Source organism: Onychostruthus taczanowskii, unplaced genomic scaffold, assembly GCF_017590055.1.
Source record: "Onychostruthus taczanowskii isolate IOZ18803 unplaced genomic scaffold, ASM1759005v1 scaffold15, whole genome shotgun sequence".
In the NCBI taxonomy this organism is placed as follows: domain Eukaryota; kingdom Metazoa; phylum Chordata; class Aves; order Passeriformes; family Passeridae; genus Onychostruthus; species Onychostruthus taczanowskii.
Window position 1 is genome coordinate 12,539,576 of NW_024498685.1, and position 288,358 is coordinate 12,827,933.

General features: G+C 38.6%; 2 protein-coding genes across 2 annotated transcripts; one reads left to right on the top strand and one right to left on the bottom strand.

Moving 5' to 3' along the window:
- Positions 1–4,288: 4,288 nt before the first annotated feature.
- PIK3C2G (phosphatidylinositol-4-phosphate 3-kinase catalytic subunit type 2 gamma) lies at positions 4,289–190,483 on the top strand. Its single transcript, XM_041398704.1, is given in 33 exon segments — positions 4,289–4,933; positions 9,759–9,841; positions 13,642–13,799; positions 15,735–15,846; positions 22,647–22,749; positions 28,131–28,205; positions 32,064–32,129; positions 36,986–37,108; positions 43,544–43,571; positions 51,310–51,505; positions 54,158–54,280; positions 56,605–56,736; positions 64,213–64,327; positions 65,659–65,789; positions 71,830–72,018; positions 83,679–83,772; positions 84,863–84,957; positions 109,657–109,837; positions 111,392–111,499; positions 114,147–114,239; positions 116,369–116,498; positions 118,779–118,915; positions 121,408–121,577; positions 135,736–135,892; positions 140,142–140,251; positions 147,635–147,827; positions 148,395–148,516; positions 148,738–148,785; positions 153,143–153,251; positions 161,809–161,884; positions 169,107–169,201; positions 184,727–184,852; positions 190,100–190,483. Coding segments are annotated over 33 exon segments (4,476 nt in total). The 3' UTR covers positions 190,253–190,483.
- A 3,726-nt stretch (positions 190,484–194,209) lies between these two features.
- Positions 194,210–238,989, bottom strand: PLCZ1 (phospholipase C zeta 1). Its single transcript, XM_041398767.1, has 13 exons — positions 238,903–238,989; positions 238,219–238,342; positions 234,436–234,670; positions 227,493–227,694; positions 225,810–225,954; positions 223,835–223,990; positions 216,375–216,596; positions 214,188–214,344; positions 211,961–212,077; positions 202,339–202,511; positions 199,314–199,446; positions 197,649–197,798; positions 194,210–194,292 (listed from the first exon to the last, which is right to left on the bottom strand). The coding sequence occupies exons 1-13, from the start codon at positions 238,914–238,916 to the stop codon at positions 194,210–194,212; spliced, it is 1,911 nt and encodes a 636-aa protein (XP_041254701.1). The 5' UTR covers positions 238,917–238,989.
- Positions 238,990–288,358: the final 49,369 nt, after the last annotated feature.

Consider the following 288,358-nt stretch of genomic DNA (forward strand, 5'->3'; position numbering starts at 1 on the left):
AAAATTCTAAAAATGTTCAGAGCCTCCCCAGAAAAGCCTTCATAGGCTTCTCCTGGAAATCACCATGGGGAGAGAGGTCCCAGCTCAGTTTTTATTGTGCGTACAGCTTTCTGTGTGTGCTTGGAACATGAGCTCTTCCCATGAGTATTTCCTGTTTTCCCAATCCTCCTCCTTCAGCTGTGTCCAATCCCTGTGAGGTGAAGCAACACCACACTGGCAGAAACTCTGAAATGGCAGCTGCTAAAAGTGGTGTGTTCCTCTCTCTCAGGATCACTCCACAGTAACCACTGGAAATCAGGATGGTACAGCACAAACGCCACCAAATAGCTTGTGGAGCAAGCTGACATTGTAAGAGAATATATGGAGAATATATGACAAAAAAAGTATCACCTTTCACCAACTGAAATAAGTTTTGTCCACATCTAATTGCTTTTAAATCACACTGACATCACTGAGGCTTTTACGCTTTAAAGGCCAGGGCTTTTTTCTTATAGTGCTAATTTTATCAAATTATAACTTCAGTTTATCAGATATAAGATATCAGATATCAATTATTAACTTTATGTGCTTTATCCTAATCTGTTCAGTCTTATTGCATAGCTTTTTATAACTGAAATACTGGTTTGTTGACCCTTGCTCCCTCCCTCTTTCTGAGGATATTTTCTTGCCTGTTACCAACATGGGATTTTGCTTGAATTCTGAATAGCCACTTCAATGGAGCAATTTCGAACTTTTTAAGGAATGGTATGAAGTGTGAAGGCGAGTGGTCCCTGAGGGAACTCCCTCTGTGTTGTGTCTGGAGCAGCCTCTGCTGCTCCCTTTTATGGAGGGCGCTGGGCTCTTTGAGGTTTTGGAAGATGGACGTGGCCAGCGCTGTGTTTACTGCAGCTCTTCAGGCCCTTTGCAGAGAGCCAAGTCCTCACTGGTCCCTGGGAAAAATCCCAGAATAAGGGAGGTTCTTCCACTATTGTGCTATCCCAGCTCTGCACACTGAGGAGCCAAAGCCAGAGGGTCACTCTGCCATCAGAGGTTTGTACTGTCCCCCTCCCCCGTGACTGGAGCTGGGGGCTCCTTTTGGAGCATGTAGATGGAGTAGAGAAAAATGTTTACTCCTATTCTTGTGCAGAAATCTTCCTAAGAGGCAGTTCTTCCCTTTTAATGAAGTTATTTTAAGCATGTTGGAAACTTGCACTGAAAGTGTGAGATAATCTACCACCACATATATATTAAAAAAAAAAAGAAAAAGTATGGTTGAGTTTCCAAATTGAGAAGGAGAATAGATAAGGTGTTACCTTTTTATTGCTACTGCAGTTTGAATTTTCCCTGAGGGATGCCTTGGGAAGAGAATCATCACCGGTATGGTTGGGTTTCCAAATTGAGAAGAATAGATAAGGTGTTACCTTTTTATTGCTACTGCAGTTTGAATTTTCCCTGAGGGATGCCTTGGGAAGAGAATCATCACCACCATAAACCGGTTAAGCAGGAAGGAAATCTCCTGACGGAAAAGTTACGCCTCCTTGATACTGAAAGCACATAGGTCACCTGAAAATGTCTGTGAGCAGGAAGGCACAGGAGGCTCTGTATCCTTCTAAAAAATTGTATTTCAGGTAAGGAGTTGCAACAGATCTTCTTACTGCTTAGCAAGTGCCCCAGTCCGCTCCTCCTGGGATCGGTAAAAGCGAAAATTGAGCCCGCAGAGTGCCAGGGTTTTTTACGAGGATTCATGGGCATGGCCAAGTGTGGAAAGTGGTTTTGTGTTCCTGCATGGTACTTGCAATGCTGTGAGACTCTCAAGTCTCTTGGTTTGTGGTGGATATTTTACAGTTGAGATTGTCCCTTAAAACCCCTGATGCCAGAACCACACCATTATGTGAAAGTACAGCTGTCATTAATAGGAAAAGGAGGGCTTCATAGCTGTGGGGGAAAAAAGCCAAACCCTCCAAAATTAAATTTGGATTGAGAAACCACAAGACAAAGAAACCCTAAAACTATAAACTTAGGTGCTTTATATTAAAAAAAATAATATAAATTTTGACTCCTTAATGATTTTTGCAAATTGTTTTATCAGTGCACTTGACAAGACTCAGAAGGTGAAATAGTGGCCGGCAAAGAGCCAGACCCTTCCCTGACCTTTGTGTGCTGCTTTAAAAAGGGTGAGGAGTTGGCCCAAATGCAGAGCCTGGTGGTTCTGACCAAACTAGCAGGACTTACACCACAGAGATCTGCACCATGGCGTGCTGAGCTTCCTCTCTCAGGGTCCGTTTTAAATACAAGCCCTTATGAAAGACACAAGATGCTTCTGTGCAGAGGTTACAGCCTGTTCAAGGTGTGATGTTGGGCATTTATGTGCCATCATAAACAGAATTTGTTTGAAATGCAAGGAAAATATTGTAGGAACAGTTGAAAGGGTGTAAAAGGTACTGAATTTTCTATGCCTTGTAGTCTTCCAGACAGCCAAGCTTTTTAAGGAAGATGGGACTGGAGGCAGATTTTCGTGATTTTATCTTCCATTTCTTCCTGAAATGTTCGAATTTTAAAGATGGGGTTAAAAAAAGAGTGAAAGACCTCATACTTCTTGATTTAATGGCTATATAATTTTCGCTCCTGATTTCTTTCTATTATATGCCTGCTGTAGAAATGAAAAACAAAGAAAGTTGCAAATTAGGACAATTTTGTACAAGAAACTTTTGTTGTTATGCCTTTATGCCTTTTTTTAATGGTGTCATTTTTATCTAAAAACATAGTCAACTTAGCATTCATTCTGAGAGAAAGCTGCAAAACTGTAATTTTATTTTAGATCATCATTCAAAGTAGCATGCATCATTTTGGTTATCTGGCCTAGTGTAATTTCATAAATATGGGGTTTTTTCCCAACACAGTTAAAGCGAACCAAAACATGCAACACATTAATTACTAGGTGGAGTGTTTGAAAGAGTAGTTCAGCCTCTGGGTTGCAGGTTTTATTTCAGCCTGTTTAAGTTTTCATTTCATTTCTCATTTCACACTGTGGGTGACAGAAGCTTATGTCACCTAGAGTTTGACTTAAAATGAAACAAAAATAAATAAAATTGGGATGAATACCTTCTGTTGTAACACAGATTTTCATTGCAAGGTGCTGTTTCTAAACTAATACAGTATCTTGGAGACTTAATGGAAAATCTATTTGTGGAGCTAAGCTTTAACAATTTCTGAGCACACTTTTTAGCTCAAAAGCTATTTTTTTTCTTCTGCTGGGGAATACATTTTTGTATTGAATTAAGTCAGATGTCTCTGTATCTTTTAGGTGATAAATACATAACTGTGTGCAGTGTGTGCTATTGCTGTTCTGTGTCATTTGTGGGTTTTAGGCTACATCTGTATCAGTAAATGAAACAGGCCAAGGCCTTTAGGGCAAATGGCCCAGAATAGACTTTGGCTGTAGAACTAAACTCCCTTCCTAAAAAATATATCCTCATGCCTGCTGACAGCAGTTTCCAGTGCATGCTGCCCATCTGAGCTATAGGAGAACTTGGCACATGCCAAAATCAGATCAGGAAGTTTGCTAGTAAAAACATTAATGATGGAGATGCAGAAGCTCATGCCTTTGCCTGTTAATTTGATTAAAAAGGCCACCCTCAGGCTTTGAGGAAAAATTTCTTCTGTAAAACAAGAAAAAAGAAAGGTTGGAAATATTTTTTTTTTTCCCTTTATATAGCCTAGCTTTTGGGGAATATTAATTGGAGGTCCATATCTTCTGTATTCTTTGACTTAACTTTCTTCACCTGATTACACTAAGATAAGAAGTGGTAGAATATGAAGAAACTGGAGGCACAAAAATGTGGAAAATATGAATGAAACTGACAACCGTTAATACAAGCTCTTCCTTCCTGCATTGTGTGCTATGCAAGTGTAGAAACCATGGGAAAAAAGAGATTTTCTTTAATATTAGTCAGAATTAGTATTTTGATCAGCTGTTTCAGGCATCCTGTTGCTATTAATTATGAGTCAAGGATAATAATAATAGTAATTTGTTATTATTACAATAATAATAATAATATGTCTGGAAATAACAATCAGACAAAAGAATAATCAAGCTCCACATCAAGAAAATATGTCCACTCTCTGGAGAAAGCTCTAAAACAACAAAAAACCCAGAGCAATGTAGTGCTTTCATTATGTTGGCTATTTTGGGGTTTAACCTCCGTTCTGTGCTTTGTTTCAGTGGCGTGCAGCTCCACTTGTGAGCATTGCTCTCTGAACCTGGAACTATAATGAGACTTTGCTGAGGAGCTGAAGGGACCCATCAGCCATGGCACACTTTGGGAGGGTGCCCTTCTCACCCAGTGAATTCTGTGCAGGACAGCCTGGGCACCAAGCACCTCACCCAGTGTGCCATTCTGGCTCTGATGTTGACATCCCTCTGGGATTTGATCGAATAGTTGATGAAGTCAGCAACGAATTTTTTTTTTATGGTTCATCCCATCCACATCATCACGAAGTGTTTCTCCCGTCAAACCTTTTCAGTCAGAATGTGCCTGACCAGCATCTTTACGATCATCCTCTGGTTGCTCATGGAGAGCTTTACCCTGGAAGTCCAATCCCTCACTGGCAGCGAGGCACAGTGGCACCAATGGTTGGCTTCAGACCTTCCTTACTGCCTGACTGCAGAAACTTCTCTGTGGTGGATCCCCACCCCTACAGCCACGAGAGAGAGCTCCATGGAAGGAATAGTGTAAATTCAGTTTCAAATGTGGAAAGGGGCAGCACAAACCTGGAGTTTCACATAGGTTTTTACAATCTGGATGTTCCAAGTCCTGTTTTCTTAGACAGTTATCCATTTGGACAACAAAAAGTGAGAGAAGAAAGTGGAAATGGAGAAGCTTCTGTAACCAACATTTACAGGAGATGCAGCACAGGACCTACCTACCCTCAGGGCTCTGGACATAACAGAGAGGTATTTAAATGTTCTTATATTAAAAGTGCTTAAGGTTTTTTGTTCTTGTTTGTGTTCTTATGCTTTGTGTATTCACTCACACTGCAACGTGGATTAGAAGCACTTAATTGAAAGACCTTATGAAAAATAAAACATTTATGCCTCAGGGGAAGCAAAAGAATTTTATACCAGAAGAGAATCTAGATTATGGTCTAGAATGCCTCCAGTAGGCTCATTTTATGGCTCACTGAACCATAAAACTACCAGAGAAGGATAAGTGCAGAAATGTAGAGTAAGTGTTTGAAAGATAACGTGACAAATCTTTATGGGCTGATATGAAACCTGAGGTTCAAAATAATACATTATGCTGAACTTGGTTTGTTTGTTTTTGTTGAGACAGATTACTCTCTGTGTGTAGTCTGGCTGACATATCCTGATCCTGAGGGATGAAATATATACCCCATCCTACCTTCACCATGTCCTGAGTGCACTTCAGTGTGCATATGTAATTATTTCCTAAAAATAGACACATCTACTCCAGCTGTGGAAGCTGGAGCCTATGACACACACTCTGTCTTTTACCTGTCTGTCTGAAGCAAACCCTTTATCTTTTTTCCTCCTTTATCAGGCGTTCATAGCTCTATTTGTGATTTAGCCATTTTTAATAACAGTGTCTTATGGGACTCCCATGACTCTCTGTGATGTTATATCTGTCCTCATTTTCTTTCTTTCAAAATCCTGATGTGGTGAAGGGAAAAGAAAATGATAAATCCTTCCTTTCCTCCAGTGCTTGTTAGCAGTCTGAATCATTATAGGAATCCTGAAATAGCCTACAGGATACCTCTGCACCATGAATATTAAAAGACATTTTAGGTTTACCTTCTGCCTTTAAGTCCCAGTGATCACAGTATCATACAGCAGAGGGGAAGAGACACTTGATTGACTTGTTTCTATGTCTCTGAATAAGGAGAACTATAAAAGTAAACATATGCAGGCCCAGACAGATGGGAAGGCAGCAGGGGGAAATGTATCTGAGGACAAGAACTCTTAAGTCTAATCCTGTGCACTGCATTTTAGAATTTCAGTGATGAATACAAAAGAGGAGGGGAAGAATAAGTGGAGAGACAAAAGGCTGTTGTTGCTTTTTTACTCATGATGGGAAATCTAAAGCATGCTGACATGGTGATGAAAAGAACAAGCCTTCTCAGGAGAAAAGCAGAAAATAGTGGGATACAAATGAGCAGGAGGAGATGAAATGATGGGATGGGAAGAAGAGGTGCTAGAGGAAGCACACATTTAAGAACAGGCACAAACGCTTCTGAGAGGGAGGAGGACAGAATTATAGGGGAGGGAAGAGAAGAGCTGAGTGAGTCAAGGGCAACTACAATCGAATGTGTGGGAGGATTTGATTAAGTCAGGAAAGTATTTGAGCTGTTTAGCTTGAAGAGGAAGAAATGAGAGAGAGGAGTGAATTGATTTGTAGCATAAAATTCACTGTGGTCACAAAAATTCCTTCAGGGAGAAAAAGCCATGTCAGAACAGAAAGAGAGCCAAGGCAAGGGGCTGGCAGCTGAACCTTGAGATGATAAGGGAAAATAAGAGTGAAAGGAACTCTTAGAGAAAGGGAGGAGCAAAAAAAGCCTGTAAAGCAGTTACTGCTGCTGGGCTGGGAGTCTTGGAAAAGACAAGTGCTGCTGGGTGACAGACCTGATGCTGAGTAAGACAATCAGAAGGGTTGGAAAAGTAGGACACCACAGCAAAAGAATGAGAACAGGTTGGATTTGTGAGATCCAGGGCAAGTAAACAATGAATCCAAATAGTAGGAGGGGAGAACCAACACTTCAGAGTGAAATACAAAGGGTGCTGAGAAATGGAGATTAGAATTGAGATGGGTCATAGGTAGGCAAAATGAAATATTCACCCTGCTGAAATTATACTGGTATTCTGATCCATAGCTCTTGGATGCAGTTGTATAGCCCTAGGCTTTATTTAATGTGTGCTAATCAAAATGTGTCCAGTGTAATAAAGGAAACATTAACTTTCTCTGTCCTTTTCATTACAGGTCAGATGTTCAAAAATAATAAAGGAAACTATCTTTATAACATCCCAGTGAAAAAAAGATGTTATTTTTTTTCCATATTAGAAAGAAAATTGAAATAAAACCCAAAAGGTATCTAATATACTTAGCTACTCTGTGATATTTAGGATCTAATTTTAGATTCTAGTGTTTTCAGAGTAACTAACAAGACTCATATCTTCACCCAGGTCCCATCATCAGACCAAACATCATGATTTTGTTTTGGGTGTTCCAGGAATGAGAAATACACTATTATTGTTCATATTTGGAAGGATGGTTTAGGTGACTTGATTAGCATGATGTGAGAAGCCTGTGAATGAAAAAAATTCCAGTCATCAAGGGATGCATTCAGTTGCTTCATCCCTGTTGTCATTATTTCTGATGTGGAGTTCCATCTCATTCACTGCTCTCTTTAACATATTTGCAGTGCATGGAGACTCAAGTCCTGTTGAAAAATAGTGTGCAATAATGTAATTAACATTTTACCTTTATGTGCAAGAAGAAGAAAGTGAAGTTTCTGGACATGTGGAAAGAAGATATGACCAAACTAAATCTCTCATCCCTGGAGCTGGAACTATTTATCTCCTTTATACACCTCTGCCACCAGAATGACTTTGAGTGACTTAGCAATGGTATTTTCCAGATGTGTAGACTATTACTGCCTCACAGGAGTCTTGTTTGCCATCAGGAATTACTCAGAGATGATGCCAGCAAAGGTGCAAAAAGCAGAGGGCTCCTGTGCCACTCCTGTGTCCTGCAGGGAAGCATCCAGATTACAGTTTTGGGCTTCTCTTTTCCATCCTTTAGCAATTATCTAATCATGCTCTTCTTCAAGCTATGAGGATTTGAGGATTCATGCCCATGTCCTTGTGGCAAATCATGCATTCCAAGTCTCGTCCCTCTTCTTACCCAATTCCTCTCTGTTTGTCCTTTCTTAGCTCACAGTTGTGGTTTGGCTCTTTTAATACCTTCAGTCCTATTAAATGTCATGTGCCAGCCTCACCTTTTCTTGCCTGTGGGCTAATTTTCTTAGCTTTTCACTTGGTGGCTTTTTCTCTTTTCCCATGTATTTTTTCCAGGGCACTCTACCTGGTCTGCGAGGACTGAGCTGCAGGAGTAAATCATGCATTCCAAGTCTTGTCCCTCTTCTTGCCCAAATCCTCTGTTTGTCTTTTCTTAGCTCACAGTTGTGGTTTGGCTCTTTTAATACCTTCAGTCCTATTTAATGTCATGTGCCAGCCTCACCTTTTCTTGCCTGTGGGCTAATTTTCTTAGCTTTTCACTTGGTGGCTTTTTCTCTTTTCCCATGTATTTTTTCCAGGGCACTCTACCTGGTCTGCGAGGACTGAGCTGCAGGAGAAAATGGAGTCTTTGTTTTGTGGGGTTTTTTAATGAATCTTTAATTTTTGGAGGCTGTTACCACATCACTCATAATTTCTAAATAATGAATGTCCTCCAGAAGTTCTTATTACTGTCTCATGAGGTGAACTGAAAAGTAGATGCCTAACTAAAAGGGAAACAATGAACCAGTGGAGGTGCTACCTTTTCACTGGGTTTTGAAGGACCTTTCTCAGCAGTACGTAGAACCAGGGAATGGACTACTAATTCAGATTGCTAAATTTAATTTTACTCTCTTATTTACACCCCCAGGGTTTTCTTTTCCTACCAGACAATTTCAATTTTCCCCCTTATTGATGATGCCCCCTTAGTATCTCTAAATTTCATGTGCACTCTCCTGGTGTTTTGTGTGGTATTGTAGGTAATGAAAACACTACATCCCATCAGTGTGGGGTCTCCCTGTATCCTCATCAGGTTTCTTACTTTTGAGCTTTCAGTTCTGCTGTTGTGGTTTCCCCACCAGCCAGCTCCCATCTTTTATAATCATCCCATCTTTTAAACTGTAACTCAGATTTCCCACCCTGCATCTTTTAATGCATATTGCATTTTCTTGTCCAGCCAAATAGAATCTTAAGTACCGTTTATTAGTTATTAAAAAAAATTTCCACACTTTAATATAAATCACTATTTAAATTATAAAATAAACCTTTTGTCTCTGTTTCCTGTTCTCTTTCTGAAGGGATTTAAAAGCTCTTATACAGTTAAGCCTTGTAATGTCTCTACCTACAAGAGCAGAAAGGCTTGCAGATGTAATAGCATTAAGTTCTTTTCTGGAGATGATATTCTGGCTGAGGAGTACTTCAGGCAAACAGACAAAGGGATGCTTGGCCAAAAGCAGTGGCTCAGATCTCTGCTCTCCAAGTTCACAGAAAGTATGTGGGGATTTTTCACTTTCAGTGGAGTCCACTGGTTCCCTCTTATCTGTCTTAGGGACTTACCTGAGAGGTTTATGGAGTTTGAAAGGATGCTGAGCTTCCTGCCAGGGGAGAAAGAGAGAAAATAAGGATTAAAATATGCTGGAGCATAACTTTCAGTTTGTCCTTCTCCCTTTTGTAAATGAAATATCTGCATTTGGAGTTATCTGTGCCTTGATACCAGGTGAATCCTGAAAGCTTGGTCTGAAATTCCTCATGTTCTGGATGGGGGGAAAAAACATTTGTTACCCGGGGCAGCTGATGCTTTGTGACTTTTGAAAGCATTTAGAATGCAGTCAAAATGGGGTCATTTGTGTTTATTTGGAACTCCATCAAGTCAGGGGAGGAGTGATAGGCTCTCATGGAACAAAATTCAAGATTATACTTATGGTCTTTCTGCTTCTCATACCTAAATAACTCACCTCTGTTTCTTCTGGGGTCTTGTTGGTGTTTTTAGGCTGCAGCTTGGTCTATCCAGCTGATTGAAGCAGATCAAGGAAGTAATGAAAACACAGTTGGTTTCTGCAATGCAGTGGAGAAGTAAGTAATGAAAAAGCTTTTTTTTGGCCAACTATCACATTTCACTGACTTACATTGATGGGATTGGTTATCCCTGTGTACTGGGGTGACTGGGATGAAGGTAATTATCCCCTCACAGGGCTGGGGTATGGATAGTACACCAGTGCCTTGGCTACTGCTGAGCAATGTTCATTATTATGGCATTTGTCTGAAGCCCTTCTTCCTGAAGAGAGGCTGCAAGTTGCCTGCTGATTGGAAGTTGAGAATATTTTGTCTTCCCTTAATTATATGTATGTCCTTTGCCTTTGCTTTTGTGAAACTGCCTTTATCTTGATCCAGTAGGGTTTTTCCCCATCTTTTCTCTCCCATGGGCTGAAGAGGAAGGAAGTGGTAGAGAAGCTGGGTGGGCACCTGGCATCCACCTAAGGTCAGCCAGCCACACCCTGCAGTCCTGAACAATGCTGCAATTCCAGTGCCTGCTTCAATAAGGAAACAGTTCTAATTTTGGTTTAAATATTAAAAACCACAAAGGAACATTATTTCAAAAATATTTAATCTGTCTGCTTTATTTGCGATAAGTACATTTAACTCTTCACTGTTGATGGCTTATAGTGTGTGAAACTTCCAATCCTTTTTCTGTCATTGTTTTGGACAATATTAGTGCCTGTGCAACTCTGAGTAGGAAAATAAGAGCTGGAGGAACTGATTGAGAATAGAACTGCTACATACTGTCATGATGAAAAGTGAGACTTAGCAAGTGACAAAACCTACTTTAATTATATTTTACCATTACACTTAATAGCCTGACTTAATGGCATAGAACATTTTTTACTTTCTTAATCTTCTGCAGAAAAATGAATTGTGTTAAAATCCAAGCACACAAAAATTTACAAGTATTTAGACCATCTGTGCAGACTGATTTTTCTTTTGTAGATATTCACTGATCACAGTGTCAAGTTGTTAGCACAAATGCATGCTTTTCCCTCCTGGAAAGTAGTTGAAAAATGGAATCCTGATTTTGTTATTAGACTTTAATGAATTGATTTTATTCAAGGTCAGGCAAGGCTGCTTCTCTTAAAAGAAGAAAACCCAAAACAACCCAACCAAAAAAACAGTTTGATGTTGCACTGAAATTAAGACAAGTATATTATATATTCAAATGAGGTGGTCAGCTTCAAAACATACTCAGTCACATGTCTCAATTTCCTTTTCCACAGTTCATCATCCCAAACCCCAACCCAATTCTGCCATGAGGTGCATGAAGGCACATGACTGCTTTCCTCTCAGCTATTCAGATTTTTTTAATGTCTAAACATTCTAATTATATGAAAAGCTTTATATTGATTTTTGAGTAGATGAGTTTATTTGCTGGGCTAAAAAGATAAATATGAATAAGTGGTTCTTGTTTTGAAGGAGTTTGTTTTGTGTGTGTCATGAGCAAACACTCTTAAAAAGAAAATAAGAACAGCTTTTGTTTTTCTTCTATTAAATAAGTAGAGAAACATTTTAAGGACAAAATGTCACTACAACCAAAAGACCGAAAAATATCATAAATTTTCAAATTACTTACATATTCAGTCTTGCCAAATGAGCATCCTCCCAGTGCCCAGTGAATCTCAGTGCTGACAGGGACAGGATGCATAATTCAGACTCTGTGTCATGCATTCTTGTAGCTCAGCTAGAAACCCACTCTGTTTTTTTCTAGGTGATACTTGCACAGGTAGCAGTCTGTAATTGAAACTTTTGGTTGTAAGGACTGTAAATCAGTCTTCAAAATCCTTTCTCAGGTGACTTGTAGGATTATGAGCAGAGCTGTAGTGAGCAGTCATCCCTGGCTGGCTTCAGAACACATCCTAAAGCCACTTTCAGACCAGAAGGTGCCAAGCTGGCCATCTCAGAGTCCAGTGCTGCAAAATGCAGAGTTCCTCCACCTCTCAATGTCTTCAAGGATGTGCTTTGCACTGCAGAGAAACAGATCACATTATGAAATGCTGTGAAATAGCAAATCCCTATAAATGTCAGTACTTTCTGCATACGCTGAGTTCTGGCAAAACAGAAAGAAAGTTTCACAAGAGTTCGTTTGTGTAATGTTTGTGTAACACTTCAGTTCTGCTTTGGAAGATCCAAACTTTCAAATTTTTGCAGTGTTTTGCCCACCTGCTCAGGCCAGAAGCCCTTTAATCACATGAGAATACTAGATGGCCATAAATGAGCAACACTTTTGGAAACTGAATGGGTTTTTATCTGAAGAGCAAATTTGTGTCCCCACATTTTGTTAAAATATTGGCAGTGTGTGGGTAGGGAAGTAGGTGAGGTTTGCTTAGTTTTGGAATGACTTGCCAGCAAGTTGAGGAGGTGATTCATGCCCTGTGTGTATACATAGGCTGGTAATCTGAGGCTGGATAGAGGGTAGTGTAGTTTCCAGTTTTATTCAGTCCTGGGTTTTCTTGCAGAAACATGTTGCAGGGGAAAAGCTGTACCTTGTGCACAAAGAAAATAGACTGACACCAACTACATAGGTCACCCAAACAGCTTCTGTAGTGTAATGCTTTCTAACCATGAGGATAAATCTGCCTTGTGCTGGAGGTTCTCTTGTCAAGCCTCATTTCCTCCCACCCCACTGAAACACCAAGCCCTGGCTTTTATGATAAGAAATTGGCTGCTTTGCTGGATTATTAAATTTGGAAGCCTAGACTTCTTTCCCCTTTTCTTCATACCCCCTCCCCCCTTTTTTCCCCCTTTTTTCCTTTTTTTTTTTCTTTTATTTTTTCTTCCCATGCTGTAGAAATACAGAGCACAAAAGAGTAGTTGACATGGTTGTTTAAGAGACTTGGGCAGCAGCTCAGAGGCAGGAGGTAACACAGTAATGGAGACTTGTGAGAGACCTGGGGTCCAAAATACACTTACCAGAGCCATCACAAAGCACTCCCAACTTAGCTACAAAATGAACCAACAAACAGAAGAGAATGCAGGATGCTTAGTACAGGATATTTGGGTTTAGCTGCTAATTATTCAGGCTAATTAGTGAAATGTAAACCTTCAGCTGGTACAGTGTGTACCCTTACCTGCAGCTGCAGAGTGTACTTGCTTAAAAAGCAAGTTTAATCCCAGATGATAGGCGTAAAACCTGTGACCCGTGTTCATTAGGAAATGGGACCTCAGGAGGAATTAGTTTCTGCACGTCTATGGTAATTGGAATGACAAGTGGCAATATATTTTATAGTTAATGGTATATCAGAGGGACTCGGTGACTGCAACTGTTACTGCACTCTACAGACTTTTACATAAATACCCAGGGTTTTAATGATGAGGATTTCAGATTGGATTGGAGAGAGTTGTGGAAATAGACACTCCTTAAGATTTTGCATAGGAAGCATGTTCCTGTACTCACTTTGACCAGATGTCCTAGTTGCAGCTGTCTGTGCATGTGCTCTTGGCTAGTTCTGCGTTAAAACTCTGTTATTTAAGTACATATTTGAGAACTATCATTTCTACTGAGCTCAGTGCACACTGAAGTCTCTGTTTAAACTCCTTGAGGTTTCACTGAGGTCAAGCTCAGCAGCGGTTCTGTCAACCTCATGAAGATTTTGCTGCTGGTTTCCCTGAAATAACAGATGTAGTTATGTGTGCTGATATGTAGTTATCTCACTAATGCATGCAAACACGGTTTGTGTTTTTACCATTTCTCTCCACAGACTTTTATTTCTAACAGCTCTCTATGTACCACCAAATGTATCTTGTAGAATTTTTTGTTTGGCCCTTAGAAGAGACCAAAAATGCACACATCTTTAAATGTAGTTTCTTCACATGTCTTTCTCCAGGATCAGAAATGCCTATCCTGCTTTTGATTTGAAGACAAATAGTGGGAAAATCTGGAGTATCACAACAAGGTTCCCAGAGCATATCCTTGGTGGAACAAAATTCAGAATCAGCATTTGGACTGATTTTTCACCACATCCTCTACTTCTTACACAACATGGTAAGTGATCGAGGTTGTGTACAGGGGAAGCACATCAGGCATGAAATGAAAGGAGAGATTCCAAGGAGGTGGGAAGAATAAAGGAGAATAATTAAGATTTGGAAGAGTTTGCTCCTGGTGTTTGTGGAGTTTCCAGGCTTGGAGATTTTTAAGGTTTTACAAGACCCTGAACAAAGTGGTCTGAATTCAGTGTTGACCCAGTTTTCAGGGAAGAGGTTATTCCCAACCTAAATGAGTCTGTCACTAATGACAATGAGAAGCTGCCACTGCTCCTGTGCATCCTGTGTCTGTGATTAATGGGAGAATCTTTAATTCCAGCTCTAGTAATTTTTATTTCTGTAACATACACAAAAGTAATAGAAATTAAAGCTTATTTCCCCCTCTCTTCCTGTACTACTTTATTAAGTCATAGTCCCTTTTTCTGTCTTTTTTTTTAATAATAATTTCTTTAGTTTTCAAGGAATTAGTTGCCTGTAACATGCTGAGTGTTAATTATCCTGAGCTTGTTTAGACTAGGCAAGCAGTAAGGTTGAAGTAGGAGGAAGAATTACTCTTTTTTGCCCCACCTAATATAAAGAATTGTTCAGTTAGGCAAGAACTTTTGGTAGAGCAAGGAAAGGAGGATAGATCTATAGAGTGGAAATGAGTGATACTAGCAAGTGTTGGAATTTTTTTTCCCCAATGAGTGACCTGTAAAAAGTGCATGTAACAATTTTAATTCAAGATTTTGTGTTGCTCTTCATCTTCAGGACTGTATAAATTCAGCCAGCAAGCACTGCAGTTTAAACATCAAACCAGATGAGGTGCTTACAATGGCAAGTTCTCAGAAGGCTAAATGATTTAAACTGGTAAAAAATATGTAATTGAAGTGTCTTTTTAAGGAAAAAAACCCCAACATTTTACGAAAAAAAATTAACATTTTTAGAAGGAGCTTTTGAATCCATTCATACATTTGTTTTTTTCCCTGGGGAAAACCAAACCAAAGCAAAAATCAAGCTATGGTGACCTTCTGTTTTATTTCAGCTTTGTTTATGTCATAACCCCCTCCCCTGGAAATGCTACCTGTTCTCTGTTGTTTTCCCATCCCCTTCAGTGGAAGACCAAATTTATCAGACATGTTTGTAGATTATGCAATTATTGTTTTCCATTTGTGATCAATTCTTCTGAAATGGACAGAGGGGAAGCATACTGGAAGTCTGGAAAACAGCTTGAAAAAACTGAAGTGGAACAAGTATTCTCAAAATTCTGAAGTGTTTCTGAACAGCAGGTTGTACAAACTGACATAGCACTTCCTAATTTAGAGGGATTATGTATATTTTTATACTGTTATGTGGCTACACATGTATTAAATAATATTTTGCAGATATAAAATACGCTGGAATATTAATTCATTTCTTTGTCATGGCTAAAAGGGTATGCATAGCGGAAACAATACCAAGTCAATATTTTGCAGATATAAAATACATTGGAATATTAATTCATTCATTGTCATGGCTAAAAGGGTATGCATAGCAGAAACAATACCAAGTAACATTCTGGAGCCTTTTTGTGTTATGAGTGGCTACAGAGTCAACTTTTGCATCATTGGAAATATACCAAAATGTTCATCAGGAAAATGAAAAAGAAAAAAGAATGCCATTTGTCTCTTCCTTTCCTCCTGGGACTATTGCTCATCTCTTCTTTCCAACTACCCAGCAAATTGCTCATTTCCTCTAAATGGACATGGATTCCATGTCAGGTAGAAGATTTGAAGCAAAATTTTAAAAACAAATAATAAAATCAAGTGTGTCTTGATCTAATTCCTCTTGATGGAGCTAGTCTGCAGCAGTTGCTAGGAATTACAGAAAAAAAAACCCTCATTTTCTCTGTTCAAGTACGTAGCCTGCAATTCTCCAGCAAGCTACTATAAATTTTCCTTGCTATCTTTATTTACAGCTGGCTGTATCACTCACGACTTAATTGTGGAGATCCTGCGTTGCACAAATCAATACCCAGCCCGGGAGGAATGCCTTCTGAGTGTTCATGGGGCTGATGAATTCTTACAAAAGTAAGTGCCTCATTAAGCCACCAGCCGTGTCAACAGAGCCACAGGGAGAGGTGGGGTGTCAGGTTCCAAACACTCCACTTGTGGAGGAATCAGAAAGACAAACTTCCACGGACACAGATTTATTCTTCAGCCTAAAAAAAAAAAAAAAAGCTTAAATTAATGTAAAAATACAATATGCAGATTGTATTTGGTATTGTATTTATAAAAATATACAGATATTAAGCAGAAAAATCATAAACTTCTCTTTCTATAGTTGTGAGAATATGCCTTAAGTGAGAAACAGTGTTGATAAGATGGTGAAGGGTTTATAATGTAGGTGTCTGCTTGTATAGAGTAGCTAAGAGTTTAGAAGTTATAACAGAAGCATATGTATGTATGTGAGACAGAAGCTATTGGACAAAAGTATCCACAGTGCAGCAGAAGTAAAGGTGATAGGTTAGATAAGCAAAATAAATTCTGTGGCAACTGTATATTGCTTTAGAAAGTTCTGTATTGGCTTATAATGGAGAAACTTCTGACTACTTTAAGCTATGTCCGACTGCTTACTCCTCTAAAATCTCAGCCTCTGAGAGTGATGTTTATCTGAGCAATGAATCGTTCTTAGCCTGGAAATAGTCCCACCCCTTCATTTCGAGTGGTGACAGTGATGCATGTGTAGTTTCTGAAACTCCTGAAACACGTGGTGCTTGTGTTCTGCAGTGCAAGGATTCAAATCCTCTTTTATGGAAGCTTTGTGCAGCTTTTAATTGTTTGACTCTGTTGACTCTTTGTCCTTCTGGTCTTTCTCATCTGTGATACAAGGATGCTGCTACCTCCACTATCTCACAGGGGTCTTACAAGCAAGTCCTCTAAGGGGGACATCACCCAAGAGTGATATTATGTATTATATTTATTTATGCAGTACTATGCAGCTGCAGAGCAGGTGGTTTTTCTTCATATGCACTTGCACAGTAGTAACAGAACAAATGAAGTCAGCACTGTGGTGCCGAATGCAGGTTAAAACCACATTAAACATACAAGCAAGTCTTTCTGAATGCACATAGTTTACAAGTAGGGAAATAAATGCACAATAAATAAATTCACATTAATCCAGGTAAGCTCTTGTGGTGATTGAAAGCACTGCTGGACTCAGCTAGTTGTTTTTTGCCCTGTGGCAGCCTAAATTCAGGTGTCAGCCAAAGTGAGCAGGTTCTGTGTTGAAGCAGCTACAGTGGAGGCACTTGTCAGCTGGGCATTGTGGACAGTGGCTCTCAGCAGAAGGGTTGGCAGTGTTCTGTGGTACTGGCACTGCAGGAATCACAGCTCATCTGTTGAAGGTGTAAAGAGTGTTAGACAAAACAGTATATGTCTGTAATTGAAAGGGAAGACTTCAGAAGCAGTCATATTTACAGTCGAGTGTAAAAATTACCTGAAGTAGCCTAGAGCAGGTCAGTTTGATTAATGAAAGCAATGCAGTTGTGAGAGCAAGTGTCACACAGTGTGAGTTAGCTTTGCTCTGTATCCATCTGGAGCACTTCTACCTTTACACAGGCTCACAGGCCAAATGCTCATATGTTCATAGTGAATTACATCTGGCAACTAAAGATGCCAAGATTGCCTCTTCAACATTTCTGGTCCGGCTCTTCCAATCTCGGTAAAGCAGGAGCTGGAACACCAAAGTGCTGTGTAAATCATTAGAACACCAAGCAGAGAGCCAGGTCATACACAGATCTGTTAGTTACAGAAGACCGGGGATTTAATTAATTTTTTTTCCAGGATGCTCTTCTGATCTCAAAGAAATTGCTAAAAAATGGAAATAATGAACCATTGTATTGAAGGCGAGCTCAGTGCAGTATGTGCTGAAGAGTTTTGTTTTCATTACTGGGGAGAATGCATCAATAGCAGACTCTAAATTCCTACACTTGTAGAATCTCTGCACGTCTCATTAGCAGTGCAACAACGTCAATAATGTTCTCAGCTTTCTTTGCTCCTCCACTGTCATTCAGAAGCTCTGAGCTGCACTAAAATTTCAGCGGCTTGTAATTCTATATTGTGCTGTTAAATTCAGCTCCCTTTTTTCTGCCTCTTCAACGGATCTGAAATTTGAAACCCCAGACCCTAAGGATCCCTTGGGTAGTTTAACAGGGCCTGAGGAGTTGCCTCAGGGTGAAATTTTTCTTATGTGTGGGCTATCTTCAAGTGCAAATTGGTTTCCTCCCAATATTGCTAAGAGTGATTTGATGCACTTGGTGCGCAGTTCTTCCCCAGAAAAATATTTGGAGTCAGTTCACGGATGAATTCCAGCAGAAGTTCCCCAAGTTCAAACTTGGCAAAGGGAATAAATATTCTGCTGCTCCTGCTGTACTGTAATCCAGAAAAAAAACACCTAAAGTGAAGCCAAGAAGGTGATTTGATGAATTGTTCTCCGAGCAGAGTGCTTTAGTGAAGCAGACAGCTTTGTCAGGGTTTGTCAAAAGCTTTCATTTACTGTTATATTGGATTGTATTAATGAGCACTTCACCCCACCTCCTGCAGAAGCACCTGAAAGACTTGATGATTTTTAGAATCCATTTAGCTTTGAATGAGAGGGGGAATTAAAAACACTTCTGTGCTAATGACCATTACACCCCGCACCAGCAGATTTCACCGTCCATCACTCCCTTCCTACGCACAGATCCTTGGGCTCACATCCTGCCTGACTCATGAGTAGAGCATCAGATTTCAAACACCCAAAATTTAAAGATATCAGAAGATGGCATATAGACTGCAGGCCAGTCTGTAATTAATAGAGCCATCTGTAGAATTCTGATTTGGAATCTCTTTTGTTTTGTGGTCTTTTTACTGTGGGAAACCTGGCCTCACTGCAACCTGCAGGTTTTCTTTTTTATCTTATCAAACAAACCTAGATCAGCCTTCAAATCTTGCTCTCACACTTTCCTATCTTTCCTTTATGATTTTCCTTATGATTTTATGATGCCTTTCATGAAAAATATTATATAAAAGTAAATTAAATTGTGCTTAAACACCTTGTGTCAACTCCTGGCTCCTAATGCCAGCAGTTAGCCAAAACCAACCCTTCTCATCTGTCAGCAATGAATCAATCCTCTATTTTTGGAAAAACAGGCCATAATCTCAGGTCATCCTGAAATGCCTAATTAAACAAAACATATGAGTGTATATAAGAACGTGGACGTTTAAAACAAAGTCTTTATTATTTTATTGATGTGTGTACTAGCAATAGGTTGCAGTAATGTAGATCACAAAAGGAATGTAGTACCAAAATTCCTGTAAGCTTTATTTCTAAATATCCTTTTATTCTAAGCTGTCAAGAGTATTTAAAGTTCCATCCACACCCTCACATGGTATAATTTGCACAGCTACCTTATTGCTTTGCAGTTCAGCCACCACAGTGAGCAGGGGAATGGAATTGAAAAATCTAAATGCTTATCTTTTCTTCTAACATGCTTGCCTGTGACCTTATTGATGACATTTTTTGTCTTACTAATTCTGTTCTCTGGGAATTGAAACCTAAATAAAAATTGGTTTTCACTCAAAGTGAGGTTTAAGCTATTAATTATAGACTGATGTAGACATAATCATGCAGATTGAAATCATGAGAAGCAAGCACCTTTGGATGAATATGCTCTTTGTGAAAAGTAAACTTAATTTTCTCTTGTCACTGCAGATTAAATTTCTCATTCAGAGATGCTACTAGCTGAGTTACTTTAAAAAAATAGTCTGATTGAGCTGTATGAAGATTTGTAGCTTATAGCACATCAGAGAACCTTGTTGTGGGGAAGCAAGCAGTGAGGGAGTCTCAAATGATGGGGATTTTCCCTTTCTTATATGTAGATATTTTGTGAGCCCACAGACAAGTCACTTGGACTGGTCATTGCCACGTCTCCTGAAGATAGATTGCATTTCTCTTCATGGCATTTTCATCAGAGCTATGTTCTCCATGTAATTTCAGCAAAAAAATAAGGGGAGAAAGGCTGAGTTAACCAGGTTGTAACACTTCCATTTTTGTTGCCTTTACAGAGCTCAGAGTGCTATAAACCAGTTACTAATAATCATGTTATCCTCCAAAGGGGATATATCATTTTTATCTCAGTAGTACTGGTATGGTAGCAAATCTGCCTGGGGTACAGCTAAAAGCTACTTTGTCAATCTGTGGCAAAGCTACACTTCTATTTCTTGTAGCACACTTTTCATCTAGACCAGGTTTCCACATTATTTTGTTGAGGCATTAATCCATTTTGTCTAGTCCCTTGTGTAACTACAGCTGTCAAAACTTTTCTCTTTGTATTTGTGCAAATTAAATCTATTCATTAGGTCAATTGCATGGCCACTTCTGCTTACAGTGTTTCAGGCAGCATTGCTGTGTCAATAAAGACTTTGCTGATGGATATTATCTGCTTGACACAGCAGAAGCTAACACAAACCACTAATGTAAAAACAGTTATAACAACAAAATTAAGTTTCTCTTGCTGTAGCTTGTTTTGCCTGGAAGCATGGTGACATGGAAAAAATTGTACTTGGAAGAGACAGTTTTTATAGATCTGTGGTTCAAGATTGTTACTTCCTAGGAGGGTACAGGTCCTCTGTATTTGTCTAGCTGTAGCAGTTCCAGTCACTGGCCTTGCAACAGGAATCTGTATCCTGGAGGAATCACGAAAAGGTGGCTCAGGACTCATGGATGTCTCTAATATTCTCATTATTTTGCCTGTCCACAGGCTGGAGGTGAGGCAGAATGAAAAGAGGAGGAGTCATAGTGAGGCATTAAGTAAAAAATGCATTGGGGTAGTTCTAAAATGTTAAGGAAACTTCCCATCCTGACCAGTTATGGGGTTCTCTGGCAGTCACACTCCTTTCATTGTGAAAATCTGCATCTGTACATGGACTGCTGCCCTTTCCCACCACCCAGAGCACCATCTGCAGCTTGCACTGCTCTAAATGTGTTCCTCAGCAAGAGGGGATAAAGAGTTTATCATTTCAGTGATGAGGCAAACACGATAGGATGAAATGAGGAGAGGAAAAACATTCAGGAAAGCTGTGGATAGGCAGAACACAGAGATGAGAGGAGGAGGAACAGAAGAGAACTCATGCATTGGTACAGTCCCAGGAGCTGGGAATTGGCCACTTGAGCTTTGGAAAGGGATTTGAGAAGGGTTTAGCTATAACAGGGATATGCTTTGCACCAGTATGTGTATTTCACTGTGTTCTGGTGATTCACTTCTGTGCTCGTGTTCACTTCTCCTACTCTTACATTTGTACTTTCTGCTCTTGAAATCTGGAAATTTTGCAGCTCCATAGAGGTGTTATCAAAGGTGATCCTTGCTTCAGGTATTTGCATCAGGTGGAAATGAGTTTGTTCCTTGTGATGTTTAATATGTTTGTTTAAAAAAAGAATCCTATATATACATTTAAAGCTTTTTTAACCTCAGTGATGAGTCTGTATTTTACTTAGCTACAGTGTAGTGTGAGAGCAGAACGTTTACAAGATTTTTCAGTTCCCTGTGTATGTGCTGAATGGCATTTCAATTTATCCATTGATTTATGCTGAAGACTTCTGCTGCCATGTGAGAGGAGTCTCATCTAAGTCACATTTGCCATGATTTATTCATAGGGGTGAGCATTTTGGTTTTGTTTTTTTTTTTAAACTAAATCCAGCTCTTTTTATTCAGACATTCTATCAAAAACCCTTTTAGGTAGAAATACGGTTTACATTTAAACCAAGTTTTTCAAGCCAAAAAAAATAAAAAATCATCTTTCCTTCGTGGCCCAGGGAGTTCTGAAACAACTTGCCATGCTGTAAAACTGTATAAATATGGGATATCCATTTTTGTGCTTCTGTGGTTGAAGGCTCAATAAAGCCTTCTGAATCTAATTGAACTAACACCAAAGTTGTAACTGATGATGCATACTAACTTGTTTTGGTGATGAATTTACCTTTGTAAAAATCATTGTTGTTTTTCCATTAATCCCAAAGGATTTTTTTCAAATGTAAAAAGATCTTTGCCTCAACCCTGAAATATTTCTTGAATTATTTCACCTATTTAAAACAAGATGTGAAGGGCAAAAGAAATAAATTCCTTTTGTTCCAAGTGATTTTAAGAGTGACAAACCAAGGCTGTGTTCTAATATAGAAAAGGTTGGCAAGAGTGGTAAACAGAAAGAGGCAAAGATTAAGGAATTCCCCTGTCATGGGCTGCTGGATCATCTTTGACCAGCAGCTTAGTTTGTAGGGTCCCTGCCAGCTGAGTGAGTCTGATCTTAGCTGGTGCATGATTTGAGAAAGGAAAAAAAAATGAACCTTGCTTTTGCCACCTCTGTGTGAGATGCACAGGGTGAAAACTTAGACTTCTTTGAGAACCAAGGGTCACCTGCCTTGATGGATGTGGTTTCCAGACCTATAGCTGATATTTGATTTTTGAGTTGGGTGTCAGACACTGCAAGTCATTCTGCAGTGGTGCATTCATAACCAGGATACTGCACTGCTTGGCTTTGAAGAATATGCATAAATAATCTCAAAGTTTGGGAGCACATGCAGCTTGTCAAGGATATTTTCTGTGTCCTTGTTTTATCATTCAGAACTTAATGGTCAGTGATACAACTAAGCAATTATTATTTGTTTTACTAGAAAACATGCCAGAACCATAAATTTCCATGAAAGCAGGTGCCAAGAACTTGGTTTGTATTATTCAGTCTTCTTTGCACTTAGAATTTAAACTACTAGTGCTTTTAGGAGAGGTAGCAAGGATAAAAGCAGGAAGTGGCAAGCAGAAATAACCATTTATTTGTTGTTTTCCCCCAAACTGCAGCAACTGTACTTTGGGAAGACATGAAAGTCTCCGCAAGGCAAGCACCTGCATTCAGCTTCGCCTGCACCACGCTGGTCACTTGGAGCACAGCTTGGCTAGAACAGTAAGTAACTTTCTTTTCTTCCCCTTTCCTTCAGCATCCCCGAAGGAAAGAAATTCCACCACTCCTTTTACTTAGCAACCTGCTGTAATAATCAAAGAGGGATCATTTGCTTTCCTGAGAACGCATATATTATTGCTGAACTGCAGTTGGAGTGTCCTGGGGAACATTTGTGCTTTGCTCCTTTACTTACATCCAATGAAGAACTGTAGAGAACACACAACTGAAAAAGACCAAGGGTTACTTTTTCAGGAAAAAAAGAAATCAGTTTTGTCAGAATTTAATCCTGTTTTATTTCAGGTGGTGAGAGAATTCTTACTTTTGATTTACTTCCAGCCCAAAGTTTGCAGTCCAGCAGCAGCTCTGCTCTGGGCAGTGTTCACTGGCAGTGAGTTGTCTCTGTTCACAGATATTGCCAATTACCTGCTTTGCATGGCTCTGGTAATAGCCTGAGTCTCTCAGTGTGTGTCAGATGGCAGATGTCTAGCAAAAAAGGGTAGGGGCTTTCTTTTCATGTCATGTTTTGTCAGAAGGAAAACGTAAGTGAAACATCAAGCTCAGTAGAGTGTCTTACCTGGACAATTAAAAAAGAAATATGATGAGGTCAAATATATATATATATATGTGTGTGTAATATTTAGAGATAGATAAATAGAGATGTTTAGCATTTTAATTGGTTTATAGATAAAAAAGTTGTTTACCTTCTCTAGGTCAGTGTCTACTGCTATAGATCTTCAAAACTGGAACCCAATTATGTGTTGAGCAGTCTCTTAGGAAAATTCAAATCTTGTTTCTGTGCTAAGGAAGCCCAACTCTACACCAAGAGCACCTGGAGGCTGCCTTCATGACTTGTGCTTACCTTACATAACACTGCTGAATTCAGGCTGCATAGTTAAAAATATCTGGTTGTACATGCAAGTTACTATTATGTTTAATAATTTAAGTGGGTATTTACAAGTAATAAGTGACTCTTTTTCTTAACCAGACACTTTTTGAACTTTGGCCAATAACTAAATGTTCACAATTCCTTTGTAAAACAAACAAAAAGGTGAATACTTGCTTTCTTTCCTTTTGTGGGAAGCTGTCACTCTGCTGTGAAGTACTCAGAGCAGGAAATTTTCTTCAGCTGAGCAATTACAAGCAAGAAATTGGCCAGGGTCTTTACAAAAAATCACAGTTCTTTCAGTTAGTTGGTGATCTTTAATTAGATTTTGGGTTTTTTAAGACATGAAATTTATCAGCTTTAGCACTTTCTGAAATTCTAGGGAATGCTCTGCCTGTCCCATTTTCTTCAGAGTTTCAGGATTTCAGATATCCCCACATTCTGATCATCTCAGGAAAGCATTAATCTTCATAGCGAACAGGCAGCAAAGAATACTTACAGGTTTCTAACAAGAGCCTCACTTGCTTCCAGAAAAGGATTTTTCAACTAAAGCAGACAGGAAGTGATATTTCCTGAGAGTTCAAACCCCTCTTTTTTTCTATACATATCAGTGTTAGTATTTTGCCAGACATAATGATTTGAGAGTTCATCTTGTGAACATAATCACAGATGAGGGAAGTCAGAGGCTTGTCATGATGACAAGGCGGAGACTCTTCCATTATTTAAATATTTGTGGCTTTCTATAGGGATTGTGTAATTCAGGCCATTAGAGAACATTCAGCATCTCAAAGAATTTGTGGACCCTTCAGTTAGGGTTTAAGTGGGAAGGGTGACATTTTAAGAACTGAAAGTGAATTACTGATCACCCCTTTACAGGGACAGGCACAGCTCTGAAAGCTTCAGGCCATGAAGTTATTTCATGTTACTAATAATAGCAAAGAGCATGAGGAGCCCTTGAGGTGGAATAAGTCACAGACACAGTTTTCCCCCAGCCCCAGGGCATGCTCATGACAGGGCACTGGTACAAAAAGGAGAGGTTCTGCTTGCAGCCAGCAAGTCCATCAGGACCAGAAAGAAAAACCTAACAGAAGAGGCAGAGTGCCTTGAAAGCTGCAGTGTTTCACTCTAGACCTTGTCCTATACATTTCTTTAGGTGTACTGAAACCTGCTTGAGCCACGCTGAATTCACGGATCTGATGTAGTCTACACTGACCTTACAGTTAGTTTTGTTGCTGCTGTTAGGTAAAACACATGTCTGTAAAATGCATTGGAAAGTCACACTCAGTTAGGTTGTGGAAAAAAATTTCCTTCCCTCAGAATTCCTATAGAAAGATGCAAAAATTATGCTTTTAAAAACCAAAATAAGCAGAAACTTTGGGACTTCTAAGATTCTTCAGCTGTCTCAAACACTTATGCACATACCCAGCTACTGTTTATTTTTTGTGAAATTATGTGCTCTTGAGGAGAACTTCACCTCTGATCTAAATGATCCTTCTAAATTTTGAAATATGGAATATGTTTCACTATAGAAGTCTCCATTAAGTTTGTAGTTCAACTAGTGTCAAAGAGGCAACATCTTGACAGATCTTGTATATAAGAATCACCCACATGTAATCAGATAATAAACAATTCACATAAACCCCCCTGTTGCTGTAGTCCATCCAATTCTCTTTGGATCCTGTCAATCACGCAGATGTGATTCTTTACAGGCTGGGTGGTCAAACATAGGAAATGGGTTCCCAGAAAGGCTGCTGGTGCCTCGTGTCTGTCAGTCCCTCAGGAAGAGGCATTGGGACAATGTCCTCAATGTCCTTTGTAATGAGCTTTTCATTCACGGGCAGCCCTGATGAGGTGAGGTAGTTGGACTACATGAAAATTATAGGTCCCCACCAGCTAAACTATGTCCTCTCTCTCCTTTCATTGACATCCTGTTACATTTCCTTGTGCCCTTCTTGTAAATCCAAATGACATTGACTAACTTCCAGTCAGCTGGGACCTCCTTAGACTTTGGAAGAGGATTGAGAGGATCCAGCCATGAGATCCTTTAGTGCTCTGCAGTGAATCCCACTGAGGCCTTGTGGACCCAGAAACATTCTTTGGTCACGAAATGCACAAATTGAGAGGATCCAGCCATGAGATCAGCTAGGTCCTTTAGTGCTCTGCAGTGAATTTCTGAGGCCTTGTGGACCCAGAAACATTCTTTGGTCACGAAATGCACACTCTGGAATGAACCGTACAGTTTATTGGATGAAGCACAAGAGGGGATGCTGAGAAGCCGAAGTCATTCAGTGCCATTTTGTGGTTCCAGAGGAGCAGCAGCAGGGCCAGCTGGACTCTCACCTTCTCTCAGTGGGGTCACCTCGTGTGAGGCTGCGGGAGCCTGCTGGGAATGGGTTCTGGAGGGCCCTGGAGCTGCTTCCTGCCTCTGGGTGCTCTCAGTGTCCACAGGCCTGCTTCTGGCAGCCCAGCGCTGCTGCTGCTCTTGCATTGCCCACAGCATGGCCTCCATCACGGCCTGCAAGTCCCTCTCGGCGTCCCCCCTCCTGTGCGGGCGGGCGGCCGGGCCCACGGCGCACTCGCTGTAGTCGCCGTCCCCTCGCACGGAGTGCAGCAGCTGCTCCATGGGCTGCCGGCACACGGGGCAGCTGGCCCTGGCCCTGGCCCACTGCTGGATGCAGCCGAGGCAGAACTTGTGCATGCAGTAGGTGACGAAGGCCGGCCTCCTCATGGGGCCCAGGCAGATGGGGCACTGCACGTCCTCTGCGGCCTGCGGCACTGCTGCCTGCGCTCGGCCAGAGCTGCTCTGCCCCGTGTCTTCCTTGGCAGTGGATGCCATGTCCTGCCAGGGGATGTGTGCAGAGTGCTGGAGCTCGGCTGGCACGAGGGGCTTGCTCAGGGTGTTGAGCTGCTCTTGCCAGTGCTGGAGCACCGGGTGTCACACCAGCAAAGGGCCCACCCTGGGGATGAATGGTGGAAATGCCCAGGTCTTTCAAGAGGGAAACCTCCCGGCACTGAGTGTCACACGAGCAAAGGGACAAGGGCTGAATGGTGGAAATGTCCAGGTCTTTCAAGAGGGGAGCAAAGGGGCTACCCTGGGGATAAATGGTGGAAATGCCCAAGTCCTTCAAGAGGGAAAGCCTCCCAGCACTGAGTGTCACACGAGCAAAGGGACAAAGGCTGAATGGTGGCAATGCCCACATCCTTCAAGAGGAAAAGCCTCCCAGCTGCACTGGGTGTCGCACAAGCAAAGGGACAGGGCCTACCCTGTGGGTAAATGGTGGAAATGTCCAGGTCTTTCAAGAGGGAAAGCCTCCCAGCACTGAGTGTCACACAAGCACAGGGACAGGGGTGCCCTGAGGGTGTGAATGGTGGAAATTCCCAGAGGAAAAGCCTCCCAGCTGCCCAGGGGGAGATTTGCCCTCCCAGTCCCCCTCTGCTGCTGAGAGTGCACCTCCTGGGTGTTCACACTGCCTGGATGTGCTAGGGCTGGGAGCAATCCTGGGCTGACCCAGCTGGCACAGAATGTTGGGTCATCTGTGACATTGTAGCCCATTGTTAGATTAATCCATTGTCAGATTGGATCCATAATTGGTGATTTGTAATCCAGCTGTTGCACTAGATGATTGCTCTAGATCCCTGGCAAATGACTGTGTTCCTTTCTCTTCTCCCCTTCTTTCTTTTCCTTTACTCTGGGATGAATCCCACCAAGGCTCTGTATGACTTAAGAACATTCAACTGCTGCAGCTGAACCCTTACAATTCCAGTGTCTGCAAAGGGCAGATCACTGTTGCTGTAGCTGTGCTCCTCCAGCTGAGAGGGCTGGGAAGCCCCAGGTTTATCAATAGCATTAAAAACGAGGCAAAACAAGCCCTAAAGTCCTCTGCTTTTTCTGTGCAACCGTTTGCCAGTGGGACCATCTTCATCAATGAACATGTTTTCTTTGGACACCCACTTGTTACTGACATACTTAATAAAATACCTTATTTTCTGGCACAGCAAAAGCTGGTGGAAAAAATACCCAGATCCCTCAAGTGGCCAAGCCTCTCAGCTGCCCAGGGTGATGCTTCCCCTTACAGCTCACCTCTAAGTGTGCACCATCTCTCCCTCTGGCCCACCTCAGTGTGAAACCAAAGCAGAATTGATGTATGCCCTAGGCCACGTTGCCTGTCTTCTTCATGTTTGCCATGTAGGCAGGGCACTGAAATATCCCACTGCCTCCACTCTCCCTGCCTGCATGCAAGCACATCCTGTTCCCCCACTGAATCTAATTTAAAGTTCTATTTCTAAATCCAGCTAGCTTGGTTTCCTGAACACTCTTGGCCCAACTGGTACCTGTATAGTGTCACCCAGCGTAACATAAAATATTCACCAAATAAAATTTCAGATCAAAACATCCTGAACATGATTGAGAACTTTCTGACTTTGGAAAATACCATGTTAATGTCTCCAATATTCTTCTTTATCAGAGTAATGCATCTCACCATACACCTCTCTTCCACAGTGTGTGGATGACCAAAGAAGGTTCTGTGTGAATGAGCTGTTAGAAGACACTTGTGCCTGGAGACTGATTCGGTAAGCTGCTCTTCAGCAGTATTTATGTTTGTAATTGTTCATATTTCTAGGAAGCTTCCTTGCACCAAAGGACAATTCTGGGAACTACTGGGGACAGGAATGATACCAATGAGAAAGACAATTGGTTCAATATTTCAATAGTTCAGACTTTTTCTTTTCTAGACCTTAGTTGTTGCTTAGCAAAAATCAATGTTTTTTGGATCCATGTAATTTTTCCCCATTGTCTTCTTTTCGTGTTACTGAAGTTTTCATTGAAGGTTTCATTTTTTTCCCAAAGATTCCCATGATTGAAGGTGTCAAAATCTTCACGTGTATGTTGCCGTTAGAGAAGTTTTGACATTAAATATTGTAAAAGCACTAGGTTTGCTGTTCATTAGAACTATATTTTCAGAGTTCAGTGATCTTTAAACTTTTGTTAAATTTTTTTTGTTTTATTTTTTAATGGAGACTAACTATGATGATCCTTTAACTTAGCAGTCAAAATGAAGGTGATTGTAAAGCCAGTCTGTGATGGACAAACACAAAATGAGATAGATTCCTCATTCATTTTTAATTATACTCCATTTAGATAAATTCTAATTTTAGGTAAAGAAGCTGTTGACATTTTTTATGTTTTTCATCACTGTGTTATAAAGTACTTTGCCAACAATAGTAGATTTAAATGACACACCTGTCATTTGGGAGATGGAGGGAAACAGAGGGGTAGTGACTCATTTGAGAGGGGTACCTGGTGCTTACTGAGGACCCATCTGGCTTCCTAGGAGCATGGCCCAAATTTCCATTCTGGTCCTTGCTCTAAAGATCTCAGTAGAAAACATGTATTTTACAGATGGCAAGTATATGAAATTTAGTAGCACAGAGGATGTCTGCAGGAGAGAACCATTTGCTGTGGGTCCCTTTTTTCCAGACTAAGCAATCCCATCTCCCTCTCCACATTAGAACTGTTCTCCAGACCCATCCCCAGCTCTGCTGCCTTTTCTGGACACACTCCAGCACCTCAATGTCCTTCTTGTCATGAGGGGCCCAACTCAGCACAATCACATGGAAACAGCTCCCAACAATTCACCACAACCCTCTGGGGCCAGTCATGCATTTGGGTTTTGTTTAGTGAGGCAGAAGGGTGATAAACAGCATTTTAGAAGGGGAACCTAGCATTTCCAGGAGACTGAAAAATGAAAGTTGCAAGTCCATGCTATGTACTTGTCATCCTCCTGCCATATAGACCAGCTGGGAGCTAAGACTGCCTCTCCCCAACTCAGGACAATCACATGGGAGCAGCTCCCAACAATTCCATTCACCACAACCCTCTGGGGCCAGTCATGCATTTGGGTTTTGTTTAGTGAGGCAGAAGGGTGATAAACAGCATTTTAGAAGGGGAACCTAGCATTTCCAGGAGACTGAAAAATGAAAGTTGCAAGTCCATGCTATGTACTTGTCATCCTCCTGCCATATAGACCAGCTGGGAGCTAAGACTGCCTCTCCTGTTTGTGCTTTTCTGATTTCCTTTTCAAAACTCTTGCACCATATTGACTTGCTAAAAGCTAAAAAAAAAATGTCCTTTACGTCAAAGAAGTACTAAATGTTCACGAGCTGGTTAGGCTTGCCATATTTATACACAGCTATAATGATGCACAAGTATGAAGTATGTCTGTGTGATAAGATATGGGTATTATTAGTTATCTGGCACACAAGGACACGCGATAGCATTAGTAGGGGTATTTCAATCATCATTACAACTTGCTGGGTTTGTTTCCTATTAATGATGCAAAATTATGGCTACTTTATGCCAAAAATTCTCCAGGGGAAAATAAACTGATGGAAAATATGCTAATTTTCTGAACTAGCATTGTAATTTAGGAAATTATTCTGCATTTTAACCTGCATTTTGACCAACCACGCTAATAAACATGCTCACCTCCATGGAAAAATACAACAAGGCAAGCTCATATGTTCAGATATATTTTTGAGCTGGGTAAGGCTCTGAAAAAGATGTTACGCCTGAAGACTCGGTCAAAGCAGAGTGACAACTTGTATTAGCTATGATTTAACAGGATTACAGGAGGAATTTCCAGGCAGCTGCTCCACATACAAACTGCCTGGCTAGATAAAGCCAGTGCAGATTGGAAATAAAAAGCTGTAAAGGCAAAAGTACCTGTAGGAGGAAGTGAGTATTTGGCATCTCCAGGGAAATGCACTGTGGTATCAGCACAGGGAAGGCCACTTAACTTTTCTCCATTCCATGTGGTTATTTCAGTGCAATGAGTCTTCTTTTCCTGCCGTGAAAATCTAATCATGTACCATAAAACCTGTACTTTGGGTTGCACTTGCAATTCTAAATTCTGATTGCTCAGTTGGCCCAACTAAAATACATGAGGACACACACATTTGCTCTATGAATAGTTGATTTGCTTCGAAGCTCTGAAAAAAAAGTCAAAATACTTTTGGGACTTCTAGCTACCAGACTACAATGGGGAAGGAAGAGTGGGGGGATATTTCTTCTAAGCCTTCTGAAGAGGAAGAACCTTAATAAAAGATTGGTCTGGGAAGTAAGAGTAGAATTTAAAAGGCAGGAATAAAGTGATAGAGTAAAACAAACAACAAAGAAAGAATTTAAATTGCAATTTCCACTTTTTCATATAAGCATGAGCAAACCACAACTACCTCTGATGGCCACCAAGGTAACGATGTGTCCTTTTTACTAATCAGTGGGCTAGGCAAGGTGTGAAACTGGGAATTAAGGTTTCCCTACCCTTTCCTGATGATTTGACCCTACAGAGGAGGCCTGCCAGGATGATGCCTTAGCAATGGTCTCACAGGCACCTGTTTTTGTTTTCTTCCAGCTGACAAATGAAGAACATTTCACAGTTCTTGAAACACAGAAAGTTACACAAATACTTCTTAAAAGCAAAAATCTGAATGTGGTTATCTGTTGGGGATGGCACTTGTAGCCTGTGGTTTTAAAAGTGTGAGATTTACAGCTGAAGCATCAGTCGAGAAGTTTAGGGCAGAAAGGTGCATGCTTCTCTTTATAATCCTAATTAATTTAGTGAAGCTTTGCTAAGACTCAGCAATCTGCCTGTACAAATTTTGTGGCAGTTTTTATGGCATGACAAAGGCATAGAACCAGAGTGGTGAGTGGCTCTCTACAGAAGTAAAACAAATTTTACTGCTTAGGAAATGCTATGGAAAAGCAGGTGCTGAAACAGTTTGAGCATGTCAGCTTGAGAACTGCCTGCAAATTAAGTTTCATGGGTTATGTAGCAACGCTGTCCTGTTTTATAACATACTTTTGTACTTGGGACTTAGCCTGTGCTTTGGAAGTGTTGAGATTTTCCAGATCTTGGGCAGATGTTTTATCTGATTCTGTGCAGCTTAAGTCTGTGAAGTGATTGAGACAGAAGGCATTGGATCATAAAATCATTTACGTTGGAAAAGAGCCTTAAGATAAGTCTAGCTGTAAGAATGTAGCATGTACTTGAGTCCATCCTTCTTTAACTTGCTTAACCATAAAGAGTAAAATAAATGGGGAGTGAACTGCAATAGACATTGGAACAGCAAATCACTTATTGGAGTTCTTTAACTTGGGAAACTTGCATCTTCATGTGTAAATAGACTTTTTGTATCTATTCTTTGTGGCAAATGCCTACCAAAAATCCAGGGACATCCAGGCTCAACTGCATAATGTCTGCATAAGCACTTGGCTTTATTTTATACTAATATAAAATAATTGTCAAATTGTTTCAAATGTCTAGAATTTAAAAGAAAAAAAAAAAACCAACAAAAAACAAAACCAAACCTGTTCTCTTCATCTAGTTCTTATTAACTTGATGTTGTTTCCTTTTTTTTCCTGATTTCTTTGCAGAACCTTGTCTCTGTTATTATCAACTACAGAGGTCAAGTGGAATATCTACTGCAAAATGAGGTATTTGTTTTCAGTTTGTTACACCAGAAAAGCATTAACTTCTACATGAAATGTATCTAATTATTAATCTTAGATGCAATTAAGGAAGACTTTTAATTAAGATGGCTTAATCTGACTTTGAAAGGATATAAATTCCCCTAATAAAACTTGGTCTGAGGTTAGGAAGAAAGTGCTACAAATTTAAAATATCAAAGGTGACTGTTTCTACTTGTCAAGGAACTTGTAAATAAAATCAGAGTTGTTTGAGTTGGCAGTATAATACTTGGAATTAGTAGAGGTATAATGCATTATATGGATTTGCAAAATTTGTCCCTGGTTTTGCAAGCCCCCAAACCTAACGTTTACATATTTAGTATATACATGCAAGCAAGTTTGAAGGATTTAGTTTAGCCAACAAAACTCCCAAGAGCTTTATTTTAAAGACTTGTGGGCTGCCAGTTGAATGCTACATGCTTGAAGGAAAACTCTTTTAGGAAATCTTCTCTGCTGTCCAATGTTTTAAGGACAAATTGAGCCATACCTTGGAAGAAACCACATGTTTATTTGATCTGCCTTCCAAGCTGGCATGATAACTGATTTGATCTGACTTTCAAGTTGGCATGTTAACTGATTTTCTAGGGTTTGAAACTGGAAAGAACAAAAGATTTATAAAAATCAAAGAATACTGATGTAGCATGGAAATATTCCAGTGCATCCCTTCCAGAGTTAGAACTCATTATGCTAAGTTATGCATTTCTTTGAAATATATGTTACAACATAAAATGAGTATTTTTCTTCAGAACTCTGTCACCTATATTTAGGTTCAGGATTTAATCCCTGTGGATGTTCTTGATGCATTATTATTTCTATTTTGAATAGCCAGAAAACATACATTTGCATACAAATTTTATACATATACACACATATATAGAAATCCACCTCAACATACAGACACATACACAAATACATATATATCAATAATATATAACATTTATAAATACATAATATAGATATATACAAATATTTTACATTTTGTGTAAATCTTTGATGCTTTTTCAAAATGCAAACAACAAATTTAGAGGCTGCTGAACTGTGCCTGGCTAAAAAGTAAAGCTCTGAGTCTGATACTGTGCAGGTATTTGCTGAATTTTCCTTTGTAAGCATCATCTCAAAGGGAAGTGTTTACTGTATAAAATGTGATGCAGTCATAACCATTTGGAAAAGTTAGGTCCCCAAGCTCAAATGCACATGTATTTTTCTTTACTGAAGTACACCCACCAGGGTAGTTATTTACATTCACTTCAAATTTTAGGGCCTAAAGGAAGAGGATTCTAAATTCAAAAAAAGCCATTACCTCAACATTAATGAGACTTTGCAATCCACCCTCTGCAACTGACACCGTGCAGATATTCCTCAGACCTATATTGAAGCATTCCTAAATTTGTTTTTGCTAAAGATTTTTACATTGAGTAAGCAATTTCTTGAAACCATTAACTTTTTATAAAGGGAAGGAAGTACATTTTTCAAATATTCATACCGTCCAACAAATATGTGTGTGTCTAGAGGTAAATTTTTCTGTAGTTTGGGGTTTTTTTTAGTAAGGTCTTTTCCACTTAGGGACACTCAATAAGCTCATATGAATTGCTTAAAAGAGCAGGATTGCCAGCTAATGACGTAGGTCATATCATGGATATTTTCATTCACAGGCATCAGTGTCCCAAGATGTTTCAAACCTATAATCATGAAGTATGATTTGCTTTAATTAGTGGCTCAAAAAATGGTGGAGCTCTAATGTAACGAGTAACATTCATAAATATGCAGTAAACAAAACAGAAAATGAGACCCCTTTATTGGAGCTTTGAATCCTTGTTTACTTATTTTCTCTAACTTCTGATTAGATTGCTTAGAGAAGGTCTAAAATTGGGGTCATTGTCACTCCCCCTTATCCCAAGTCTACACAGGAATAATTCTGTCACTTGTCTAAGCTGTTCCCACTTTTCCAAGCTATTCCCACTTTTCCAAGCTATTCCCATTCCCGGCTGGCATTGTTGCTACTCCTCTCTGGTTCACCACAATGCACTTTCAGCACTCTCTGGAATTTAAGACACTGGGAGCTGCTCACAGATAGTAAATTAAGTGCACACATAATTGCTGAAGTTCTGTCCTCAGCTGGAAGTTCCTCAAGCATTCAGTTTTAACCAGACACACCTTGAGATTCTCAGTTGAAAAAAAAAATTAATATTTTGTACATTTTTATTCTTATTTACAAATTTATTCTTCTTATAGATATGGGGATACCAGTATTTTTGACTCATAAGAAAAGCCCACTATCATTATTTATCTAATTAGTAATAATGGAAAATAAATGGAAAATTAATTTTGACATTGATAATAACTCTATAAAACAAAAATTTTAAAAACATAATTAAGATGTCTGGTGCAAAGATGGGATTGGTGCTGTTCGGGCTGAAATGTAAGTTTTGAAATGTAATTTTTAGACAATATGTGCTGTCAAATAAGCAGCCAATTTTGATTGCCCTGACAACCACTATTTATGCACTTCATTTTGAAATCCATTCAAAATGTACTGTTACTGTAGAGAGGACTTTGTAAATTTTTTATACACAGTGTAGAAGTTGTAGAATGAAATAATTTTTTTAAAAATCATATAAATTATTGAAACACCAAAATATTCTTCTAAGGTTCTGCTCTATTTAAATATGTAGAAGGGGGGAAAAATTACACGTTGTTGACTGTAGTTCCTTTGGAATTTCAGAAGATGTAAAATTTTTGTAAGAAGTAAATCTCCATCTTCTTTTCTTTTGGACAAAAACCAATGTCATGTGTCTACACATGAAAAAAGAACCCTTTACATGAAAAAAAGAGAACTCTTTACATGATAATATCCCAGCAGAGAAGTAGTGTGGAAGAAGTCATCATGTGTAGTATTCAGTATCACATCATTTTGTGTGCTTACACTTCTTCATCTGCTATATGATCCTTAGAAGTAGCTACCATAAAAATAAAGTGTATGGTAAAGTAGCTGCTATAAATATTAATACTTTGATAGCTTATCTATAAACAGAATAGCATACTAAACAGAAATTGATACATTCTTCAAGGCACTAATTCTCTTTATGGAACAGCATTTATATATATGTACAAAAATACATAAACTGTGGGTGGGTTTGGGTTTTTGTTTTTATTTTTCTCCATCCAGAGAGCTGTTTCTCTGTTTAAGGGTTACTTTTGTGTATGTCTATTGCTTGTTTCTGCTCAGAAATTACCCTGCAGAGCTGTATTTATAGGCACAAAATTCCTTCTTCCAATAATACATCTCTGCTTGTGAAGAAGAAAAATTCAAAATTAATACTTATTGAAATCAAATGCAAAATCGGAATGATATTTAATATTAATTAAAAACTCTATAGAGTAAATTATATATATATACATACACATATACTCATTTATTTCTTCAAGAAATCAGAGTAAACCAGCATTGCTAATGTTTTGGAGTTGTCAGGGTTACACATAGCAAAGCCATACCATTGAGCAGTCAATCAAGTTCAGTCCCAAGGAGGGCCTAAAATTCTCAGGAGATCACAGTCAGCCTTTTCCTCTCTAGAACCTGTAGTGTGAAAAGGTTTGTGTTCTTAATTAGTAAAAAAACCCCTAACAACTTTATGTTTAAAAGAATCTGACCATCAGATATTTGTGGAGATTTCATGTAAATCATTCCAGCTTTAGTTCTGCTCAAAGGTAATGTGGAATTAGTAAGCTCAATATATTTTTATATTTATTTGTCAAATGACCTTAAATCATTCTGGCTTTAGTTCTGCTCAAAGCAGGTAATGTGGAATTAGTAAGCTCAATATATTTTTATATTTATTTGTCAAATGACAGGTGTTAACCTTCTCAGTACAGTCTGTGCATAGACCTTAAGCCTGAAAACAGAAAGTTCATCTTGGTACAGTTTTTATTTTTCACGCATGAGATGCATGAGTTAGAGAAATGGTTTCATGGGTACATCCACATGCTATAGCACACTAAAAGGAACATTTATCACTACAGAAACATGGAGAATATTTTTAGGAGAGCTTCTGCTTGTTCAGAGAATGTATTTTAAGGTTTAATGAAGTGATAGAATCATGTAGAAAGCCCATGAATTTTTTTTTATTTATTTATTTTCCTGAACATAGAGTACTTGATATTGTGTTTTCCTTCCTTTGGGGATCCAATTTTTTTTTTTTTTTAATTCCCTGAAGTGTTTAATCTAGAACCCTTTTTTTTTTCCCCCCCACATGGCAATATTAAAATACCTAAATTTACAATCAATAAGATTCCATGGTTTTAACTAAATACATAATTTTACAGAAAGCTGATTGCAAAAGTACTCAGTCCACAGGTGTCAGATTATGGAGCCTCCCACACAATATCTATTTTTAGGAGGAACGTGGCTGTTTTCCAACTCTGGCAGAAATGGGTAGGAGACAATAGTGAGGATAAATTCACAGAATGCTTGTGAATCACTTGGCTTCATGTCCCCTCAGAAGTTTCTTTACAGTGCTTCCACACTGCTGGAGTTCAGCCAAACCAAGGTTTTCTCTTAGAATCACTCCTTGATACCAAATTTGTTGTGGTTTTGACTAGCATAAATTTTGTGGGAGATAATTGGACTTCAACAGAAATGTCACTATCCTTAGGAAAATATTGGCCTGTGGTAATTTCAGTGTAGCCAGGCTAAATCCATGGTGTTTGAATTCTGCTTGAGAGGGTAGGATTTTCTACCCCTCACTGCCATCAAGGTTACTGTCAGGTATTTCTGGTCAATGCTGGGTGTCCACTGCTTCCTTTTTTTCCCCCTGTTTCTCTCCTATCAACAGAATAATGTTGATAACGTGATTGAAGCAGCTAAAGCCATCTGCAGTGTCCTGTGTTTCGTGGAAACCAGAGACATCACTGATGCAGTCTGGAAACTCCATGCTTTGGGGAAAGCACAGGTAAAAGTTGCATGTTCATGTCCTTTTTTTCTCTTTAAGACTGGAACTTGAATGGGTATCACTCCTTTTTTGGTTGATCAAGTCAATTTTTCTGTCTTGCTACATTTTACTGTCTTGTTTTCCCTTTGACAAGTGCTGGGTAGAGGCACTGTAAAAAAAAAAAAAAAGAATGTTGACCATGTGTGATGTGGTAGAGGACCAACAGAAGATTTGCCATGTCTTTAACTGGAGCTGATAGTCTCTTCCAGCTCTTTCTTGTTCCTACTCAATGTACAAATCTCTTCTTTGCCACATCACCTATTTACCAAATCATGTGATTTCAGAGTATTAGATTTTCAGATGTTTAGTACAGGTTGTCAGTAAGTTTAAAAAATCTTCCCAAAATGTCATTTAAATAGTGATGGTGGAGTCACCATCCCTGGATGTGTTTAAAAAAAGATTGAATATGGCACTTGGTGCCGTGGTTTAGTTGAGGTGTTAGGGCATGTGTTGGACCCAATGATCCTTAAGGTCTCTTCCAACCCAGTCATTCTCTGATTTTTTTTTTTCAGATTGAAATGTCCCTGCTATTTATGCAAAAGGTTACTAGCACGACACAGTCCTGATTTTAGCTGAAATACTCTTATGGGTTTTCCAGGGGTTTCTATATAACTGTGAACTGGGACTTCGGAGGGCAGTATCCCTTAGTTTGGTCATCAGCTGCTTTGGTATGACCTTAGAAAAGTCACTATGACCTGATTTATACAAGTTCTGAGCACCCAAAAGCTCTTTTGAAGTCAGCATTTTGCAGATACAGGTGCTCAGCAAATCTGAAAACCGAGCCATTATTCACTTGGATTTACTCTGGTGTAACTGTAGAGTTGTGATAATTTTTTGCCCATCGTAAGGAAATCCCCACTTCACACTTGAAGAGTCACTGAGGAATTCTGTCCAGTCCTTGCATGGTCTTGTGTCATTGTTTCTCCCAGTAAATACCATTTAGAAAAACATGCCAGTCTCTACGTGATGCTTGCCTTCAGACCATTACCGACCTGCAAGACTTTTATCCTTTCTCTTTACTGCTGGGTTTGATTTTGTTTTTTCCCCATGGCTTGTGCTGTGTGTAAGAACACCCAAGACTGAAGAACCAAGGCAGCTCTCGGGTTTTTGGTTTGTTGCTCAGACCTGACCAGCTGATTCACTGAAGTGGCTTGTCTTGCTTCCCTTCTAGTTCATGCTTCACTGCAAATCTTGCTTCTATATCATCCTAAATCTTTTAATTTCTGCTTTGGCATCAATTGTTAGAAATCGCTACTGGGGGTAAATTCCTGCATAAATGAGTCTGTGTTGGCACACATTTTATCTGGCATGATGTGGAATCAAATGGAAAAAAGAATATCCTTTTAAGAAAAGCTCTTCTTGGATATTAGAGGGTAAATACTGTAGTAAAAGAGATAAAGGAACTAACAAGGGATTCAATGATTTGCTTTTGGTTAAATTCCAGATTGTTTTAAGAGGTGTCAGGATGAACAGTGTCTTGTCCTTGAGACAAGAATTTTCTCAATCCAGAAAGTTTCTTAAGAGATAAACAAAGAGCTGGGTGGAGTTAAAATATAGAGAGGAAAGCAGCAGAACTTTGTTTTAGAAAGGAATTAGAGCAGAAGAAATGTATTGGGACTAATTTGTTAAAAACTTTTTTTAGGTAAGAAAAATTTAGTGTATTTTATCTTTTAGTGCTCAGGTCAGCCCTGTGAACCTAATGTGTAAACTACCTCTTACAACTGCTTTATATATCCCTTGGTCCATTTGCAGCTCCATCCTCGCTATTTTTGAGAAGAGAAATAGTTGCAGTGGTCAGAGACAAATCAGATCCTATTAGTGGGGCTCATCCTAAGTCAGAAAACCCCACATACCATGCAGAATTACATAATGGGATAAAACCCTAAGAGTACAGGCCATCTTTTTCAAGTCTTAGTTTTATTCACATTTTCTTCTGCTGGTCTTCTGAGTCATTGTCATGCAAATATTGATTTTATTTTTGAAATGAATTGGCTATTAATAAGCAAATAATTAAATTATGACCTGATCTATCTTGTTGTAGAAAGAAACAAAAAAGCTCTGCTCCAAATGTTCCCTGTTTGCTCCTGCTCATTCTCCAGCATGTCAAAATGTCCAACTCCACCATACAGACTGTCTTCAATATTTACAACTTCTCCCAAAGCAATTTCCATGATCTTCCTCACATGGAGGGAGCAATACACTTCCCTTTTCCTGTTCTACCTGTTTAGATTATCCTTTCAGAGCAAGGCACACCTCTCCTTATCTCTGTGTGCAGTCTCCAGCACAGCAGAGTGCTGGTCCTGGCTGTGATCTCCAGAGGCTGCAGCTGATAAGGGCTGATGATAATTAATGACACTGTGTGCTCATCTGTAATGAGAAACATGATCCTGTTCTGAATAGCCTCTTCTGAATGCTGAAAAGATTGTCCTGATTGAAAAGTCTTAAATATTTTTCTGTTCTAATGTTCAATAGAAGCTGCTTCACATATTATGGGGATTTTTGAAGGAGTTTTGAATGAGCTAGAGACAAGACCTCCGAGTTTTTAGATGATGTGATTTATTTTCTCATCTGCTATACAGGCAGGGAGGGTGAGTTTGGCTCACATCTTTACTGCATGGTTCAGAAAGTCACAAGACCCTTAGTTGCAAGACTTTTTAAGGATTTATTGACTAATAAAATACTGCCAAACAAGGATATTTATGTTTTTGACTTAATCCTTAAATATTTTGTTTTATGGACTCATGTTACAGTGTAAGCTGTAAGCTTTCTTAGCCAATCATTTTATGACACACAAACTGCAGTACTGCATGCTAATCTCCTTGTTTACCTTTGTAACTACTTTTATTTTTTCTGTATCTTAAACTCCAAAACTTTAAACCTTCTGCCGCTTAACGTGTTTTTGCTTTAAACTACAAATCCACATTCTCTTTTCTAGCACCTAAGTTTGGATGCCTCTTCTAAGGTCTCAAATCCTCTGTTTAATTCTGAGATTTGGCTTACAGGCCCAAAGTTCTAAGCATTCTTTGCATTAGGGATTCTAACAACATATCTCTTGAAAACTACTGCCTAGATTGACTTTCATGCTTTAAAGTTTTTCAGTTATTGAGGTTTTGTTCTCTTAATGCTGCCTTTCAGGCTTGGTTAGCTGAGCTGGTTCTCTGTCCCTTGAAGCCTTCCTGTAAAAGCTGTCTGTGCCCTTGACTGCCACCTCTGTCCCTCTGACTCCCTCTGTGCTGAAGCAGACCTGACTAACAACTGACTTCAAAAGCTGTTGCTGCTGCTGGCTTTTCGCTCCTTTGAGAAATAGCTGCTAGGACAGTCCATAGACCTCAGCAATCCAGAAAAGGTTGGGCTTTGATTCCATAAAGAGCTTCATCTTTCTCAGCAGCTGAACTATAAATGTCATAAAAGCAGTAAAATCTATTCCTGCATGTTTTGTAACCTGAACACTGTCCCATTTCGTGAGAATAGTCATTACACATTATATGCAACTGTGGTATTTGCTGGGAAATGTCCCAACGAAGGAAGGAATGATGCATCTGACTCCATGTGCTCAGAAGGCTAATTTATTACTTTATAATACTATCATATATTAAAAAATACTATACTAAAGAATACAGAAAAGATACTTAGTGAAAGCTAAAAAGATAATGAATCTCGTGACTCTTGCGAGTCCCGACACAACTTGGCATTGATTGGCCAAAGAGTGAAAACAACTCACAGCAGAATCCAGTGAAACAATCTCCAAACACATTCCACATGAGCACAACACAGGAGAAGCAAAGGAGATAAGAATTGTTTTCCTTTTTCTCTGAGGCTTCTCATCCTCCCAGGAGAAAAACCTTGGGCAAAGGAATTTTTTCAGTGAATGCCACATGCAACTACCTCACGTGTAGAGTATAAATGTAATAAATCAGATTGCATCTCTATTTGTCAATATTTATGCAAAGACAAATTGACCAACTTTCCTGTCTGTTGCAACATATGTAGTCAAAATTAGTACTCAGCAGCCAGTTATTCAATGGAGTAGCAACCCCCCCAAACCTCTCTGATTTTAACTCATATTGAATGGCAGGATCATTTTTTATGTGAATTTTGGGTACTGAAGAAATTATTAAATGTTAAAATATTTCTGTATTTTACCGTATTACTTAAATTGTTTCTATTATGTTCATCAGTGTAGTACCAAAATATTTTGTTAGGAGGAAGAGAGGCTTTTTTTCAGACAAGCAGGTAAACTGCCCCACAAATTGAGATTTTTGAGGCTACCTGTTACATTTCAAGCACTGCAGCATTACACATCTGCTAAGGAAGAGGTGCCAGGAAAACATTCTGACTGCTTTTCCACATGGTTTCCTGATGCTTTAGTGTAATAGATGGTGTGGTTTTATGTGGAATATTTTTTAACACGTCCATTTGGCACAAGTGCACATAAAGCCTCCGGGAAACCACTGCTTACTTGTTCCAATATAAATTACATAGGTTGCCAGTGTATGTTTGTTCATACCTATCTGTACATATGTGCTTGCCTACTTGGAAAGAAAAATTGAATGTGCTTCTATTTAATTCTGGTTAAAAAAAAAGAAAAAGAAAAAAACCCAAAAAACCAAAACCCCAAAACAAAATAATGTGCTTCTATTTAATTCTGGTAAAAAAAAAAAAAAACCAAAACAAAACAAAGAAACTTAGTTTCAATCTTCTGTTTTTAATTAAATTGTACTTATTACCTCCTCACTGCCAGCACTGTGCTTTCTTGTACCGTGGTTGAGAGATTATGAAAGCAACTGGCACCAGTGTTGGTTTCTTCTTAACTGATTGCATCTCTTTGTAAATGTGATTATTTCAGTCTCTAACCAACCTAACCCTGGGATTTTCAAATCCACTCAGGGGAGGCTCTGGGCCTGATGCATACTTAATGTTTTTCATTTCTCTCTCTTTTTTTCCCCCTCATTCCTTTCTTACAGCAGCTCACAAAAAGTCATAGGAGATCAAATCCTGCCAGAACAGGCACTAATCCACTATATATTAAGCGTGCTATACTGTGTTGAAATTATAAGTACCGTGCCAAAAGGTTGTTTACTTTCCAAAATTTGAGGGAATTGAACAAAAGTCTCCGTTCCCATTTGTCTCACTGCATTATGAAGATTGTGCAAACATAATTCTCAGCCTGGATGCTGCTTTTCTTCCCTCAAGTAAGCATTTAACTTATTCTGTTCATCTTCACCAGACAAATGCTGGCAGCTCCAAGCTGGGTGCCAGAGGGAGAATGTACATCCAGCATTATATTTCTTCTGCCACCTCTGCATGCATTGTAATTTTTAAGAAGCATCATGCTGAATACATATGTACTAACACGGAGCATTCTCAGCCCACTGCAAAGGGATTAATGACTTTGAAGGGCAGAAAATCTTACAGGGATGTGGGTTCAAGCAGTGCAAGCCAGAGGCAGTACTGAAATGCAGAATTATCTTTGCAGTCTCTCCGGTCAAGGTTTGCTACTTATTTTTGTGTTGCTTTGTAGATACAAGTCTGATCAGGCTCATATAACCATAGAGCATGCTGAGTTGAAAGGGATCCACATGGATCATCAAAGTCCAACCTCTGTCCCTGCAGAGGATGCCCCAAGAATCACACCATGTGCCCTAAAGCATCATCCAAGTGCTTCCAGAACTCTGTGAGGTTTGGCACCATTTCCCTGGAGAGCCTGTTCAGTGCTGAACCAGCCTCTGGGTGAAAAACTTTTCCTGATATCCACTTAACCTCCCCTGACACAGCTTTGTGTCCTTCCCCTGGGTCCTGTCACTGATGACCAGGAGAAAACATCAGTGCCTGTCACTTGCCCTCATGAGGAAGCTGGAGAGCACTTTGGAGTCTCCCCTCACTCTATATTTCCCTTTGGCCACCTCTGGTCAGCTGCCTGCTCAAAGGCCTTCAAAGAGCACAGCTGTTTTCAGTGATCTGGCACAGGAGCAGGTGAAATGGAGGCCACTTGAGTGGAGAATTGCTGCTCCTCACCTTTGAGAGGATGCCAAGACCCTGCCCTTAGGGCTTCACGTCTGATTGTGTAAGGCTTGCAAAGGGGTGGAGAGGGAAATTCTTCTCTCTGTTGTACCACCGTGGAGGCTGAGAACGTGTGAGCACATTTGATGAGTGCTTCTTTGTACCCTGACATGCCCAAATACTGTCAGAAATCAGGTCTAAGTGGCTTGGCTGAGGGTGTAGAGGAAGCAGGTCCTGGTGCTCTGAATCCCAGTCATGTCTTGTGTCATCATAACATTAATATAAATCTAAATCCTTCCCTCTTTCCACTGTATTTTCTGCTCCTACAACCATTCGAATTTCTACCCCATCTTTTCTGAAGTGACTGATGACTTTTTTTCCTCTCTGGTTTTGTCTTTTTAGAATTCTCTTCAAAGTGTGGAAACACCAGGCAAAGGTAGAGTGTTGTTTGTTTGGATTTTTTTAAAGTATATTAATTCAAGGTGTATCATCATAAAACACGTTTTGCTATTTGTTTGTTTTACTAATCTGTTCGAGTGGGCATATTGCAGATGTTTACATGTTAAGGTGTATTATAAGGTAATTATGATTAGATGAATTTGAAGTGATCTAAAAGTGTAAATAAAACAGCATTTCCACAAAATAATGTGGAAACTCAAATATGGAGAATGAATAGCAGAGTGAAAAAACTGAGTACAGGTGGTGGTGGTCATGGTAGTTTTCTTTAATCACAACTTTCCATGTGGAAAAAAGGGAAAATAATGAACTTCATGGAAGCCTGAAAAATTATTTTTCTGTATGGCTTTTCCACCTGACTCCAATAACTTTAATTCCCCCCCTTTGAGAGCTTTAGTTCTTTGTGATCTTTTGCTGTACACACAGTGTCTTGTTTAATGATAGACTGTCATAAGAGTATATTAATTAACAGCAATGGACAAAATTATAAACCCTGCCTTTTTAAAGTCTCACTGGCTCAGAGGTGCCCAGCACCTCTCAGACCAAGGGGTGAGCAGGAGTTTGCTCTGTCAGGGGTTGGATTCCAGGAGGGATCAGCCTCATCAGGTGCTGCTCTACCCCTCTGTGGCTGCCCAAATGCAGCTGGGATGCTGCATGGGTACCATCCAAGGGCTCTCCCTCCAGCTGAGCACTGGGATGGGCTGTGGAAGGAATTTGTCTCTCCCCAATTTATTTGAGGAAAAAAATGGCCTCTGAGATGCTCTTTTCCTCTCTTTGCTTTTCTCGACTGCAGTGTACTCTGAGAGGCAAAAAAGGTGAATTATCTGCAGTGATTTCAGCAGTCTTTCAAACATACAGTTGCTTCAAACACAGGTTTCCAAATGCCAGGCTTGTTTCTGCATTATTCAACTTCATGAACAGCAGAGAAGGGAAGCAGCAATTCAGTTTGTGAGATGCCAGGAGAAGCTAAGCAGCTGGAGGGCCAGGAGGGGTGGGGAGAGAACATGCAGGTGCAGAAGGGAGAAGGTAAATTCAGTTTGTGGGACTCTTCTTTCTTGGATATATTCCTTTTTCCCATGTGTTAACACCCTTAATGGCAGCTAATTGCTCATGTTAAAAACAATCAATAGTTACTAATAAACATCTACCTGAGAAACATCTTCCTCCACACACTGTTCAGAAAATGTAATTGGAATGGATTTAAAACACGTCTCTGATTACAGGTATTTCCAAATTTGAACTTCATTGAACCGCAGCTCTCTCAAGGAAAATCTCATTTATTGAGTAACAGTGAAGGAATCAGTGTTCACTTTCTACTTCTCTGTACCTTTATTTATGCCAGCAAATCTTCAACTGTGAAGATTTCTCTGTTTGCTTTTGGCACACCCTAATTTCATAACAATTGCAGAATCCTTTAGGTAGTGTAAGATTAGAAACTGCAATTTACTGATAACAAGTCAGAACCTGCCAGGCCATTAGTCATTCTGTGGAGAAGCCTGCATTCAAATTTGTCCAAGGTAACCAAATCCCCATTTCATGTATGTTTTGACATGCTACATGCTTTACATCTGCACCTAATACATAAACTAAATAGACTAAAAGTCAGCAAAATATTCACAGCTAGGTTAATGAGCTAGCATGTCAAAGCTGGTGTTAAGAAGATGTCTGAGAAAAACCAAGTGTGAGTGCAATGGCCAAATCTGATCTCTAGGAATCAAGGGCTGAACTCCCAAATATGGGGAAAAACCATATTGCATCTTCTCTTGTGGGCATCACAAGTTTTCCTTAGTCCCTCTCTTCTCAGTGCTCTCCTTCATGATGATGCCACTGATCTAGGAGCACTAACCTTGAGAGGAATCCTGGTGCTATTTTCACCTGCTGAAGCTAGAAGTAAAAGCCAAATAAGTGGTGAGCTGTAAGCTCCTGCCAAATTCGCCTTTGTGTTTCCTTTTCCACCTCATTTGCTTCCCACCCTTTTTTTTTGCTTCATTGTGCTTGGCTGTCTAGGATTGCAGGTGTGCAAAAATCTGCAAGCCTGTGACCCAAAATTAAAGGAAAATCATAGATTTGCTCAGTGCTGTTACATCTTTCTACAGATCTATGGGAAGCTAAAACCCATGTGCTTTCCTTCCTCAAGCACCACATTTGCAGGTGAAGTCAGAATTGACATCTGAGGAAGAGACAGACTGGATTTCCCATTTTTACTATTCCTTTCTGTTGTATTTATGTTTAACTTGAATAAAACAAGATGAATTTTGAAGAGCAAGAGCACCAATCATTTACTCCAACTAATAATACGTTTCCTTTCCCCCTTCTTCCCCAGGAGATGATTATTACCCTGAGTATCATAAAAGAGTTTTGTTTATCTCCATTACAGCTTCTCTCTACCACAAAAGAGAAGAAGATAAAGGATACTAGTAAAATTAAAGCCTTACTTAAAAAAAAAGTTTAGAAACTGCCTTAACCTTGCTCTTTAATAACAGATTGTTGGAAGTTTATTATTAGTCATTCACTGTGGACTAAGCAAGTCAAAGACTATATATAAAATATCTAGCCTTGATTTAGTGTTCCAATAACTGCCTCTATTAACTGTGTTATCTCTGTAGAACAATTTATGCCACTGCTGTGAATAAAGCAATACTTATCCACATTATGCCTAGGTCTGGATCATGTTCTTTTTCCTCTCTGTGAAGACTTTAGAACATTATATTCAAGTTTTAGTGCTCAAAATATTTTCTTTCTTGTTAAATGGGAGGAGCTATAGGCATTTCTAGACATTAGTATCTTTCTGCAGCACCAAGTGTTCTCAGAAAATGAAGATTGCTCATATTAATGGAGATTTAGCATTGGAGTTTTCTGGAATCCAGTGTGAAAAGGCTGCAGGCTGGTGCAGACCTGAGTCTGTGTGTGGCTCTCAAAAGCTGATGAATGAATGTTCGTTCCATGTCCACAGCCTTGCTGCTCCGGGCAGGGATTTCAGGTCAGACATAATAAGCAGCTTTCAGAATTTGATCAGTAGTTCTCTGGGACCCACCCAGAAGGTCTGGTGTGCACCAGGAACTGAGGATATTGAATCAGCAGTCTTTTCCAGCTGAATTGCTGGAGGTGTTATCTTTTAGAGTGAATGCAGGAATGTGATGCTTACTATACATGTAATGTAGTCATCATTACATTTAGACTGTAAAGCTTCTTTAACTGTGCTTGGGATTTGATACTTATTTCTAGACCTGATAATAGAAGCACTCACAACAGAAAGGCTTTTTTTTTATTAAAAAAAAAAAAAAAGGGGGGGAAGAAAGGGGGAAGTGAAGTGGGGTTTTTTTGTCAGGGTTTCCTTTGGAGTTGAAAAATTCTTTTTCTTTCTTCCTTAGCACAAAGCCATTACATTTTTGTTTCGGGGAAAAAACTCTTTTTGTTTCACAATATGGAAAAATCTTAAGGGATTTTGATTGATTTTGTTTCATTTTTCTATGTCTCCTGCATTGTTTCCAAACCAGAGCACAGCTCTCCACCTCTAAGCTGTTGTTGTGCTGCATCCTGATATATTGTCCCTACAGCCAGAAGTTTTTTAATCAAGAACAATTTTTAAACAACTAGAACCCCCCAATTCTGTGCAAAAAGTAGACAGAAGTTATCAAGGCATTATAAATCATATAGGAGCAGTGACATTTTTGATACCAGGACAGCAGAAGATTTTTAAGTTGCTTTCAAGGAATAATCCATAGGATTCTTCAGCTAGTAGGAGAAAACAGTCCAGTAAATATTGGTGCTTGGAAACTGCATCTGGTCAGTATGTGCATTACAGCCTTTTCATGTTTTGCCTCTTTCTTATTACAATACTGGCTGAATGAATGCTGCTTAGCATTTTACTTAAAGGTCAGGTGGGTTTCTTTTTTCTGTAGTTTTTAGTTTTGGGATTTGTGTGTGTGTGTGTCTTCTGAACTGTACTCAGGACCTTGCTCTTTCTTTTTCGTCTCTGAAAATAAGTTGGAAAGGAAAAAAATCAAGCTCTCCTTCTCAAAAGTATTTTTAATCTGTCAAAAGGGTCGTAAGCCTTCATTCCAAATTCTGTTCAACCAGATTTTTGTCATGTTTTACCTGGAGAAAACGTGTACAGGTCAGAGTGTTTAACGTGTATTGAACTGACATCATCTGCTGGTGCAATAACAGCAAAGTGCCTGCTCTGTTGGAAGATCTGGAAATAAAATAATATGGGAATTGTAATACTGGACTGAGAGGAAAAAGTAAGTGGGTTTCAGTAAGAAATAAGCTACTATATTCCTTACTAAATCTTGGAGGCACTTGCAGGTGTATTCGCTAACAGTTTCAGGATTGAGGATTGTTCTGTTTCTCACTAGGTAGAATTTATTCCTTCAGACTTCCTGCACAAGGAAAAGGAATCTGTCAGAAATAAGCATATCTGGCAGCTGTGGTTAAAGTTCACTTCCTTGGTTCTCTCATTTCTGCATGTCAGATTTCTCCTCACCTTCAGTGAGAAGGCGATGGCAAATAATTTCACACCAGAAATACATCACGAGGTTTGAGTTGTGAGATTATTAATCTTGGTTCACTTTGCAATGTGGTTCTTTCATTGTCTCTTACATACTGGGTATGCCTGGAACACCTTTCTAGAAAATAGGTTTTGATGTAGCTGAAACTCTCAATCTGCTGTAGGAAGTCCATGGCCTGTGCTTTGTAAATCAGTGAAACACCAGTCCTCTCTCAGCTGAGATTTATTAAAAGGCATAAAAAGCAGTAAAAGTTCTCTGGCTTCATGAATGGGAGATATAATTTCAGCCTACCATATCCTATTCAGCAGCTCATTAAAATACAGTGAGAAAATGCTGACCAAGTTTTGTGAGTAATGGATGTTTACAGACTACCCAAGATGTTTCCTTCTAATTCAGTTAATTGCTACTGCTCCTAATGACTGAAGAATGGGGGTTGGAAAAGTGTTGATGCTGGCACAGGATCCATAGACTGTTTTATAACTGATCACTAGCAAGAATAAGAAAATTAATGTTGGAAAAAATCCTGGACCTGCAGACCAGATCATACTTGGACAATTGCTTAAACCTGAAGAACTCTGTTGCTGAAAATGTCTTCATTCTGTATGTTCTAATAATTAAATAAATAATGTTGAAGGCCATTTGTCTCCCTTGGCTGGCAGTGAAACAATTGCCCCCCAGTTGTTCCATTGCTGCCTTCACCCCTCACATGCTGTTAGAATAAGCTGAGAGGTTTTGTTTGGTTTTGTCTGCTTGTCTGTTTTTTCTTTTACATATCTGGCATCAGTTTTGTGGCTCAGGTAAACCATGAAAAGAATTTTTCTGCAAACATGGTCAATGGACAGGGCAGCTTGGATGTAGTGATAGGCATCTTGCATCTTAATCACATCCTTGTCTGGCACATGTACATTTTCTGTTATGGAAAATACTCCATTGTGTATTTTCTCCTGACTTCATTATTTGGGAATCCTTTGCTCACGGACAAATAGTTTTCCCTTTTATCTCTGGCTTAGCTGAAGTAGAATACATTACTTCTTGTTCTGGAAACAAAATCTGAACTGCTGCTTTGCCACCTAGAATAAAGATTCATTAAAACTGTGCATTTTCAGAGATTCTGAGCTACCTTTTCCCCTTTTTTTGGGAAAACACTGAGAAGGTTCTATTCAGAAATCATTGACTTCAACAGGCCAATTTTCATAAATAAGGAGTTTGCTATTACATTAAATTTACCTGTCAACCAGTTGGAGCAGGTTGGAAACAAGGAATCTCCTGAGGAACTGTTGGTCCTTAATGAAAAAATAGTGTGGTACTTTTCAGATAAAGTACTAGTTCAAATAACAATCAGCTGATGTCCTCTTCTAGACCTCCTAAGAAGGTTCCATGTGTATCACTATGGGTAAGTTCTTGGAATGTAAAAGAATTCAGCACAAATGAAACATTTAGTTTGCAGTTACTAAGTGATTGCACATCTGGGAATGAGAATTAAATGGTGTTCTAGGGGAAAAAATCACTAGAGACAAAGATTTTTTCAAAACTATTGTGATGAAGGATGATAAATGGTGTCAGTGCTAAAGAGGATAAATAAAAAGGCAATTAAAACTAAATGGTAGAAAGAGAGAGTAGAAAGACTGAGTTTTTTAGCCTGTTGATCTCTAAAATCATTCAGTTTTCATATGTGGAAGATGATCACATTACAAGGAATAGTACTCTAGCCAGTCCTTCACACATGCAATAATTTGCTGTCATTTTTTTCAGAAGCCAACCTCATTATATACCAAAATATTTCAATTTTATGTACATTTTTTATTGTTACATAATTACAATTTGTCTATTTTGAAATGAAGAGAAATAATTTCTTAGCACTGTTTTCAGTGCGTTTTGTGACTCAATAGTTCTGGGTAGTTGCTGGTTTAAAGGCAAAAAGTATCAAAGAAGGAAAATAAAATTCCTGACTGAGGATAAGGGTATTTTGGAAATATTTCTGTCAGGAAACTGGGATAGCTAAGTCCATCGAATGGTGTTATCTGTATGTGATGTTGGGCAGGACTGCTGCACCTATCCCAAGGATAAAAAGCTAATAGGAGTCTCAGGCTTCATGTTCCTGAGTTGTTTCTTCTTTTCCTTTTCTTTTTTCTTTCAATAGACACTGAGCTGATAGATGGCTGCTAACTTCAGTGGCCAGACAAGTTCAGGGAATATTTCAAGAACTGTTAACAGGTGGTGAGAGTGTGTTCTTGATCATGTAGAAAAATGTGACTTAGAAGGGTAGAAAAAAAAGAGATTTTTGGGTTTTTCTCTTGGAAGACAAATCAGCCTGATCTTGGAACAATTCAATATACTCTGACACTTTCTCTCTCAACCTAACCCATGCTTGAGAAATGAGTGCTCTTAATAGCTCTCTTCACTTGATGGAGGCTGCCAGGACTGCGGATTTGAATTTACACTGGTAATCAGGCAACCCCAAGCTGCTCCAAAAACAGAGAGGGAAGATGGATAAAAGCCAGGAATTACAGGAAAAAAAAATTTAAAATAAAATAAAAAAGCTAAAATACTGCAGAGCTGAAGCCAGAGGGAATGACATAAATAGAGGTGTGGTATAAATTAGAGTACAGCTTACATTTCATATCTGTTTGTATCAATATATATTTCAGTGTCCATTTTTGTGTAATATTATCACCAACCCATGACCACCTGAATGCTGAGTTTTTCTGATTGTGGCTGCTGTTTTATGTGTTCTATTAATTGTTTGCCTACAGTTGCAACAGCTTTATAGTCTTAAAATTTAACCAGTGCCTTTTCTCCCTTCTACTGCTGCCTTGCCAGTTTCCTTGAAGTAAGTAGCTACTTAGCTGCTGAAATGACAAAATACCTACTTCATAAAAATCCTTCCATCACAAAAATTGAAAGACTGAAATGGCATATCTGAGGTACCCAGTAGCTTGCTGTAATTGAAAATGCTTACTTTGAAAATGCCTTAATTTGAAAGCTCTGTAATGTAAGTAAGTCTGTTAAGGATACACCAGAAATGAGCTAAGGATAGTTTCAGAAGCACAGATGGCTAATTGGCTTCAGTTGCAGGTTATGTCATTTCAATTAAATTTTATTAGGAAGAATTTCAAAGCCATAACTGATGGTTTAGGATAAATATAGCTCTTCATAAATGACCTATTGCTAACCTTTATTTATTCTTCTGTCTCCTCTCAGTGTTAATAGAGGCTGCTGTGACTGAGCTCTCCACGGCCATCTCTCGTCTCATCCATGTCTACAGCAGCAGCTTTGATGCAAATTTCCAGCTTGCCAGCATACCTAGGAGCCCTTTATGTGCAGACATCAGCCTAAATTCCCAGCTGAGCTTCACAGTTTGTGCTGCCCATAACATCCCAGAAGCCTGGGTGACCAGGTAGGAGGAGGGCTCATGAGAAGATGTGTTGTCTCTTTGACAAAAGTCGTTTTTCACAGAGACCAGCTCCCCTCTGCTGCTTTGGTGGTGGTCCTAAATTAATGTTAGAGATTGTGTGATGCACACCAAGGCTGTTTGGACTGGAATTGGTGCGGTCTCAGCAGGACAAGTAACTGGAAGGGTTGGAGGCCAGCTTGCCAAGTGAAAGAGAGGGGTGGTTTTGCTTGAACCCAAAGTCAGCGAGGCTTTCTCAGCAATTTTTGCTGTTGGTTTGTTCCAACCATGTCAGGCTAAGCACCTGAACTGGTGAGGTCCTTCATAGATGTGACTGAAGTTTAGAGATCCAAGTGTACCTGCTATCAGCATAACACAAGAAAACAAAATAATAGAAATAGAATTTTGATAGAAAAAAGAGACAATTATATAAAAAGGTAATAGAAATATTGTCTTCTGCATTGCTCAAAATTTGGTAAAACTACTTGTCTCATCAAGTAGCTGCTGTTCCTAGTCTGAGCAAAACTGGTGTTCTTCTCTTACTATTTTGGTGTGATCAAAGGGGGACAGGCGAACACAGTGTGGTAACATTTTCATGAGTCAAAAAGTTGTTCTCAAAGTTTTTGTTAATTTTCCCATTGATCCCCCTTTACCTTCAATCCCAAATGACTGAGATAATTTTTTAGACTGTGAGCAAGAGACAGTACTATAGAGCGTTGTCTGTAATTAGCCATTTAACAAAAATCTGAGGGAGTTTGCATTAGTTAAGGTAATAAATACAGAACTATAATCATTATCCTGATTTCAGATGGTTATACCATTCCCACTGCATTTTATGTTTTACCAGAAAAATGTGATATTACACATAGCCTAAAGGCCACTGATGACTTGAATGCTATGTTATAGCACATAAAAATGAAAATATTTCTTCCTCCTAATCTCTCTTTCCAATATTCATAGGTGCTCTAACACTTGGTTTCCTCAGATTCTTTTATTGACATTGTTCACATGCATGCTCCTCATTCTTATTTTTCTGCACTGCATGAATTCATGCTGGCAGTGTCATGGATCTCATGTTCCCTTTCCAAAAGTCACATTATGATCTTGCAGCTGTTTTAACATGTATTTTAACATGTCTATGTTCCTGCATATTATAATGTATAAAATGTATTCTATAAGAAAGTATGCACATTATGATATATATTATATTATCTATCAATACTTTTGTTTAAATAGCAAAACTTAATCATTTGGTTGTGTGAAAACCTTTTATTTCCTGAACTATGCTCCAACTCTTTGTAAAGTTTAGATTCTAGAGGAAGTATTTCCTAGTCTACAAAGTAATTTTTCCTTCTCTGAACTGACACCTCATAGGTACTGCAGACTACAGATCATTTTCTTTCAATTAAAAAAAAACCCCAAATCTGCTATAATAATTACAAAATATAATGTTCTGGAAGAGATAAACCATTATTCTTATAAATATGGCAAATTCAGGCACCTTCAATCTGTGACTGCCTCAGATTTCCTGTTCACATTTGACTGTTTCCCATGTTCATCATTCTTGTCCAGAATGAGGTCTAAAACTGAGCCTGGCAGGAAGATCTGGAAGTTACAACACTAATTAGGAACATTAGTTATTTATAATCTATTTTATTAATATTTTAGAAGATTTCAGTAAGAAGAATGTGAAACAAGAGATATTCCCAGACCTAAATTTCACTCTGAAGCTGCTCAGTTCACTTTGTGAAGGCCAGCACAGAGGGCTTTAATGCTTCTACTGTAAAAATATATTTATTCTCTTGAGTACTAATATGTTTTTTTACAGATTGGGAAAAGAAGGTATAAAAAGAATCTCAGAATACCCTGGGTTGAAAAGAACCTTAAAGATCATCCCATTCCACCCCTGCCATGGGCAGGGACCCCTCCTACTGTCCCAGATTGCTCAGACCTCCATCCAACCTGGCCTTGGGCACTTCCAGGGATCCAGGAGCAGCCACAGCTTCTCTGGGCACCCTGTGCCAGGGCCTGCCCACCCTCACAGGGAAGAATTTCATCCTAATATCCAATCTAAACCTAACCTACTTCAGTTTAAAGCTTTCCTTTGTCCTACCACTAAATTCCCTTGTGAAATATCCCTCCCCAGCCCTCTGTGGGTGCTCTAATGTGTCCCTGGAGTGTCTTCTTCTCCAGGCTGAACAAGCCCTGTTCTCTCAGTCTTCCCAGGAGAGGTGCCCCAGCCCTCTGAGCATCTTTGTGCTCCCCTCTGGACCTGCTCTGACAGTTCCATGTCTTTCATCTGCTGGGGGCTCCAGAGTTGGATGCAGCTCTCCAGTTGGGAGATTTCTTGTTGACTCTAGGATCAGCAAGTACCAACACCTCACTTATGTCCAAATTTTCACTGCAATAATGAAAAAAAAAAAAAATAATGCCAAAAACTTGGAACAGAACCCAGATGTCTTTAAGACTTCTCTTTAATTCTGAACTTTAGGGAAAAAAAACCAAAAACTTCAAAACTCTTCCGCACACATGTTAATATGATATGAATTATTATAATTCCTTTTCTTATGTAAAGATTTTCATAAGTTCCTGAGTGGCTAACTCCAAATGTACTGGACATAGTATATTACAATTAATTTTTTTTTCTCTCTTTTGTAGCTACAAAGTTTTCTCTTTTTCCTGTTTATTAACTTATGCTGGGAAGATAATATGTCAAGTGAAGATTTGCAAAAATACTACAGTTAAGAGATCCTTCTTTTTCCTGGCTGACTGGAATGAGAAGTAAGTTTTGGTCTGTGTTTGATATATGTATATCTGACAGATATTACACATCCAATAGTCATTAAAAAAGCCAAAAAAAAACCAAAACCAACATATTTTTTTATGGGTGTTCTTCTGAGCCAATTAAACTGCACAGAATTCACAGAAACTTGGAGAGATTGAAATGAGAAAGAAATGGGACAGCCAGAGGCAGGGAAATAGGACTGAGGAAAGTCTGGTCTGACAATAAGCTAAACTGAGCTGCTCTGTGAACAGCTTTTGTTCACTGGAGGGGTCCAGGAGTGCTGGAACTGAAAGCAGATGCAACCAAAGCTGTATTTCTGTTCCTTTGAGGAATTCCACCTTTTGGATCTACCTTTAATATATCTGCAATCCCGCCTGAGAATCTACTTTAACTTTTCTTCATGGTCCTTTTTTTACCCAACAGCTGTTTGGGTTATTAGGTTGGGGTCTTGTTTGTTTGTTTGCTTGTTTAATTTTTGGAGGGGTATTCTATTTGGTTGTTTGTTGTTTTGTTTTGGTTTTTTTGGTTTTTTTTTTGTAAGAAGAATCTGCAGTTTTATGATGAATAGGGGTGTATGTGTCCTAGGGAAACTTTGGCAAGCATTTGCTTTCTGCAGTGATGATACTGAGAGTTTTTCTTCACTGCTCCAGCTTCAGAGTGTTAACAAAGGTCTGTATCACAAAATGCATGTCTTGGTGTCTTTATTACTGTCTCATCAAAGCATTAATGGTTCTTCAAAGTTAACTCTGTCAAACATTTTTATGTAACAAATGTTGTTGGCCTCTCAGTGAAAAGGACAGAACAAGTTATTTTTAGCAGGTAAGCCAGTTCAGTTTCCCAATAACTGTTTCTAACTAATTATGAGTAAGGAAGAGTTCATGAGACAGGGAAAGCAAACTTGAAAGCTATAAATAAGGACACGTGAGAGGTTGACAATTGCTTCTCAATTCTGTTCATGGTAATCAGAAGGAGTGGGAAATGGCTGTCTTGTTTTGTTATTCAAAGAGGGAGGTGTGCAAATTTGCATCATTTCCAAGTGTTGGAAGACTGATGATCTTAAATTTTGACATTAATGCTGATTTGGAGTATTTCAGATTTTCAGCTGAAACCTATCTAATTTCTTTCAGTAGCTCCTCAGCACAGTCCAGGAAACTTTCCCAAATCCAATAGAAATTTGATAGATTTGGAACTGGGAGCAAAATCTTATGCTGATTTTTTTCCTTTCACTATTACCATGTCCTACTTCTAACATCCATAATTGTTATGTTTTACAGTCTAATATATATTTTTTAATGCAGCTTCTACTCTTGCCTACTGTTAAAGTGTGACTATATCTTTTTAAAATTACTAAGTTGCATTCTTCTGTCACTCTGTTACTCAGATTTATCTTTTAGTCTGTTTTCTTAATCTCCAGTTTATGCAGATCTTTTGTTTTCCTAATGACTATATTATCAATGTGGAATAATCCTTTTAGCTCCTAGTTCCTTATATTGATTTTGTTTATTCAGAAAAAAACTTAATTAATTTTACTCTCTACTTAAGAAATTTGAGCTCCCACTGAATACACATGGAAAAGGTTAGAAAATTATCTATTCAGGAAAAAGAAAATGCAGACTTGTATGGGTAATTACACAGATGATCTTTCCATACAGCATAAAACTATCTGGCTTATTGGAATAATTCCAAGTTATTATTTTAGATAAATTTTTATAAGTGAACTGAATAACCAAGCAAGCTAATGGTCAATGCAAAGTCAAGATGAATATTGATGAAAAATTAATTTTCTCACTAAAAAAATACAAATCTGTCATTGCTGTTAAGACAACATCTGCTTTTAAGCTGTGGTTAAGAAACATCACACCATCGAAGCACACTTGAACAAGAGAATGATTATCATTCAGCAGCTCTTGGTTTTTTAAGTGATGTTGTCCTCTGAAGTCACAAGACAGCCAATAACTGCTGCTTGGCAATTCTCCCTTAACAGGTTCCTTATTGTGAAATAGCATTTCACTGATAAGGTAATTCCAAAGGAAAGTTTAATTAAGCTCTTCCTGCCTTTGCCAGCTCTAGTAGTTACCACTGGAGTGAGTGAGTTTTTATCTGCCTCTTCTCAAACACTGTTACTCAGGTTAATTGTTGCCAATACTCATCAATGTATTGAAGGGATTTGTCAGTTGCATTTTCCTTCAGAGTGCAACTTCTGTAATTTATAGCTCAATATATGTGCTAGAACAGGTAGAAAAATGTAGAAGGAACCCACTTGTAACAATGCTCAAATATTTTAGCTTTCATTTTTTTCTCTTTCCTGGTTTTCTTTTAGGGTCAACTTCCCACTACGGATAAAGACTCTTCCAAGGGAAACCATGCTGACAATAAAACTGCTGGGAGTAAACAGTGCCTCTAAAAATACAGAAGTGCTTGCTTGGACATGCTGCCCATTGTATGCAAAAGAGTAAGTTCAGTTTTAAGAGAAGACCATTCTTGAATAGTGTTGTATTCAGCCTGGGAGAAATATAAAAAGACAAAATTACTCATTTCAGGACCTCCTGTAATAAGACTGAGAGCATGTGCCAGTAAGAGACAAATCCACAGGTGTCTTTTTCCTTTCTTTTCTATTTTCTCTTTCTTTTTATTTATTCTCTTTGTTTTCTCTTTATTTTATCTCTCTTTCTCTCTGTCTCTCCCTTTCTCTCTCTCCCTTTCTCGTTTTAGGTGACTCTTTAACACTTTTTCTTTCTTCTTCACAATGTTTTTTAGGGGTTTTTTGGGATTTTTTTTCTGTTCTCACACACTTCCATTCTGCTGAAATTGGGACAGTTAGTGGTGACCACAATGAGCACTTTCCAGTCTCCACACCACTTTAGAACCTTTCTTCTCTGTTCTAACCACTTCTTTCTGCACAGTACACAATGTAACAGTGGTTTAAAGGTGCTTGTGGTTTGAATGTGTCTAGAGTGATGTACAAATATCCAAGGTAAATTTTCTGCAGTGCTCTAAATATGTTTCAGTAGCACTAGAGACATCTGAATTTAGACTGAGTCTTTGCACTGATAGGAACTTTTTATTTAGGCTCCATAGCCCTGAAATACCCTCAGAGAGATATGTTCAAGCCCCCCCCAAATTTCTATATTAGCATCAACATCTAAGCTGTAGCCCTTTCCTTATCTTGAGACATCTTGATCTACTTCTCTACATGGTGGCAATCACCATTCAAAATAAAATAAAACAAAAAATCTGACTCCATGTATTAATTTGCTATATTGATAGACCTTGAGCTTTTAATCTAAGAGGTGTAGGAAATGATTTGGACTGGGCTAGATGCTTTTTCCATCTTTCCAGAGAAAATTGAAGGTTACTCTGCTCTTTTGTGACTTAGTGTTTAGAGCACTTAGCTTGAGGAAGGAAGGAAGAATGAATCAAATCTTTGCTGCAAGGATTGCTGGGGCAATTTATTAAATTGCTTTTATTTCATAGCTAGTCTTAAGAAGAGCACTTCACTCTTCCATTGTGTATGCATTTTTAAAGAAAGTATGAAATGTGTTTGAGGCATAATAACTTAATGAGAGAACACTTACCCCATTTACCTCCAGAGGTTCCTATAGGAGAATTCTGTTCTTCAGGACCTGTGTTGTTCTGGAGGTTTTCTTTTCCAGCATTCAAGTCCAGTAGGAATGACTTTTGGAAGGCCTGAAAGTCCTCAGCTCCCTGTGAGGTCTATATTTTCATGTATGCCATCAGAGCAAGCACATTGGGTTTTTTTTCATAGATTCCCACACCACCCTGACGGTTTGAAAAATTTGACTGCAAACTGCTCTGTTCTTTCCTGGAACACACAATCAGCACAGTGAAGGGGATGGAGGGCCACTTTCCATTCATTTGCTGAGTAATTGGAGAGATCACTGTTGAAATGACCCTTCAAAGCAAAAATCAAGGCTGAGTTGTTGCAGGAATGATTTAGGAATAGCACATTCAACACCCCCTAATCTGATAGCAGTGTCATTTACAATTACAGTAATTACTACACCACAAATAAGCCTAAATGCCTTTTTCTCCTTTGGCCAACCACAGCTCCATAGGATTATTCATTCTCTGTGATTTCAATTGATTGACAAACTGGTTTGAAAATAAGAATTGCCCTGAAACTCCCCTTGCTGCTGGAATGCAACTAAACTTTCCAGAGTTATTTCAGTAGAGTACTTCTGAACTTGGAAGTATGCACCAAGAAAAGATTTGTACCTCCAGTGTCATGCTAATATGTCAAGAGCACTTTGTATTACTGCAAAGATTATGGTATTAGGGTTTTTAAATAACAAACTCTGTGAATGTGTGTAAAGAGATTAAAGAAATCTGACCAGGAAATCTTTGACGAAACATTTCTAGCTCAGAAAATAACACTTTCTCAAAATAAAACTTTCCTCAGAGGTGAATTTGAGTTCTAAAAAAGTCTTAACATTCTTATGTCTAGAATTTAATTTACTGGGGAAAGGACAGAAATAAGCTCTTTGAAGAAGCCAGTTGCCCTGAGGTATTTGCCTGGGTCATCAAACATCCCAGTTCAAATCCTTGTCCCCGTTGGTCTTTTCTCAGGGTCAGTGAAGATAAGGACACTCTTTCCTCTTTTCCTGCTTGCATGCTTGACAAAAAGAAAAAAAAAAAAAAAGATTTTTTCATTAAACATTGGAAAAATAAAATAAATGTCAAACATGTTTTTGTAAATACTGTTCCTCATTTCTGTCCTATCACATCATTGTCTGATTAAAACCACAGAAATTCTATTCAAAGTTTTTTAGCTTATGTTAAAGAAGGGGAAAAAAGACCAGTTTTGGATTATTCCCAGGTATTACTTAGAATCTTGATCTGTTAGGGCAAAAGAACACTAATTAAGAAGTCTCTGAATTTGCTCCTCTTTGTAAATTTTATATCTAATTTCTCTTCCCAAATAATTATTTTCATTGTATGATGGCATCCCTTCTTTGTACTTTACTGATTTACATTTAATTTGAACCAAAGATTAAAAAACATGAACTTAACAAGTATACAAATTCTTTTCATCTGTTTCAAGAGGTATGAAGTTTCTCATGCTTTTGAACACGACCTTGTTGAAGTCTCTTGCCAGATCAAAGGCCTGTAGTTATTTGCTGAGAGTTCACCACTCCCATTCTCCTCTAAAAAATACTAATCAGATTGGATGAGAAGTATGTGTATATATATATATACATATATATGTTTATAAAGAAACAAATCTAGCTCTTTATTTAAAGCATATTACTTAATTTTTTTTGTATTGCAATCTCTTCTTCTTTCCTGGCCTATTTTGAAACCACACAATACCTAAAAATCTCCTCAAGAATTTGGCCAGCTTTAGGGTTTTTGTTGTTGCTAAAGACTTGTCAGTGAACAGATGTTTAGCAAATTTGCTTAATTTACATTATTTCCTGAATTCTAGTGTTATCTTGCACTCTTCTGACAGTTTTCTTGCAGTGTGCAGATTTATTACATGATTAGCTGCTGGATACACACTGTAGTCTTAGCCAAACATGTGTTGGGATTCCTGCTTATCAAACTGACTTGCTGAAAATATTCTCCAAGCGTTGCCTAAATGGAGTTGTTTACTCTAAAATCATTCTTTGTAAGCTAATTTTGTGACTTTATATTTTTGGAAAAAAAATTATGAAGTAATCAGGAACATAAATGCAACAATTTTTTTGAAGTCTGGAATAATTTTGTACTCAATGTAATTATCACTTATATATTTATTCTACAAATTTAGGGAAGTTATTTAAACTAGAAACTGTGGGGATGGAGGTTGTGGTACTTATAAATGTCTGTAGTGTTTAGCATTGCTTTGCAGTTGAAATTTGTCTCTCTCTTGAATTTTCTAGAAATCTGTAATATTTGTAATTATAATAAAGGAGTTATTTCACTGTATCATTCCAATGCAGAATTAAGACTGCTTGAGTCATAAGATACAGGAAAGGGTTTTTTAGATATTTTAGCAGCTTTGCATTTCCTTTAAATTTAACCTCCACTCTGAACTTCTGAGACTTATAATGTCATGTCTGGGGGTACTTACATTATTTTTACACAGTCCTTTTTCCTGAGTTTTCCATTTAATTCAGCCTAAGCAGTAACCCTCCTCTAATGTTATGTACATTTTTGAATGAACACGGTGATAATGAGAGTAGCTGCCTGGTAGGTGAGCCATCATATCTGCTTTTCTCAGCCTTGTCAGAGAGCTGACTTCAGACAGCAGCCCTAAATCAGTGCCAGTAGAGCCTTTGCTGGTTCATCTGTATCAAGAAGTCTAATTAAATGCTAGAGGTTTGGAATCCTGTGTGCCAGCCTTCCACTCCTTCACATCAGAAGCTGTGTTACTCTCTTGGGCTGAACAGTTTAGTGATTCAGAGCTGAGTAACAAACCAAAAATCAATAATTTTGGAGCAATTGGGGAATGGCAATGTCCCCCACAATGCTCTGGCTTCACTGATTCTACCACAATTCATTTTTGTGTTTCTGAATCAGAACAAGCAGCAAAACTTTCCTCTTGTGGGGAAAGTCTGCCATGGGACTTCAGGGAATAATGTTGACTTCATCAACTTAGGATAACTTGAGCTGCGTTTAAATAGCAATGTAATTTTGTGTAGCAAGATGGGAAGGTTATTTTAGCTCCAGTAATAAACAAGAGAAGGGAATCTGTGTAATTCCGAAATTAATAAATGGCAGTAGGCACAGAGCAGGATGTTCACTTTCTGATCTGCTTGGTAGTGAATTTTTTACATGAAAGCCATTTTCTGTGTCTGTGATCATTACAGAGACTTTAAAAGGTCATTACCCTCACCTCAGAGATGGGAAATGTGGAATGGTAGGCAGAATGGGCAGTGACCTTTCTGAGCACATCAACAGAACCAAGTAGCAGAGGGAAGAATCTGTCTGTTCACTAAAGGATATGGTTATCGTGCTCGTGATGATAATTCCTTCCTTTTCTGAATGGATCCTGCACTCTCACCTGCTTCTTTTTCTAAAAAATAATGATGCATCTTTTCCCTGTTTCATTCATCCACTTGGCCCCTGTTATTGTTCCATTTCTGTGTCCAAAAGCTGATTTTTCTGAGGAATATTGACTCTGCTTGTAGTGCCCCAAAGTTGGCTGGGGGTGCTGGTTTGGGCTGGGGTAGAATTAATTTTCTTCCCCATGGCTGGTATGGAGCTGTGTTTTGGATTTATGCTGAGCACAGGGTTGAAAATGCAGGGATGGTTTTACTGAGCAGGGCTTTCACAGAGCCAACTTTTCTTCTTCTCTTGTTGCCACACTGGCAAGGAAGTTGAGACTGGGTGGGAGGAGACATGGCCAGGACAGGGGACCCAAACTGACCAGAGGGGTATTCCAGACCATGGGGCATCATTCTCAGGGTATAAAGTTGGGGGGATGAAGGAGAAAGAGCAGAGACATTTGGAGTGGTGGCATTTGTCTTCCCAAGTCACTGTTACCTGTGATGGGGCCCTGCTCTTCTGGAGGTGGATGAACACCTATCTGCCCATGGCAAAAACTGAATTAATTCCTTGTTTTGCTTGGCTTTGCTTTATTTGCATGACTTTTGCTTTCCTATTAAATTATCTTTATGTCTGAGAAGCCCATCTGCCTTCAAGAATTCTTCTTTGTCTCCTGGACAGTCTTTAGCCACATCTGTTCTAGGTGTAAATGAGTTGAAATAATGAGCTTAGGAAAGGTCTCAAACACATCTACACCACCTCTGAGGTCTATGCTACTTCTTACTTTTGTCTACACAGGTTTCCCAGGAAAAAAAAAAAATAACTGAATGTATTCTTTTTTTAAAAGCTCCCATAGTTTTAGAGCACAATATGAAAGTGATTAGCAGTAATGAGAGCTCAAAAGGGTAATTTAGTCTTTATGTTCATTTATTCTCAGCTACTCCTCTCCCTTCTAACAAAAGTGCCAATTAGTTCAAATTATGATGTAAATCTTTGTCAACAAAGGATTAGTTGAAGAGATGCAACTCATTTATTAAAGGTCAGCTGAGTACACATCACAGGAAAATCTCTTTGAATAACCATTGATCACTTCCTCATTCACATCAATTACCTAAATGAGAGAGACTTCATATCACACAGTTACTTTCTTCCAAGTATCTTGTTCATATCACAGCTTTTCTTCTGCCTCCATTTCCTTGCAAATCCACCTACAGCTGCAAAAAAACCTTCAGAAAATAACTGTCTTTAATCCTCCTGAGCTCTGTTCTCAGAAGAAAATAAAACAAAATGTCTGTGCTAACTACACAAACAGTTCAAGAAGTGGAAAAGGAAAATTAGTCCTGAATTAGATTTATACTCATTTATGTTGACTGTAACAGTCACTTTGTGGGAGTTTCTTAAATCTTCTTCAGATGGTTTAAAGAAATTTATTTCAATTTGCAATTCAAAAGATACTTTCTTTACAGCAATGTTGCAAACTCATGCTGGGATCAAATAGGGCATCTGGTGTTTCTTGTACCTCTGACATCTTCCTCCCAAGTGAAAAGTGGACATTCAGGCCTCATTACCTGGCTGGCTCTTTCTGCTGCAGTATCTAGTGATTCTCTCAGTTGTTTTGACTGAGCAGTGTTTAAAAAGACCTTAATTAAAATTGTTTTAAAATAATAGTAAAAGAAGAGGTGCTGAACATAATTAATTTTCCAGCCTTACTACTCATTAAGATATAGACAAATCAAGGGGTAAGCCCACAGTATGAGAGCTTCCTTTATTCAGATACTGCAATCTGAATTTGAGTTGGTTTATGTTTAGAATTTACCTTCAAACTTTCATATTTTATTCAAGTTCTCTAGACTGGATTATGCTGACCTGCCAAATCAGGCTGTGTTTCTTATCTGCTGGCCACATGCATGCCTGTTTTACTGATAAGACTTTCTTGTAGGTGTAGTGCTAAGACTGTTACTTCAGACCATAACCTTTCATCTGTCCAAAAACTCCGTGTGGTACAAACTATCCCACTCAAGCTCCTTTCAGCTCTTTGCAGACTCTCGTATCATACTTCCCCCTCCCTGCCAGCTACACATAAAATCAGCAAGGATCCCTTATGGGTGCAGTAGATAGCCATGAGTTTCTTCTTTTTGTGGAATAAATGTGCTGCCCTCCACCTTTTACAGTGTATCAATGCTTCACAGACTCTACCATATTTGCCCTTAAAACTAAATCTTGGGACGGAATATTGTATTATCCTTATTTTTACACCTGGCTTAAAGGGCAGTCCCTGTCACACAAGAAGCCAGTGGTAAAGTGCAGAGTTGACTCAGAATGTCTTGGCAGAGGGATTTTTTTCATGAACCCTGCAAATGCAGGGTGCTGCTGTTGCAGTGAGGCCATCAGGATGCAACCTCGACTGTGGCATTCACATCCTCTGAAAAATTCCTTCATCCAGGATGTTTCTCCTGTGAAGCTGAGAAGCCTCAGAGAAAAAGGAAGACAATTCTTATCTCATTTGCTTCTCCTGTGTTGTGCTCATGTGGAATGTGTTTGGAGATTGTTTACCCACAGGTGATTATTTCATTGGTTTCATGTGAGTTGTTTTGACTCATTGGCCAATCAGTCCCAAGCTGTGTTGAGATTCTGGAAAGAGTCAAGAGTTTTTCATTATTATCTTTTTAGCATTCAGTAAGTATCCTTTCTGTATTCTTTAGTATAGTATTCTTTAATAAAGTATAGTATAATAAAGTAATAAATTAGCCCTCTGATAAGATGGAGTCAGATGCATTCTTCAGGGAATCCCTGCAAATACAATACTCTACTGGCTGAGGCCAGATTTGTTCTAGTCACATAAAGGGTTTGCTCTCTTTTTGCTTGTCCTTTGAGCTCTGCAGTCCTTCAGTGGGGTTTCAGTGATTACCAGTGCAGTGTTCCTCCCTGTTTCCTGCAGGAGGCTGCTCCGTGGCACCGTGCTGCTCAGCCTGGTACCGTGCAGCACCCTCCCCACGGCAGTGATCACCCCGGGCATCTGCAGCACTGAGACACCAGCCTCAGCCACCCTGCAGGTGAGGAAGCCAGAAAGCAAAGCAAAGGCTTGGTTTCTAACCAAGTGCAAGGAAAAGGGGTGTTCCCACATCTCATCCAGCCACCCAAATTGAAAATCCAGTTTCCATTACAGCCACTCAAAGAATTACATCAGGTCTGCAGGGTAGTTTTGTCACCTTTCCAGGCTGAGTTAGCAACTGGGTATTTCAAGGATAAAGCAAATTTGTTTTCTGTATTTAAAAATCCTAATGTCTGTTAGCAAATGAAATGTAAAAGCAGATAACACAGATAAATGAGCCTGGCCTAAAAATAGCCTTGTTTTAACAGATAAGTAAATGGGGATTTTCCAGGCTGAGGAGGTCAGTCAAAGACCATGCCTTAAAATAGCTCCTCCTATTAATAATTCAGGGAAGTTGAGACAGTAAATGACTATTAATTTATATCTCCTGAAATAAATGAAACAGGGATTTCTCATTCTGCCCCCCTCATTTTCAGTTATTCCCATTTTCAGTTATTCCTATCACAAGTTGTGAACATGCTGGAAATGTTGAAAATATGTATTTTTATAGAAAATATAGGCTTGGGTCTTTAACATGTCTTGGAAGAGACCTTAAAGATCATCCAGTTTTGCAAGGTGACTAAGTGTTTTATAGGGAATAAATTTGTTAACTTTTAGAAGAGAGATGCATATCAAATACTTAAGTTAAAAATTAGATAGAAATAAGACATTTTGGTGTGCATTAACAGAAAAAAGCTGGATGCAAACTGAGCTGAATTATGAAGAAAAATCTGAATTTTCAGATAAGTCTACTCACATTATCAATTACCTGAAGATTTGTAGTTTTGGTTGAACGTTTGCATTCTCTGTATCTTCAAAAAACATTATCCTTAATTTCTGACAGGCATGTGTAAGAATGGAAAATTGGTAGATGCTGTACAATATATTTGCAAATTGAACATCAAGAGGAGAAATCTGGAATCTGATTTCCATCTCTTGCAGTGACAAACTACACATCAGAAATAACCTTGATTAAAAAAAAAAAAATTTAAAAAAAAAAGTTTGAATTTATGCAGTTTTAATAAAATTGCAATATGATGACTGCAATTTTCTCAGGAAATTTAGGTTCCACTGATTTCTGTGGATAGCATTTATCACCAAAATTTTAAGTAACATATTACATACAGTGAGCATCCTCATATAATTATCCCCCCCTCTTTTTGTCATGATTTGTATATACTCCTTGTACAAATCCAAGACAACATTTATGGACATTTGTGTTGGAGATTACACATTGCTAAAACCCCTCTTTTTTTTTCTCTCTCTCTTTTATTTCATGTTCTGTAAATAAAGATTGACTTCCCAGAAGCTGATTTGGAGTTCATTAAACCTGAACCTGAAGAAAGAAGAGGTGATCTCGTAGAGCCAACCCAAGAGTGCCTGAAGCACATTGCAAGACTTTCACAGAAACACTCTCTCCTGCTGTAAGTTGTCCCCACCTCACCCTGCTGGTTCTTGCTGTGCTGTACCTACCCTATTGACCACAATTGAATTTATCCAATTTGTTAAAAACAAAATTTTCCTCTGAAGGAGCCCATCTGGGCTGATTTGAGAAGTAACACCTCTAAATGAAAGAACAGATCACAGCAAGGCCTAATAAGGCCCTGGAGGTGGCAGTGTATTTTATCAGTTTAGAAAAGGGTTGTTTTTTTCCTTTCTATTACTAGATTTTTTCATGTCTTTAATGCAAGAAACTAATTTTTCATTCAAAACATAAGATTTTCATGTGATGCAGTACATCTGTATCAGTATTAGCAAGAGCACCTGTAGGTTCTATGGAATTCACCTCCTTTAGTTATTAAACACTCAAACTTCAGATGGAGCTGAGAAATGGCTTTGGAAAAATCTGTTTCAAGTTATAAGCAAAGAAACAAGTATGGAAAGTTCAGCTTCCACAGAAGGTGGATAAAGACACAGTGGTACAAAACACACTCTGAACTGAGGTGGATTAGTATGCTCTGCTACATGAATGTTGCACTACCAATTAGGATTATGTACTGCATAAAGTCATTTTGGGTGTAATCAGAGTGGAATTTGGAGCACAGGTGCTTACAGAGAACCATTATACTAATGGCAGTTAATTGTGTGAATTAATCCTCCATCAAAGGTCAAAAAGTGCACTAGTTTTGCAATAACTAAATAACTTAATTCAGCACTCTCAGTGGGATATGATGTATCTGTTAAGAAGGTTTTTCTGTGCTGATTTCTGTGTTGGTGCTTTGAGGGTTTTTAAAATTAATTTGTTTTAAAAAGGAGTTGTGTTTCATGTTTAATTCAACTTTTACAAAGACAAAATATAAAATTATTTTTATTTACCACGGGATCTGTGATTGGAGGTTTTGTTATTCTGTTTTAAAATGGGAATGGGATGTCAGTTTTTTGTTATGAGGAGCCACGGTGACAGTGAAATTTCCACCTGCAAAATATGCTTCAGAATGATTTAGGGAAGTTCAAACCCACTGCCCGTAACTTCTGTTACGACTTCTGTTACCATTACCGCATTTCAGTGGTTTCAGGAAGAAGGAATAAGATCATTAAAAAATTAGCAAAGTACAAAGTAATTTGTCAAAGAAGAGAGCTCATGCCCTTTCTCTGCTGCTTAAAACCTTGATGTCCATTTTATTGAGAATGCTGCATGGTTCTTGTTTTCAAGACTCAGGAAGGACACAGCAGATGTGGAAAGTGTGCAGAGAAGGGCAACAAATATCATGAAAGGGCTTAAGCTTCTCTTTGACCAAGAGAAGCTACAAAGTTTGGGACTGTAGTTTGGAGAGAAGACTAGAGGATGTCTGTGTATGTACAATTAATTTTTGTAAAATAATGATGGTGATGGACAAGGTAAATGCCTCGTCAAGTCCTGCAATATTTCAACTTAGGGACATTCAATGAAATGAGTAGGAAATCAATGCTCAACAAATGGAAAAAAATGCTTCTTTAGACAGTGAGTGGTGAGCTTTTTAAAGTCTGCTGTCACAAAGCTCTGAAGGCAGATGACAACATCACCATGTTCGTGAAGGCTGAATACAAATTCATGGATAAGAGGTTCATGAATAGGTTGCACAAAAGGTGAAACCTCATCAGCAAAGGGTTGATCCTATAACATCCCTAATGCAACAATTTTGGGTTCTGTGGGAATATGAAGGGAAGAGTCTTCTGAAAGTCACTAGTTTGGAGTTTAGGCTGTGCTAATTCCAGGTCCTTGGAGGAAAGGCAGTGGTGGTCCCGTGTTTCCCCATAGTTTGTTGTTTTCTGTTCTCCTGTCTTACAGGCAAATCTGGTCTAGTAAATGAATCATCAAGGGAAGGGTAACATATCTGGGGTTTGAATTAGGCAATTCCATTTTTGGTACTTTGTTAATCCAGCCTGTAAATTTTGTTGTATTGGTATCAGAGGAATTCTTTTAACCTTTCTCATTCATGAAATACTTTCTCTTAAAAAAATGTAGCATATTTGTATCCCAACATATTATTGCCAGGTTATCTGAAGATTTCTTTTTTCCATATGTCAAGAAAAAGAGAGGAATCTAGTCAGCTTTTTAGTGGCAGTATCACTCTGTGATGATGCTTCAGGCTTACAAGCCTCAAATATGACTTTGAAATAAGTAGGTGTCTGTGTCACAGCATACAAGAAACCTTTCTCAGTCTGTCAGGATCCTTCTGTTCATCCTACTGCAAACAGAGAGAATATGTGAATGGACAGAAAATTCTGAAACCAATGATAGAAAAGGAAGAAACAGTGGTTAAAACAGACAGCTGCATGCTTGCTCAATCCAGCAGTGTTGTAAGTCCAACACTGCCACAAAACTGACAGCACAGACAGCCTAAATTCTGTTCTTCCTCTCTGCAGGATCAGGACCCAAGTCTCTTGCTGGAATAGATAAAAATACTATATATTTTTAAATGTATTATCCAAAAATTGATTGCCCCAGTAGCTGTGCGTAGTCTATCCAGTAGCTGTATGCAGATCTCCCTGCTCTCCCTAGCTGCTGACACCCTCAGCATAAAAAAAACCCATACAAAACATATAAAACCCCTCAAGGTCCATAGCTACACTGAGCTGGTTGCTGGTGCTTGTGTCTCTTCCTGGTACATGGATGTGTGTCTGCTCCAGACGTTTGTCTTCCCAGCAGCTCAGGCTCTTGTCTTTCTGGTAGGTGGCTCAGACCAATGGTCCCTGTGGCCAACTTTCCCATTTCATCCAGTCTCTTGGATGTTGATTCATGAAGGTGCTGTTGAGTGGGACTGTAGGAAATGAAGGTACCCACGTGGCTCTTGTGCTCCTCACAGCCCCACACTCTGATCTTTGGCATCATCACCAAGCCAGACCAGAGAGAGCCAAGAGGAGAGGGGATTAGTTACTGCCAGCTGCTTTGGCTGACCTGCAAACATGTCAGATGAGAGCTTCTGATTCCTTTTAGGATTGCTGCGTTTGAAACACAAGCCCCAGAAAACTCTGCATCTGAGAGAAGGGCTGCTCTTTGAACCTGATGCAGCCTGCTTGCACAGTGTGTCCCAGTGAAGGGATGGGAGACTGGTTTGAAGCCAGAATCATCTCAGTCTAGTTTCTTGCATCTTTATTTCATTCATTCATCATTTTCCTTCTACCTAACTTTTCCCTCTTTTCCAGCTTCCCTTTTCGTTTTTGCCACTTGCCTGGAAAGGATCTAGTTTGCTTACCAGTGGTCACAAAAATGCTGTAATGAGGTGTGATTAGATCTACTTCCAACTGTGTGAATAGTGGAAGAGGTCTTTTCTAGTCTGTCCACAGAAGAGAAACTTTAAAGTGAAAATCAGTGCTGGGGGACAAAAATGTTCATTTTCTATCTTTGCTGCTCTCTCCTCTTTTTGTCTTTTGTCTTGTTCTCCTTTAGTACTGAAAGTGAACAACTAAAGCAGATCAGAAGCATTTGAACTCATTTTTTGCTCTTTCCTCCTCCCACCAAAAAAGTAACAACACCAGCCTTCAGAGAAGCTGCTAGCTTCATTTAGCTAAAGGGATTAATCAAATCCTGAACAGAAAATTGCTGAATTATTTAGATTATAGGTATTTTGGGTTTATTTGTGTTAAGCAGAAGGCTATACATTTTAATATATATCTCACATGGAGGGAAATTTAGATACAGCTAAATAGATAGGTGCACTTATTTAGAGAGACCTAAATAGATGCACCACCTAAAATCCATAAACTTAACTTTTATCAAAAAAGAGGTTTAAATATCATATTAACCCTACTGACACAAAGAAATGCCCTTAGTTGCTTAACAACCTTCAGATCCTATATGTAAGCAAAATAAGCAAAATATTTTACCATCTTAAATGTCTTATTAAATGTTTATATGAACAAACTTAAAATCAAAACTTAAGACACTCCTACCCCATCCACCCTTTCATTTCATCTCTGATCTTTAAAGCATGCAAAAAGAAAACGGAATTGCCTCTGAGTAAAGTCAGAGGGAGAAATCTGTTATTTAGAAAACATGATACAAGGATTGATTTCTTATCACCCTTTGCAACTCAGTAGAAGATTTAGCTGCTTTAATCTGAACAACTGATTGTCTAGTTTGCAGGATGCTGTTGGAAAGCTGAAATCTCTGATTAAAGTTATCATTTGAAAGAGGTCCTTTAGCTGAACTGTCCTGCAGAATTTCATCCAAATGCACAAGATAACCAGGCAGGCAATGAAGTTTTAGGCCTGCTTTTATCTCTTTTTCTGTGTGTGACTTTTTCACATGATCACAAAGGCATCTATCTATTGTCACAGAAGACATGCTATGAATTCTGGAGTTGTTTCTTGAAGTCATTACCAAAATGACACTTTTCCTGAGCTGGGTACTGAAAGTCAGGATTGGTATCACAGTTAAGTTCATCTTCTGCATACATTTATGAGCTTCTTCTCCTAAAGGGAAGAAATTAACATTCACTCAGGAAAAAACATGCCCATCTTTGTGCTGCTGCTCTCTGTTCCTAAACACTTGGCAATTCAAAATTGCAAAGGAAAAAAAGTTCTCAAGTGCCTACAGAGCCAAAGGAACTCATTTTTATGAGCTGTGAATGACATAATCTTGACAGAGTGGAGGCAGGATTCTTTCTTTTTTTTTTTTTTTTTTTTTTTTTTTTTAAAGATTTTGGCCAGGATTCTTTTTTTTTTTTTTTTTTTTTGGCTAAGAATGTCCCAAAACATTGCAAATAGAAGGAAGACAACCTTGGAAAGAATGTAAACACTTGGATTTTGAGCCCTGTTTACACATCTGCATAATTAAATGCTTGTCTGGAAGCAAACTGTTTACTTACTCTCTTCTACTAGATCACTCACACCTCATTCTGAAATATTTAGGTTTTATAAAGTCACAATTGTTTTATGCTATTAACTAGATATATCACCAACCTGGTCAAATATGACCAAGAAAACCAGTGTTCTTCTTGATTTGAGTAATTATTTGTATGAACTGGGGATCAGTTTGATTTTCTCGTTTTCTCTCAAACTCTCAAAGGCCGTTTGCTTTTGAAGGCTCTGATATCAAATTAAGGCTGTTGTCTGAGCTTGTCTCTCCAGGGAAATTTATTTTCCTGTTTTCTGATGTGTCAGAACCTGAGATTTAATATGCATGAGGCAAAGACATCTGAATTGTTGACAAATCAGATGATATAAGGCAGAAATTATTGTGCAGTGGTGAAATATGGTGTGATGACTGACCATTTTATCAACATGACATTTAGATATGTAATATCTCTGTGAGGAGTCTGGTATGTTACATCTTTTTTTCTTCTTCTTCTTTTTTTGTTAGTGCAATAAAGCTACAATTTTCAAAAAAAAAACCCACAGAAGTTGTAGGGAGCTTTTCTTTGCTTTTCTAAACTCGTATCAGCACTAGGGGTAATCACACTCTACATGTGTGTACCTGTGCTCATGTTTTTGTGTATGGGCATAGATGTGCCTAAACATTATTTTAAGATAAAATATGCTAAAAATAGACACACCTGCATTAAAGAGTCAAAGCAAGGGCAGGAATGAAGGCTATGACTTGCAGTGTTTTGTGTCTAGTTACAGAAGTTAGAGATGATTTGTAGCAGATATATGTAACAATAATTTACCCAGTGACAACTGCACCTTCTTGGTCAAAAAAAAAACCCCAACCAGTAAAAACAAACAAACAACACCAACAACAGAGACAGCAGAGAAGAAAATTGAGAGTGCTTGGAATGTGAAATAATCATATATATGTGTGTGTGTGTCTTTTGACACTTCATTTTTATATGACCTAAGGCTGACAGATCCAGAATATAAGTATCACTTTTCTTATAAAAACTGGTCTGTAGAAAATGATATCCTACCCAAAGGAAAACATGTACTTAGCTGAAAAGCAGTGTACTGTGTGACTTGGCCCCTCTGTACAATAAAGTCTGTTGCTACACAAAGCTTCAGGTGGTTTTAATTTCAAACTGAAATTTTCATCTTCTTTTCCAGACTCTCAGAGCAACAGAGAAGAATCTTGTGGTTTTATCGCTACTCCTGCAATAACCAGAACTGCTCCCTTCCTCTGGTGCTGGGCAGTGCACCCAGCTGGGACAGAGCCACTGTGTCAGAAATGTATGCCCTGCTGGGGGCTTGGAGCTTTTCTGACCCTCTGCAGGCACTTGGGCTGCTGACTTTCAGGTAAGGGAGAATCACCCAGGTAGGAAATTAAGGATGAACAGAAGGATCATGTGCTGGGTCATTCCGTGCTGCTGTTTGCTCAGCACCCTGTCCAGGTTTGTGCACTGGCTGTGCTTTCCTTTCTCTCTGGGCCAAAGTGAAAATGGAGTTGCAGCTCTTGCCATGACCTTGAGCGTGCCAGCCATGTCTGCTTGCCTGAGAAGATTATCATTGTCACCTCTTTTAATGAGGGGATGGGACAATCTTTGAGCTAAGAACAATTCCTTCTCAGATAAACATCACTCTCAAAGGCTGTGAGATTTTAGAGGAGCAAGCAGTTGGTTATAGCTCAAAGTAGTCACTAGTTCTTTGTTACAAGGTAATACAGAACTTTCTAAACCAATAGACAATTGCCTCAGAATTCATTTTGCTTTTCTAACCGATCACCTTTACTTAATTTTGCTGCTCTGTGGATACTTTTGTCCAATAGGCTACTATGAATTACACATGCACACAAATGCTTCAATTATAACTTCTAAACTCTTAACTTAATCTATACAAGCACACCCCTACATTATAAACCCTTCACCATCTTATCAATACAGTTTTTCACTTACTTAAGTCATATTCTTTCTTACAAATGTAGAAACATAAGCTGATGATTTTTCTGCTTAATGTCTGTGTACTTTATTTTTACATCAATCCAAGCTTCTTCCAAGGCTGCAGATCAAATCCTTCAGTGTCTGTGGAAGTTTCTGTTTTTCCAATTCCCACAGGAAAGTAATGATAAACAGAAGGATCCCATGCTGGTTCATTCAGTGTTTCAGTTTGCCCAGCACCCTGTCCAGGTTTGTGCACTGGCTGTGCTTTCCTTTCTCTCTGGGCCAAAGTGAAAATGGAGTTGCAGCTCTTGCCATGACCTTGAGTGTGACAGCCATGTCTGCTTGCCTGAGAAGGTTTTCCATTTCTCTATTTTTCTATTTCCCTGTTTCTCTCTATTTATTTTCTATGAAAAGAGTATTTCATTCTCTAGAACAGATTGAGGCAGTTTCTGGTAAGAGGTGATCAGTCAAATATTTAGCACTTACACAGCACTCCATAACTTCAAACTACTCAACAGGCACGAGGTGAATAATGGGAGATAAGGAGGACTGAAATATATCTCTAGATTATACAATAATCTATGTAAATATACACAGTCCCACGTGTAACCTATCTTTCTGAAGCAGATTGGATGGAACTTTGAAGTCAGTTGAATAAATTCTGTTGTGGTGCCTTGTGTTCCACGCCCACTTCTGGGGCTGATTGTTTGTCAGGACACTTGCTTGATGCTGGAGATAGCCCTACCCATGATGGAACAGAGATGTCAGGGGACAGGATCTGTGTCAGCAGCTACATTCCCTCTAAAAACTTGGGAGGTATTGTGCATTAAGTGACCTGTAAAAACATTACACATGCAGATGAAATGCTTGAGCAAATTTGTTTTATCAAGCTGTTGCTTGTCTTGGGTAAGCACGAGCTGCATCAGTTTTGCAATCTTAGTTTCATGCTCTACCTTTGGCAAAAAAATAAACCTCCTCCAAAGTTTTACTTGGGAAATATACTGTGACTCAAAACACTTACTGCCAGATTATTAAAAATAGACCTTTAATAATCTAAAACTGATTATTTTCTCTGGATGCAATTTCCAAATACTTGTATCTGTTTCTATCTGAACTATTAGAAGTTTCTCATGTTTGCATACATGTCTTTTTTACGTCTAGTGGGAATAGTGGAAGCCAAGATCCTGACAAATCAGATTCTGGAGCATAATATTGTTATTTATCATTATTAAATTATTAGGATCCAATTCTAATTTAGACAAGATTCATGGAGAAAGGAGTATATGGGCAGTGTGTTGTCTTCCACACTTCAGAGCAGAAAGAGAATTTGGTAGGGTTTGTCAGAGCATGCCAGGCTTTTAGATCAGACCTTTTGCCCCATGTTGTTTCTGTGTCTGGGTGGCATTTCTACAAGTGAAGATCTTGATTGCTCTTTGAAGATGCAGCTCTGCACGAGGGTGTGGTGCAGAATATCAGCCCTTTCAGGTGCTTCAGAGAGTATTTGATATTACTCGGTCTGTACCCCAGCTTCTCAGTGAGCATCAGCTGCAGTGTACCCATTGCTCATTCTGGCTACATGAAGATTGCTGGCAGGGAAAAGAAAGGAAAATGTCATCACTTTGTCCCTCTTGTGCCACCGTGGGGAGTGGCTGGCACCTGCAGTTGTGCCAAAGAACAAGTATTTCTCTCCTGATCAGGATCTGAGATGGTTTGTCCCTTTTCACAGAAGATAATATCAATCCAATTTTTTTCCTTCATAGTGATACTACAGAAAGAAGTTTGGCATCACAGAACAAATCCTCTTAGGAAAAAAATAATATTTGTCCCTTCTCACAAAAGATAATATCAATCCAGATTTTTCCTTTGTGGTAATACTGCAAAAAGAAGTTTGGCATCACAGAACAAATCCTCTTAGGAAAAAAATAATCTGTCCTTCTTATATCCACAATATCTTGTTGGTGCATGAACAGCTGGGAAGCTAACCTTCAGAAACACAGAGATTACATTTCCTTAAAGATGCCTCGTTTCAAAACTGTCTGGGTCACTGATTTAACTCTGAGACACTTGGATATATGCAAATTGAGAGAGTGGGTTGAAGGACAGAAGTGCTTTCCATATAAATGGATTTCTGAGGTTTCTTCTCTTAGTTCTCTATTCCTCAGTTTTCTATCAGTTTGGAAAAAAATACAGTAACACTGGCTAGGGTCCAACCTTCCTTCCCCCTTACCCTCACTGACTTTGGATCACAGGCTCTTTAACTGAGCTGGTTTTGAACATTCATTCAACTCTATCTTGTTTTATGTTTGGCATTGACAACTCATCAACTCAGTTCCTCACTTCTATCATCCACGAAACAGCTCTCTGATTTCTTGTGATTGCTAAGACACGGCTGAAAGATCCAAGTTCATATGAAACATGAGCAGAATATAAAATAAATTCTCTCCATATATTCATGTCTATTTTAAGGACTTGTGTTACCATCACTATCAAACCATGGGTAAGGAAAATGAATTAGAGCTGATCTTTGTCTACAAGTATTGCTGACAGGAGCAACTGCACTAAATCATCCAAAAGTCAGTGTAGTGCATCCTCTCTCCAGTGGTGACCAACAGCAGGGAACACAGTGAAAATGGGCCAAGCACAGTGACATTGCTACTTCCCCAGCTTTCAGAATTCTGCAGCTCAGAGACTTCCTCAGACAGATTTTGTTGTTGTTGTTGCAAGAACCCTCTTGCATTTTTCTTCCATGATTTTTTCCAAAGTAAAATTGATTCTGCATAAATATTCAGCTTACAATCCTAAAGCAAGAAGATCTGCAGCTTATCTCTATGCTGTATTGTATCTGTGCACCACAATTTATCAGTACTATAAAAGAGACCAAGAGTTTCCAATCACACCATATTCTGGATGCTTGTCTTGGTGGAACTTCAGTTTGCAGTGTCTTTAGGAGAATCTGTGCTGTAGGCATGTGCTCACTCTTTAGAAAGGGTTCTCAAAATCACTGTCACTTCTGCAAGCCTTGGCTTGGGAACTCAAAATTATCTGTCTCAGAGCAAAAAAAGCAGCACTGTCCTGCTGATTAAACTCAAAAACCCATTGGTGAGGACGAGAAATGAAAACCATTGGAGATGGTTCCTGGCATAGAAGGCAGCATCACAGAGCTTAGGGAGGGGTCGGGTATCACAGCAGATCAAGCCCCATTATCAGGAATCTGAACTGGAAAACTTTTTGCAACTTTCTGAAATGTCTAAGTTGTTTTGTTCACCTCACAGTTAAACATACCCTTAAATAGATGTTGCTTGTTCTTTGAGTGTGTCTCTCTTGCTTATGCTCTTCCACTTTGCAGGCAACCCTCGAGGCAGGCAAATGATAACATGCTCATTTATGCAGTGGAAAGGAAGAACTTTCATAAATGAAAAACACAATCACGGTACATTTCACAGATAAATTCTGTTGCAACCTTGAATCCAGTACTCAGAGCTAGCGCATTGTTTTTTAGAGCACTAGAAGCCAATGCTTAGAAAAAGGAATTCAAAAAACCATTAATGTTCCTTTAATCAATAAAGATGCGATGGAGAGAATGGGAGGGGGAAGTGGAGAAAAAAGATTTTACACTCTTACCTCTAATTTCAGGGAAGGATGGTTATAAGCTGTTGCCTGAAATATAAAATTATCCCTAAGGCAGAAGTTATAGAGAGGGTCCCTCCTACTCAGAGCAGCTTCTTGGTGCCCTGTGCATTTTGCTGTTGATTTTACTTATTGAGTTTGGTAAAAAGCCAAACTTTAGTAAGTTAGAGCTTTCTACAGCTGTATCCAGGGAAATAACACCAGTGTACTCCTTTACTCAGAGAATTTCCTTGATGACAGAAAGAAACCAAAGGCAGGGCTAGCAATGCCATCATTTATGATGTGCTGCTAGCAGGCCAATGTTTTGTGTATGTTTAGAACAAACATAGTTGGGAATTTTTAGTCAGGTTATCTTACTATTCGAATTATTGCAAAATCCAAGCACATTCATAAATCAAACCAGCAAATGTCTTTTTCAGCTTTTTTTTTTTTTTCTTCTGGCCCGTTCCAAGTACACTTGCAGCCCTGTGAGGTGTCATGGCTGGGACAATTATTGTAAAATCCAAGCACATTCATTCCAGCAAAAGTATTTTTCAGCTTTTTTTTTTCTTTTCTTCTGGGCCGTTCCAAGTACACTTGCAGCCCTGTGAGGTGTCATGGCTGGGAATGAGGAAACTGAGCTAGAATCAGGAAAGAGCCATGGAATGCAAGTCTTTTTTCCAGCATAGTGCACGGCTGCAACAATTTTGCAGAGAGAACTTTTGAAGTAGCTTGTGGAGGTGAAGATGCAACCTCCCTGTTAGGCTTAAAAACTTTCCTGGAAACTTCTTGTTGAATTCTAATTCTGTCAGGGCAACTGCACAGGAAAGGACATTCCTTTAAAACCATGTGTCAGATCAGTGCCAGACACAGTTTTGGTTATAGTGTCCCTCAGCCTGGGACTGTCACAGCATTATTCTTGATTTATGTAGCAGAGTGCTATTGCATTTCAGAGGTTCAAATATCTAACCAATAATTTAAATAAAATGTGATACCTTGAAAAAAAATTTTGTTCTTATACCTTTGAAAGCCAAACATTTAGAATTTTTGAATCAGGTTGTCATTGTTTCAATAAAAGGAGAATTTAAAATGTTCCCTTGGAGCTCACAATGGAGTACTTATAAATAAAGCAGAGTATTTATAAACCAGATAGCAGTAGAGCATACCTTGCCTGTTTGCATCTTGTTACTTGACTGTAGTTATGCATCAATAGGGAGAGCAACACAGGCTTAGGCAAAGAAATAAGATAAGAACAAAGCAACACTCCACAATTAATTCGATACTTTGATGTACAGAACATGTTACTGATAAAGCTTTAAAACTGCTTATGCTTAATATACATGAAATTTAGTGATAACTTAGATGGTGATGCATGCATTGCTAGGAACAGAGAAGTCCTCTTTTTAAGCAGTGGCACGTGAGGAATTCTTTATTTTTTTAAACTGCTTTTAACCATTTTTAGCTTTCTTGGCAATAAATATGAGGGTACTGCAGCAGAATGCTGTAATAGGACAAATAGACAACTGTGTACAATGTTTTCTGTGCATAAATGTGCACTCTAGTCAGGAAACTTAATCTAAATAATCATGTTTTCCATGGTTTAATCTTCAGTTCTAATGTAACAGAGAAGTTTGTCTCTGGTGTGGGAAGAACCTTCTAGATCATTCAGGTTTCAAATGGAAACTTCTTTTTCTTCATTTCTTCCTACTCTTGTCCTAGGATGTGGTTCACCATATGGTCTCCATGACATCTTAAACTTATTCTTAGTTGTTTCAGTCAGAAATTCTTGCAGAAAATCTCTGTATGTATCACTGAAAGTGTATTTTCTGTGAGTAAATTCAACAGATCTATCTGCCAATCAATCAGCCAAAGCAAAAGTGAGTGAATATGACCATGACCTTTGCAATGAGTGGGGTTGGGAATGGTTCATGTGACTTCTCACAATGAAGAGTGAATTTTCTCTTAAAAAAAGAGAAAAATTATGAAAATGCAGTGTCCTTCTTATTGATGGTATTTGTTATCTTTCTGTACTTTAGTCCTTAACCTTCATGCGCTCACACAGTATTTTCTTTAGAAATCCTCAAAAGAATGAAAAAAATCACAAACAGAAAGTCCTGCTTACCTTATCTATAAGCTAAAACTATACACCTTAATCATTATTCTAGTAGTTTCTTCCCTCTTCCTGTCTAATTGTTTTTAAAATACTTAAACTGCCTCACAGAACTTCCCTTTCTATTATTTCAAACATTTCTTCCACACTTTTTCTCCTGGCTCAGTTGCATCCATCAGTGGCACGATATCTTTTACTACTCAAAGGGGTTTTTGTTTTCAGTTGGTATCCTCATTCAATAGGTTTGTTAGCTCAGCTTCCCTTGTTTCTGCCAGACTTAATGACATGTATTTCATGGACTGAAGTTTTTCTTTTTTGAGAATGCAACAGAACTTAAAATGTGAAGGGAAATGCAGAGATAAGTGGCAAGATATAAGCCTCTACCTTAAAAGAAGGCCTGTGAAAGGCTGCATTGTTATCTTCAGAGATCATCATGTGCCAGAAAATATAGAGAACTGAGCAGTTTCACTTACCTGACAAATGTATTCCAACACAGGGCTGTTTGAGGCAGCACAATAAAATTAGAATAGTAAAACTGTTAAAAATGAAATGCACATCTATTTCTCATTTACAGTCAGCTCACCACTGGCAGATGCTAAAATCTCAGGAGAATTTCACAGATCCACAGGACACCTCAGCAGTACTCAGTTTTCTGTTTGAATCTGATTTAGCTGAAAGGTACAGCTAGACAAATAGCCCCTGACTGGCTATCTGTATGAAAAGAATCAAAGACTGAAAGTTTTCCTTATTTCTAAACCAAATTGTAATCGATGCTCACCCAGCTCAAAATTCAACTGTCACAAAAACATCTTAGTCTCAAGGGAGATCTAATAATCTACTTAGAAATTAAAAAAACGGGTGGCTGTCAATCACTGGCATCAGGCAGAGATTAAAACTGCAAAAAGAGTGTTGAGTTTTAGCAGGTGAGTGTTTAATGAGAGGAAAACACTTTCATAACTTCTAGAGAATCCAAATTGTGAGACAGGCTGTGAAGGGGACATTTGAAGTCCTGCACAGTGTGACCTGTAGCTGAGGACTAAACTCAGCTACAATTTATATATTGTTTATTTTTTGGTAGAGGCTGTGATGTTTCTAATGTGTGTAAACATGGAACAAATTTGTAAGCCACGATCTTTGTTGTGGAGTACTCATTGCTTTAAGAGAGAACAGTTAAATTGGCCAGAAGAAGAGAGCTGCAAGATATTTTAATGCAGCCAGGCAAATAAATGGGGGATGCTTGGGTTCTCCTCACAGAGACTAGAACCACAACACTGTGGTGGTATTCAATGAAGTGTTTTTTGACCAATATTTGTTTGTTGAGGGGAAAAAAGCAAAACAGACAACTGTGAGTGGAAACCTAAACCTGGATGACAGCTACCATTTTGAAACTATGCAACAAGGCAATCTTACAAGCATTGTTAAAATATTTCATTTTAAGCTGGTTTTTTTAGTTAAATTCTCAGATATTTTGGTGACAACCATAAAGCAGCTGGGAAGAGGAGTCCTTGAAGGTCTTGCCGCTCTGAAGTCACAGTCAGAGGCCACATGTCAGGAATTCTGTCACTTCAAATCCTTCCAAAAATTGATCTGATGTAGACTGGGCTACAGATGAGCTCCTCTTTCTGAGGAATGTCCCCTTAAAGACTGGAATATTGACTTTGTTGTAATAGGGTTGTCTCACTTCTCTGCTTTCAGAGTTTTCAGCATGTGTAAATAAATAATTGCATATTCATTGCAGCAAGCCCTGGAAATCAGATCTCCTCTAACAGCCAAACTATAAAGTTCTTTTTCTTAGGTCTGAAGTGATTTCTGTTGCATTGAGTTAGAGTCAAAAAAATCAATTAATTTTGTCCTCTAATCGAGACTAATTTATGGATTACTAAAATCAGATTTGATGCAAGTCAAATATTTGCAAGATTATTGACTAGGAAAAAAAACCAAACACTTCCAACCCTAATGAAGTACCAGACTACAAGATGTCACAGTTTCCAGGCATGTGAAAGGGTTTTTTTTACTCAGATTTGCTTCTAAACCATCCCCTTTTATTGGCTTCTAGCAAATAAACTGCTGTATGCAAGTGTGAATAGCATAGCACCATGTAATGCTAGTGGAGTTCATTAGAGTTTGCTGTAACCCCAGTGTTTCTGAGACTCTTAAATTTTTGTTCAAATACAAATGTAAGGGGGAAAACAAATAGAATTAAATATTGTGCCTGTGTACATTATTTAAATACAAATTCAATATTGTACTTGTACCTGGGGACCTGAAAAACACTGAAATTCAAACAAAGCAATGGATATTGCATCTAGAGATTAACAAATTGTCAGATAATTAAAAAAATAGGCTAATTGTCCATTCTGTTCAAAAGACTGAACTAAGCCTCAGGCTGACCTGAAGATTTACAAGCTGAAGGAAAAACAGTTTAGTCACCAAAACCAACAAATTACCAAAATCTCATTCAAGAAGAATGACAAAGCCATGTTTCCTGAAGCAAAGCACCCTGCAGGTATTCCACCACAGTGCCTGTCATGCCCTAATCAAATCTCTTGGCATTTCTTCTGGTGACTTAGACATAGCCCTGATTTTGACATACACCAAATCAACTCTAAATAAATTTAATGTTAGCTGCTGAATTTTCTGGAAAGTTTGGGATTAAAATAATTTTCTCATTCTTTGTCTAGCTTATAAAAAAAGTATAGGAGTTTCTGTCCTCATAGCATTGCATTCAGATCTTGGCTGCTGGTAAGGACAAGCTGTAACTAAGTAATAACATTTTTTTGCCTGGCTTTGTGCCTGTGTAGAGTATATTTCACTGTTCAGTAGCCTGTTGAACTGGGCAAGAAGGGGAAGGGAAAGACTCATTTCCATATTATCTGCACATGCTTGGCACACAACCCTTTGGAGCAATTGCATAATTAGAAAATAGGATGATATGGAAGGGATTATTTTGTTTAATCTATAGGCCTCCTTCAAATATGTTTTGTTCTAAATAGCTATGTGAATATTAAAGTAACAACTTCTCATTCCTAACAGGTTGCCTAGAATGAATAAGTAAAAAAAATAAGCCTTGCAAAGATCTAATTTGGCCTAGGAGGATAATTTATTTATGATGCATTCATCCTCTCCCCATCGAGGCCCTCTTGACATTATACAAAGAATTAAAAACCATATTAGAAACATCATTAAATACGTGCCATAACAGACAAACAAAATAGTAAAACCAGACCTGAGTCATATTGCTAAAGGATGTTGCAAAGTGTTGGAGGTTGAAATGGTTGTGTAAATGGTTGAAAACCATTTTCAAGTCCAACTTTTCACTTGTTTGTTTTTTTGGGTTTTTTTGTTTGGTTTTTTTTTGTGGGTTTTTTTTTGGCTTGTTTTGGTTTGTTTTTTTTTTTAATCAAAATGTCCCCATTTTTATTAGATGGCCTGTAGTTAATTCTCAAAGTGTACATACTGTTCTGCTTCAGCTAGTTTTATTGAACTTAGAAGCTCAAGATTCAAGCAGCAGGTGCCCTTTCAGTGCTGAGCACCAAGCTTTAAAATTTCTCCTCTTTTTATCTTGATAGCAACAAGCAGTCATTGCTGCAAATGTGGTACTGCCTCCTCGGTTTCACTTCAGATTTTATTTCTATATTATTGGTAAAAGGTGCTGGGTGGGAAGGTGGGAAGAAAGCAGTCTGGTTTTGTGCTGAGCTCTTGAAGCAGTGACACTGTTGGCCTGTGACATCTCCTGCTGTGCATGAAGGGTCTGATTTCAAAGCACTTTCCTCAGGCTGAATTGACAGGATAACCTTTGTCCTTTAGTCATAATTTTTTTTTCTTTTTTTCTGTGCCTAGACTGCCAAATCAGAGATCTCTCCCAAGAGCCTACTGGCCATATCAGTTCATAGGGTAGGGATTCTCTGCTTTTTGTGGGGCAGGTGCTCACCCTCAGGGAAGTGGAACAAAGCCCACCAGCTCTTCTGAGCAATGTCCAGTTGACTGTGGTGCTGTTTGAAGACATTTCTGCCCCTTGGGCAGAGCTGACCCTTCTTGCACTCCTGGTAACTAAAAGGTCTCCAGGAACATTTCCAGTTTGCTTCAGGAGAAGACAGAAAATATTCTTGGGGTGGCAATGGCCAACATGCAGGTACTGGTGCACAGGTAAGGGTGACACCATGTATCAGACACACGTGGAAGAGCACAGCTGTTCCTTTCCTTGTTAAAGCACAACCACAGCAAATCAGCCAAATTTGAACCAATCTAGGCAACTCCTGTGGATGTGAAATTCCCTGTGTCCAAAATCATAGAATCATTGAGGTTGGAAAAGACCCCTGAGATCACTGATCATCAAATTTTAATGATCAATGTCACAATTGCAAAATGTGTAAAGGTAGAAATTATTTTTATGTTTCCAAAAGAAGTCCTCAAAAGACTATCTTTTGGCTTTCAAATATTAAGAGACACTGTATACTTTCTATCCTTTTCTCTTAGAAGAGAGAAAATGTTCTGTTAAGAGTCAGTTTCGATCAATCAGGTTACATCAAAATTTTATTCTCTTTCAAAGGAAAATGTTTTTACCATCTATATTATCCAGCCTTCTTTTTCTGCATTATCCCTGCTGCCACATTATGTTTTCCTCTTTTGTCATTTTTATGATGAGAGCTCCATCACAAAATCTACACCAGGCTACAGCCACCCTGGTTTCAGCCAGAATTAGTTGAGAATGTGGCTTATGCTGAATTCTCAAACATTTTCTCATCAGAAATGTCTGCTTCACTAGCTTGGAGCCTTTCTCAGGAAGGTGTTAATTTTTTTACCAAATTTCACATAATAAAATCCTAAAAATACCCAGCCTGTGTTTTCAATTTCAAAATTGCTTTTGTTTAAAAAGTATTTTTGATTGTGTTATGACAGAAAACAGAAGAGCTGATTTGGGAATAAATTATCTGAAATTAATCCTTTTTGTATGGGAAATTTAAAGCTTTTGTATTGTTGCTCAGAACAAATGAAGTCTTCAAGTGACTGTTGAAAATTCACATGGCTCAGAAATTTCCTATTTCAGGTAAGAAAGAGCAGCAAGAGATCTGTAATTTGCTTTATATTTTGGGAAATTACAATACGTGCTATTTCAAATTCAAAAAGGTATTTGAAGATCAGCTTTTTGGGGTTTTTTTCCCCCTGTGTGACGCTGTAAGAGTCAATCCAATTAAGTCATCTGTGGTGTGTTTCTTGTTACAATAGAACAAAGTAACTGATTTTTTTTTTCCCTGCTCCATTTTGGGATAAAATGAGTTTTTCTAACATTTTATATCAGTGAGAGCTCAGGAGAGTTGCAGTGGTCTGGTAGCTCTTAATGATACCTATTTGTTTTTCTCTAGTTTTCCAGATCAAGATATTCGCAGGGCAGCAGTCCAACAAATAGAAAATGTTTCAAATGATGAATTGTTAGAATACCTCCCACAGCTGGTTCAGGTAAGGAGGAAATTGATAGCCAAGGAAGCCTTCAGTCCAGATCAATAACTGCATTAAATATTTTTGATGCTTTCAGGTTGGTTAAGACATGGTAAGAGGAGCAAATAAGTCTTGTCAGCTGGTGCAATGAGTGGTTAAAAACAGGGCTGAGGGAGAGACTGCTTCCAGCTTAGCAGCATGGAATTGTCTTGGCATTCTGGTTGGGCTTTCACAGATAACACATGAAGGTATTTTCAAGTAACAAAGAAAAGTAAAAAGTGCATCTGAACAAGAGAAATTCTGCTCAGGTGACAGGGCTTCATTGCAGTCAAGGAAGGAAATGCTGTTGCTGAAAAATTTTTAATATCTTAGTTTTTAATCACTGGATTTTTAATACCACATATACTGAGAAAACCACTGTCAACACAGAGTGAAGTGGACATTTGGTGTGCAATTGTCTCTTTAGAGATGTACATTGCATTTCACTGGAAATTAATGTTTTGCAAATTATGGCATCGCTGCTTCCAAAGCACTTGGTGATGGAATAGATCCTGGGCTGGGGCTGAGCAGGAACTTTTGGGAGTTTTATCCCCTCACTTGGTAACACTGTGCATATGGGTGACCCACTATCCACACTGCAGAATTCTTTCTCTGTTTGTGATATCTGCTTATCTAGATAGATATCTCTCTATGCATTTATGAATATATTCATGTAATCCACTACTGTGAGGCAGCAGAACCTTCACAGCTTTACTGCATTCACAAACTGCTGTGACCTTTCACCTTCCTCAGCTTCTGTTCTAAAAGAAGTTTATTTTCCGAACCAGATAATCAGATAAAAAATTAAATATAGCAGTGATATTTGTAAGTGGGGGGAGACAAGCTGCATATTTATATGAATATTAACACAGAATCAGGGTGGTGTCTGTCTGTCTTACAGGTGGTGGTAATTCCTTGGGAACTGAAGTTTCTCTGCTCATTGCATTGTCACAGCAAACTCTCCATTTTCTGATTGCTTTGTTCAGACTAAGAGCTGGGTCCTTTCTGTTATAAAGGAAAAACACCAAAGCCAGCACAGAAATTGATTTTTATTATAATTTTTTCTATCAAGGTGCTCAAGTTTGAGTGGAGTCTTGAAAGCCCTCTGGTGAAACTCCTGCTGAATCGTTCTCTTCAGAGCATCCAAGTAGCCCATCAGCTTTACTGGTAAGAACATTTGCCATTACAGTCATTTTCTGTCATAGTGAAATTTATCCATTTTTCCATTGGTGATAAACCCTCTTTTGGCTTAAAATCAACAGAAAAGCGAAGTTTTGCTCCTCTCCTTTCAGCACTGGCTGTGGGTAACTTGTATAAACAACCCAGTTATCTGTGCCTTCAACCTGGGCCTGGGCAGGAGGAAGAGGAAGAAGTTCTGCCTCTTGGTTTTTCAGCATATTTTTTCATTTGAACCAAAAGTAGCCTTCCCCAAAGTTTACAATTGGTTCACTTTCAAAGGAGGCTGGCTGCTCTTGTGATTCCCCTGATCTCTCCTGAAGTTGTCAGAGTTGTCATGTGTGTCAAAATGTGTGTCTTACCCGTTTTTATATCAGTCTGACTTGTGATGGTAGAGTTTCCAACAGTTCCTTTTCATGACTGTGGAAATGTACCAGGCCTGGCAGAAATTGCCATTCACCACCTACCTCCAACATAAGGAGTTCTCTTATTGTATTATTGAATTATTCTGTTTGCTGTGCTCTTACCCCAAGGCTCTCTGAGAATGTGGCTTTTTGATGTCTCAGCATCTGCCCAATCAAACTTTTGTGTGTTTCCTTTTTTTTTTTTTCTTTTTTTTCCCCCCATATTTAGTAATGATGGATTTACTGAGCTTTCATTTACAGTTCAACTGGTTCAGATCCCTTAAACCAAAGCTTTCCTCCCTGCAAAGGAAAGAAAAAAATTTGAAATGTAGTCATTTGGTTGATGAAGTGTGGGGTTGGGAAGAGCATAAATAATACTTTCATACCTGCATGGTCTCTGGAAGTGTTAGTGGGGATAAAATAGAATTATTAATGTGTTTGTTTTACTGAAATGGGTAGGATAATGTGCTTAATGAGCATATCTTTCAAATAAAGAGGAACCACATTTAGCCAGCCATTTTTCGACAGTGCCTGAAATACGCCTGAGACAATTTCTACTAACATTAAACTTAGTCATACTGCACATAAAATATCCAGTCTGGAGTTTTAAACATGCCCTCAGAGCTGATAGTTTTCCTGTAAAATTAGAAATTATATCTAGGGTTAAGTGGACAGGGGAACATCATTAGTTTGCCTATGTTTTCTTGAACTCCTCTCTTTTTCTCAGAAGAAAAATGATTGCCTGTAGTCATTTTCTTCTTCCTCTTTACTTCCCAGTGTAAATCCCTATCTTTCCCCAAATTTTGCCCAAACTGTCTAATATTATAACCTTGGGTAATACAGAGCAGTTATTCCATCCTGAATATATATGTTTTATCTGGCACAGTACAATGTAAAGTGGCAGAATAGATTTATTTTATTCACAGCTTTATGTACAGGATAACTACATCCACGTGAGGTAGGTTATGTCTCAAGGCTGCCTGTATTCTGTGCCTTTCAGCTGACAGTGGCTCTGTTCATGCTGGGTACCTCTTTTATTTAGGTGTTTAAGCTCATATGTTTCAAGCTAAACTGAGAACTTAAATGTGGCGAACATCTCTTAAAATTTGGTGTTTGTACTCATCATCTACCCTTAGGGTGTTTTTAGTTGCTCTGCTCCACTCTGTTCTTCAGTTGTAAACTGTTTTCTACCTAACATTCCAATGTATGTAATTACTCAAATTCCTGCTCCTTTATTTTAAAAGACAGTTTCCCAACCCATAAATTCTACTCACAAAGCTTACCAGTAATTTTGTGGCTTTTATTAACAAAGTCTTAAATAATTAACAAAGTATTTCCTTCACAAATTGAATTTCAGTCATTAAAAAAGTAAGGGAAAGCAGAAGTTCTCTTGCACTTATTTCTAAAGAGACTTTTAAAAGAAGTTTAAGGATTTAATAATGTGGGGAGCACATGTGTGCATGTACACTCAGATAATTTCTTTTAAGAAATGTGATTAGGTTACATTTTATTCTCAAGTGTCGTGTTCTGTTTCATTACCAAATTAGCTATCAAGAAGTAAGGACTGGTGAAAAAAACCTTTAGAAACAAGTTTTTTGTTTATTTTTAATTGTAATGAATGACATTAAAATAAAAATATGCTTAAATAATACAACAATATGCACAGTTACCTGCCCAAAATAAAACTTGGAAAAGTAGGCTAATACAATATAGAAAACTGCTGAAGTTTTTTCAGAGCCACAGGGGAAAATTCAACTGATTTGAACTTCCATGTTTTACAATACTATTGTAAATTAAGAAATTTCTAGAAAAGGTGGTGACTGTGGACACTATAACTTATTTTACTGACAAATACTATTTTTAAAAAGATGTCAATTATTTCAAATTGACTCAGTTTCCCTGCAGGTCAGAGGTAAGCAGCTACCCAACAATGGTGTGCCACTCATCACTTTTTTAATATTAATTTTGGATAGCAAATTGTTAATTTCTTTTCATCAAGCAGTGATAAGTTTGTCTGAAATTTTTATTTAAAAATTATGGGGCAGTAACTGGCAAAGGAAGACAGAACAGGGAGAATTTTCATTCTTGGGGCATATCTTCAGCTGTTGGCAGCCAGGATAGTTTCAGTCTGTTCTTTGCTTGTATCTTTTGCAGATTTGTTCCATTAATTCTGCTGTTGAGAATGAGAAGGATCTCACACCCTGTTTGAATCTTTGGGTTTTCTCTTATCATTTGTGTCTTTTTCCTTCTCCAAATTCTTGAGGAATCCGGGCCATCTGCATCCATCAGTGTTTTACCTCCTCATTGGTGCTTCTGAATGCCCTCTCAATAAACACTAAAATTTGCCCATGCATACTGTGCCAGCACAGGACTCGTGTACAACTTAAATCCCATTTTAGTCTTATTTCAGGACTTCCCAAAGTCCATGAGACATGGAGTATTATCCCACTACCCTCCAGACTTTCTCTCTGATGCTAGTCCCACCAGAGCTCCTGGCAGGCAAGAAGGCTGGAGGAAGTTTCCCCATTCCCTGGCGCCAAGGTGTCAATTTTTTAAAGTGGTTCTAGCAAAGCACAAAAAGTTGCTTGAGGGGAAAGCAAACTGCTGAGCCCTTTTGGGCCCTTCTGCTCACTGAAAGGCAGTGCTTTTCTCCTTGCTACTTGGTGTTTCGTGCACAGGTGGGTTTTTGTCAGCTTCTGTGCTGGAGCTTTAATCCACCTGGCTTCCTGCCAGTTGGTTTCCCTCTTGCTGGAGTGTTTTTGGCTTTTAGCTGCTGTCACAGGTGGCAGCTGCAGCGTGGAGTCAGAACAGCTGGCTGGGGCAGCAGGTGGCCAGGAGAATGTTTCACAGATGGTTGCCTTCCTCTGGAAGATTGAGTAGCAGGGAGAATGTCCTCCAGGATCTGTGGCAGCTGCTCGAAGGTGGTGCTGGGGAGCAGCACCGTCGTCATGGAAGAGTGGGAGTGTTTGTAAATTCCAATAATCTTGTTTGCTTAGCTCAAGGAAAGGAAAATTCAGGTGAAAACCTTGCTGAAGACAAAATATCCTTTTGTAGCTTTCCTTCTAAGTCACAAACTTTGGAGAATTTTCCCAGGTTTTGGCGTTTCTGAACTGCAGGTTGACTGAGCAGAGAAAAGGGAGTAGTCTTCTGTCTTTTCCAAGTCCATGTCTTGTAGAAAAGTAAGAATGTGAGATTAAAAAGGAACTTGGTGGAATTCAGAACACTGGAAACAATGTGAATCAGACTATTGATTTTATGGCTAGAACATAATTTTTTTTTTCTATGTACACAGAAAAAGAACTATAAGAAGTAAAAAGAACAGCAATGTATAAAAGTTTAAAAAGATCCCAGTTACATTTTGTGCTCTTGGGAAATTTGTACCTCAATATCTTCTTCTCCAAAATCATTACCACTGTTTCATTCAGAACTCCAGCATTGGAACACTTGCCTGATATTTTCTGAAAGGAAATATATTTTTAACTGTCAGAACTGGTCTATGTTAACCATAATTTACTTAAAGTGTTCAGAAGAAGGAATAAATCAAGCAGATACTCATTTGTCCAACACTCTTAATTATCTGAACATTAAACAGATGACCATCCTCCAGATCTTTTTCTTCCTGCATTATCATATCCTTCTCTGACAGAAGTTATCACGTCTGCTAATTATGAAATGAACTTCCCAAATAGCTGTGCAGATCAGGCTGAAAACCCCAGCCCATTAAAATGACATGAATGTAAACACAAAAGATGCCTGTTCTTATTTTTGCATTAATTTGGTCCTTTTCACTGAGCAGAATTTAAAAAACATTTAATCATATGTGCACCTTTGAACCTGTGTAGGAACAGCCAGTCCAAGGATATTTTTGATTCAGCTAAGTGGCGATTGTGAGTTTCATTGGGATTCAGAGAACTCAATGTGATCATTATGTTTTGGACTGCAGAGAACCTCAGCCACAGATCCCACCTTGGGATTCTAGTTCTGAAATCATAATTCTTGTTTAAGTAACACCAATCTTGGAGACCTTTTTTTTTTTTTTTTTTTTAGTTACTTAAAGGTTTAGTAAATAACTGCAGAGAACCTCAGCCACAGATCCCACCTTGGGATTCTAGTTCTGAAATCATAATTCCTGTTTAAGTAACACCAATCTTGGAGACTTTTTTTTTTTTTTTAGTTACTTAAAGGTTTAGTAAATAACACCATTAGAGCATTATTTGTGTGAGATAATGATTCAGCCAACTTCTGTGCTGAGTGCTTCATTATTAGCTGTGTGGGCCTTGGGTTATTGCCCTGTACAACAGACAGATAATTATTTTGTTTCCTAATTTACAGACTTTCCATTTTCTCAGACTCCAGTTTTAGAAAAACATGATGTCAAATAGACTAAAGAGATTGTTGTGAAGAATTAACTGTTGGGTTTGACCTTTAGGAGTTACAGACTTAGTGAGAAAATGGTATATTTAAACAAAAAAGAAATCTTATATTTAATTAAACACATTTTAGATCTTAAGAAAAAAAAAAGTATTAGTATTTAGTAAAAGTATTTAGTATTTTAGGGTCACTTTTTGCTGTCTCTAAAGACAGAAGAGTGAACTGGCTTTGACCTCAGCTGGAATTGATAAAAGGAGGAGCTAGCTGCAGGACTAGAAGACTGAGGGGCAAGACCCCATTTTAGACTTTCAAAATTCTAACAAAAGAAGAAAATGAAAATAAATTCCAAAGAATTTAAAAAGTCAAATTGAAAACACGACTGGGAAAGGTTAACAAAGAATCTAAGTATAGCATTTCAACATTTAAAATATAAAGAGGGAGTTAGAGTTTCCACACTGTTGAAAATTACAGATTTTTAAAAAGAAATCTGTTTAAAAATTAATGAAGCACAAAGTTATGCCTTTTTGTAATTTAGTGAATATGAGAAATTCTGGTGAGTCACTGACAAAGGACATAAATAACATGGCTGTGCGTGTGTCTGGTTTTAATTATTTTAATGATCCTTAGTAGAGTGAATGTGTTCCTGGATGTCCAGAAATCAAGGAATGCTGGGTGTTTTTTCCAAATCCTGTGCAAGCACAAAAGGGAAGAGGTGAGGTACCCTGGTGATCATACATCAACGTGAGCATGGAGTGAAGCATCATTAATTTTATTGGTGCAGGCAAATATTCAGTGGCCCTAAATAAGTTACTGAACACAGAGATAACTCTGTGTGTGTCCCACCTTTGGAACAAAGGAAATTCCATGCCAAAAGTCATATTCAGGGATGATTAACATTTTCAAGTGAAGCATAGAAAGTCTGTAAATGCCAGTTATTAGGGCATGTTACTGAAATGAAAAAACACACCACTGTGTACGTGCACAAGTGAACCTACTTAGAACTGCAAGGATAAACTGGAAAAGGGGACAGAGTTTTGAAAAGCTTGAATTCTTTTAGCTGCTTCATGATTTATAAGGTAGCACTAAGGAAAAAGTTTTTCAGTACACTGGTTTTCCACATATGGCTTGTCTGATTTATTTTGCATTTGGCTCCTTTTGCAGTTAAAAATTCTGCAGCTGACAAATCTGGTTTTTCAGCTAGGCCAGAAAACTCCCCACAAGCTTCAAGTTCTGTCTGTCCTAACCCCTCCAGCAATGGAGCTGAACATGAAAGATGGGTTTGCCTCTTGGATCTGCCCTGCAGGAAGGATTCCACAGAGCCTTGTGGTGCTCTCCTGTCTCATCATGGGCTGCAGTGACTCCCCTGGGTGAGCAGAGAGGGACTCAGAGCAGGTTCTGTGCAGGTGTCACACGCCGTTTTCGTCTGTGCCTTTCTTCCTTATTTCCCCATTAAAAAATGTTTTATTGTTGCTTCTTTCAACAACAAAACAGAGAGGCAAAATCTTTGCCGACAGATTGCCTCATGTCATCTTTGCTTGTCCCAGAGGGACATTTGGGGATGTAAACCAGAGCAATAATAAGTCAGGAAAAATTTTGACAAAACATTCATCTAGCTCTGTCGCTGCACATGGGTAATTTTCAGTCATGAATTTGAAGGATGTGGAATTATTTTGATTTTTTGGTATACGTTGTGGAAAGCTACTAGAAAGAGATGCCTGAATCTAATCCTAGAAGTAGTTTCTTTACATGGAAATTTTCTTTAAGCCGATACTGAGTGGCCAACCTCAATGATCTGAGGTGTCCCAGTCATAAATAACAGTAGTTGCAATTTAAGGATGAGGCAAATTTCCCAAAGCAGATTGTAATGATTTTGGAGAGACAAAGCCTCAAAGCTGGAAAGTGAACAGCATGGAGGGAATCTCCTGTGACTCTCAGCTGAGCAGCTGGTGCTGTGTTTCACTGGTGAAATGCTGCCTCTGCAGCCCAGGTGCTCCTGATCCTCAGTGCTCAGGTGAAATACTGGGAGAAGATGCCTCACCACAACTTTTTTCAGATGTAGCATCTAAAAAAAGTTTAATTTAGTTGCATTGCATGATTTCACTTTCAGGCTTTACGTTCTGGGAGTATTTGGAAAAAAACAATTACATTTCTTTCCTCTGTTTGAAACTTTTGTTTTGCTAGAAATGGCAATTACTGTACTCAAAATGAGTCTGCAGATGTTTCAAAATTGCATCACATTATGTAAAGCATTTTATAAGTCTTGCTCTGTTATAGGTCTTTTATTCTTTCCAGCTTAGCAAGTTTTGTGTTTTAACTATAGCTGTTTGAACCAATTTTTGACAAAATTTGTCTTGAGCTACTTCATAGCGTTGTTTTCAATCAATTTTTCTTGGAACACAAAGCTTTTGCCTCATGACTTGAATAAATGCAGTTCAGGCCCTGATTTCCTTGGACTGATATGTTTGCAGTACTCATTTAAAGTTAGGCTGTTGGCCACAGCCTGGTCTGACAGGCTGGAGTTTTGTAAATCATTCCTATTTCTGAACACTGGCAGTGAGAACTTCAAGGAAAAATATGAACAAACAGAGAGGCTTCAAGTGGTTACAGGACATGCAATGTAATGAGTTATTGGTAGGCTTAATGTTGCTGTCAGTTGTGTGTTTTCTGTGGTTAATATTTCTAGGTTTAGTCATCATTCTCCACCAGCATGAAAACTGGGCCTTGGACCTTTGCCTAAATAACTGAAACATTAGAAGAAATAGAATCATGAATTAGACATTGTTGAATATGTTGCATCAGGGCATGATTTAGCAGAAAATTGCTTGGTAATTTTTCTTCAGTTTTGGGTAATTTTTCTTAGAAAAGTATTCCCTAATATAAACCCAAATATAATTATTAACACATTTTAAAATGAATAAATAAATAAACTAGAATAAAAGGTTACATTTCTGGGCAGTAGAGGGTAAGGATTGATAAAAGGTTATGTCAGGATAACAGAATTAAAATAATTCAGTATTTTTAGATGTTTGCAGATGATAATTATTTCAGGATTAAACTCATAAAGCCTTTGCTGTTTGAAAATATTTCCCTGCATGTTAATTGCTTTCAGAATGCTCACCCATACTCAATGGTATATTAGTCTGTAATCAGAACGATGTCATTTGGATGGTGACCAAATCCAAAACCATTTGAGAGAGGACAGAAAGAGCTGTCAGATGGGTTGTTTTTGGGTATTTTGCTTAAACAACATTGCTGTGATGTTGCAATAACCTTTTAAACAAGACAATTATTCAAGGGACCATTGTCTCACATTCTCTCCTTCAGTGCTTTCTTGGCAAAGAGCCCACCTGGCTGGAACTGATGATGTTGGACCCTTGAATTAAACAACAGAAAGTGACCAGTAAATCTAAAAAGGATTCAGATTCCTTCCAAATCTAAAAGCTGTTTCAGTTTGTTCCCAATGGGTCACACAAGCCATAGGCGTCTCTGTTAAAAGACAGCTGAGTTATCCTGTAGCTTTTTCTGTCAAAAAATTGTCCTGTAGCTGATTTATCCTGTAGCTTTTTCTGTGGTGTCTGTCAAATACACTGTTTAGTAAAGTTCAGCAGATTATTTTTTGTTTCTGAAAGAAAATCAGGCTACAAGAACTGAATTTCCTCTCCAAAAGGCCTTTATTCCTGTGTAAAGGCATACAGAGATAAGTTATCACAATATTGCATCAATGGTGGGTGGCTGACAGTAATGTAAAGCAGCAAGGAATTTTTCACTGAAATTTTTAAAAAACGTTCATCAAAATCAAAGCTTTTCAGAGAAATATGGAGCTTAGGTGGAAACATTCAGATGGCATGTCAAAAAGTCCTAATTCTTCTTCTGCTTGTCACTGGAGATGGCCAAGCAAAGACTTGTGGCTGGGGTAACCCAGTGAGTGCCACACTGAGCTGGTTTTTGAACAATTTACCTTCCCCTCTCCATTGCTACAAACCATCCCATCCATTCTAAGGCAAGTCACCAGCATGCTTCCAACCCAACTTAGAGGAGGGGCAATGCACATTTTAAAACAATCCCCAATGCAAAGTTTGTTATTTCAGGCACATCTCCCTCTCTCGGTGTTCATTTCAGTTGTCTTATTTCTTAGCTTGAAAACACACCAATCTTTTAGGCATAGCAATTTTGGAAATATCATTGGTATCTCACCTCTGCAGTGTGTTGCCTGGCTGCTGTTCACTGCTGGCTGTTTCTTGAGGGAAAACCTTATGTTAAGGAAAAGAATTAAAAAAAAAAAAACTCTTATGAAGTGGAGCATGTGCGTTTTAAGTGGCATAAACTGCTGGCAGCATATATATGAGAAATTATTTGTTTGTAAATTTGATCAAAGTCTCAGTGCTGGAGTAGCTATTGTTTTTCATTTGTCTATCTTTCAAAGAGCTAGTACAAATTACCTCCACTGAAAATTTTAAATGGTGAATACAAATTTGTTCATATTCATTCCTTTTTTTTCTCCTCAGGGTTTTTTCTAGTTCAGGACTGTTTTGGGTTTTTTTTATTATGGAAGTGATGTTTTAGGAGAGGCTGTTGGTAGTTTTTTTCATGTTTGATAAAAAGAACTAATTGGTGATTGTTTTGGGAGTTGATAGTTTGTTGAACTACTAGAAAGTTGTATAAATATATATATAGTGAAAAATACATGTTAAAGACCAAAAAATCCTTTTTTTATTTGGTAGAGAGGTAACAGGGGCTGGACCTTGGTGGGCAGTAGAAAAATAACATTCTGGCTGAGTGCTTGCTGGATCAAAAGTGGTTGCAAGCTGTGCAAGCACAGCACAGTGGAGCAGCTCTAGAGTGGTGAGAGTTCTGTTGGTGTGGAAATGATGCCATTATCTTTTGTCAGTATTACAGGTAGTATAGGTATTATAATAATATTGCAATAAAAGTTAGTGTTTACTTGAATAGAGAAACACTGGCACATAGACAGGTGGATGATCCTTTGAAACCAGCACCCTCTCACTCACACAAAATGAGATTTCCTTCTTTATCTAGTAAGTGGTTTGTAGAGTTCAAATCTTTGGACATAAAGGGTGACTCTTAAATACTTCAGTGTAAACAGCAAAGCCACCTTCAACATATCTCTCAATAAAATCCTGTTTTATGCTTCTTACACTTGATTTTTCTAGCTTGTGTAGCAAGGTTTATATCCAAGGAGATTAAAAAATGTATTTTTTCCCCTTACATAAGTGCTCAGTTTCATGTTCAGCCTCCCCCAGCGATTGTTCACAGTCTGTCATCCAGTGAAATTAAAATAACTGTTCCCCCAAGGCCTCCTTCCACTTCATTCCCAAGATTCATCTAGATTCCCTTGGAAGTGGGTAGAGGATGTAATGTGAAAAGTAGCATGATTCCGGCAGTGGGAAGGGTTGGAGCTGGGAATTCCCTCCACCTGCTCTGAAAACACCTCTGTCTATTCTGCTTCAAGATCCCAAATCTTCTCCCAGAAACAAAAGCCTGAGCAGTGTTCACTGGCTTGGGAAAGGAGGGAATTGCCACAACGTTCCCAGTGTTTGCAGCAAAGCGTGGCACCGACTGAAGCAACACAAAATATGCTATATAAATAAAATTAAAATAAGCAGGCAAAGGAGAAATGAGTAATCACAGAGGGAATAAAGGACAGCAAGCAAAATATTTTTATAGGAGGAAGGATGCAGAAAAGCAAGAGGAGAGTAGACATAAGTAGTACTGTAAATAGCATAGATCTGCTGTGTTCTAATGATACTTTTTACCAGCAGTTAAGTTTAGATTCAGGTGACTTCCCAAGAGAACTGGGAGATCTAGAACAAGTTCCATAAAAAAAAGCATTATTCCCAAGTATAACCTGTGCTAGTCTACCCTTCCTGTGTAGTGTAATTTTGATTCCTACATGGCTACATGTTCCCTTAAAGACTTTTTTGCCTGGAAATGTATCTTCTCTGTGCTTCTGTCTCAGTCTGAGTTACTGATTCTGGAAAACAGACATCAAGTCTCCTTTTGGAAGAGGCCCTGGAGACTCGTGCTTGATCGCTTCCCACAAATCCTGAGGCTGACTGCACTTTGTCTAACATAACTTCTCTGGGAACCTGAAGGGCTGGGAGGCAAAGAGTGGTAAATATTCAGCTGCTCCTTCAGAGGATGGAGCCCTCACATTTTGTGCGCTGCAAACTCGTAAGAGGATTTTGTCCAGACAGTGCCATAGGCAAACCCCAATCTCCTACTTTATACACAAGTGTAATTCTGCCAGACATGGTCTAGGCAGTGTAAAGAATAATGTGAATTCTTTGTTCCTACCCTAAAATTAATCTATATCACAGGGGTTTTGAAATATTTGCTGTTCCTGTGACAGCTGGGCTCTGGCTTGAAGTGCTTGCCAGAAACTGCCCTCCAGTTTCCATGGTTGATGGGACAGAGCAGAGTGACACTTGGAACAGAAAAGTGACAGAACTTAGAAAAGCAGCTTCTGGCACACTTATACATGTTCCTGGCCAAATGACAGGCCTGCCTGTCCTGGGGTCATGTCTTTTGAAGCTCCTCTTGTTCTGGGAACCCATCATCATCATCATCACTCAGTCAAGTTGCACCGCTGTTCCCTCTGCCAGCCCAGGAGCTCTCCCACCCTGCTGCCGAGGGCAGACTCTCTGAACAACCCATCCCATATCAGAGCTAGCTCTGGTTAGGGCAGGGGCCAGACCAGGGGACCTGCAGAGGTCCCTGCTGACATCAGTGACCCGTTTCTGGGCATTGCAAAGGAATCCTGTGACTGCCTTTGCTTCTTTGCTGATTGCTTCAAACTGGAGCCAGCAGGACACTCCTTAGATAAGGGCTCGCAGGAAGGGTGTTCTTACCTGTGGGAAATGGATTTGCAGAGAATTTTTCAAATCCTGACAGGAGGGTTACATAGTATGTATCTGTATGTAAACTTTGAGATAAGAAATGCTGACTAGGAAATGCCATGGAGTAGGACAGACATTGTTGAGAGAGAAATGGAGCTAGAAACAAGTTTCAAAGAATTGGTTTTGTAAATAAGAGTGGATACTTTGGAGAAATAGAACTGTGACAGGTGCATTGTAGTGGGACCATGAGGGGTAATTTTAGATGATTGTCTTTAAGGCATTTACAGCACAGTATGGCAAAAATTGATAAACCAATAAACTCTTTTAATGCATTGTAATTAAGAAATAGTTTCTGATTGTGATGGCATGAATTATAACATCTATACTGTCTCACCCTCCACATGAGACTAAAATAGAAGTTTTTAAAACACCTCTCAGCTGCCCCATCTCTGGGTCAGAAAAAGGCTTAATCCAACATTTATTGTTGGGAGGATTGAGAATGTCATGAGTGTTTTCCAAATAACCAGTTCTGTAGTAGGTGCTGTCTCCTGGGTGGAGGCTTTCACCAATACCTTTCTGCAGGGTTCCACACAGGTCGTGTTCAGCTGAGAAGGTGTCATGGTTAAACCCACAGCACAGGGGCTTTTACATTACAATAAGAACTAGCACAGAAGTAGGGAGGTGCTCTCTCTTCTGTAGCATCTGAAGAAAACAAGCCTGAAGGCAAGCTGAACAAATCCAAAATTATTTAAAAGGAAAAAAAAAAACCAAAAAGCTAGAGGGACTGAGTTCAACACTGCTTAAATGGAGAGTTTTTTCTTTTGTTCTTTCATTTGTTTAATTTAAGAGTTCTATCATTTGTTTCAGTCAGTCCTTTTATAAATATATAATGAAAAATGTGAAGAAAATTTTTTAAAAGTAATACCTTTAAGAGAAATTTCCTGATTATTCCATTCTGTCCACATTGCTAGTCATATGCTTGCATATAAAGTTTCTGCAGGAAGGCAGAAAACATAACATTCAATGATGATGTTGTTTGAAAGATAGCTTTATAAAAAGCCATAAGTTACAAGTGACAGCAAATGCTCTTTAGAATAAGAAACCAGTAGTTTTCAATTAGTGTTAAATGAGAAATTATGTTATGTCAGCTGATATTAAATCGGTATAAATGTCTGGATTAGTACAAAATTATCTGATGTCTGGAAGAAAAAATTTAATTTACTGAATTGATATTAATCAGACTCATTAGCTGTAGTGTGGCAGCTGCCATCTTGGCTAATGAAGAAAGGGATTTCCACAGTCAAATTCATTGGCTTGGATTAACTGAAAGAACAGTCCCTCATCATGAGTGTTGTAACACATGATTCATTTTTAACTGAAGGAAGACCTTGTTTGTACTTCAGCAAGGGAAGTGGGGCTCTGTCTGGGAAAAAAGGCTCTGCCATTTGCAATAATTATCCTGTGAGCACTGGGCATGCAGAAGGTCACACAGTAAACAAGATTTCGACATTTGTGTAGCATTTCCTTTATTGACTGTGGTATTAGAAGTCAGTATTTATTCTTCTAAACCTGCTCCACAATGTCATTCATTGGGTGTGATGATTTCTATCAGGAGAAGCACTTTAATTAAATTAAACTTGCCACTTTTGGGTGGCTCACACAGCACTCAGATCCCATTTGTGGATAGGGCAGTTTGTCAAAGTGGCCACAGTGACAAATATTCCTGACCTGTCAGTGCCTTGTTGCGTGTGTCACTCACAGGGACATTGCTTGGTCATGGAAATGGAGCCTCATTCAAAGGATGCCCCATTTTAAATCTTTTTTGCACCAATTCAAAGCTGACACGTGCTGTCTTCAGCTGTTGCCCAGCTTTGTTATTAGGAGTTTTCAGACCAGCAATTTAAAGGTGATTTAAACAATAATTTGCCTGGCTCACCCATGGTGGCCACCCCATGTGTATTGCTGGTAGGAAAAACATGGCATTTACCCACATTAATTTTTGGCACGCACAGATTTTTTTGGTCTGTCAGCAGAGAACACATTTTGATGAAGTGTGGCTAATTGAGGGGTATTCACAGAGCATGGATATGGCAGGAGAGGAAAGATGGGAGCTCTGCATCTCAGTCCAGCTGCATCCTCACAAGGACAGCACTCAGGGTGAGAAAGATGCCAACAGCAGAGCCAGGGAGCTTCAAAGTCCCAGGAGCATCCTGTGTCAGATGGCAGATCTGTATTTATTGTGCCAATGCTGTGACTGCCCCTGGAGAGCTTGCTCCACTCTTTACCTGACTCAGGACATATGGAAATATGACATCTGCTTGCTGCAATAATAGTACCACAAATGTGATTGTGAATCTTGGAACCACACCTGGACTTTTTTATCACAAAAACTGAATCTTAATTCTGTTTTCTTATGAGCAAAAATTCTGCCTGGGGCTGTTATTTTTTCCCATATGATTGAAAGATGCTGGTGAGATGGGTTCCCACATGGGAAGGAGGTGGCAATGTTATTAAAAATACCTATTTGCCATGGCATTTACCTCTGGCATAAGAGCAGATTAGAAATAAACACAGCATTCTGTGGAGAGCCTATGAGAAATAAATCTCTCCTCTTTAGACAAAGTAAAGAGAAGCACAGAGAAATAAAATAATTTTGCCAGGGTTACCTATCAAGTAAAATTCAGGATGGATTTTCATTCTTCTATCTGCCTTAAATTCTTCTGGCATGAAAATCTATGGATTTTAACCCCAAGGTTAAAATTCAGTTTGATCTGAAGATGCTGATGTAAGATTTCCTTGGTAAAAGCTTAAGAAGCAACATCTTCTTGCTTAGGGGTTCATTAAAAAGGATTTTACTTTATTCTAAAGTTTATTCAGATCTGGTCCCACAGCTGAACATGTCTCAGCAGAGCTGAGATGGACTTTTAAACCTGGATGAAACTCAGTGTCGACTCCCAGCAATGAAAGAGCAGCAAGGTGTCTGAAGTGAGATTAATTTCAGCAAGCCTCTGCAAACCAAGCCAACCCGATTTCATGTAAGTCTCTGCCTCATTTTCCTACTGTGCCTGCCCTCCAGCTCTCCTGTTTTCCATGGTAACTAGGCCAGCTGTCGACTAGGAAAATACCCTGGGGCCATCTAAAAAAGAAAGCTTTTCTCTTACTAATATCTTACAGCAAGCTTTCCTTGGTACATGAGCTTAACTTCAAATTCCCACTTCTCTATTTACAAAGCCAATATTTGGGGGCAATAAAGCAGTGAAATGGAAGGAAAATCAGAACCAGACCAGTATTTAAAAAGGAGAAATCTAAAGTTATTTCCATCTCTTCTCTCCTGCCTTTGCAAGAGGTACTATTGATATGCATAACATGGGGCAAAAAATTGATAGAGGCTAAGAAAAAAGGAAGAAAAATAAAACCAGAGAGGAAGAAATAAAACAGGCCTAGAAAAGGCATGAAGATAAAATATTCTTCTTTGCCGTGTAAATGCTTGTTCTTTTTTCCTGTCATCATCTTTCATGGTCACCTCTCTTTCAATTAAATTGAAACATGGTAGCTATCATCTTATTTGAAAAAGATTGCAGAGTAACCTTATGCATAAGGAGAGCTGTAATGTGAAGAGAATTCTCCTTTAAAGGACTCAGAATCACGAAAAGCCAAAAAAGTGTGATTTGGACTCTAAAGATTCCCCCACTGAAAACTCTGATTTTCTCTCTGCTGCTCCCTGAAAACAAATGAGTTATTTTTGAAGCCTAAGGGACTGCATGTCCTCATGATGCCACTTTGAGAGTTGTCTCCAGTCATTCTGTTGACAAAGTCACCCAGGTAGAGGCACAGAGCTAGCAGAGCACTGTGATCCCATGATCTGATCCCTGCATCCTTTGTTGTGCAGCACTGAGCTGCCACACAGCAAATTGTCTCCAAAAGGAGGCTCAAAATCTTGCAGAAAGCACGCTCTGTCAGATATGAGAGGTCTTGTAATTACACTGAGCTACCAGGATTGCTGAAACACTTAGAGCAGCACCTGCTGAGCTCATGTTTCCTCCCTGTTCCTGTTAGGCACTGATTTGAATAAAGTTCCCTTTGATAGATATTGGGAAAATAAGATAAGCTGGTCTGCTAGCTTACAGCAGTGATGAAAGCAAAGATCCAGAAGACAGACCTGTCAGGAAATAATGTGGAATCAGTTCTTGTTGTACCTGTGCTACCTGTGCTTAAAACACTGTTCCTCTTCCAGAGAGGTAGAAGGGATGCTGCCTTAAAAGAAACATTAACTCCCCATGTGTTTGAAACATATCAAATCTCAGACATCCTTCCTCTGCTGTTGACATCTGAGCACCTTTCCTCTAAAAATCTGAGACTCTACTTGAAAGAGAACAGCTTTGAATGTAGACATTGTTCAACAAAGCAAATTCTTGTAACTGAATTCAGAGCAAATAGGAAAATTAACAGCTCTGCAGAACAAGTCCTTTTAAATGTCATAATATTTGAAAAACAATGACAGTGTCTTATCCTATTTCCCCACCCCCCATAAACCAAACTCTTCCTTTCCCATGCCCAGAGTCATAAAAAAAAAAAAAAAGTAATCAGAATACCATAGGATTATAAAGTAAAGATCTGGCTCAAAATTTATGAATAAAATCTGGAACTACTCCTGTTATGAGCAGCCTTAATGACCTTGCAGAAAGACAATTTCAGTTTTCTCCCTGAAGCTATTTCTGTGTTAGTATATTAATGTCATGGTGTAACCCCAGGTGGCAAGCAAGCCCCACACTGTCCCCTGTAGTGGGATGGGGGAGAATTAGGAAAGTGATAAAATTCATGGACTGAGATAAAGGTATTTGAACAGGTAAAGCAAAAGCTGTTGCACAGGAGCAGCATGGAACAAGGAATTCCTTCATCACATCCCTTGGGCAGGCAGGTGTTCAATGGCACCATCGCTCATTGGTGGCTTGGGAAGGCAAACACCATCACCCCAAATTTTCCTCTTTCCTCCTTCTTCCCCATCTTTGTTTGCTGAGCATGATCCCTGTGGTCTGGTACATCCCTTGATCAGCTGTCCTGGCTTTCCAGCTTTTTGTGCACCTCCAGCCCACTCACTTGTGGGTTGGGGTGAGGAGCAGAAAAGGCCTTGGCTCTTCAAACACTGCTCAGCAATAACTAAAACTGTAATATCACCTGTTTCCAGCACAAATCCAAAACATAGCCCCATACCAGCTACTGGGAAGAAAATAAGATGTACCCCAGATAAAACCAGCACAACTAAAAAAAACAAAAAAATTAACCAACAAAGTAAAGTTACCAAAGTACTGTGGTGTAACTCGTTTAATTCTGCATTTTCGTGTACATTTGGATTGCCCAGTGCATGCAGAACCATTCAGAATTAGTTTTGTGTCTTACATTGTGTTTTATAGTGTCATGAGGGTGGTTTTTTTTTGTTCAGCTGTGAAGCTAATGGGAACCACAGATGCTATCCAGAGCCATTTTGATAGACATAAACTACCCAAACAATAGGCAGTTGAAGAAAAAACATTTTCAGTTTCTCCTCAGTGTATTGCTGTGATAACTGTGTCCTAAATTCAGAAACAGTACAAAGCTTTGCAAGTCCATTGGCTCTCATGGACTGCTTCATCTGAATTAATTTTGCATTTTATTTATGTAGTTTAAAAGTAGAATAGCTCAGTCACCTCCTGAATTCAATTAATTGCTGGCATATTGGACAGCATCCCAATAAAGCCATTGGGTCTGCTTATTTTAGTGGTGATTATCCCATCTAATCCCATTCCCTGCTCACTCCCAGTGCAGTTCCCCACTGGGAAGAACACAACAATTTCTGTTATGCCTGGAATGAATGGTGCATTTCAGTTCCTCTGCATGAATTTACTCTGAACTCTCACAGTGACAGATTGTTGGACAATTTCAGGCTTTGCTGATGCTGGTGTAAGATACTGCATGAAATTCTGACAACAATACGTCATTTGTTCTGAGGAGAAAATCTGCAGTTTTGGAAAAAGCACAGACAGGGATCTACTCAGTCATGTGAGGAAGGCACTGGCAAAAATGGAACCAGACTTTTCAAAATTCATGCCAAAGTTGAATGCCAAGTTTCTCATTGAATGGAAAATACTGTCCAATTGATATGATAATGATCATGAAGATACTAAATGCAATGCCTTGTTAAAAAATATTCTTTTTTTCTTATTTCCAAATGCAGTTTTTGGAGAGGAAATTTAATTGCTCTCTTTTGAGAGGCATATTAATATTCTTTTATTAATACTCAAAACCAGTCAGACCAACAGTTGCAAGTCTGAGCTTAAGTCACCCTCAGTATTTAATGACACTTTGGGGTGAAGCATTTTCATTTCTGTAGCTTTGGATTTCTGTTTTATTAGGGTGGCATCTTTGGTGGACCCTACTCAGAGATTCTGAAGTTATCTAAGGTCAATACTGCTGTATTGCCACTACCACTAAATTTTGTTATGTTGGTCTTCTGCTGGAGGTGGTTTGTTTGTTTGTTTGGGGGTTTTTTATGTGATAGTGTGTTAATAAATTTCTGCTTTCAGATTCTACCCAATGAAGAGGAGCAGACTAGAAAAAGACATACTTTGCTAACAGATTTTTTTATTTTAATTTTTTTACCAGCTGGAGCAGAAAGAGACAGACACTTGCATTGCTTTTTACTGGATGATTCTTGCAGCACTTATATGGATGTTATCATATCTATTCAACAAATTGGAGAAGACCTTTTTGGGCTGATTGTTTCTTGCTTAAACTTGAGATCAAGCAGCTTCTGTCTCTGCTAGTGATAGTGGTACCTGTGAACCATTATACTTTCAATTAATTCTTGATACAGTTCACTTTCAAGGCTCATTTCATTTCTGTTTCACTCTCAAGCTCTTTCTCCTCCAGACAACACCGCTTTTATCTGGGATTCATTTTCTTAATGCTAAGTGTGTGCAGCTAGCTGTATTACATATCAAATAAAACATTTTTCTGCCAGGCAGCCTCAGCAGGGTTTGGCCCCTTCCCTGCATAGCGGAGCATGGCCTTTGTTTTCACTGATCTGGTAATTTTTTTGTGAGTCAGCAGGACATGCATTCCACAGTTCAGGCATTCAGTAGGAGTGGGAGGAGCTGCCTTGATTGAATCTACTGAATCAAGTGATTTGTCTGAATGCAGATTGTATTGTGGTGCTCATAAAGAACTTTAGGAAGTTAGAAAATAATGGCAGTGTTGTGTTTCTCAAGCCTAACTCCCATATTTTATATGGCTGCAACAATATTTTGTTGTCAAAGGGAGATCAACGTGGTACACTTTTTCTATGCTATTAAAAAAAAATCAGAAAAACAAAATCAAATTAATCACATGTTATGTTAAAACAAAATTTCACTTTAAGCAGAGTTACATTTTGTTCAAGGGTAATGCTTTGGAAAATGAGTCTATAAAAGCAGCTCTGTTTTATGAGAAGCAGCATGTGGAACTGGCTGCAGGTTTCTCATGTGAGAGGGCTGAAGAGCCAAAAGTGGACAGGTGCTTCAAGCAACTGAACAGCTGCTGTTTCTTCATCTTGGAGACTTATTGGTGACAAAGATTCAGAGAGATAGAATTTCTCTGAATTCTACCAAACATAAACTTTCATTCTCTTCTTGTTCTAGACTAGAAATAAAGATGAAAGATCATCAGATGAAGCAGAGCTTTGCCTTTTCTGCCTCTCCCTTCCTGCTGGCTTTGTACTTGGTCAAAAAAAGGAAGAACAAAAGGAAGTTCAGTCTTTATCCTTCCAGGCAGGTTGATGTCCTTGCTCTGTGTTTCTGTACATCTGTGGAAAACTCTGGGTACTCTCTTGGGGAGAATTGCAATTTCTCTTCCATCCTTCTTGCACAGTAACTTGCACCTAATTGACTTTGTTCCCATTTTCCCCTACAAAAATTATATTGTTCTCAATGTGCCAGGTGTTTTGTGCTTCTCACCTGTTTGTTTTTATGTCTGTTATCTTTTTATGTCTGCAATGCCCCAATAGTTGTATCCACAGTGGTGCTGTTGTTTCTGTGTTTCTGTTTCCTTTTCTTTGATTTGTAGTACATAAATCACAACTTTCTAGAGTCTGGGACTGGCTGTCCAGTGTCTGCTACTGAGGAGATAAAAGTTAAAAAAGCAGAGAGCTTTTGCAAATGAATAATTAGTTAATAGCAGAAGTTTGGGATTGGTTGTTCAGTATACTACTGGGGAGATAAAAGTTAAAAAAGGAAAGAGAGGCTTTACTTGCAGCTGGGTAATTAATTAATAGCAGCAGTTGCCCACTCATCCTCATGACCTGTCACAGGGTAGATAGAGCCCTTAATCTTCAGCTGTACATTTTTGTCATCTCTGTCATCCCTGTGTCTCTGGGGAACTTGCACTGAGACTTAAGGAGCTGAAAAACCTGAGTGAAGTCCCCCAGGCAAGCCAGTCCTGTTCCTTGTTCTCCTGTTTAAGAATGCAAACAGTAAAATGTTTTCTTCAAGGAGCAGAAAATGAAAACAGTTAAAAGCTTCAGGCGTGTGCCACAGCTCCATGGCACAATAAAGCACAAAGGACAGATTAGGAGTTTTGCAGGATGTCTAAGGATAATTAAGACAGATGGCAACCTCAGACATAGAAGCTGTACAGTGGTAGAGAGATGCTTTTGTGTGCTAATCTTTGATATGAAGGGCTGCAGAGAACAATTTTAAAGCAATTATTGCCATAATGAGCAGCAGTCTTGTACCATTGTTTTCTTCTTCTGTGATCTGTCCTGCCTCCAGCTTAGCAAAACAGAAAACAAACATGAAATTCACCTTCAGAACAAGGTCAGGTTTACCAAAGATTGACCAACAGCAAAACGTACCTCAGCACTCACCTTACACCCCTAAGGTACCTTGTTTTCATGGTGTGTCTCTGAATTCAAAAAACCTTTTGCAGAGTGTACAGAGTGTGTGGTGGTAGGCATCACTTTTGTGTAATAAATCCCAGAAAAGCACTTGCAAACAAATTAACCAGGGTCACTCTCCTGATGTAGTGCCTAAATAACCCAGTCCAGCTGCCCTGCTCCTTTGGAACAGGTAGGGGCTAAACCTGCAGTAACATACTGCAAATCCTGCCCTTTTCTTCTTGGGGTTGGGGTTTTTTTTTGGTACCAAGTGGTTTGACAGGCTGTTTGTGAGCTTGTCTGTCCTGTCAGGCATCGCTCCCCGGTTCACCCTGCTCCCCTTCCTGAAGGAGACCAGGAACAGATGTTCAAGCAGCAGAGTTGTCTGAGCCACCTCACTCCTTCATTTGTCTGCCAAATCCTACTCAGAGAGCAGACTGTGTCAGCTTCCCTGTCTTCCAGCGCCTCAGAGGGAGGATGAGGCCAGCTCACCTGTTTTTCCAACAAGACCCATCCAATCTCCTTCCTTTTCTTTTTTTTTTTAACTTAATTACCCTTTTCTCTATACCTTCTAGGTTTAGCCCTGGTTCTCCTTCTCTGACACAGCATCCTGACTCAATTCCACCTTCCTTTCTTCCCTGTGCCAAAAATCTCTCAGCCCTCTTGCATTTCTACACGCAGGGAACACACACACACACCCCTGCAGCTGTGAGTGCCAGGAAATGGGGCTGGATCCACCTTGCAGGTGTGTGCAGAGAGGAGAGGCAGCTGCTTGCAGAAAGCAGAGGCATCTTTCAAGGTACCCCTATACCTGACTTCATTTCTAGATTTCAGGTCAGCTTCCTTCTGTACTATTTCACAAAAGAGACCTGGGGACGGTGCCTGAGTTCACCAGGCCTTGCTGAGAATGAGGGGGTTTGTCCCAAATCAGAGAACCTGAAGAGTAAGGAAGCCTCTCTCTTCTTAGGAGCAAGATGCTCCATCTAGGCCTGGCATACAGGCTTTTGTACTGAGTTCTGTCTTGCAGAATCCTCTAAAAATTATCAGGAAAAAACAGCTTGCCATGCTTCTTTACTGGCAGCCTTGGGTTTTTAAACCATCCCAATTTTGTCTTCCTCTGTCACAGCTAGGCATCCTGTTCTAACTTGAAAATTTCATTAGTGTCTTGAGCACTTCTCCACCTCACAACTTCAGAAGCTGCAGAATTTTCTATCTCTGCTGAATTCCCACCGTGGCAGGGTGAAGATGTGTGTGCCAGCATGCTGGGAGGACAGAACTGCAGCAACATTTGTTCATTTGTTGGATAAATGTTTCAGGAAAGCCTACAACGAGTCATCACATTAAAAGCTGTCCTGTGCATCCTCTTTAGGACCACTTTTATAGAATAAATGTGGAAGTCAGAGCCAGTTAGTACAAATCATTTTGCAAAGGGAGGTCTGCAGGCTTTTAGGAGCACACCTGCTCATACATGCTCTGTCCTCATGTACACCTTATGGATAAACTCTCTGAATTTGGCCCATTTCTCAGAAAGGAAAAAATAAATTCTTATCTTATATGTGTGTATAAGCTTATTTTCTGTAAACACTCAGCCACAAGAATAATCAAAACATGGATCTTCCACGTTGATCTGTGTTATGCAGGGAGTAGCTCTGTTTAAAATAGTGAACCAATTTGGTTTTGCTATTTTGCTTGCTGTATGTGAAATACTAAGCTTTTCATTTTGAAATAAGAGCTGGTTTAATGTTCTCTGTATCTGAGAGGATTAAAAGGATATCTCAACATGAAGAGGTAGCCTTTATGGACTCTCTAAATATGTACTACTAAAAATGGAGTAGGGGAATGAATATGATTTAGATACTCAGCAGCTGCTTCCAGTGCAAGCCTTAGTGCAGACAAGGCTCTGCACCAGCATTTCATGTCCACTTCAAAACACATTTCACAGTGATAGTTTAGGTGCATTTGTATTTGCAGGACAAAAGTGAAAAACTTCAATCTGACTGTGTGCCAAGAAAAATGCACTGTTTGGCTGGACTGAGACTGAGCTGGGCTTTGCTTTGATAAACTAAAATTCCTGCCCACGTGACAATTGGACTGTACCAGCGATGCTTTTATTTAAAGGATAATCACCAATCCTATGTTTAAAGCATAATCACCAAGCCTCTTCCTGACTTGCTGTTGAAGTGGACTGAGTATGTTTTTACTTTAAATAGTCTTGTTTGCCTACAGCTGAGCTAAAAAGCCACTGCAGAATGTGATGCAGTGCCCTAAACACAAGTTACTTTAGACAGCACAGGGAATCTGAGAAATCTGCGTGGCAGTGGCATACATGAGATGTTGCCTCTAGGGGAAGCATGCCCTTCCAAGGCAGCAGCTGGAGGAAGTGGATTTCCTAGGATATCCAAAATGGCATGAGCTATTGACATTTAAGCAGATGAATGCCATCCTGTGGAATCTTGGACTTGTTCTGATGGAAATAGGAAGGAATATGTTTATCCACTGCCAGGTGTGCACATGCTCTCAGCCTTCCTCTTTTTTGTGAAAGGTTAGGGTAAGGACACAGCAGCCTGTGTGTGTTCAGGTTTGCCTTCCACCAGGCAAATTTGTATTTCCTTCAAATCTAAAATGTAATTATTTGTTTCTACTAGTCTACAGTGAAAAAGAAAAAAGTGATTTCAGACTTCTCCAGAGACTGTTGATGATAAGCTTCTCATATCACTTCTCTTTCATGTCTAGGCATTTCTGATAGAAACACCACTCATTCTTTAAGATTTTCAAATCCTCAGATGTTCAGAGGTTTTGTGTAGCTAGAAAGAGTTTTCAGAAACCAGTAGGTGATATTGTTCTGCCTTGAATTATACAGGAAAAAGGACCTAGAAAAATAATTGCTTCATGAAAGGTCCCTCATGACCAAAAGAAGCATGTGCTGCAGCAGCAATACTGTAATGTCTTATATATTATTATTATTATATGTCATGTATGTCATATTCTATATGATATTTGAAGGAGCTGAAGTGTCTATAGGAATTGTTTTTCACCCTTAAATATCAGTGCTTTAAGTAATTTCTTGTTCTTGCTTTTTGTGATGTGACATATACATATGTCACATATTCATTCATGTGATGTGCCTTGAAAGTCAAGAGCTTCTCTGATTTCTGTCCTGTGAAAAGTGGCATTATTTTTTTTTTTGGGTAGGGGAAGCTGCATTAAGATTCAGATATTTATAAGGAATTTAAGGTTTGAGATGTTCTCAAGGGTGAAGCTGTGGGGGGGAGAGTTCACACAAAAGCAAAGAGCAGTTCACCAGTCCTTCAGGCAGAGAGAAACCCCAGGGTGTTTACACTATAGAGCTGCTGATTCCATCTACACTTACAGAAATAAATCAGTGTACAAAACCTCTGGCCTACATAAGGAAAAACCTCCCAATGATCAATTTGATTAACTAAAAAACTCCTCTAAACTCCCCAGCTTTCCTGATCCAAATAAATGCGTAATTAGAGAAGATTTCATGGTGATTAGTATTAAAAAGAGTATGGGTTTGGCTTTATTTATGATTTTGTGTTGGCAGTAACTCCAGTTCCAAAGCTTTTGCAGGCTTCAGAAGAACTAAAAGCTGAGTTTTGCTTTAGACCAGCACATACCAGTAAAGAAGGGAATAAAATGGGCTCATTTCACTCTTTTTAGCAGTGTAGCCAATTTCAGAAATGTCTCCTCAGCTTAAACTAGTGAAATTTCTAGAATTGATGGTACATCTGAGACTAAAATAGTCTTTAAATGCAGCTCCTGAAAGATGAAAGTTGTGCTTGCTTGTATAAATGAAGTGGCAGGAGAAAAAAAAAATATTTAGGAATATATATTTAATATTGGGCTTCAAAAATGGAACTTCTTTTCACTTTGTTAACTTTTCTTGCAGAAATAAAAAGCAATACAGGCATTGCACTGTGTATGACAATAAGAAATGACAGTTTTCTGTTTATTCAACACATTTGGAATCTCATTATTATCAAATGGGGCTTGAGTCTCATTGCCTACAAGCAATAAAAAGTTTTTCATTCTCTGCTGCCCAAAGTGACCAAATGTAGATTAGTCTGGAGTTTATTGTTCCTGCTAGGACTGATATATAATAAAATTCATTTTTAGATACACAAGTTGTTTTTTTTTCCCCTCCTTCCTTCAGGCTGCTGAAGAATGCACAGAATGAAGTTCATTTCAGAATGTGGTATAAGAAACTTCTGGCTGCTCTCCAATTCTGTGCTGGACAGTCCCTGAACAATGAGTTTTCTAAGGAAGAAAAGCTCATCAGAATTCTGGAAGACATTGCCACAAAAGTGAAAGCTGCCAGTGACCCAAAAAGAAAGGTTTGTTAAAAATTACTGCCCCTTCCATCTAAGTGTCTGTAGAGAATTTTATTTTTTCTAAGGTAATATATCTTTCTTTTAATACCCTTTACACAAATAAACCAAAGACTTAACTAAACTTTATATAAATTTTTCTGCTCTGAAAACAGGTAACACATAGATATTTAATGGGACAACTCTCATCACTATTACTCTGGAGGTATGCAGATCTTTTAAGCCATGGACTTGGAGGTGGCCAAAAATAATGGCAACAAGGCTGATTATCATTTCACTGAGAGGAATGCTCACATTCAGCACCTCATCCCAAAATATTCGACTCCTGTAGAGCTGCGGCATTTCTTGAAGGCTTCACTAGGAGTTGTTCTTGGCAGGCTGGACATATTCTCATTTCTTAGCAAAGACAACCAGAGTGGAATGTAGCTAGTATCTCAAATATAGCCCTCAGCAGTGAACACTGAACACATATCTGCAGAGATGCCTCCCTGACACACTTGCAGTTGTCTTCTCCAGTGGGTGCAGCTTTTATATTGCATAGGTACATTTCCAGTTCAGAATTGTTAATTTTCCCAGACAGCTGCTGTTTCTTAGCTGGTGGGTAAAACTGCTTCCTGTTGAAATCTCAGCAAGGCAGAGAAAAAAGCCAAATAAAAATACAGTTGCCACTGCTGGTTATCATGAACAATATCATGAATCTTTCTGCCTTGTTAAGGATTCAAAGGTTTTCAAAGGGTTTCTCAGAAAACTCTCAGTGCTGCTACTGAGAGCAGCAAAGCAAACATGGAAGTAAAAGGACAAAAATATTTGCAGAAGGAAAATCCATGCAAAGAAGAAATAGTAGTAATACATTATGCATTACTAATGCATAATTCAGATTTTAGAGATTAATCTCAAGGCTGCAGTTACTATGATACTGAGAAGCTCCCAAATCTTGTAGTTAACAGAATTAGGCAAGGGAGATCACAGTGTTGAGGCAACAAGCAACAAATTGGGAAGATCTTAGGGAAGGCAAAAAATCCCATGAGATACAGCGGAGCAATACAAGGCTAATCAACCCCTGATGAAGAGTGTTGAATCACAGACTCACAGAATGGTTTGGACTGGAAGTGACCTTAAAAATCATCCAGTTTCAACTCCCAGCAATGGGCAGGGACACCTTCCACCAGACCAGGTGGCCCCATCCAACCTGGTTTCACAGGCAGAGATTTTTTCTGACATCCAATCTAAACCTTCAATTAGAAGCCACTCTCCCTTGTCCTGTCACTCCATGCTGTTGGAAACAGACTCTTTCCATGTGAACCTGTGGGGCAATATGAGCTGGTAGCACATCTAGGCAGAAAAGGCATCAATGTAGAGTAAAATTACAGCTTTTATTTTTAATACCCCAGTGTGACCTCATTAGCTGTTGTAAGGTCACACGGATGCTGCCAGCTCTGGAAATTGCATTGCTTGTTTAAAGTACAGAAAGACAGTTTAAAAAAAAAAAAATAAAAAGAAAGAAAGGAAAAAGCTGCTTTTGTGCTCTCTTATGCTGCCATAATGGTTCTTGTGCTGCAGGAGGTGTTGAAGGTGGAGCTCAGCAGACTCCAGCAGTTCTTCCAGGAGGTGAAGCTCTGCCGGCTGCCCCTGAACCCCGCGCTTGTTGTGCAAGGCATAGAGGCAGATGTAAGTGTGATCCATTCCATCTTCAGTTTTGGTCTTTAGTCTAGAGGGGAGAAGGAGGGAATGCCTGTATTGAGATGATCAGGAAATGATTGTAGTGATATGGAGAAGAAATTATCTGGTTGATTCACACCCAGCCTAATCTCCTCCAAACCTTTGCCTTTGCTGAGGCAGAGGTGACAGGAGGGGTGGGGTGGCTGCTGCACGTGTGTCACACCAGCCAGAAATTGCACCTCTGAGCAGCCCATTCCCAGCTCAGCTGCCCTGCTGTGGTGTTGGCATTGGCAAGGACACCTGGGAGCTGGGACCTGGTTACCACCAGATAGCCTCTTGTGTTTGTGGGGTTCCTAAAGTAAGGAATGATGAATCTGACTCCATGTTCTTAGAAGGCTAATTTATTATTTTATGATCTATATTATGTTAAAGAATACTATACTAAAGAATACAGAAAGGATACAGACAAGGCTAAAAAAGATACTAAAGAAAAACTCGTGACTCTTTCCAGAGCCTTGACACAGCTTGGCCCTGATTGGCCATTAAGTCAAAACAATTCACATGAAACCAATGAAACAATCTCCAACCACATTCCAAAGCAGCAAAACACAGCAGAAGCAAATGAGATAACATTGTTTCCCTTTTTCTCTGAGGCTTCTCAGCTTCCCAGGGGAGAAATCCTGGCAAAGGGATTTTTCCAGAAAATAAAACTGTCACAGTAGCCCTTGGTGTTTTTCCCATCCAAAACTCTCCCGTGTCAGGTATGGGAGCAGCAAAAACTCTGGAGCCAGCTGTCTGTTTGCTGAGCTGAGTGAGAATTGCCAAGATGTTAAATATTCACACTGGCTTATCTGTACCTACGACTCCTATTAAACATGACTTAAGGCTAAAGGAAACAGCAATGCTCTTCAGTGTTACTTGACTTTGACTGCAGTACTAAGATTCAGTTATTCATTGTTCAGAAATATTTTCATAAACAACATGGAGCCAGGAGTTAGCTGATTCATCTCTGGAGAAGGAAAATGTATCCAGCATGAAGAAAAAGAAAAACCTGAACAGCCATATATATATTGCCAGTTATACCTGCCTAATTACAGCAATTTGTGCTCTATTTTTGTTCTCTGGCTCATTATCCATAGTAGACCTGATTCTAAGAGGCGCTGATCCTTTCAATTGCCTCTGACCTGTGTTTCTCCAAGTAATTGCTATTCAGCCTTGATCTGGGTAAGAACTGAGGTCCTCCAGCACCCCACAGGCTTGGGCAAATTTTGTGTGATACAAGTCAGAAGGATTTGAAGCCTGCTGCTGCTCCCTGCTTTCAGGCTTTTGGAAATAATGATTAATGGAAAGGTATCTCACCATAAAGTCATGCTATTTATACTGCACAAGCTTGGCTGGACAGATACAAAAATGTTTAAATCTAATATCTGAAGAGGTTTTTTTTGTTTTGGGGTTTTTTTTCCATTTTTCTTATATCATTATAGGCTATTATCTTTCTATAAATACATGTAGTTTCTTGATTGGACTGTACGTCAGTATAATCATGCAAATGAGAACTTTTAAGTGCTTATAATTACCTAAATTTAATTCATTTTGGTGTCATGTATTGATTTTACCAGTAGCAAGCCCTGCTCCCAGCTCTATCAGAGTCACATTATCCCACAGGAACTTTTCAAGCACTCACTGAGACATTTCAGTTGGCAAAATCCTGATTGAAATGGAATAATTTCTGTGGTGAGGGATCAGAATTTCAATACTGACGATGGCGCTGGCCCATCCCAGAGTTCTGCTGTGGCTGGGACAATATTTGCACGCTCGTGCCATGCTTTGAGATGTTCAGATGAAAAGCTGCAGACAGCTGTGTCTGGTGGAGCTCAAATTGAGCCTCCCTTACACTGCACCCTGTAAGGACAGCAGCAGCTCTTGTGGGTGCTCATTATTTCCAGAAACTAGGCCTTTAATTGACCATTGTCTCTAGCTGCTTTTGAGGGGTTTCCCCACCACATTTCTTTGGATGTTTTTAATGAGGGTAATAATTCCACCCCAAACTCTCCCAGGATTTGCAGTGTTTGGCTCATTAATGCTTTTTGAAGCCCTTTGAGATCTTCAGGTGGAAGGAGCTGTAGAGCATGAAAGTCAGAGTTGGTGCTTAATTAAGATGAATTCCACATAAAATAGAGCATGATTTTCAAAATTTGCTGTATCCTTAGCCAGAGTGAGGTAATCAAAGAAACTGGCAGGTTCTTTGCTTCCATGGCTGATTGGGCAGGGCTGGGGTTTTTTTCAGAAAACAATGGGACCAAAGGCTTTTTAATGCTTTAAAACTCATTAGTTCAGTCTTATATAATTCATCCACCAAGTTCCAGGCAAAGCTTATTGTTGATAGGCCTGGGTGAAAATGAAAAAACAATTAGCATATAAAATAATATCTGTTCATATGGTCTGATATTTAAGTGAAGGTGGTTGTCTGGGGACAAGAATTTCTTGTTTTTCAGATCCAACAAAAGAGTCAATAATATCAAGAATTATTTATATTTGCTGCCACTGCTACTGAGCAGTGTTTAAAGCTGGAATCTTTAAAGAGGTATTGTACTGACCTGGTGTTTTGTTTATGTGACACTGTTGTTCTTCTGTCTCATCTTTCTTTCCCCTGCAGTCATGTTCTTATTTTACATCCAATGCCTTTCCCTTAAAAATCTCCTTCATCAATGCGAATGCTCCAAGTGGAAACATCAATGTTATTTTTAAGGTATGTTCTTCCCCCACTCCTCAGGTCTTTTGGTATGGAAAATGATCATTTAAAATTCACCTAATTTATGTTTTAAACCTTGTGTCTGAGAATAGTTGATTTAGCTCTGCTGCTTGTTTATCTCTATTATTTTTGGCACTAGAACTTTTAATGAAACATGTTGAGGCAATACACTGAAGTGTCACCTTTTTGATCACCCGAGAATCAAACAAATTGTGGCAGTTTTTTCCCTTAGTGAAGACAACCAGACTAGAATATAAAGTTCATATTTTAAATTTAGTTTATTAACGAGGGCAGGTCTCAGAGAAGAGATAGATCAGAATGACTGAACCCTCAGCCTTGTCCATATGTTTCTAAAAAATCAAAATACTGGAGTGTTAGAGGCTCCATTTGCCAAACAAAACTAATTCTGCCCCTATCAGCAGCGTGGGGGAATGGGCTGAGGAAGATGGAGCTGGAGGAGGGAGCAGAGAGGCTCTGTCTCATTGGAATTACTTGGAGGAACTGACTCAAAATAAACTCTGCTTTATTTTGAGTCAGTTCCAGTCAGCAGTTGTTACCTAGAAAAGCTTCAGAGTTCAGAACAGTCTATCCACAAAAGAGAATTTTAAAGTTATTTCTCTTTTAATAGAGCAAAAGTCTTCCCTAAAAGTGGATATTAGTTTTAGAGTAGAACGCAAGTTCATAAAATGGCTGATGGGTACAAAATGGTTGGTTGCCAGTGGCATTATTCTTAGGTTTTTTGCAGAATCATTTTCCAAACGAGAAATCTAAAAAATGGATATAAATAATTTTTTTAAAAACCCAGATTCTATGCTGCCTTAAATTAACTTGCCCTTTAGATCAGCTGTGATTCCCAGAAATAGAAGTAAGATTTCCAGGCCTGCTAAGGGGAGAAATTAGCTTTTTTAAGTTTTTCTGAGCATTTAGAAACCTGGTTCATATGTTGTTTCATCTGAGAATCAGTATTAAGTAGCAGGTTCACATCTACTTGCTCATGGGACTTTTAAACAATTGCATTGGTTCTACTCAATTTTTTTCCTACCTGCTAATGTTCAGCAAGCGACTCATTGTCCAGTTGCTGTAGAATTATTTTAGCTGCTGTCACCTTCTCCTGTCAGCAAAACGTTGTGTTAAAATACCTTTTGCTTGTACTATAGTTCCATTTCTTATTCATGACAGATAACTCATACATAAATGATAAGCACAATAAATGATAAGGGTATCTTACTAAATTGTATTCCCACCATATATGTGAGGGAAGGTAAGTGGAGAGAATAAGATTTTTTTTACATTTTTAAATGCTAAGAAAAATTAATTGGAGTCTTTTGATGAGAGAAAAATAGATTCAAATATTTTATCTTTTTAAGATGAGTTTGTCTCCTCTAGTAGTTATTTCCTGGCTGTAAATGTTTGTAGATTGGAATGCTTATGTAAAAAGAATGTAATGAAAGAATAAGGCACTTAAAACACCAGTAAAAGTTATGTATTTTACATGAAGTGGGTTGGGGGGAAACAAAAAGTCAGGGCTGTTGTTTTCACAGGCCATTTACTCAGCCATGGTTGAAAATAATCTCTTAATTAATTCTTGTGGCTACAATTAAAGGCCCATTTCACTGAGATTATTGTTTGACTAACTCCATGGGGAGAGCAGTCATCACTGCTGGAACTGAATATGAATCATGCTATGGATAAAATGTAAATTTGTGATAAAATTCCCTTGCAAATACCAAGTTGTGAGGCTTAATGTGAGACAAATGCTGTCATTTGTGCAGAGGGATCCAGCACTAAGTAGACTTTAAAATGTGACTAAATTAGGATCCTACCTCTGGATTAAATTTCTAAACTCTAATAATTACATAGCAATAATAAGCAGAAAGGCCACATTTAAGCAGGGATTATTTGTTAGCATCTCAGTGGCTGCCAGATCTGTCCCTGTCTGTGTGTGTCATCTACTCTGTCCTCTCCTGAGGTTATTGACAGGCAAGTAGGAACTTTGAAAGAAAACAAGACAGAGTTACTGAAATGAATGTAACTGCTCTGGTGGGCAAAAAAGTCCCAGTTAAATAGGGCATTATTTCTGTCTGATATTGAAGAAGAAAACTGAATTGCATGTGCAATTTTCACAGATAGGTGATGATCTACGTCAAGATATGTTGGTTCTGCAAATTATTCGCCTGATGGACAGCATTTGGCTCCAAGAGGGACTGGATATGCAAATGATCATTTACAGGTGTTTATCTACAGGGAAAGGACAAGGTCAGTCTCAAATTACAAAAGGAGCCTCTATTACATTATTCATATGTCATGTAATCAGTGGTATGTAAGATTTATTTATTCTGCCTCTCTAGAACTCATTGGATTTTGTAGCAACTAGAATTTTCCAAAAGCCTCAACACTGTCAGCTTGGAAAACATTCTTAAATTCACGTATCAAAATGAGGGCTTTGGAAAAAATTTGCCATAGCTACTGAAGTTTTAATCCAGTGCAGTCCTACATAGATGCTTAAATGAGCCCGGATGCATGTGGCTACACAAAGTACCTGCAGACAAGTGTTGACAGCTTTGTGCTGTTGATTTTGAAATATTATTCTTGTGATTTATGTTGCTTAGGGCAGGCCTGACTCATCTGAAAGCTCTATTTCTCTCTTCTATGGTTGTAGCAGAGCTGTAGCAGGGATACCAATTGCTTGCTGTAGAAATCTGCTGACAGCAGTAAGCTGCCTATATTTCCCTGACCAAATCTTCCACTGGAAATAATCCTGGCTCAAAAAGAAGGCTGATGTGTCCAGATTACCTGCTGTACAAAAGCTATTAAAATAGAAAAAAAAATTAAAAGAAAATCTTTGCTTTCTGAGCCACAAAGTGAACATGAGAGAGGAGGAATGATCTAAAGGAAATAAGAGAAAAGTGTAGATGAGTTCAGACACAAGGCATGTGGTGGTGGTGACCTGGAAAAATCTCCTCTCTTCTTTGTGGGATGGGAATCAAAGCTTGAAAGCTTCTGCTTCAAAGGCAGATAATATAAGAATACTATTTCTGGACAGGACATTACATATAGACTCTTCTATATACTAATGCTTAATTTGATGTTTGCCAAGAGGGATACAGGGATCATCTGCAAACAATATTCTCTCCCTGACAGTCTTTTCCTGCCAGCATCACAGCAGCAAAAACCCCTCAGTGTCTCACAGTTTTTGCAGATGTCTTTCCTGATGAGCTTACATCAGTGCTAAGATAATTGATTTGCAGTTAATAATTAAGAATACAGGACAAGTGACGTGCCTGTGGTCACATAGGGAGGTTTGAGTACAGAGTTTTTCCAAGTCCTAAGCTAATGATTTCCTCCATGGCCACCTTTCCCACACAAGGGGGAAGGAGATGGTAATTTCATCGTCGTGCAAACACAGAAATCACTTTGCACTGAAACTCAGTGAAAAATTTCACTGTAATCCAGTGAAAACTGAATAAAGCATTGGTAGAATTCCACTATCCAGGCATGCTGAAGCAGAGGAGCCTGTCACTTCTTAGAGAAAGTCCCTCTGTGCTGCAGAGCAGCAGGGTGACATGCCAGGGGCCACACGTGGGGACAGGCATAGAAAGCCAGGTCTCAGGAACAAAAAAAAGGAATTAAGAGCATGCAGTAGAGACAGAGGATTCAAGTGAAGCATGGCAAAATGCTTGGCTTCTCTCTGCACCTCAGAGTCCCAGTTTGTGACACACTGGGTCAGTATCACTGAATTTCTGAACATCCCAGTACCCTTTCTCCAAGCTGTGATCAGCATCACATGGTCCAGAATAATTTCTGCACCTCTCTGGACAATAAATACATATGAAACAATATATATATAAAATATATATAAAAATATATATATTCTCTATATAATATATATAATGAGTCCAGAATAATTTCTGCACCTCTCTAGACAATAAATACATATGAAACTATATATATATATATATATATATATATAAAATATATTTATACAGTATATATAATACTTATATATATTAGCAAATATCAGATCCTGCTTTTTAATTTTCTTCATTTTGTGGATATTCTACCCACTTTGAATCTCACTAAATTGTTCACCGTGTTGGTACTTTGAGGCAGTTATATCCACAATATTTTTATTGATCATTTCATTTCTCCTTCACAGAACTGCCCCATGCCCTTTATTTCTAATTTCCAAAGAGCCAGATTTGTTCTACAATATTGTACTACGTTTTGCACTGCATTCATTATTTTTTAGCTTTTAAGTTATGCTTTTATTTATTTATTTTTAGTTTTTAACATTTATTTATTTATTTTCTTTTTTATAACTTATTTATTTATTTATTTTATTTTTTATAACTTATTTATTTATTTTAACGTGTTCATTTATTTTAACTTATTTATTTATTTTTAGCTTTTAACTTCATGGGGTTTTTTTGGGTTTTTTTTCCTGCATGGAATGATCAAACAATAGGCAATATGCATTGTTTTTCTGTGTTTGTAAAGGTGAGGATTTTTCATTCAAACTCTTTTTCATCTGATTAGGGCTGGTACAGATGGTGCCAGATGCTACCACCCTAGCGAAGATCCACAGGGAGTCTGGGCTGATAGGACCACTGAAAGAAAACACAATTAAAAAATGGTTTCACCATCACCATCCTCTGGAATCAAGTTACCAAGAGGTAACATCATAATGAAGCTTATTACACATTTCCTGCTATGCCATGGGGGAAAAAAAAAAAGAACCAAATTACAGCAAGCAGCAAAAACGAGTGGCTCAGACACGAGACAAACAAGTCTCATGCAGAGAAACCAGGGAATCCACTTAAATGCCCCTCTCTAGCTAAGGAAATATTGCTTTTTGTCAGGTGCATGGAATTACATTTTCTATAAATGTGTGTCGTAGAGATGTTTTGAAATTTAGTTGCAAAGTGAAGAGAAATTGAAATAGAAATTGTCTTGAACTCAGAAAAAAAGATTACTTTTTTAGGTCAGCTCTTTAAACTCTTTATTTTATAAAAACCACATAAAGTCCTGGCAGATTTCCTGTATTTTGGAACAACCATGCCAATACCTAGAGTTGCAGAAAGCTGTTTTATCAAAACCACCTAGTCACAGTCAAAATACAGAAGCTCATGCTTTTCATATCTCTTGTTCTCATGGGATCCCATGGTAGGCATCTGATTTTATAAAACTAGATTATCTGCATGAGCCAAAAAAGTGCAAATTTTATTTATAGAAGCAAAGGTTTTCCAAGGTAAACTTTCTATCAATTCCTTTCTTTCTGTCAATTTCTTTTTGAGTGAGCGTGCTCTGAGGCCCCTGAAAAAATTTTCAATTTTTGTGTTTCTGTGACAGTTTTTATAATCCTTTATCAATTCAAACAATAAATTAGGGGCCAAAATTTTAAATTTAAAGGAATGGTTTGAGTATTTAGCTCTCTGTGAATGAAATGCTTTTATAGCAGTTTGTTAGCAGATGTATATTATAAATATGTTTGGTAAAGTTTAGTACATTTTTAATTATTCTACAGGCATTTTCTCATCCACATTTTGACTATGAACACTTGAGTTACTCATATATTATTTGATTCTATTAAACAGGAGAGATCTGTGTAGAATGGGGTTTTTAATACAAGTTTGTGTGTTTACAGTTTTATGGTAGAAGTGTAGACATTTCAATTCAAAAGTGAGGCACTGCTACTTATTGAGTGAAAACTTGATTTCTTGCTGCAGCTGCTGCTTGCAAAAAAATACTGTTCATGTGGAATATTCTAAAACAATTCCTACCCAATTTCTTCCAATTTTTTAAGTATATAAAATGCAGTCAGATCTGATTACATAGGAAATGCATAAAATTAGTACTATGCATTCCCTTTGTGCTTGCTAGTGAATGAACCTTTCTCTTTTTTTACTCCTTCATAATTTTTACTCATACAGTACTGGATCTAAGGTGCTCAGAAAAGTGGTGCAGAACAAGCTTTAATATCCTCATTTTACAGTTGGGTGAACAAAATCACAGAAAGCTCAAGTGTTTTATCCAAGTGTAGCACAGTTAGACATCAAATTCAGCCAACTCTTGAGCTGTGATTTAAGTTTTGCTGTTGCAGGTGGCATCTTGCATCTACAGGGAAAGCCTAAATAATCATTTTCCTTGGCTAATGTAGATTTTGTCCAAAAAATATAAAGATCCAGATTAGGATAGTTTGGATTTCTATATTACATTCTATACATTGTGATGTCATCACAGTAAGTAGCATAGTTAGACATCAAATTCAGCCAACTCGAGCTGTGATTTAAGTTTTGCTGTTGCAGGTGGCATCTTGCATCTACAGGGAAAGCCTAAATAATCATTTGCCTTGGCTAATGTAGATTTTGTCCAAAAAATATAAAGATCCAGATTAGGATAGTTTGGATTTCTATATTACATTCTATACATTGTGATTTATATTCATGGGACATGGATTGAGTTCTGGAGAAAAAAAATCCTTGGAGGTACAAAACAGTGCAGTGGATGTAGAACAACCTGCACCCTTTATAAAGAAATGGTTACTTTTGTGGATTTGCAAATAATTTGCCAAAAGTTTTTTGGTTTTTTGTTTGGTTTTTTTCTGCAATGTACCTGTAGAACACTGAACAGAAAATGCCAACTTCCTGACAAGAAGCTTTTTTTTTTTTTCTTAAGCACCTTTTGCCTTAAAGTTTTCTGCAATGTACCTGCAGAACACTGAGCAGAAAATGCCAACTTCCTGACAAGAAACTTTTTTTTTTTCTTAAGCACCTTTTGCCTTAAAGTTTACTATAGACTTCCAGGTATCTTTGGAAAACCTCATGCATAAAATTGTTCTTGTGCTGTAACTTTGAAATGTTTGAGTGCCATACCTATACCACTCCTACTCAGACCTGTCTCATGAATTTCTTTTCAAAATTGCCTGGTAAAATTTTAACAGGTTTAACATGTTTGGTTTTTTTTTGGTTTTTTTTTGTTTTTTTTTTAACAGGTTCAACAGGTTACCAACAAGCATAACATTTGTAAAATTACATTTTTAAAAGCAAAATTTATCATTTTTTAATCTTTAAAAATTATTTATTTTATTGTTTTTAATACTACTTTTATTTGTTTATCACAAATACATCTGGATATTTCATGTAAGAGCTTTTGGTTTACTCTCTAGGCCATAAGGAATTTCTTTTATTCCTGTGCTGGCTGGTGTGTTGTTACCTTCATCCTGGGAGTCTGTGATCGACACAGTGACAACATAATGCTGACAAAAGCTGGACACATGTTCCACATAGATTTTGGAAGATTTTTGGGTCATGCACAGATGTTTGGAAGCATAAGAAGGTTGGTACCTATAGTAGCACACAGTAAACTTTAAAGCAGTGGTCTGAAATTTCACAGCCTTATCAACTCCCATAAAAAAACCACAAATGAGATTACGCTTTATTTTTGGTTCCTTCCTGTATTTTCCAAAATGACATGTTTTGCTTGGTTCTTGAAACTTCTAAAAAGTGTGGGAATGATGGGAAAAGGATTAAAAGATTTTGGAGAACCCTTTTCAGTGTAAAAGAAAACAGTAATTCCTTGTTTGGTCAGGAATTTGAATGATAGTAGTTTTTGAAGAAATGATAGTAGAATTTGAAGGTAGTTCAGGAGTGACCAGAACAGAAGAATTCTGATGTCCATTGCTTTTTTTCCCAGCAGAGGAGGGTTCCTAAAATGGATTCAAATCCATATATCTGTCTAATTGACAACTTTCTTCCCATATTCAGAGAAGGAACCAAATATTCCAAATAGACCTGGAGAATAATTAAATTATGCCTCTGTGGGTAAATTTGCCAACTTTTTCATTATCTTTTGATATTCCACATCAAACCACACTGAGCTCAGAGGTTGCTTTATATATCTGATGGCTTTGGTAGGTGTGATGTACCTGTGTCATGCTAAGGGTAAATCAAACAGTGTGATCATGTATCCAAGTTCATGATGTAAACATTTTTATGAAGGAATGAATTGAAATGGAATAAGGATAAGATAATGCCAGTATGCCCAAAACACAAAGGAGCTTTTACAGCAGAGTAAAGAATGCATGAATGGTCCCTTTTGGTGACAAGATGAGAAGTTGTGTATGTCTTTCATCCATGTTTTCTGAAAACTTCCAGAACAAGTATCAGAATTAAGTTTGAGATAATTTTTTAGGTTTTCTTTTTCTTTTTTTTTGGTTAAGCTGGCCTTTGCCTGCTCCAGACTGGCTCAGTGTGTTAGACAGGCATAACAGCATGGGAGTATTGATATGAGGGAAGCTGATGAGGATAATAAGTACTTCCAAGTCAGGCAGTCAAAAGATTTAGTTGCAGTGCTTAGAATCATCATCCATCATTCAAGATATGAACCCTTAATCCTCCTCATTTGCTGTGGAAAGAATAAAGCTGAGCAGAGTAATAAAAACATACCCATGCACACTCCTTGTCATGTGCTGCATCCTTCTCCACAGCACAACCCCTGTTGGAACCTAGCAGGGATTTCCTTGAGTAGTAATTTTACATAAACAAAAAATTACCTAGTTGAGTGGACAGCAGGATGAAGCAAATATAAGAGGGGACACAACAACCAAATTTAAATGATGTAATAGCAATAATAAAAAATATATATTAATGTTACTGTTTTACAGCTCAGTTATGCTACATCTTCTTATTAAATCTATGAAAACTTAAAAAATAATCATTTCCACAAACATCAGCCTCTTTTCCCATTTCTCAATGCAGTGTGTTGCTTTTAAGCTACAGAATAAAATCACACATTTAGGACATCCATTCACGGACTGCCCTCATGATTCCTTAGGAAGATTGGGTGTCCCACCTAGGAGCAGGTTGCAAACACCATGGAATAATCAGTTTTCTTCAAGCCCACAAGAAACTGAGCAGATAAAGTATTAATGTTTGAGTGATACAGTATTAATGACTATTGCTCTGATTAGTTGTATTCACATGTTCATAAAATGTAACATATTATTTGTAACACAGGGACACCACGTTTTTACAGGTCACAAAATTCAGGTTCTCTCAAAATTGAAGCTCTCAGTGCTAGTTGTATCTACTCATTCCCACAGGCAAGTCCTGAAACAGCTTTGGCCTCTGGTTTCTTTAACAGCTCTTATATTGCACCTTTTGTTTGAGTTCTTGTTAGATTTTTATTTGAGTTTTTTGCACTCCCAGAATATCATTCTCTAAAATAATATTGAAAAAACAGCAGCACAATGCTCCAAAACCGAAGAATTATTAGTGCTGACCCTTGGGGGGTGTTGTACAGTAAATATTTTACATTTCTGGGGGTCCATAGGAGCTTTAAAAATGCAAAACATCTGATGCAAATCCCTCTACTTGGAATTTACCCACATCATACAAACCTTTTTTGTGTGTGAGTGTAAAATGAAATCTATGCAGATCAATGAAGTGCTCTGCCCAAAGTGCAGGAAACAATCATTCCTTACAGAGCTTTGCAAGCTGATTGCCACAGCTGTCCATTTCCTGCTCTCAGGGAGTGCTTTTTGCCACTACAGAAATCTAATTCCTCATGAAACTTCCTGAGGATAGGTCCTGTGCAGCATCCAGTCCTTCTTCTGGGGGGAGTGAAGTGCAGGGAGTGCTTTGGCAGCCCAGGGGCTCACACACGTGGGCTGCAGCTCTTCTGTCACACCCAATATGAGTCTCCAGAGAACCTGCTGGAGCTGACACCATCCATCCAGTCACGCTCACTTCTGCATTCCTGACTGTAAAAAGGGGATTAGTGAACTTTTCTACTTCCTGCCCTCATCTTTAAATGGTATCCAAGATATCAACTCAGTTTTGGTTTCAAGTCAAAAATCATTTCTTCCTGATATGAGAGAGAAGAGGAATCAGGAACTTTCTTTCTATATCTGCCTTCACAGTGCAGTAAATTCTTTAAATAGTACCAATAACCCATCCTTCCTTGGATCTATGGTGCTTTGAGAAGGCTGCCCTAGAACAGGCTGGACAGAGCTAAATAATAAAGCAGGGATTGATTCAAAGGATCTCCTCCATGGATCCACCTTGGGCAGCACCAGAGCCCAGCCAGGGCTGCCCCCAAGATGAACCCAAATGGTCCCAAAATGCACGAGCGCTCCCGGGGTCTCTCCCTGGGATCAGCTCTGCTCCATGTGCACATTGCAGTTCAGTGTCCAATTCCAGCTCAGCCCCTGCACTCCCATCCTGCTTGTTTTTCTCTCTGCAGCCCACAGGGTTTGTGCTCCTGGGCTGAGATTTGGATCATTTGTCCTTGGTGCCCAGCTGGAGCAGGAATTGTTTTGTCTCCCTGCTCTGTGCACAGAGCTCACCATCCCCTCATGTGAAGCTCAGACCCACACATTAAAGCAGCACAGAGTCTGAAAATATAAAAGCTAAAACCTGAGGCATCATCTAGATCTAATACTTCAGAGGAGTTGGAGGCATACTTATGATCTATCTAACCAATAGCATAATAACAGAGAGCTTGGCAGAAGAGTTATTCCCAAAGTCCCATAGGGAACTTTCCTACTGAACCATGAGATTTCATTATCTTCTCTTCCTATTTTTTTTAATCACATTGAATGGCACTTCTGCTAGCAGTAATAAAATGCTCCTTTCATTCTCTAACCCAGCCTCCACTTTCGACCCTACATTCCCCCAAAAGAGGCAAGTCTGCAGGTACACATCAGACTGCACAAAGAAATATTTCTTGTTTAATTTCTTCATATAACTGCCTTATTCCTCATCTATTGAGTGTCCCGTGATAATCATCTCAGACCCACTCACACATAAATAAGTGTAATTTATCCAGATTGTCAGCCAGGACTAGGTCACTCCTGATCAAGTGGTTTGGAAGGGGGTGCCTGGCTCATGGTTTTACCTGCCATGCTTTGCCCACCTTTGTTTCCTCCCTTTCAGTTCTGACCAGCTCCTTTTGAACATTCCTTCCTTGGTGAATTAAGCAGCAAGAAATTTATTTAAATCCTGTGCTAACCGAACTAATCCAAAATTCAGCAGTCACTCACATCCTCCCCTCCACCAGTCACTTCCAGCTCTGTCATCTGTCATTTTCCACCCAGTGATGTGCAATGTGAGACTTGGTGGCACGACACAAAGTGCTGCAGCTCATGGCACACTGCAAATCCACCTTTTGGTAACATCAGGGTCCATTCTTTTCCTTTAAAATCCAGTCATCCTGATTACCTCCAGTACTCACTGGCCTTTTCATTTCCCTGATCTGAATCACAGAGACCCTCTTGTCTCTTTGCCAAACTAATCCTGGCTCTTGGCATGGCTTTCCCAGAATTTAAATCTGCTAAGCTGGTTTTCTTCTACAAAGTTAATTACTGCAGGCAGCCTGACTATTCCTTTGGGAAATTCCAGTTATTAGGGAAGTTCCAAAAATATGGGAAAATTATGTTTCCCACACTTTCTTCCTAGGTTGGTGTTTTATTATACTGAGAAGGGTTTCAGAACATCTGAGTATATAGAAATGTAGTGCCTCTTTTTATTTTAAAAGTAACATGTTTCATTCTTAGTGTTAACAACCTAAAGTGTGTGTTAATGTCTCACTAGAAGTGCTGATTAAAAAAAAAATCTTTTCAGGTATTTCTTTCTAAAACAAAAGTGTTGGCATGTGGATATAGAAAATAAGTTCTATCTGCATTTCTTGATCGCATTGTATCAGGGTTTGTTCTCTTTTTTTCCTTAAAAAAGGAAAAATGGGGAAGGAAGAAAGAAGAATTTGAGAATAACACATTTTACTTTTTGCTTTTTGCCTTTTTAAAACTTTATTTAGAGTACCCACATAAGGTCAAAAACTTGAAAGTAAAAACTTGAACGCATAATCACTTTTTGTTTTCTACATTTGTGCATGAAGACTTGTACCAACCTGTATTAGGTGTTGCAAGATTTTAGTGGGTATTTTCAGTGTTAAGAATTCATTCTCTGCAGTTTATTTTTCTGACGTGATAGGTCTGAATTTATTAGAATCTGTGAAATGGTAACTCCTAATGCTTTGCCACTATTCACTTTCAGCACTTGCTATATGCCACCCTCCAAAAATCTTTGCCTGCAACCCTGGAAAGATTTAATTTCATGACTTAAACACCTTAGTAGCCCAAATGATCTTAACAAGATTATACAGATGTTTAAATCCTGCCATCCACATAAAGAGTGAAAGAGGAAAAATGCACAAAAACCTGCAGGTGAAACAGCATCATCTCCAAGGTGACAAGGCATAAAGGGGCTTGCATTCATCAGGGAAGAAGTTCATCACTTTTGAAAGTCAAGTGTCTGTATTTGTCCCAAAAGGAGCACCAAGAGCACAGGCTGAGTCTGAGCACACATGAACAGCCCCAGCTGCAGTCAGGAGGCTCACATGCACTTCTCTTGCCCTCAGGGTTAGGGGTTTATTCTTGCTTTATTCTCTGAGTATTCAGACTGGATCCTAGTTTTCCTTTTTTATTTTATTTTCTTTTCTTGTATTTTTTTTTAATTTTTGTTTGTTTGTTTGTTTTTGGTTTTTTGGTTTTTTTTCAGTAATAGCCTCTTGTGGAAGGAATGCAACTGAAATGCTTTGAAATCAGAGTAAATTATGTTCACTGCCCACTTCATATCTTCAATTTTTTTTAACCTTTTCCAAATGCTCAGACAATTAAGGGAGACACTGTTTTTCCATGCAGTGTCTGTGTGGATTTGACCATACCCAGCCTTGTCCTTCCTGTTGAATTGAGTTTCCTGGAAACCAGTTCTTGTCTGCTGCAGCTCTCAGAATCCTTCTTGGCTTCTCCTTCTCTCCAAGAGTGGCACAAACTGCTTCCCTGCCTTCACTTTCTTGAAGGAGTTATCAGGTATTTTTGTTAATAATCATGTGGGCTGGAGAAGCTGCTTGATGCTTCCAGAGCCACCAGCAGAATTCCCTCTGCTTTGGGAGATTGGCTGCACATGAGGTGTTTAAGTCACCTCCCATCAAATTCCTCTCCTCTTCCCTCCTTCTCATTCTATTAGCCACCCTGAGATATTTTTTATAGGATATGGCTCCAGAGATGGGAAGTTTAACAATAAAGCAGAAAAAAAAAGGGAGAAGCAACATCCTGGTCACTGTCCATTTGGGTTATGGTTTTATTTGTTATCCTTTTCAAAGTGTTACTCTTCATAGAGATGTGTATTTTCTCCTCCCTGCTCCCATCAGAAACATTGTGTTGTGTCACCCCTTTCTCTGAAAGCTTTCTATATACACTTTTTTGTGTTAGGAGGAGCTGTTCTCACATGCACTCAAACATACATTTATATTCAGGGGAAGCTCTTCTCATACACAGTCAAGTATACATCAAGCACTTTTAAATTGATCTCTGTTTCTTGGTGTTCTTTTTATTTCTTTTTTTTTTTCTTTTGCTTGTTCTGCACACTACGCCTTTGTCCTTCACCCTTAACTGGAAAGCATGCTGATGTATTTAATTCATGTAGGATTTCATCCCCTGCCCTGAGGAATTTCTTTGCAATTCAATTTCTTCTTCACTGGTTTATTTCTCTATTTTGCCTGGTGATACACAAATGCCCTGCAACCATCTATTACTGTGTTTTCTAAATATCCACCTCATACTGAAAAGGTCTGTTAGCTGAATATTCCATGTGTAGGGCTTATGTTCTGTTCTGTTCCCACTTGTTCTGTTTCTTTTAAGGCACCTTTTAGGTCTCAGTTTTAAAATCCTTTTCACTGCTGAGGGCCAGTCAGGGTACAAAAAACAATTGTCCAGCAATCTCTGTTAACAAGAGGAATTGCTGCAATCTCCTTGGGAATTAACTCTTAAGTGGTTCATCAATAGGGTTAGTAATAAACTCCAGCAAACACAGAAAATGTGATAGTCCTAGAAAATTGTGTATAAGGCATTGGGAATGCTGCAGTGAGCACTGTCAAATGTGGGTATTGGAGGTGAAGAGTGGAGAGGGTTGAGCTCCACCTGGATGTTGTTTTGCAGTCGGATTGCTGGTGACAGTGCAGGCTGCTCCAGCTCTGTGTGTCGGAATGGAGGAGCCCAGCTCAGCCCAAAGGACACAGGGGTGCTTCCTAAACAGTCAGTGTTGGCAACAGGACAATGCCTGAAACTGTTCAAGACAAATATATTCCTAAAGCAGAGCAGATCTTCTTTCAGGGAAGTTCTTTTCAGGAATCTTCCAAAGTTCACCATCAGCTAACTGCAGGGAATGGTTGAAATTCTGTGACCTTAGTGAATAAATTCTGTGCTCAGGCTGTGGCAGATCTGGGAATTGCAGTGAAATCCACCCAGATCTGCCTCCAGCGAGTTTCTGTGTTCCCATTATGAGCCTTGCCAACTTCCCTGCTCCATGGGAGGGTTCCAGATGGGTCCCTGTGGCAGCACACTGCAAAAACTGGGTCTGTCCTGGGAGCTGTGACCATGTGTGAGCTCAGCTGTCACCCGCCCTGTGACCTGTACTTGGAGGCACAGAGTTTGTGGTGCTTGGGAGTGGGGCATATGACAGGGTTCTTTCTGGATGTTAGATCATATTTTCTGATCTTTCTACAGGCAGGCTTGTTTATTAATAATGGCAGCTTTAGTAATTATTGCCTGACTTGTGACTCTTTATAGTTTAAATATTTCTTCTTTCTTGATTTGCAAATGTGTGCCGACTTGTGCAACTATTTGTTAGTTATTTGTAAACATTTGAGTAGTGATTTTGATCAACAGATAAGCACCTATGTCTTAGAAATTATACATTCCAGTGTTAAATGTGAGGATTGGTGCCACAAATCTGTTCTAGAGGTGAAAGCCATAAAGGAGATTTCCATAGTGCCCCTGGGCCACAGCAATCCTACAGGACCAGGTGGGATCAGCTCTCTGGGATTTGGACTCACCAGCTTCCACTGGCCCACAGGGAAAGGGGTTTTAGTTAAGTCACATTCCCTTGCACTCTGTACAGGCAGAGGGGCACAAAGGAGTGGCTGCTCTGACTCAATTTACAGGGGTAAACTCGATGTTAGCAGAAAAATCAAGCAGAGGCCTTAGCTTAGGTGAGGATTACAGCTTGTTTTCCCCTGTATCCATTAAACATGATTAAATCTCAATGCCACCAATTCAGTTACTGACAGGAACACATGAATCTTTCTCAATAGGACAGTCCAGTGCGTGGAATGCTGCTTTCATGGCTGATCAAAATAGTGGGTATGTTCTACACAGTGATTTGACTGAAGAGCTAACACTGAGGCTGTGATAGTAAAAAATAATATTAGCAAACTTGATACACATAAAAGAAGAATTACCCTAATGAATAAGTAAGGCCAAAATCGTGTAAGAACTGTGTACTTAAGGGATTCAGAGAATTCTTTCTAGTTTAATGTTTCTGCCTCTAAAGGTAGGCATTATATATACATATAATATAAAAATATATATTATATAAAAATATATATTATAAATATAATATAAGAAATACTGTAGGTAAAACTGCAATCAGAAATGAGGCTTCAGATTTGTAGTTTGAAATCTTTTCTTGCAGTAGATATCTCAAACAGCAGCAGAAATTGCACAATATAGAGTTAAAACCATGTAACCTATACCAGGTTATAGGTATATAGCCTAATTTAGTTTAAGAATGTAGGTAAATAAGTATTAGATACAAGTTTTAGTTGCCCAGTACATGTGGGTTACTTAAGCCAGGGATGCTCAGGGCATTCAGAAATCTTTCTGTGTTGTGGAATGAGGTCAGTACTAAATTCAGACCAGTTTACCCGAGGCTGTGTCCAGCTAAATCTTAAAACCTTCCAGGTTAATCTTCCAAGGCAGCCTGTTTCAATATTTACTTTTTCTCATAGTGAGGCTTTTTTTTATTTTTCTTTTTTTTTTTTAATGGCAAGTCAGAACTCCAGCTGGTTGAGTTCTCTCTCTTATTCTTGCCTGGACCCATCTGTTTTAAAGCCTAAAGAAAATCCCCTCTGGCCTCTTGAAAACTTCTTATCTCCTGGCTAAAGAAGCCCACATTCCTCAGGCTCTCCTCACAGGCAAGTGCCACCATGATTTTGGTGACTTACTGCAGTTTAGTGACATCTTTCAAGTTTTGGTATGAGCTAATAAATGCTAAGTGGGACACCTTTATATGTGGCATCTTTCAGTATTTTCATTAGTACCATTTGATGGGATAGAGAATGTGTTTGTTCATTTTTTTAGTAGGGGCCCTTTGTACAAGGTTTTGGTTGTGGTGAAAGTTTGGATTAGCAGTTTCTTAGAAAGGGATCTGGGAGTTTTACCACATCCAGGTATGAGTTGATAAGATATTGGATAGAAAAGCTTGAAATTTGAAGTAATCCTTTTGCTTCACTTTGCACTTCCAGGGAAAGCTTCCCCTGGAATATTTTCAACATTTTACTTTTAGAAAAATAGAGAGAAGGAGCCCAGGGAAATTACAAGGAGTCCAGAAAAAAAAAGGAATTAAAATCATTGGACATCTGAAATACAAGACTTGTGAGAAAAGGTGGAAGCAGTTGTCTACAGAAGATTGAGGAAAGACGTAGTAATAGACTGCAAATACTTTAGAGGCTGCTGTAAGGAAGATGGGATCTTCATGTTCCCTTAGGAAAGAGCAAGAATTAATAAGATGAAAGCACAGCAAGAGTTAGATTAGGCATTAGGGGAAAAAATGCTGTGAGGGGACATCCCAAAACAGAAATTTGACAGGGAGGTTGGAGAAGAAGTCTAAGATAAAAATCTTTGAGAATAGGCTAAATAAGAATGCCAGAAGCATGTTTATGATCTTGTCCTGATAAGAAGAAAAATGGAGCATCTCTTGTGGCCCAGGCATATTTCTTTGTTTGCTGGGGATGAATTGTGTTGTGTGGTTGTTCCCTGTTTCATTATTTAATATATAAAAGGAGTGCCATTGATTATGGCTTTTTACTGTGTCTACAAATGTCTATGATTACTGTGATTAAATATTTTCACTTGGCTTTAGAGAAATAAGCACTCCTGTTCATTTATTTTGTGCTCTTCAATAAGCTTTTGGCTTTTGCTGCAAAGGATGTCAGCAGTCAAGCACTCCCTAAAAGCTTTTCCTTTTTTATTGGATACATCTAAATTCCACATAGTCATGCTGAATATTATCAGTTAGTCTTGACTCAGACAAAATTATTTTAAAGCAGTCAGGGAATACATAGGGGGTTTTGCTGCTAAGCAGCTGATTTTTAAATTGCAGAGTTCTGTGTGGTTTCTCACACACTGTCCATGTGAAAACTTGGACTTGATTTATCTCATTACATTAATGAGTGTGACGTGGACTTTTCCATAAGTGCACTATTGGGAAGCTTAGATTGGATCAGAGCAAAGGTCATTTGTTGTTGGTTATCTCATGTGTTTTTTTCCTGCTTAATATAAAAACAAGTCAGTGTATCATTCTTAAATGTTCTGTACCGTGAGATTCAGAGTAGGAAGAACTAAAACCATTGTTGACCTTACAAGCTTTGTTAATCAGTTTACATCTAGTGTTTCCTATCAAGTCCTGATGCTCTTACTGGTTTTCTTGGAATGCAGCATAATTCTAGCCCACAGTGAAGTCCCAGCAGATGTTCCCATCACCCCAGACCGAGTTTATTTTTGCGTGATGATCTCTTCATTTCCTTGAGGTTTCCTTTCTTTTTTTTCCCCTCTCATGATTTGTCATCCAAACATTCATAATCTCCAGAGGAACTGCAAAACATGTTCCCATGAAAATTTTAAATCTCTAAAAGAAAAAAAAAAGGAAATAAAAAAGCAAAAAAATAATAAACCCCCCATGAGTTAGCTTGTTTCTCACTGAATGGCTTGAGTAAACTCTTCTGTCACAGCCATAGTAAAGTCTTTAAAGTCCAGGACTGTAATCAGACTCTGTCATAAACAGGAGTATTGCCTTCTTGACTGATTTCTGCTATAAAAACAAAGGGTTCATTAATCTCATCTTTCATTTAGTGGGGGGAAAAGAAAAAAGGAAAGAAAAGAGTAGGCAAGATGTGATAAGGTAGCTTTAATGATTTTGGGGGCTTTATTGGCTGTACATTTTTGGGCAATCTCAAGCCATACTAGTTCTCTCAGTGAGGCTTTTCTTTTCCAAAAATAATGGTAGCAGACATTATAATTACACACAGAGGTCTTTCAACAATGCATCAATTCCATATTTCTTTAGCGCACCATAAATAAGAGAAAAAGGCTTTTGGTCTACAGAGATAAGGTGAAAGGCTTTTACTTGGAAGTACTTCATCATAGCAGGGTTTTTTTAACTAATGCCAGGCGTTTCTTCAGTTTGATGGAGGCAGCAAGTTGTATCAATACAGATTTTAGGCCAGAGAGGGTCTTGTTTCCATTGGCTGTTACACAGCCATTGGGCATCCAACATGCATGTAAAGTATTAGAGCCTTAGCTGTGATCTTGAGGGTGCTTTGGGTAAGAAGTATTTAATGTTTGTAACTTCTAGGTAAGTTCATGTGAGCAAGCTGTGTGATAGATAAAGGTCCAGGTGAAGGCTGCTGTCACCAGGCCTTTGGATGCACTGCTCATGTTCTGAATAAAATCCAAAATGCAATGTGATCTTGGCAGCCTGCCCCAGAAAAGGTTGGCTGTTAAAGGTGTCATGATTTAAATACAGAAATTCAGAACTGCCCCAGGGGTTTGGTACATGCAACAACAGGGCACCCATTGCTTTTCTCCTTCTGGAGGCTGAACAGCCTCTATTTGCTCATGTAAATTTTACCATCATGATGGACAGTGACTGGACTTGGCTGTTTGAGATTTTGCTGGAGAATTTTCCCTTCTGGTTTAATATTATGCAAAAGAGTTTTTGTGGAAGCAGCAAGGAACATTTTGCATCTGTGCACAGATATTCATCCTGTCAATTGGTTTTCCAGAATCCTTTATGTTCTGTTCAGGGAGTAAGTATCTCTTCCCACTGAAAATTTATTTTATAATGCTATTGTGAGAAATGGCTGTGTTGTTCCTTCTACTGGGTCTTGTCTCCCATATTCTAAGTTTTTCCATATTCTAACATTTTTTTTTTTAATTTACATTGCTAAGTGTTCCCTTTGTGAATAACCAGCTTATTTTCTGGAGCTTCAGCATCCAGATTTTGCAGGGTTTACCTTGTGGGAGAGGCTCTGATAGTAAAAGACCTTAAACAGAACTGGAGAATTCTAATTCCTACATCATTTATTGCATGTTGACAAGGGAGGACTGGCCTAATGCCCTAGAACTAAATATGTGCTCAAACAAATACTGAGCCATGTAAAGATTTTTAAAAAATACTGAGAAATTTAAGAACCTGGTAAAACTGATTTCAGTCATCCCACAAGTAAAATAAACCTAATAAATAATACAAATATTAAAATATCAGTCGTGTGTTCACACAGATCCTTTAGCAACAACAGTAAGGGAAATGATTAATGTTGCAGTCATTACATTATGGGGTCATTGGCCCACAGCCCAACCCAGCAATGTTAAACACTGTATTTCTTCCAGTAAAGTAATTTCTGATTGCAGTATCTATTTTCAGCTCAAGTAGCTCAGTGTGGGAGACTTGGACTGGCTCAGAAAGGAGTATGTTTTCCTGCTGTAATTGTGTCTCAATGCAGTTGGACATCAGAAATCAAATATGAATTTTGAACAAAATGCAGCATATCTATAGTGTTAATTTTTTGATTTGGAATATTTTAGACCAAGAACAAATTTGGGGTTTAGACCTTCTCAAGATGCTAAAATGCTTTCAAATCAGGATTTATGTTGGCCTTCTGTCTACAGAAGATCAAGATGTTAACATTGATAATATTCTCTATCTCTCTTTCCTATTGGCTTCAACAAATTGAATTTCATAATTCTAATTGTATCAATTAATTTAACACTTAATATCTATTTTAAATACCACCGATAAAGAATAACATAAAAGACAAATGAATGAATGAGTGAAAGAAGGTTCTGGGCAAACCTGAACTCTCAGAAATCAGTAACAGACACAGTTTTTAGTTCTTTGAGATCTAGAGCACAAAACTACACAAAAAAAACTGTGTAACAGTCACACTTTAACATAACCCTCCAAATGTGAACTCACATCTTACATCATACAGAAAAATGTGGAGGATAAGAATTTTTATTGTGGACCTTCATCGTACCTAGAGGTACTTTGCTGGATTGAATATTTTTTTTTAAAACCCCCTAGTGGTCTGCACTGCTTGGAGGTGAAAGGCCTAGAGGTACTTTGCTGAATTGAATATTTTTTTTTTTAAAACCCCCTAGTGGTCTGCACTGCTTGGAGGTGAAAGACAACCATGGGAGATGTGGATTCAGTGCTGGCTGCCATGGAAGCCTTTCCAAACAAAAATTTGGGAAGGCCACCTGAGCTTTTGTTGTCACTTAAACTTCCAGCTGTAGCCTATAATCTCATGACAACTTGTTTTTCTTTCTGCAGTAAAGGAAGGCAGGCACTTTTATGGGAAGATGAGGAAAACTCCCAGGAAGGCTCATCTGTCTCATTTATGAATGCATCAGGAAGCAATGGGTTGACTCAGCACATGTTTGAGGTTTTAGCAAGAAATAGACATCCTGAAATTTATTTCTGCTTTTGAACTTACTAAGAACACTGAGTTTATTTAAATTTCTTTTGAATTAAGGGTTAACACACTGTATTTTGCTTTGGAATGGAGCCCTCTGACGTGTTTACATGGTTCTGTGTACACAGTTGGGATGAGTAAATGACTGCAGTAGTAGCTTTTTCTGTGTGAGGATTCAGTTTATCAGGCCTTCCTGGAACTATTGAATGATAGGATTGTTAGGAGAAACCTGGCTAATCTGTTTTCTTCTGCAATAGCATGCCATAGCCACAAACTGTGCTGGTGATAAGAAAAACAGGCAAGCCATGTTGTCAGATTCTGCACCTTATTTACCCAAGGGTGAACACAGAGTTACTGTAAGGAAAACAAGACAATGTATTTATATTCCCTTTGAACTTGAGTCAGAAATGTCTCTCCAGAATGGTGCATATTTAATGACAGCATCGTACCTTGGGGTTTTCTTCTTCTTGTTGGATTGTGGAGGTGTAGGGTTTTTTCTTAAATTCCCTTCTTGCCTAGTAGGGAGTTGATATTTATAACCCACCCTCTTTGAGAACAGCTTTTAAATATTTCAATACCAAGAAAGAACTTGTTTCCAGATTCACTTTCAGGATGGAGTCAAGAAATTAAAGCAATGAGGGTTTAAAAAGAAAAGCAAAGAAGAGCCAGAAGAAAACATTTGTTCAGTTGTTGGATTTCTCACTTGGAAACTCTTGCTGTCAAACCTGTCTCTGTCCCACTTAAAGCAATAGAGATTTCCATCCTGAGGAAGGGAGGGATGGAATAATGAGGAAGGTAATACTGAAAAACACAAATGTAAATAATGAGTTACAAATATTCACTGTCTGGCATGATTAGCTATTTTGGGTGAAATTTCTCAGGTAATTGTTCTCTTTTCCAGGGACCGAGCTCCCTTCATCTTCACATCAGAGATGGAGTACTTCATAACAGAGGGGGGAAAAAACCCACAGCGTTTCCAGGAGTTTGTGGAGCTTTGCTGTCGAGCTTATAACATAGTCAGGAAACACAGCCAGCTACTCCTGAACCTGCTAGAGATGGTAAGGAGATCGAGGTTGAAACCAAAAATCAACAAAAATCAATTTCCTCTTCCCTTTCACCACCTCTCTGCTGCCTCCAGTAGATTTGATTTGAAGATGATTTGAAGAGGTATCAGGTGCACAGGTGCTGCACTTCCTGAGCAAAGAAGCTGTTCACTTTCATTAATAATTTCTGAGAAAAGTAAAGCTAAGCTGCTTGGTGGTTTTTATTTCCATTTTATAATGCATTGGTTTTTACAAAATAGCCAAAAACTGCAGAAGAAGCTGGGTAAAAGTTTTGCATTCAGGAATTTCACTGAGCCCTTTTCCTGGGTCTTCAATTACCATCCCTGTTCATGTTTACAAGACAAAGTAAGCTAAATATTTCACAGGGTGGGTGATGTGACAGTACTTAGCAGCACTGCACTGCTGCCTTTACAATGGTAGGGTTGTACATTTCCACATCCCTTCCTAGGATGGCAAACACAGGAAAGAAAGAGCAGTGCCCATATTGACACAGGTTTTGAAATTCTTTTGTATAGATTTGTTAAGGAATTTTTATCTGTAAGTATTCCTACTGTTTCATGTGCTTGGCAAGTTCCATGTCTGATTTATGCCTCTATTTACTTGTGTGGGAAAGGTTAATGATTTTCCTCTTCATAGGTACAACAAGAATATGACATCAACTAATATTTGCTAAGATGCTTGGCTAAGATAGCAATCCAAAATTTATGTGCAGGGCCCCATGACCTAAGGGAGTGGTCTGTGCATGAAAAAGCCTACATGGCCTTATAAACAGAGCTGCTGAGATTGGGGTACAGCCAAAAACTTGCTCTGTAAACACCACTTTATCATCTCCAACTTGTGCAATGGGGGAGGGCGACAGAAAATGAAGGAATCTCTCCCCTTGCCTCTTCCATCTTGTCCATGGATTTTCATGCAGGGATTCAGTGAGAGATCCCCTAACATGGAGCAGGAAGGATTGCTCCAAATCTCTTGAACTTGCTGCTTAGTAGCCACAAAAGTGCAACAAAACTGCACTCCCATCATAAAGCACAACTTTCCTCTGGAAGCAGTGCAGGGAGAAGTTGTAGGAGACCCTGTCCAAGTTAAAGAACCTCTGGAAAGCTCAGGATCAGCCTGTTCTCATCCACAGCACCAGTCCCTGCATTTCTGAACAGGTTGCCTGAAACTTTGTGGTGCAAACAAAGCCCCATCTCCTGCCCATCTCCTTGTCCCTCTTTCTGCAAGTGGCAGAGATGATGATGCCAGATGACGCTGGGATAAGAGAGCCTGTTAGGAAAATGCTCTAAGCAGCAGCTCTGAAATAACTCTCTCTGCCTGGCCAAAGCTCAGCTTTGTCTGTATTCAGGACGTGCTGCATCATTTGTTTTTGCTGATCTTGTAGCAGAGGTAACAGAGCTGAGCTAAAAGTCAGCATCCAGATGTGTCTTAAAATTTGTCAGTGGGCTGCAGGTCAGTTGTGTTGCACTTCATAATTGAAAAATAACTGGCAGCACACTCACACCCCATCCACGAGCTCTTCATAGCAAAAGGAGTCAAACAAACAAGACCAGTTTGGGAGCACCTCGATTTTGCCAGTAATATTTGGAAAGGTGGGCCTGTTTCTGCACTTGAAGTGGGGTGTTGGTCAGAAATTGTAAAAATCAAAATGTTTCAGTTCCATGGGTCATTTCTGGAAAAAAAAGAAATAGACTGTGAAGTTCCACTTAGAATTCATTTCCATACAGAATTTCAGATGTCATCATGAAGGGGTATGATAAACTAATCACTGCTTCTTTGTATCAGTGAAAGTCTAAGATTTCTCTCCCTGTTTGGAAACCTGCATCATTAATCTTTAATTCTATTCCCACATTCTGTTTTCCCAGATGTTATTTGTAAAACATAGTTTAAAAAATTAAAATAAGACTAAAAAACAGTACATCACACTGAATGTACAGAATAGTAAACTGTACCCTGGGTGATCAGTGACAATTAGTGGTTTAGAGCAAATATGATTATGAACAAATTAAGGAATTTTTGGCCCAGTTTGGGAATAAATGTTATTTCTTGGTGGTGAGTAGCATGTTTCTAAAGCTGTACTGACGTTTGCTACTGGGACTAAGAAATAATCCATGAAGTTTCCATCACTTTCAAAAGCAGAAACATCTGTGGGAGACCCAAGAGTCTGCTGACAGAGTTCAGCTGTGTAAGTGCCTGTAGTTCATCAGCTTTGCTCTCATTAAAGATTTGATGTGAACTCTTACAAAGAGGGCGATGGCAGGACACAAACACCTTCTGACTACTTTAAAGAAATGCAAACTCCATGACTGTAATAAAGATTTTTTTTCATATAGAAAGTTAGTAAAGGGACTTTATCACTCCCTTTTCTGATGAAGGGCAAGGAACTTAATTTGCAACAATATGCATACTGTAATAAAGATTTTTTCATATAGAAAGTTATTAAAAGGGACTTTATCACTCCCTTTTCTGATGAAGGGCAAGGAACTTAATTTGCAACAATATGCAACAATTTTTATTTTTATTTTTTTTTAATCCAAAGGGGGCAGAAGTTGTTCTCATCTTTTATAAATGGGTTAAAGGCATATGATAAATAGCACTATGTGTCCTTCAGTGCTGAATATTGTTATTGTCCCTGCTGTCAATCCACTTTAATTCACCTCATTGAGCTTTCTGTCTCTCTGTTCCTTGCCAGTCAAAACTCTGTGAAGACAACAATCTAACTGTCCAGTGGTAGCTTGGAACGGGTTGAGGAAGATTTTCCTCATAATGCCAAAAAGAAAAAGTACAAATGTTGAGAATGTTTGAAGGAATAACCTTAAAATAAAATAAATTCTTCCTTTTTTCTTTGCTCTTACTTAAAAAACTCAGTGGGTCTTTCTGTCTGAGCTAGACATAAATGTCAGTGGAAAATACACAGTAGTGGCTGCAAATTCAGATACATTTCCATCTGAGCAATCTAAAGGAGTGATGTTTTTCTGCATTACACACAAAAAAAAATCACTCCCAACTTGCTGTGATTGCAGAGAAAAATCAGTAGGTTTTGAAGGGAGTAAATTTTATTGTTGTTGTTGACATTTGTAAATGCCTGGAGAGAGCTGCATGAGCAATTGGACACACTGAGCTGTCTAATCTCCTCAAGTTTTTGCTTTACAAGGGGAATATTGGTATTATTTGGGTTTTGAATTTAATCTGGCTGACTAACTAGAACAGCTCTGTCCCTCATCCATGGAGAATGATACCTGCTCCAGAGGGCAGCTCTCACTGCCCACTCAGGGCTCCTGCCATGAATCAGGGTCTGAAGAAGCTCTTCTCCTCCTGATGCCTTGGGAAGGCTGTCCTACAACAGAGACTAGACAGAGCTAAAGCATAAAGTAGGGATTTATTAAGAGGCCTCAAAGAGATCTACCTTGGACAGCATAACCTAAACTGGCCACAAAATGGACAGCTGGTAACAGGGTCTCTCCCTGGGATCAGCTCTGCTCCAGGCGCACATTGCAGTTCAGTGTCCAATTCCAGCTCAGCCCCTGCACTCCCATCCTGCTTGTTTTTCTCTCTGCAGCCCACGGGGTTTGTGCTCTTGGGCTGAGATTTGGATCATTTGTCCTTGGTGCCCAGCTGGAGCAGGAATTGTTTTGTCTCCCTGCTCTGTGCACAGAGCTCACCATCCTCTAATGTGAAGCCCAGACCCACACATTAAAGCAGCACAGAATCTGAAAAATATAAAAGCTAAACCTGAGGCATCACTCCTCTGACTGTAAAGGGAGTGAATCTGTGATCCCTTTGCAGGAGGAGCCCTGCAGTGCTGGTGGAACCAGGAGTTACAAATGAGAGGGTGATGTTGTGCTAAATTGAATTAGGGCTAAGGCAACCACAGAAATGTGGTTACTGTTGTTCAGGTGGCTGAATTTGGTCACCTTCCCTTTATCTCCATTAGAAGGATCTGAAGGAGGCTTAGCCATGCACACCTTGAGGTTATGGTGTCAGAAGAGAAAATAAATAACTGCAATGGATCGTTGATTCTGACCCACGCCTCCTTCAGGTGCCTCAGTGTGAAGGTTTACAATGCAGTACATTCATTTTATTATTCCAGGCATTGTTCTAGCATCAGAACCACCTTTCAGATCAGCAAAACTGCTTTACAAGACTGTTTTGGTGTAAAACCTTTCTTCTCTCACTTAGGCCTGTTTCATTTGAATTTCTTTTCAATAGAACAGTGGACTAATGATCTAATATTATTTACATTTAGATGCTGCATGCAGGATTGCCCGAGCTGAACAGCACCCAGGATCTGAAATATGTGTATGATAACCTCCGTCCTCAGGACTCAGATCTCCAGGCTACAAGCTACTTTACAAGGTAAAACCAGAATATTTCCCAGGAATCTTGTCTTCTTTAGGCATGGAGCAATTTTTTCTTCTCTGTTAAGAAGCTTAATCAGGGAAATTGCAGAAAACGGCAATTTGTCTTCACATATTTGCTTTTAAAAAGTCATTCCTTATGCATGTTGTAACCAATTTCCTCAAATTTCTGGAAGAAACAGTTGTGCATTTGTGGTGCACTTGTAACAAGTCACTTACTCAGTGCCTAGAGATTTCTCAGGCTTTCATGGTGAAACCATCCTGATTTGTATCTAGTGTTTTCTCTGTTTTTAAATGCAGCAGCTACATGCAAATGGATTTAGACTGCTTAAAGGAGTTCCACCTGTTAATGGTCTGAATGAGAGCCTTCAATTTCTGCATTTTACTCCTTTTTCTCTTCCTCCTTTGACCTTCTGTGTTGCCTCAGAGAAGTTGCTTTCCCCCTGCTAGCCGTCATTTCTCCATCTGCAAATCAGTGCTGGTTCTTGCTTTTAAACAATGCACAGATCAATCACAAAAAAGCCTTGTGTGTGAATATAGATATATTTAAAGCTTCACTTGTGTTAGGATAATGAAACCTCTCACCTTTTCATGATAATAGCTGGGGATTAATGAGGAGGAGTTGCAGCTGGTGTGCATAGGGTCAGTCCAAGACCCTCAGTCCTGATCTTTCAGATCAGGACTCTGCACCAAGAACTTGTCAAACAAAACTATTGTTCCATGACTTTACACACTGCATAGCACTAAGTTCCTTTTCCTGTAGCACTTGCTTTTTTCATATGCTTTCGCTCCTGCCCCTTAGCAAGATTGTTATATTTTAAAATTTAATTACAGCTTCACATTTACCATCAACTCCTACCTTATCCTTTCTTTTAAAATTTAATCTATTCCCAAATTACAGGCTTAAATTTCCACTTCAAATAGGAAACATTCAGTTTCTAATTAAACTGTAGAAATCTTGATTCTGTCAACTAGTTCAGGAGGTGGTGTCTGTCTCTTGTGGGTAAAATAACCAGTTTGTTTTGTTAGTGAAAAGGGGCTGGGATACACAAAGCAAGCAGGAAAATCAGAGTGTTCAGAGTGGAAATGGCATCAGTGGCATGCAAAGCTCAGAGCTGGTGCCCCTCTGGAGATGGAAAGGACCAGCTTCCAGCTGGGTCAGTTATGGCTGGGGTTGGCATCACTGCAGCCTTGCTTAAGGAAGAGTCAGGATGAAGGCTTGGATCAGGGCAGAGCTGGATCTCCACACGCTTCTTTTTTTGGAGTTAAGGACTTCAGGGTGGGAATTCAGTGCAGCCTTCCTCAGCCAAAGCATGTGGAGTAAGGCCATAAAGTGACATGAGAAAAGAACATTTTCAGAATCATTTCAGAAAGGAACAAGTCTGGACCAGACCCATACTGATAGTGTGAAACTGAGCCTTGAAGTGAATCTTATTCCATACTAACATTTTAAAAAAGAATATGGATTTTGGGAGAGTTGGTGTGCTTTGTTGCCTGGTAGAGGTTTGTGTTAGGCTTAGGAAATCCTGTTCAGCTCTCAGATACTATAGGTAGGGCTCAGAAGCCAGAATGTCCTTCTTCCCCTGAGATTTCTTTTTAGGGATGGTGTTAAGGAAATGAAGGAAATTCCACTCAATTCCAACAAATTAGCTGTGCTGTGGGCTCTGTTCTTATTTGAAACTGCATTTTCTCCTAAAATGCATCCTATGAACTCCAGAGCTATTGTTCCAATTTCCTTCAAGATGCTGAAGCTTTGTTATTGTCCACCATTGCATCAAGTAGAAAAGACAGATTTTGCTTGAGTGCATATTTTATTCATTAATATTCCTTGGATATGTTTCTATTATATATGCTCATTTGCAAGAAGAAAATCCCTTTACATTAGTTCATTAATTTCCATGGATCTCATTTCTCATTCTTTTTTTCTTTATTCTACTTTCTATTCATTTGAACATTATTTCTATAAATTCAAAAAATGTATTAACATTTCAACATGTTTGAACAAGGGGATGATATCAGGCCTCATGTCTAGCAGGATTTTAACTTCTGAAAATTGTATGCAGGCATTTTTCAAAATAAAGACTTTGGGATTGCCTGATACCCAGATCCATGCAGAGACTGCCCCTCTGTAAAAACACTTTCCAACCTGGCTTCAGGAATATAAATATACTGAGATTTTTGTGAGCTTTGTATTACCTACAACATCTTTATTCCTTATCTCCTTCTTACACAAAATATTGAGAGGATAAAAAGTCCAGTTACATACTTTTCATGGTCAATCTCTGGCTTATTCCTGTATCTATTTTTCAAACTGCCCTTAGAAAGACAAGGAAATTGGAAGTTCTGATTATTAGCACAACTTCTAGTAGTTCTCAAATCCTTTGCAATTTGTAGCTCCTTTTTCTCTATAATTGCTTCCAAAAACACTTCATTGTCTTTTAAAGCTCTTTTCTAGACAGGAAAAGTTGGAACGTTAAACGTTGCCAACAGAAAGGTGTTTCTTGTTTTAAGTACAAGGTAGTTAATGTAATCTTTCAGATTCAATCCCATAACGTGTCTACAGAAAATCCCAGTCTTCTTCTAGCGAAAACAGGAGAACAGTATTCCTCTGTATTTCTGTAGAAATGGGCTGCTTTCAGCAATTGTCTGAGTTTGGTTTAGCAATAACACTGACACTGGCCCTAGTGTTGTTTAGAAACAGCATGAAATGATGGATGATGCCACAAGAGCTCCTGGCAGAACAATGTTGATTTGTTCTTTGCCGTCACCTCTTTGGCCAGCAGAGCAGCTGTGTCGGGGTTTGCACTGTAATGTACTGACCCCATTCAGGCTCCTAAAACATTCTGTGCTTTACTGAATTCCTTTGGTCTCGTTCTTGATTTAAGTCGTGTGCAAGAGGCTGTGGTGTCATTTGTGTGCAGCTCTCCCCACATGGGGTCAGTCCCCTGTTACGAGCCGATGAGCAGCAGCGTCCAGCCTCGCCGCCCTCTGCAAGGTCACACCCTCACTTGGTGGATAAACAATGTACCAATTGAGAGTTAAACAAGAGTTTCTGTGTTTCCTTGGCAGTCCTGTGCACCTACTGCCAAGTGAAACATCGTTGTCTCTCCAGCATCTGCCCTGAACTCAGTTTGATCCTTGAAACTCGATTTGATCCTTACCCCTCCCTCCTTTCCTCCTCCCCTGACAGCACAGTTTTATCAGAAGCTGGAAACCCGTCTTACCTCTGGATATAAATTTCCTCTATGGTTTTCTGCAGATGTCTTCAAATGTCAGCATGGTGTGGCAGGCTGCCTGACATTTTTAATGTGCCTGCACAGGGATGTGTATTTAAAATTGGTTTTAAGAGCATAAAGTTAGACTAATGCAATGAATGGAGTTGATTTCAATTGGTTGCAGCATGCAATCTAACCCCCTCACAGAAACCCATGAATAAGAGATGCAGGACAATTACCAGGGAAGCACAGTGCATATCTTCAGCAGCCTGATGGAGAGGGGTGCTGCTTGGGCCAGCTGCTTTGTTTATTTGTTAATGGACTCATTTTTTAGGTACCTGTCGCTGCTCAGGTCAAGCATATCCACTCCAAGCCACAAATGCCAGCACCTTCAAGCTGGACAATCCACAGTAACTCCTTTCAAAACATGGTGCTGACCTCAAACTGGTCAGTCAGCTCTGTTTCTCAGGTGGCTGAGGGTATTTCAGAAAGAAATTTTCTCAAAAAGTCAAAACACAGTGAAAGTTGGTGGCATCTGAAAGGGAATGGACCAAATTACAACACTAAACTTTACTTCAGTGACGTTCAGGTAGTTTGTAAAGATTGTGGTGTATGTGCCCCAGAGGAACAGGAGGCAGACTTCCTCCTTGAATTTATGTTTTTTGAGGGATTTGTACTATAAAAGGTCTGTTGCTGAAAGCACTAATATTCTGGAAAACTCTATTAATATGGGAGCGTATTATTCAACTTGTTTTGAAATGAAGCTTGGTAAAATCGTGGATGGAAATGTAGAATATAGATGAAACACCATTCATTAACATCTGAGAATCCCATGAAAATAAGTTTTGCTCACTATACTCTAAATTATTTTCAGGCCTAGGTGGAAATGAGAAGCAGGATAGCATCAAGAAAGATAAAGAAATATCCACCAAGGCTAAAATCTTAATAACTAAGCAGTAATGATGGTTATATGTGCTGTGTATAAAGGCTGGTGTGTCCTGAAAAATCTGAGCACCAGCCCTCACAATACCTGTCCCATAAGGAATGTCTGCTTCCTAAAACTAAAGTGGCAAACTACCACTAGTCACTTGTGAAAATATCAGCCAAACTTTTCATCCATCCCCTTTTACACAAGCAGCCAGCCAGTCTGTTCATGTTTTACCTGATACTGTAATTTGACAGCTCTGTAGAAAGAAAGAAGCCAAATCTGAAATTCAAAGTCAGTTCAGCAGGTGGAAAGCAGAAAGTCATTACTTTCCAATAATCCCAGATTTTTAACTTTCTTTTCTGAGAAGTAGGTCAGACACCAATCTGCATGGTAAGCAGTTATTGTCATGTGGAAAATAGCATTTTTCTCCCTAAAAACTCTGTTGGCAACATTTGGATTCTCTGCTAATATTATTCTAGTTAATGACTGTTTCCAGTTTTCTTCTGATTAACCTGGGCTTTTAATACCCTTTGTACTGTTCACTTTGTTTAGCAATCTCTAGAGCATCAGGCACTAATTTCCTATGCAGCCTGGGCTACCAGAGCTCTCAAATAAATAAGAAACTTTTTGTCATCTTTGTGAAGGCAGAGCTTTGGGCGCAGGCAAAGGTGGTAATGGCCAGGGAGCAAGAGGAGGATTTTTACAGAGAATACCCATGACCTTACTGCTTTCAGCTGTTGCTAAGCTTAATGTGGCTAGAGAAAAGGAGGTGTATGGGGATCTGGGAGAGTTCAAGGAGAAACTTCCACCACTGGTCCTCGGGATGAACTTTAAAAATGCCAGCAGAAAGGGGAATCGAGTACCACAATGTGATAAACTGGGTCACTGAACTGATCCAGGCCAAAAATAAACTGCAGAATCTCAAAATGATAAGACACATGGGTTTGATATACCCCATTGCTCCATATTTAGTTAGGAACCAGCTTTTGGGGAAAAAGGGTTTCCTGAAGCAAACTTGCCCTTGCAAGAAAATGCAGAGAGCCACAAGCAGAGTTGTTCCACCTTGCTGGGGAGACACAGAATAGCAAAGAGGCCTTGAATTCTTAGTTGATTACATGTAATAAGGTTTGCTTAATGTTTTCCATCCTAGCAAAGAGGACTGCATGCAGGCAAAACAGGGAGGATGAGAAAACAACTCATACTTCTGTTCTTATTTGATTTTAGATGTAATCATTTCAAATAACTCTCAGAAAAAATCTGCAACGATGACAACACGAGGCTCTGGTTTAGATCTAAAGTATGTGATTAGCAATCTGGGTTTTAAAAGTATTTTAGAAGCCTAATGGCCCCATGGAAGGAATAGTGCTAGTGTGATATGTAGTGATGATGTCTGAATTAGTAGTAATTTACAAGCTGAGGCCTGCTTTATGTAAATTAAAATGCAGTGTGTTTAGCTGCAAAGTTATTGTGCCTCTTTTGCTAATGTGGCAAATTCCCTAACTGCTGTGCCATAATATGGCCAGTTACAGACTCTATAACCTAATGCCTCAGTGATTTAGGAAGTGTTTAAACTGCACATTAAATTAAACACATAGGAGTTGAAAAGGAAGAGTTCACCCCTGATGCAGCCTGGTTAATCATCACTGAATTGGTTCTGTACTAATATTTTGAAATGGGATTTGTTTTCTTGATTTCCATCAGAATATTAATTTGTTTAATTTATTAAATAGTTTGTGTCTGTTTCTGAAGAAAATAACTAATAATTAAGATAATTAAGCAAATCAGTTCTGAGGTACCTTTCCTTGTATTACATTAAGAAGAACATATACATCTTTCCTCAGTTTACTATGCCTAATTAGTGTACGATAAATTCACTCTATTTTGAATAAAATCTGAATTTCAGGAGGGTGAGCTGGGGAGATGCCTGTAGGTAGAATATTCCTTATTCTTTCTGGTTTAGTTTCATCATCTGTGAAGCTGCAGACTTTAGCCAGAGCATCTGAGATCATGGAAATTAGGCTAATGCAATGAATGGTCTTGATTTCAAATGATTGCACTACGCATTCCAATCCACTCACAGAAACCCATGAATAAAAATCTAATCTGAAATGACAGGTGGAGTGTTTGCTCAGCTTTGAACAAGACATGATGAAAGTGGTTAAGGATGTTGTCAGCCCTTGTAACCTTGTTAGAGATAATCCAAAACTGGGAGACACAAAAAAAAAAAAAAAAAAAAGAAGAAAAAGACAACACAGCAACCCTCTGACAATTTGGTAGAAGGTTTGCTGCCATATAATTTGAAATTAATGGGTTGTTGTTTTATAACATCAGAACAGATATAAGTTATCTTCAGAGAGCTGTAGAAATAAGCAGGAAAACAAAAAAAAAAAAATACCATCAGGAGTTAATAGGTCTTAAAATTCAATTAGCAATTGAATTCAAGAGAGCAAGTGTTTTCTAAAGAGTACTGCATCTCACTCTTCAAAGACCTGTGATTATCTTGTAGTGTTATTTCTCAAGTCGAGTTCACTCTCACATTTGCAGTACATATCTTCATGTTTATCTAGGGGTTTTTTTAATCTATTGTGTCTTTTCTGATGAAAGATCTCAAAACTCTAGGCAATCAAAGCAGTGTTCTGGCTCCCCTTGCACAGGGATGAGATGGAGTGAGATACCAGGAGAAAATTTCTCTTTTTTTTTTTTTCTTTTAAATTCATCTTAAGCAGTTCCACAGGGATAGAGCTTTTAAGAGCTAGGTAGAGGATTTAGCAACACATCATGCTCAGCTAAATCACAAATTGAATCCAAGAGCCTTGTTCAAACACGTGTAAGCCCATGTGAGGTTAGTGTAACCAAAAATAAATATAATCATAACTAGTGCCTCCTCTCCTGCTCAGCACAATGAGCACGTGCTCTTCAACCCTGGGACTCCTCAGAACACACATGGAAGTGTTCTGCTTGTCCCTGATGTCTGAAAGAAGTCCAGCTCGTGAGGAATAGCTGCTCCAAGCTAAGCCTTGAGGCAGGTTGTGGGAAGAACGCTCCTTTGAGCAGTAGAGCTCAGGGGCTGGATGTGCTGCAGTGCAAATAGCAGTGACTGGTGTGTGGGGGTATGTGAGGTAGGCTTTAGAATCTGGGATTTTTTTGGACTTGGATCCATAAAAAGAGGGGTCAAGGAGTGGAAGCAAAAAAAAAAAAAAATCATAAATAGCGCCTCTTCTGTTTGCTCCTTCTTCAGGAAAATAAAGGAAAGTTTGGAGTGCTTTCCTGTTAAACTCAACAACTTGATCCACACGCTTGTGCAGATGTCAGTGGGGAGCTCTGCAAAGCCCCCAGCTGCAGAGACTGTCCCCCAGGAATGGATGATGCTGGACACAGAGAGGTCAATCTCCAGGGCCACCATTCTGGGATTCAGCAGAAAGCCTGACCCCGTAAGTATTTTCTTCTTTGCTTGCCCTCATTTGCCTGGATCTTTAATGACACTTTCAAGAAGTGATGCACTCTGCCTCTGCCTTTATAGAAGATGTGCTTGTGCTCCATTAAAAGCATCATGGGATGAATAGTGGTGCCATAAGCAGTGAGCTTCCAGAGAGCAAAAGCACCAGGCAGACAGATATTTGCAGGGAGCCATTAAGGAGAACAGTTCATTCCCTATAGTGAAAAATAAATCAAGAGCTAATTAAAGCATCCAGAAGGAAAGCATGGCACAAAATTAGGAAGCCTAATAGAAATTGGAGGCTGTTATATGATGCTTTAATGGTGCACTATTACTTTTCACACACTGCAGTGATCTTTCAGTGTTTGAGTTGTATGCTACCCAGACAAGTTTCTCTTCCCGTGCAGCAAAGACTGTGAATTACAAACTGAATTCTCTGGCACTTGGCACTACATTAAAGGAAGGTTTTTCTTTGTTGAAATCACCCTATATATTTTCTTGTACTTTTTTTTTAATTTGTCTCTGATCATTTCTCTTTGCCTCTCGTTTTTCCCCAACACAGGTATACCTCATCCAGGTGGTGCAGACCTGCAACGTGGTCACCTTTGTGGAAAAATCATTCCACCAGTTCTCAGAACTTCACAGCCATCTCCAGAAGCAATTCCCATCTCACGCCCTCCCAGAGTAAGGCAGCATAATAGTCAATGTTATTGTGCTGTTAAGTGGTTCTGTCTTCTGTGCTCAGATAAATCTGTGAGAATATTCACAGCAGATATATTTTTAGAAACACAAAGGCAGAGTGACATATTCTATCAAGCCTCCTATTCAGCCCCAGAAGAAACTGAATCACAGACCATTGTGGCAGTCTAAGTTTTAGATTTTATTGTTCCTTTTTTTAATGGGAGAAAAGGGGAACAGCTTGGGTCTGACAAAAGTATTCCTGAAATTAAAGGGTAAGTGGCGTTGACTTAATTAAAAGCACTTTTAATAGTTTTTTACTTCATGATGTTTGTCAAGACTTACAGCAAGATCCATCTGTTAAAGCAGTGTAGGGATGTTCACCGTGGGTCAGAACAGAAATCTCTGACTCTAGCACCATGATGAACATTTTTACAACATTTTCCCAGCTGAGAAATACACAATAATCTTATGTACTGTCCTTCCCCCAAGCCCAATACTTTGTGCCTCGCATAATTCGGTTTAAATCCTTTGAAAAATCTGCTGTCATCAGTTGCAATAATTCTGAATATTACCTTCTATCCATATGCATGTCCATTCCTGCTTTGCATTTTCTCAATGTTATGTCTTTACAGTTTCCTGGGGTAGTGAGTCCCATGGTTTATTTCTGTCTTACATAAACCAGCTTTGCCTTATGTAATGATTGTCCATGGCTTTAGAAATACAAGTGTTTTTTTCTACATATATGTCTCATATACTTTGTGCATCCACCAGTGAGTACAAAGTTGACCTCTCTTGGACTGTGTTTCTCTTTTACCTGGTACAAGCCCCTCTTCAAGCTCAATCTACAAAAAACCCATAAATCTGGCCTAAAATACAAGCAGCTTACTTGAACCAAGCTGAGATCCAAGGGATAGGCTTGAAAAAGAGAAAGGTCTTTAGATTTGACATGAAGTAAATAGCCACAAACAACATGGTTTGAACTTAAAATCCACAAATTTCAGATCCAAGCTTCATATTCCCCCGAGCTCATGAGAAGCATTCTGAAAAAATGGCTTAAGGTTAGTTAATTCTAGAGAATCTGTCTCCTGCCGGAGGGGATTTTATTGACTCCAATTTGATTCATTATGGCTTTCTCACATGAACTGGTTTGCAGCAGCTGGTGAGAATTGAAATTTCTCTAAACAAATACTGAAATTGCTTGAATCATGGTTTTGATTTGGAGATACTTGCAGGCTAACTATTGGGTTGTAAAACAAAATATTTAACAAGTACCTGTTTATGAATTTTTCCTGTGGTGAGCAGAGCCCTTTGAAAAGAAAATACATTTCTCTTCAGAAAGGCATAAACCTCAGAAACCCTGTAGTGGATTTCAAAAATAGTACTAGTCATTTTTCAGATAAATCTACCTCTGATAAAATCCTTTGCAACATTTTCACAGTTAAAGAGCACTTCAGAACTCACAGAGGGTAAATCTGCATATACTGAAGCTGTCTCTAGGAGCTCCAGTGCTTTATTGCCATAATTCAGTCCCAGCAGTATCCTGTCACTGCAGGATCTTTCCCCAATATTGTTAAAACAATTCATTTTGTGATTTTTTTGATAAGCTCGTTTTTTAATATTAAAATTTTGTGTTGTGTTCTAACAGAACTTCATTAATTTGAGGTTTTTCATGTGTCCCAGATTTTATTCCAATAATAAAAACCTAATTATTTCTTTATAGGAAGTTATTACTGAAACTGCCATGCCATATCAGACCATTAGTCTGCCTGTGTGTTACAAAGCTCCAGCTCTGGCTGATGCCAGATGCTTCAAAGGAAGGAAAAAGCCTCGTTCCACAATGTAATCACAAAATCAGTTTAAAAGTGTCGGATTAAAAAATTCAAATGTTTAATATTGCTAGAATAATTGGAACTGCTAACAGAAAGGACTTGGTTTCTGCTTTGTAATGGTTCTGTGGAATTGTACATATTCATGTCTCATTAGGAGAAAACAATGAAATGTGAGAGTGCTTCATACAAGTGCTAAATACTGAGTGTATTGTAAGAAACAAATGGCAAAAGCTCAGAGCTCCCAGAATCTGAAATTTTGCTGTTGACATGGATTCGTTCAGCCCACATTTAAAGGTTAGAAACACAGCTGCCCTAAGCAAGCCCTTGCACTCTAGCACCATCCTTCTCTTTTGATTTCTGAGAGGGTATTAATTGTGTTTAATTATTGTTTTGTAAAGTGCCAACAATCTTTTCACCCAACAAAAGAGGTAGGTGACATAACTTACACACAGAACAAAGTTCAGACAAGTAGGAAATGCAATGTTCTGTGTAGGACGTTTGCACATGGTGCAAGTTTATATTTTTCTGATCCATTTCAAGTAGATGCCAAGTGTCAGGTTGGAAAGTTCCCCTTTTCTAACACACCCACAAGGGCAAGGCCACTGATAGCACAGCCACGACCCATCAAAGGCAAGAAGGGCTTTAAAAGAAGGGTTCAGTGCCACCACAAGGTTGACATTGTGCTTCACTCCAGCAGTCACTGGGGCTATCAATCTGCAGCTTCTCTGTCCTCTGTGTGGCCGCTGTGCTCTGGATGCATCTTCTGAGGGGCTGCACTTGCCAGCCAGAGCCCTCTCTTTGTGTTACACAGAGCAATTCATTTTAAGCTGCTTCCAAACTGTTCTCCTCTCCCACCCCTTGAAAGAAGCCTCTGTGTTCCAGATGACCTGGGCTCTATTTTTATCCGTGCTGTTCACATGTGTCATGAGCCAGGGTCGTGTCACTTTCCCCTCCTCATTTTGTGTCCTGCCACTGGGATTTTATGAGGGAAGAGTCACCTCTTTCTACCCTAACTGAGCCCTGATCCTCCAGTGCCAGGGGCAGGGACCATCAGAAGTTCATCCATACATGCAGCACGCTGATGTCATCCTGCTGGTTTAATCCCAGGCTAAGTCACACCAGAGCTGAGTTTTTCCCTACAGGATTTTGCAGCTGCCTTCCTAAAGGCTGGCCAAGTGTATCACAAACTAGACAGGTGCTTTGTCTGAACCCTTCAGACACCTGTGGAGATCTGCTGGATAAAAAAGTTCATAGCTGTGATGCCTCAGGTTTTAGCTTTTATACTTTTGATTCTGTGCTGCTTTAGGGTCTGGGCTTCATATTATGGGATGGGGAGCTCTGTGCACAGAGCAGGGAGACAAAACAATTCCTGCTCCAGCTGGGCACCAAGGACAAATGATCCAAATCTCAGCCCAGGAGCACAAACCCCGTGGGCTGCAGAGAGAAAAACAAGCAGGATGGGAGTGCAGGGGCTGAGCTGGAATTGGACACTGAACTGCAATGTGCACATGGAGCAGAGCTGATCCCAGGGAGAGACCCCGGGAGCGCTCGTGCATTTTGGGACCATTTGGGTTCATCTTGGGTGCAGCCCTGGCTGGGCTCTGGTGCTGCCCAAGGTGGATCCATGGAGGAGATCCTTTGAATAAATCCCTGCTTTATTCTTTAGCTCTGTCTAGTCTCTGCTCTAGGTCAGCCTTCTCACGGCATCAGCAGAAAAGAGAGAGGTTTGTAAGCAAGACACGCTTGGCTATTTACAGTGGTGGTTGTGGGACATGAAATACACCCAGATGAAAACTTCTACCTTTCTCTGCTTCACACATTAGAGGACATCAAGCATAATGTTAATTATGAATCCTGCTATTAGCAATCTGTATCACAAAACCCATTATGTGCAATTTAACACAGATAGCTTTTCTAATGCTCCTTCAGCCTGGGAGATAAATACCCTTTGTCAGGGCAAGGTTAATACAAATTGATTATGTGTGTTGTTAAAACTCTAACCTTGTGACTGATCCAATATGCATTGTTTCTAAAATGCAAAGATGATTCAAGTAAAAAAATGGGAGGTTTTGACATTTTCAACCACCAAAGTATTTGAAAATTGACACAAGGCCATTCTATGCATGTGTAATTTATTTGCTAACCCAAAATTAAATTCATCTTAATAAAAATTCAGTAAGAACATTACTTTTGCTATTTTTTTTGTTATTGCTTTTGCTAGGATTGATTTTTTTTTAGTGTGATGATCATTTGTTTTCATAGATTATTTTTATTATGCTAGTACCTGAAATTAGATATGGGATCAGGGGCCTACTCTGAAAAGCTTATCTACACTCTAAATAGCTGAGGTAAAAATGCAAGCAATGATATATTCATCAAATGTCACATTGTTGCTGTAAGGCTTTGGTGCTCAGTGTTCTGTGGTAAGGATATGTCAACTCTGGGCTAAGATCAGAGATGTGTTGTGCAAAAAGGCAATGTTTTCTTGGGTCATAAAGGGCCAGTTATTCAGATCTATTTAAAGACCTTAAAATGCAAAGTGTATTTTAGGATTTGTTTATTTATTTACTTACTTTTAAAATAATTATTTAAAGAGAAAAATTGCTTCAGTATGAGACAATTTACCAGTAAATTATTAGAAGAAAGTGAATCACTGTAATGTGATTTATCCTGTAAGCATTCCTTCCCTTACCTACAAAACCTCTTAGGAAGTCTTTGCTCTCTTCTGTTAAGGACAGCTGGAAATATTTTCAGTAAATACAGTGCAAGAGTTCTGCTCATAAATATTCTTCTTTTGCAGGTTTCCCCACTCATGGCATTTACCTTTTACGGATCTTGAACATAAGAGAGTGAAGGATTTGAACCTCTATCTGAAGCAGCTATTAAGTGGCTCCAGGAAACTGGCTAATGTGAGCATTTCCAGTATTTATTTTATTTGCACATGATTTCTAGTAGCATTTTACCAGAAGATTCAGGAAATTTTCCATTGCCTGTTTTGAAAAAAGAAATATATAAGTGACACATCTTCTAATGATGCATTTTGGGATGGAGCCATTGCAGCATTCATCAAAACTTAAGACAAAGACAAGTATGACTGAGAAATAGTTTATTAGACCTGGCAGGGCATTTTTCAAAAAAAAAACCAAAAAACTTTGCTTCCTTTGCTGCCATTGAAAAGCAGTGATTCACTGAATTTTTGACAGTAAGGAGTAGGTTCTGAGAAAGGTAACATCTAAAAAAAGAAGCAAGCTTTGAAATATTGAAAAGTCTGATTTTGACAGTTGTTAAATGAAAAGTTCCATTCTTCCAGCCCAGAAATAGCCTTTTCAAAATGTATTTAGCAGGTAGAAGAAAGTTTTTCAAACATAAGACCTAACGCAGAATGTTTCAATAACATCAGAATGATGCATTGAGTCCATTAAAACTGGTGTTTTCTCATTTTTTATTCATTATTGTTTTCTGAGGTTTGAGGTTCTCCTCCTGCTTAAAAATGGAAAGCCAAAATGGTAACAAACATTGACTTTTCATTGTCTGGGCCAGCACAAAGCCTTGTTCACCTCAGGGCCACAGCACAAACTGGGGCTGCTTGGGTTTCATGGCAGGGACAGCCAAAAGAGGTATGGCAGGATGTTTGGTCTCCAAAATCTCAAACATCTTGAAGGAGGGGAAAAAAAAAGTTTGCTGCCTAACTATATAACTTTCCCAGCTGTGACTTTGTAATGGAGATTAAAGAGGAAATTGTCCATATGCAAAACAAACAGAAGTTTTCTTATTAATATGAATATAGATTCTGAGCCCTGAGTTGAAATTGAGATTTCCAAAGAGGATAAAAATCTTTTTGTCTCACTGAGTTACACATAATTTGATTTTTTATATGAACAGCTGACTTGGGTGCTTGGCTCCTTTGACTGACACTGCCAAATAATCTGCTCAAGTTTGGGTGGATTGGTGTGCAAGTAAAACACAAAAAGTTTCACCTCAACGTGAGGAAGGATTTTTTTACACTGAGGGTGGCAGAGCCCTGGAACAGCTGCCCAGGAGGGCATGGAGTTTCTGTCCCTGGAGACATTCCCAACCCACCTGGACACATTCCTGTGTCACCTGCTCTGGGTGACCCTGCTGTGGCAGCAGGGTTGGACTGGGTGATCTCCAGAGGTCCCTTCCAAGCCTGAAAGGTCTGTGGTTCCTCTCTGACCCTCATGTTAGGGCCATGGGTTTATTTCACATTCGTGCCCTCAGTCACAGCTGAGGAAAAGCTGATCTAAGCCTGTGACCCAGAAATGAAGAGCTCAGTGTCTTCTGCTGTGCTCTGCACTGCTGGGAGGCACAGGGAGTTTCAATTTGGGCCAAGCGCTGCTGTGCAGAAGCCTAATCTACACCTGAAAAATTAGGCTGCTGGAAGCCCTGGGATAAAACATTTCCCAGCAGTGCAGAGAAGCTGTGCTGTGTCTCCTGCTCCATGGGCTGCCTGGACTGCTCCTCAGAAAACCCCAGTGTGCTTGAGCCGATGGGGGCTCCCGGGATGAGCGAAGAGGTGTGAATTTGACTCCATGTTTCAGAAGGCTGATTTATTATATTATGATATACATTGTATTAAAATAATATACTAAAACTATACTAAAAGAATAGAGAGAAAAGACTCATCAGAAGGCTAGAAAGGAGAGGAATGATAACAAAAGCTCCTGACTCCCAGAGAGTCCAAGCCAGCTGACTGTGAATGGCCATTAATTAGAAACTACCAACATGCACCAATCTCAGATGCACCTGCTGCATTCCACAGCAGCAGTTAATTATTGTTTACATTTCTTTCCTGAGGCTCCTCAGGAGAAAAATCCTGGCAAAAGGATTTTTCAGAAAATATCATGGCTACACCCCAGTGTCCTTCCTCCTCCCTTTATGGGCTGAAGCACATAGCCCTGGAGTGGGGAAATCCTCCCAGCACTGGAGCACAACCACGGCTGAGGTGTTGGAGGTAACTCTGGGCAGATGTGCTCAGGAACAGGCATTGCTATGCTTCTGAGCCACCAAATAAGACTGGTTTTAAGGAAAAGCTTTTTGGGAAGTCAATGTCATCATCTGAAGTGTGCCAGTATGAAAAACTTGGCTGCATCGCTTAAAAGTAAATGTTTTAATTGGTTAGATCCAGAATTTAAATTTTTTTAAGAAGCTGTGCTCATCTGAGCACCTCACCCAGGGATGACATTAATTAACACAAGTTTTCCTGAGAAAAACATGCATCACAAACACAAACCTGCTTAGTAATACATTATATTAATCAAGAATAAGATTTATTTATATATCTATTTATGACTATCACCATGTATTGATTCTGCTTTTGAAATGAAACCTTTAGGAACTGTTGAGAGTGAGGAATTTTTCCAGGCTGGTACAGCCTGGAGGGCTGAACCACAAGGAGAAAAAAGGAATTTTGTTCCTTTGAGGGCTGTGCTGCTGCTGGCGTGCTGGGCTTGGAGGCCAAGGGATAACAAGCAGAGGAATGAGCAGATTGTTCCCATCCTAAAGTGCTGCTGCATGTGGGAAATCATCTTGCTTACCCCCATGCAGCTAACCTGCAATTCTGGATGATAACTTTTAAAGTTATTGATACTCCATAAACATTGAATTGTTATTTTTACCTCAATATGCTTCTCCTGCTGGGAGGTGGGAGAAATTTAGAAAATACTGACGTGTTCTGACCCACTTAGAACAAGGAGAGCAGGTGGTGGGTAATTTCCTTTGTATTCCCTTCTCTTTTACTTTTCAGTTTGGTATGACTCTTTTAAAAATACCATGGTGTCATCTTGGCTTTAGTCTGAGCATAAAGCCAAGCTAGAAGGCTTTATTGGTAAAAATAAATACAATTATTTTGTCCCTTTCCGTGCCTATGACAACTTTGCAGTCAAATTTTTCCTTTTTATCGAAATGTTAAGGAGCCTGGCTGAAACCATTTAGTGAGGTGTCAGTTCCCAAGCATTATCAAACTGTCATTCCTATAAAATAGTAAAACTGTGTAGGAATAAATAATTAATTTATAAATTTGTGAAGAAATCTAGGAAGATCAGTTGCCTGTAGAACAGGATTCCTTTTACTTTCTTGCTACAGTAATTTCTTTATGCTGAATTGTAGATGTAATTTATTGTGGCTGTAGAGTCGGCTGGAGTATTGTCTGAGACAGGGAGAAGAGCTTTTATTTCATTATAAAATACCCTTGTAACACTTGTAATCTCTGTAAACACATTACCCTAAATGACTAGGCACCATTTTCTGCTCTGAAGAATTTATTCCAGTCCACACAGGACTCAATACATGCTTGGTTCTACCAATCAAGTAATTATAAATCCTGGAAATGAAGAAAGAATCAGATTACATCCAAATTCCTTCCTCAGTCATGCCTTAAGTGCAAGCTTTTTGGTCCACACTAAGTTCTGATTATGAAAATTTTATTATAATTGAGAGTAAGTCAGAATGGCACTGACCTTTTCTGCTAAATGGTTGGAACGAAGGAGGAGAGGTGGAAAACATCTTCCTTCTTATTTGCACTGGAGCTCAAATGGAATAAAATGTTTCTTCAAACCCTTCTGTAATGAACAGAAACTTTTTCTTCCTCTATCTCTGAATTTTAGTGCCAGATCCAGTAAATGCAGAAACCTCAGTTGATGGAATATTTGTTCTTGGACCAGTTTAAATGCTTAAACATGTTCATGTCCATCCCTATTCAATTTTTTTTAAGGCTGTGGTTTACTTTAAGCATAAGCCTCACTTAGTTACTTTTATTGAAGAATTGCCTAGAATAGGAGTCCTTTTTTAAATTCAGGTTAGCACTGTTATAAATAACTCCCTCACCAGACTGTGCTCATGAACAAGCTGTATTCATTACATCAATCACTAACATGCAGAAATTGATGCACCTTCATTGTCAAACTGAGTCAATTAGTCAAATTTTTATTTTTAAAAATTTGATTCTCTTTGTCCCAAACCAGTGTATTTCTGGTCACGGCAGGATAAAAAACAGGTTTCAGCACCTTTTTATTTTATTTTTAAAAATTTGATTCTCTTTGTCCCAAACCAGTGTATTTCTGGTCACAGCAAAACAATATTTACTTTTAGGCCAGCTGCATCACTGCTGACTCATCTACATGCACTGAAATACCTGAGTCTTTTAGATCTGTAGGGCAAAATTCTCAAGAATCTTCAGAATATTTGAGTTTTGCTCAATTAAATAGTTAAACAACCAAGTGATATCACCAAAAAGAGGTGAAGCACCAAGAAATACTGAACTGAGAGTTGGTAACATGGAAGAGAACAGAAATATATGCTCTCAAAGCATTCAGCAAGTCTGTGACAGAAGACAGCTGCTGACCATTGTTGTATTTTTTCTGTTTCACTGAATTCCAGCTGAGTGATGGGCTGGATGGTGGCTGCAGCCCAAATCTCATCACATAAATTAGGGCTGCCCTGGTGGCTCCTCATTTTATGGCTGTGTCATAGGAGGGTTGTGCACTGCCTGGGGACACAAAATCAAAGTAAGGCTGATTAACTGAGTCTGGTTTTGGCCCCAGTGTCAAACACAATAGCAAGTGCAGGTGCACAACAGGCTAGGCAGTAGAAAAAAAAAAACCAGAAAAAAAACCATTCTTTTGCAGTTTGAGTCCATAAAGATTTTCTAAGTATCCAAATTAACAGAGAACTTTGGAGGGGAAGATAAACCTTGTGCAGGCAGGTAAGCAAACGGTGATGGTAGGCTAGGCAGTAAAAAAAAACCAAAAAAAACCTTCTTTTGCAGTTTGAGTCTATAAAGATTTTCCAAATTGAGGACTTTCGAGGTGAAGATAAACCTTGTGCAGGCAGGTAAGCAAACGGTGATGGTGTTTCAGCAGTGGATGGGTTCTATAAACAGCTTTATAGTGACTTATAGGCTTTGTAAAAGGACTTTAAAGAGGATGTAAATGGGAATGATTGTAAATTATGTTCCCTCATTTTCAAGCACAAGGTAAAAACCAGGACCACAGCATTGTTCTAGGGTGAATGATGTTTTACACTGTAAAAGTAATCAATTTGATAAGAGCTACCCATATTTCATTTCTGTTTTATTCACTGGTGCTCCTTGGGATTTGCAGAGATGAGGAAAGAGCTCCCACATGCCTGCATGGGGGTACATAAAGTGGGGAACAAAGTGCTCCCAGGGTCTGGGGTCCCTTGAGCTCCCACCACTCCTCTGTTCTTGTGGCAGGGCATCCAGCAGAGCCAAAATGGGGAGGGTTCAAAGTCTTCTCTCTTCCCCTGTCCTTTCCTGAAGTTATAACAGCTGCACCAAGGTCAGCTTTTTCTGGTTGCTTTCTGTCCTGCTGATTCTCCATCCTGTGACAGTATAACAGGAGCATGGGTGTTCTCTGACCCCAAATCTACTCCAGCACAGCTGAAAAGAAAGCTGGAAGCAGAGGGGAGGCTGCTTTTCTTTCTATTGAAATTAAATCTGGCTTGAAACCCGGCTGTGTTTCACAGACTGCACACTGCTTTTCTGGTTAGTCTCTGATGGAGAGCAGCAGACAAATTTTACCATGCTGCAATAGTGCAGGGCTGTGCCAGCCCCCAAAGCCACTGAAATATTTTATTTCAGTTTTACCCTAGTGCAAGCAAGGGTGGAGTTTGTGCCTTTTGAGTTAAACAGCTGAAAAAAGGTCTGTGAGCTCTAGCCAGTGACCACACAGATCATGGGCCATGTTTGGGCCCATGTGCTGAGTGACCTGCAAAAAAATCAGAATTACCTGTTGAAGATTATTGTCTTATTAGGTAAGAATGCTTAGACAAATGTTAGGAGAACATCCTAAACGTGCAATATTTTTGGGAATTTCCTTTTGCTGATTTCAAGGTAAGAATTCCAGGGGGGAAGAGGGTGAGGGAGCGCTTTGGTCATCCTCAGTGCCTTCCTTCCTGCCAAGACCATCACAGGGTCTCTGAGATTCCCACCCACAGTCACTGCTGTGTAACACAAACTGCTGGGCTAGAAATGGACTCTGCACCTTCAAACAGCTCATACATGTGTTCAGAGCTCTGACAGATCTGCTTGTATTTAGCAGTGAGCTTGGCTTGACTCTGTGCTCCAGTCCCATTAACTGGGGCCCAGCTGATGGAGATCTCACAGATTCAGGAATCACCTGGAAGCTCAGTGTGGTGTTTGGAGGTCTGCTGAAAAAGGGGGAACTCAGTAAGGCACTTAGACATTTTTCTGGTGGAAATCTAAGTGGCGGAGTGCTGCAGCGGGCAGATTAGCACAGGTCAGGGGGAAATTGCTGTATTTTAAATAGCAGTGTGCAGAATGCTCCTCTGCACAAAGAGCCAGGAGACACCCCCAGTGCTCCTGAAGCCCTTTGCCCTGCACAGCCTGCTGCCTCTGCTCCTGCCACATGCTCTGCTCGTTCAGTTTTTGCAGTCCTTCTGCCAACATCAGCCTTGCTGCTTCCCCTCAGGCTTCTTTTGAGTATGATGGGCCAGGAAAGCTTTGCCTTCAGCTGTGGCACCAGCAGGGTCCCTGCCTGTCCTGCCCATGCCTGCTGTAAGTTCTGCACGTTTCCACTCCTGTGCTTAAACCAAATGTCTTTTTTCTTTCAGCCTTCTGCCCATTAGAATGAGATTTTTGAATTATTGCCTGAAAGAATCTCTGCAGCTCCTATCTACAAACCTCTTGCTTTGTATTATTTGTCTTGCATTTCCATTTATTGCAGAAAGAGTAGGTGGAGAGGAAGCAGAAAGAACGCCATGCTGCTCAATGTGGAATTTTTTATTTCTCTTTCAAGTCAGTTTGTGTATCTTTATTTCCACCTCCTGCCTACTTCTCTCAAGATCTTTGAAGTCATAGGACCACTTGAGTTCCTCTGCTTATTTTCAGGCTGTCAAATAAAGGCTGGGCTGCCAAAAATATACTCTCAACCCTGGAGATTTCCTACACTTGGGACTTGTGCTGAAAGAGCAAGTGAAGGTCCCCTGGGGAATAACTCTGCTGTTGAAAGCTGCTGGAAGCTGTGGCAGGTGTATGGGCTTTCCCCTGCAAGCTGTCTTCATCAGATGGGAGAATAATTACTCGTGCTCAGTACAGACAGGTGTATTGGCAGTCCACTGCTAATAACTTAAGGATCTGTCATTCAGTTCAAGGAAAACAATTATGTTGGATTTTCCTTCTTTTCTTCTTTTTTTTTTTTGTTTTCCCCTGATTTTTCTTTTAAAGAAAATATAAGTGTGGGAGGAAAAACTCTAGACAGTAGAGTGAAAAATGAAAGGCAACTGTGAAAATAAATCCAGATTTCTAAATCTTATCTCTCCACTGAAAATGCACATCTGTTCCTCTGTCTGCTATAACCACATGTTAACTCCTCACGAGCTGCGTTTGTCACTACCCTGTTCCTTTTCTTTTTGCACAAATTATGCTACATCTTGTCAAATTGAAGGAACACAAATACTACTTGAAGTACATCTTGCTGATAGGAGACACATTATTTTCCACTGGCTGGAAAAAAACAATGGTGACATTTTAATGCTGGAGTCTGAAAAGTCTCTTGTCCTACCCATTCATTACAGTGTCAGTCCATGTAACATCAGCATGAATGTAACAATTCTAACCCTCTTAAAGAATGGCCATTCTGAAATATGGCTTTATGGAAAGCTAATAAAATGCAATTACTGTCCAGCTTTGATTCAGAGTCATAAGAGTCCATTTAAGAATTCACGTTTTTATTACCTTGCAAAATACTGAAATCTGGGGATTTGGTTTATTGTTTTAATTCTCTCCAGCTGAAGGTAAGTACCTGTTATATATGTTCACTAGAGCAGCACAGGTCAGTACATAAAAATAAAAGTTACAGCAGTACATAAGGTGGATTACTCTTTTGAACAGGAGGGTGAAATATGATCATGCCTTTCACTCCCTGTGGGTTTCTGGTAGGATTTAACCGTGTATGGAGCTTTTCAGCACAAGTGTCCATTAAGCTGCTGTGGGAGGGAGGTTTGCACAATATCTGAGCCTCAGGGAGGCACACACCAGGCCAGGCACTTGGGTCAGTCCCGTGCCAAGGGCAAGTTTCCTGCTGACTACACAGCTTGGAGTTGAGATGTCTCCTGCCTGTGTTTCACAGACAGGCTGCTCTCTCAAAGCACTTGCAGCTGCTAATACAAATCTCGAGCTGCTGGAGCACAAATCTGTGGCCCCCTCAGCTCTGAAGTGTGTTGACAGAAAGGGGTCAGGTAGGCACCAAAGCAGCATCCCTGGGAGTGCTGAAGGGCACCATCATCATCCTCCCAGTGCCACAGCAGAAGTCACTCCCTGGGTTCCCAGCTCATGATCAAAAGGGAAAAGCTCCCTTATATTGCTAACTCTAATATGTGCATTAAAAATGATCAGCAAGCATCTTGGGGGGGATGATACTACCTAGTATCTGATATTCTATTACCTACAGTGATTGTATTCTCTTTCAGAATGAGCTTGTACTCAGCTTCTTCCTCAACTGGTCCAAAAACACCTTGGCAGAACACCCATCACCTCTGACCTTAGGTATGTGGATTACCAATCTTATTTCTTCTCTAAGAAATGATGGTCCTTGATAGTTTTATGCAAAGGTGAGTCTAAAGTCTTTAGGTGGTTTGTGGGTTTTTTTAGGATGTAAGGATACCAACAAATATTTCCTACTTTCTCAAGGTTTTTGAAAATGTGTTACTGACGTCACCTGTAGATTTCTTTCTCTCTCTCAAATTCCTTCCAGGCTTGTTTCATTTATTTTTGAATAAACATGCTTATATGCAAAGCAAAAGTTCCTTTACACAAACTGTGGCAAGTTTCTTGTTTTACAAAACAAAATATTCAAAGGTTTTGGAGGAAAGGATGTGAGTCATGACAAAGCACAATGTGTGCTTGCACAAGCGAAGAAAATCAGGGGTGACTTCTAAAGTAATTTTGACAATGAGTGGAGCAAGTAAATAACAGAACATTATGTTAATGCTTAGGCATACATTATTAATGACTGTGGTAATTCACTTCTGGCTAAATGAGATGCTGCACTGCTCCCTTAGCCTATCTAAATACTTAACCCATTTTCCTCTTCTGTCCAGCACCTAATTTAATCTAATTTCTGACATTACAGCATTAAGATCCAAATCATAAACCATAAAAAGTAAACTCTGAATGTTTATTGTCTTCCACTGCCTCAGTTCTGCATTGATAATAATCTTCTGTACTCGGTTTTTAGGCAAAATAAAACCTCATAAAGAAGTCTGCAGCTGCACTCTGCACCACAACAATTCAGCTGGTTGTTATGTGCTCCAAGTGATAGGATAGTTTCCAAGATGATCAGTTTTCCACATTTCAGAAAGGATTGTATCTCTGCATATTTGGTTTGCATGTCCATTAAGTTAATTTAATCCCTCTGCAGACAGAGGTTTCATTATCTCTTTTGCTGGGACCATTTTTTTTTTTAATCCATCTGAACAAAATAAATCCCATTCTGGCTTCTCAGCCTTTGGAAGATTCCCCCTGTGTGGAGTTTATTTGATTAGGGCATGCTATTATCATATTAAACCCATTATGACTATTGAAAATTACTAATGGTTGCTCTAACTTTTACAAAGGATCGAGGAGATAATGCAAAGATGTCCTAGGTGCTAGGAACATGTAATCTGGGTCCATGGGCTGCATCTCTCTCTAGGTGTCTTCAAGCAAAGATACAGATGTCAGAGGGAGCTGAGGCACAAGGCAGTTAAAGCCCCAGAATAATTTTGATATGTAACTAATATTCAGCTGCCTAATTATTACACCTAAAATCTGGGTGTAAAAGCTTTATGCAAAAGCATGAACCGAACCTCTAATAAAACTGAGAAATAACTTGCAACATCATAATTCCTACAGCAGTGTCCTGAGCCAGTGTAGTTTGAAGGATGAGCCACCAATTTTTGTTGTCTGTGGCAGCAAAATCAAGGAAGAGAATGAAGAGACAGAGGCAAGGATTTGTTTGGTGGGTGTTTGATAAAAGCTGTGTGTCAGGTAGCCCAGTCTGCTCCTCACTTTGTAGTTACTGCTGGTGAGGGTCACAGCATGGCTGGGGAAGATGAGTGGGTCTCTGGCCTCCAGCAGTGAGGTCACAGGGGGATTGGATTTTTTCCTGTTCAACAATTCTGCCTTTTAAAGTTTGGATACTTCACTTCTAGACTTAGGGCAAAACCTCTGTTTAACAAGGGTAAACAAACAAAACCCAAACCACAAACCAAAGGAGCTCTCTTTAGCCTAGAAAATTGATCACTACCATTTACTGATAAACCAGCAGTGTCCATGAGGTCCAAAGAACGAGTTCAGACCTGGTAAAAACAAGGAATCCTGGGCTGGGTTGCTCTGGGTACTGCACCATTTGTGGTGCACTGTGGAAGCGCGTGTGCTGATTGCCCACCTGAGAAACATGTTGAAACAGATATATTTCTGGTTTTATTGTTCTCTATTCTTCACCTCACCTTTGGAGTCAGGCTGCTGCCATTCCCCAGTGAGCTCACTGAAATCTGTGTTCCATGGCATTCTTCTGGTGGCATCCAGAGGAGACACAAGTCCAGCTAAGGCAGGAGCAGGTGCCTGGTGGTGCCAAGGTGCCAGGTAGCAAACAAGGAGCTGCTGGGAGAAACAAGGAGGCCCCAGAGGTTCTTGCTGGCTGAGGGTGCCCAGAAACACTCTTGATTTGGAGGTAAACTCTGCAGTGATGCCACAGTCAGTCTGGGGAGGAATTAAATTCACGGAGCCTGCAGGAAAGAGGTGGTTGCCATGAATAAAAGGTAGAATTTTTTTTTGCCCCTCACAAATCTCATTGCATTCTGAGGTTATAGGGGTCTTAATGTTTGTCTCTTTTGAAAAATAACTCAAGTTTAATATGGGCTGTAGCTTTCCATGGGTCTGGTAGCTTCTCTCTCAGGCAAAAGAAATCATCTCTCTCTTGATTAGGATCAATATGAAATAAGATTAATACCCAATAGGACCAGGTTATGAATTTTGATCAAACCAGCATCTTTCTCTTACACTGCTATAATTTATAAATGTTGTAGGTAATTACACTTACTAAAGTAAAATAAAAATTAAAATTTATGAATTTGTACTCTGCTCCCAGCAATAGAGAGATTGGAAATCAGTGTTAAATTTACTTGACATGAATACTGAATCAGTATTCCCAGTGGGGTGAATTCTGAATTATCCTGAACATTGTTGGCATTTCATTATACCAAGCTCACTACAAGGCAGTGAGAGCAGATATCAGCAATGATTTCACAAACAGACTTTTATAAAAGCCCTTTAAAAAAAAGGAAGGAAGAAAGAAAAGTCTACCAAAAATATTTTCATATCAAGCTTGAGTTTGAGATATCCTCTTGAGTTTGTATATCCTTAAAATATTAATCATTCAGACAGTTTTGGTTCTGCTGTGGGCTGTAACACTGTAGAGCCCAGCCCCAGTTCTGGCATGCTTAATTAGTGCTCCCTGTGTTTGTGTGAGCCTTGGGGTGCAGTAGGGGAACAGGTTCTGTGTCCTTGTAAAGAGCCATCCAGGCCTTCCAGGGACACTGCAATATGGCATTTCCCTCCATGCAGAGCCACAGCCCTCATGAATAGTCCCTGAGGAGAAAAAGGCTCTCTTGCTCATGTCCCAGTAGTGTTTTGATCTTCTGAAGTTGCTCGCTCCTGATGTGAATCTTTTGCCACAAGTTGCCTTCCTGGTTTAGTCACATCACCCCTGAGCACCTCTGGCTGCCTCGGAGGGCTGAAGCCCTGAGCCAGGCAGTGTTTTTGGGGCTGGCTGGAGTGTGAAGTCAGCTCCTTTGGAGGCTGGAGCCAAAGCAGATGGTTGGCTTGGGTCGTTCAACCCCAGCCCTGGAAAACCAAACAGGTTCCAGTTCTCTTTGATGCCAGATGTCAAAACAGGCTGTGACCAAGGAGAAAGGTCTAAGAAAAATCTGAGGGTGCAGAATACAGAATAACACTGATCTCCCCAATGGCAGTGCATTGACACTTAGTTAATTAGTTTCTTCACATTGCTTTGCAGCCCACGTGTAAGATTAAATGTATTACTAAGTTACAGTCTCCCTCTTGATTTTGTCAGTAGCATCTTCCTCTCCATCTCTGTTCCTCAAACACTGTGCACAGTGTAATGCAGAGCTTGTTTCAAACTGCTGCTAATGAAAACATTTCACCAGTGATGGGATATGGAGCTGCTAGTTCTCCATCATGGCAGAAAAAAACATCTAGATGAAACAAAGTACTGCATGCTTGAGTACTGGGAAGATCATTTCACTTCCAGCAGAAATCTGAATGCTAATTGCCTTCATTTCTTCGTTTGAAAAGACAAAAGGACCTACAGATTTCTCATGTTTGTGTTCCTCAATAAGAGATTCTAAACTGGCAGGGTTTAGGATTTTCTGTAGTAGGGCTGGAGACTGACTTCCACTGGGAACGCTGGGCTACACAGGCACAAATCAGAAAGGAGAAAACTCCAAGAGCTCTGAGGTCCTCATTTGGTATTTGACAGGTTTTGCATCAACACCAGAGTGTCAAGAACTGATCCCTGGGGGGACCTCTTGCTTCAGCTGTAGTCAGTGTAACTTAGTCCTGTACCTGCAAGAGACCAGCACTTGGTCCTGCCAAAATGGGCTGAAAGCAGAGCATGACGCTTCCCAAAAGTGCAGGACTGAGCTCAAGTCCATCTGCCCAAGCTGGCTAGATTAATGTGTATTCTATCATCATTTGAAGCTACAATCACCTGGACTTCAAAGAGGATATGATCTAGCACTGAGTGTGGGAAAACCAAAAATGTTCCAGCTGAGTGTAGCTAACAGTAACTGGGTTTTACTCTGAAATATAAACAACAGTGGTCTCGTCGATGTTTATCAGATTTTCCATGCTCTGTTATTTTTTATTTCCCTTTCTTTTATTTTTTTTCCCATTAGTACTAAATTTATTGCATAGTAAGAGCCAATATTTTAGTAATAGTTGTGCCCATAGTGTGTGTGTTTCAGGCTTCATTTTGCATATTCAATTAGAATTGTATTTTCCCTTCTCTTTTGGTTTGCTTTGGGGGTTTTTTGTCATTTCCTCCTTTTTTTGGTGTTTTGTTTTGTGGGAGGTTTTTTTGTTGTTTTTTGGGGGAGTTGGGTTGTTTTGTTAGAAACTTATTTACTTTTCTTACTTTTAAGGAAAAAATAAAAACCAACTCCCACAGAGAAATTCCTTGACTGGATATAAGCAGCACACTGTAAAAATTAATGAAAAACAAAGGCACTGGTATTGCTGGTAGGAAAGGGAAGGCACAGTGATCAGCTGGATTCTGATGATGTAATTTAGCCTCTGAAATTGTTGCTCTTGCTAAACCACTGGTGGTGACTCACTGCAATTCCCAAAAGTAACAGAGCCCCACAAGTGAATTGTGCCCTTATGTTAAAACACAGCTGCCCTTGTGTTACACTGTGTGTAATAGTCCTGAACTCTGCATCTCCTCTTGCAAATTCAAGGCAAAAGGACTCACAGCTTAAGGGAAAAAAAAAAAAAAAAAAAAAAAAAAAAAAAAAAAAAAAACCCCAGGAATTTTATGGGCTGCTTCTTAACCTGGAAAAGACTCATGCCACAAGTTTTCATCCCTTGTCCCTCCCTGTTCCCATTTTCATAACACAAGAAATGAAATAAGGCACAGTTTTGCCAAGTCATTTGTCAAGGTTCATAAGGGAGAATAACAAATGAAGAACTGCTACTCAGTCTTCTAAGTCCCAGCTTAGTGATTTCTTCCTGAGATTTCAATTTTTCAGGAGTGTTTCAGACCCTTCTCTAGTTAGGATGTGATTAAAAATGTATTTTTGTAGTCTCTAAAGGGGAGAAATTGGAGATGGATTCATATTCTGAAATTCCACTCCAAGCATCATAAACTCAGTAGCGTTGGTAAAATTATATTATGGCAGTTGCATGTACACACTGTGTTATTTCTAATTCATTTGAGTTCCCTTCCTTAGGATAAATGGCAATTACACTGCCTCTCTGGCTGTCAGCAGCACATGGCACCACTGTCACTGTGTGTGCTGAGCAGTGATTTCAGTCTCTGTTTGCTCCAGAGGTTACACATTTGGTTTCTTCAGAAAAAGACACCCAACGTGGTTTGTCCATTATGACACCCCTGTGCCTCCTACTCTGCTGAGCAGAAGGAATTGGATTTCTGGCTCCCACCCCCCTGGCTGTGAGAGCTCTGGGGAATGTATGGGGAGAAGTGAGACAGGGAGTGCCCTTGATGCCCTGAGAAGGCTTTGGAGGCATCACCCAGGTCTCTGCTGAGGCTGTCAGGGACAAAAGGGAACCCTCCTGCTACCCAGGGGAGCAGTGCTGGTGCTCCCAAAAGCCTCCTGTGGCAGTGGATGACTCTGAGTGATGGCTGTTCTTGCATTCCCATCATCCTTTCCCACTGCCTCTTCTCCTCATGAGATGTGTTTCTATTTAAAGAATTAATCACCACTCTATTGTTTGTCTCACGTTGTTATGTCACCCTGCAGTGGCTCCAGGGCTGGAGTGTCAGTGGCAGATCCCAAGGTGCAGGAAGGGAGAGCAGGATTTCTCTGTCTCAGGTCTCCAGCTCAGCCACTGCTCCAAAGGGGAGGTGGGAGAGCAGAGCCCAGCTCATGAGACATCCTCTTTGTGTTGTAAGTTTAGCAGGATTGAATTCTTGCTTTTTCAGGTAAATTAGTGGTTGTAATACATCTTTGGTTAATTAGATGTAGCCCTGTTTGGCTGAGGCAGCTTCACCCAGGCAGTGTCTGGGCTGTCCTTGGTGACCAGGTGGTGAAAAATGGCTCCAACCCAGCTCCTCAGCCCCTGCTCAGGTGAAACACTGCGAAAAAAAAAAAAAAGAAAAAAAAAAAAAAGGAGGTCAGACAGATATTGAGGAGAGGTTGTGCTCACCATTACCTGATTTGCTGTGGTAAAAGGCATCTTTTCTCTGCTGTGCCCCCCTGCTGTCTCTGCAGGGCGGGTAAACCACATTACTTACCCAGCTTCAAGGACACACATTTTTGGCAGTGAAGACAGCTGGCTCAGTGCCTCCAGGAGAATGATGGAACAGGATTTGCTTAGTCATTTCTTCCACAATATGAGACTGATTCTTCTTGCTTGGAAAATGAAAAATGGTTGGGGTTTTTTTTTTTCAGTGGGAATTGTGTCAGACTCTTAAAGTGCATCTTAGTAGAAAAATCTATGAAAGCAATGGGTTGCATGAAAACCAGCCTAGAACACCTAAACTACAGAATGAGGAAGGGAGAGTTTATATTTAATGTTGTTTCTCTAACTTGGTTTGGAACTGGTCAGGAAATTTGCTCTTTTTTTCCTTTGTTTTTTTTTTTCCTTTCTCTTGGGAACTGGAAAAAAAAAATTTACTGTGTTTTTAACCAGACAGAACTGCAACAATAGTGAATAGTATCATCAGTGACTGCCAAATAAACTTCCCCAATTATTTGTCACTCAAGCATAAATTTCCCACTGAATTTCAGATTGATGGCAATTAGTAAACAGAAAATCTCACTGGCAGTTAACAAACAGGAAAGAAAACGAGCACTGCATGTCAGACCACTTTCTTTCATCACACTCCTTATCCATGTTTTCTAATTTCATCCCTGATTTAAGCACGCAGCAGGTTTTTATATGTTAGCTAATATGTACTTCAATATTTTACAGATATATTTGCTCTAAGCTGATAACTAAAATCAAGCTGTCTGGCCTTTTTTAGGTCCTCAGTCAGCTGGTAACAAGCCTGGAGTGCAACTGGTCATATCCTACGAGAACACCTGCCTGACAATAATGCTGAAACACATGAGGAACCTCGTGAGTATTTTTATCAGAATGCATAACCAGTAAGTCCTTGCATTTGCAGAGTACTGTGAAAACATTAATCTTCAAACAGCCTTTCTGGGATAACTAATTTCAGCTCAAAGTAATGATAGTGCTGTTCTGTCACGATTTAAAAATTGTTTTTTCCCTTTGAGCTCACTCAATATGGTTCCAGGTGTGAGACAGATAGAGAAGCTGGGTTTCCTTAATGGTTGGTAATGGCCTTTTCCAAGAAAAGCAATTTTGATTCTGTTTTGGCCCTCTCAGCTGACTCATTTTGGTAGCAGTCAGACATAAGGCATGGTGCAGCAGCATGACTTTTTGCAGCATGTCAGCCTGGCACTGTGGATTGATTATCCAGGCATTTCTTTCCAGTCCAGCCTGGCTGTCCATGAGGAGGGAAGAGCTCAGCAGAGGGAGCAGTGCTGTGTTTCAAGGAGCAGTGTCATTTGGAGGAGTGATGCTCAGCTTTGTAGCACTGTCACAAGTCTGGGGGGTAGATATTGAGCAGAGATGGAGCTGGGGCTGTGTGTGAGGTGTGATCTCTCACTGGAGAAGAGTGTGGGCTGCTCCATAATTAATTCCATGCCTGGATGTGCCTTTGAATTCCCATGGCTCACGTCTCAAGCTGTGGCAAGAGAGCCTTTATTTGTCTAGCTGCTATTAGCTACTGTGGGCTCTCAGTGCACACTCTATGCCACCTCCATCCCAAACTGGGTTGCAATCCTTTTTCCTAAATGGGGCCAAAGTGAGGGGCAACCAGTAACAAAATGAGGCTGATTGTTTAATTAGTGGTATGAGGCACATGAGGCTTACACAGCTCTGCCTGTTCTCTGCTTCTCATTTGCAAGTCAAGCATCTCCATTCTGGTCCATAACATTCAATACATCTCTGTCCTGAGACTTGTTTTCTATGTCCTGTGTGCCACTTTGACAGGTGAGATCAGCCTTTGCTGACAGGTCCAATTTATACAAACTTTACCTTCATAGCACAAGACCCTCTAATTTTTTTTTTTTTTGTTGAGCTTTTTAAATCTAAGTGACTTTGATAAGCTTCTAATAAAGTTCTAATTGGTGGGAGAGGCATATTTTAGTGATTGTCATGCTGATGATATCCTTGAGACTTCAGGCAGGTGATGTGGAGATGCACACAAACAATTTGCAGGTGTTGGAATTAGTCTTCCTTTCTCCTTGCTTCCATCACTGTAAGTGTGTAGGCTCCTAACTGTGTTCTAAGGAAGTTCCAGCCATTTAATTAAGTGAAAGTAAATTACAGCATAGATAGCTCTGCAGTGCAAACATAAAATCCAGGGTTCAGTTCACTTCATTATGGAAAGGGACAGTACAACCTGAAGTTACTGTGTTGCTTTTGAAATAGATAATTTAAATGAGGTAATTTAAATCAAACCCATTTTAGTGGGTTTGAAGAGAAGTGGTAGGAGTCCTGTTCAGCAAGGGTAACAGTGATTCATGCCACCAAAATAAAGTCATTGTTGTGGCAGCCTAACTTAGGCAATGATGGTTTTAAATCCTGGGCTTCCAGTTCCTTCCTTCCACCTGGCCATCCATCCCTTGTCATCTGATCTGAAATATGAATTAGAGCTCCAGGGTACTGTGATACTGGACTGCCTTCAGACCAGTAACCTGTAATTGGAAGGTTCTTTATCTCATTAGTGATCTTCTCAGCTTCCCAGCCATATAAATCAATCTTTCTAATGTTCTCTCTTTTCTTTTTCCTTTTCTTTTTTTTTTTTTTTTTTGGTTGAGCTGAACAGGGATTTTATAAGTATGCCAAGATCATATCTTATTCAAGACATGTTAAAGCTATTTCAGGTATAGTCAGTCTTTTGCAGAGTCTCACTAATTATATTTTAGTGGTTCATCTGTGCAGAGATTACTTTGCAATCTTGTTTTAATTCATAATTTATAGTAAATAATTTTTGTTCTGCTCTTCCCTATTTAATTTATCTCTATAAAGAGATTTTATGATGTGTTCAGATGTGAAAATAATTGTAGTGGGCCAAATTAATCCCAAATGGAGCTTCACAGAACTGACAGGAATTGTGATAGAGACTTTTGATCCACGTAAATAAATTTGATTTAGTGTTTGTGTGGGTTTACTTCTAGGAGTTTTAATAGGAGACCTAGATCCTGCTGTGCAAATCCTACCTTGATATACAATGCACAAGAGACTCCCTAAGGAGCTGGTATTTTTTAGAGCCACTCTCAGGTGTCAAACAGGTTCTTTAAAGGAGGAAGCCAGAAGGCTGCAGTGCCATAACTTTGCAGGAATTGCTCCTGAAGGAAATTTGCCCGTTCACGTGGGGTGTCTTGGAGAAAAAAATGCAGCAGCAGTGGAGAGAGCCCTGGTGTGGTGCAGGCCTGGCACAGAACTGGTTAATGTGGTGCAGGCATGGGCCCCTGGGATCTGAGGCATCCACACGTGCCAGATTTGCTGCAGATGCACAACTCTCATCCCTAGGTCAGCTTCAGTGTCCTCTCCCTCCCCTCTGCAACATTTCAGGCACGGGTAAAAAATCCAGTCCTGCTTGAAGAAAACTCGCTCAAAAAATTTCTGCAGAGACAAACAGCAGAGAACAGCCTTATAGATTTTGTGACTGGAAAGGATCATTAATCTAATCTAACCTTCTGCAAAGAAAAAGCTGTGTTTTTTCACCAAGGAAAAACTTGCAGCCAAGGAAACTGTTTGAACACAGAGATGTTAAGACTGGTTGGTAGTGTTTGCCTACACTTTAAGGCTGTGGGTGCACAATGAAGACAAGCTCTGTTAAACAGATATTTATAAGATCCTAAAAATGTTTCAGTCTCAATATTTGCCACAGCAAATTCAGTTTCATTTGAATCCTGAGATTCTGTAAGTCAGGTGGCTCACTGCTTCTACTTAAGATTTGAATGGCATCACCATGATTGCTGAGGAAAATAACCTTAAATTCAATTTCCAAATATACCAAAGCCATGATGCCAATAAAATGCAATTTTCCAAATATATTACATAACCTGAAGTCAGCTTATTGGGGCATTGCTCCTCTCAAGTGCAGACAGTGCCACACTGGGCTCTTTCTGGACTACAGGCAATATTGCCTTAATAAAGTGAGGCTGGGGTAGAAGGAAACATTTGTGTAAGGGTGAAAACCTTGGGGGCCTGGAGAGTTTGCCTCTGGAGTCGTGGAGAATGTGGCAGGTGGAGGGGTGAGACAGGGCAGGCTTATTCTATAAAGACAATAGCACAGTACCTGGCGAAGTGCATTAAGTGGTCTCAGGAGGGATGTAAAGGAGCCCCAGGGGAGGTTTGCTTTGGCCTCTGAAAGGATCTGTTGCCTTGGAACAAGAATAGTCCAACTGTGGCAGCACAATACCCAGACAAACGGAGCAAACAGGAACAGGAGCACAGGGGGAATGCTGCTCTACCTTAAAAACAGAGACTTGTGCAGATGTGGAGATGGATTTCTTGAAATACAAGTAGGTTTTGAACTTGTGATATTCAAGTGCAGTCCTGTTCACCTTCATTAACCAGCACAGAGAATGGGAGATATGCAGAGCCCACTAAATCTCACACAGGGCTGGCTATGGGCTGGATTAGCTCCACACAGCCAGAAACAGCCAGGCTACCTACTGGTGGGCTTGCCCTCTCAAAAAAAGCCCCAGAGGCAACAGGAATAGCCATTCCTGACACCCAGAAAAGGCTTTCTAACACATTTCCTTGCCTGCTTCGTGGAGAAGCAAAGGGAACAGTGGTTCAGCACTGGCTCAGGAGGAAGCGTGTTTTTGCTGCTGATTTCATTGCCATGACTTCAGGCATGCCCTGTTTTCCTAGATAAGCAGCTAAACTTTCAATCCTCTCTGCTGAATATTTTTTGCCCATTACTTCTTGTGGACAGAGTAACTCCTCAGGGGTAGAGGGGAGGAGAAACAAAGCCAAGTTATCCTGAACCTCACGCCAGTAAATGTAGGATGTTACTAGAATTCAGGAAAGCGTGCGTGGGCGATGAATTCAGAACCAATTTTACGGGGGGAAAATTTGCTGGAAGAAAAATAAACTCCTACAGTTCTTTGCAAAAGTACTTCCAGCTTTCCTTTTATAAAAGCTCTGAAGCTGTCATGTAGCACTCCTGGTGATTAATGATTCTGGGATAGCTGATATGTGGGTGACGAATTAGTAATCAGCTTTAGGCTTACACAGACATCCAGCCTCTTTCCATTTCGTGTACAAATTGCTTCCAAAAATGTTTGTGAGATGCCATGGTTTAAATGTTTTGGGAAAAAAAAAGGTGGGAACCAATTTTTGGAGTTCTGGATGCTGATAATTTTAGACTTTCTGTGCTGACAGACTCTGACTCCCAGGAGAGCACTGCATTGGACTTGAGGCCGTGGAACAGGCTTCCAAAATTGATTGATAGCATTGGGATTGCAGGTGTATAGATGGTAGAAGTGTGTGATATCACAGGGTGGAAAACTTAAGAGTTTGGGGTTTTAGAATATAGTAATATATACAAGGCAAGATGGAGATTTTAGAGCAGAGATAGGTTGTTCTTCTTTACCTTCTTCTTTGTTCTTCTCCATGGGTTTGGGTGGTGCTGTGTAATTGGACAGAAAATTCCACAGTGCAGAATTCAAGGGATCAGTTAATGGGTTAAAAGTGAAAATAATTAGGTATCATTTCTTAATTGGGTAATTTAGCCTTAAAAGACCTTGTAACAAGAGACACTTGGTCATTTTGTGCCTTGCTAATGAAAGACTGCCAACTCCCTGCTGTGAGGCTGTAACATTGATAAGAAATGATCAACACCTGAGCCTGAAGGTGAGCTGTGGTCTTAAGTGCCTTCAATCCCAACCTCCATAGAGGTAGGAAAAGAAGTCAAAACCAGCAGCCAATCTTTCCCAAGTCCAAAGGGATGAGGTCTCAGCCTGCAGCAGAGGGCTGTGGGGATGTTCCCACCTACAGCACAGGTGGATGCTTTGCTGCCTTTGCTGGGTTTTCTCTCAGCTTGGGCTGGGGAAGTGTCGGGGATCTTTGCTCAATCTTAGTTGGTTCCCATCATTCCTCTCATGGGCTCACTAACTTTTACACTTTATGACTATCATTATATAGATTTAAATGGAAAATATTTACTGCCTGCCAACAACACAGTGCCTGGCAGTGAAACAAAAGGCCACATTATCCTTTCAGAATATTATGAACGTGTATTGCTTTCCTTACTGCAGCTAACAGGGATTGGAATGGAGGTGCACAGGTAGGCAAGGCAGGGATGGAAAACAAGTGGGAAAAATAAAAATCACTTTGAGCTGAACAAAGTTATCCAGAGAGTATCAGTGACAGAATTAAATCAGCAGCTTGGCTGATGGAGGGAGGTAACATTCAGATGAAGTTCTCCTTAGTCTGGCACAGGAAAACAAAATAAAAAGCCATGGGAAGAAAGCTCTTGTACTAACTCTAGCTTATAAAGAATTTGGATTTAATTTTATATTCATAGAAAATTCTTTTAAAGTGAAAGGAAATTAGCACACATAAGCTATGTTCTCCTTGAGACTGAAAATTAGCTGAACACCTCTAAACAAAGGGTACTACAACTCAGCAGTACTTTAAATTGGAAAGAGATGAGGTCTGTTCTTGTGGCACAGGGATTACTGTTGGATTCAAACATATTTGTTTTGAAAGGTGTTTGACAAATATGTTGTACAGAAAGTTCTGTTATTATTTCTTGTTAAACCCTTTAATCTGTCACAGTCACACTACTGCCTCAGCTCTAAATTCTAACTGCTCATTTTTAAATAAGTAATTCCCTACATAGCTGATATGTGTTGAATAAGGAAAAAAAAAAAAAAGAAAAAAAAAAACCAAAACAACAAAACAAAACAGTGAGTTCTGTTTAATAATATGAGTGATCTGGGAGATGAAGGTGAACAAAAATTAGATTTGCCACTGGTTGCAAATGAAGAAAACATTAAAAATAATAGTGCAGACAGAGCAAGATCAAGAGAATAAAAGTAATTTCCAGAACTCTACAACCAGCTTGGACAAATGAAAAATATTTCCTCAGGGAGGGAGAGATCTATATCCAACAGTAATGTGGAGATAAAACAAGCCCATGTGAGACATGAGGCTGCTACAAGAGATGCCAATGAGAAAGGCCAGATCCTGGTGCCATGGGGCAGAAATGAAGCAGTTCATCTTTATAAGGCTTTGATAGTAAACTATTTCTCTCTGGATGTTTTTTTTAACTAGAATACAAGTTCAAAGGACAGTTCTCAGTAGGGTTGCTGGGGGAGTGATTGATTCTTCAGGAGTGATTTATTGTTACTAAAACTTAGTTAAGAACAGACTAACAAGGACACGAGTCAATTGTGCAAATATTTAAGGGAGAAGACAGGAAGGTTCAAGAGGAATTATTTAGAACATTGAGCAAGAGCATAAGTAGAAGTAATGAGAGCTAATTAAGGAGCAGAAATTGCAAGCCTCATATAATGAAATGCTTTCTTACACAGGGAGATGGCATGCTGCAGAATAATTGAAAGAAAAGTGCAGGGAGATTGTACAGTTGGAGAAATTAAAGATAGGTATATACAGACTTTTGTAACTAATTAAGAAATTAAGAAAAATAGTGCAGAATGAAGGCACGGATCACAATCTCACTGTTTCTTTCCACATTTTTATATTCATTTATTGTCTGGGACCAGGCAAGGAGAGAAAATAATTTGTGTGTTGCAAAAAGATAGAATAATAGCTTTTCCTTGTGTTTCTTTTTCTCAAAGGCTAATTTCCTTTCATGCCCTCTAACATGCTCTTAATCCTGACTGATTTCAAAAGGAAAGTGAAATGGGGATTTGTCTTTAAGTATTTGTTCTCCTTTGTACTTTATTCAAAAGAAGAAATTCTGGGATCTGTGTTTCTAAGGGTCAAAACAAGATCATTCTTATCTCAGCCAGTGTCACAGACTCTGTGACTAAATATTCATCTGAAAATTAAGTGTTCCAAGCACAGCAATAATACAGGGTTGAAAGCAAAGGAATTTAGTTTCTTTACGGGCTTGGTGGTAATTCTGAGATAAAAGCTTCAGAGACTTGGTCATGAAATCTACTCTCTGCATTCTACACCCTGCACCAACATTGCTTATCCACAGGATAATATAATTTTAAAGCATGCCTGACCCTTGATTTCTCTCATCTATAACAAACAAAACAAAACAAAACCAAAAAAAAAAAAAAAAAACCAAAAAAAAAAAAAAAAAAAAACACCCAACAAAAAACCCCAGTGGAATTAATTGTGTTAAAATAGTAATGCAACTTGTGGTTCAGAAATCTAGAAGATGTTGCCTTTTCTTTCAGAAAAAAAAAAAAAAAACAAACTTCCGTGTGATTCTCACTCAGATCTTTCACTGGGGGTTGTACATTTATTCCATACATTCCCACTTCTGCTTTATATTCTTTTTTCAGCCTTGGTAACTTTTTTATGCCCACATGGTGCTATGTGAAGCAGACAGTAATGGAGTCCCAAGCATCAGTGAAGGGCCAGAATTTTGTCAGGCTCAGGAGCTGGGTACAGCCACAACCCATTCTGTGATGGCTTTTTCTTGGTTGCTTGCTCAGAAACAGAAATAAACAGAAATAAAATGCAAAACTGTGTCATTTCTTGCTGGAGTGAAATTCTAGTTCTCCTTGCCCTCTGCCAGTGGTCTCTAAAAGGCAGGATCTGTTTTAAATGATAGTTTACAAAGTGTGGTTGTGCAGATTCTTCCCCATTTCATTTGGGATTGTGTCTGTCCTTATCTCCTTCTGGGTCATCAAGACAACAAATTATTCTTTTTAAACAGGGCATCAGAGATAAATCTCAGTGCATTTCTTCAACTTTCTGGTTTCAGAGCTCTACAGAAATAAAGGGTTGGTTGAGAAACCCATGTGACCTTCAGGGTATCTTCATATTCTTTTTTTTTTTTTTTCATTTAAGCAGAGAGAGATGGGCTTTCCTCTTAAATGATTGAAGCAGATAAGAAATATTTTTCATAATTCTTAGAAAGCCCTGAGTCTTTTGGGATCCAATCTGTTTTCCTGAACTGTGTCCCTAAATTAAAAAAAAATCACATTTTTTTTCCTTTTTTTAATATTTAACAAATAATTCCTGTTCATTCTGAAAGTCCCACTGTCTCTGTGACTTGGGATTAGTTCGAAACTGAGATTCTTACCTCTGTAATGTGCTGGAATTACATTTCCATCTCACTGTGATGGATCAGCTGCCTGGTCAGGCTGGTTTGAATACCACGAATGCCATATCTTGCCTGACCTCTGTGATCATTCCAGAACGAACCATTTTCCCCCGTTTCCAGCTCCATACACACCTTTTGTCACTGGTGGTGGCACGAGCAGCAGGATCTGTCTCAGCTGGGGCCAGACCCAATGTGGGGGCAATTCAACCAAGCCAAACCAGATGCCCACACTATGACAGAGTGATTCTCCTGCAGGTCTCCCTCCCTGACATGGTTATTTTTTCCCATTTAAAGCCAGGAGACCTTGGAAAGGGTTGGTTGTTGGTTCACTCTTTAGAAATGCTGTGTCTCAGGACAGCTCTAACCCTATTTTTCCAGCACACTTGTCCCCCTCAGGAATGCTGCATGAGCAGCTGTTCCAGGCAGGCTGCTCCAGTCCTGGCCACTCTGCTGCAGGCAGGTTGATGGGGATGCTGAAGGAATTGGACAGAAGCTACATTTGGATATTCACATCAATAATATGGATAGGCCATCTTTGCATTTTTAGCACGGTAAATGACAAAGCCATCTGGAGACTCGCTCCACGGACACTGACAGATTTCCAAAAGGTAAAAAATGTTCAAAAAAAAAAAATGCTTTCCAGAATTTCCCTGACAGAAAAGGTAAAAAATGCTCAAAAAAAAAAAAAAAAGCTTTCCAGAATTTCCCTGACAGCAAAATTGGTTTTTATTGGTTTGCATTAACTTGAGATAAATTCAATTTCTTCTTTGCTTGCCTTGCTACTGACCTGCATGGCAGCGATCTTCTGTCTTTATGTACATACTCATTGAAGAGAAGCTGTAAATATTTACAAATTTTAGGTGAAAAAGTTCGTTGTTTGGGGGGAAAAAACCCATATTTGTGCAACCACTTTTGACCAGTTGTCTTCCTGTTTTGTCTTGCCAGTAGCAGAGAGTGCAGAGTGCACCGTAGAGGTGGAGGGGATTCTCTTCTTCTGCAATTGTTATTTAATTTCTGAAAATGGGATTTCATTTTTCATTTCCTTCAGAGCAATTTGGGGATATTTTGTGAGAGGAAAATGAAAAGCTCAGTAGCAGGGGAGAATAGAGGTGTTCATGCTTTGGGATCTGCAGAGCTCAAAGGGAGAACAAGGAAGGGTCTTGGATGCCACTTTAGGATTTGGGAAGCTGTTGGAGTTCTGCATGCTGAGAAGTTCAGACTTCCTGTGCACACAGTCTCTGACTCCCAGGAGAGCACTGCAAGTGATCTGAGGCTGTGAAAAAAGCTTCCAAAATAAATTGATAGCACTGAAATTACAAGTGTGTAGTTTAGAAGTATATCATATCACAAGGTAGAAGACTTAGAGTGTGGGGTTTCAGAATGTAGTAATATATATGAAGCAAGATAAAAGCTTTAGAACACAGACTAGTTCTTCTTCACCTTCTTCCTTCTCCTTCTTAAGTAATATCTTGTAATTAGACAGAAAAGTCAGCATTGCAGACTTTGAGTAATTAGTTATTAAGTTAAAAGTCAAAATTATTTAAGTATCATTTGTTCATTAGATGGTTTAAACTTAAAAGACCTTGTAACAAAGAATAGTTAACCATTTTGTGCCTTATTAGTGCAGTGCTGCAGGCAGGAACAACACAACCACCCATTCACCCAGCAATCCCCATTTACCTTTATATAGGATCATTTTATATATATTTTTTTTTATATATATATATATATATATATATATATATACTTTCATATATATCACCACATATATTTCCACATATATATATATATAAAATATCTCTCACTGGCTTTAATTCATTTAATTAATTTATTATTTAATTTATTTTAGAGGCAGCCAATAATTTACAAAGGTTACTGCAGTGCAAGGGTGATTTCTTCTGTGGATTTTTTCCTAATCCTCCTTTACTGGATAATAATCAAATCCACCTAATGTGTACACATAATATGTAGACATTTTGTCTTTTTTTTTGAGGTTTTTGCTAACCACTCACTATAGTGGTTTGCTTTTGAAAGGTGTATGGGTATCTTGATATTAACAATTAAGGGATAATTTGTAGTCCTTTCTTCACTATGTAAATAAATTCTCACAGCAGTGTATGTAAGAGAAGAACAGAAGGATGGTAAAGGATAGGATGGTAAAGACTAAGAGAAATACAGGACAACATGAATTATTTTTATTTGAGGACAGTAGCTGAAATGGGAGTCTTTCTAATGCCTAGATATCTTTGGGGTTTTTTTTTTTTCCATTGAAGAAAAGGAAGAGAGAAACTGAGATTTAAAAATGTCAAGGAAATTAATTTTTGGGGGGAGTAGAAGTAGTTATTTATACAGGAGGAAAGATGTCATTAGTTAATACAGGTTAGTTGATCATTAGTTTTTACTGTCAAGATTGTTGAAAATGAAAAATGGGAAAAAGAGAACAGCAGCTGGAACTATCAAATGTTCAGGAGCCATCAATCTGTTCCTCTCTAGGACAAAAGGTGATCAGAAACTGATGACATGATTTAAATTTGAGGCAAAAGTCACCTAAAAAGAAAATTTTATGTCACTTAAGAAGATGTGAGTTTTAAAAAGTTTTACAATGAATTATCCTTAAAATGCATGTTTTAAAAATGATGAGAATGGCTCAATATCCATATTATATGCTAAATTACTAAATAGTTGAATATATGGCAAATTTTGCAGTAGTTATGGCTATAGTAATGCTAAAAAAAATCCTTATGTTAGGAGAGTTGTGGATCATTAATAATGATCAGGGGGGAGAAGTCATTAGGATAACATATTTCTTGTGGAAAAAATAATTGAATTTCATCCATTATTTCCCAGCCACAGCTACTATATTTAAAATTAAATTATATAGGATGTAACACATCTGTGAGGGTTTCTGTAAACAAATATCAACTTTTTTGGTTTCGGAAAATAAAACTGGAGGGGAAAAAGGAACAGTCATAAAAGATGCAGGCTATGTATGTTAGATTTTCAGTATTGAATAGTTTCCATTAGAGACATGGAAACAAGTAAATCCAGAGTATTACTTTCTCTCCCTCATTCTTAAATATTTTCACCACCTTCTGCCTGACTTTGGAAAAAAATAACATTTTCAAAATATAACCCTTTTTTAACATAAATACAAGCAATTGTATCTGAGTTCCTTTAAAAACATCTGTCATTATCAAGGTCAACTAGGCTAGTCACTCTCTGAGAAAATAGTTCAATCATCACTTGGTTGTACTTGAAGAAAGAAAATAGTTTCTAAATTCAATTTGAGGTAACTTCTAAATTCAAATTTTTTTATTGGCAGATCAAAATCACTGGGGAATTTTGTGGGCTTTTTGTCCCTAAGCATATCAAGAGAACCTATGGCATTTTTGTTGGGAGATTGGTTTTATACCTTTACAGCCTGACAGGTTTTTATAGCTTGGATTTATTTGCAAGTAAACACAATAAAAGATTTAAGACAGTAATTTAAATTGGGAGTACCTTCTTCTGAAGGAAGTAAAAATCCTTTATTTTTGGTTAATAAAATGACTACAGAATTTTACACAAATAGAACTCAATTTAAAACTTTAAGCTTTTTTGTTTGCTTGATCACAAGTGCATTCAAGCTGTAAAGGTATTGCAGAGTAAAGTGCAAAATGGCTTTCCCAAGGTACCCTTTGATTTTTTTTTTTTTCCTGGCCTGGACTATGGACAGAAATCAGTGAGTTTTTTAATCCTTCAATAATAACAAAGAGGGGGTTTGCTGGATTTCAGAACTTGCTTGGAATCTTATTCTGTTTCTATAATGAACTCACCAGAACAGGTACTCTGGAGAGAAATTCCACCTGAATAGGAGGAAAAATTTCTTTCCTGTGTGGGTGACCATGCACTGGAACAGATTGCCCAGAGAGGGTGTGGAGAATCCCTCCCTGGAGATGTTCCAGAACCATCTGCACACAATGCTGTGCTCTGGGATGACCCTGCCTGGGCAGGGAGGTGGGACCAGATGAGCACTGTGGGTCCTTCCAGCCTGACCCCATCTGGCATTCTGTGGTTTTGGTCAGGTATTCCTCATGTTTACCTAAATTTATAAATAAGCCAGTGCAGTCTGAGTTAGAAGTGATCACTAAATGTGATACTGTAATATGACAGAAGTCATAATCCTTAGTAAGAAAAATATTTCTGATGTTACCTCCATTTTTCCTGATGTTTTCTCCATTTTTCCTTTATTCTCCTTTAGTTCAGTGCTCAGCTCAAAAACCCTGGAGAAGAATTAGTTTGCCCAAAACTTGGGGATTTTTTTGCCTGCTATTTCAGTTGTCTTAAAAGAGTTTACTTCAAATTCCACTTACTTATGATTTTAAAAGAGATTTTTGCCGTGTTAATGCCAGTCTTGTTTTTGCACTATTGCAGTCAAACTGCCACTATCACTCCTTGCTCCTGCTAGGAAGTGTTTATCAAAGTACAGCTCTTTCCACTGCAAGTCTTGCCTCCAGAAATCCTGTGGTTAAGCAGGCTCTTCACAAGAAAAAAAAATTCAGCTCTGGTGCCAATCAAAAGAGAAACCAGCAAAAACTCATCATATGAGCTCCCCATGCTCTGCTCTTGTAAGGCTGGGGCTGGTTTAAAACTGCTCTTAATCTGTAGCTTTGAATTATTAGTGTGTGGTGGGACAGTCTTTTTAGCAGCTGGAGTCCTTCATGAGATGGATTGTGTGGTGTCAGGAGGCAGGGGAGGGCAGCTGGGAGGTGGAACACCTCATCTGGCTGGGAGAGGGCTCAGCTGAAGCTTTTTTGATTGTTTGATGGCATAACAGTGCCACTGCAGATGGAGAACTGGGACAGCAGTGGGGTTTGGAGTGGCCTCTTTGCCTTTCCTCAGCAAGGGAAGAGGAAGGGGGGAAATGTCACCTGTAAAGTTGGGGAGAAAAAACCAACAATCAGAACTACCACGTCTGCTTGGAATTCAAGTGGCTGCACATCAAATTACCTCTATCAGACTGCTGATTGCCACTATTCATGAAAAGTGGCTTTATTTCAGCTCTGAAATATCCCAGAGCTCAGCTCTCCCCTTGAGTTTTCCCATCTGAATCACTGAAATGTTCTCTTTTTTAATTTTCTCTCTTGACCCTCTCCTCCCACTCACCTCTTTCAACACCTATTTATCTACATTCAGAGGGGTAATGGGGAAGTAGTTTTCAGTCCATCTCATACAACCAAAACACTGCTGCAAAGTGCCTTCCTTAAATTTTGGGAGGAATCAGCTGGCAGGGTTAGTTGGCTGAAGGCAAGGTAACATGACAAAGCTCAAAGGCACAGTGACAATTTTATGTGACTTCTTTTCAGTTAATTACATCTGGACAGTTAATCACTTCTGGACACCCAGGTCCTGTTGGAGCACGTTACCTTTGGAGCCTGTCACCTCCCTGGTTCCTTTCTGTGTCTCAAACAACTAAAATCAGTTGACCTTCAAGTTACAGTGATGTTTACATATTCATTGAGAAGTTAAGAGCTTGATTGCATTTAGGTGTAATCCTGATTGCTTGGACTGGCACTTCAGGCTGCATTTCATTCTTCCTCCTGATTTTTAAGAGATGCTCAGTTTCGCTGTTACTTGTAATCCTCAGTTGAAGTTTTAGTACAGTCCTAGATCAACAGAGACGAGCTTTCATGTGGACAGTGAAAATTGTAAATAAATGTAAATAAATCCTGCATTAATGAGGTGGCAACCCATCCTAGGAAAATACCCTTTCATTCCATTGCCCTTTAATGTCTCTCTTTTGTTGGCCATTGAATCCCATCCAGCTCGATCCCATGGGCATTTTAAATCAGATGTGCTTTGGGGAACTTAGCAATAGGAATATTAATCACTCCCATAGTGCTGGCAATATGTGATGGTTTGAGGGGAGCATCCTTTGATGCTGTGTGGTGTTACTGATAGCAATAATGAGCTTTGCAGTTGACCACATCATTTGCCTTGAAGGATCATTTCAGATAACAAAAAACAGAGGTTTGTTGTGCAAGAACTGGTTGTTCACACACACACACAAGCACTGTTTTCCTTCCCAATAGAGAAGTTATTTATTGTTAGGAGACAGCAGTTTCTTCTGTCCCAGGGATATGTTGCTGATAATGCTGTAGAAACTCCCATATTGCCAGACACACATTGTGAATAATCAAAATCTGAGAAATTACTTCATTCTGAGCCAGGTGTAAAATTACAACAGGAGATATAAATGCAAGTGCCTGTATATTCCTCTGGGTTCCTTGGTTCCAAATGTTTTAAATTCTCTTCTTTTTGCTTGTATTCTTATTTGCATCCTGTCACTGGATTGCCTGGGAGCTGACAGGTGAACTTCCTGTCTAAAATGCTGATTATATGATTAAAATTACTGATATTTTGATACGCCTCATTTTGTGCTTTCTGACTGTATACTTTGTAACCAACATAAGGGTTTGTACTTAATTATGAGCCAAACATTAAGTGGCAGGTACTGGCAGGATGCCTGCTCCACAGTTTTTAATTTTTACGTTTTTTGTGTGTTCTTTCAAAGCCTCAAATAATACAATGTGTTTTCTGAGTAACTGTGATGCTGTTTTAGGAATAACTTTAGAGCTGCTCAGAAGTTATCAAAAAATTCTCCACCCACCAGCACTGGCTGATGACTGAGCCTGGTTAATAGATTGTCTCTGATCTCGAGTTGCTGCCTTATAAGATGGAATATCTGGAATATCATTCAGTAACCTGAACTGGAAAATTAAAGAGAGATTGCAGCTGTGTGATGGGCAAGATGGGAAAAGCTGTTATAAGAAACCTGTCCTGCCCATATTGCTGCAGGAAATGCTCCTGGCTCTTCTATAGTAACATGTTTTATGAAACAGCCTTAGAAACAATCGGTTCTGCCCATATCAGCACTGATACTTAGGGCTTAAAATCAATAGGAGCTTACTGTCTAAAATCCAGTTTCTGTGCCTTGCTCTGGAAAGTGGAAGAGCCAGACTTTGTATCAGATTAAGATGAGTTAGAGTAGATTGAGGCTTAATGGTTTTTCCATCAGAATGTAAATATGAGACAATTTTACCTTGTCTTTGCATTATTTAATTTTTATTTTCCTGATTACATTTTAAGCTGAATTCTAATAATTCTTGTTATTCCACTAGCACTCCAATTTAGCCCAGAGAATACTCAGAATGTAACATGATTCTGTGTCTGCCAAAAGCCCGGATTTCATTTGGGGTACTTTTTTAATTTGTTTTCTTTGCTAGAACATGGACATTCATATTTGTGACCTTGTTTTCCAGCACCTCCCAGATGGCTCAGCCCCAAGTGCACATGCTGAATTTTATCTTCTGCCAGACCCTCATGAGGTCAGTCGAAGGAAAACAAGAACAGCTCCAAAAGGCTCCGACCCTACTTACAATGAACTTGTGAGTTCCGTTCACTTCCTTCCACCCTTCCTTGTTTCACAGAATCACGGAATGGGTCAGGCTGGAAGGGCACAAAGTGGGCATCTGGTGCCACCTTCCAGCTCCAGCAGGGCCGTCCCAGAGCACATGGCACAGCAGTGTGCACAGATTTGATATCAGCAGTGAGGGAGACTGCACACCCACTCTGGACAATCTGCTCAATCACTGCTCAGGGAAGTTCTTCCTCGCGTTCAGTGAACCTTCCTGGGCATCAGGTCCTCCTGTTGCTCCTGCCCATTTCTGGGCCCTGCAGAGGAGAGCCTGGTACATCCTCTGAGCTCTCCTTGTGGACACTGGCAGACATGCATGAGGCTCCCTCTCAGCTGTCTCTTTTCCAGGGAGAGCAGGCCCAGCTCACTCAGCTTTTTCTCATGAGATGCTCCAGTGCCTCACCATCTCCACAGCCCTTCACTGGACTCACTCCAGTGGTTCCCTGCTTTTCTGGGTCTGTTGAGCCCAGAACTGGACACAGCTCTCCAGATGTGCCTCGCTGGGGCTGAGTAGATGCAGGATCGCCTCCCTCAGCTGCTGTCAGTGCTTTTCCTAATGCACCCCAGGACCCCTTTTTGGCCATGAGGGCATGCTGCTGGCTCATGGACAGCTTGCTGTCCACCAGGACCCCCAGGTCCTTCTCTGCAGAGCTGCTTCCCACAGCTCACCCCCAACCCACACAGCTGCAACTTGTTTTATTTGCTTTGCCCACTCTTGAATTAAAACAATACAGCATTTTTAGAGCTGTTGCAATGAGGATGGCCAAAGGAAGGAATGTATCGTAACGTGAACCACAAATGGGGACAACTGTCTGTTTTGCACCTTTCTCAGAAGTGAAACAGTGTCTCTTATGTCTCTCTCTTCAGCAAAGCAGTTGGATTTCTCACAGTGCTCTGTCTTACCCCATAACCACAGTTACATGTTAGCCAGATGAGGCCAAGCATCATTGCACCGTAACCCAGCAGTTCTGAATGCAGATATGCACAATAGCATGAAAAGTAATAATTGAATGGATGCTGTTATTCAAATTAACATTTGAAAATTGGTTGTCACCGTCCTAAATGATAACACAAGAATAAATAGCCAGGTTCTTTTTGTGTTAAAATGCCATCAGTTCACAGCTATATTTGATTATTTCACACACCACTGAAGTGCTCATGCCTCTGGGGTGAAAGGAAACATTTGTATGGAGAAACAGTTATGGCAGAATGGGAAGTGGTATAAACTGTGTTCATTTGTAAGGGCAGATGAGATTAAAACAGTAGGTGGGATTGGAGATTATAATTATTGCATGTAACAAATCTCCTAAAGATCTTAAAGTAATTTACAAATGCTCTTTCAGCAGGCTATAAAGCAGAAGGCATGGAAAATATTACCACTCCACCCTGTTTTGTAGATAAGATATGATAAAACTTAGGTTAGTCAGCAGAGTCTGAGTGCTTATCTCTTAGTTTCTCACTCCTGGAGTTCTACTATTTCCCTTTTCCCACATCTGTTAATTACAAAAGTTGCCTGTTTACACTGATGACTTCCAGTGTTCTGTAAGAAGGCTCCCTGAGTAGTATTACTGCTCACAGCTGAGACAAATTTCCCTCCCCACAGTACTACAGTGGATTAACAAGGAAGTAGACTTTTTTTGTTGTTGTTCTTTCGTTCTTTTTTTTTGCTATCAAAGTGGAATAAATCTAATTAATCTGTCTAAAGAAATTCCTTTACATTTAAAGGACATTTAAAGCAAAGGAACATAATACAATTATATCATAACATTCATTGTAAGGTATCCAAAATGGACAACAGATAAGAGCCAGCCAGCAACACTGGAGGGCAATTATCTTTCGAATTGTTCTTAGATCCTTTTGAATGCAATGAAATCCAAAATCCTGTCTGCAGTCAGTCAGTAGTCACTGGGAGGAAATTTAATTGTGGTTAACAAGTATTCCTCTGCCGTTAAAAGAAATTCCATGAAAACTTTAATGTCCTTAATCAGAACTGAGAGCCTCCTTCCCAGATGCTCAATCTTTTTCACTGGGAAGTGCTAATCACAGTGGGGACATATGGTTCCACTGAACCTGGCCCTTTCCAACCCGATGCCTGTGCTTTAGCAGCTCTGCTGCTCCATATGTGATGTCATTCTGGATGCAGTTTTTGTCCAAGGCTGGTAGACTGAGGCAGAAGCCGCCCCAGGGGAGAAAAACTACTAAAAATATAAGTCAGCTGTCTCTTAAGTTAGTTACTGTCCAAAGCACTGTGTACAGAAATGTAGTAGCCTTTTTATGAGTTCATAAGTTTTTATTAAAGCCAAATGGCTGGAAGGAAGCTGTATATTAATTTCCTTCTTTGTTCCAGACTGAGAAAAATCTGAAAGGTGCTTCTCTTGGGTATTTTTTATTTTAGTTTTGTACTTCTATTGCTTATGACTGCCTACAGCAAATTATCAACCTTGCAAAACTGCTTTTTATGTTTGTTTTTTACTCGTATGTGAGAGTGAAGATGCGAAAGTCCAGGAGGGCTGACAATAAAATGAGTTACAGCAAACATTTTGGAGTGGCTTTTAGCAAACAAATCCTTCTTTCTCCTGCGCCTGTATCTGGATTTTGGAATTTGTGGCATTCACAGTAGTTAATGTTATATTGCATTAAGAAGTGGTGATGGAGAAGAGGGGTAACAGAGAAAAATGGAATACAAAGAGAAAATGCAGGCAGAGCAGCCTCAGCCAGTCTGATGGAAGGGGAGGAAGGGAACTGCACCAGGAGCCACGGCCACTCCCTCCAGCACCATGCATCAAAACCACCTTGGATTAATTACCAAATCTAGGAACTGTGCCATGGCTACCTAAGGAGAAGCAACTGTCCCTCATTTGTGATTAAAATGTCATTAGTCTCCTGTAGGTCAACAGTGTTTCTGTTTTTGGAGCCTGGAACAGTTGAATTCCAGCCCTAACTGTCCCACTGCTTTGCTGCATGGGCACACATAACTCACCTCCATCTGATCAATCTGTGTCAAAGGCAGGCAAATATTCTCACTGCGCAATCACTTCAGGATTTAACTGTTCCCACATTCTGGCAGGTGGCATTTGTTTCATCCACACCCTAATTCAGCCTTCTCCAGACCTTTCTTCTCTCCCGACATCCTGATGATGGGAGATTACTCCAGCTGAATTTGCAATACCATTTTAGAAACAGGTTACTGGGATCATTTGAAAACCACCCACCCTGCACTGCAAAGGTCTGTCATTGCTCAAAGATTAAAACCTATTTTTGGCCAAAGATTAAAAGCTTTTCATTACCCCAGTTCAGTTTCTTAGCATTTACAGCTGATATGTGTAGTTTTTGGTGATTTTAAAGCAACAGCTGGTACATTTAATATATTGGCAAAGAAACAAGGCAGCTTTCTTTGGTAACATTAGCATTGCCTCAGTGTCAGATCACAGATTTATTCTAAATTGTATTATGTTTACTGTGCCTGTCCTTGCTTTTCAGATTTTCTTCATCATATGACTTATTTTGGTGAGTGAAAAAGAAGCTGTGAAATTTGTAATTCACAGACAGTTTGGCAAAATAGGCACGGTAAACATGAAAACCAAAAAAGCACCAGGTGCAAATTTCATGACAGCCACCCCAAACTATTATTTCCAAAGGTTTCTAACTAGAAAAGGAAATGTTAATCCCCTGGCAAGACCTTTCTTGGTCTTGTTGTTGCTTTCTGTGAGGGTTGCCTGGTGTCCTGTCCATTCCATGCTCCCTGTGAAATTCCTGCAGTTGCAAGTGGAAGTGCAGGGAGGGCTCATCAGTCCAGCCCACAGAGATCCAAGCTGGAAGGGCTCAGTCTGCCTTTCCTCCTCGTCCTCAGCAGTGCCTTAGGTACAGATTCCATGGAAATTCCTAGCAGGCAAATGCTTTTCAAGCAGTTGGAATTTCCCGTTCTCCTGAAGTGAGAGAATGTCACCACGTTTGCTTTTCAAACAGCATAAGAGATTAAAATTGAAAGCGTTTTTTGCACTGCAGCTAAAATAGCAAAAGCATTTCTGGCCATACAAATTTTAGATTAAATGGACTTCTCTGAAGGGAGCTTACCTTTCAGGCCTGCACCATCACTATAAATGTGAGTATTCCCTCACATTTTATCAGCTCACAGGCAGTTCACTCAGCAGTTTTTATTGATGCAGAGACTGAAGCATGGGAATCTGTTCTGAGTGCAGCTGACTCCTGTTAGGCTATTGCTTGAGATTTTTTGGGTTTTTTTCAATTCAGAAAATACACCATTATCATGTCATACTTAATCCCAGTGTTCTTACAGCATTAAGGTAATTTAAATGCTATTTTAAATCTCTACACAGTAGTAATTTTTTAAGAGACGCTAAACTACTGTCTCGTTTATTTTGAGAAGTATCAACAGCACTTCTGGAGTATCAGAAACATCTAAATTTAGTAACTTCCATTTGTTAAACTGGGTCCAATCTTTTTCCAGTTTTCACAGGGAAAATTATGAATACTGATTTTTTTTTTTTCCTCTCAAGCATTTTTCAAGAAAGGTACCAGATTTATTTAAAATAATATTTTTAATAATTATTATGTAATATACAATATATAATAATATATTCTATATAATATGTAGACTATATAATATATATTATATATATACTATTTAATATATAGTTATATATAGCATATATAGTTTATATATTATATATTATTATAAAATAATATATTATTATGTACACCATAATGTATCATATACATACTGTATAATATATATTATATATAACATATATATTTAAAATTATATGTATATTATATATAACATAATATAATATCATATATATTATACATATTAGATGTATATAATAATTATATAAGATATATATTATTATATATAGTATGTGATTATATAGTATATAAGAATTATAATATAATTCAATAATTTAAAAGAATAATATTTATTTTAAAATAATCAGACCTCACGAGCCTAAGCTCTTTGATTCTAAGGTAGAATCTCTTTATATAAATGAGATAAGGTCAAATGTATTTCTGAGGTAAATTTACTAAGTTAAGTGAATTTGGCTGGTGGTTAATAAGTTACTATTCTGGATGGAAGTTTAAAGCAATTATCACACAGTTGGATTAATCATCATCCTGAGCGCTGCATTGACGTGCTTTGCCTGTCACCCAGATTAACAAACTTGGATGTTTCTTTCTGTTTCACTGTGTGTGATTTCAGATTGTCTATGACAGAGTCTCAGAGCTCCAAGGCCGTGTACTGAAGCTTGTTGTGAAAAGCAGAGGAACATTCGTGGGAGCTGTTAACATTCAACTGAGCAGTGTCCAGTTCAATGAAGAAAAGTGGTACCCACTGGGAAACAGTGTCATTTAAATGTTCTCCAAGATGATTCAATTATTTTCCCACTAATGTTTCTTTATCCAATTTCCCATGGTACATTTTGTCTCAGCTGCCCTTGAGAATGGGCAGTCGTCTCATGAGCACATCTAACATTTCTAACCATAAAACTATTGTCTTAAAAGTGCTACCATCTTCCTGTCACAGATTCCTGCCACTGTGAGCTTAAGGAATCACATGCTAAGGACTTGAAGCAAGAGGCAGAAAGTTCTTATGACAGCAATGAAGGGCTTGGTTTTGTTAATATTAAATAGTACTGTAAAAATACTGAATTCTGTGCACATCAGTGTGTGGGGGCTCATTTTTTTGCCCATTAATTCCACTGACTGTGCTGAAACAGTGCTGATAATGCTGTAATTTATCATCACTGCATGTGATTTCAGAAAACCATGGGATGGTTTCTATATTTCATATGTATTTCAGATGTCCAGCAAATTTCACATTAAATCTTACCCAATCAATACTTTGTTTTTTAAAGAACTTTAAAAGTTTTGATACAATGTAACATTTAATCCAGAATATTAATTTGTCATTAATATATGTCATTGTTTCTTTTATTCTGACATCCAAGAAGCAGATATAAATGGTCATTTGTGTGAAGAAAGAAGGAGGGAGAAGCTAATATTCATGAATAAAGGGAATATATTGAATGTGAGCTTTCAGTGGGGCATTCATTTAAGATCACGATACCACAGATATTTGTTCAGCAGTCTTCCCACTTTGCACTCCTGTGCTGCATAAGGGGTTCAAGTCAATATATGCATTGAACACACCTGAGGACTATAAAATATATGTTTATATATTAAATAATCAACATGAGTGGTTCCTTTAAGTTCATGGATGCTAATCACTGGCTCTGCTTTTCTATAATTTGAGGAAGCACTTAAGTACATCTTTAGGCATTTGGCATGTGAGCAGCTGCAGTGAACTGTCCATTATTGCCAGACCCACTGACCGTGTAAATAAACCTTTCCAGGGCCAGGGGCACATTTTTAAGGAGATGTGTTGATTTATGATCTGATCTGCTGTAAATTTTAAAATACCATATACTGGCCAGATCTGACATTTGTCCTACCAGGTGGAAAAGTGGTCAACAGAGGGGTAATAATCCCAGAAGTGAAGGTAATTGCCTTCTTCTCCCAAAGGACACTCACAAATCAGTCTTCTGAATATAAAGCTGTAGAAAGTTCCTGGAGTGGGACTTGGACTGTCAGCTAGGAAATTAAATAAGCTGGAGTCATCAAACCAATGGACTTGATCAGGTGTTATCTGAAAATTCTTTCCCCAGTTAAACTGGTGTACTAAGATCCTCCTCATTAAGGGGAGGTGAGGGGAACTCTGAATATTAATATTGTTAATCTATTCAGAGCTGTTAGAAACTGTCAAATATTTACCATATGCAAGGGACATTGGCTGGCACACAGAATATCATCACTACAAAGATCAGGACACCAAAATTTTATTCTGTAGGCTCTCCTGGGAAACAAATCAAGTGCCTTGTCATTCAAGCACAGAAAACACACTGAGGCCAGCTTACAAATTTACCAAATTATCTGACCATACTGTTCAATATTGATTTTAGATTCCTCTTAGTCTACTGTCTCAGTTTCCTTATTAAAACTATAATGCAATTTTCTAACAGTGCTATTTCCTGTGACGTTTTCTAACCCTGGTTTACCACATGCTCTGATTTTCCATCTTAGATCAACATTAAATAAAACAGCATTAGAATAGCAATAAATAAAAAGATCATTACAATGTCTTATCAGAACTGTCTACAAATTTGAGCAATATTATTTGATATCAAAGAAACTTGTCAATATAGCATCCTTTTTATTTAAAAAAAAATAAATATTTGAGTAACAAATCTGCCATTAGTTGTGTAACTGTAGTCCTGAGGAAGGCCAACAACACTTCAGTTCTGAAAGGAAAATGAGAAACTTGTGTCTTATGGGCCAGATCTACACTGATAGCTCTGGTAGGCAAGAAATTATCCTCATGGGTCTTCACACACATAATCAACCCTAGATTTTTGTAAAATTCTCTGATTCTCCATAGAGCATTGTGTTTCCTACTTCCTGAGCTCCCTGCTCCTATGAGGAGCATGGTTTTTCACAAACCAGTCCATGAATTTTTTGTCATGCTTTAGCAGCAGGATGTTCAAGACTAAGCTGAAGAAAGGTACCAATACTAGCATATAATTTTTTTATGATTTTAAGAAGTACTTTTTTTCCTCAAAACTTTTTTTTCAGGTAAGAAAATGACAGTGGGCACTAAGCAAGAATAGCCCAATCAGAACCCACTTTTTACAAATTTAAAGGGAACGTTGCATGTTTAATTTTTCCCATTCCCTTGAAAAGGTACAATGGTAAGAAATTTTGTTCAATACAAATAAAAAGGTCAATTTCACATCCTCATATCCTAAAAATTAGTGTGATCTCTTGTGTATATTGGACTATTATTCTCACTCAATACTCATGAATTCGAAATTAGCTCCAAGTGGCATTAACTGAATTTTAAAAATACCCAAAAAGATTCAGTATTTATGAATTGTTTCTAAATAATCAGAGAATAATAGAATCACAGAATGGATTGGGTTGGAAGGGATCTTAAAAATCATCTCATTCCAACCCCTGCCATGGCCAGAGACCCTTTGTAGGTTGCTTAGAGCCTCATCCAACTGGCCTTGGACACTTCCAAGGATGAGGAGTCCACAACTTCTCTGGAAACCTGTGCCAGTGTCTCACCACCCTCACAGTGAAGAATTTTTTCCTAATACCCAATTAAACTTACCTTCCTTCAGTTTAAAACCATCCACCCTTGTCCAATCACTACGTGCCCTTCTACTGGAAGGTTCTATAAGGCCTCCCTGGAGCCTTTTCTTCTCTAGGCTGAGCAACTCCAATTCTCTCTGCCTTTCCTCACAGCAGAGGTGCTCCACACCTCTGATCATTTTCATGACTCTGCTCTGGACTCACTTCAAAAATCAACATCTTTCTTGTGTTGGGGGCCCCACAGCTGAATGCAATACTCCAGGTGGGATCTCCTGAGAGCAAAGTGGGAGGGTAAAATCAACTCCTTCAATGCTGCTTTTGATAGCAAATGTGGGCTCTGTTTTCCCTTTTTCAGTCAGTGGGAACTTCCCCAGCCTGCCATGGCTTCTCAAATATGATGGACAGCAGCTCAGGCCACTTCCCTCTGGACCTGTGGATGCATCTCATCAGGTCCCATGGACCTGTGTGTAAGAAATGGATTTGTAAAGGATTTTCAGAATGTGACTTGTACACCTCTGTGTGTAAACTCTGAGATAATGTGTGCTGACTTAGGAAGGCCATGGAATAGAGATGACATTGTTGAGAGAGAGATTGAATGAGAAACAAGTTTCAAAAGATGGCCTCGCAAAAAGACCAGTTATTTTGGATATTTGGAGAATTAGAACTATGAAAGGTGCATTGTAGCAGGACCACTTGGGATAAAAAAATAGATGATTTGGGTTAGAAGTATTAGCAGTATTGTGTGGCAAAAACTAATTGGCTGAAAAACATTTATAAAGTATTGTAAGCAGGGGTGGCTTCTGATAGATGGTGTTGAGTTTTATATCTCTTATGTCTCACCCTTCTACAAGACTGATAAAGGAGTAAAATCTTTTAAAACATCTCTCAGTTGCCCCATCTCTGTAGAGCTGGGATTTTCCAACACTTGTGCATTTCAAAACTCCTTCGGATTTTGAAACCCATTCTCCTACAGAAAAATAGCAGTAGGGCCAAGGACAGTAGCCCCTATTGAGGATACCCTTCTGCAAAAGTCCCACTGGCTTCATAAAATCTCTGAGAATGTGCCAGTCTGGGAATCAGGCCACTGAGCGTAGACAGAAATGCTACTTTATTGAAGCAGGGGACAATCCCCCAGAACAATTTATTCTGTAGAACATCACTAATAGTACCAGACATGAGCAAACAGCGATGCAGATTCCAGCTTGATTCCATCTTTGGATATCAGCGGAATGTTACGGTAACCTAGAAATATAATGACAGCTTATTAGTGTAATAACCACAAGCACAAATATTATAATGGAGTGGTTTTATGATCATCTATGCAAATAAGGCATAATTTATGATTCTGTAAATAGTTCTTTAAAATAAAATTAAATTATACAAGACCTAAGCACCATTTGTGCTGGTTTTTCTCATATATATATATATATAGTATTTCAATTCTGGTATTTTTAGTGACAGAGTGAAAAACTCCAGTGTTTTTCAGGATGTGGTATTTTTTCAAATGGAAGACTTTTAGCCCAGTGATATTTAAACATGGGCAAAGGTTACAATGTAATGTCCAAGGTTAGGTGCTGCACACATTGTTCTGATAGCAAATGAAATGAGCAGGTGAAACAGCAGTGATGGCACCTACTGAACAGTTTTGCAGCCGCTGTGCACTGTCCAGCTGAGGCAGAAAAAAGTGAACTATAACATCTTCTGCCATGACATCTTTAAAAGTTGATTTCACATGAGTAATTCACTTTATTAGAGATAAGTCATGCCACCAGAAACTGCGTGTTCATCTGGTTGTTTGAAGCATTTGGAGAAGCTTCAAACATAATTCACTTACCTGCATAGAAAACAAAACAATCTCTTTTTCAAAGCCCCAGCCTGTGTGGCTTTATATGACTAAATTTCCATTATTTCATAATAGTAAACAATGTCACTTTTGATTAAAAAATATTCTGTATTCTATCTATGTGTATATAACTCCAGTTTTTTGAGTGAGTCTCTGTTTTGTATCAGTATCTGTGTTTTCAAAACTGCAGTTTTCAAAGTCCTTCTTTAGGTATGTCTGGATGCCTGTGGAGTCTTTAGGAACAACATTTACCTGGGTGTGGAATTTCTTGCTTCTTTTATACAGAATCATGAAATTGTTTAGGTTTGAAAAGGCCTCTAAGATCAGGAAGTCCAGCCTTTGACTGATCACCACCTTGTGAACCAGAGCATGGCACTAAGTGCCACATCCAGTTGTTTCATTAACACCTTCAGGGATGGTGATTCCACTTCCCCTCTGAGCAGCCCCTTCTATGCTGGACAACCCTTCCAGTGACAGAATTCTCCCTGATGTCCAACTGAACCTTCCCTGGCACAGCTTGAGGCCATTTCCCCTTGTCCTGTCATATTGCACATAAGTTCCTTTGGTATTTAAGGTTCAGATTCTGGGCAGCAGATATTAAAGCTGCTTTCAGACACTTTACATTTGAGTTTTTAAGGCATGCACACAATATGTGGAAGGCTTGGTTGATTTCCTATCCAAAGACACACTTCAAGGACGAAAATTAATTTCTGAAGACTTGTGCTCTAGCCCCTACCTACAGAATATCCTACAAAGTGTCCTGAGTGAAGTAAAACCTTTTTTTTTTTAATTGAAATTGCTCCAATTTGCATTAAATAATTAACTACTCCTGGATCCCATGATAACAGAGGTAATAATTGAGTTCCTGTCCTGCATTAGCACTCTCCATGGAAGATTCATTGGCACAGGGACTGTAACAGAGGATCTCCCTCCTATTTGCCTTTAACCACCCAGGTAGAGAATTTTTCTCAATTTTAGCCCCTCTGAGTACAGCTATATAATCACTACATGGAAAATCAAATTCTGCTACAGCTGGGTAGCAAACATTCCTCCCCAGTGGAGTCTACAAGTAGTTGGGAGCCTGCTGCTGGGGAAAGGAAGGCAGTGTGGATATAGATTTGAATCCTTTCAAAAGAAAATTAAGAGGAGGGAGGAAATGGTGCCACTTTTTCCCACTACCTGACAAAGAAAATAAAAATATGTAAGTACTGCTCAGCTTTTGGAAGCAGATTGCCCTCAGGGACACCTCAGGGATACAAATCCCAGGGACTGAGGGACGTTCCTGTAGCACAGATTAAAGCAATTGGAGTGCTAAGACTGAAATCCTAGCTCACCCTTCAGCATTTTAGGCAGTTCTTCCCTTGTTGTCTTCTTCTTGTGACTCCCTCTGAAAGAACATTATTTTCCCATTTCACTGTTTAGAGAGCTTGGGTACCTAAAGCAAAACCATCATTCCAGACCTGGTTTCAGAGGTCTCAATAGTAAGCATTGCAATAAATGCTTGCAACAAGGCTGGGCATCCTGATGGCAAATTACTTTTTTTTAATGTTGTGTTAAGTGGGGATTGGGGCAATTTGTTTGGCATCAGTTATATTTTTTGTACCTAAACTCATTCCCTAGCATTTTGAATTACTCCATTGGAAATATTTCCTCAAAAATCTACTGCTCTTACTTTTCCAAAATATGAATACCTCATTTTTGACCAAAATTAATCCTATAGAGACATTAAGCCACACTGAAAATTTGTATCTAAAGAGCCTCAATTAGCTTTAATAATTTTACAAGCACTTGTAAGCAGCACTGCCTGATATTTGAATTTGTCTGACATTGTAAGTTAGTGTGTTGAGTTTTCTTCACCATCCAGAAGTATACAAATAAAAATAAAGTAAAAGGTTATTAGTGTAAAAGTTTATGTTGTAGAAAAACAAGTGAGCTCTAAGATTAATGCCTTTGTTCTTGTATAACTCCTCAACCTCAACTAAGAATCACAAGCAGCTTTACGACTTCCAAACATGAGGGGAAAAAAAGCCATTTAAAATCCTATTAAGCTTAATAAAATAGCTCAGTGCCTGTTGCCAGCTCCAATGTTTTGCTTTCCCATCTTTATTCACTAATAAAAGCTGTTTGTTTTGTCAGAAATAGCTTTGGAAAGCCAGTGTAGTAAACAGCCATTTCACATAAGCCTTTCTCCTTGGCCTATTGACTTCTGTGTCTGCTCTTTATGTACAGCCTATTCATTACAAAGCTTCCAGGAACTTTACTGGCTTAACAAAAGAAACCCCAGCAAGAAAAATGCCATATTTTTCTAATTTATAACCATTGTTCTCCACTCTGAGAAGTTGCAGATAGGTTACCTGAGGGAGTTGTGGTGGTTTGTTTTCTTTTAATTTGGTATTGGGTTTTGAACTTATCTGAGTAGGAAGTGCAGAAAACTGTTGCCTTCATAGCAGTTCTGACTAGTCCCACTTCTTGCAATGAATTAAAATACCACCTGAGCAGTTTCCATCTGGAATGGAATACTGCAGTGAGAATTATCACCTGTCATTAATATTGCTTGTGTTTCAGCATCATGGATTTGCATTCAGAGAATACAATTATTTCAAAAACCAGAATGCCATGTATTCATTTAGTTACAAAATAATCCTCCAGAAAACAGGCATGATGCCCTACTCTCTCAATACTACAGTAACAATAAAAGCTTGCAATGTTGCAGATTATTTTGGGCTGTTATAGGTGGTTCACATAAAAGGATTACCTGTATTCAGGCTCATCACAGGTAAAGTGTATTGGCCAAGGAATTCTTTGTTGACCAGAGACACCTCATCCTCCACACAGAAGCGTATCATTGCCAGCTCTGGAACTTGGATGTTGAAAGAGAAGGTTTCATTCCATTTAGGGCACAAAGCTAATGAAAAGAGAAAAGAAGCAGGATTAAAATTCAACTTCTTTTCTTTTTACTCAATAACTGAATTACTGTACCTGCTTTCACTAGTCTGAACTGGCAAAGAGTCATTCTCTTTCCCTAGATATCTGTGCCCATTTAAATAAAGAACAAGATGGTGCAAAAGCCTAAGAAAAGTTGGTGTCATCCCTTAAAAGAGAGCAAAATGGGCCAAGGATAGCCAGGTTAAGAACTTCTGCTCAACCTAAATTTTCCTATAGCCATATCAGTTTCATGCTTTTGCCAAATTTTCTCCTTTCACAGTGTTGGAAATAAATAAATTCAGGTAATAAAACACTCACTTGACTAGAAATACAAAAAAAAGAATGTGAAACAGAAGGGGTTACTTTGTCGTTAGCAATGTTCACACAGAGAAAAGAAATTCATGGGCTGATTTAAAACAGCAGCTATCTAAAAGAAATAAAAAGGAAGAATAGGAGACAGAGATACAGAAAAAGGGAGATCACAGGGAACTTGTAGTCTGAGACATCAAGAAGATCTATATTATAAAGATAAGGGAGTGCTCAAAGACAGCTACAAAGAGTACACACTTCACCTGTCAAGCAATTAAGGGATTACTCCTACTAGAAACTTCAAATGAGACAAGTGATGAAATTACAGTAATTGCTTAAGAAAAAAAGTCTAAATTCACCAGTTTGTCTGTTGGTTTAGGCTGGGAGAGGATTAATATTTTTCATATCAACCCCAATGTGCTGCATTTTGGATTTTTGACCCAAACAGTGCAATTACACAGCAGTTTGAGCTATTGCTGAGCAGGGCTTACACAGTGTTGAGATTTCTGTCTTTCTCACTCTACAAAGCAGCTACCCCATCCCAGTGAGGGGGCTGGGGGTACCCAGGAAGTTGGGAGGAGACACAGGTGGGACAGCTGACCCCAGCTGAGCAAAGGGATGTCCCTTAGCCATGGTGGTATGCTCACAGTGGGGGGAAGGAGGGAGGGAGAGCATCCAGGGTTGCAGTGTCTGTCTTAAGCCTTGTTTCCCTGGGAGTGGCTCTACACCTGCCTGCCATGGGAAGTGGTGAATGAATTAAAAACTTTGTTTTGTTTATGTCTGAAGCAGCTTTTTCTTTACCTATTAAACTGTCTTTCCAATCCATGGGTTTTCTCATTCTGACCCATCCAGCCCTCTTCCCATCCAGCTAGGGGAGAGCAGGCAAGCAGCTCTGTGGGGCTGAGCTGCTGTCCAGGATGAGCCCACAGCAGTGTGCAAAAAAAATTCCATCTTCCTTTAGAGAGGGGGAGTGCTCCCAGCTAGGAGTTTGTGCTTCCTTAATCTACCAATCTAGAAAAATGGCACACAGCATGAACTTCTGCTGCAGATTTTGTGCCAGGAGACACTAGTCTAGAGAGAAATAATTGCATTTTCTATAACAACTCCTTGGGGTGCAGAGTTGGTTACTCCTTATGAAATGTTGTTGTGCTTTGTTCACAGCCAAGAGAATCAGAGTGATGCTCACCATTGCTTTTTACAACACTAGATCTCTTTTTTGTTTGATCCTCTGGCACACCATAGATTTCTATCTCCACCAGGGGGTCAGCTTTGTTGGTCTTCGACATGGCACTGGGTGGTAACTGGTGGCCACTGATCAGCTGGAAAATTAAAGTTGTGTTGAAATAACTGTAAGAATGAACTCTTCACCACAGCTATATAGTAGCCATAATAGAAATGGCTTTCATAAGAAATTACTTTAAGTGTATACCAGTCATAAGTTGGTGTATTAAAGACATATTAAATACAACGGAATGAAGAATATGGATTCCATTTAACTTAATTTGTTGATAATTTTTTAGAAATATTGTGGTATATATTTATATAATATATATTAGGATATATATATATTTATATGAGCATTTATATATTTGGGAACATTTTTAATTCTATCAGATTGCTCTAAGCTCAGTCCAAACTGACCTTGAATGGTTACAGAGATGGGACACATACAACCTCTCTGGGCTGCCTGTTCCAGTGTTTCACCACCCTCTTTATAAATATATATATAAAACTGATATCATATTTTAAACAATAATTTTCAGGGTTTTTTACTCAACAGCTGCACATAAAAATTCTATTTTGTTACCATGCAAAATAATAATGTCAGAGGAATCAGTCTACAGTGATTTTTACATTTTCTGCTATCAAGCTCATGAATTCCAGTCTGTGGGAAGAGGATCAGCATCAAGACCCACTGTGACATCAGCATTGTGCTACAGGGTATGTAGCAGACTCCCTCACCTGTGCCTCATCTCTTGCACAGTAACATAAAAAGTCCTCATTTGGTGAGCTTCCTGATGTTTTTCTCCTTAATTTAGTTAGCTACCTGGAAATTTTGTCTCAGACTGCCCTGTAATCTGGCAGCCAGCCTAAGAAAGGACTTCTGAAAGTCACAACTTTGTCTGCTTTCTATCTATATTTCAGGACACCTAGGAAAGAGTAAACATCTGTGCAGTAATCAGCTTTTTAGAAATCAGTGTATGAAATGTATTGAGAGAGATATACAAGCCTGAAAACACAAGTGCAAGATATGACCCCTGGTCCTGGTCTCAGGGCTAAGAGTTTATTCTCCTGTCAACCACCCAAACAATCAAAACACACAAACTCCACGTTTTGCTGAGGTATTTTCTGTAACACCTTGCTCCAAGAGAAGTTCTAGCCTGAAATATTGAAGTGCAGTGTCTTGGCAAACACTTCTGCCCTGTCTTCCTAGAGAATAGCTACAGCCTTCACCAGAAAGCTTTGCAATCCCTGAAGGGCTGCCCACTGAGAACCTGGGAGATATTCCTTGCCATGTCCTGAGTTGCCAAGGCTTGCATGACCCATTGCTAGAGCCAGTCTAAGTCTCCCCTGGGGTGGGAAGAGTGAGTTCTTTTAAGCACACTATGACCCAAATCCATAAATCCCGTCCATTTTTAAGATCTAAGGTGATGCAGAGAGGTGTAAAAATTGTTAGGTTGAGAAGACTATGAAGCACCTTGAATATCTCTATTTCTGCTTCAAAAGCTCTATGCCTCTTGATGGGAATTGTGGCACATCAGGTTGAGGATAATCAATTCAGTAAAATCAGGCCCTATGTGACTTTTCTGTTCTTCATTCCTTCATTCTGAGAGATTTGCCCCCTTGCTGTTTTATATCTTTGCTTTCTGTTAAGTCATTTCTCCATTCATCCAGTTAGTAACTTTTCCAGCAGAAGCTGCTTTTCCTTTGACTCCTGCTCCCAAATCCTTTTGTCTTCAACCACCATTTCCTGGTTTTTGCTGCTGACTATGAATGAGGCTGTCTGTGCCCTTCAGTCCCTCAGCCAGTGGGATGCCATTGCTCCTCTAGCAGCCTGTAGTCTCAGTCTAAAGTCCTCAGTCTAAAACACTGCCCTTCTCTTCTCCAGCTCCTTCCAAGCTCAGACACTTCCTTTGCACTGACAATGATTTTGTCTGTCTCCTGCATTACAATTCAGGGTTTCTCCTCATCCTAATTCCAGCTTCATCCAAATTAGGGCTAAAATAAGTGATGTATTTGCCTGGCTGCCTGAAATCATCCAGCAATGTCTTTTCACAATTGGTATGCTCACTGTCAGGACACTAAAATGTTCTTGATTAGGTGCGTGCATTATGTAAGTATTTTATAATTGTCACTAACTATTGTTTTATCTCCACTATTTTTTACTCTGAAAGAAACAAAATAGCAATTGCACACTAATTATATGCTAATTAAATAGCATTTATGCCAGTGGTATTCTTTGTAATCAGAAATATTACTTTTTCATTGGGAAAAGGGAGTTTTCTAATTAGTGAACAATTATAACAAATCTACTTGATCTCAAAAGAAAAAGGCTTTTCTAACCATTTATTTGTAAATTACATGTGTTTCCAGTATTTTTGGGATGTAAATCACATTATAATTTGGGAGAAGTAGAAATAATTCAAAGGCTTATTAATTCATCCCTCCTTTCACACTTATTTATACCATTTTAGGATTATAAATAGTCTTTAATATATGCATAGAAAGATAATGAGACTTAAAAGAAGTATAAAGCTTCCGATCTTATCTTTAAAAATTTTCATTTGTCAATTAGCATTATAATAGTACACGTGGTATTATTGATATTGAAAGAAATAACACCCAAAGTGCACATTTGATTTCTGTGTTTTCAGTTCAGTTTCCGCAAGCACAATTAACTGGTCCATTTGTCAGCTCCATTATTCATATTTCTTTATACAGCATCATGAAAAATCCTGTATTTTTACAGACTTTTAGAGGCTCTAAACTCTTACATATTTTTAGCAAACATAAGTGAGCTACAGATTGGAAAGCACCCAAGCAACAGTTGATACTACACAAGAGTTTTACCTTTTTTGTTGAAAACATTAATTCCCAAAGAACAGGAATAAGAATAAAATGGGGAAAAAAATTGATAACAATTGCATGTGAACTACATAACCTTTGTTTTCAGATTTTTATGGAACAAAGCAACACTTCAGTAATCTTACCCTTATTGACAGAGACATGGGTCTGCTGTATGGTCCCACATTTCGGGGTGTGAATGTGGTGTTGCGATCCCTCAAGAATTCAGGTTTCAGCACGTAGCCACAACCGCCATTGTCCAGAAATTTTCCATCTTGCAATTCCATGTGTGTGCCCGGTGTTTGGAAGTTTAAGGCCACTGTAAAATTAGATGGATATTGGTTTTAGTGAATTAGGTTTGATAACATTTTATAAAACAATTATTTTTAAAAAAGCAAAAGAGCTTAAGGTATCTATATCTCTCAATTCATATGTAAGATCCTGTTATTTCCCTTAAATTCTCAATTTTTCGAATCTGAAATGTAAGGAATTCTCAGATCTTTGGGCCTGTAAGCCAAAGCTTAGAATTAAACACAGGATTTAATTTGAAACCTTGAAAAAAGTTTCCAAACTTAGGTGCTAGAAGTGAGAATGTAGATTTGTAGTTTAAACCAGAGATACTTTAAGACTTTAAGAAGAAAATTTAGAGTTTAAGATATAGAAAAAATAAAAGTAGTTATTGAGGTAAACAAGGAGTTTAGAATGAGGTACTGTAGTTTGTGTGTCATAACATGATTGGCTAAGAAAGCTTCCAGTTTACACTGTAACATGAGTCCATAAGATGAAATATTTAAGGATTAGGTCAAAAACATAAATATCCTTATTAACAGTGCTTTATTAATCAATAAATCCTTAAAAGGTCTTATAACTGGGAGTCTTGTAACCTTCTAAACCATAAAGATGTGAGCTGAACTCACCTTTCCTACATAGAAAAGACCAATAAATCATATCATCAAAAACAACAGAGAAATCCCATCTCTAACTCATTCAAAATCCCTTCAAAAATCTCCCTACTCAATAATTAATTATTTGTGCACAAAAGCAATGCACTATTTAGAACGGCACCCCATTTTAAGAATTATCCTATAGATATTTTTACATTGTTATATCTGTTTTCCCTTTTCTTTCTAAATTGGACCTTGGAGAATGTGAAATGAGAGATCCTTTTTCTCCATGAGTACCGAATTCACATCCTAGTTTCTCTACTGCAGCAAGACTCTGCACTCCAAACCTGCTAACGAAGTTCTGGTGCAGAACTCAAACCACAGGATTGTATCTAACCTTAGTTATGGTGCAGAATTCATCACAAAAACATCTCACCCTGAAGATTAAGAAGCTTTAATTTACTGTTAGAATACCCAGTGAAAATGCAATATAAGTTTGTAGAACAAGAAGCAATTTTAAAAGTGTTCTTCTTAAATGTATGTGAGCACACACTCTCTTGGAGTTTAATCCTCCAGTACTGGTGATTATTGCAAGAATGTGCCTGACAGATTTTCCTTTCCTTGGCAGTTCAAAACATTTTTGGTTTGCTGCAGCACCAATAATAAAATATCACATTTCTCATCAACAGGATATTGTAATTCATGAGATAAAGCCAACATTGAAAAAGACCTGTTTAATGAAATTTTCCCCTATTCCTATACATCAGAACTTCCTGTCACGTTCAAAATAGAAATGCACAAGTGAAATCAGCAATGAATTATGGCATTATGAACCTGTGACATGTGTTAAACAGAGAACGATAAGAAGTCATTTACTTAAAATGGTGTTTTGGTAAGAATGAAAAAAGAAGATATTAAGCAGTTCAAGTGACTCCTCATAATAATTCATGAAGAGGACATTATTACCTGCTCCTATGAGATAATATGAGTGTATTGAATGAACATTTGACATAATGCAAAAATCCTTATCACAGGTGGAAAACACACAAAATCGTTTTCATGCAAAAATTATTTGTTCCTTCACTGCTTTGAAAACGTTCTGTAGCAAATAACACAAATAGAAATGAAGCAGCTGGTACAACGGACCTGATATTTGCACGAGACATGTTTTTGGTGGGGTTACTTCTGAAGAGCTCGAGCCTGGTTCCATAGTCTCAAAACCAATTAAGGGGTGGAATACATGAAGTGCTCCCAGAGTGCATCATCTATTTAATCTGACAGGAATCCCATCTGTGCTAGCTAAGATTTCTCTGCATCATGAACCAGCACGCAGCAAGTAGGAACAACTGGAAAGCTTGTCTAGAAAAACCCCAAATGAACAAAAAAACCCCGAAACACCAAAACACAACATGCACTCCTGCTTTTAATGAAGTGTTAATGTAGATGCAGATGTGATTTTATATTAATATACACAGGAAATCTGTTTTACCTTTAACAACAGAAATCAAACTTCAGAGTGTTCATACCGCCCTTTGCACACCATTGGTTTTTTTAATAGGGTAAGTATTTTCTTGGTATGGTTTTGGCAGTGGTTCACAATTTGCTTTTTATGACTCAGCACATCATCCAGAAACAGCCCCAAATTTGGTGCTCTATGATGCTTGTCATATTTTAATGCAGTGAATCAAGCTGTGCAGAGGTTGCTACAAGAGCTGCAACCCTGAGGCCCCTGAAAGTCTGAACCACAGGTAACCCAGGTTCTCTCAGTCCTCAGGTGATTCCTGGGCCACACTTTCGGAATGTGTGGGTTTAAAAGTGCAACTGGAATTAGGCACATTGAACAGTCAGCTTCAAATAGCAGCTTCCACATGATGAACCAAATTACATGATTGCACATAATGAGACCACTGCTAAATTTACCAGGCTTTATAGGCGACTAAGCAGGAAAATCTGATGTAACAACAGCAACAAGCAAATGAGAATACTTTATATTTTAGCATATTAAGAAAATTACTTTTGCAACACAAGTGAAGGGCAATGTTATTATGGGTTCATATCTTCAAACATCAGCACTGTGTTTTCACTTAATTTAATTTGACCTTAGAACAAGTTAAAAACATATGGAACAATAGTTTTAATTTACCTGCTGTTTTCTTTGTATTGCAAGTTTTAAGGTGATTAAGCAAATGTGAGATTTTGTGTCATATTCTCTGAGATGCAAACCTCTACTACAAATGTTCACAGGGTTCATAGCTGCTTGGGGCCTCCCAGGGCACTGCTTTATGGTGCATTGATGCACAGTTTTTCTTTTTAATCAGGTGCAGTTATAGCCCTAACACTTCTTGAGAAATGGCAAGGATCATAAACTAAAAGCTATGCCTAGCAGCAAGGGCTGAGCAACATCTTTCTGCAAACCACCCTGAATTTCTACCCAGTGTTTCATTTTAGCTTTGCTGAATTCAAGAGCAGAACTGTCAATAACATCCTTTGTACTGTTGTTTTATGAAACAGTATGAATTTAATGCATGTATGGAGAGAGATTTAAACTGACAGTTTATTTTGGAAAGAAGCCTAAATGAGCTTGCAGTGAAACCATCTGAGCAGTACATAATCTTGATGTGTGGTTTTCATGGGGCAGTAAAGGCATCTGAAGTTTAACACTGTGTACATTAAACTTTCTCCTCAGTCCTTTCATTAAGCACCAAAAGCCTTTTAACACTGACTCAAAATCAAAGCAGCACAGCAAAACCTGGGCTTGGGGAACAACCTGAACAAAAGAATTCCTCAGTGTGATTCCTGCACCTGAAATGGATTCAAGTATTCCTAGAACCATGAGGCTAAATCCCCTTCAGATCAGAGTATTTCATACTCAAATCATCTTGCAAAGCACCAAAGCTGCCATGGCTGTCCCAGGAAGCGCCAGGTGAAAATAATACAGCAAATGTAAGAAATAGCCTGGTTCCAAAAAAGATCAACTATTCCATAATACACAGAGCAATACTATTTTTGACCCCAAATCTCTGTATCACATGCAGGTAACTGAAGTCAGTCCCATCACAAATTGCAGGACTAAAGACATCCTAAATATCCATATACAGCACCTTCCATAAGCACCACCATTCAAGACATAATTGATTTACAGACTAAAAGCAAAAGCTTTTAAAACTAAAATGAGCACTGTAACTATGATTTGAAGAGAGTTGAGGAAAACTGCACATCTTTTGTGTGCAATCCTGCCTCATTAATATTCTTAGTGGGACTTTTAAATTGTAATTTTTTTTTTAATTTTTTGTTCTTTGCTTCCTGGTTCTATTAGCTATATTGCAGCCATAAGGTTTAATGCATTTTCCCATTCAAATGGGAAGATTTTAAAATGGATAAGGACACATTTGTCACCAATTTTTCTTAAAATGAATTACTTAATTGCATTTTATGCCATTTAAAAATGCATCTCAAAATGTATGAATTTTATGCCATTTCAAAAAATATCATATGCAAAAAGCACTCAGTGCTGTCTCCATGATTCACCTCACTCATTTGAATCTAAAGAGATTTAATAGATCACACTTTTATCAGCCTTGTTGCCTTTCTCTCAGCTCTTTCCAATTGTCTATGCTTTTAAAGTGGGCCACTCCCAATGAATGCATCAAAAAATCTATGCCTTAGATATTCAAAATCTGAACTGAATTCCACACAGCCTGGGAAATATCACTGAAAACAGGGCTGCATCCTAAAACTCTGGAATGCTGCCATTGGCTGTGAGATGATCAATGTGCTTGGCTTGGAGGACGCTGCTTTCACTGCCCATCAGCACTCCAGGCTGGGCATGGACTGTCCAGGCTTTCTTCTCACATGCAGGTCACAGCTGCACTCAATCCATCACTGCCCAAAGTTACAGAAATAGCTCAGAAGCCCAAGAAAGATGGAGGGAGACTATTTACAAGGGTATGACATGACAAGGGGGGGTCTTTGTGTCAACCTGTGAATAGGTGAGACCCCACACAACCTTTATGAACAAGGGATTTGGTCAACCAGACCAAAAATAAAGAAAATAAACCCTTTTTTTCTACCACAAATAAAAAGTATACAATTATTTGTTCCCTTACAAGACAGAGCAAGCTTCTATGGACAGTATAAATTTTGGCATGCAAAGTCTCACCTCTCTTCCTGGCAAAAAAAAAAAAAAGTCAGAAAATCACTCAAACTGTAATTTTTTCCCTTCCCTAACAGACTCTGAATTTTGTTATGCTTAATGATAATTTCTGGTTTTATTTTTCACTTACACATTTTGAAATGGTTGTTTTTATTCTACAGAAACTTGATTTATGAATGACTTACAACATGAGGGAGGAAGAGGGACTGCTCTTCTGGGAGCAGAATAAATGCAGAACTGTGACATAACATGCTTATAATGCCTTTTTTGCATTGTCTTTGGGCCAATTTAATACTGTGGCTCCAAAGATACTGTCAAAAGAAATGTGAAGAATTCAGTCATACAGTTCATAATTGCTGACATGGTTCCTACCTAATTACAAGTAGTACTACTGGAAAAAAGATGTCAGGTGATTAAGAGTCATCCATTGTCCAAGTATATCTGCAAAGGGTTTAAATAGGGATTGTCTCACGTGAGGTTCTCATGGGAAAAGTACCTAAAGTATTTCTGATAAATTATCACATCTAAACATCTAAATTGATTTTTGCTAATTCATCTGTCAGTCTGAAAGTCACACTTTAGTGTAAGTCTGAGCATCTTTTTGTTGTTATGTGGCCAATTTTAGACCTGAAAATTTTCCGAAATAATTTTAAAAATGTGTTTAACTTGCGATTCTTGGCAGCACAGTGAATATTATCAACTTCCCTTTCCTGTTTTAGTCTGAGTCAGTGACAGGTTTTAGAAGAAGATCTGCAAGGACTTCAGAAACAATTGTGTCCTACAATTTTTTTTTCCCATCTTCTTTTAAAATTTATTAGACTCCACATAAATTATTTACTATTCTATTGGTTGTCTGCAGTGAAGACAGCTGGAAAAACTGATAAAATGGAATTTCAATGTTTCTTTTCTTTTAAGTGAAATTCCAGTATCCATTACACACACCAAAAACTGCCGAAAACCAAGCAGGCTGCAGAGCAGCCCAAAAGCTTTCTCATAAACCTGGCAGCAGACACATTTCTGCAGAAGGAACATGAAACCTTCATTAAAAATGACTCCCAGCATTTGGAACCATTCCAAAAGAAAGCTGAGTGCATTTGGAGAGCTTCATCTGTTGAATCATATTGTCCCACCTATCTTGTAAATGTCTACACTTGCATTAGTTTTACCACTTCACTCTTAGTGAGGATCAAATCAATGAACATCAAGGGACAACATTAAAAAAAAGGAAGTGTTCCTCTAGTTTTCACTTCCCAAGGAGGCATTTTTTGGCAATTAAAGCCACAGAAGACAACAATAATACAGTTATTGACACAGAACCCAAGCAGGGTCAGATCTGAGCCATTTTGATTTGCACAGGTGAGGCATACCAAAATTAGTTGGTTTCTTTTCTCTTGGTTGCTGATTTAAATGAGATTTAAATTAGAACTAGTTAGAGAGCTCTCTATCACTCCTGTTTTCATGCATTATTTTTCCCGTATTTTGTTATATTATTGCACACAAGATTGAGCCACAAAACAGATGTGACAAAATTGCCAAGCTGCATTTCAGTGTCACAGGCCAAAACAAAACCTACAGTAAGAAAAAAAACCCCATCATCCAAGTACAACTTTCACAGCAGCATATAAATTTTATGCACACTCCAAAAAGCACATATGGGATCTTCTGAAACAAAATTCTGTACCTGCCACAATGTGGCTTTCTCCTGTAACTTATGACGTGCAATGGTCATTCCTGTAGAGTGCTTTGATACATTTATAACATTTCCTATTGCAAGTAAATGCCATATTCAAAAGGATATTTGTCTCTTTTTTTCTTTTCACTGAGACTCTCTTTTGTTTCAGATTTTTTGTTGTTTTCCTCAGATGATATAAAACAACTGATATCAGTTTATTTAAATAACTGTCCTGAGTTTTCTTTCCCTGCATAAATCTTTTCATTTCATTTTATTTACTAAAGAAAAAGGAGACATGGATACACCAAACCAGTTCTTTCCAGTGCCTCACTGCAGCTGTATGCAGAAGGCATACTAATTTTCACAGACTATGAAAAGTGAGGGTTTTTTGTTTTTTTTTTCACAAAACCTCCTGTTCTTATGAGTCTCCATTTTCAGAGAACAGACAGGGAGTGCACAGTGATATCCAAAAGCTATTTTGTGGAAACTCTGTACTTTTCAGTGAGGTTTTTAACTTGCCTTCCTCTGGAAATTAGGTTTACACAATTACATGTCTTGTCCTCATCCCCAACAAATCTTGAGCCTGTTGGACCATTTCATCCTGCTTTAGCTGAGTGCCAGCCTGCTCCAAGTTAATATGTTCCAAGCAATTTAGAGAAAATTGCTGGCAGGGTACAGAAGAGAGACTGTTTTGGGTCCATCACTAAAGGGAAGTGAAGGAATAACTCAATTCTCATAATTACAAGCTGCAGAGGCCTGGCAAGCAGTAGTATATGTAGGTTTGAACAAAACTTACTATATTTGCTTTGTCCAGCCAGAAAAAGTTATGGATGGATGTTAAAGGAACTTGAAGGCAAGGTGTGGGGAGGAGAAGGGAGGTAAGAAGGGGAATAGGTGGCATAGGGAAAACCTGATTCCTTTGAAGAGTTTTAGGGAAGTGGTAGAAGGGATCTGGAGGGATCTCTTCTGTGCAGGGTGTGTAAAGTACACACAAAAGTGTGTGAATTATAGAGACATGGGACAGACACAAAAAATCAAAACTCTGTGTTAAATCAGTGGAAGGCCATCAGCAGAATGTTCACTGAGATACACTCACTTTGGGAGTTGCATTGTGAAGAGCAGCTATATTTCTGCCAAACAGTTATCTAAAGCAGATTAGGGAATTAGGAATAGATCTAACATAGCTTGGAAATTATATATGTGCAGAATTGGTTCTAATCAGCCTATTCCCATGTGAAAAATGGAGGGGTTTTTAAGTGAAGATGCAAATGAAGTGACCAAGAGGGCAAATCTAACCACTTCCTGCATATTTTTAATTCTTCCAGGAAGGGGCCCAAACCCCCTGTGCACCAAAAGTCATATGTTTTGCCTACTAATGTTTAGAATGACTTCTCATTAAAGTATACTCTGAGTAAACAATCAGTGTAGTAATTTTGAAAGACTTCAGTCCCGTCTGTGATCTAATAAATGGATATTCTTTGCAGAGATAAGTGTGGAGATTTACAGGCCAGAAAGAAAACTAGTAAATTGCATTATGATAAAACTGGGAGATTAATTCAATTTTAAATTAAGGACCCCTGGCTAGTGCTTTCTCTAAGCATGAAACAAACTTACTAGTTTTTAATGGCAATATAGAGTGTAGATAGCAATGATAGCATACTGAGAGTGCAGCACTCCAGGTAAATAATCCTGAAATTACTCAAAGTGTGGATGAGCCACAAGGACAGAACATAATGAAACCAATTTCACACAGTGTGGGAATGAGAAGATACTTGGATAGTCCAGCCCAAGTCCAGATCTGTACTGCATTTAAGCATTTATAAGGACGCAGAAACAAGTAAAAATTATACTAAATAGTAATTTTTGTAGTCCTTGTGGAGTTATGTAAAACTCTACCCCAAAATAACAGTCAGGATGGAGAAGGTAACTTGTCACAGAAGTTTATGGGGAGCTGAGAAAGGAAACAAGTGGAAAAGGCAGCCTGGAACAAGGGTGTCATGAGCTCCAGGGCCCACAGGCAGAGTGAAACCTGTGCCTGTCCTTGGATGAGTGTGTATTTTAACATAACAAGGTGAATCCAAACCTTTCTCCTCAAAACTGGAGCCTACGGCAAAGTGCCCTGCTCACCCCACAGCCTCCCTCAGGTGGCCTTGGCCAAGACTCAAAGACGAGATATATTTGTGGATATAAAAAAAAAACCAAAAAAAAAAAACCCAAAAAACCTAATCTGCTCTACTTTACCTAGGGCTGAAAAAGTTGTAGCAGGCAGACATAGAAAAATATTCTGTAATGAGAATCTTTCAAACTGAAGAACAAACAGATGAAGGTAAAATTGTCTCTAAAGCCATTAAAAAGGACAAAATGCTTGCAGGTAAGAGGTTTTTCAAAGCCTGCTGGGTACAGAAGTCATGCCATGCTTATTTTTAACAAATTCAAAGCAATAACTTTCAATGAAGAGAAGCAGAAGTAATCGTTATTTTGTTGCTCAGGAAACGAATATGTTTTGCACTGGGAATTAAGATGCTAAATGTATGTTGCATTTATATAAAGGCTGGAGGCTCCCAGCAGAACCTGGGTGTGGTGCTGACCAAGAATCTGTGAGTGTTTCCTTGTGCAGCATATCCTGCTCTGGGGATTTTTGGCACTGCTGTCAATTGTTGTGCTCACATCTGCACCTCTGTCACTCGAGTCACAGGAGCCACTGAAAACCCAGAGACCCTTCAGAAGAACCTTCCATTGCTGTGTAGTGGCAGCTTAAAAATGCTGAATTAGTGCTTCTTTTAAGATCCAATTCAAAATGTTTTTTTAAAGAAATTAATAAAATATAATAAATTCAATGTCTGGATAAGAGACAGCTATTGAACGCAAAGTGGTATTTACAATTACCAGGGATATGTGGGATATGTGGGTTAAAGGAAAATTTATTTTTATAACAAAAAATTAAAATAATGCCACTGGGGGAAAATATGCAGCCTATATAAAACCAAAATACTATAGTAAGCAAGAAACTCTTGTATTTTTAAAACCTTGACTGCAATAGTCTCTGCAAGGATACATACCCATTTGACACCCTATATTCCAGAACTCTTGAGGATTATAATTTGAAGAGCTCATTCTTGATCCTTTGGGGTAAATTCTTGTAATAAATCTTGTAGTATGTGAAATAAACTGGCTAGCTGATAAACAGAAGGATAAAATCTTGGTAAGAAAATCTTTTTTATTAAAGAGGTCCAATATGAATAAATAATAAAAATGCAGTCATCTGATCCAGCAATTTTTTACACAATATTATATCAATGTATTCTATTTTAACATTAATATATGAACCACTCTGAGCTATGCTTAAACTTGCTTATTTTGAAACCTTGATATTTTCTGTGTATTTGTATCTGACAGTATTTCTGTATACACTGCAGACTTTTGTAAGATATTCATTAACCAAAAATCATTCCTTCATTGAAATATTCTGTTTCTTCTACTTTTTACAAGCTAATTATATGATTTCAACCCTAAAGCCCACTGTGTTCTCATGGGAAACTAAGACACAGAACAGGAAACTGCACGAAAGTTTCCTCATGCTATAGTAGCTCAAAATTAAAAAAAAAAAAAACAACCATATCATCCCTAGATAATCTTGGCTTGTTTGCTGTTAGGAGGTTTAAATAAAATGACTCCATAATATTAAGACCAGGGAAGAGCATATTTTTAAAAGCCACTTGAATTATTCTTATATAAGCCTCAGAAGATGTTAGCCATTAATGAGCATTGGTTTTCCTTCTGCTGGCTGTGTTCCCTCCTTTCTCATATGCAGGCATAGACTACAGAGATGTGGGAAGCTTCAGATGACTTCTATCTACATGATTCCTTTTAGTTATTAAAAAAGAAATCCACATTTCCGGGGTCATCTCTCTGATTTATTCCATTCTCCTCTCATCTCATAATTTTTTGTTTGTTTAGGGTTTTTTGTTTGAGTGATTTTGGTTTGGTTTGTTGTTTGGGAGTGTTTTTTTTGAGAGGGAGGGGTTATAGAACTACTTTTATATTCCCTAAGTGCTAGAGGAATGGAGAGGACTCTCTGTGGATGGCTGGAAAATCCTACTTTTCGATGCTGTTGAGCATCATGCACCTCACCAGGCACTGAAGCACCTCCACAAAGTGGGTGGCTGGCAGCAGGGCTGGCCCCGAGTGAATGGGCATGTGGCAGGCTTCATTGTCATTGTCACAGTCGGTGATTCCTGCTCTCCTCACCCCCCCAGAGCCCTGGGCAGGCAGCTGGAGTTAGAACAGCAGAGGCTGCACCGTGCTGCCTGCACCAAAAGGAGATGCTCCAACACAGAATGAGTTTGGAATAACCCAGCTTGGCTGGGATGAAAGGTGTGCTCCAGTGGAGCAAACTGCCTGCTCTGGGCTTTATCCATCCCTTTAATGAGGACTCTAATCTGCAGCTCTCACCAAAGCCGGGGGACTGCCAAGCCAGCTCCACTTTCTCAGCACAGATTTTGGGAAGGGTGGAAGGGGAGGTGTCACATTTATATTTTCTGAAAAATCTCTTTGCCCAGGATTTTTCTCTTGGGAAGCTGAGAAGCCTCAGAGAAAAAGGAAAACAATTCTTATCTCATTTGCTTCTCCTGTGTTTTGTTCCTTTGGAATGTGTTTGGAGATTGTTTCCCCACAGGTGATTGTTTCATTGAGTTTCTGCTGTGAGTTGTTTTAACTCAATGGCCAGTTGGGGCCAGGCTGTGTCAGGACTCTTTCCAGAGTCTCGAGTTTTCATTATTATCTTTTTAGCCTTCTGTAACTATCCTTTCTGTATTCTTTAGTATAGTTTAGTATAGTATTCTTTAATATAATATAATATCATAAAATAATCAATTATCCTTCTGAGAACATGGAGTCAGATTCATCATTCCTTCGTTGCAACGAGGGCACCCCGCAAGTACAATAGGGAGGAATGAAATTTATTCCCCACTTTTTCAAGTACTGACTGAAATTCCTAAGTGATTTGGTGCAGAAAACAATGAATCAAAAGGCAGACATACATTTTGTAGACTGTGTTAATATTTGTTCATTTAAAATACACAGAATTAAAACAAGGTTGTATTTCAATTTTCCCCACAAAACCAACAGAAATAATGCTATGCAAAGCACATTTCTAAAACAGTGTTATACAAAGAACCAAATAAAATCAGACAACAGTTGTTTCATCAAATTTTAACCCTTCCAATGCCTAAGCAGTGAACCACAGCAACAATGTAACTTTTAACTGATTAACTCAAAAGAAATTACCTGAAACTCTTGCAAGTTTTCGTGCTTGACTCTCTCCAATGGAATTATTTTCATAGCACTTCTGATGCTGCTGGGAATGCTCAAAGCTCACAAATTTCTGAGATTTGGTATAAACCACAAGGTCTGACAATGCAAGGGCAATCCTTGTCTTCCTCATCTAATAATGGAATAAAAAAAGTCACAATAATGCATATTTCATTATTATTAATATTAATAATTCACAGAAACAATCATTTTGGATGCATAAAGCATGAGAAAATATGTCACAGTTAATGAATTTAATAAATATGACCTTTAATAGTGAGATTTGATCTACTGAGAGAAAATTGAGGTTATTTTGTCCATGTTCATCATAGTAATCATAGGGAGAGTGAAGAGATGCTCCCCAGCAGAATGTTCTTCTGCAAAGCTTTACAGTTTTTCTGCTTCTAAGACCGGTTTGGAATAGCATCATTTTTTACGGCTTTTAACATTACTCCTTAAAAATATTCCTCCAACTTTCTATTTGTAAATGTATGAAGTACTAGAAAAGACCAACAGCATAAATTCATTTATAAAATGTAGAATAACAGGAAAATATTACACTGTGCCAAACAAATTAGTCAAAGGCATATTCTTCTAAACATTGTTGTGAAGTCAGAAAAACTCTTTTCTTCTTGAATAAGGTCGAAAATTCTCTCACCAAAATCTTAATTAGTTTTGCTCCATTACCAAAACAAGGAAAAATGACTGAAATTTTACCAGGGTCTTCCCTCTTACATTGTGACCACTTCATTTTCCGTAGTATAACTTGTGAGCTAATTGGGGGCAGTAACCAGCAGAGAGCTGCTGATGCTAATCATGTTTACATTCCATTAAAGCTTCTGAAGGCAAATTCTCATCTGACACAATAATAGAGATTGCCTCCTCATGGCTCTTAAACTATGCAAAGTTCAAGAGTATTAATTATTCTGGGGCTATGTCCCACGAGGAGCAGTAGGAGTCTACTGCCATGGAAATCCCGAAAAATGCAACTCTTTGGAGGCAGGAAAAGACAGCAGCATCACTGGGGCATCTTCTGCAGATTCAAATGCTCTCCCACCCTCCTAAAAGTGGGATATCAAGAAAAATACTCCAACAGAGTGGGACCCTGGAAACCACTTTCTCTTCTGCCTGTGAAACATGAGCAGATACTTTGTGTTGCTGCTGTTTAAGAGTATGTGGAATCCATTCTTGTCTGTAATATGGTCCTATCAATAAACTCAAAACCTATTGCCTAGAAAGTTGACATTTCCTGTTCAAAGAAGGAACTCCATCCTTCCTCAGAATTTTTTCTTGCTGTCTCTCCATGTCAGATGGAATGAGAAAGAAGCAAAAACTTTCAGCATCAAATTATATTAAAAAAAGAGACACTGCCTCTCAGCAAGAACACTGGGCTCTGAAGAGCCTTGTCAGTTTAGCCACATTCAGGTAATCAGAGCATGATGTGCAAGAGTGACTGGATTCTTCAGGTGCTGCCTGACATCTTTAAAAAGCTGAACTCTGATGTTCAACCCTGATGAAACAACAGATTTTCCATGGTAGAGAATTATACTTGGTTAAAAAAAATAAGTTCAATTTGACTTTCGAAAAGGAGATTACACCAAATTTTTATAGTTCTTTCAGAAATAGTGCTTAATGTTAAGTCTCTACATGATAAATGTAAGAACACCTCTTACATTCCAGGTGTTTCAGCACAACCAGGAATGCAAAAAATCATGGAACAGAAGAAAATAGGGGAATTTAGACTGGTAGACTTGGGGAAGAAATAGTTGTCATCAGGAACTGCTATAAATGTTCTCTATACATAACTCCAGGGGGCCATGGCACCAACAAAACATTTGGGTAACTTCATCTTAAATCTACTGTGGTACTGAGCACCTGGGACAAGAACAAGAATTGAAAGAGGAAAATGCAGTTGAAGTTCCAGATGGGAGCACAGGGAGGGGCTGCTTTTTAGTTGGATACTAAAATGTGGTCCAGTCTGACTTTTCTCATAAGAATAGAAAAACTCTGAAACCTGCAGCTAAAAAAAGTAATTTCCAAATGCACTGATCTTAGTAATTTTAAAGTTTGCCTTTTAAATTTAGTCTCTATTTTAAGATAATATAGCCCTTCTTTAAAAAAAAAATCTATGTGTTCTCTATGTTCAATTGAAGCAAAAGTTACCTTGGATTTCTTTTGAGGTGGGGGTGAAGATTTCCGATCTCTTCTTCTGGAAGGACTCCTGGTTTGATAAGGTGCCATGTCTTCTGGGTAGTCCTCATCAGACTGAATGTCAGAGTCAGACACTTCCTCTGCCTCACCAGCATAGTCCTCCTCCATCCTGAGCATGCTTTGCTCATGTGTTCCAACTTTTTTGTTTTTTATCAGAACTTTGAATTTTAATGCCTGTAGAAAAGAGGTTTAACATAGTAACTAGAATTATGTAAGTTTTTCATCTCTTGGTGTTATTTAACTCATTTTCAAAGTTGTTTATTAAGTATAATAAAGTGAGCTTACAAAATGAAGCAAAATATATATGAGTGAGGCAGAAACCAAAGCCAAACAGAATCTGGGGATCAATGTACACAACAGAATGTGACATGACAGGAACCCCATGACAGGAAAAAAGGCTCTCCACAAAAGGCAGATTCTGAAAGTATGAAAAGTAGAAATTTAAGTAAGAGCCAAAGGTGATAGCTAGGCAAGATGTAGAAGGTATATTTTTTACTGTGCCTAAATGTCCTTATATATATATATATATATACACTTAAAGATGTGTCTGTTAGTTAGGAATGGTTTAGGAATGTTTTGATCTATCATTGAGGCTGCAGAAAATTCACTATTTGGTTTTTTGTCTTGTATACCAAATTAAAAGTTTTGTTTATAACTTGTGTTCTTTTACAGTAGATCCTTATGCTGTTCTTACCTGGTCAGGGGAACAAGAGTTTGGTGATTTTGCCCAGTTTTTCTATTTATAAATGGACATCCATAATATATAATGTAAAGGGGGAAAAGCATCTCTGAATTATACTGATTCTAATAATATGGCTTTCATCTATGCAGCAGAATTCTTTGAGTATATATTTCACTTTGATGTACAAAATTATATTAATAGTAAAGCTGTTATTATATAACAGGTATTCAACTCTACATCTGGACACAGGAGCTGACTGTGGCTCTTGAATAAAGTGATCCTCAAAAATATTCCTTAAATTTCCTATGCTCTAGTGAAAAAGGAGATTACACTGCTGGGAGTATGGCAGGAACAGAGAACAAATAATTTCACAGTAAATGAAAGGTAACTGAAATGCTGTGGTTTAAAGTATCCATTAAGTAAATATGAAACGTGTGGATGATGAAAACATACAAACCCAAAGTTTTATAATGGAAACCAGAGCCACAGGCAAGGACAGAGACTTTCCAGTCATTTCCATTGCTCATAATCCCCTTATCACTTCAGATCTCGTGTTGGTATTTTGCCAGGGTGCCAGTGGAATGAGACATCCTATGCCCAATATCTATCAATGCCATGCTGCTGGAAGGTTTGATTAGTCTTTGCACTGGTGACTCAGAATAAGGATGCCCTTTAACATTTCCTTCATTTCTTATTGATGCACTCTTCTTTTTTATTTTTTTTTCTGTGATATTTTCAGAAGAGTTTTTAGTATGATTAATGCTATCCATATTTTTTAAGAGTTCTGATTTTTCCTTTGCATGTTCATATTTCCCAATATTTAAAAGCAATTCTATCCATCTATTCTGTCAGCAGTTCTATCTATCTATTTCTACCTACGAGCAAATATCTATCTATCTATCTATCTATCTATCTATCTATCTATCTATCTATCTTCTATTCTATCTATCTATCTATCTATCTATTTGGATCTTGTATTTTGTCTTGCCTTACAGGAAGATTTAATTCTATAAATGAAAAAAAGCAAAACAAAGAACTGGTATACAGGGGAATAAAAATCTTTTTACGGTTACATTACTGCCTCCTATATGCAAACTTCTTTAAATCAAAAAAGACCATAGAATGAGTGTGTGTAGTTATATAAAAATGGGTCATGATGTTTTAAGTCAGTCTCTAAAATTCTGTTTACAAGCTGTTAGCGAAAACGTAAACACCCTGAGGTAAGAGGAGTTTTTTTGAGTTTTTTTTTGTTTTGTTTTCTACAAAGATAGCATTTTTAAATCACTGCTCTTTTTAGAAACAGTCATAAAAATACTCCAGCAATATGAAAATTTGTTGATTTTTGGCCAGAAGCAAAATCCAATAATGGTTACCCCAAATCATTGAAAGTGAAATATAAAGTGAAAAAATGACATACCAAGGATTTTGTCTGACCCTCAAAGATCTTCAAAAAAACTTACAACAAATGTATGGTTACAAAATCAGTGACTGTAAAATCAGAGTTCTTTAATTGGTAATCAGCACTGCTAAGCATGTGACACCTTTTTCTCTCTGTGTCCAACTATTCCAAGAGAGCTGAAAAGCCTTTAAATGAGCTGCAACTCTGAGCATTCACTAAAACTTCTCCTTTCTAGTTTTATTTTGAAAGGCAAAACATGTTAAAAATAAATTTGCTGTTTACTTCTATATAAACTATAAGCATACTAAAAAATTTAAATATGTAAAACATAACAGGTCTTCCCTAGAGCGCAGTGGAACTTGAAGGCTGGCATAAGGAAAAGCCTCAAAGTACAATCAACTGGAACAAATATTTACATAATTAAATGAACAAAACTTTTTTCTTGTACATTCTGGTTAATGTGATGTACAACACAAATCAACTGAAGCAGTGCCAAGTTTCCAAGACAAAAATCTCGAGCACTTTGGATCAAACAAACCCACCTATTGATCACTGTGATTATGTAATGTAAAAATTCACTCCCCAGAAATGTAAGGAATAAACCCTGGATTTGAGATACAATTATTAAAAAAAGAATAGCTTCTCCTGTTTAAATTTAGCTTGTTCTCCCTTCTCTTCTCCTGACCAGCTGTAGGTGCTTAGTTAGAGGAATATCAAATCCTAAAAATCTTGCTAAATAACAAGGTTAAAAATCTCTTCTGAGTTTTACATAATATTCTATTTCAAGAGTTGTGTTGCTGCCTTAAACACTGATATAGGGCGAAGACGCAGCACCTCCTGTGAAGTCTAACACGGGGAAAGCTTTTGAGACAATGACAAGATATGTTAAGTACAACTGTTAAAAAAATCTGACACCAGCTATCTTTAACAATTCAAAGGAATCACACTTAGTGAAGCATGAATGGATGTCTTTGTGGCAGCCTTATAAATCACAATTATCAAGATACTTTAAATCAATACTACCAGCAATGTCTGAGTTCTGAGAAAACTGATATTAATTATATCAGGAGCAGCATTTTAGCTACCTCATAACAAGTTTTCATACAGCACATTTACCCAGTGAGAAGCACCCTACCCTGAAAATTCCCCTTCTGTATTGTGCTCTGTAGTGAACTTCAGGCAAGCCTCGTCCAAGGCAAAACAGCTGTGCTACAGCTGAGATGATATTCTACACAGGCAGCTAAATCTCTGCATGGATTGGAAAGAAATCCAAAGGATGATTGTGGAGAAAGATGGTTGCAGGTTGGCCAGGATATTAAAACAGTGTGCTCAGAGTCCTCATGGCACAGATTCCTTACCAAAGTTCAGTCTTCCAAGAAGATGCCTTGCCCAACAATCTGATTTTTATACACCAAATGAACCATCGACCCAAGACCTGCCTGGGTGATGATATGAAATATGGCAATGTCTTGCTTTTAGTTACAGGGAAGCTATTAACAACAGATAATAGCTGTCACATGTTTACCACATTTCTGGGAAAAACATGTTCCCTCAAGAGTGCAATGCCTAAAAATAGTGAAGGAATTAGATGAGCTTTCTGTAAGTACTCAGTACAGCCTAGAGATTCCAGAAATTTTATGAGAAACAATACTGATTTTGTTGGATTATTTTTTTTAGGTCATCATCAAGACTTACCACATTCTCATATCTTTCTTCTTATTTTTGTAAAGAATAGATACCATAGACTGATTGAAAGGCAAAAGAGTGATTAGAAATGTTTTGACTTGCTAAGAAGCAAAGATATTTCTGATGCAAAGACTTGGTCAAGACATTTGTAAATTTGTAATTGCCAGATTAAATAGGAATACTCTCATAACTGAAGCAACAGAATTAGATATGCTAAAGCAGACTTGATCTTGAATTTCTCTATGAAAACCCTGTGTAGAGAAAGTTCCTTTGTATACTGAGTAGATAAAGGTGAAGAAAAGTGGGAAGAATGAGTCCTGGTTTATGGGGTTAGCTGGTTTTCCCCATAATAGCAGAATTTAAAATGTCCATAGCCCATAAAGTTGTACTGAAGACCTTCTATTGATCTTTCTCAAGGAGATCATTAAATAGATCCTTTTATTTGGACAGCACAGGTTTAACAACCATAGGGAAGCCTTGACAATCCTGGCCAGAAATGCTTGTGAGCCACCACAATAAGTAATTGATCTTGCAGCTGTGTGGTAAACATGAAAGACAACTTGTAAAATCACAGTAGCTGCCACTTCACATTCGGTTAATCACACATCAATTCCAACTTTGTGACAGGAAACCTGCAAATAATAAAAGTTTCCTAACTATGTGATATATATATCCTGTCAGCAGTGTAAGACAGTTCAATGCACCACAATGCAAAATAATTGAGGAAAAACCTTCATCAAAGCAATGTGTTTATATTCTTTTCTGTGTTACATTGGATGCCTACATGTTTCTTTCAATTGCTGTCAAATTTCTTCGAGAGGAAGGACACAGCAGGATAAATAAAACCTTATCTTTTCTAACATATGTTTTAACATAAATTTTTGATATTTTCTAAGTTCATCTATGAATTGCTGCATAAGACAATTCATTCCTTCACTTTCTATCAGCGCATCACTAGGAGTGCTGGTGCAACCAGCAGGGATGTCTGGCACCAGTGAGTGGTGTCAAATCTAATTTAGTGCAGGAACTGACTCAAAGGACCTGATATTCCAGCAAATATTAGAGGAAGTTCATGAAGTCTCTTTAGAAGCACCATGATGGCCAAGACTGGGAGCAGACAATGTTATCAGGTCTGTTGCTTTGGGGGGCAAAACATCTGCTCTGGAAAGAGGTAGAATAGATAGGTGAAGCTTAAGGGCAGACTCAGTTTCTCATGGGATAAGGTATGTGTGAAAGAAAGAAACAGAGCAAAAGTCTTCTCTTTCCTACATATGTAAAGGAAGAATTGTGTGTTGAGTTGCTACAGAATACAAGAATTGCAGAGAATTAACAATATCAATACAGTCTGCTGGAAGTGTGAATATGTGACTGAGGACAAAAAATTAAAAAACTTTTCTTCCTGAAATTTTCACATGAAGCAAGTGTTGGGAAAAGCAGAGAGAGAAGTGTTCAGTGATCCTACACTTTTATTTTCTGGTCCCCCATATGATTTTCACTTTGAATTACAATGGTAGGAGACCTCATTGCAACGAGGTCCAAGGAACCTCCTAAGAGTGGGTTTGTTCCTCATTTTAACTTCCACACATACACAGTCACCTCAGTTAACAAAGGCATGGCTCAAGATCTACTTAAAGAAGGAAGTAGAAGATTGACCATATAAGAGAAGAGAAAATAATTTCCATGGAAGCCTCCAAAACCTAAAATGAACCTGTAACAGGGAACTGTTTCTCTGAAGTCTTGTGAGAAGCTGTGTGGTTTCCCATTTCATGTACACACAAGAGATCCATTTAATTCTGATCTTGAAGAAGACTGAGATGGCTTTTTTCCCTATTCTTGCTCATGCTCCATCTTGAAAAAAAGTGCAGCAGTAAATTGTATACGTGACAGCTTTTTTCTTTCACAATAACTGAGAATCCTTCCCACAAAGAGCATTTTAAATTCATCATTTATGATTCTGTAACACATCCTTTGAACAGCTTAAGTAAAACAGTCTGAAGACTAAATTCAAAATTTGGCTTTCTAAAATCATAATAAATTTACCCAGGCCTTGAAAATGCACAAGGTCCCAAGCTTTAAAGATGTGATGTCATTAAACTCCTTTTGAATATGGACCGAAAGTTGTTCTTCAAAAAGATGCCAGCCAAAGTCAAGCTTGCTACAGAATTTACAAATTCAGTCATAGATACATATTTCCACTGCTAGGTAAAATCCTACTGATTTTTCTTACATGCTTGATCAGAACATCTGGGAGAAATGGAGATGATCCTAATTTATGTTCATTCTCAAGATCATAATTTATTAAATTCAAAATTTTGTAACAAGCTGAGGACAGTGGTGTTATTTAGGTAATCCTTTCACCTTGCACAGATGGGAAATATGTCTGAAAATACTTTAATATGCTAAAAGTTCAGGAGAATGAATTTCACCTGACAGCATTTACACACTTATAGACCCAGCAATCCATTTTCAGGCAAAACTCTACAGAGCTGACTCATGAAAACTCTATGCTATGAAAATATGTAGTATTAATTCTCCATATCACAGTAACCATATGGTGAGGAACATATATCATAGAAAGTAATATTTTTAAGTGATTCAGTGATTTCGTGTTCACTGATTTTGTGCTTTCTTCAGAGGACATATAACCCTTGGACATCTCCTACACTGAAACCAGCCGTGCTTTCAGAAGCTTTAAAACAAGCCCTCCTGTTTGATATAGTTTATATTTTTAACTAATTGAAAAAGCAGGTTTTAAGAATTCAAAATTATATTGGACACCATGATGTAAAAAAAAAAAATAAAAATGCTACAAAAAAAAAAAAAAGGTGGAGAAATGTGAATATTAAATAAATTTGTAACAACATTGTTAAGGAAATATAAGAATATGGTAATACTTCAACACATCTTCTGGACAGATTGCTTCAAAAATATTTTTTCTTGACACATCCTTTGAAAATTACAACCTTTTGTGTGTTGTTTTTCCTTATGACAGTACTTCCCACATTTTCATTTGCATTTTTTTTTAGCTACTGTAAAAAAAGTGTCAAATATAGCTATCACTAGCAACAGTGACTAGCCTAACAAAGTATTTTGTATGTATGCATGCATTTATGCTACGAGAGATTTTTTAAAAAATTGTCCTTCAAAGAAAATTATGTGCAAAGACTGGAACAATGGAAATTTATTTGTTTTAGCTTGCAATACAATTTTCAATACCCATCTAATTGCCTTTTCTGAGTTCATATCCCAGGGGTCTCAGGCCACCCTCTGAGGAACACTGTCTTAGGGAGAAACACTCTGACAAAGAGAATGGCTTTGCAGGAGTAGAACACCAAGAAAAAGCTTCATCCTCACTGTTACTGAACAAAAATATGCTGTTTCCATTTCAATAACATGTTTAAATTTCAGGAATTTCCTTCAATTCAAGCAACAAAAAATAAATCAGCAGATAACAGATACACCAACATGTGGCATCTTTCCATGGGGCTTTTTTGTGCTGTTTAAATGTCTTTTGTTACTAACTGAAGTCTATTTCTGACACCAGATGTGATCCATAAATTCAGTTCCAGAGGATTAAAAACAAAATAATGAAGAACCCCACAATTTTTTCCGTCTCTTTCACAGAGAAAAATGAAAACTTATTACCTCAGGAGAAGGCAGTTGAGTCATCTCTACCTCACCACCAAGTGGTGTAGATAGAAGTTTGTCACCTAGAATAGTTTTCAAGCACTGTGCCATCACTTCCTGCTGTTTAGGGCTGCAGTGGTTCTCCAAAGACAGCACAAGTGGATAGGCAGATGACTGTAAATATAATTTGGGGATTTGATTATTAATAAATAAAAATAAGAATAATCGCTTTTGCAAAATACCTTACAAAAGTCCCCTTGGCAATCTGCATTTACCTTACTTTTCAAAACACTCAGAATATAGATCAATTGTTTCAGGTTAGTAAGACAATAAAAAAGATCACATTTGTGGAAAAGAGAAAGCACAATTGAAGAAGAAAAAAAATACACCTTCAGAAAGTTAAAGCAGAGCTAGACATAAGCAGAGGTGTAAAAGGAACTGCTTTGTTTTGGTTTTAAAAGATAAAATCAGATCCTAAAATTAAAATTGACAACATAAAGCAGGACTAAATGTCTTTTGCTTTAGTGTGTGGCAGATTTTTTGATTGTTTTTTGAGCTGATAATCTCCCCAAAACTTGTTCAGAAATGATTGCCTCTACATGAACAAGCTATGCATATTTTTTCTTTTTCAAAATATCACAAACTTTTCTAGGGATAGTCTACACTTTACTCATCACAGTACTCAAGCAAAGGTAACTGAGTAAAAACTAAAGGTAAAAGGTGAAAAAGGGAAATTGAGTAAAAATTAGAAAAAAAAGAAATGCATCCATTTAAACATATAAGCAAATATCATAAGCTGCCAGTAATACTGCTGGCTACCAAAACCATAGTCTGAATGAAATCTTTGCTCAGCCAGGATCTAAATTGTCAATAAGGAAAACAACATTTTATTTTTTCCTGTCTTTACATTTGCCCCCTGACAAATGCTTTTGTTAAGAGAAGCAAAGCTCAGCCTGCATGGACAGCTGGTGCCAACCATTACCTATTGTGATTTTATCATCTCGTTGGCACTTGGGCTTGAGAAATGAAGTTTGCATTAGTTAAGCACAATATGTTGTGTATTAGCAAGAATAGGAGAATTATATCCAATGAGTTTGAAAAACAGTGGAATAAAATCATGTTTTTAATTTGACTTTTAAAATCAGAGATTAATTAAATTGCATATAGAAAACAGAACAGAAAAAACACGACTTCGATTAACACTGAGAAGCTATAAACACATATGTATAAAAATCCACATAAATTTATGATCATGGATGTATAAATTCATACACATAATGCTGGCCTGATTCTGAGATTTATCTTAATAGTCATAGAGCATTTCCTTTGAGCAGGAGTTTTGCCAAAAGCCTATACAAAAGCCTGAGAGAGTGCCAAAAACATTCCAGATTTCAGTGCTTTTCCAGAGATAGGCAGAAGGAACATTGCCCTGATGAGTCACCTGACCAAAAAAAAATCAGTAACTTCTAACATTTATCAGGGTCAACATTCAAAATAAAAAGAGAGGAAATGGAAAACAAAGTCTCAAATTCATCTATTATCCAATATTTTTGTCTATTTCATAAATTCAAACATAGGATATAAGAGACTGATAGCAGCAGAAGAATAAGTGACACAAAAACCTATAAAAGATATAAAAAAGGAGGCAAACATCAGACCAGTTCTGAACTAGCTCTTCAATTTATATTCAGTCCTTGTTTAAATGATCTCAGGTGAGAATTGCACCTAAGAAGCTGAGTAAGATCACATGAATCCTTTGCACTAAGTTTGGTATATATTCATTATCAGGAGAAATTATTATGATTCCTCTAAAAAGTTTTAAAAATACATAAAGAACAAATAGCACAATTGCTCTGCAATTAATTTTAACAATACCCTTGCCACAGGCTCTGTTTCATAATTTTTTACCCTGGGGAATCTATAAGAACTATCTCCCTGTATTAGTTAAATCCACCATTCCAACTTATTTCTGCGTACATATATCTATACGTACCGCAAATGCATACTTGTCAATCACATGAACGACAGAACGAAATGGGATTTTGCTTGTTAAAGTGTGACCATGGTACACAATAGGTTCATCGTTGTTGCCATCCCAGCAGTCAATCTCCAGGCAACGACATCCTTTCAAGAGAGCACTTCAGAAGAACAAGAGAAATCATTTTACAGCCAAAAGAAAGATACCGCACTTTTTTATACAAGTTGCTGTACTTCTGATTACAAGCACAGTGATCAATTAAAGAAAAAACACCTCATTTTCATCATAAATAAAAAGACATCCTACAGAATTGCACATATATGAGACAGACATACTTTCTATTGTTTACATTAGGTGTGTTATATGATAAACTTTGTTAGAGCATTAAAGAATATGGGATTACCTGAATTATCTTCCTCAAAAGGCTAAAAATGAGGGTCAAAGATTTCAATAAAGAAATTTTGGAATAAAGGCAAATTTCCACTTAAAAGAATAAATATTTTAAATGTTCTTTTGTGCTACTATTCCAAACTTGCTTGCAATTTTGAGAATCACTGTATTTAAAAATCCATTGCACTTAGAGAATCAGGTTGCACTTGGTCTTTACATAAGTCCTTCTCCCCAGCCCACATTTCTAAGAGAGATTGCTAAAGTTTTTCAGGCACTTTGACTTTCCTGCTTTAATTTTAAAATGTTAGCAGCATCCCTTAAATTCTTAGGCTTCTAATATTTGACTTGCAAGTGACTGAAACATTTCTTATAAACTGTTTTACTTAATTACCAATCTGTCTTTTACACGCTGCTTTTCACACATTAACAATATGTCAAATATGCCTCTAGCTGATTTTAGCATTTTCCTCACACAAATAGTAGATAAAGAGGAAAATAAAGGGGGTTATACCCTCTTTACAATTACTTTCAGCAATGCAGGATTAATATAATGGAATTTTAGATATTGTTAATAATTCAGTATTGTTTCTTATGGTTGCAAGTCACTATAGAACATTAAGAGAGCAACAAAAATAAAAGAGTTCAGATAGATGATGGCTCCAACTGCTTTCTCTTCACTAAAGCAGTACAAATAATAGGAATTCTGGACACAGCTCTTCCTAATTCTTAATATATCCTGCCCTCAATGTTGCCTTTATTACACAATCCATTTCCATCTTTCCTGCCATGCTGCTCCTCATCCTCCTGCAGTCACACACTTCAGAGGTTCCTCCCCTGCTACTTGAATGCCACATTTTGTTGTTTTTGTTGTTTCTAAACTGCCCACATGCACTGACCACAAATGTCCTTGACACAGACATACTCCAACACACATCCTCTATAATGAACAGATTAAAGCTTGCTTGGGTTTTTTACTTTTCTTTCAGGGAGTTATTTATTTTTGCACGGTGTGTTGAGATTAAAAACTGATTTAATCGTGTACTGTACACCATACTATAGATTTCATTTGCTGCAAGGTTGACTTTCTGAGATGTAAGCTAAAAAAATAAATTGTTTCCAGACTATGAACAGATGGTTTGGCAAATATATTGAAAAGTGTGCACACTACATAAAATACCACTCTCACATTTTCAACTTGTATCTTTGATGGCTTTGTCCTTTACTGCCAAGTAGGATTGTATGTGAGTTAGTATTCATTTCAAAAAAGCCAAAGAATGTTTAAAATATTAAAAAACAAAGTCTAAATACCTGGTATATCCCCATAAATGACTGGGTCCCATTAGTTGGTCAGCTATCAAGTAGGTGTTGTGAGAAGATGAAATAAAATAGTCACACAATGGCTTGGTCATGTCTTGATAGACGCTCTTGTGCTGGTTTTTAAATATTGAACATTCATCTGAGTTCATGTACCTTACAAATCCTTCAAATGACAGCTGCCTTTTCTTCCTCACTGGACAAAAACAAAAGAAAAAACATCTCTGCCATGAAGACACTCTGATGGTTATATCTATGTACTTTCTGAAATTTTTAATAGCCAGTTCTGAACACTGCTAAAAGTTGTACAGAACAACATTTTCCTGCAATTTTAAAATTCATATCAAATGTATAGATAACTCAAAAATCAGATACATGTGACTCTGGAGCTGAATTGCTGTGGTTCAAACTTCTGAGAGGAAATAAATGTGTTTTGACACTTTTATTCTTCTATGGACAGCAGTAAGAAGAGTTTTCAGTAGTCCTGATTAAATGTAAAGTAAAATATTTGTTGTTTACTTTGGACAGTAACATGCTAGGCAATGCACTAAAAGAATTGTCTCTTTTAAGAGAACCAGGATTGTTCTCAAATAATTTGACAGAAATTATATTGACAGAAATTATCAATATAATCTTGCAGAAACTAGCACCAAAGACCTCCCCCAGAGGTGGAAAATTCTAAATAAATATTGATCAAATCATGTTTAGAAGTATTTAAAATTTAAACAGCATCTTAACAAAAGAAATAACTGCACACACAGATGAATTCCAATCAAGCTTATTACACTACTGCATTTAAAATAAAATTAACTAATTGAGTCCATCCCAGTGATAGTCATCCCATTTGTTCTGGTTATAACTGATTTAATGGCAGAGTCATTACACTGGCAGCTAATGCTCCCAAAATCATGTTTCAAATGCAGTCATTTTGCAAATGACATAATCTCAAAAGTCAGCTTTGCTTCAAAACATAGTTTGAATGAATGAGGAATTTTGCCCAGTTTTTACTCTAAAATAACTTTATTGTCACCATAGCAGGCCAGAAATGAACAAGCAGTAAATAATGCAAGATTATTTTATACTAACAAAAACTTAGAAGTCAATGCATACAAACTTGAGGGCTGGAAATACCTGCAGGAAAACCCACTTTTCTGCCCTGGTAATTCTTACTACAGCTGTAAGAATCAGAACATACAGGTTAGAATTGCTATTTTCAATCTTTGGGGTGGGACAGAGTGAAAGTTTTACACCTGAATGAGAATTTACAGAAAATAATTATTTCTCAATTACACAGGTCTTTGAACTAGAAAACTTGCAATGTTTTCCAATGATAAAGAAAAACAGAAGGTCATCCAGACATCAAACATACATTCACCCCACCACTGTTATTCCTACCAGAAGTCTTTCTGAAATTATTCTTCCACACTTCCATTGATCAAGAATCCACAGACAACCCAGTAAAACCATTTCAACAGCTAAATAACCTTACTGTCAGGAAATTTTCGATAATTAGGAAACAGAAGTTTACCCTGAAACTTTCTTGCTGTCCAAAATATTTGTTCTGTTTGGTATTATTCCTCTCCTATTTTTCCACTCTTTCACTGATGAAAACTGCTTTCTCACTTCCCTCATTCCACTGCTTTCCACAAAAACAGTCCAAGCCAGGGCATCTTTCTGTTTCAGATTTCTGATCATTTTCATTTTTCTGCTCTCCACCAGTGCTGTCAGTCTCTCATAGGAGAAAACAGGATACTATTTCTTCATGGAATGTGCTGACAAACTGCTACTCACCTTTACCATCTTAGAAAGGTTTACATATTTATTATTTGCTCCATTTTTTTTTCTAGTAACTCACAGTGTCTAGTTGCTTGGATGTTCCCTTTCTAAAATAGATCTTACATTTGATCTTTTCCAGTCCTTCAATTCATCATTCATTTGCCCCCTATTTTCAAAAGTAACCTTTGACTTGTATTAGCAAAGCTTGTTACAGTCAATTTTCTAAGAACTTGGATTTGTCAACCTGTCTTTACTGAACTGATTACATCATTTAAGAAGGTCCTACCCTGTTTCATCCATATTTTTCACTGAGATCTTACTCAGGTTAATAATATTACAGACAAATTTCTTTGGTCTTTTAGCTAAGAGATTTGCAGGATGACTTCTTGTCACCGATGACTCTTGAAAAGTGTATGTTATTTAGTATCTTGACTTAGATTTATCCACATGCACGTGTTATATTGTTCTATACTTGTAACAATTGGATTCAGTTTCTACTTTCTGGATCTTTAAAAATCATTTTGAATAATTTTTTATGTTATTTAAAACATAATACACTCATCCTGTATGCTTTGCCTATAATGAATTACATAAACTGTCTGGATTTCATTTCTGATATATTTATTTTTCATGGTCTATGTGTTTCTCTGAACAATTACAAGTAGAGCTAGTAACTATTTGTGTGTGTGTGTGTGTGCATTTTTTATGTTATAATAATTCTTACCTTTACTGCATTTATTTGTTAAATTAGTGAAAAATACTGGCTTTTCAAAGTCTTTCTTTATTTCTGAATCATCTATAATATTTTCCTGGCTGTTCTTGTCATTGACAAAAGTTAACTGCAGTATAATATTCTCAAGAGAAATTAATGTTTATGCAAATATGACGATGAGCATAATCCCCCAAAAATGAACATCTAGCATTGTGTTTTTAGTCAATAGGTAAGCTCATGGACTTCAATAAAATATTCAGCTCATACCTCAAATCAACAGACTAAAAATCTTTGTATTTTTCCAGAGCTTATTACAGGCCCTTGCATTTCTGAGGAATAGCCCAGCCACACTATTTTCTGACCATTTACAGATATTTTCTGCTTCTCCATTAAAGGAAATGGGAATTCATCTCCATAACTATTCCACAGTGAAGACTTTCATCAAGGCCTTACATTGCTCCCCCAGAGGAGCCTCAGTCTTTTTTTCCATTAGGACCTTTTAGCAGTAGTTATTGTACACACACATATCCATTCCTTGTAGAAAGGGAAGGCAAGAAAAGATTTCTGTCTTCTTGTTGCCTGTTTTTGTTCATGAAGTTCAGTGATTTTTTTTTTCTTGCCCTCCTCTTTTGGATAGTGTGGAATTCATTTTATCAGCAATATTATTTTGTATTATTTGTGGATTTTTTTAAAACCTGATTTAACAAAAAAATTATTTTTCTCATTCCTCCTGTTGAGGTAAACTCCAGCTCTGCCATATATACAAATACTGTCACATCAGAGAGGAATTATTAATATAACCTGAGTATTTGAAAGACTCTGATTACATTATACATTATTTTCAGTGTTTATTACATTCTGCTTTCTTAATTATCTTGGAACTCCTTTGAAAGTATTTTTATTCCTTTTTGGAAAGAAAAAAATGGAAACTTTCATAAGATGTTTGCTGCCCTGAAGGCCTGTAGAGTAGCCACAGTGAAGCAGAGAAAACAAGTAAGAAATCACCCTGCACTGGCCTCCTGCAAGACCTGTTTCCTCCTGGAGGGTGTGAGTACAACCTGCAGCCCCTCTGGACTGAAACAGAGGCTGGGCAGTGGGGAAGAGAAGAGCCTGAACTGAATTTGAGACTAGAAAATGGGGAGAAAGGTGTTTCCCATGGTTTTAAATGTATGTGTGTGCTCTTTGTTTCCTAAGAGCTAAATCAGAAGTTAAATTGGCCCCCAGAGATAGTGGAGGGGGTACAGACAGGTTTGCTGGGAATTTTAGGGGGGAACTCATGAGAAATACTTGCAATCAGAGACCAGGGTGTTCCTCTGCTGTACTGGAAGGAGGAAGCTTTCAATCATTGTTGGAAGTCAGGCAGAAATATCATCAGATGGAATTTCACACTATGAAATTTGACTACTTTACATCAGAATGAAACATTCATGCTCTAAGGGAACCGTAAAGAGAGAAGTACTTCCTTGACTAAAGTAAAAATACAGTTATTCCTTTTCTACTCTGAGTTTACATTCTAGGAGGCTTTTTTCTACCTTACTCACACCTATAACTGGTGCATACTCGAATAAAGTATCTATCTGAACAGTCCAGTTCAGTTTCCTAAGGGTTTATTTCTCAGAATCACCTTCTTTTGAAAATTTTCCCTGAGACTGCATATTCACACACCCTTTCATGCATCTGAACTATTGTGTCTCACAAATCCAGCCACAGCCATTGTCTTTGTTGAGATTTTTAAGCCATCTTTCTCGCTTCACATGATTTTTTATGAAACCTGTAGGAATTTGGCAGAGATATATATTTTATTAAGTTTGATTTACATTGGCCAATGGGATCAAATTCTCTCTTCTGCAAATTTATGCTCTGCATCCTGCTCTGTCTCTCACACACATGTACAAAAAAACCCTCAGGACTGTGTACACTAGGAATAAACTGAAAATGGTATTTTGCTTCACAAATACATTCTGGATTACTCAAAGTCCTTATCTGACAGATGCACCAGGCTTATATTGTTATTTACAAAGCAAGCTGTTTTTTCAAGACAGGATTGCATTTTTGCCCTGTTTTTGTACTGCCTAGCAGTAAAATAGGCAGGAGTAGAAACTTTGAATGGCACTACATTATAAATAATAATGGGATGCACCTTCTTATCCTTACTGTGCCTCTAATCCTATCCATGTAAATGAGAAGTATTTTTTTTTAAATACATATATACCAAGCTTAAAAAAATGCATTTAGTTGGCATGTTTTTCTTTAATCTTATTTAATGAGTCAAGGCTTCTATTCATAGCTAATAGTAAAATGGGCAGATAATGGTGTTTTTTTTTTTTAATACATATATACCAAGCTTAAAAAAAATGCATTTAGTTGGCATGTTTTCTTTAATCTTATTTAATGAGTCAAGGCTTCTATTCATAGCTAATAGTAAAATGGGCAGATAATGGGACGCTTGAGAAGAACAGAACTGAAACTTGGGTGTTTGTAAGACACAACTGTCAGGTGTGAATCACATATTCATATTTTGTGATTAATTCCATAAAAATGGCTCTTTCTGCCAAAAATGCAAGCTTTTAGCACACACATGAAAAAATCTATTAGTGTAGCATTTTGACACTAGGCATTTAAGTTGTATAATACAAATGAAAGTGTAATTCATTCCTGAACTAGCTAAAGTACCCACAGAGAGTCAATTCAGAATTATTTGTCCCAATATATTTGGAAATCTCTCTGCACAAATGTTAGGGATGTGCTAAATGCCATAAATGGATTTATTTCATTTACATGTAAAATGTAGTCATTGTTTTCATCTTCATTGTTTTAATCTTGACATACCAGAGCTATCACATTGATGAGAGGATGGTCATTACTATTAGCAAACCTGCCAATCAAGTGTCAAAAGCTGCCCTTTTCCCTCTCTGTAAAGCACAGGGCAAGGGTGACAGATGAGTCCAACAGATCACCCTGATGAAGAACGTTCTGTAGCAAATTCAGAATGACAGTTGCACAAAATGGTCTATCACAATACCATATGAATCATCTCTCCAGTTATGTCAATCATAACTGGAACTTCTCAATAAATGTGTTGGAGTGGGAGTTTCAATTCACTCAAAGGAGCATGAACAATACAGAGATTATTTTGCAAGATTACTTCCAATTACTAGACAAACAAATTTATCATAGGTGAAGAAACAAACAAGAATTTGGCTCAGCATCTGAAATTTAAACCAGACATCAAATTCGACATAAAGAAACATCAGTTAAAATATACAAAGGTATTTTCTAATGGACTGAAGATTTTTCATCGTTTAACTGTGTTATAGCTTTTAACTTTCCCTTCAAAACAGGTAACACAAAATAAAAGGAACTTTTTAAACTGGTAATTTGTACAATTAGTAAACATTAGTACCTCTGAAAGAGTAGAATATGTTCAATAAAGTACAGTCAAATTTAAAAAGCAACCTCAAAGAGTGAAGGTATAGGAGTCACATGTTTTGAAGCTATTACTGGACAGTAAATGCCTCTTAATGGTAAAGTACAGTCAAATTTAAAAAGCATCCTCAAAAAGTAAAGGCATAAGGAGTCACATGTTTTGAAGCTATTACTGGACAGTAAATGCCTCTTAATGAAACAACAAATGTTCTTCTGTTTCTCATTGAAAAAGTGACATTTTCCATTTTCTTCTTCTACCACAGGTCAGCATAGAAAACCCCAGGATTTTAACCCAGAAGAAATATTTTCTCCTTGTATTTTTTTTTTCTTTCTTAACCAATTATCAATTCCACCCATTTTCAAAGACTGGGAACCAAGGAAACGAAAGAATTAAACACATTCCACTGAACAAAACAACATCTTGCAACAAAACGCAGCTATATCCTTTTCATAACTCACTGGTATATTTTGCCACGACCTGAAATCAGTGAAGCTCAGCAGAAGTGTTACACCCCAACTTGGGGCATTTTTAAATAGGTGAAGAGCATGTTAGAGATTTATGAACCCCTCTTCATCTCATGATTCAGAAAGGGTGACCAGGCACCTCTGAAAATCTTACACAGCGCTTCTGCAGGAAGTCAGAGGGACATCAAAGTCTTGTCTGAGGCCTTGCATTATCACTAAATGACTCAAGGGAGACAAGACAGTGTAACGAGCAGAAAAGAGCAATGGCAGATAAGAACCTTAAGAAAAACAAATTGAAATGGTTTGTAATCAGCTGAAGGACAGAATTATAGAAGGACTACAAAAAAAAAAAAAGATTTTAAAATGACAGAAAAAAAAAGGGAGAGCAGAGAAAGGAGGGCATCATGAAAATTAATTAAAGCAGAGGAAGAAAAAAATAATTAATAGATGAAAAGGCATGCTTTAAAATAAATAAAGATATAAGGTTTTGCAAAACACAGTCATTGAGAAAAGTACACTAAATCAGAGCTAGGTATCAAATAATTTAACTGTGCATACCTTCATCAATGGGTTCGTACTTCATAATAATTTCTAAGGCAGTTGTTTCATTAGCTTCAGTTTGAAATTGTTCTTTTGCAAGAAATTTCAGGAGCTGGCCATTAGGTAGAATGTTGCCATCTGTTGAGTAAGCCTTGAATAGTTCTTCAAATTCAGGTCTGTGAACTAGAGCTCGGTAAATTGATTTGAAGTCATCCATGCTAATCAGGTCTCCTGACTGTTTGTCAATGGTTTTCTGAGGAAAAAAGCAACAAAATATTTTTTTTTTTAAAAAATCAATAAAACAACATGCATATCTGCAAAGTTGTGCACCAAACATTTTTTTATAACTGACCATAGGAGTGAGAATCATAGAAGAATCCTCAGGCAACAGTGACTGCAATCAGATTACACTCTTCAACTTTTAGATCACACTTTGTGTGCTACAAATATTTTATATAAAGTAAAATGGACCATATGACATAATTAGCATCTAAATAAGTACAATAAATTTAGATGTAATGCATTTTTGATATTAAAACACATTGTAGAAAATCTCTAAAATAGTGTGCATTAAAATAAATGTGCAGCATAAAACTTATCAAGTGGAAAAATATATTTAGTATAATACCTCTCCAACAGCTATTTATACCATATTGTAGATACTGTCAGTGAAATTTGCATACAAAAACATCAACCAGTACTCTTAAAAATGAAATAAGGATGACTAAATTATCAAGAGACACAAGCCTTTTAACACTTAAAATAAGAAACAGTATTAAAATTTGAAGACGATATTTTATAATAACCTATGACATCATGTTCTATTCTTAACAAGCCAGAATGTTTAACTTAGATTAATTATTCACACTTTCAGAATTCTTGAATTGTAAGGTTGTTTTCATAGAGCTTACAAAATGTTAGCATAGTAATTAATTTCAGTGTTTCAGCATAAAAGCCAAAAGAAAAGTTAAAAGGGCAAAAGAATTTGAGTAGAATAATATTTTTTTACCATTTCTGCCTTTTGTGTTTTTCTTAGATTTAACAATTCAATTTGTCCTTTAAAATTCTCTACTCAAAATAAGTAACTGCTACAAAATATAAATGTTTCTAACATTTTAGCCTGAATTATTCTTAAAAGTTGCCAAATTAAGAGAAATCTGCTGACAAAATTACTCACAAAAATCACAAACAAATGGCAATCCACTGCCTCAGTGATCATAACTGTAAACTGATGAAAATTCCTAATTGTTGGTTTCTTAAACAGAAAATGCCAAAGAGGCCAAATTCCAGCATCCAAAACATGGCACTTACAAGGGCTGGGTTGGCTTCCACAAAAGTGTCTATAAACAGGAAATTGCTTACTTGAGCTCTGGCTGCTCTTAGATCAAGATTTTAGATTACTGCTAAATTAGATTGGTTTTGAAGCCATACCATAAAACCTAAAATTTAATGATCCACTGCCAGTTCCTTCGTACACAGTACACTTCATACTGTACCTGAACAAGTACAACAATAGGACTAAAAATATATTAGTTAACTAAAACAAGTACAAAATTAAATTTCATGAGGAGTTCTAATGAAAAAAATCTTACAAATCAGTACTTCAGTATGTGCTTTGAGTTTGTGAAAGAGAATAATGATTTTTAACAGAAATCACTAGCAAGTACAAATGCTAATTATAGACATTTCATTACTGCTGAGAAATTCCCCATGTAAGGTTGATATCCTCAATCCAATTTTTAATGTTCTTAACAATACAGCAAATTTGCTCATAACCATTAAGCAGGAAAAGAGAATACCAAATTATTTTGGAAATAAACAATCTATCAGGACTTGGAAGATGTTCACTTAGTTACTGGCACAAAGAGAAGCTGGGCAAAAAATTAAAGTTTCTATTTTAGTTGCCTTTTGATGAAATACAGGGAATAATACTACACAAGACAGCTCTCTAAATTAAAGTGATAAAAATCATGTCACTATAAAAAGATATTCTTACAACTTTTGGGGGTAGATTTCTGTCATTCCTACTTTTATTATTGCACATCAAATCTTTGCTGTTCAGAAAAAGAAGAGACAAAGAGTCTTGAGAGAATTTGTATGAAAATTTATTATTCCTTAAAACCTAGTGTTCATAATTCTGATATTGCTCAAAGAGTATTACAGTAAAATAAACTCAAAGAGAATGGACAAGATAAAAGCAGATTATTCCTTAAAATTAGTTTTCTATAAAATGTATTTTGCTATGTATAACCATTATATTAACTGCTGTGTAGTTACTTACAATCATGTCAGTAAGATTCCCTTCCAAAATGCTTTGAATTTTTACATGTGATTACACTGATTAAATATTTGAGCTCCCCAAACTACTGAACACCTGTAAATCTTTGTGAAATAGCAAAGAACACCTATCAGTACTGCTATAAATAACTATTGGGTATAATAGGTTGTTAAATACAAATAGATCAGACTTGTTCTTTGCAGGTCACTTCCCTCAAATAATTCTTCTTTTCTCTACCCACAGCTGACCATCAGTCCCAAATTCCTGTCAGAAACCAAAGTAGGGGGAAGATAGAGGAAACAGTGAGAATTACTTTCAAGTCCTCAAGAAGTTCTCTAGGTTGGCAAATACCTCCTTGCAACTTCAAAAACCACAGGAAGCCTCTCTAGCCAGGGCTGAGCTCATGCTGCTGGTTCTACCTTGGCTTGAAAACAATGAGGGAGGAACACAGGATGAGGAAAACTTAGTGCCTTCCTTCTCATGACCTAAAAGTTTCTGACTTGCCACAGTTAATTCTCCTCTGCCAAATCAGGACCCAGTATGTGCAAAGGCACACAGTTTTGCAGCATTTGCTCACTGGGACAAGATCTGCTTGGTAGTAGTTTGCTTGCCCACACTAAAGTAACTTATTAAGTCCGGTTTCTAGCTGTATTATGTAACCTTCATGGAAATCTCTCAGACACATCTCAAGGCCAAATCCTTTCCATGGGGTTACAGTGCAAGTCCCATCCATTCAGGCATACCTCTTAAATACAGGAGAGGTGTATAGAGGAGAATGGAATGAATGTGTGCTGGATCTAAAGCCTGAGCAGCTCAGACAAGTCCGTGTTGTCCTCCTGGCAAGAGGATTTTGAGGAAGTTGCTCTCATGGCTCACATCTCTGCTCATTAGCTTGATCACAGAAGAAGCTCAATAGGATGAAACCAGAATGCCTCAAGTTTTCTCAAGTGTGGTCATGCTACAAAAAAAACCCTGGGAATCAAGATTGATGTGTTTTCCATCTGACACTAATTTGTTATGGTAAAAAGACAGAGTTATGTGGATGTCAGTTTCTTCTCCAAGCACCAAGCAGTAGGACAAGCAGAAGTGGACTCAAGTTGTGCCAGGGATGGTTTAGACTGGCTATTAGGAAAAACTTCTTCACTGAAAGTGTTGTCAAGCATTGGAACAGGCTGTCCAGGGAAGTGTCTGAGTCACCATTCCTTGAAAGTGTTTAAAAGACCTGTAGATGCGGTGCTTAGGGACAAGGTTTAGAGGTGGACTTTTCAATGTATTAATGGTTGGACTCAGTGACCTTAGAGGTATTTTCCAATCTAAATGATTGTGATTCAAATGCAAGCCCTGGGTTATGTATTTTACACAGAAACAAAAGACCTGGAGGAGGAAAATTCTTTGTTGATTTTGCACATCACCCTAGCACAAAATACATTTCCCAAAAAATTAACTTGAAAAATATCAGCAAAAGTATGATGTGTGTAACTGAACTTCTAAACTGTTAATTGCTTAGTGTACACACACCTTACCTTGAAAATATGTTTTAAATGATCGTCATCAAAATTTATTTGCATTTTTTCAAGCAGCCTCATACAACCCTCTAAATCAATATTCCCAGTCTGGAAATCATTCCGAATGAGACTCCAAAACCATGTATGAGACGTGAGGTTAAGGAAGATTCTGGCCCATGAAATTGCCCATTCATGGGGGGGATGAGGCGGAGAAGTTTAATTTTGTTAAACCTAAGACTGTGCTTTCTTTTTTTCATACCCTAGAACATCTCTGTGAGAATGCAGAAGGCCTCAAGGTGTTCAAGAAGATATTTCTGCTCTGTCCTCAGAGACTCGGAGGGCAGCGACCAGCAGGGCCAAAGGGAGGGTGTGAAGGAGGCCAGGGGTGCTCAGGGTGCAGAAAGGGGTGCAGTGACAGGAGGGAAGTGTTGGGGGGCTGAGGGGACTCAGCAGCAGCAGGGAACGGTGGGAAATGCCAAGAAACACCAAGGAATGAGTGTCCTCAGCACTGTGCCACCAAAACCTTATCAACCGGCCCTGGCTGATGGGACTGGCTGCTCCAGGCCATCCCTGCCACCCTCCTGTGTGCCCAGGCCAGCTCCAGGCCTGAGGGGAAAGAGACATGTCGGGGGATCCCAATGGCAGCTGTCACAGGGCAGGGAGGAGAGAGGAGGAGGAGAAGGCAGCAGAGAAAAAGGATATCTATTCTCATCCATGGTGGCTGTGCTCCAGCCCCCTCACTGCAGTGGCATCACCAGCCCCTCGCTCACAGTGGGCTCCTCATGCCCCCTGTGTGCTGTTTGAGTGCCATGGAACGTTCGCCCCCCCATCCTTCCAGTGTCGCTGCAGGGCCGCTCTGGTGATGTCACAAACCGCACAGGCTCCTTCCTGCCACCATCGTGTGCCTTTTCCTTCTAGCACAAAGCGTCTCCTATACCCTGTCCTCATCCATCATCTCCCACCATTAGGATATCCCACAGCCCAGCGTGTGCCGAGGCAGGAGCTGCGTGAGGCCGAGTAGGCCTTGTGCAGCCAACGGCACCAATGTCCTCCTGGGGACTTTGGCCAGCTTGTCCGAGGTGTCTCTGCTCTGGTGTGAGGCGACAAGCTGGTGAGGCAGGAGTTCAGCACAACATCTTGCCCCAAAAAAACAGGAGCACTGTGCTACCAACCCACTGCAGCAGCTTGGGGGGAAACTCCTTCTCTGGGCCTTGGGGAACCAGCCGGCTCCACAGCACAGGGTGATGGTGGATGTTGGGGAAAGGTGAGAGGCCACCCCAAATGGCTGTGAGGCCATCCCAAATGGCTGGAAAGCCACCTCAAAGGGCTGGAAGGCCACCCAAAATGGCTGGAAGGCTAACCCAAATGGCTAAGAGGCCACCCCAAAAGGCTGGGAGGCCACCCAAAATGGCTGGAAGGCCACCCCAAAGGCCTAGAAGGCCATCCGAGTTGCCACTTCTCTGCAGGGAACTGCTGTGTTCCCAAAACCAGCCTGGGCAAGAGCAGCTGTTCATGTCCATGTTGTCCTCCTGGCAAGAGGATTTTGAGGAAGTTGCTCTCATGGCTCTCATGTGCCTAATGCTTTGAGGCACATCAGTATCAGCCTTCAAATCACTGGGACAGCCTTTGGAAATTACTTTTGCCCTTACTCCATTTCCTATTTCCCTTTTCCCATTTCCCATTTCTCATTTCTCATTTCCCACTCATTCTACAGGGACTCTTCTCCAGGCAAACTGCTTCCAAGTTGCCAGCTCCCATGTAGCTGTCAGCAAGCCTCAGTGAGACAGTAAATGTGACAGACCAAAGCAGCTTGCCACAGGTTTTATGAAACTTGTGAAAGCTGAGGACAACAAGTTTTGTATTGACATTCTGGAAAACATTCAGGTTTTGTCAGAGGATATATTGGGAGAAAAATCTGTTGAGGAATTCCCTGTTACTCACACTTTTATGGACTGGAACAAACTATGCAATGATCAGCATCTGAATATCAAAGTCTCCAGTGCTGAAGTGTCTCAATGTTTGTTGAAATACTATCTTTGTTATGATGGCCTAAATAAAAAAAAACAGGGGGGAAAGACAAAATGGAGTTGTTTAATTGATTTATTTCTAGATCACTCAGGAGAGTACAGAGACTTCCATCAGTCAATCACCACTTTAAAAATAATTCAGGTCTGCAGTGACTAGAAATAATCTGGGGGTTTTCTTGGTTTTGGTTTGGTTTTTTTTTTTTCCCCACTTTCTTCGTGTACTTTTCAAGTACTTTACCAGTAATTGTCAAAATGTCAAAGGCAGCACAATGTTGCAGGTGAGATAGCAAGCAAATTTGTATCTTCTTTTGTAATTTTAACCAAAATTATATTCACTTATGTAACATAACCCCAAATGAAACATTGATTATAAGGAAGTTGGTAAGGTAGAGTGGCAAAGATATTGGGACATAATATCCAGATTTCTTTCATTGCTGCAGAACCCCTGTAAATTCATCCTTCAGGCTTTGCTTGTGCATTTATCTCTGAATGCCTAATACAGGCACAGGAACAAAAGGAAGATCAGGACACTGAAGGAATAAATTTATTATAGCTAGTGCAGAAGATATTTCAGGACTGACCAGGGATGTAGGTTGGGCGTTGCAGCATTAATGAATAAAGTAATGCTACTCCTTCTCTCTCGGTATTTATTACAAAGGCCAAAGGAATGTGATTTTGGTTTACTTTCAAACTGTGATAGTGATTATTTCCTAACATTTATCACAAATTATTACAAATGCCTATCATCCTTGCTGTTTTTCTGTAAACATAACTTTTAATGAGAGTTTCAACAGAAACAAAGTTTCATTTCAAGCACTACTGTAAACACTACACTTAGGAAAAAAGTGTGAACATTTAAGCATTATTCTGAAAATATTACATGTTTTTAATCTAAGCATAAGATTTTGCTGCTGTTCCTCATGACTGGTGGGAATTGCAGTGCCACATGGGTTGAACACTCCCTTTTGTAAATAGCCATCTGTATAAATAAATACTCATCTGTGGCTTTAGAGAGCCACTGCTGACTGGCCATGACTGCTTTCATTGTCTTGGTTTTAAAATGTCATCAAGAACTACTCATTGCTACGGTTTCAAGGAGAAAAAACATGGTGCAAAAATGGTCATCTTCAGGTTTCCTTCCTTTTGAAGGAAAAATGAAGATTTTGCATACTTACTGCCCTCTGATTTGGAAGGTTCCTTTCCCTGTGTACCTGGATATGATAATTAATTTCACAGACAAACCAAATCAGTTGAACAGAGAGAAAGATGGAGCATTTTCTGTGCTCCCTAGGTTCTTCAGAGAGAGCTGCATTACCTATGGGTCATTCTCTTTTCACCCCACAGCTGCTGCTGAGATCCATCCAACACCAATCCACCAATCCTTTAGTGCCTGTGCTGCTGCTGGACACCATTCAATGAGCAAGCAGCTGTCTTTCCAGGGAATTTGGTTCAATATGTGATTCTTTCTTTATTGAAAGTAAAAGTAATTTTATTAAAAATGTTATGCAGCCCAGGGCTGCTATAATGAAGATGGCCTGTTGGAGTGTAATATATATCTGCAGTACAAAAAAATTGAAGAAATTTTGGGCATAGATTTAAGAGCTAATAGACACAGATATAACACTAGAAAATCTGGATTGGAAAAAATCAGTTTTTTCACAAATATTAAACATAAACAAACAAGAGGGAATAATAAAGAACAATGAAAAAGACTAAGCAGTTAAACAACTTTCAGTTTCAACATTTATTCCACTAGATCAATCCTTTATGAGATGCAAATATATGGAATTTTGCAATACACTTTTGGTTCTGTAGAATTAAATTCTCTCTACTTTAAAATGCTATTTCTATATGGCAAAACTGTAGCAAGGAGTGCAATAATAAAAAGCATTTAATATTGCAGTATCAGTCTATCAGTCTAGCTTTATGAACTTTTCATTTTCTTTCAATTTCCTTCCTCTGTAAAAGAGGGAATCTGTGAAACCAGAATCTGCAACAAAATCTTCTCAGCAGGATGGAATTTCAGCAGAATAAATGCTCTGATCTGACTGAAAATGTTCACTCATTTATTGCAAGTCTATGAAATTAATCTAGAAAAGTTAATTACAAAACAGGTGTTGTCAAATTTCCCTCTACATTCTCCAGGATGAGCTTGAATTTTTTATTTTTTCAAAATTCTTTTGGAAAGTGGAAACTTGGGGAAGAATAAACATTATGAGAAGAAACTGAAGGTGTACAACCCCATGGAAAACTTCAGGGAACTTTTATTTGTACACTTTTGTGGCTCTGAATATCTTTGAGACAGTTGCAACTGCTTCTTTTTCTGTCTATAAATGATTTTTTGTTGTTGCATAGGGAATACATGCCAGCTTTCATTATCTTTATTCCTAAAATAGCCTCCTTTTCTCTCTAATGCTTTGAAAACCATTCACATTCTTATAGCTCCTTGTGAATCTCTCTTTTTTTTTTCCAGTTCCCTGTATTTTAACAAAAGAAATGAAGGATTGGCACATATAATATACATATATATATTTATATCTACAACAAAGCCAAAAATTCAAGTTGTTCACCTGTATCAGGCTGCAGTTTTCCACTGCAGTCAGGAGTACAGCACACCTGGAAAAATCTGCTGCTAAAGACTTGATTCATGCCTGCAAAAATATATTATCATCAAGTATATTTTGGTTCTTCTTATCTTGGGTTGCTCCTGAGCAGCCATGGTTCTTTGTCATAAGGAGAACATCACCTACTCCAGAAGTTAAGAACAGCTTTACACAGAGATGTCATTTTCTCTCAAAATAAAACAGAAATTTTGTTGAAACTCTGCTCCTCCATTTTCAGGCTTGCAGATTCATTGGAATCACCAAATAGGTACAAACGTACCTGAGCCAAATTGGCTCAATTTTTTTACTTCTGATAATAATTTTGAAACTGTCACTAATTGTTGCTGTAAAGAAAATTATCATTTTTACTGCCAGTAACGTTAGAGTTTAGCTTGGACTTCATTGCCAGCTTACAGCCGCATTAAAATGAGAAGACAATTAGTATTTGGACTGAATATATAATGTTCACATTATAAAGTTTGCTTCATGTTTTTCTAGTACTAGAGCAAGTGGAAAACCTATCAAAATGAAAACAGTGAAACAAGTGTAATGATTTCATTTTCAAATATATGTGTGGAATTAAAAGCTAATTTTTTTTTTATTTCAGGATAGATAAATCTGAAACAGGCAATAAAGACTCCAGTTATCCAGTTATCTGTTGGCAGAAAGCAAAGTCTATCAATATGCCAGTTCCTAGTGAATTGGAAGAAATTCATATTTTCCTCTTTGCATTTTCCAAAAATTCTTTCTTCGCTTCATTTGTGGAATGGAAAAGACAATTTTTGTAAAACAAAATACCTTGCTTGTATGTCTTCCAGCTTGTAGTCTGTACTAAAATCTCTACTGTATGTTTTACTCCCCATTCCTTTCCAAACTGTGGGAATGAAAAGAAAATATGATTTTAAAACAGAGGAAATAAAAATGAAGGAAATCTAAAGAACGTTCTGTCAAGTGTCTCCCTCTCACTGAGCTCAAACAAGCAACACATTAATGCTGCAGCTACAGTAAGACTAAATTCAAGGATTATTTTCCCTTCTACAGTAAGAATGGTTTAAACTGTTTCAATAAATCTGAAAAAACAGATTTAGTACATGCCAGGTGCAAGATATTTTCTAAGTCTGTATGTCAGCATGCCATTCCTGCCCAAAAAGTGGATTTTATAGTCCTTTTTAATGAAAGCTTCAGAGTTATAAAAAATGTGGAATGGTTTCAAAGAGTCATTGTTTCAAAAAATAACTATTTTGAGCTATTCAAAGGATAGTATCCTGGGATTCTACAAAGTTATGAGACATGATTGTTATAGAAAGGTTTTGGAATTGTCACCATACAAAAATGAGGGAATAAATAATAATAATAATAATAATAATAATAATAATAATAATAATAATAATAATAATTAATAATAATGCATTGTCACCATAAAAACTGCAGGAATTCGATGTAATAATAATACTACTAATAATATTTAAAACAAATTACCCATGCCATAATAGATCATTAATGTAGTCAATTATCCTTGAATGGAAAAAGGAACTACTACACATCCTTAAATTAATACCTGAGATTAATAAATTAATATCTTGAGGTTTTTTTTAGGATCCTAGGATCCTAATAAAGTCTGCTGATAGTGACAGATTGCAGATGAGACCTGTCTAGAGGCTGTCCCCCTGTATGTCCCCAGAACTGCAGATGAGACACAATCTCAGGGGAATGGAAGGCCAGTGTCTAGGTTAGATTGGAGAAAAGGCCTGACTTTTAAAAACTGAGTTAGTGATTAAAATAATTATATCATTATATTATTGTTATTGGGACACGTGTGCAAAGCTGCCACAATCCCAAATGAAATTCTCAGATAGCTGATGCAAGTTTCTTTCACAAAACGAAAAAGCATCAAGAAAGAAGAAATTTTCTGTCCTGGTTGGAATTTAGAATTTAGAATTACAAACCTACATCCTCAAGCACACTGCTGTGTTCTCATGTACGACAACTTTCTTTTCTGCAAGGATTCAAGATCTACCTACACAGATCTCAGATCAGCGCGGCAGCCCCTGGCAAGCCTACAGCTATTTAGGTGTGCTCATCTTCACTGGCAGAAAGGAAAGGATCAAAAGTCTTTGCTTACTCACTTATTCATTGCTTTTCCTAAAATACAGTTTGTTTATTCTTAAAACAAGAAGTTCAGAAGCCTGAGGAAGACAAAACATGGAGTACAGTGCTGTTCATGTAATTTTACTGCTATCTGACTTCTGAGACACAGCCTGCCCACCAATGAGTTAGATTTCAACCCAAATACACAGATGAGGTCAAAATCCTACACAGTCAACTGAGATGAAATTATGAGTTTGTGCTCACAGTCATTCATGCCCATGGCTGGAGACTGTCACCGTGGCCCGTTGTGGCATTAATCCTCCAGTCATTCTGCACGGGCACGTGGTGAAATGCTCATTTCATATGGCTCATTCTGTGCCCACCTATTCACACTTTGTTCCGTTGGAAGGGAATGTTTAATTTGGGGTTCAGCTGGGACAGGAGGTTGGGGCAGCATAATGGGAAACGTATCCCACTAAGGGAATTCTATGGCTGAAAGAGTCCAAGTTCCTCTAGAGGTTAAGAAAAATAAATAACCTATAAACCACTTCTCTTAGAGTGGGGAATTGACAGCTAAACCTTCTAGAGAATGGTTTCAGTGAAAAAAAAAGGGTAGGTTTCAATAAATGTCTTTGATTTCAGATAGAAACACTTTGTTTCTGAAACAAGATAAACAAAGGGAAGATGAACAAATTACTGGGGGCAGTGGGGATACTTGTAGAGTTCTGGGGTTTTTTACCCTACACTGAAGATACTGTTAACAAGATTTCCTCTGAGAAGATCACCACTCAGAGATCAGGTTCACACAGGTGGAAAAACTCCTTAAACTTTGTGTTGGATGGAAAAATGGAAAAAATGCCTTGAACAGCTGTGTTGTCCTTTCTGTACCATTGACTCCATTGATCTTGAAGCATTATAGATAACTTCCCTTTAGAAGCAGGCATGTTCCAAGTCATCAAGTTTCCTTATGATGTCTTTCTTGCTTTATAGCATTCAACAGATGAGAATAAGTGGGGTTTTGTTTCCAATGCTTACAAGTTCATTAGTAAATATCTTTTACAAATCCCTGTGATTATTCCTGAGAAGAAAAGAATTTCCAGTTCACTGAAGATATTAATTTTATTTAAGAACTATATTTCACACAAGACTTCTCAGTTTCAACTTACTTTAATTACATAGTCATTAGAGACAGATACGAGAAGCACAGCCTATTTGAAGTATTTATTATTCATTCTTGTATTGTTAATGAAGCAATGCCTGAAGCACATCTGCAGTAAGAAGTCACCTTCTTGTTCATCAGTTTTTCAAGTCCATAAAATAAATGTGATTGCTTCAGGTACTGTATTACACAAATTCAGTACCATTGCTTTCCATATTAACATCTACATGCAAATTTATTCTGTTGTTCTTTCTTCAATAATTAACATTATCTGCTAATATATTCTTGCTCAGACCAGTTCCTTTAGTAATTATCATCCAGTGCTGTATGTATTCACTGAGCAGCTATAGTTTATTCTTTCTCTTTCCATCAAAAGGTCATTTTAAAGACACAATGACAACACTCTTTCTATGATCTGTAAGCCCTGCAAGAACCAGGCTGTTGTTTTAGCCCCTGGGCTGTAGTTCCATATGCCTAAATCCATTACTAAATATGGATTTATCTGAAGCCAATGAAAAGCATAATTAACATTTCGGTATTTGGTGTGCAATAATTTATTTTCTGTTATCAAAGTTACATAGGCTGCCAAATGTGTGATACAGATTATGGGACAAACTGTGCTTAAAATTTAGGTTCTTTCAAAACAACCTGTTATTTGCCATGAAGTATTCATGGGGAGAAAGAGAAGATTAAAATGCATAGGCTCTATTCTGCCTTCAGCTCTTTTCTGGCTCCTCTGTTTAAGTCCCAGTTCAACAAAGTACTTAATTGTCTTATTAATTATAATCATGTGACTATTTATACTGGGAGGAGTAGTATGATATAGCTACCATGATGCTACAGTTGGTTGAATTTGATCATGCAAAATGAAGGACCTAATAAAGCAGGTACAGACAACAACAGAAATGTTCCTTTCTTTTGACGATGAACCTGCCTGAAGACATTTTCTACAGATCACTTTCCAGTCCTTTGCTCAAATCTATTTTATAACTTAATCTACATGATTCTGCTGCAATTTTTTTTGTCTTAAATATAATATGTGTTGATTAATTTTCTTTAAATTAATTCTACTATAACCCAAAATGTTCTTAAAAGGCAAGAAGATTGACTAAATTAAATGCTAAGCATTTATTCTTTCTCTAGTCAAAAACACAAAAGTCAAGTAAAGCACCTTGTCCATTTAAGCTCTGAGCTAAAATGTTTAGTGTCTTCTGAATTTGAGGAGGTTCAACTGTGTGGTTCAACTCATTTTTCCACTGGCGTTCCCTGACAGCTGTAAGAAAATGCTCATGTGTTCAACAGAATGAGCAATCTGTGGGCAGAAAAGGAGCAAGATTAGTATCATTCCTGACATAGCTTGAAGGTAGCTGGAGAACTGTGTTCTGGTCACTTCTTTTGCACCAGGAAGATATAAAAACAATTCTTAAAAATCTTCCCATACTGATTTTGTGGATCCAGTAGAGTGAAATTCTCTTTAATTTCTGTGAGGTGATTGACCATTATGTAGTGGGAAAGGAAATACATAAAGCTCACAGTGCTTCATTAAAAATTAGGTGAAGAATGAAGGTGGAAAAAAGCCTTGGATTTTTGCTTGCCATAGATCTTCAGTTTAGAATTTGAGGTTGTCCAGTACTTTTTTTTAAAGCAAGATTTATTATAAGAATCTCCTATATAAAGGGTATGTCAATTCTTTGAAGATATAGGACCAGACTAGAAGTGGTGAAAGCATTTGCAAATTTACCCCTGCACAGAATAGGTAATTCCAATGTCTAATTCCTACTGATATTGGCACAATATTTTTATAAGCAAAAAAATTGAAGCAGAAACAAAAAGAACTCAATATATTTATCATTAAATTCTGCAGTTAAAAGTGACTTTGATGCTTCTGTTCCTGTTTCATTAAGCTCCTCATGGGCAGCATAATCCTGATAATTTCAATTCCCTAGAAGAATATTCTCTATTTCATTTGCTTCTAAAAGACAAAATTATTAACCATGTCATATTGTAAAATTGCCATCTAAAGACTTCATGATGTGCTAAGTAACAGGAAATTGCCAGGGGCTGTAAGCTCTGGGTCAAAGGACAGTTGTTTGTAGCTCATTAGTATGATGTGGTGAAATCTGAAATTATATTAAATGTTTGTTTAAGATGTAATTAGTGAAGAATTTATGCATTTTTCAAGTATTCCATGCAGATCTGTAGTCTCATATCAACAGTGGCAGAAGTGCTTTCTTGGGTGCATTATTTGCCTCATCCAGAAGCAGAAAAACAATTCAAAAGCCAAAATATATTGCTCAGCATGTTTGCTTCTTTTTTTTTCTTTTTGCTATTTCTCTCTTTACTCAGCTGTGCAACCCTGACTGCCAATATAGGATTTTACAGGAGGGCTCTATTCAGTTTGTCCTGTTTCCATTCTGCCTTTTGATTCTTGAAGAAAATTCAAATACAGCCTGAATTACCCTCCCGACTTTGGGCCATGTATGTCAGGAGTCAGCTTCCATGCTGCTGTGACAGCCTCAGAGGTTCTTTCTCAGGTGTCCAGGCTAAAGGCTGGATGATATCTTTGCTCTGTCTGGTAAGAAGGAGAATAAAGTCTTCACACGTGTTTTGATGTCAGGGAATGGGGCATTGTCGGAACCCAGGACACCCCTCTGGGTGCCCTGGATGACATGAGCCCCTGGCAGGGGGCTAGGGAGTCCTGGCAGGAAGTCAAAGACACTTGGGATTTCGATCTTAATCCATGGAGCAAATTACTAACCTTCTATGAAGAATCACAAGTCACAGAAGTTTAAGTAGAGTAACAATGAATTAATCACCGGGTGAAAAGTGGAGTTTTGGGGATTTTATACAGGGGGTTTAGGAGGCAAGATGGAGGGATCTGGGTGTTGTCCTATTCTTCTTCCTTCTTCTTTCTAGCCTCCATCTTCTGTGTGATGTTGGCACATTTGGATTGGTTTAGAATAGAAGTAGACAGTCTAACATAGGTGATAGGTATTGGAAAATAATGATAAATAAAGTACACATAATTCATAGTGTAAAATGTAGACACCAGCCCAGGGGCAGGCAATGTGCCCTTGACAGAGCTGCAGATCAGACATCTGCAGGTCTGAAAAAGAATATTTTAGATAATAGACAATAAACAACCTTGCGAACCAGAGCCGAAGAATCCCGACCCCTTCTTCGGCCATTGGGAAAAAGAGACTCTCGGGGTCATCCTGAACGCAGGGAATCCAAGAGGGCATGAAATGGGAGATTGCACTTTTCCCTTGTGAAGTTGGACTTAACACCCATCTCTCCCCAAACACACATCAACGGAGCTGCAAGCTCAATTTAGTGGTTCACCCATCAGCAGAGCTCTGAGCAACCCCTCCTTCCTCCTTTTAAAGCAAACTCTGGGTGCACAACTTCATACCTAATAGCAGAACTCCTCTTGATATGTCAGCTGGAAAGGATTAAGATCCATTTTCCACCAACACACCTAAAGGAAAAAGAGTTTGGCAAGTGGCCTGGTGAATGTGAGTATCCACGTCAGAAAATAAAAGAAATGGAAGGAAGAAGAAAAAAAATCTAAGTGTGCTGGTGGTGGAAGTCGGGGGAAATAGTGTTTGTTCTTAGAAGAATGCCTGTTTCTGAAAAACAGACAGAGAATACAATAAATGCAGGGCTGATATATTTCTGTAAGACTGTTGTAATAAGGATTTTGGATAGCCATGTGTGAACCTCCATTTGTTTGGCATTGAATCCTTCTAAAATCTTTGCCCAATTGATCTTGGTGCTGGGATACCCAAGCCCTGATCAGCCTAGTTCTTGAACCAGATTCATTCCTGCTCTGCCTGAAGAGCTAAAACCTAGGCTAATGAGATTCCATGCACTGTGGAGCTCCTGCAGCTCAGCTGATTTTGGAATTCTTGCTGGATCTCTGAGAGAATCCCCAGCTGTGCTGCACAGTATAACTGACATTGCTACCTCCAGGGTCACTGCAAACATGTTGTGGCCATGAAATGCCAAATATAGGACAGGACAGACCTGCCAAATATATTTTAGAGGAAGAAAAAAGCATATAGATACATTTAAAATATCAATTTAATGTGTGTATGTGTATATATAGATATCATAAAACATATGTGAGTGCACATATATACACTTTGAGATGAAATGGAGCCAACAAAATTAGGAGACCTAGAAGTCATAAAAGGGCTAAGCTCTAATTCACACACAGGATGAAAGTTGCAGTCACTTATTCAATTTTTAATGCTGTATCACTGAAGATTCTGTCTATGGAGATTCCAGGTAATCCTCACATGAAACAAGGTTGTAGTGAAAGTCATATTTGAGGAATTATTGAAAAATAAATATGTCTAAGCAAGATGAACCTCAGTGCTATGCTAAATATTTCAGGATAATAAAAGTTTTCCTTTGAAAGAAAATAATATAATAAATGGTTGACAGCTAAACTTTTTCCTTGGTTGCCAAATAGATTTACAAATAGGCAGTTTAAAATAGTGACTTAGCTACTGTATCTAATATAATTATAGAACACTGAAGCTTTATATGCAGCATTCCTTGGTATCTGCAGACTTTTTAAAAAACAGCAAATACTGTGCTTTTCAATATAACAACCTTGGAAAATGCTGTCTGGTCACTTAAAAATTGGTTACAAAACCAGTTTGATTACAGATTACTGTAAATATCTCTACAAGTGGAGTTACTACATATAAACTTACTATTGCTCATGATAAAAATCTATCCCACGTTAAATCTATTCTGCTCTCATACTTAATCTGTTTATACAAAGACAGTATTTATACACATCGGGATAGCTTTAAAAATAATATTTGATTTAAATTTTCTTCTTTATATTAAAAGAATATTTAAATGCCTCAATTGTGTCAAATAAAGTGAAATATCACTGAGAGTGAACACCTGTTGCTAAAAGAGTAAAGACTTGTGTATTAAATGAGTTTTGTAGCTATGACAATGCCCATGTAGAAACCTAGAGAAATGGTATATGAATATTTATTAAAGACATGTTTATCCTGCATAAAATAGTATTGCATACTGTCAAAAATTCCTGAGCAGAAACTGCATTTGTACCTCTGCATTCCTTCAGCCTGCATCCATCCTGTGGGAAGTCACATCCTAAAGAATTACTGCAATGACACAGAAACACCAGCAATTAAACACACAGAGCAGCCAACACAATTTGGCTTCTTGAGCAAGGACAGAGAGGGTCAGAAGAATCAGTTTCTACCCGTGAGGGGAATAAAATTGTGCCAAGTCATAAGTCAGTCTTAGGTGGGAGAGGAATGAAGCCTGCCCAGATGAGGTGGAGTTAATAGTGGAGCACTTAATGGTCACAGTGCTCCAGGCACAGTCCCACAAGTGCTGGACAGAGAGGTCTTCAATCAATACTGAGCAGGTTGTTTCCAGCTTTAGGAAAGATCTCCCTTGAAATTGCATCTACATGACACTGAGCAGGCAGAAAATCTCTCCTTTGTTTTCAGCCCTCCTCTGAGAGCAAGCTGCACAGCCTAGAGAAGCAGGAATTAAGTGAGTTACAATGCACAGGGGTAAAAGGCTTGTGAAGGATAAAAGAGTGATGACTAGGGAGCAGGAGTTAAAAAAAAAAGGGGAGATGGAAAAGGACTGGAGGAAAATGGATTTTGTAGCAGCACACTTGCCCATAGCTCCTGAATAGTACTCTGCATTTTGCTATGGTTCAGCTTTGAATTTATTCTGCTGATTCCATATAATTCTGAAATTCAATTCATAATAACCTCCTATTCACTATAACCTCCTATCTTATGGATATCTCCATATGTCAATACTATCTCCCTATGTCAATTTGCTATGACATTTTCCTTGGTTTATCAACGTGACAGACACTGCACTCTGCCTCTAAATGATCCACTCTTATGCATAAAGAAATATTGATATTGTTCAAGGTTTTGGAATTCTTGTTTTGATCCATTTGATCTTTAACAATTGTGTTTAAATGTTCTATTCAAAGAAAAATATGTGGAAAGCAAAGCAGTGAGATGTTTACCTCAATATATTTCTACTTGCTGATACACTCTTTACCTGCTCAAACGCACATTAGTTATTTTCTGCTTGGCTGGTGTGTTGGTTAGCTTGGTTTGAACAAATGTTTCCTTTCTTCATTACCTTGTTTCATTCTCTTTGATAAATTTGGGATACAGTTTCCACTTTCTCTTCTTTTTGACATGTTAAGAAAAAGAGAACTTCATTTTGAGGTGGGCCATTTTTAAAGCAGATTAAAGAGTATGCTATTGCTGTACAGCAAACAGAATAGCACAACTTAGCATCCCTGACTTCATCAGCAGACTATCCACCCCAATTCACTATATTTCACTGTTTATGTCTTTGTGTACTTGAATGGTCGCTGCAAGTTTTCATTTCTGTCATCAATTACATGGAATACTGTGGATGGAAAAGAAATGTAGTAAAACCACTGGATTTTCAGCAGCACACACTCTCAGCTTTTAAGTTTCTGGATGTTGGTTTCCATTCTCAAGAAGATGGAATATGCTTCAGGAAATCAATTTTCTTCTTATTTAAGCCAAAGGACCTTACTATTGCTGCATACCCTGTTCCTTCTTCAAAAAGATTTGTTACAAAAGATGTAGAAATTCTGATGAGTTTCCCTGAAAATCTAGATTCCTTGAAGGCAAACTCTGTAGTATATAACCTCACTGTTGCACTAGTGTCTTACCACAGAAATCCCTAAATGTTGCTACAGATCTTCACTGTATTAGTGAGGTGTATTAGGGCACACAGGATTGTGGCCTATCCACACAGAGGAATCTTCTGATTGAAGTTCCAGGTCTACTGAATCTTCAGCAGTACTGACTGCTGCTTTGGCTAAACTAGGAAAATCTATTTTCCCTCTAGAGATTAAAGCCTAAAACCTGTAAAGACTGAACCATGTATTTTACACACTGTTAAAACCCACACATAAACTTCACAGATTGTTAGGTCACGTACTGGAGCAGAGAAGCAGTAAGTTACCTCTTCTCTTTGAAACAGGTGAGCTAAAACAAATTTTATCACCACTATGTGCCTTGCTATGTTTCCAAATATATCCATTTAGGGACATGGAGGGAAGGAACTAGAGGTGAAGTTTCTTTACACAGAAGAGCACTGGGGACAAAAGTTCACAGAATTCACAGAATCACTGGGTTGGAAGAGACCTTCAAGATCATTGAGTCCAACCCAGCCCCAACAGCTCAGCTGAACCCTGGCACCCAGTGCCACATCCAGGCTTTGATGATTCCACCCAGGGATGGTGATTCCACCACCTCCCTGGGCAGAGCATTCCAGAATTTTATCACTCTTCCTGTAAAAAACTTTTTCCTAATATCCAACCTGTATTTCCCTTGATAGAGCGTGAGACTTTTATCAGAAAGAGACTTGCGAAGTAATCCCCAAGAAAGCCGGGGTGCAGCCACTGGCCCCAAGCCCTGCTCGCTACGGCTGTGAAACTCGCTCTGAGCTGATCAGCAAGCTGGACATGTACACCCTGGCTCACCTCTCCTGCTTTGCCAGCTCCTAAGGGGGAGGGAAATGCACGAACTCTGACCTCTCCATCCCTTTCTGTTGCTGTTTCTCTGCCCAGAAAGCAAAAGAGGAGTACTGAGTGCTCACAGAACCTGTCCGTGTGATTTCATCATGTACAGGAGGCACAGCTGAAAAGTCCCCACTAGTGTTTGGGGAAAGGCCAGCAGTAATCAAGGCTCAGAACCCTTAAGGCAGGAATATATCAAAAGCAATTACTCTAACCACTGGTTGCCTTCACAAACCTGTGGCCTTTATCTCATCTGCTCATGTGCAATTAAGGATTGCTTCTGCTTCTGTTTGTTCTGGCACACAGAAAGCCACCTTCCCCTAAAATACCAAACAAATGTTTCTAAGAAGTTGGCAATCTGACATGATCAACTCTTATTCTCTTATGGAGTTAGAATATTGCAATTTGGCTTTACTTTGGCCGTGTGAACCAGAAAGTACAGGGAGGGAAAAGAAAATCCTGAGATATCCAGAAAGTCATTTCAATTTTTTATGCTTGCTAATACCTGGGAGACAGGAATTTTCATCTTTAACAGGACATGAATAATTAAATCATGATTTTAAACTAAAGGCTGAAAAGATCCTAAACATGCTCATTTTTATGGAGGAAGAAATGTAATAATTCTAAGAGATTTCATCCCAGAAGTCAATTCTTTGTCACTATATTTTGGCCAGTCACCAAATCTTTGAAACTATAGCCTTCAAAACATTGTATGCTCACTTGTTATGGACAGCCACATATCAAATAATAACAAGAATAATATATTTCCTGTCCTTAAGGTTACCAAAGTCCATATAAAATGTATGAATGTCTTTCATCCACTTTTCAATTTGTCAGTTCCCAAGGGTTCCCATACAGAGCATTTTTTCTAGCACTGCTGTCAAAGTGGTGAATGGGTCTCCACTTATTCATAAGGCAAGTGACATCATGCTGTTCTGAACACTGAACAGGAGGTTGAAGCAGAACCTTAATCTTGTTTTTCTCTTCTCTGCCCCTTTTACAGCACCTCTGTGCTGTGAATCAAAGTAGGTTTAGTTTGCAGATCTTCACTCACCAACAATAATTCAAAATGCAGTTTCACTTCAAGATCTAAATACAGAGGAAATCCAAAATAAAGTTAATTGAAAACCAAAATTAGTTATATGAATAAACCCCTTTTGAGATTAAATTATATTTACAACCTAGAAATTATTTGTTCACATTTGTTTTTTCTTGAAGAAGTTTCCTTTCCTCCTGTCTTTTTTGAGAGCTCCCCAGAGGTGTTGCAGTGCAGTGATGTATTTACGTGTTTGAAGTCTTGTTTGTCATGATTAGTCATCAAGAACTCACTTGTTGATAAACATGCTCTGTTTCCCTTCTCATAACTCATCTGATCAGAAGGATTACTTCTGCTTGAGAGAAGCTATCTCCATTTTATTCTAACATAAATCATGCTTATGTTGAACTCAGGCATCTTAAAAGCATTCTACTTCTCTTCCCTGTGTCATTCTGACTCACTCCAGCTGTATCCCAGTAAATTGATTGTCTTCTTTAATTTTGTTATGGCATCTCATATTTATTTAATATGAGTATCTCTCGGTTTTCTGAGGAAATATGGCATTGATTCTCTCGTATCATCAGCCCTTGTCCCATAACACATTACACTGTACTAGATGCAATCACTGGACTGCATTCACTCTTTCACACCCCTGATTCATAGGTCATTATCCTAACATTTATAATTAACCATATTATTCAGTCAATTCTACATCAGAAATTGTCTGTCTGCTCCCTTTTGCCACAAGCAGAAGTGCCCTAGACTTCCAAAACAGAGAGCACAGGAGTGGCCTGCTGGCTGATTTCCCCAAGCAGGAAGAATAACATGAACAACCCAAAACATTCTCAGACATCATTTGTATTTGGACAAAAATTCATCAAAAAACCACAAATAGTCCAACATCCAATAGCTGCTTTGCTGAAACCCTTCTGACAGGGCCTCCCACATCCCAACGGGTTTTCTGCAATTCTGCTACGTCCACCCCTCCAAATGAAGCAACTTACTTTATTAAATTGATTTTTTTAAATAAGTTCTGCTGTCCTTGATAGAAACCATGATGTGATCAGATTGACAGAAAATTCTACTGCAGGGCTCAAGCTGCTGTTCCCAAAACCATCTCAAAAACTGGCTGTAGACAGGAATGGTTTTGGCAGAAACGTGAATAGTTGTATGACAATGTATTAAGGGTAACACACATTTTAATATTTCCTATTTCAACCCATTTTGTTCTGCTTTTGAAACTTTTACATAGATGAAGATGTATCTGATTGTTCTCTCACAAACTCAATGTAACATTGAGCAATGAAAAGCTATTCTGTTTTTCCTTGTTATCTCACCAACTTTATACAGAAATACATTACATTTTTTTAAAGAGCTGCCATAAGAACTATTTTCCTGGAACTAAACTCACAATGATAACTTTCTGAGATACAAAGAAAATTAATGTAAGCTGATGGATAAGATGGGATGTGGAACATTATATGTTTTGCCCAATGGCCACTGTCTGTAGGGCTGCTAGTAATACTTCACTGATGAAATTACTATAAATATACTGAAAATTGTCTTTGGATAGACAGCGCTATATCAGGAACAGTGAAACAAATGTTATGGGTTTTATAATTGGTATAACTGGGCCTGACTTGGGATTGAAGAGTGCTGACAAGCCAATTTGCAAACACAGATGTGTGGGCAGACACATTCTATGTCTCCTGAACAATTCTGCTATGCCATTCTGTACAGAATTATTCTGGGTATTAGTTGATAGAGCAGCAAAGCACAGGGAAATTGATGCCTAAAATTAGATAATCTGATCCTTTTTTGAAGGTGGCTGGCAAAAAAAAGGTGGTATACTGAATAGTTTGCCTCAAATTTGTTAGAAAACGCTTGGCAGTAGTTACCTGCTTAATGCATATATTCACTGAAATGTTCTCTTGCCAATATAGTTTGGGGGTTTTTTTAAAGACAGTATTTTTTGTGTGTTTTGTAAGACCCTCAGAGTTATTTTACAATGCTGTGTATTCTTGCAATCAAAGTAACTACAAATTCTCCCACTAAAACCATTCTCATTCAGCTGCCATTCCTGCACAGCACTCATTGTTTGTCATAATTCGTGGAGGCCTGTCTTCATACACTAAAAAAGTTTAAAAATAACAAATACAGTTTATATCCACCAACAGCTTCTAATCAAGTTTTAAGATATGAAAGTTTTACCAACAGTAGCTATTGTTAACTTGAGGTTGAGCTGCTAGGGTGAAAGGACAGATTGTGCAAATGTTTAACAAACAGCAGATCAAAATAATTGCAATGATCTCATCAGCATGAAAAAGAACAAAATCCAATCTTTTGTCTAATACACTATTTTAAACATTAATATATTATATAAGGAAATGGGAGCTTATATATCAGGAAAAAAAAGCTCCCCACTTTTCTGACTGTTTCTTCTATGAGTCTACCTAGGTATAAATCCACAATAATTATCAAAAGTGATCATGAAACTTTGCTAGAATTGGTGTTTTTTCTTGGTTTGTTTATAGTTTGGTGCATCTGCATTCAGCTTTGAGTCTCTTTTCATAGGTGAGAGAAGCTTCAGCCTTATAACAGCAAATGAAATGAAAAAAAAAAAGAGCTTCTTAAATTTCAGCTATGACACAAATCATTCCTTTTCAGAACAGCTGAGTGTCAAGGTTATGGTAATAGCTATCAATTCAATATTTTCTGAAAGGTACTTCAGAGAATGATTCAAATCTTGATTTTAAATCACTTATTGTCCTTCAATATTTGTGTGGTGGGGAACTTACATGACTTCTCTCCAGAATACTGCATCCTGTCAGTCCTTGGATTTGATTTGTGATGAACACAGTTCACTCCAATAAAATCCAAAATTTAACACAGAATGCACAGATTTTTTTAAAAAATTTACAAACATTATCTAAGTTATTTGCTCATTTCTTTCGGAGCGTTCTGCTCCACAAGTTTGATACTTATGTGGTTTGTAAAAAATCATGTCTTGATATTAAATTAGAAATGAATGCCTTTCTGTAAGCCCTAAATAAAAGTTACTATTAAAAATGCATTAATATTCAGTGTGTTCCAAAAAATACAGATAAACCTACTACCCACAAACAGTATTTTCCCTTTTCTTCCACACCACACTCCTATAGAATAATGAGCTCATAATTTGAGTGCATGGAATTTCAGGGCAGAAAAGCAGAAAGTAGAGTGAGAGCAACCAACAATTTGTTTGTACAGAAAAAAAAAGTTGAATTCTTTATATGAAGATTAAATTTAGCTAAAAGATATTGATGTAGTATTTAATGCTGCATAAAACATTATTATGTTATATTATTTATTTTTGAAAACCATTATTTATGTAATTAAAAACCATTTTAAAAGTATTTACGTTTTGAAAACCATAAAAAAATTCTCATTTAATCAATGGGATCACAATGTATAAAAAAGATACATTATGAATCTTCTGGATCTGCACACCATCTTACAACACTGTCATTCTGAATAGATATCTGGGCAGAGTTTATCAAGTGTAAATAGAGAGGGGTTTTTTTTAAAGGTCTTCTCTGGTTTTCTTACCTCATCCATAGCTGTTTTTTACATTTTGTCTTTTATTGCTCTGGGCTGTGTTTCTCAAGATTATGCCAAATCTGAGGCCTATTTAAGTTGTTGCCATTTAAATGCATAAAAGTAAATAATTTCCTGTTATGTAATTATTGTCACTCCAAATAGCTGTGTCTTTGTGATTTGCTTTATAACTGCTGTCACTTTGCAGTGGCTACCAGGCATTCCAATACTGTAGTCTAGCTGAGAGCTATCATTAGCAAATCAAAGCAGATGTATTTGTATATTTATTTTTATTTCCCAGTCCTCAGAGTGCCATACTGTGCTGCTGCTACTTTAACTTTTGACCCCTGCCAAACCATTAGTCTGCCTTGCAGAACACATTATTTTGTCTTAATATGGAGATTTTAATTTTTTTTTAGCAAGCACTTTCCTAATATTAGGGACAGAATAATGGTTTTATGTAGCCTTCAAGAAAGTGCAGTGTCACAGCTGTGATTCAGTTGAATTTGTCTGAGTCATGCTCTGGAGAGGCTGCCCTCATTCCTGTCTCCTGGATTTCTCCCTGTGCCAAGGAGCTTCCTTTCCCAGGAGATGTCTCATCCTCAAGAGTGGCACCACAGAAGATTTACCCTCAGCAAACACTGAACAGAAGTGCCAGAATTTAAGTGCTGACAACTAGATCTACTTGACCATTACACAAAATTTCCTTACAAACCTATTTTTATCTCATTTACTATGAATCCTCAACAAAGGAATTCTTGTGATTAAGAGTTCTTCAAGGGAGATGTATGAGATGTGATTCAATAACTGCTTCAGCAGAGACTTGAGAAAATGACCCACACATTTTGGGCCACAGCTCTCTGTTGAATGAGGATGAAATATTCTCCTCCTTTTAACCTTTTTGTCATGTTTGAATTGGGATGTAGGTGGTGCTTTGCAAATTATAGGTCTTCCTTTCAGCTGGAGAAAGTTTAGGACTGAATTCATTGCAAGGGTCAGGAGGAGTAGGGAGAAATATTAAGCTGATTAAACACTGCAGAAGCATCAGTCACTGAAAGGGCGAAAGATTTCTAACAGGCAATTTTCCCTGAAAAAACTGGAGGAAGAGCATGTTCCTGTGCAATCACACCTACTCATTAACTCAGTAATAATCATCTCTTTGGCTGGTGAACTCCTTGCATTTCAGACCTGGATTATATTTAATGGAGAATACAGCCCTTATAAAGACTCACCCCTCTCTCCCCAACTGATTTTTCAGGCTCGCTATAGCAATAAACCTAAAATAGGTTCATTTTTGTATCCTATTGCAACCTTCATGCACTGAGATCATCAAATTTGTGTCACCACTGTGATGCTGACACTGGAGTGGGCAGATCACCAGTGTGATGCTGAGGAATACATTTAATGCAGGTTGGGCTCTGGGTGGTGGGAAATGTGGCAAGAGGCCATGAACAGGCACAGATCCTTTGCACAACAGAAAAAAAACCCAAAAACACTCCAACAAATCCATGAAGATATTTTGGGAAGATGCATTAACAAAACAAGCCCTGTTTAGGGCATGATTTATTTAATAGAAGACTTAAAAAAAAAAAAAAAAAAAAAAAAAAAAAAGATAAAAATAAAACTCAGTGTTTGGTTTAGCTTAATTCTTTTTCATGTTCTTTTGTCCCCAGCTACCCTCAGAAATTAGTATCTATGAATTAAAGTGTCTTATTCTGGAACAGAGAATAAGGCTCTTTGTAGAGAGACAGAGTGGAAGACTCTGGTACTTTATTAACTGAGATGGTACTGGTTTTTTAAGGATAAATAAAATAATTTCATTGTGTATTTTGGGAGAGGAAAGGAAAAGAAGGTGCTAGCAGGTAAAGAAAAGAAGAATGCAGTAGGAACAAAGGTGAGGAAATTAGGAAGGATTAAAAAAAACAGAGTCAGAAACAGAATAAATAAGTGATTCTGTGGAATGACAACTTTAAATCTGATTCTTAAATACTTAAATTCTACTTTTAGTGTCTTGTGCAGTGTACCCTGTCTTGCAAACACAAGCAGAAAAGGTGGTTCTGCTCTATTTAAAAGCATTGAAATTCAAAATGGCTCTGATGAGTAAAATTAAAAAGTGATCTTAAAAGCTATCTCATTTAATCAACACAAGTTTGCATTCTAAAATTTGTTTTTGTAGGGCAGCCAAAAGTCACAAACATAAATAGTATTCAGTTTTTACTGACTTTTTCCAGCAATGAAAATGATACCTCTATCAAAAGTCAGAAGACGTTTTATGGACAGCTAATTCTTTATGTATGTTTGAGTCTTTTAGCCATTAAATGTGCCATTTGACAACATAAACGCTTTGCTTCTGAGACCCACAAAAATGTCTTTTCAAAAGGAGAATAAAGCTCTAGATTAAAGGTTTTTATTAGAGATTAGGGTATTGTAAAATTAAGTGCTATAACTACATTGGCAACTTAAAGGGTTTAAAAAGCACAGTAAAAGGTTCTGCCTGCACTAATTGCACTCCCTCTTTTTTCTCCTATTCTACCCTATCTTATCTTCTAAGGACATAAATTAAAAGAATTAGCAATTGTACAGTGCCTGCAGAATACAATTTTTTTTTTTTTTTTTTTTGAGCAGAGTTCAAAAGAATACAAAAATAACAGCATGCAACGCTCGGTATCTAAGAAATGCTGTGTAAATAAAATTCTTGTGAACTCTTGGGGTGGAGATATACATCTCTGTGTCTCTCTCAATACAAGAAGACAAAGCTCAAAGGCAGTGGTTTAACATTTCAGGCTTTGGGGAAGGCCCAGACAACATTTAATGCAAGTGTTCAGCAGGCAGAGCTGGGTCCCTCTGGCTGGATTAGGAGGAATTCCTGCCCTGAGGAATTCCTGAATTAATTTTGAGGCCTCTCAGCTATTGTATCACACACAAGGCTTGCTGTTGTTGTTGTTTTAGTGGTGGTAAAACTGAAGCATTAAAACCATAATCCCAAACTATCCAGTGTGTCCATTACCTTAAACCAAGGATCCAGGAGAGGTGGATTCAACTAAATTTTTATTCTTTTTTTTTTTCCCAGGGACACATTTTGTCCTTGATGACAACTGCTTTGATCTTAAGAGAGGCTAAAGGAGGAAGGCCTTGTTTTGTTAAGGAAAAAAGAAACAAAACAACAAACAAAGCCCAGCCAGTCACAGAATAGTCACACAGAAATGCAATTTTTGATATTTGTTGATTGGCCTTTGGCTTATTTACTAAACTCTCCAGAAGAAAAAAAAAAAATGCATGGTTCCATATACTGTGTATCAAAAATGTAGGCATGTGGGCAAGGGACCAATATTTTTAAAAAGAGGCATTTTTTTTTTTCTCTCCAGTGCAGGAGAGTCTGTAACCACTTTGCACTCAAGCACTGATCTCTGAGTGCTCAGGACAGCGTAACACGTCCCTGGGTGGTTTGCTGAGCTTAACATTGGAGCTGAGCTCTCACAGCACTGAATCACATTTACACAAAACCAACCCCTTGCTTTCAACAAGAGTGGGGTTGCAGTAACCACACATCACACAGTGAAAGCAGCTGAGCAACTGTGAGGGTGGTGGGAATCCCATTTTCCATTCATGATACTGAATTATTTTCATTTTTTGAGAGATATATATGATAGATTAGCCATGAAATCAAGAATTAAGCAGGTAGAGGTGTCAAACATTGTGTTTGTTTGTGGCACTAAACGAAGCACACAGAAGAGACCACACTCAGCAAAAAGAGAAAAAAATTATATGATGTTGGATCTTTATTTTCTCCGTTTAATAGTGACAGGGCATCCTCCAGCTATCCTGAAAAATGGGAATAGAGGAGTTTATTGTATGATGGGCCTAACAATACCAAGAACTTGCTCTCTGTTTGCAGCTACAAGCAGTGGCTGCTGCGTGTTCTTCACACAGATTTCAAGCTCTGACAGAGCCTGCATTATCTTTTTTTTTGGTTACAAATGAAGGCTGGTAGCCACAATGAATGTGCCTAATAAGTTCAGTGCACATTTTCAGTACAGCACCCCAGAGTGCTCTATTCCCTGCCTGATATGGGGAGGCAGGAGGATTTCCAACTCTTATCTAGTATAAAATTGAATCTCTGTTGTTTCACTTGCAGTTCCTTTCAAGGACAAGCAACAAAAATGCTTACTTGACACAAATACAGCACATCCTATCTAAATTACCTCCATTATTATTCACTTTGTTAATAAAACTATATTTTTTGCAGTTACTTCAGTATTTTCCAGTGGATATTATGCAATTATTACAATTTGCCACTGAAAGCAGACTGTATGCTGATTAAGTAGGCCCAGTGGATAGGAAATGAATGTGTCTGATAGCAAATGCTGGGGGTTTACTAGTTATCTCAGAACAGAGTAAAAGAAGAAAAATAATCATTATATAGATCAGAAAGGTTATTAAGTAAAAAATAAGTGGGAAGAGATAAATTATAGCAGCATTTTTGTTTTGAAATGTGTATTGTTGAGCAGAAAATTAATGAGAAATTAATTTCAAAAAAAATTCCTGAGAAAGAAAATTACCCATTTTGCCCTCAGTAAAGCCATTTTGTCTTTATAAATAACACCCAAAAAATGTGAGTCATACATAGTGGTCTAATTAAGATGTATCTAAATCCAGGCATCTAAAATTTGGTCACATCTGAGTCTGAATTAAGATTAATTTTGAGGATTTCAATGACTCCACTATATCCAGGGTAGTAAGGAACAATCAGACAACAGTTCTCCTGTGTCAAGTTTACTTGGGTGGGAGGAATAGATTTGGGCCTTTCTTGGATTTTTGGCCATTCTTTACCTTAAATATTGAATAGAAATTCCAAAATTAGCTCTCCAACATGGAAGGAGAACTGATGGGAAAGGGAACTGTACATTCTTATTTACTGTCAGAAATTGTGAAAAAGAGAGGCCACAACGTGGTATTAGATATGATCTCACGTGGTTTCTTTGAGTCATGAGTACAATAAAATACTACATTAATTAAATTTGTTTCACTTGGGGTGTCTTGTTCTCTGCTGTGTCCTCCCAGGTATATCAACAAGTAATTTTAGCATAATCTGTCTGTGAGATATGGAGCAGCTGACCAAAAACAGCTTCAGTGAAGTTCAAATTTGGTCTTTTTCTCCATCAGACTTTGTTTTCTTCCAGAGATTGTTTTTCGAGAGATAAACAAATTTGCCATAGTGTAAATCACTGCTGTCACTTCCCCTCTTCCCCACTCCCCAGCCCCAAAATTAATTAGATTTTTAGATAACAAAGCTCAGTAAATTCTCAGTACAATCAGCATTGATTTAAGGGAATGTTCACTGTGTCACATCAGTCGTGGTCTTCATTTTGGAGCACTACTAATGACGGAAATCAAGCTGCTAGCAAGCAGCTTAAGAACACAAAAAACTGTCTTTTAGAAGAGACAACAAACTTCCATCTGCTTCCAGACGATCAGTGAGCTCTCCCTAAAGGCAGAATGGCAAGGGAAGTGTCCCCAGATGGCCTCTGCGTGAGCAGTGGCAGAAGAAATCAACCTCACCAGGCTGTCAGAGCAATGACCTACAGTTTCCCATTTAAAGGACTGAGCTGTGTTAGTGGCAGACAACATAATCCAGGGGCAAGGAGACAGGTAAAAAGAGTGTCTGTCAGTGGTTTTGGAAGACTGCGTGGCTTGAATAACAGAGCATAAGTTTTATGCTGCTTTGCAATGATAAGAGCTTGTCACAAAATGTTTTGTAGCGCAATATCTTTCCATTACCGCACACTCCGGCATGCAATGTTTTCTGTGGAGTGGGCTATACTGAAATTGTCAGTGTGAGGAGTATAACTTAGCCTGTGATCCTTCTGACACTGCTCTGCCAATCTGTCCTCTGCTGGCCCAGCACCACAACTCTCAGTGGGCTCTTAAACATTCTCTCAGAGCCATCAGCAAAAGCCAGTGGACAGATAAAAAGGCTGGGGTGAAAGCAAGTGGGGCGTCTCTCAGACGAGGTATGTGCTACAGAACTGATGTTATGATGATTTAGTTACAGAATTCCAGTGAGATGATAAACCTCAGATTCCAACTAACACAAAAAAAGGAATATTTGGCCAATTCCATGTCACGCATGATGCTTTTACCCAGGCTTTTGTGTTGCCTGCTAATTAATCCTGTTTTGCCTGTACAAAACGAAGAATATTATCAGAAATATTTTGCATATAGAATAATAAACTCCACAGGCAGGTCTGGTCTCTTCAGCTTTCCCTGTCTCTAACTGCTTTCCTGAAGTGCTGATCAGTATTCTAAGTCAGACCAACCATTAACTCTCACACAGAAAATATGGATCAGGCCTTTCAAGGAGCAGATGAAACAAGCTGATTGTTGCCAGCTTTGATAAATTTTGCTTAATTGGACCTGGCAAACGCACAACAAACACTGTGCTGTGGACTTAATATAGCACCTACTCTTCTAAAACTTTGTAAAGCAGTTGGCGTGGCGTACAAAAAGTTCTGCTCTCTACATTTAAAGTGCTGCAGTAATTTATTTGAGAGATACAAAAAGAAATTCAGTGTTGGGGGCTTGGGTTGGGTTTTTTCCCTAGGAAAAAAGAAAAAAAAGCGCAACAAACAACAGAACCAAAACCTGAAACTCCAACTAAGTTTCTTTTTATCCTTTTCAGTCTGTTAACAAATAGAATTCTTAGGAACAATCTGTTCTGGTGGAATCACCCTGCATATAACCTCAATTAACCATTAGAAGAGAGGAGCCTTTTAGGGTCTGCAGGTTTGGAAGAACTCTTAAACTTAGAAAGATGTAGATGATGTTGTTTGCTTCTTTATAAAGTTAGAGCAGTGAGGTCCATGAGCTGGCTTCATTCTCACACCTCAGGTTTTAGCTTTTATACTTTTCAGATTCTGTGCTGCTTTATGTGTCGGTCTCAGCTTCATATTATGGGATGGTGAGCTCTCTTCATAGAGTAGGGAGACAAAACAATTCCTGCTCCAGCTGGGCACCAAGGACAAATGATCCAAATCTCAGCCCAAGAGCACAAACCCCGTGGGCTGGAGAGAGAAAAACAAGCAGGATGGGAGTGCAGGGGCTGAGCTGGAATTGGACACTGAACTGCAATGTGCACATGGAGCAGAGCTGATCCCAGGGAGAGACCCCGGGAGCGCTCGTGCATTTTGGGACCATTTGGGTTCACCTTGGGTGCTGCCCTGGCTGGGCTCTGGTGCTGCCCAAGGTGGATCCATGGAGGAGATCCTTTGAATAAATCCCTGCTTTATTCTTTAAGTCCATCCAGCCTCTGCTCTAGGGCAGCCTTCTCAAGGCCTCACTTTGTGTCTGGGCCCTGGTGAGTGAGTAGGGTGCTGCTGAGGATGGCTCATGGCTGGCTACTTTTTCTCTTGCTCCTTGTATCCTGAGGTGGGATGGTCTTGAAAATTTTGGGTTATTTTGTTTTCCAGGTTTTATTCTTACTGAGTTTCCCTTTCACCTCTGCTTCCCAATACTGTTCTGCTGCTGTAAATCACTTTAACCCAGTGCTTGTTGGAGATTCACAAGCGCTCCTTACCAAGAATTCAAACATAATAATTCAAATTCAGGAAGGGCTGAAATGGAGATTTATGTTTTCTTTCATATTATTTTCCAGTAGTTTTCCAGTGAACCTGGTCATTGTTCTTGCCAGCCAGTGCTTGTCAGAAAGGTTACAGCAGTGTGCAAAAATCTGGCTACCACTGCACTGGATGTAGATAGCTGGATTAGCAAAAGTGGGATCTGCAGTACAATAAGCACCTTTGTTTGGGGCTTTTGCAAAGTCTGGAAGAGCTGGCATTGTGCCTAGTTCAATGTAGCTATTAGAGTCTTTTCATTGACTTTAATTGGAGCTGGATTAGGGCCTAATCATTAAAAAAAATCTTCACCCTGCAGAGAGCAATGGTCACATTTGACCTCAAAATCTCAGTCAGAGGCACTGGTACAGGAAAACTAGAACATAAAAGATGGAAAAATAATATTTTCCTGTCAAACGAGGAATGATAGATAACTATATGTAATACAGTGACCATATGCCTCAAATTTGTCTTGAACGCCCCAATTTTTTTTCCACACAAGATCTGTCCAATTTTGATTTTTGGCAGCTGGCAGAACACAGTGGAAGAGAAGGCTGTTTGTCTGCCTTTAGCTGGTGTGGGATTTGCTGTTGGCAAGCACAGACGACAAACACTGAGTTCTGTGACCAAATGTCTTTGCCATTGTTTTTATTAGACTGTGGGATGTTTTTCCTGATCTGTGGCAAGATATTTTGACAACTCACTGCAGTATCATAAATGAATAAAATATCAGAGTATAATATTTTATGTGCATGTGTGCATAACTACATTTTAACATATAAAAGTAGCATAAATTAGTAAGTGGGGTTTTTTAGAAAATATTTCATAGCTCACAAAGCCAATGCTGTATCACTGTTACAGATTTACAGTGAGTGTCCCTCTGTATCTCTTGTTCTTTGCCTTCAATGTCTTTTCATTTTCCAGGTACTCCAGATAAAAGGTACCATGCTTCATTCCCTGTGAAAGTCCAAATGGAGTATTTGAAGTGCAGTGGAAGCACAGCTGAACTGAGACAGAAAGATTAGAAATGCAGGAAACCCTAAATACTGTAACGAAATTAATTCTTCTATAATTAATTTCTGTATCTTATTTTTAGGAGATTAAATTTTTAACAATCCTTTTAGGGAGTTGTGTTTTGGTTTGGGTTTTGTAATGTGTAACATATTATGAGTTATTGCTTCTTGTTGCATTCAAAACATCTGCTATTTGGGAGGCATGAGGAGAATATCTCTGTTAGCTTTATGCTGTTGACCAATATGAAATAAGAGGTCGATGAGATATGGTGAAAAAATTCATGTTAATTTACCAATAACACAGAATGGAGAAGGTTGGAAGGGACCCATGGTGGGTCACCTGGTCCTGCTCATGTGGTTAAGAGCCTTTTTTCCACTCTGAAAAACCTAAATAATATCCTGGTAATATTTGCATTACAGGAAAAAGTTTATTTAGCACCCACTTAACATGTTTCACTCAAACATGGCAGACAACTGGAGATACTTTAACACAGAAATAATAGTAGTAGGCCTGGCAAATTGTATGAAAAACAGTTTTTCAGTGTTATAATAGTAAGAAATGGAGGATACTCCAAAGAAATTTTTTTTTCTTTTTTTTTTCTTTTTTTTTGTGGCTTTTTTTTTTTTGGTGGTTTTTTTGTTTGGTTGGTTGGTTGGGTTTTGGGTTTTTTAGGGTTTTTTTAAATGTTTTTCTTCACTGTAAGACAAATTTTCTCAAGCTAATCTGTTTGATTCACATGCTGATGGACAAATGTGTCAAAACTGCTGGAAGCAAGTGCTGTAGGGCATGTGTTTTAAGAGACTTTTGGTTCATTTATGTGCTTATAAGTTTTCTATTTTTATTCATGGTTAGCATACTTCACCAGGCCTGTCACACCAGCTCAGGGACTGAGCTGAACTCTTCTCTTTTAATGGTTCTATCTTCTGAAATATCTGTAAAGTGTATTAGTTTTGGGGTTTTTTTTTCTTTTTTGAAATCCCTGCTGGATGCATAAGTACACATCCAGTTTAATTCACTATGACTACAGCACATCTTTGCCATCCTATAAATTGTCTCCTCCTGGTTATACCAGTTAAAACTTCTTTGCTAATTGAATAACAGAGACAAAGTGTTGTCATCTCTGCTCCTCTATTTCTGCAGTTTTACACTGTTGTGTTTTAGAAGTTAAAAAGGTTCAAAAAATGCCCTTGTGGTTGTCATGCTCTTGTCTCATGTGGGTTCTTTTAAATCATGTGCAATGAGACTACCTGGATGAGAAATACTTTCCAATTCAGGCCATGCTGCAGGGTTTTAAATCAGAAGTCAATGACCAAATTGCTTGTCTTTATGGGGGGAAATAAGGTGACCTCATTGTCCTATTTCTCTGAAGAATATACTAGAATATACAGGGGTTACTGCAACATTTGACTGGTGTTTGAGGTGACAGAAATTCCTGCTGGCTTCAAGGAAAGTTGGTCAAGACCCTTGCAATGAATCCTAAGCATTTAAGGCTAGGAAAAAGTATGGGTCATGAAAAGACATTTTGGGGAAACAAATTCACAAATAAAATTCTGGGAATGGGGGAGAAGGGTTGTTTGGATGAGAATTAAATCACAGAAAGAAAGATTGTGGGACAAGAAAATTTGATAAACTCATGGCCATTTCTCATCTTAGAGCCTAAATGTTTCTCTTAGCTACCAAAATAGCCTTGGAAAAGGAATTGAACAGTTGGGCAAATATTGTACAGTCAAGTTTCAAGCCCTGCTCAGAGCTGGGCTTTTTACAGAGCTCTGAAAGCCAAGAGTAGAAAATTAAGAAAGTGAATGCCAGGAACAATCAAGCTGTGGAAGACAGGGCTGGAAAGCACAGCTGTACAGAAAATGACTTTTCAGGGAATTGGGAAATTGCAGGCTACAGAGGGTGGGGGAAAAAAAGGAAGTGCAAGCCCACAAAAAGCATTAGAAAAAGAGAGGAACAGAAGATCAGTCCCAAGAAGGGTTATGAATGCAAGGAAATTGATTTACATCAGCAAAAATGAATTATGCCAGATAAGAACATTGTTTTAATTGTTTTTAGCAGAAGACAAGCAGGGTATCTGCAGGACTGTTCTAGACCTTGAAGTACTTTGGGACTCTTCCCATAAAAGCCTTACAAATTCAGAGTTCATATTCAATCCAAATGAGAAGCCTGTCACACCCCTCTGTCACCTGCCTCTTTTTTTGGGTCAACCTCAATGTTAACACTTTCTACTGTTTCCCTGACCCCTTATTTCTTGGTAACACGTTTGCCAAGCAGACACTAAGGATGGCAAATGATTTATGGGGCTCCAGAGCAGAGTAATAAATGCCAGCAAGAAGTTTCCCCCCTGCCTGATGCACAGCTTTGACTTTCAGCTCTGGGTGTGGAGGACCATACATTCTGCTCTAAGTGCAGTTTCTTTATGGATCATTTAGTGCTACGTTCATAAAGTCATTGCTAGACTTTTCACTTTCAAAGTTAGGGAATGTGAGGAAACACAATAAATCTGCCCTGTATGGTTACAGGTATTACCTTTCCCCATAGTTATACAGCTTTATCCAAACATAAATTTTAGCCACTTGTGCTCCCATCAGGACGTGGATCAGTTTGGTCTCTCCAAGGTCACATAATGACCATCATAGAATCAACTCCTCTGTTCCCTTCACCATTTAAAATAAAATTTTGGTTTGTGGATATATTTCATGTCACAGCAGAAAATTCCTGCTTTGTTTGTTAACCAGAGTGTACTAAACCTACTTTTTTCTTGTGAAGTATTTTGCTTTTTTCTTCTGCAGTATTATTCAATTTAATATAGAACTCTGAGAATATTTCTTATTTCTTCTCTGAAGGTGTCTGAGCCTGTCATCTTGCTTCTAGTGCATAGGCAAAAAAAATCATGTTGGCCCCAAAGAATTAGTACCACTGCCTCTTAAAAATTTCAGTAGTACAGGAAGATAGCAAAAAATATATTCAGCTATATTTTCTAAGGGGAGTTTTTAAGTTAGAGTCTAGTTTTGCACAATTTTCACATAGCCTAGCGAGCTATGTGAATGACCCAAAATCAGAGTGTACAAACAGGGCAGGTGTTTCTGTGAAGGAAAAAGGCAAACTGTGAAGGAAACTGCCATATCAGTGTACAGAAAATAGCATCTTGACTCACAGGACCTGCTTTGTTCTTCTCCTGCAGCTGTCACAGCCATTGTGGCCATCTCTGAGCCCTTTGCAATCTTCCCAGAGCCGCCTTTATGCTTCTGGAATTCGGTTTTATCACAAGGCCAGGAGCTAGCCCTGTGTTGCACTGCTGCTGTCAGCAGAGGGAAAATAAGGTGAAGGGAAAGAACAAAACTGAGATGAGGAGCAGCCTTGGGGACTGGGGAGCCTGGTGCTGCCTGCAGGGGACACTTCCAGCCCTGCCCCAGTGCTCCCCAGCAGCAGCAGGCTGGAGATGCTCTGCCATGGCACTGTGGCATTCACATTCTCTGAACAGAGATCATTCTCTCTCCCAGTTTTGTTTTTTTTTTTTCCTGGAGAAGCACAGGGAGAAAAAGAGAAGAGAATTGTTAACTCTACTAGCTGCTCCTGTTGTTTTTGCACAGGTGGAATGTGTTAGGAAGGTTGTTTACCTGAAGGGATTTGGTAATTGGATGCTGGTGATGGTTGTATTAATTGACCAATCACTCAAAGCTGTGTCCTGACTGTCTGGAGACACTCACAGGTTTCTCTTTAGTATCTTTTAGTATAGTATCTCTTTAACATAGTATAGCATAATGTAATATAGGTTAATAAAGCAATTGTTCAGCATTGTGAATCAATGGGGTCAGATGCCAATCATTCCCAGACATTGGGGGTCCCTGCATACATATATATATACCCATATAATACATATATATACCCATATAATGGCACCAAGAGCTTCAGAAAGCCCTGCTCCTCCTCCAGATGACAAATGGGGCCAGGTGATTATTTGGCATCCCCTGATGTCCAGGGGAGCAACAGAATCACAAAGTCTGGCTGTCCCAGAGGTGACTTTGGCAGCTGCTCTGCCTGGATGTCAGTCACAGCAGTGAGTTTATTTCAGGTGACTGTATCCAGGTGTCAGCTCTTTAAAGATCCTTTTTAGTGTTTCTGTTCGGTTCCACTGCTGGCTCTGCTGACAGCCTCAGTGCTGGAGGGAGCTTGGCACAAGGACTGCAGTGTTATTGCATTTTTTCTCTCCAAATGTCCTCCTGCTTTCTGTCCCACAGGGTGGAGGGTGTGTTCTCTGACTTGCTGAGGTCAAATTCATCAATTCTTCAGGACTAGAAGAGGGTAAGGCTGGTTCAGAGCTGTCAGAGGGCAGTGACTGGTACACACCACACCCCACCCACAGCCCCAAGGCTTCTCTTATAACTGCAGTTTGTCACAGTAAAAGGTAGATCACATTTATTTTGACAGTCTAATTACAAAATATGGATTGAGAAATCAGTGACTGCACAACAAGTGTCCAACGTGGCTTTCACCCTCAGACCATCATTTATCTACCCAGAAATGTTACAATGCATCTTCTCCCTCCTCACGCCAATTTTATTCCAGTCTGGTCTCTGCTAGCTGTCAATAACAAGTAATTTTCCTTTTCCTTTTCCCACCACACTGCTCCCTTGGTGGCTGTGATGTTGTAAGTGTAGAGGTGGGAGGTCAAATCAGGAGAGAACAAGCAGCAGTTCCACAAACCTCAGGTTAGGGTGAGACAAAATACATAGAAAACACTCATTTTTCCCTTTTCCTTTGCAAAATTCTCAGGTTGTGGGTGTGTAAATGCATGGAGTGGTGCTACTGGGAATCGTGTAGGAATGATATGATTCAGCATGTGCTGAATATATTATATGATATAGCATGTGCTTAAGTAATTAGTTTTTATGGCTAAAAATAAGGGTCTTATAGCTTTAAATGAGTCTGTTCTATTTTTGTTACAGAAATCCTCCAAAGGCAAGGAAGGAAGGAGCTGGATAACTGCACCTGCTGTTATCAGAGCCCACTGGGAATTGATCAGGTGTCCCCTACAAAGAATTAAAAAGACATTCAGGGAAGGAATTTTTTTTCCCTTACTTTTCAGAGGATTCTGAAAGTGGGGAACTAAATGCAAGGAATTTGTTAGGATGGGATAAACTGGTGTGAATCACACAGCTGAGCCAAGGACTAGCAGGGGCAAGACAGTAAACAGAATTGCTGGTTGGCTTTGCAGCACCTGCTTGGTATTTTTAACATACCTCATTTCAGCTGCTGATCTGGTGCAATCCATTGCTGTGGGCAAAGTTAAAAACAACAAAGAAATTAAGCTACTGCAGTGAATCCTCACAGAAGTCATTTAAATACGCCAGTGCTATCTCTCTAGCTGTTAGCTATAGGTAAACGTTTTCTTTTTGGCAGTAAATGTTGTGACAGAATGACTCTTGACTGATGTTCTGATTGCAGGTCTGATGTTCTGATTGGTTTATCAGGAATAATAAATGTACACGACTCTTTTGAGGGGGTTTTCACACGAGTTTTCAAATATCTCCAAGTGCCCTGATCCTTCCCATGTTTGGGTTTTGCATAGCTGATTTCTTGGGGTTTGGAAAAGTAAAAATGCTTTTTAATGATGTTTAATGTAGTGTCTTGGTATTGCTCAGGAAAATTCAGATTCCAGTCACCAGGTAGCAAACGGGTGTGGTGATTTTCTGAAAGAGAGTAAGGTCTAGAAAACCAGTGCTAAGTTCTGCTCATGAATTCTGCTCATTGTAATATTTCACAAAGCACAGAATTACCAACCTGGGTTTGAGCAGACAAAACTCTAACTGAAAATTTTAATTTCTGTATATTAAATTTATGAAAACCTGTTTAATTCTATTTGCTCTTTTCCTATGTGATTTATGCCTGTTTTATGAAAAAAATATATTTCCTGGTAATTCATGCTTTCATTTTCCAAAACTTTAGCCTGAAAATATAATGGCAGCATCTATATATTTCTTGGGTTTACTCTTATATCCTAAGAGTAAAACTAAACTTTACTCTCATATTCTATCACAGGCTAAAAAATGCTTTAACAAATGAGATCCTTGACTGATTATTCAATAGAGATTCAATCATAAAGAAACAGTGAGAGGATAAAGCTTCTTTCTGGTCAAGCTGATGGACCTTTAACCTATTGCCTAAATCCACAAAGCCAACAATTAATTGGAATGGTATAGTTAACTCACATTAATCTCCCATACAGACTGTGAATTTTATCACAAATCACAGTAATAAATTGGAATTGCATCATTCTGTGCAAAATAAAATACCCTTGTGGTCTGTGAAGAAAAGATTGCAATGCTGTGCTGGAGAGTGAGCAGCTTCAGCAGGGGATTTCAGACAGACAGACTGTAATTGCTAAAATTTTCCCTACAACACATCACCTGTGCTTTTATTAAAGTAGCCTGTGAATCCTCTTGGAGGAAAAAAAACAAACAGCTTCCTCTTCATCCTGAAAATATGGTTAGGGATGTGGAGGTGGCAGAACTGGCAAGAAACAGCATTTATTTTTGTTGGGAACTTCCAACATATCCTGGCAAAGGACTGACTAAGGATACTATTTAATGGTTCAACACTAATTCACAGAACAAAAATTCTGTATTGTTGTGGGTTCTGTATGTGGTGATCAATCATGTTCTCTGATATGGTGTTAGGAATAAAGATAAAGGTAAGGTACAGGCTAGAGAAACTAGGATTTACAAAACCTGCTCAGAAGGACTGAGTTATAAGGAAAAGAGCAGGACTCAAGGATTATTCCTGGAGAAAGAAAGGTGAGAGACCATAAAGCACACACAGTGAAGACAGCTGGTAGCATGAGGAGTCTGGCTCACAGATGCTTTGGAGCAGGTTTTGTAAATCCCAGTTCTTTAGCCTGTACCTTACCCTTATGTTTATTCCTAATACCATATCAGAGAACATGATCCTCTCCTACAGCAAAATATAAGAAGCAATGGCTTCCTCCCTAATCTTGCTGTGTGTCTGGTGTTTAACACCAAACACAGCTTCTAGGTGCTGCAGCCCTAAGCCTAACACCAGTTTTAACCCCAGTCATGCTCCAAACCCCTTCCCTGCTGTCTGTTCTCCAAAGGCACTCTCAGAAATCCCAACCCTGGCCACAGCTCCCTGCCAGGACCTGCCAAAATATTCCAGGAACACTCCATTGTGTGGTGGTGGTTAGGTCCCTACGGTCTTCAATTCCCAGCTGCAACTAAGAGAAAAAACCATTTGCTTTCACTTGAAGCAGCTCTCAAGCTTGCCTTGCCTTCTTTAAACCTGCACCGCTTCAGTGGCTCCTTCTCTGCCACTCTGCAGGGCTCTGTTTGCTGTGGAGTGAAAATTACTCACTGTGACATGAATAAAACTGGGTAAACTGGGTTAGGAAAAAAACTTTCCTAAACTAGGGGTAAGTTTAGGGAATTGATAGGCTGAGGATTTGTGATCACTTCTGAATTTAACTGATGAAAATATCTCTGCCAGTACAGAAACTGCAATTTCTTGTTGCCAGGAACGGGGTGAAAATTACTCCCTTTGATATGAATAAAATTGGAAGTAGGGGTAAGTTTAGGACATTGATAGACTGAGGATTTGTGATCACTTCTGAATTTAACTGATGAAAATATCTCTGCCAGTACAGAAACTGCAATTTCTTGTTGCCAGGAAGTCATAAAGTTCATTTTGATGGGGTTCATGTTGGTTTATGGCGGAATGCTAGCACAAAGCTGAGTCAATCCTGTTAGTCAACTGTATCTGAAACAGTTTAAAACTGGGCTGATGCTGCTGAGGTTTTAGCTTTTATATTTTTCCGATTCTGTGCTGCTTTAGTGTGTGGTTCTCAGCTTCATAATAGGGATGGGAAGCTCTGTGCACAGAGCAGAGAGACAAAACAATTCCTGCTCCAGCTGGGCACCAAGGACAAATGATCCAAATCTCAGCCCAAGAGCACAAACCCCGTGGGCTGCAGAGAGAAAAACAAGCAGGATGGGAGTGCAGGGGCTGAGCTGGAATTGGACACTGAACTGCAATGTGCACATGGAGCAGAGCTGATCCCAGGGAGAGACCCCGGGAGCGCTCGTGCATTTTGGGACCATTTGGGTTCATCTTGGGGGCAGCCCTGGCTGGGCTCTGGTGCTGCCCAAGGTGCATCCATGGAGGAGATCCTTTCAATCAAACCCTGACTTATTCTTTAACTCCATCCAGCCTCTGTTCCAGGGCAGCCATTCTTTAAGTCCATCCAGCCTCTGTTCTAGGGCAGCCTTCTCAGGGCATCAGGGCCAGTTACCTGCTAAAGAAAGGAGAGCCAGATTCCAATAAATGTCTCTTTGTGAGGACTAAAGCTGATGGTTTCTACCTTGTTCTCCATCAGTTAAGCCCCAGAATCACACACTGTCCATCCAATACACACCTGCTTGTCTTCCCTCTGGTTTTGTTCTCCATAGCAGGATAATGACTGAGGGAGGCACATTTGTAAAGGTAGGACATCAAAGCAATTGAAACATGATGAATTATTATTATTACTACGCCCAAGAGACAAGTGGAAATTTTTGAATGAAAAAGTAATTACAGAGGTGTTGTAGACACCTCAACTACTAATCTCCAGCCAGTATTTAAGTTTTTAGGTCTACTAGAGAGGAATCTTGAGGAAGACATGTAACCTTCAGAGGCAATTTCTTTCACCTTTATGCAATTTCAGGTTCAGTATAGAAAAGGCAAAGGGCTGACACAGGGAGCAGATCCTCCTGTGAAGGACTGAACCTTCCAGGTGGGAGAGAGTGGTTTCCTCCTGACTAATATTATTTGGGCAATGTCGCCTCATTCTTTCCTTTCTGGTGGAGAAAGATAATTAATTAAATTCTGAATTGCTGTGGCACTCACTGAGCTGGCTGGTAGAAGCCTGACCAAATCTTGTGTCAGTTCTACCAGCAGATCATTTGCCTGTTTATAAAAAAATTAAAATTAATAATGCCTATCCCAACATACTTTGAAGGACATGTTTGCATTGTACCCAGAGAGTTACTTGGCTTGTGTGTAGCTAACATGACTCATTTAATCCAAAGATAGGATTTGCACACACGTTTTGCAGATCTGCTAACAGCCTACATTAATTCTGCAGTTTTCAGTCGTGTTTGCAGCAATGCCTTCTGGGTGCATATCCCAGCTTCTGGAAATCCAGTTTGGTCTTTCCTATTTTCCACTTGTTCATATCTCATCTTTTTCTGTTCAGCTGATTAAAGAGAAGCGTTCAGTCACAGACTTCAGCTTTTGTAACAAGGGAAAGGTCACTGTTTCTAGATTTCTCTGCTATATACCGATTTTTCTTCTGCAATGCCTTTGTATCGTGACAGGAAAATTAAATTTAAGAACACCTACAAAAGTCAGGTCCCTTGGTGTACTAGAAAAATAGGATTCAGTAGTCCAATAGCTTCTTTGTAAAGCTGTAGGTAAATGAACCTGTGATACATCATTTCAGGTACAACAAGTAATGCAAAATATAACACTTGGAAGACCAAAAACCCTGCTGCATTTAAACATATATATATATATATAGTATAATCCTTCAATGAAATGCAGGAGTGGTCCCAAAAGGGTGTATTTTGAAAGAGGTAGGGTTTTGATATGTTGTTTTAGAAGATATAACTGATTCAAACCCTGTAGGCATGAATTACAGCATATAAAATAGCATATGAAAAAAAAAAATTGTTGGTCACTTAAAATGTCATCTGGGTTTTCCTAGGTGGGGACATCTTTTTTTCTGATCAATACAGAAGTTATGGCTTTTTTTACATTATTGCTTTTTCTTTTTCTTTTTTTTTAATATATAAAAATATTTTTAAAAATTCTTGAAATGTTTTATTTGTGGAGTTCCATTGTAAGAGCAACAAGAACTGTTCTGTTTCCACAGAAAAGCTGCACACTTGGAGTCAGACACACACAGATCAAGGAACAGGCAGACAATTTGCTGTGCCATAAAACACAGAGAGCCTGTGGCACACACACTTGAGCCCTGATCCATTATTGGAAACCATAAATACTCTGCCAGGTCATTGACATCTGCATTATCAAATCCCCCTATGGGATTAGATATCCAGCTCTTAGATCATGCTATTAGTCCATGGGATGGTCATTAAATAATCAGCAAAAAAACACATGCCTGAGAACTCCTGAGTTAACACAGAACTGGAATAAAATTAAAACTCCATCCCTTAAAACTTAAAAAATTAAAAGTTCCTTGTAGAAGGAAGGTTTTTGGTTTTTTTCCTCTGTCTTCCACATAGAGGATTGCTTTAATGTTCTAAGCACAAAGCTCTGACTCGTGTTCAGACTGATCCAGAGATTTAAGTGTAGGTAGAGCTGGTCCTGCTCAGCCCATAAAGCTCTTTAAGGAGCTAAATCATGCACAGGAGCTGCATTAGAGTTACCAGAAAACAGCTTCCCTAATTGCAGGCTCTAACCTTTGTTGGCTGGATCACCTCTCATCTTGGAATGATTCTTGTGTGTTTCTCAATAAGAAAAGTTCAAAGCTATTCATTTAAATTTTTGGAGTTAAATATACCTTTCCAAAGAGGAAACAGAAGTGCAGGAGGTCAGAATCTCCTCAAGTTATCACTGATACCAAAGAATTTTCCTGAGAAGTAATTTTAGTTTAAAAATCAGAGGTGGAGGATAAACTCTCTTGGGAGAGATGGATTGAGACATCTTTAATTTTTGCCTTAAAATTCTCAAGTGCTTTTCTTTTAACCCATCATCAGAAGACTGTCTGGATTTATTGGATGTTGTAGGAATTGTAACTTTTTCCAGGTGTGGGGAGTTAATCCTGACTCCTGCAGGTTGTTAGTGTATACATGCTCTATATTATACAACTGCAACACGCAGACTTTGGGGAGAGGGGTCCTGGACATGAATTTCTTGTTCTTCCAGCCTGGCAAAAATAAAACCAGCCATAAACTGAGAAACACATATATCTGACCTTGAAATCATATTTTGCTAAAACTATTTACTGTCTTTGGTCTGATGTGTCCCAGAATTAAATGCATTAGTCCCATTGACCTGATATGTCCCAGAATTAAATGCAGTGGGCATTTTAGCAGCATTAATCTTAACCTAAGTGTCCTGATTTTACAATTTAACAACTGCAGAATAGGAGATAAGCTGTACAACTGCTTTCATCCTACTAATTCAGGCCAGTGTTATTAATAATGTAGGTGAGATTTATGGTAAGACCATGGAGGTAGATTTAATTTTAAAATCCAGGAAAACTAAGTTTTGTTTGCTCTAGATTCAAGGCAGAGAATGTTAGAAGTCTTCAGTTCACTTATTATTAAGCTATTTTACAAATAACACCATAAATTTTACCCTACAAACTCAATTACCTAAGGCTTTAGGCACCTCAGTAAAATAATAAATTTCCATGCAGGTAAATATATGCACCATGCCTTTAAAACAGAGAAATAAAATGTCTCACAGTAAATAAAAATCCAAGATCCTTCATGGGTAAAACGTGTGTCTCATACATATTGTGAGAAATATAAGCAATCCAAGGAAAATGAACAAACTCATCATTCTTACCCAGGCATAAGAATGCAAGCATCAACAGCATCTTGCAGTTTTCAGTATTTATTATATTAATAGAGTACTTTTCCCTCTGCCATTTTAAAGCATTTTCTTTATATGAAGCTTCACAGAAGCCTTGTGCAATCCTATTGCCTCGATCTAGGTGATGGGAATGCAAAGGTAACAGTAAATGACCCCTGAAAAGTTAATGTCACACTCAAAACCCACCCAGCTCCTAACTTGCACCACCTCTTGTACACATACTCACTTCTGGAAGTGTCTATTGAACCTTGGGGGTTTGTGAACTTTGTTCTGAATTGTTTTAAATATATTCTGCTTCTGAAAAAAACCGCTGTGATCGCTACTGTCATCTGCAGCAGGCAGCAGGGTGTGTCCTCACAGCTCCATTTGCATACCTTTAAATGCACAGGGAAATGCCTCCCTGCCTGGCAAAGCACGTCAGACAGATTAGTACATTTGTTTATTTGGGTTGCTGTAGCACGTGGCACGCTCTGTGGCACAAAAATCTGGGGTCTTTGTGATCTGTGTGGAGATGTCACCATCACAAGCCCAGTAGGAAAGAGATGTTCTAAACGTTTTCTCTTGGAATATTGACGGGGAGCTGGAGATGCTCAGCAGATGGAAGGTACAGCTTTGTGCAAAAATTCACTGAGGAGTGAGCATGCTCCTCCAATCCCCCGTGGCATCTCAAATTTCCTTGGAAACGTCTCCTGAAGTTACTCTGAAGATTTGCCTAAAATGACCCTGTTCAGTTTGTGAGATCACAGCTCACAAATAAACAAGCTACAGCAGCTTTAGGCATTGATCCCATTACTCCAATACTTTATAAGCAGGCACTATATAATTACTCTTAAAATTCTGCTCCAAAGAGTTCTTACATTGATGTACCCTGGAATGCTGGAAGTAAATGTAAAAAAAGGATGGAAATATGTTAGAGAATGCAGAGCACAATTTCACTTACAAATTTGCTGGTGTTTTCTATCCTTAGATCCTCTAACTAGCAACTCATGACATCACCTGACTTAAACCATTTTGGCTGACATTTTCTGCACTCCTTGCCACAGGCAGAAGTTGCTGTGGCTCAACTTCCCTTTGGAAATAGGAAGCCATAAAGGCCATTTAACTCACAAAAGTGGTAGCAACTAGTTTAATTAATATTGGTAAGGCACTTTGATATTGCAATGTAGGTAAAAAAGTCCATGTGGGAGTGAAAAAATTTAACTCACAAAATTGGTAGGAACTACTTTAATTAACATTGGTAAGTGTTGAGAGCTTTGTAACAAGCAAGTCCATGTGGGAGTGAAAAAATTTTGTTTTCAGAGCAAGGTTTGAATCTATGTGAGGCCTGGGGCAGTGCACTGAACCAAATGTTGAAAAATCCTTAGGCAGCGAGCACCATCCATTCTGTGCATGACTGAGTCTGGAGTCTAGAGAAGAAATTAATATGTGATCGTGTAATTAGACTGTAGAATAATTAATATACACAGGGGAAGGATAACTTCAAATACAGGTAATCGTAATTCCATTTTTCCCCCTGTAGTTAATTTTGCAGCCTTTATTTTCTTTCACTCTAGCTTTTCTCTATGTGATCTATGGTGTAAAGGAGACAAGAAGTGCAGGACTATTAGCTGATTTTTTTTTCCCCTTTATTAAATGTTAATGTGAAACCTGCAACAAAGAATGTGATTGCCCATATGTTATTCTACAAGTTTGGCTGTGCTTGGTCTTTCAAGTAAAGAAAACTTCACAGTCATTTAACCAATATAAAAAAATCTGAATTCACCTTGTCTGCCAGGCTTCTAACTCTCCTAAGTATATGCTTGAACTTTGGAATTTCTAACGCTGTGTGCAGTCATGAATTATTTCTAGTTCAGCAGAAAGGACACGTCTCTTGCAAACACAGAGGTGTGAGGGGATTGCCTTACAACATTGCTACACCTTAGCTTGGTTTCTGCAGAATTAAATTTTGTAGAGGGCTAGGAATTAGTTGTGTTGAGACTGGGGTGGAGGATAAGCTTTTAGAGTTATTATTAGTTATATTATAAATAGAGATATTGGTGGTTACAGCTGCTCTTGTTTGCCTGGTCACCTTTTTCTTTTCTTACAGGACTGGAAATAGGACTCCACTGAGGCTGTAATTTCACCTTCTTGTCCTGGCTAGCCCAGCTCAGAGAAAGAACAATTTCTGCTTTACTTTTCATTACAAATATCAACAGAACCTTTAGGAATCAACAGTAAATCTCTCATTGAATTCACTTACACAAGATGAGGTTCTGGATTGGAAAATTCATCAGACACCCACCAGTAACTGAGGAAAGAATCAGAGCACTCAGGCAGACAACTTTGAGGCTCTTATTTCTATTCTTCTATAGTCAAAAGTAAGCACTATAGTAATTCATATTTCTGGCTGAGAAAGCATTTATTAATAGCCTAAAAAATCTTGAAAGTAATAGAAGATGTAATTTACAAGCTAGAATGTATTATTACAAGAACAGCAAGAAATAGTCTCAGTGATTTTGAAGGGACTTTCTTTCAAACAAGGGAAAACTTCGATAAACCCAAAGAATATTTCCTTAAAATTCCTGGGTTTTGTTCAGGAAATTCAGGAACATGTTTTTGAATCAGGTTTAAGCTTTAACTATGTAGAATGAGGTGTATTACTCATCCAACAGGTTAAATAATTGCCATACTCTTATTTGATATTGCATTATGGTTTGAGCTGAGAAAACAAATCAGATTAACTTCTTTGTCCAATTCCACAGTTTTTGCATTGCAAATTGTATATGGCTGGCTACCTCTTTGTCTTGAAAGGCACTCATTTCACTGCAGTGTGTTCTACTCTTTATTCTGTGTAGCTTTTAATATTTGAGCTATTGCTATTTACTGAACACAAAAGTTAGAAAGAATGGTCCTCCATCTTCTCATCCTCAATTTCACCTGAGCTTCCTGACCTACAAACTAAAGTATTGCTGCAGCATGTTACAAAGTGAAGCCATTCTGAAAGGATTAAGGTCAGGAAAGTATATGTGCCAGTGATATAAATGTTTATGTTATTAGTGTCTTTGTGCCTCGTGATCCTCATCACTTGCCTCATTTGCTTCAGCACATCTTTGCACTCGTGTTTTATTGCAGACTATAATGTCAGACTAAATAAGGCCTGCAGGATCCTCAAACATAGAAATAATCACTGGGAAAATACAACTGAGAAGAAATCTTATGAAAAACGAGATAAATATTGAGGGAAGGAGTATTGGGACATCTGCCAAGCTGTCCCTGTGCTGTAAAATCAGCATTTTGCAATTCCAAGCCAAGCAATCAGCCAAATTTTCCTCTGAATGTAATGCAAGCTGCACGTTTCACCCAAACCTCCTTGAAGATTCTGGCTAATAGAACAAAAATGAACATGGTCTTAAATTTGGGGACATAAGATCTGAACCCAAGTAAGTGATACATATTGTTTAGGAATTTATAAGGAAGGAGTGGAAGAGAACTGAACAGGATTCAATTTTTATCTAGAGTTATGGAAGTAAAAACCTTGGGAAATTCCATTTACAGTGAAATACTTCCTTATCGTGGATTTCTGTGTAAAAATATCTGACCAGAAAAGAGACTAGGACTGTTCTCAGCCTATTTTGGAGTTGCAAATGCTAATTGTCATTATTTATTACAAATTACTGGAAGGAATCTATCAGGATATGGCCACAGTCTGTGCTAGGATCACAGTCCATGTTAGTCCTGGTGCTGTTGTCCCAGATCCATAATAAGCAATGCATCTCATTGAACACACTCCATTTTTCTGGGGGAACTTACAGTCCTAAATGTGGCAGCAAATGAACATCAGACAAGTATTTAGCAGTTAGGAATAAAAATGTAATTCATGAAATAAAATGTCAGGTTATTACTTCTTCGTGTCACTAAGGCTTTATTTAGAAAAGGTTTTTTCCCTTTCTTAGCCAGATGTCTGGATTTGCAATTAAGATCTTTGTTTAATTTCTTTAAAACATCATTCCTGTTTATACATCTTCTGCAATCCCTTTTTTAAATGTAATTGTTTTAAAATCTCAGAGGATATTAATTGCTGCTTGAACTGATATGTTTTAATACTAAGTACAGTGATTTAAAGTACTAAAGAAAAAACTGAACAAAGCAAACTTCACATAATTCTAATCTGGCAGCTGATTTTCCTTATTTTCTATCTGCACCACTTTCTTTAGTGTCTGAAATCCAGCTGTAGGTTTACAGTTCCATAAGGCCACACTGCTTGTGTTTACAGGAATGATGTGAAAACCCAAACAAGCCATTCCTGCCTTAGAAAGCACCATTCCTTCACCTTAACTCAAACTTCTGCTGACCTATACTATTGGAAACTGGATTGCTTATTCCTGATCACCTCTCCTACTCTTCCAGAGTGCTATCCTGACTGGCAATGCTGTCACTGGGCTTGTACCTATATCTGCAGACAGCTCTATTTAATAGGGATTTCAGCAATAACTTTTTTAATGTCTGATGGTGAAGGATACCCCTGTTGTGCAGATACCCCAAAATGAAGTGGCGGGGCCTTCCCTCCTTCACTGAAAAGTCCAATTTTCTGTCTTCTTCACAGGTAGGTGGTGGAAATGACAGTCATTAACTTCAGGAATGCCTGCAGAAACTGATGAGAACAATTTCTTATTACAGGGAAATGGAGAAATTGCATCCTTTCCAGGTTTTCCCTCACCCCTCCCATTTTCTTGCTGGATGAATGACTGTCAGACAGGCAGGAATGAACCTCCCCCATTTAATGCACCTTATTGTCTCCAGCTGCAGCATTTCTTAGAGCACAGTTCCTGCTCTATGTAATGGCATCCAAGGCACAATTTATATGGAGGTACTGGGACAATCTTCAGGGGATGAATCTCTATACAGGCAAATATACATCATTGATGCTGCTTTAATAGCAGCATGATCCAACCAATCTTTTCCACACCCTAGCTGCTGAAACTTCTGGAGTGTGAGGAGTTTTAGCAGTGCTCTGTATCCCACCCTCCCCTCAGTGGCTTGCAGTCAGCACAAAATTCTGGAGGTTTAGGCCTCCTGGAGACTCCTGATATTTCTGGATTTACTTTTCCCCTCCTTTTACTGTTCCACATAAAATAGTGTTTGTCATTCTCATATGAGTGTGTGTGTGTGTATAACATATGAGTGAAATTATTTTAACAAGTCTGTTCTTCAAATTTCTACTGAAGTGTTCTGGCACCAGTAACACTTTACCATACAGCAAGCAATTTCAAAAGCGTTTTGCAAATTGGTTCCACCTGTTCAGCCATGAAGCTTTTGCTGGTGTCTGAACTATCAGATGAAAAGGCATTTCTGTGTTTTCTGCCTTAACCTAATTTCCTTAAACAGTAGTTCCATTTTTTCTTTCTCCTAAAGAGCATCTTATGCTTACTGCGGAATATCACTATGCTAAAGAGAAGAGCTGTGTGCAGACCAGCACAAAAGAATGTGGAGAGGTGGCAAAAAACTGTCTGAACACTTCTTGGTCACAGATTAGAGCAGCCTCGTTTCCCCTTGAGGATGTGTAGCTGCCTATGCTTGAGTGAGACATTTCAGCAGCCAAGGATCAGCACTGGAGTACTTCACCTGCTGCCTTCACCATGATACAAATACTGGTTTTCAGATTAAAGAAATAAAAGCCTAGCATAAAATGTTGTTTTCATATGTCCAGCATCTGTGAGTTTAGGCAAAGAGTTTGTGCAATGGCCAAGTTACAGTCACAAGTTCTACTTTTCTTTCAATACTTTTTTTCTCTATAATTCCTTCCCTTGCAGTCCAGAGCTACTTTCAGTCTCATATCTGTCCTGTCACTGCCACTTCACTTGTCATCCAAGTTCTTGTCCATGGCATTGCATTTTTATGCTTCCTGCTCGTTCACAAACATATTCCATACAGCCCCTGAGAGAGCTGTCTCTTCCAGTTCCATCATGACAGACTACTCACTTCCTTTTTCCTTGAGTGATGCCTTTCTACTGCATGGCCATTTTCTGATCCACTCTGCCTTCCTGGCTGTGCCTTTAGAATACAAATGCATTTCCCTGGTAGCACTTTTCCTTTTCATGTCATATTCCCATGTTGCGCAGAGTTTTCTGCACTTGGGACCTGACTCAGTGATTCCCATCACACACCTACTGTCCAGCAGTCCCTCTAATTATGCCTCGCTAGGAACTGAGCTATGAGGCCTGGACTAATTAAGAAAGCTTTTTAAGATGTGTCTGTGTAGGCAAAGTGGAAACTTCCCAGGGTGGAGTCGCCGTCACCTCCTCCGCACGAGAGCTCAGGCACAAAACCACCTGTGGAGATGCTTCACACAGAGATGCACTAAAGACATTCCAGTTTTTCCTTTGATTGTCTCTGCCATGGAGACTCTGCCCAGGCCAGCTGTAAAGAGTTGTCTCAGGAGCAGAAAGAGCCCAGCTGTGACAGGCTGGGGTTTCATTTAGGCTGATTTCCCACTTGCTGCTCTCAGCTACGCAGGGTGCTCTCCGTCAGCAGTGTAAACACAGCACTTTCCTTCCCAGCACTGATAATCAAGACAGCAATGGAAAAAGAGCTCTAAACCCTGAGCAGGTACAAGATCCCAGGTTACACACCCACAGAGCCCTTGCTCTCTCCACTGAATGTCACTGAGCTGCTGTAGCCAGTCTTACTGGATGAGTTGGAAATGGGAATTAGCAATTCTTGCATAAGCAGAGACTTTGAAAAGGGAAACAACTCAGAGGCAAACTCAGGTTTGCAAAACTCTTGATATATTACATACAACTGGCATGTAACAATGATAATACTTGAAATTAAATAATCTAAATTTAGTGTGATCAGTTCAGTGGAACTTGTGCAGTTGACTTGGGAATTTATGGTTACAGAAGTGTGATTTCCCAAAAGGAATAATATTTTCTGTGTAAGAGTAAAAAATATTTTAAACAAGAAATATCTTTTATAATAACAACAATTATAATAAGGTTTAGGGTTTTCTGTATGATTTATTTGTACCAAAAATGTACCTCCAGTAGGATCATGTTTTAACTTTATAATAGATACCCTAAATAGATCTCAGCATGACAGCAAATGAAAATGAAACGAAGTGTGGGGGGAAAGGGCAAATTAGAAAGTAGTCCAGTGGTTTTGAAGATCATTCTGAATGAGAGAGAAAAAAGGAAAAACCAACATTATGTGTTTCTGATCATAATCATCAATATCCTTTGGTGTTCATGAGTTATATATATTCATATATTGAATATCCTGTGATACTTTTGGTCTGGACAAAATTTCTGTGCAATTACAGGAAAACTAAGATTCTCTCAGCAATTTAGATATTTCTTTCTCTGCCTGCTTCCTTTTCTGCCTTTACTCCTGGCTCACTTTTTGATGTATTTTTTTTCTTACAGACTAGTGTAGGATTGCCTGAGAAGTGTAGCAAGGAAACACTTTTGCAGTTATCTTTCCTTCTGACTAATGTAGTGCCAGCAGTGATGGCCAAGGCATCATTTACATACAGGACAGGGGGGAAAAAATCATACATCAAAACAAACAGGCAAAATTGTGACAAAGAAAAAATCAGAGGAACAGAAACTATTATAAAACCATATAGAGTTACTTAAATAGTAAATATATCTTTGATATACCACTTCACTTCAAACCTGTTGTATTTTTTTCCCTTTCTTTACTGTTTTCTTTTTCTGTTTGGAAATGGACACTGCTGACTTTTCTGAGTCCTTTCAGCCAGAAAACACCCTCCAACCTTCAGTCCAGTTATTCTGTGGAATCTGTCTTACTTCAAGTGTTCTACTTCAGCCAGTATAAATTCACAGGAAGTGGGAAGAAAATCAAAAACCATGAACATTTCCATTCAAGTCTCCTAACTTCAGCTGGGTTTGTTCACAGAATTAATTTAGGAATGATTTAAGTGCATTTCAGGTCTTCAGACAGAATTCACATTTGTTAGACTCACAGGAGCTGGAGACTGTAATTTTATTTTTCTTTTCCTATAAGCTCAATACTTCATTGGCAAAAGCTGTTTCTTCCTGTGCTATCCAAACCTACCCAATTTGAGCAACCCTCAGTCTCTCTGTGCCATATCTGCAGCCTCTCCCCAAAATTACAGTGCTGACACTTCTCCTTCCAATGACATTTTCCTCCTGGGGCAGCTCCTTCACCATGAGAGTGGTCACAGCACCAACATTAGCTCGGGATTTCCTGATGAAAAGATGTCATGTTTTCTGGGATGATCGCCCCAGAGGGATCCACATTCAGATGTGACTTTTCATCTGATAGGGAGTGGAACCACTCTGTCCCTCCTGTCCCAGCTGAGCCCTGTGGGATCCACCATGGGTACCAGAGACCATTTTCAGTCTAATTCCGAGCGTTTTCTGGCTCTACAATCAGACAGAGCACAAAGGCACCTGGAAATGGAGCTCACACAGGAAAAAATCAGAAAGCTGGAGCACTGGGACAGGAGCTGCATGCAGGGATACAACCAACACTTGTTTGCGTCAACATCTCACTCGTATCATAGGACTGAGCATCTTCAATTCTGCCCTCATTCCCTCCCCCTTCTCTGACCCACATACTCTCTGTTTGTTAGGGGATCATCTTTTGGCCACATGGCTTCCTCTTTGCTTCCCTTGCATGACCTCCAGAGGGATCTGCCACGTAGGGATTCTTATCTCCAGCCTATAATCTCTTTAAAATCCTTCCCAGCTCATGGCACTCCATTTAAAAGGACCTAATGGCTGTATTAGGTTAGTTGGCTTTGTTATTTTTATATGGTTATTTATGAACTTCAGGCAAGATTTTTAAAAACATCTTGGGGACAAAAATTCAAAAACTCTCATAAAGAAATGACACACATATTCTGTTTTATGCAGATCAAATTCTGCCTATAAGGTATATCTATAATAATGAGTTTTAATTGTATGTCAAAGACAAAGCCATGAACAGCTCTGTGTTTCAATTGTAGTTCTGTAATTGCAAACTACTATATCACTTCTATTCTAGATAAGGATCTTCAGAATTACCTGAATTTGTAGCTAGAGACAGTTAAGGGTCAACTTCATTTGAGATCATTAATAATGATGATTTTTAGATTTATAAGGGCTTGGAAACCAAGTGAATATTTAAATATTGTAGGGGAGGCTGTCCCATATGACTGGACTCTACAGTGATATGCTCTATCTGTGAGATTCTTGTTATACTTCTATTTTGCAAGATAGTGCTCTTTCTCAAGAATATTTATGTCCATTTATATCTAATTATGTCTAAATTAGGCTAAAGCTGTAACAATCTTTGCCAACTGAGTCCCCTTGCAAAGTTGGGAAATTCCACTTCTGGCAGGCAGTCATTGGAGTGCTTTAGCCTGCCTGGACATAACTCTTCAGACAGAGGAGATTTCATCTTTGTTGCTGCACTAGGCTTGGAGAGATGAGCCAAGAAAAACAATAAAAATCAAATGTGGATGTTAGTTGATGCTGCTGTTGTGACTGCACGGTTCAACGAGTCCAAATATTCCATCGCTTCTAAACAGAATTTCAGGTAGCTGCTAGGTTGATCAGCAAACCCAATTGTGACAAAATGTCATAATCCAAAGACTACCAAATGCTGTTTGGACACTGATCATAGCCCATGCATTGCTCTGACATTTTTTCTTCAATGAGAACTGACATACAGTTATTAAAACCAATCAAACATTTTCCAGACAACAAGCAGAACAGGGGCATCATTCCTTCTTGGCACCAGAGGATAATCAAACAGTCCTAAAGAGCTCAGTGTCTCTCTCAGACTGTGCTGAAATGTGTGTTTTCCTTGTTGTGCCAATGTTTTTAGCACATTTTCA

Bases quoted from the DNA above. Each gene is read 5' to 3' on its own strand.
- PLCZ1 (XM_041398767.1), bottom strand. The intron at 225,955-227,492 runs GTATTTAGACTT...GTTCTTCTGAAG, and splicing joins CATTTATGGGGATATACCAG to TGCTCTCTTGAAAGGATGTC. The intron at 202,512-211,960 runs GTATGTATCCTT...CTAATTTTACAG, and splicing joins GAATATAGGGTGTCAAATGG to TGGCCTTAAACTTCCAAACA.